The sequence below is a fragment of the Melopsittacus undulatus genome, chromosome 4 (genome assembly GCF_012275295.1).
Source record: "Melopsittacus undulatus isolate bMelUnd1 chromosome 4, bMelUnd1.mat.Z, whole genome shotgun sequence".
Taxonomy (NCBI): Eukaryota; Metazoa; Chordata; class Aves; order Psittaciformes; family Psittaculidae; genus Melopsittacus; species Melopsittacus undulatus.
Window position 1 is genome coordinate 112,298,490 of NC_047530.1, and position 273,710 is coordinate 112,572,199.

The 273,710-nt window shown below is 45.5% G+C and overlaps 3 protein-coding genes across 3 annotated transcripts; 2 read left to right on the plus strand and 1 right to left on the minus strand.

Annotated features, from left to right (window-relative positions):
* Positions 1 to 11,678: 11,678 nt before the first annotated feature.
* Positions 11,679 to 212,589, plus strand: INPP5A (inositol polyphosphate-5-phosphatase A). Its single transcript, XM_034062409.1, has 16 exons — positions 11,679 to 11,775; positions 60,337 to 60,378; positions 69,695 to 69,795; positions 70,445 to 70,532; positions 111,074 to 111,137; positions 117,887 to 117,990; positions 125,641 to 125,693; positions 129,843 to 129,962; positions 144,767 to 144,851; positions 174,402 to 174,497; positions 174,795 to 174,869; positions 186,090 to 186,163; positions 205,259 to 205,370; positions 209,541 to 209,609; positions 210,828 to 210,915; positions 211,010 to 212,589. Exons 1-15 carry the CDS (start codon positions 11,701 to 11,703, stop codon positions 210,906 to 210,908), a joined length of 1,239 nt encoding a protein of 412 aa, XP_033918300.1. The 5' UTR covers positions 11,679 to 11,700; the 3' UTR covers positions 210,909 to 210,915; positions 211,010 to 212,589.
* Positions 212,590 to 214,752: 2,163 nt separating this feature from the next.
* Positions 214,753 to 217,160, minus strand: NKX6-2 (NK6 homeobox 2). Its single transcript, XM_005144152.2, has 3 exons — positions 216,746 to 217,160; positions 216,368 to 216,540; positions 214,753 to 215,519 (listed from the first exon to the last, which is right to left on the minus strand). Exons 1-3 carry the CDS (start codon positions 217,158 to 217,160, stop codon positions 215,271 to 215,273), a joined length of 837 nt encoding a protein of 278 aa, XP_005144209.1. The 3' UTR covers positions 214,753 to 215,270.
* A 30,709-nt stretch (positions 217,161 to 247,869) lies between these two features.
* Positions 247,870 to 255,038, plus strand: LOC101871498 (opsin-VA-like). The gene is made up of 5 exons (XM_005144165.3): positions 247,870 to 248,230; positions 249,784 to 249,994; positions 250,557 to 250,674; positions 253,723 to 253,962; positions 254,726 to 255,038. Exons 1-5 carry the CDS (start codon positions 247,870 to 247,872, stop codon positions 254,906 to 254,908), a joined length of 1,113 nt encoding a protein of 370 aa, XP_005144222.2. The 3' UTR covers positions 254,909 to 255,038.
* The last annotated feature ends 18,672 nt before the right edge of the window (positions 255,039 to 273,710 follow it).

Consider the following 273,710-nt stretch of genomic DNA (forward strand, 5'->3'; position numbering starts at 1 on the left):
TGGTTTTGCAGTAATGGGATGTAAATGCATCAGAAGTGAAATCAAACTGATTTCTCACCCTGGCGCATTAATATGTAAACCCTCAGCAAAACTTCAAGCCCACGTTGCTGGAGGAGAATGTCTATGGCAAAACTCACTTGGGTTGTGCTTGATAGGTGAAGGTGCTGAGAGCTCTTTAGGAGAAGCTGTGGTGCCCCAGGGCACCAGTGAGGCTGTGGTGCTGCTGATAGTGGTAGTGCAGCAGAGCCCTGCAGCTGTACCTGCCAGGAGGGGCTGGGCTCTGCTCCCAAGGAACAAGGGATGGGACAAGAGGAACCGGCCTCAAGCTGCACCAGGGCAGGTTTAGATGGAGCTGAGGAACAATTCCTGCCCCACAGGGTGCTCAGGCATTGGAACAGGCTGCCCAGGGCAGGGCTGCAGGCACCGTGCTGGGGGATGGTTGGACTCGATCTTAAAGGTCTTTTCCAACTGGTTGATTCTATGATTCTATGAAAACAGGTGGCATACACAGGACATCTGTCTGTGCACAGCTGTTGACCTTTGCACACAGGGACGGCATGAATAAAACCCTTGCGTGTAAGACTCCTGGTGCGAATGTTTGCAAACAGGGAACAGTAAGGAAAAGCCGACGCTGAGTAATGAACCAGTCATTCAGAATCAGAGCACGCAGTTGTGAATGCCGGTTGAAGCCGTCTGTTGTCCCCACTGTGGCTTGGATCAATGGCTGATCACACTGGTAAGCTACAGTACTTTGAACCGGCACAGCCGAACCTGGGCAGTTCATGGACATCCGCCGCCAGGATCACAGCACTTGTCCCATGCAGAGGGCCGGGGAAGGCTCCACTGTCCCCGGGGGACGGGGATGTGCGAGCCCCGAGGCGTGAGGAGCACCGGAGCCCGTGCTCCCCTCGCACAGTGCTCTGCAGGGCGGCTGCGGCAGGCACCGTGTCCTACTGCAGTTTCGGAGCTATTGCTTCCATGCGTTGCTTGAGAGCAAGGATGCGGCCTTGCAGGGCAGCTCTGTGCTCCTTCAGAAGCATTCTGCGTGGGTACAGCCCTTAAAAACACAACGTGAACTTACTACTGCTGAAATTATATGTTGGTAATCCCAATGCTTGCTTTGAGGTGCAGCCCGAAAACATTCCCCGTACAAATGCATCTCAACTGAATCGTAGTTCATACAATGTATTTAACTGGGCTACTGTTTGCAGCAGTAGTTTTAGAAACAGTGGAATCAAAGCATCTTTCTAAGACTTGTCACTATACAGCCACTAATGTTTCGGGACTGATTCCCTGTTGGTGCTGGTGTGCAGTTAGTGAGGGATTAACTACTGTCATTTCATTTGTTTTCTGGTGGTAAAAGTACATGTTATAAAGCATTTTCTTCTTGTGTGTGGCACTTTAACATCCGTATGGATAGGGGATATAATAATGCCCAAGTGGGCAAGACTCTGCTTTGTAAATGCACTTCCTGCAGAAAGACAGTGAGGTTTGTGATGAGCCTCAGCTCCTGCAGGACTTTTAGAAGAGTTTCAAGCCAGTCCTCACAGTTGTGCCTTCTGCTGTTAAAGCTTTACACATATTACCATCAACTCTTCCAGAGGAGCACAGCTACTGATCATGATCTTCATGACATCCCATCCTTTATCTGCTGGTTGTATAGGATATAAGCAAGGGGGCCTTGCAAGAAGAACAGAGGTCCTGAGCTTGGCCTGACAGCAGCTTCCCCAAGAGTGCACAGCATCCTGTGTGGCTGAGCCCAGGTGAGACACACCATAGGGTTCATCTCAGCTGAACTCTGCAGGCTGATGCCCCGTGCTCGGGTACATTGTGCTGCTGCAGCTCAGGTGAGCAGCAGCCATGCATACAATGGTGATATCTCTGTCTGTGGGAGAAGAACTGAGCCCTTGGAGGTGGATAGGGCACTGCTGACTTGCTGCAGGCTGGGCAGGAGGTGCTGGGGTGGCCTGCGCCCAAACCCCTCGGAGAAAGACCCTTAGGGGATGCAGCAGGAAAGCAGCTTCTCACAGTGACTTTGATGGCTCCAGACTGAGGGATTACCCCAGTGCTTGTGATTCAGCCCCAGTACAACAGATGCAATAGATATTGATGTTCAGTTTGCCTTTTGGAGCACAACCTTGGCTGAGAATCTGAAGCCTCCCCAGGTTATGGTTTAGTCCTGGCTGTCTGTTCATGCTATGCTCATCTTCAGTGGTGAACTCATTTATGAATTATGACCCTTCCTCTCCCATCTTCCCACCTGGTACATCAGCCAGGCCAATGTCTGCATGAGTTCTGAACCTCCTTCCCATCTCATCTGAAGTGGAAAATACACTGCAAAATAAAACTGATTGGGCAAAGGCAGCAGAGAAATATGGTCCATTTAACAATAACATTTCTATATAGAATTCCACAGTGTATTGAAACTGTTTAATGAGATTTCTAGATTAAGCTGAAGTCTAGGGAATTTTTATTATAATGCCACATCCCATAAAAATATCTATGGTCCTGTGAGAGCAGACACCATGTTAATCTGTTTCTTTAATGGTAGCTGATTAGGTAATAGGCTTTTTTGCAATGATATTGACACTATTATCACTTGTGTAATTCAGTTAAAAAGAAGTTCTGTTCCCCAATACCTTCCCTGTCCCAGCCCCAAGATGTGGAGCAAACAGGGTGTGAGTGTAAGTGGTTCTGTAATCTGTGGGTATGTACTAAATACAGTCCCCATGTCAAATGGGACAGAGGACATTTACCTTTTTCTACCCACTCATAGGCAGACCGTGAAGGGATGGAGAGACCAGCCATAGAAGGAGCAGCTTCCACTTTGCCAGACCACTGCTGGGATGGGCCCAGGATTGGTGGCTCTCTCCAGCATTTGTTTCTGCAGGAGCCATGGGAAGCACATCCTGCGACCTGGCTGCTTTTGGGCCAGATTTGCCATTGCTGGAGACGCCCAAGGTCAGGCTGGATGTGGTGCTATGCAACCGGGTCTAGTTGAAGATATCCCTGCTCATTGAACGGGGGTGGTCTGAATGACCTCCAAATGTCCCTTCCAACCCGGACTATGCTATGATTCAAATCCCCAGGAGGATGCAGATCCTGCTGCTGCATCCTTACTGCACTGTCCCATCACTGTGCTTCACCACCCGGGCTGGAGTGAGGCATAGCAGAGATGAGGAAAACCAGGTTTCTGGAAAACCCTGGGAGCAGAGGAAGGAGAGGGTTTGTTGTGCTGGGAACCTGATGGTTTGTCTCAGGCAATGAAGGGTTGGGAGCCCTGTGGAGGCAGCAGAACTGACCCAGCACATGGACACACACCCAAATTACATCACAGTCCTTGCTTAAAAGAAACCCAATTCTGAGAAACGTTAAGTGGTTTAAATTATAAATGAATCACTTCCCTATGTGGGATCCGATGAACTCCTTGCTTATGACGCCAGGAGAGCTGCAGCTACTCTGCACACGGCTGCTGAGAAATACCCTGAGGAGGGGCTGATAAGTTCCTTTATCACAGAATCCCAAAGTGGTCTGGGTTGGAAAGGACCTTAAAGCTCCTCCAGTTCCATCCCTCTGCCCCCTGTATTTATCATATTGCAAATTTGTGCCTGTAGAACAAATGTTCCCCTAAAAGCACAGGGAGGCTGAGCTGTGTTACCTGTTTGTCCATGTGCTGAGCTGAGCTCTGAGGCAGAAACTGTTCCCTGTGAGGGTGCTGAGGCGCTGGCACAGGGTGCCCAGAGAAGCTGTGGCTGCCCCATCCCTGGCAGTGCTCAAGGCCAGGTTGGACACAGGGGCTTGGAGCAGCTGCTCCAGTGGAAGGGGTCCCTGCCCTGGCAGGGGTTGGAGCTGGAGGAGATTTGAGGTCCCTTCCAACACAAACCAGTCCAGGATCATAAGACTAAAACCCATCTTTCATTCTGCAGGAAGGTTAAAAGCAGCAGTTGCAAACACAACCGGGGGCAGTGGTTGTTCTGCTCCTATGTTAATATTTAGTTTGCCTTAAGTTTAAAAGGGACAAAATTCTCTGTTAATCTTCATTGGGTGAGTGACAAACACTGAAGGAACAAACTCAAAATGTGTAGGTTCAGTCACACCTCGATTATTATGGGATGTCAGTTAAGTTCCATTTGGAAATGTGTGTGATATAACAGCACAGTCAGAGATTAAGGACTCACCAGAGATCGATGATGGCACTGATCCTGCTGTAAAGACACTTGTGGAATGCCAGATAGGGAAAAGCAGCAGTCTAATGGCAGGCTAGCTTTAATGAAAGACATTATCAGTCAGCAGTGGGAAAGGCCTTCCATTAGGCTCCAGGAAATACAGTAATAGACCTATCACTGCCTGTGCCTCGCTGCTTAGATCCAGATCCCACTGTGGGATACCCATACAGCTGGAAAGCAAGGCACCAGTCATCCTTACAGTACTAATACAGTGACTGCTTGGTGGGAAATGCCTCCTGAAAGACGGAGATTAAAACCTCACTCTCTTGCCCTTTCTCATCAGCCAGTAGTGAAGCCTACAGAGCATCCCTGTGCACATGGCAGCTGCAGTGCTGCAGGAACAGCAGTGGAAGTGGTTCAGGGGACTTCCCCAGGCAGGGAGCTGCAGTTTGAGGTGGGAAAGAGCCTCCAACTGTACATTCCATCTGTCACCATGAATTCACAGACCCGTGGGGTGGTTTGTGTTGAAGGGACCTTAAAGCTCCTCCAGCTCCAACCCCTGCCACGGGCAGGGACCCCTTCCACTGGAGCAGCTGCTCCAAGCCCCTGTGTCCAACCTGGTCTTGAGCACTGCCAGGGATGGGGCAGCCACAGCTTCTCTGGGCACCCTGTGCCAGTGTCTCCCCAAGCTTCTTTCCTTTTGGAGTGGACATAAAGCACAGGGAAGATATAAAAGCAAGTGATTACAGAGGTCTGTGGAAGGAAACAGACTTTGAAGGACTTGGGCTGAAGAGTTGCCCTTCTGGGCTCTTTGAGGTTTCTGCTGTTGCTCGGCTGTCCTGTTGGCAGTGACTGTGGAACTCCAAATTTCACAGTGTAATTTTGAAGTACCCAGGACAGACATTCACCCTAAATACCAACTGTGCTGGCTGTTGAAGGGCAAACTCTAATGATAGTCAGCTATGTCAAAGGAAATGCTTCTGTGTAAGTTCTGTGGTCCCTGAGCAGCTGAAAGAAACAGAATCTCACTGAAGATGTTAGTCTGTGCTGTCCCTTCTGTTCTTACTCCTACCACGGCATGCTTAGCATAAAACAAATCAGAACAACTTACAATTGGTTCTGATCCAAAAGTGGGCAGAAATAGCTGTCTTGAGGCCAGGTTGTAGGGCTGTAATAATCAGGATATGAGTGTCCTGTTCCCTGATCTCCAGACATAACCTGACCATAATTCCCTTGGCTGACTCCATCACCCTCAGTTATTTGGTAGCTGAAGGCATGCAGCGATGCTCATGCTGTTGAAGAGCTCCATCGTCCCACCAGAGAGATGATCAATGATGCTGCAGGTGAACATCACCCACTGCCAACTGTGGGAATACATGGAGAAGTTCCTGCTGTAACATCTGCCAGTGTGAGGGCCCCAGCCACAGCAGGGGAAGGTGTCACTGCACACTGGCCTCTCCTGGATCCAACAGCTCCTTGAAACCCCTTCTGAGGATGGAGGGTAACGGAGCACCGGGCATCCCGGGAAAGCCTCTGTGGGGGGAAAGTCTTCCCAGGGAGGGTGGAGGGGGAGAGGGAGGAGGATGAAGACAAGGACATGGAGGAGAAGGAGAAGGAGAATGAGGAGGGTGCTGGTAGGGACCTGCCACCCCTCTATGTTACACCAGGACCTGCTTGCCTGACTCACCTACTCTGCAAAAAGCATGATGCTGAGAGACACAGCTTGGTTTGGGGCTGAAAGCCTTGAATCCAGGCTGCAAACGTTTGGTGAGATCCCCATGTCTTTGTGCTGCAGAGCAGAGTCCCGTGTCACAGCCATCCACTGCTTCCCAGTTCCAGAGGCTTGTCAAGCTGGTGCTCGGCAAGGGCCACCTCTGGTGTCTGGAGGAAGAGCTGGCCTGCATGCATGTGCTTCCTGCCCATTGCAGGAGCAGCATCCTGGCAGTGCCTGACCTTGCTGGGGAATGGCTCTTACTGGGGTGGGTAACCTTCTCCTTGCCAAGACAGACAACTGCAGTAGAGCTGAGTGGTGGGTATGGACAGGGACCGAAAAGTGCCAGCACAGCCATCATGCACAGGCAGCCTCCACTCCACTCATCTGACAGCTGGCATGTGGGACTTGTCAGCCTTAAGGAAACCAGTCTGCTTGTGATTTTGACCTGTAACATCTGCCTGTAATTGCAGGTAGACTTGGAAGAGCAGGACCACTGTCTGCACAGGAACCTGCAAGGCAGCAGGTGATGCACACCACAGGCAATGGTTCAGGGAGGCTGTGGTGCACAGAAGTGCCCATGTTCTTCACTCACAGCTAAGAGGAAACATCACTTCTCTGTGCCATGGAGAGACAGAACATGTAGCACACCTGGGCTGAGCTCTCAGCAGCCCCAGTGTTTGTCAGCTCAAGTTTCAGGGCTGCAGCTGCACAGAATCACAGCAGAATGCCCCAAGCACCAATGGTGCTGCAGGGTGGGGAGTTCCACACTCACAAAAGCCATGCAGCTCCCAGGGATGGGTCTTTGGAATGCTGGGAGGTCTTTAGCAAAGAGCTCTGAGCAAAAGCTGCAGACCCTGTAAGGAGTGACTGCATGAGGCAATGAAGGAGTTGGTTTGAGGCACAGCCAGTCTGAGGCTGACGCTATCTGACAGCACCCTGACGGCACTGACCAGCCTCACAACCCTGCCCCTGCTGCAGACCCAGGTATGTATTTAACACCCCAGATAATCCCTAGAACAGTTGTGGATGATTTCAGAATTCTGAAGTTTGGGGCTTGAATCTTGGGGATTCCTTTCCTGAGAATCCAAGGTTCAGGGTCTAAAATAGCACAGAATGGAGCACTAGGAGTGAAGGTAAGATGCCCCATCCCTGGCAGTGCTCAAGGCCAGGCTGGACAGGGCTTGGAGCAGCTGCTCTAGTGGAAGGTGCTCCTGCCCATGGCAGGGGGCTGGAACTGGATGAGCTTTAAGGTCCCTCCAACCCAAACCATCCCATAACTCTGTGGTCTGAGAGGAGCAGCCTGTAGGCTGATCAGACACACCAGAGTTGGGCTTTTCCACATCTGGGTCCAGTGGTTGCAGGAACAAAACGAATTTAGGGAGCAGCCACTTGTGTGACCCTTCCTCCCTTCAAAGTGTGGACTGGAAAACCCTGAGACCATTTCCTGTGAGCTGTGCTGTGCAGTCTGGGAAGTACAGAGTGGTCCATTTAATCAGGCAGCAAAATGCTGCATTGCATTTAAGGGTTTTAATCTGGTAGCATTTGGGGTTTTGTTGTTTCACCTGCCAGTATAAAAACCTCTTCATAAAGACCCTTCTAATGAAAGCATAAGCCAGCTAATGAAGCTGTAAGGGCAGTGATGAAAGCAAGCCAGATGTGATTAGAGAGGACTTGCACAATGGGTATGTGAGTGCTTCCTGCCCACAGCCAGGGAACCCCTTTCTCCCTCTTCTGGCCCCTCACTGCTGCACCCAAAGGAAGCTCCTTGTGTCCTGGGAGTATGTGCAGGGAACAAGATCTCCCACCATATGGACACAGCGACATGGTACCAGTAACTGGCAACATCTGTTTTAAAAACATGAATTCCCTGCACCACTTATGTGTTACCTTGTTCAGGATGGAGACTCAGCAGATTTCCTAACCACAGCCTCCTCTCCAAGCATGGTGTAATTGATACCTCACAAATCCTGTCAAAGGGAGACTACAAAGATTCTGGAGAGGGACTCTTTATTAGGGACTGCAGTGATAGCACAAGAGGTGATGGGTTCAGACTGGAACAGGGGAAGTTCAGGCTGGAGATAAAGAAGAAGCTGTTCCCTGTGAGGGTGCTGAGGCGCTGGCACAGGGTGCCCAGAGAAGCTGTGGCTGCCCCATCCCTGGCAGTGCTCAAGGCCAGGTTGGACACAGGGGCTTGGAGCAGCTGCTCCAGTGGAAGGGGTCCCTGCCCATGGCAGGGGTTGGAGCTGGAGGAGCTTTGAGGTCCCTTCAACACAAACCATCCTGTGATTCTGAGGAAATCATAGTTGTGAACAATTCAGGTAAGCACTGCTTTACTGTTCAGGTTGAATGTGCCCATGTCCCACTGCCAGTGCTCGAAGTACCCAGCCAAAACCGAGTCTGACCCAGACCAATGAACACTGCCCAGTAAGACCATGTCCCTGCCTGACAATGGGCTGGGCTGCAGCGACGGACACAGCGTGGGCTGTCCTGTGGTAGCAAGAGCCACAGCTGAGCCTACGGGATGAGGCAGAGGATGACCTCATGAGGCCGAGCCCTGGGAAGCGCAGGGCAGAAAAGGGAGCATTCATGGTGCTGACAGCGCGGTGGCCTCACATGCCCATGCTGGGGGCTGCAGGACAGGACCAGAGCAGAAAAACACCAAATGTGGTGCTTGTTGTCTGAAAACAGACTGGAAATGTGTTTCCTGTTAATGCTCAGCTCTGCTGCCCGGGGAGCTGCCGGGGCAGGGTTCATGCTGCTTTTCAGCTGAAAGAGATGAATTTGCTTCCAAACAGACTTCCACGGGTAGCAAACTCCACAACAGGAACATCCATCTCCAACCCCTACCGAACTGAAGCTCTCCAGCCCCACCTTATCCGCAGGCCCAGCCAGTGGCTCTGGGAAGCTATGAGGGGAGGATCACTGGGACTCCTGGTGCGTGCCCAGCCCTGCTCCCCGTTTGCTGCCTTCCCACCAGCAGCCTTGCCAAGAGCCTGTGGTGTCCCCCCTGACTGCACATGGTGCCTGTGTTGGTCTGCACCTTTCTGGGATATCACACATCCCTCCTCTGGGCCAATTTCAACCACATTTCTATGAACCTGCCAGTCAATAATGTCACACAACTCTGTTATCTCACTTCTGCTTTATTTCAGTGAGAAAAGATCTGAAAATATTGGTCAAAAAAGCAATAGCCCAAACCCAAAAGGCCACTTTTCTGTGGCATCTATTCAAGTAGTGATGTTGTTATCCACACTGTGTAATGGAAATTCATGGGTCTGGTGATGCTGGGCACTTCCCTGACCCTCAGGTTTATTGCTAATATTCAGCCTCAAGACCTTCTTTTCCCTCATTGTGGCAAAGCTACTTAGTGCAAACCAACCTGATTCTTGAGCCCTTTTGCTCAAACTTAACACTCAAGACAGGCGCCAAGACTGAAAATACTCAGACTACACTGCTGGGCGAGTCAGCTCCCAGGAATCCCTTTGGAAACACTGTGTAGACGATGCTGTATTTCATGTTCCTGTGCTCTCATGTTTGACCCACTCCTCTCCTTGAAGAAGGCACAAGATTTGCATGCAGCAGCTCAGTTATTGGTCAGGCATCAATTTATTCAGTGCAGTTGTGACATGTTCATGCTGTAGTACTTCCTCTGCTGAAGAAACTGACCGGGCACCTCTGGGTTGCAGCATGGCGATTGTCACCCAGGTTCTTTACAAGTAACCTGTGATCTGCAGCCACTTCTTATTGTAGTTCCCTGCTCCTGCACACTGCCAAACTTTCCACCTGGATGCCACATGGCTTGAGATCCCTTTCCAGGTGTGTGTGATGTGACACAGCTTCCTCCAGCCCACACTGACTTCCATGTAATCGCTGGGGGCTGCAGTTTGTGAGACTGTGCCAAAAACAGAGCACCAACGGCTCCTCCTGCCCCTTGTTTTCCTTTTCTTGTGTGTGAACATGTGAGGATATATCAGGACGGTGTCTGTGACCAGCTCATTTCTGGTATCTCTGATGGCTGCATCCTGGTAGGATCACAGTGCCTACAGTGCAACTTGGTGCAACCACTGTGTTGGGAGTTGCATAGATCTGTAGAAGAAATTGTCCAGAGGAGTCCAGCAGCATAAAGTGTCTCTGGGCACGAGCACATCCCACACCGCACATGCCTGTGTGCCACAGCCCACCAGAGCTCAGCACATATCCCACATAGAAGGCAGAATTCCACAGTTTCAACTTGGGTTTTATTTAATTGTATATTTAATTTGTTCTTTCTAATACAGAAGGGCAGCGCTCACAACTGAGCAGAGCTTCTGTCGCTCCCCTTGTACCCCTGCACCAGCAAATGTGCCACAAAGAGACTACATGGGATGGGCTCACCAAGTTCAGCATCACTGGATGTGGCTGCCTCCTCCTGCAGGTGCTGACCTGCTCATTGACCCATGTCTATCTGCAGAGGTAATGCACTGCTACAGTGTGCTGTGCAGCACCATAGGATGGTAAGTCCGTGCTTCCCTGGGTCAGCAGCACTTGGCAGGTGGGTTTTTTTGCTGTTGAATGCTGAGAATAATTTTGGTTTTCTTTTCTCATTGAATCCCAGAATCCCAGCCTGGTTTGTGCTGGAAGGGAACTCAAAGCTCCTCCAGCTCCAACCCCTGCCACAGGCAGGGACCTCTTCCACTGGAGCAGCTGCTCCAAGCCCCTGTGTCCAACCTGGCCTTGAGCACTGCCAGGGATGGGGCAGCCACAGCTTCTCTGGGCACCCTGTGCCAGCGCCTCAGCACCCTCACAGGGAACAGCTTCTGCCTCAGAGCTCAGCTCAGTCTCCCCTGTTCTGGCAGGTTCAAGCCATTCCCCTTGGCCTGTCCCTACATCCCTTGTCCCAAGCCCCTCTCCAGTTTCCCTGCAGCCCCTTTAGGCACTGGAGCTGCTCTAAGGTCTTCCCTTCAGGAGCCTTCTCTTGTCCAGGCTGCCCCAGCCCAGCTCTCTCAGCCTGGCTCCAGAGCAGAGCTGCTCCAGCCCTCGCAGCAGCTCCATGGCCTCCTCTGGCCTCGCTCCAACAGCTCCAGGTCCCTCTTGTGCTGCTGCCCCAGAGCTGGATCAGGGCTGCAGGGGAGGTCTCCCAGAGCACAGCAGAGGGGCAGGATCCCCTCCCTGAGCTGCTGCTCACGCTCTGGGGGTGCAGCCCAGCACACGGGGGGGTTCTGGGCTCAAGCGCTCACTGAAGCCAGAACATGGGGGGCTTCTCCTCACCCAGCACCCCAAGCCCGAGTTTGCCGCTCGGGGTCAGTGTTTCTCCCAAGCCCACTTGTGGTCGCGCTGTGACACGGGGCTCCCGCCGCTGCCCGGTGCCTCCGATGCGCAGAGCCCCGGCACCGACCGCGGGCGGGCTCCGCTCGGTGTGCGCTGCCGCTCCGGGGCTGCCGGTGCGGGCCCCGGTGTCCGCGGGCAGGGCCGGGAGGGGGCCGCGTGTCCGGCTCCGCGGCCCCGCCCCGCCCGTTCCTCTCCGGCGGCTCCCGCGGGGCTCCCCGAGCGCGGCGTTGCCCTTTTAAGAGGCGCGCGGGGCCGCAGTGACGTCGCGGGCGCAGAGCCGCGGCCCGCCCGCCGGCAGCAGCCTCGGCGCGGTGCTCGGTGCCCGCCCTGCCATGCGCCGCGGCCCCGGCAGCAGCGCGGCGGGGCAGCGCTGAGCGCCCGGCGCCGGTGCCCGCGGGCTGCCCCCGCCGGGTGCGGTGCCGCTGACGGGGCGGGCCCGGCCCCGGCGCCCCGCTCTCCGCAGCGCCCCGCGCCCGCCCCCCGCAGCGCTTCCGCCCGCCCGCCGCCGGCGCCATGGCGGGGAAGGGGCCCGCGGCCGCCGCCGGGGTGCTCCTCGTCACCGCCAACGTCGGGTCTCTCTTCGACGACGTAAGTACCGCGGCCGCGCGCGGGGAACGGGACCGCGGGGGGGGCGGTGAGCGGGGGCTCTGCGGGCAGCGCCGCTCCCGGCGCCCGCTGCGCCCCGTCCCGGTCCGGCTGCCCTCAGGTGCTGCCAGGGGGGGTCACGGCAGCCGAACGGTGTGTGCCGGGGAGGGGATCGCTCCGCCGCTGCCGGAGCCCCGAGTGAGGCGCCGGGGGTGAGATCCTCCCGGAGCGCCTGTGTCGCGACAGAGCCTTCCCGTGTCACTGCTCGGGTTCGGTCGTGCCGTGGGCTGGGCCCCGAGGCGCCCGGTGCAGGAGGAGCGGGGCCGGTCCTGCTGAGGTCTCTGCTCCCGCTGCTGCCGGGCTGGGCTGTGCCCCGCGGGGCTCGGTGCGCTGTGGTGTGAAAACCCGGTGTAATTTGTGCTTAGTGCTGTAGGATGGTGGGAGAAGCGTTTGGGATGTTTGTGGTCTGTAGGCACGGCGGGTGCAACAGTTGGTGCTGGCGCAGGGAGAACGCTTGTGCGTGTGAGTTAACACAGATCCGGACGGACACCTGGAGCAGCGGTCGGGCTCCGGGAGCCCCGGGCTGGCACCGCGGAGCTCTCCGGAGCCGAGCTTGCAGGGAGGGTTTAATGGGGTTCACACGTCCAGCGGGGAGCTGCTGCCGTGTGTGTCGGGACCCGCTGGGAGCACATCTGCAGGCACCCTGCGGCAGACCGGCCGTTGTCCTGCTCAGGGTTTGCTGTGGCTGCTGCAGGCCGGTCTGAAGCACACGTTCTGACTGATGGGTGTGCGCCCGGGGGATGCAGTTTGTCGTTTCACCAAGTTTGGTAAACTCTGACAGATGATCACCGCAGTGCTTGTACACGTGAAATGTCTGTTTCTATGAAGCGAACGCTGAGCAAACGCTTGTAATAATTTCCCTGGTAATGGTGGTGGGTTTGTCCAGTGCCTCTGAGTAAAGCTGCGGGGGGTGGTGGTGGTAGGACTGGGTCAGCTCATCGCTGCTGTGTGCTCCCGTTACCGTCGCTCGAGCCTAAAGGCGGTTCCCTCTCTGAGCAGAGCCCGCTGTGTCCGTGGCTGCGGTTCAGGCTGCTCTCCTGCCTGCTCCTCCCTCGGAGAGTGCCCAAAGCAGCCACTTTGGAGCCCTGTCACTGACGAAACCGGAGCTGTCAGAGCAGACAGCTTCCTGGCTGCTGCTGGTTGGGGTTGGTGACTCGCTGGCATTCCTGGAGCGTGTTTGTTGTTGGGCGTTCAGCGTGACCAGAGAGGGGAACGCTTCTGCTCTAGCGAATGACTCCCTTGCCATTCAAAATGTATCTTTCTGTAGCAAAAAATGTATCTTTCTGTAGCATAAAATGTATCTTTCTGTAGCATAAAATGTAGCTTTCTGTAGCATAAAATGTATCTTTCTGTAGCAAAACGGGGCTTGCTTTTCGGGTGTGCTTCGCTGCCGGCTGGGGAGTGGAGGGGCTGCTCTGAGCATCCCCGATTTCCCCTTTGGTTTGGTGCTCCTGGAGTCAGGGCTGGTGGCAGCCAGGTCAGTTTCTGGAGCAGTACTGGTGCTGTTCAGGCACAGTAAAGATGGTGTTAGCTCGGTCTGTGACTTTGCTTTTGAGTTATGTGTTGGAGCTGTCAGCAGCTGTTTCTGTTGGTGGGGCCCTTCCTCTTCAGCTGAGGAATAAGTTTCCGTGCTGTGACCTGATGTGATTTCAGTTATGAACAAGAACTCCTGCTTTGATAGACTTCACCTGAGCTGCGCTGGGAAACCATTTCCAGTTCCTTTAATGTATTTTCCATTTCTGATTTCAAATTTCAGTTGGAGATACATACTTCAAGTAAACACCCCACCTTTAGTCAAGTTTCACTGGTCAAGGTAGGGTAAGGGTATGCATTTTCTCAGTGTGCCCCAAGAGGACAGGATGGTCAGGTCAGGGTGTACCACACTAAAGCAGTCCCACCTTCCCTTGCTCCAGGGATTGATCCACTGTGGCCAGCATCCCTCTGGGATTTGTCACTGTTGGCAGCTCGGGACTGGATGAGGCTGGAGGCTCTGGGGATGGGGATGCTGCTGCAGGAGCTGCCTGGTCCCTCCAGGGCTGTCCCCGACTCCCTCTCACCCCACCAGCAAACCTCACGCCTTGGCTCTGTGATGGATCTTTCTCTGACGTGTTTAAAGCAGCCTGAACATTACTGTGTGTCAGCAGCACGCTTTGCACTTCAGTGCTCTGTACGGGCTCTGTTTACTTGGCTGGCATGTGCTGTACGTGCAGATGATCTGTCTTGGAGACCAGTGTTTTAGAGAAGAATGACTTAAAACCCCTTTGGTGGGCAGTAAGCCTGGGTGGTGTAGCCTTTCCTAGATCCCTGCTGGTGCTGACCTGGCGGCACTTCTGCAAAGAGCAGAAAATAGCTTTCTTCCCCCTCTGAGTGCCAGAAGCAAGTTCTGATAACAGGCTGGTTGGCTCCTGCCAGCCATCCACAGCCACTAGTAACCTGCTGCAGTGCTGACCTGGGAGCTCATGAATAAACATGTGTACGGTGGAGAGGGGCTGTGCTGGCACTGCTCCGTTCCTTGAGTACTTTTGCTGCTTCATTAAAAATGTTAATGCGGTATCAGATCCACAAATACTCCTCAAAGTTCCACGAGCACGTGCAGCTCATGAATATGGATACTGTGATTTTGGTTTTGGGTACATTTCTGTTTACTTAAGCATTCTTGCTGCATAAACATTTCCTGTTTTTTATTGCCGCGTACTCCTGCTAACAGCAGAAGATGGGATTCGGGTTACCTGTGGGTGCGTCTCTCTTTTTTTCACCTCTGGTGCCCTGTCCATGGCAGGGTGTTGGACTGGATGCAATGTAAAGGTTCTTTCCAACCCAACGCATTCTGAACCACCAGCCTCTCCCTGTTTCTCCCCCTCCACTCGTCCCTTGCTCTCTGTGTTTCCTTTGTCTGCACTGATGGAATTTCACATTTAAAACCTCACATTTACCTTTCCAGGAGCTGACCACAGTAGCAGCCCCAAAACCAATCTGTCTGGCACTGCACTGCTGTTACTGCACAGGATTTTAATGACTTTAATATGCTGTCCTTTATTTCTGTCGCTGCATCCTCTTCTTTCTCTCCAATGAGGGAACGGTTTAGTGCTGTTTGGTTTTCCAACAGTGTCTGGTTTTTCCCCTGGGAGTGGGGTGTGAGCAGCTGACATTGGGGCCTATGGAGCTCGTCCTCCCTGGGGCTGTGTGTGGGTTGTGCTGACATGGGCAGGGAAATGCCTAAAACAGACCCATGGAAAACTCCTTGGGGGACAGCCTGGGGCTCAGGAATGATCTCGGCACTGCGTGGGGTGGAGAACGTTCCCTTCATTGCCAGTGCAGCAAGGGAGCTTTGTGTCTGCTGGCTGAAGGCAGATGGGGATCCCTGCAGTTTACTTTCTGTCGTTGTCTCAGTGCTGCTGCATGTTCAGCTGAGTGCAGTCACACATGCTGAGGAACACCTGAGTGCCACACTTGAAAACTGTCTCACTCTCTGTCAGTTCAGGTGATGTTTATAATCCATGGTATTTAAACCTTCAGGGTGTTTGAATCTGTAGGGTAAAGGTTTCCAATGTGCCCATCAGACTTGGCCATACAAGTTCTGACACTTCTGCTTGAGCTGAAGTCAGGTTCATTTGTTGCAGTTCCCTTTGAAATTGGAATAGGAGAGCTGAAGTCAGGTACATACTTCTGAGAACGTTTCCTTCTGTCTTCAACCTGCTGAATGCATGTAGCTCTTCCGTAGTGGGAGGCTGAGGCAGTTCTTGAATCCTCACGACAAGCTTAGGCCAACATAGAAGCATAATGATGACAAGAAAGGGAAAATCTAAACAGAACATGTAATTTTGTTAGTTTCAAAAAGGAAGGGAGAAAGTAGGTTAGGGAATGAGTGTGGTGGTGCTGAAGTGCTGATCCTCAAGACCTGTAAGTGACTGACAGCATTCCTGGCCTAACTGTATGTTCTCTGACTGTACAAAATGCCTGCTTGTGCCAGCACCAGGATGGGCAGCTTTCATGTGCCCAAGTGGCTTTAACCCACCCAACATCTGGTGAGAGTCTCTCGGATGTTGCACACCAAGGGCAGGGGTGAAACATCTCATTCCAAGCCCTGGTTGTAGTTGTACTATAAGTATGCTGATTGCTTTAATTCCGAGTATTCCGGAGCATCCTTCACCTCTGTTTAGAGCTGAAGCCTATCAGTTGAATTAGAAGTGGAAGTACTTCCCATAACAACTTTTAAAAGCAGCCTGCTGTTCTAATGGGTGGTGACCACAGTGTGCATGTCTTTTTATCACCCTGATCTTAATTTTCCGATCCTGAAGCAGTGGGTGTAGTTGTATATTGATACTAGATATCTGTGGATTTGGCTGGTATTGGGTGATAACAATGAGGGGCTCTTGGCTTTGGGTTTGTTGTTCTTTTGGGTCTTTTTATGTTTCTGTTCTTCCCCCCCCCCAGTTATTTGAGTTTTGTGGAATATTTCAAATGTGGAAGGGTGGAAAACAGACTAATTCAGGTTTGATTTCAAAATGAGTACTAAGACGATGTTGCAAGTGAAGGCACTCTCTCTCCTTCGAATCATAGCTGCTGGGTTGAGTGAAAGATAATGTTTGACTCATTGTGACTTAAAAAAAATACATTATTTCACTGCTAGGAAACACTTATTCCATCTTTCCTGTCCGGCCCTGTTGCTGTTATCTGGATTGGAAGAGAAAACCAAACAAATGTGCTCAGCTGAAAGCTGTGTTTCTATGATGTATTTGAGTGCACAGGGAATATCTCTGGCTGAGGCAGTGGGGCTCAGCTCGGGCTGTTCATCGCCCTGTATTGTGTGATGTGTGGAACTGTGAGCTCCTAACTTAGGAATTCCATTTTAGGAATACATCCTGGTGTGCTTTCAGCCTGGGCAAGAGAAGGCTCCTGAAGGGGAGACCTGAGAGCAGCTCCAGTGCCTAAAGGAGCTGCAGGAAAGCTGGAGAGGGGCTTGGGACAAGGGATGTAGGGACAGGCCAAGGGGAATGGCTTGAACCTGCCAGAACAGGGGAGACTGAGCTGAGCTCTGAGGCAGAAGCTGTTCCCTGTGAGGGTGCTGAGGCGCTGGCACAGGGTGCCCAGAGAAGCTGTGGCTGCCCCATCCCTGGCAGTGCTCAAGGCCAGGTTGGACACAGGGGCTTGGAGCAGCTGCTCCAGTGGAAGGGGTCCCTGCCCGTGGCAGGGGTTGGGGCTGGAGGAGCTTTGAGGTCCCTTCCAGCCCAAATCAGCCTGGGATTCTGTGATACTCGAGTGGTAACGTAGAAGGCCAAGGAAGAATCTATTTTCAGTGTTCTCTATTATGGGAACCCTAAAAATAAGTAATCTCTGTTTTCTCCCTCTCTGCTTCTGCACTCCTCACTTTCAGTTTTCTGGGTATTTTTGTTTCATCTTATTTCTCATTTTAGTTCTTTGTTGTGCCAGTGCCATGGGTAACATTGTTGCTGCCTTCTGTTTGTTTGGTTTTCTATGGCAGGCTCTCAAATCAACATTTTCCTCACAGTTCCAGCTCTACTCATGCTTAGGCTGTGTTTTAGGAGACTTTTCTTTCACTCACTCCTAAACCACCTCTGCAGGAGATGAAGTTTAGATGTAGACCAAAATCTGGTACTGCCCAAAACTTAAGTTACAAGGAAGTGAGGATGGAAGGAGGAAGGTGCTTTGTTACCCTGGGCAGTGCCTGTGCATTTGAAACAACAATATTTGTAGTAATTAAGGCATCTGTTGTGTCTTCAGAATGAAACTGATAGTGACACATTACCAGCAGGATACAGCTGTTGGGGCAGATGTGCAGCAGAGCTGAGTGGTAGCCCACCAGGATGGTGTCTGGCCCTGAGTTGCCATTGCTTCATTTGTAGTTCTGAGTCTGCTGCTATGAAAAGGGGTTTTGGTTTGAAATGCCTTCACTACCTTTTGCTCCCTTTACTTCTGTGGCTGGAGATGAGCCTGGAGACATGCATGGGCACCTCAGGTGCTACAATGGAGTTACACTGGCTGTAGTACTGTGCTGGCCTCTGTTACTAGGGTGCTTTTCCCAGGTACACAAGATAACCTGCAGCTGATACTCTGCCAAAAACCTGCAGGATAGCTGGGGAAGGACTGTACCCATTCTTTGTACTTTCTTCATTTAGCCTTTAGGTAGGTGATGGTGTCAAATATGCATGGTACAAGCAATGTGCTCGCAAGCATTTGGTTTTGATAGAGGCTGTCTTAAGTCTTTCTGCCTTGAAGAAGTTGTAATACTTGACCTGATTTATAGGTTGCTAGGTGTCAGCTTCTCGGGTAATTCAGCTCTTGGGACCCTGGGCCTGAGGTACAGACAGTACACCAGCGTGTGCTGGTGGGGCTGTTTATAACCAGCACAACCACTTGCAGCATCCATGTGCCTGGTGCTGGGATCCAGGGGTGCTTCCCCCATGGGCTTTGTACGGTGACTGCACGGGTCCTGCTCCCAGCCAGCCCTTTGCTCTCAGCCCCTAAGGTGACATCTGAGAGTGGGTGGCAGAGCCAATTCCCCTTCTCAGCATAAATGAGGATCAAGACCCAAAGCAGTCATAGAGTGATAGAATCCCAGCGTGGTCTGAGTTGGGAAGGAGCTCAAAGCTCCTCCAGCTCCAAACCCTGCCACGGGCAGGGACCCCTTCCACTGGAGCAGCTGCTCCAAGCCCCTGTGTCCACCTTGGCCTTGAGCACTGCCAGGGATGGGGCAGCCACAGCTTCTCTGGGCACCCTGTGCCAGCGCCTCAGCACCCTCACAGGGAACAGCTTCTGCCTCAGAGCTCAGCTCAGTCTCCCCTGTTCTGGCAGGTTCAAGCCATTCCCCGTGCAATAAAGCAGTGATGTGTTACTGTGCATTCACTCTCTTGTACCTTGCTGAAGCCTGGAGCAGTGATGGAGGGGGCTCTGCACAGGGTTGGATTTTTCCTCTTAGATGCAGTTGTAGGCTTAAAAAAATAATTTTCCTCTGTAATAAAAAAATACCAGTTTTTTTTTTTTTTAGCAGTAATTTTCACGTTTCTCAGAGCAAAAGAGTTTGAATTAGGAGCTCGTACAGTGCTTGGGCTCCCTTAATCAAGGAACTGGGGAGATGATGTGGGAGACCATCTTTCCTCTCCTTTTGATTGTTATCATTAACAGCAAGAGCACATGTTTACATGACGAAGTAATAGTGGCAAAGTGCAGTGTATAGTTAGTGCTTTCTGTTCATTTGGGTTTATGGCAGGAGTGAGTGTTTTGTAACTTGCTGGGTTTCCACAAATCACCAGTGTATCAGTGTGATGCTTTAGGAGGATTTAATTCCCAAAGCATTTGAATGTTATGCAATAGGAGCAGGATACCACAGAAGGAATGCTTTACGTGTGAATCTGTGGGTTTATTAGCTTGGACAAGCACTTTCACAAGGGTCAAATCTTAAAGGTTTTGTTGCTCTTTCAAAGGTCTCACAATAAATTTTCTTACCGCAGAGTTTGACTTCAAAGGGAGTTACACACAGAATAGCAGCCGAGCCCTCTGATTTCATCATGTTCCTGAAACTCTGTGATGTTCACTACTTTTCTCCTTTTTTCCCATCATTTATTTCATCAGGCTGCCTTCTGCCCCTGCAAGTGTATTTCCTGTATCTCAAATGCTTTCTTTCCTTTTCTTGTACTGTCTATACTTGCCTCCTTCTCGAAGCTCTCCCGTCATTCCCCACCTGTTGTGTAAAGTGAGGATAGCATCGAGGAAAGCAATGCTTTGGCTTGCAGTCCTCTGTGTGCTTCAAAAGCCATTGAGAAGGCAAGTTTGGTTACCCTGGATGCAGCCGTTGTTGACCCCTGAAGCAGGAGCTGTTCATCTTCAGCAGGGATGGGATGGGTGCCTTTGAGAGGGATGTGATTTATTTATGCATGAAGAATCAGGGCAACTTCAGTGCTTCCTATGAACAAGCTCCCTTGGTGTTGCAGAACTGTTCCACATGGAGCTTTATCTTGGGCTTCAGAATGTCTTTGTGCTGCCTTGGATGCAACAAGCATCTTGTGCTTTGTCAAAGAGGCAATTCCAGGAGCTTAAACTTGGAGTTTCTTCACCAGGGTAAATCAACACACCATTCCCTGGCATCCCTGTGAGAAGGAGGAACCAAGTGATTGAGCTACCATGGAGGACAGGGTGGCTTTAAGCACATGCTCTGGGAGTTGTCTCCTTTCCACCAGCTGCTTTGGTTGTAGCTTTACCTTGTACCTCTGCCCCTAAACTCTTACCTTCCTTTGGGGAAAAAAAAGGAAGAAGGCAGGTCTGACTGCAACCCGTTGTACGCTGTTAGTACGTGGAAGTTGTCAGCATATGCGTGATCTAATACTTCATTCACTATTTTCTAACCACCTTTTTCCACTCTCTTGGTAGAGAATAGGAAGTGGTCACAGAAAAGCAAGACTTCCTGCCTTTGGTGACTGCTTGGATGGCCTGTGTAGTGATTTAACCTCCTTCTTGCATCTTGTGATACTGAAGCGGCAAGGAGTCTTCCTCTGATGAAAAGTCCAGGGTAGTATGTTACTTTGTATTGTGGAAAAGGTCAGATTAAGCACAGTAATTGTCAGACTGGGCAAGAGGGAGTATTAAAAGTGAAATGTTTCTTTTACTGCCTTTTTTCCACGGCTGCACAGTAGTTACTTGACTCTCTGAGTTGGTTTTACTATTCAGATTTTTTTGTGTAAATGTGATACTTGATCACTTTTATTTTTAATACATAGTTAGAGATTCAAGATTTATTGACAGGGATCATTGCTTTTAGATGACACTTCGAAGTCAGATATAATTGATTGTTTTCATTAATGTCTTCAGGTTGTTAAGCACCACTCCTCATGAGTCAGCCAGCTTTACCCACTAATATACTTGAAAGCAGAAAATTAAAGCTAAGAGAAGTAATTCAAACCCCAGTGAAAACACCACAGGCTTTCTCTCATGGTACAGGGAGCTTACAGGCCAGCTGTTAGGTGGTGTGATTGTTACTGATACCAAGATATTTACCAAACTTCAGCTCAGCTTAATCCCGACGTGCTCGTGGTTCAAGGTGGCACTGACAACTGGCAGATGCAGCAAGAAATGCAGAGCTGCAATGGGAAAAGCTTTCATTTCACATTGTGGTTTGTGGCTGGAAGGATTTTCACATTGGGCTTTGGTTTGTCCTAACGAAAACATCTTCTGATCTCTTCTTGCACCTTTCCCCACACCAATGAAAAGCCATCCCACCTGTATTCCTTGTCAGATAGTTGTTAAATGGCCCTGCCTGTGGCAGGGGGTTGGAACTGGATGAGCTTTGAGGTCCTTGGAACACAAACCAGTGTGATTCTATGATAGCCCTAGGCAGGAGGGTGGCCACAGCCTGGTGTCAGTCAGGAGACAGTATCTGAGGGTGGCTGGGGATGCAGCAGAGAGGGAGCATCGTGTGAGTAGGGAGCACTGTGTGGCATCACCCAGGGCTTTCCTTCCCTGCAGAACCAGGCAGGGTGCTCAGCTGAGATGTGGGAGACCTCAGTGGGAACCTGTTTGTAAAGAGCCTAAAAAAAGACCTGTGAGTTACTGTTTTCAGAGCCTGTCAGCTGTGTGCTGTTCATCCCCAGCTCCATAAGTGCTGTAGCAGCACGTTTGGTCAGTCTGCAGAGAGCCAGGATTCAGACCCGTTAATTTGTCATGGTGTGCAGATGTACTCTCTGAAGCTGTGTGGTTTTCTTTTCAGGGATGTAGGAGTAAAAGGTACCAAATGGCACTGGAATGAGGTTGGTTGGGGGTTTTCTTTGCAACACAAAATACGTGGTGTTAAATGAAGCACAGATTTGGAACCGGCAGAACACAGAACTCACGGCTGCAGACCGCTGCAGACCCAGTTCAAAGAGGCACCATGTGCCTGTGTTGTAGAGAAGTGGTGCAGCAACTGCCCATCCCTCAAAACAACCTGGAGAAAGAATAACCGCTTTGAGGCAAAAAGGTGTCCGGATGTCATCGGGAGGAAGGATGGTCTAAGCTATGGAAATCAGGGCTCGGTTTGCTTCAGCTGCAGGCATCCTGCACAGCCCTGGGTGGGAGGCACCAGTTCCCCCAGGCAGTTGCAGCTCAAACTGCCACCAAACGTATTCCTGTGCTTGTGACAGGCTCTGGATGTGGTGTCCCAGTTCTCAGAGGGTTTGTGAAGGGTGCTATGGTGGTTATGGAGCTGGAGATGAGCTGGACAGCAGTGGTGGTGTGCAGGCAGCTGAGGGTAGCTCCTTATCCAGAGCTGTCTTCATGATCCTGCTCTGTGTCCATGCTGAACAGAGATCTCCTGGGGTAACCAGACAATGTGGCCATGGGTGAGACCAGGGTGATGGCTCATTCTTTCCCCTTTGATTTAAGGAAGGCAGAGAAGCGCCATGTACTGACTTCAGTGCGGCTTGTTTGGGCATGCACCGCATTTTATTACTGGAGACGTTCCTGCTGAACAAAGGCTTTGTTAGTACAATTTATGTGCACCTTCTGCCTAGTGAGAGGTGCCTTTGGCTTATGCAAGCTCAATGAATGACAAGACTATTAGGCAGACTTTGAAAGTCTATCTTTACTTAGAGGAGTAAGCAGAAGCAGGGGAAAGTGCTCTGTCTCAGTCTGCATTTTGGTCAGGCTTGCAAGGACTGGTTACAGGGCATTAAGTAAGGTCACTTCTCTCTAGAAAGTTCTGCTCTCATTTAAAGGCTGCGCTAGCACAGAGCAGAGGAGCGGCCGATCACAGGCATTAAATACCATGGGAACGTGCGGTATCCAAAACTTGTTTGTTGTCCTGTGCATGAGGTGGAGCTGCCTCTACTTGTTCTCGCCTCATTTTCCATTGCATTCTTGAAAAGAGATTTATTTTTTATTGCCTGTGAATGTATTAGCAACCCCTGCCTATGAATGGATGGGCTCTCGGGAGCGGCTGCGTACCCTGCTGTTAGCGCAGCAGATGACGGGTGAGCGGCAGGCCGGCTTTGTGAGCGAGACATGATGCTGAATTCCTGCCTTAAAGCCCTTTCAGTGGTCATGTGGGAGCTTGTTTTTAAGGCCTTTTGTGTTTATTTTTTCCTGGTGTGGCAAAGCCTCTAATTTTGGAGGCTTTACCAATCCCAGTGGGAAAAGCAAAAGTAGTTTTCCCGTAGGAACCTCTCAGAAATGTGTGCTGAACCCTCTTTGGTGGAGTTTGTTTACGTGTCAACCAAACAGTAGAAGAAATAGCTCAAAAATCACTTAGGGATGCTGTGTTCGTTAGGGACTTTGAGCCAGCATTCCCTGTGCTGCAGTTTCTTCAGGGTTCTTGTTTGTTTAGGGTCAGACTGCTGCTTTTCTTGGCCTAAAGGGGCAGTGAGGACCTGGGTGATGCTGGGCAGCAGCTGCGGTTGGAACCATCCTTGCAGCGGATGTGCACAAGGAAGATTCCTGTCGACAACAGCAGTATCTCTGTGTGCCTGACCTCATCTTCCAGAAGGCTGTGTGAAAGCAGCTGTGCAACAGGCCAGTGTTGCTCTGGAATTCCTGTGGCACTTCTTAGTGCAGGAGAAGTGGGGAACTTTGATTTATTTTTAGCTGCAGCTGTTGCCAGGCACATGAAGAGCTGGAGGAGCAGCGTGATGGGACCGGCCCACTCACTGCAGAGAACTGGACCGGACCCAGAAACCTTCTCCTAAAGTTTGTTTGCATGACCTGGCAGTGTTGTTGTTCTGGGCCGGAGGACAGACCTGATCCAGGCTTGGCTGCTGGCGAGAGCATGGAGCCAGTTCTCATTTGTCTTGTGGGACAGCAGTTTTTAGCAATAAGGAAGCAAAGCCTTTTCCCTTCAGCTATCCTCACTGAATATGAAAGGATTGTGATTTATGGCCTCTGTGCACCTTTTATTCATCTCAACAAATATCTAGAATATAATTTATGGGAAAGGAGCTGATGCCATGTGGATCTACTTGTTCTCGTAGGCCATAAGAGACAATATAATGTTACCAAAGTGGGTGTGTGAAAAATACATTGCATGGCAGGATCAGTGAAGCTGTGTAAGCCACATGAAGGGATGTATCCTCGACTCTGCAGGTGGAATTTTGGTTCAAGGCTTGCTTGTTTTGCTTAAAATAAGGCCCTTTTGCCAAACTGATTGGGGTTTCATTTGTATGTGAATGTTCAGTGTTGGTTGATGAAAGCCTGTATTGATCAGATGAAAGGTTTGCTGTGCAAGAAAGGTGCATAAGGAAGCATCTTCGTAGGAAGAGGGTGGCTGAGCACTGGCATGGGTTCCAGAGGCATGGTGGGGTCTCCACACGTGGAGGTGTTTGGGAGCTGCCTGGAGATGGTCCTGGGCAGTCACCTTGGACATTGGGGCGTCCTTGCTGGAGCTCCCTTCCCCAGCCAGGCTCTGTGGAGTCCATGCAGCCAGGCATTACACGTGTTGGGGTTTTCCCCTTGATTTTAGTTGCTGATGCCACTGCCCGTTGCTTTCCAGCACTTGCAGAAGGTGACTGCCTACTGCTCACTTCATCTTTCTGTGCAAATCCTCATTCCCTTCTTATCTGCTTTTCTGTTGTGGACATAAGCCATTTCCAGATGCTTTGCAGAGGGATTTTGGTCCAGAAGCTGGAACATGTGTGTGCTTTCCTAGAAACTTGAGGAAAAACATGCACGTTGTGTGTCAGCTTCAGAATGTCTCTAAATCTGCTGAAGGTTCCGTCCTGTGCTTCACTGCTGTGGCAAAACTGAAGTGTCCAAGTCAGCGTCCAGCTCTCATTCAGTTTTTGTTTGCTTTCCTGTTGACATTTCAGTGGCAAATAAATGTGCTGCTCCCGATTGCCTCAGAGCTGGGAATGTGGCAGAAGCACAGGAGCCAGCTTGAGGTGACTGAGGTGACAAGCAGGGATCTGCAGGGTTCACTGGCAGCTGATGAATGTGGTGTTTACCCCAAACAAAGTTACCAGTGAAGGTGCACAGGGAAGAGATGCGATAGCAGAACAGCTGCTTCACTTGCATGGCTTTCATTTAGCTGTTTATCTACTACTGTGTTCACAGTATTAGTTTGTTACTGGAAGCATCTTTAGTCCAAAGAACTGAGTTGAGAACTCACATGTTGCCATAGTAAAAAAGCAAACAAAAAAAGGAGTATTTATTGTCCATTCTACGTTCTGTTCACTCACCTGTAAGGGAAGGCAGGATGCCCACCTGCCCCCATCCGCAGTAACTCATCTGGCATAGGCGTGATGCAGAGCAAAGCTTCTGCTGGTATTTCAGACCTCCCCACACCGTTTCCCTGCCTGCTGTGCTAGCAGAGGTGGGATTCCTGAGCCTGGAGCACATGGCAGAGGTGAGCTTAGCAGGATCGGGCTCGCCGAGCGCACTGGGGCTGCCCAGCATTGCCTCCAGCAATGGGGCAGGTTCAGACCCTTCCCTCTGCCAAGGGAGAATGCCACACCTGAGCTCAAGTCTGACTGATGTGTGTCTGAGTGATATCCATGATCCACACTGTGTCCCAGTGCTGTGTGTCTGAGTGATATCCATGATCCACACTGTGTCCCAGTGCTGTGTGTCTGAGTGATATCCATGATCCACACTGTGTCCCGGTGCTGTGTGTCTCCTTTTTCCTGCTGTGGAGAGCTGCCCTGTGCTGGGTGCTCTGGGAGATAGGAAGGCTCTGCAGAAGGATCTGGATGGGCCGGATTGCTCCCTCCAAGTGCCTGCAGGAGGATGGAGCCAGGAGGGGCTGGACTCTGCTCCCAAGGAACAAGGGATGGGACAAGAGGAACCGGCCTCAAGCTGCACCAGGGCAGGTTTAGATGGAGCTGAGGAACAATTCCTGCCCCACAGGGTGCTCAGGCATTGGAACAGGCTGCCCAGGGCAGGGCTGCAGGCACCGGCCCTGCAAGGGTTCACACACTGGAGATGAGGCTTCAGTGCCATGGGGCAGGGGTGGCCTGAGCAGTGCTGGGGTAAGGGTTGGACTGGGTGAGCTTGAAGGGCTCCTCCAGCCTGGTTTGTTCTATGATTCCCCTGCAGGTTTTGCAGCCTCTGGCAGCCACAGGACAGAAAGCAAAGCACCTCCTCAGCCCTCGAGAGTGGGCTTTCTGCTGCTCTCACAGCACGAGAGGGGCTCTCGCAGAGCTGTGTGGGATGCAGTGATGCTGGGAGGAGAGGCACAAAGGGGGCTGATGCTCCTGTGCTTCGGGGGGTCCCACAGTGCTCTATGGGGCTCTGCTTCACCTCTGCTTGGTTCTGGTTTCTCTCTGTGATGGGCTGCTCTGGAACAGGGGCATGGGCTCTGCTGCATGGGGTGAGCTGAGGCTGGAGCAGCCAGTGCTTCCCTGCGCAGCCCAACTGGAGCACGGTGTTCCCAGGGCAGGCTGTGTGGGAGCAGGAGGTGGTCTGGACGTTCAGAAGCAGTTCCGAGGCTTGTTGGCCTTTCACAGGAGGGGATGTTCCCAAAACCCTCTTAAGGAACTCATCCTGCTTTCTTTAGTGATCAGCAGCCTGCAGACACAACGCATTTTGCAGCTGGGGAAGTCTTGGTTGCAGGTGTGTTACCTGCTGCTCAGGGTTGACAGGCATGGCTTTATCCTGGAAGCCTGTGCAGGGCCATATCCTGAAGACACAGCAGTGGGGTCCCCACTGTGCTATGCCCCGTAAATGCACGGAGGGCTGCTCTGTCCTGAATGGTTTGTGATGTTTAGGTTCAGCTCCTGCAGTGGGATCCAGAAGCAGGGACAGGGGCTGGAGCAGAGGGGCATGGATGGTGTTATGGTGTTTCTGTTTAAAATCACAGCCCTTTCACTGGGGTGTCACACAAAGACAGGAATCTTAATGAGCATCCTGGATAAGGGACCTGTGAAATAAAGAAGCAGCAACCCCCCAAGCAAACAACCCCTCCAACCAGTGAATGTTGCATAGCCTCACACTTGGAAGGAGTGTTGTTATAGGGTTTTCTTCCAAATATGAGAATAAACCTGTGATGAATTCCCTCTGGCGCTGGTGCAGAGCTAGCTCTGCTGAAGAGCTGTAAATGCTTGGATCACTGCACTGTGTTCCTTCAAGCTCTCCTGGCTAACTGGAGAACATGTTAGCTGGCACTTCAGCTATGTGTGCTCCAATGCAGAGCTGCTGATGCTGCTTGCACGTGGGCATCTGAGGGGGAAGCTCCGTGGCTGCTCTGGATCTTCAGAAGGTTCTGGGGTGCTTTAATTAGCTGGGAGCTGTGAAGACGTTATCCCGAGATCCGGCAGAGCTCAGCTCTTACTTTGTCTTCACAGCTCTTCTTCCAAACCCTCTTAATTAAGTCTGTGAACTTGCAAGCGTCAGGCAGATGGGAATAGCAATAACTGGTGGTGCTCATCAAAGGGGTGTGTAAAGAATGGGGAAACTTCTGAAGTTTTTTTTAATGTGGGAATTTCCAATGCTGTTCCTCAATGTGACATTCTTACAGCAGCTTGAGACCAGTCCATGTGTTCTGCCTCTCTCCATGCTTTCCCTTGCTTAAAATGGGTATCTTTCCCTTCATTGTATTGTTTCAGCTGCAGAACAGGAAGTTTAGTGTTAACAGATAAGATGTGTTCGTGGGCTTCTTGTAATATTCACCTGGTGTTTCAAAACAGTGTGTTCCTTTCACTTGTGTGCCCAGCCTGAGACAGATACAACCTTAAGTATAATCTTATATTCTGTAAGATAACTCTGGGATTGTGTGAGGTTTTTTCTCTAGAGCAATAAGCAAATCACAGTGTGAAAATACAGTGAGCAGCTTCACCCAAAGCAAGGTTGAGACTGGGGGACTTACTTGAGCTGGCTTTTCCATCTCTCTGAACACCAGCTGTGACTTAGCACAGCAGGCAGACATGTGCTGTTTCCCAGGAATGTTAGTGTGAATTCAGATGGCATTCTTGAATGCATTTGGAAACAGATGCTCTCAGGTCCCTGAGAGAAGAGGTGGCAGAACCTGCATTCCTCCCAGAGCCCTCAGTGCTGTATCTGAGGGGAAAACACTGTTCTGAGAGCTGTATTTGGGGTACTGAGACCTTGGAATAAAAGGTGTCCTCCCAGGCAAATGTGCTATGGAGCAGTTTGCCTTTTCAGAGCCCTGTGGCCTTCGCATGTTCCTGGAAGGTTTATGCACTGCTTTACTTCCTTCAGAGCTGGAAGGCAGCTGCGGGAGTGCTGGGGGGAAGTACATCTGCTTTTCTACTGCGGTGTTGTCTTTGAGCTGTGAGTCTGTACCAGCTTCCCTGGGATCACAGAGCCAAGGGATCTACAGGCAAATCTGCCTTTTAAAAAGTGATAAACCAAGTAGGCTATGGGAAGTCATGAACAAATAGGAGCTGCTGCTCTGCTTACATCCTGAGGTGACTGCTTCAGTGAAACATTACAGACCTTTCCATTCAGAAAGCTCTGAATTCCAGCTCTTTTGGTTGCTGTTCGTGTTGGTGTGAGTGATGTTGGGACTGGCAGTGGACATGAGCTGTTGTGGTGTGGAATAAATGTGCAGAAACAACCCTAAACCCAGCGCTGCTCCCTTCATTTGTGCCCTATTTGTGTCCTGCATCACTGTCTGCTAAGGCTTTGCCCTGGCAGCCTGGCACGTGTGCTCTGGCTGTGCCAACAGACAGAAGTGCCTGTTCCTTGTGATGTGCTGACCATGCACATCAGTGACCATGGTGATGGGGATTTATCTCCAGAGTTTAGACATGTGTCTTGCTTGGTTGTGGGAGGGTTTTGTTTTTGTGGTGGTGATTTTGATTTTGGTTTTGAATACTGTGAAAGGGATTTGGCTTCAGACAGTGAACTTCAGGAGTGTGAAGAGCTGGTGCTAAATGCTGCTACAGTGAACTTTATTTCGTGTGTTATGGTAAAGCTCTTCAGTTCTTTTTACCCTCAGCTGTGTTTGAAAGGGTAACCTAGGCTTCCTGGCAGCCTGCTTCCTTGGAGCAGTGCTCTCCTGTCTCTGTTTTGCCCCTTTTCTCCTCCTTTTATTGTTGCGTATATGTCAAAGATGGATAAAATTGAAATTCTCTTGGCTGAAGCTTGCATAAACATTTGAGGTATGTGGTAAGATCTACTACCTATTTAGAAATGGAAAACGAGAGTAGCAGGTGAACAGAGCTAAGTATAGTATCTGTGATTATTTAAGCTCCTGGCACCTGAAGAGCCTAATGACAAGTAGAATTTGCAGTACAAATGCACTGTAAATGATGGGGTCTGCTGAGAAGACAAGGTCTTGGTGTAGCGAAACAGAGTGTTTATAAAACCTTCTAAAACACAGTGCCTGATCCAGAGCCTGGAGTGCAGCAAGCATTTACCTTGTGGAAAATGCAAAGCAAATGCCAACAGATGTGGCATTAATAAAGCCCATTTAAATCTGCTGTGCACCTGACAAGTGAGTAATTGCTGTGTGCTTGTTTAGCGAGCTGTAGGTGCCGAGTGCTTGGAAATGGGTTTGTATTTATAGAGCTTGTTCCACAGTTGTGCTCTTCTGCTAAAGTGCTGGGTTCTGTTCAAACAGTGTGGGAATACAAGTGGGATGAGTGCAGTGGATACCTGCACCATTGCTGGAGTCCATGTTTGCACCAGTGCCAAACCCAGGTAGTTTGCGCTGTCTGATGCATTCTTACAAAATAACCCCAGTGCTGATAACAGGGATGCTGCTTAGTGATGAGCTGGTCTGAAGAGGAAATCCAGCCTATGGTGGTTTTGCATGTGAAAGCAAGGCTGGCAAGAGCCAGTTGTTTAAAAAGCCTATGTTCCTCGAACAGCTCTGAAAACTGGTGTTTCTGCTGAGTGGCCCTGAGTATTGTACTATTGGTGGTGTAGTTCAACAGCTCAGTAGGGGTACTGATCAAAACACACTGTTGTCTGAAGTGGCCTCTATCCAGACTGCCTTATTTCAGAGAGATTCACTGATAAATTTCAGAGAATGAAACCAAAGCAGGGGGTAAAAAACTGCGTTTAATAGTGCTTCAGAACCTTGCTGGAATTGATTGATGCAGCTTGTTTACTACTTTGAGTGTTCTTCCCGAGCACTGACAGCATCATGCTTACCCTTGGGGACAGAAGCTATGCTGGCTCTGGTCTAGTTCTGTTCAGTGAATGTTTGTTGAAATCTCTCTGCCCTCTTCCTTTGGCAAGGGTGCTGAGCTCTTTCCTTGAGCAGGGTGAGGCGCTGGCACAGGGTGCCCAGAGAAGCTGTGGCTGCCCCATCCCTGGCAGTGCTCAAGGCCAGGTTGGACACAGGGGCTTGGAGCAGCTGCTCCAGTGGAAGGGGTCCCTGCCCGTGGCAGGGGTTGGAGCTGGCGGAGCTTTAAGGTCCCTTCCAGCACAAGCCACCCCATGATTCTGAGGCTCCCCAACCCTCCAAGTGTGAGAAGCGCCACTGCCATTTGTGAACTTGCTTTTCTGTCCTTTTTTCCCCCTTTCTTTCTGAAGTTGCTGTTCTTTTTTTAACCTCAGCACAGGCGTTCCCAGCTGCTCTGGAGAAGGGACTCCATTCCTGACAGCAGCCCTGTGATGAGCTGCATGCTGCTGTGAGCAGCTGGCTTCCCATGGGCAGGAGCACTGCAGATAATATGGTAATGAAAACACATAAGTTTCTGGATTTGCACCAAGTAACTGCTAATTTGGTAGCACAGCAGCGGTTAGGCCCAGCAGGTCTGGAAACACCTTTCAGAATTTGTTAAACAGAATGGGTTGGGTTTAAGACATTATTTTATACAAGTTTAATGCTCTGCTAGTTTTTAAACCTGGCAGACAGCTGAAGAGGACAAATCCCCAGTGCAGTCACTGTTGGTTATCTGCTTCAGAATGGGTTTCACTGGTCGGTATGTTGTGGCAGTGCATATCTCGTTCACACTGACGTCAGCTCTTCCTATCAGTGAGGAAGATGAACTCTGTCACATCCTTTTATTTAGTAAGCAAACAGCTTAAAGTGCACTTCACTTCTCAACGTGTGTGCTTTCGTCATGTTTTGAACGTGATCTTCAGTGTTTTGAAACTACGAAACATCTCAATTGCCTGTGATAAAACCATGTGTACAGGAGGTGTACATTTTCCTGTGTTGTCCATTGGTTTCCTAGTTAGGCAGAAGGGGCATGGGACTGATGTTGGATGCTGTGGCTGCCCCATCCCTGGCAGTGCTCAAGGCCACGTTGGACACAGGGGCTTGGAGCAGCTGCTCCAGTGGAAGGGGTCCCTGCCCATGCAGGGGTTGGAGCTGGAGGAGCTTTAAGGTCCCTTCCAACACAAACCAGGCTGGGATTCTGCTGGGCAAACTGGTGTGTGCCCAGTGCCAGGCACCACCACTTCTGTGCCGGGGCTTGTTTTCAGAGCAGGTCTAGGTGTAGCTGGGTGGTGTTCAGGTGCTTACACGACAGATTCCTGGCAGCACGATGGCTTTGGGGGTATTTTAAGTGTTAGACATGAACTTGTACTGATAATCTTTCATGAAAATTACTTGAAATTATTAACCAAAACTTTGGCCTTAGCATCGTTGCTTCCATCTCTCACTTAACTGCGTGGGGTTTCATTGCATAGTGCAGGAATGTGGTGGCTGTACAGGGAAAGGCTGGAGTAGGAAGCTGGCTGAGCAGTTTTTCGTTTGTTCTTTGGAAGTTGACGGATCAGCCGTTATGTCCAACACTGGCTCCTTAAACAGTTCTTCTTGTTTGGATGAGAGGTTCATAAGCTACAGCCTTCAGCTATGGAAGTAACTTAGTGAACCCTTAAGCCTTTCAGGGTGAGTGAAGCAAACAAGACTTTCCACATACATGAACAGTGAGCCAAACCCAGCTGTTTTTAAAGAGAAACAGCTCGGAATTGGGTTGTAGAGTGGGAAGGTGTATGGTATGCACGAAGGAAATAGGCAGTTTTTGGGTGAAGTGTGTGAATTCTCTTACTGCTTTGTATAAGGGTAGCTCACAAAGGTGATGTTTTCCTATATCTGCAAATATTTATTACATTAGATGGATTGATGCTTTAAACACAGTAAAGCTCTTGATACAATTTAGTGTAAGTTTCCATATGGAAACTATGTCAAATATAATCAAAGCAGGCATGCACAGTGTTAACAGTTATGCTCAGCAAATCCTTGAAGGCTTTGGGAAGGTCCTGATGTGTTAGGGATGAAGACACTGTTTTCAGATACTCGCTGAAATAAGACATTTCCTTCTCCAAGCATAGCAGTCACTGGAAGAGTGGCCTGTGAAAATAGCCACAACATGTCACTGGTGTGCGGTTTTAAAACTCTGCCATTCCCTTTCCATTCTCCTCGTGAGCCTCCCATGATATATGGGATTCAGATACACTTCATGGTGTTATTACAGGTAAGGTGGATTTCCAGTTGATCTTCAGCAAGGCTGTTCTGATCACAGTTAACAGCCAACTGCAATGTTAGTGGGTTTGTGAGTTTATTTCCTGGCCCATCTCCGTGGCCAGTTGTGAACAAGCTGGTACACCCCATTGTACACTGGTAGTGCAGTCTTTCTACTGTATTTTGCTTCTCTTCGACGAACACTGTCCATGGATGCATGTAGATTGAATGCAATGTATTTCCAGGCTTTGCTTCTTTCTTTTCTGGTTTTCCTCCCCACTTTTCCCCTCTCTGGATAGCTTTACAAATATAGATTAAGGCTTGGCTTTGTAAGTTGAGTCTTCCCTTTTTTCTTGAAACTGCATCCTATCAAAGCAGGGCAATCAAGGTGGCACATCCAGAACAGGTCCAGCAGGATATCTAGGGCTTCTCTCCAGCTCTTCATCCCAAGCTGCAGATTTCCATGGTAGTAAATACTGGTCATTGCAGAGGTGATAGGATCAGAGCCATTCCCAAGACTCTGGAGAGGGAAATGGGTGAGTAGTGTGATTGCTCTTTACAAACACACAGGTATGGAGTGGAGCCTGCTGAGAAGCCTCACTTCTTGCTGACAAGGCAAGAGTGGGTTTGACTTGTCCTACCAGACATTCCTGGTGGCAGTGCTACACCATTTCTCAGCTGCCCAGCCAGCCTGTTTTGTTCCTCTGTTATGGGTTAGGCTGGTTTCAGATGTGCAGAGGGGCCTTGCGGAGCTCCCAGTGTTTCCCCACTCTACCCGCAGCAAAGCGTGTGGATTGCTTTATATGATCATCTTCATTCTTATCTCACCCAATTAATTCCCAGCCCTTGGAAGAGCCCTCGGCAGTGATGGTGCTTCCAGCTCTCCTGCATCTGTTTTCTCTCAGCAGTCTAGTCTGCTGGGAATAGAACTATTGCATGTATTAATTCTGCAGCCTGCATATGGGAATGTGGGGAAATGGATCTTAGGCTAGCTGTGATCTCCTGGCTCCGTCTGGACTTTGTGAGAGCTGTCACAGGAGATGTGTATGTACCAAGAGGAATGAGAAATGCCCTTTTAAAGAAGAGAGGCTGCCTGCTGGTATTACTGAAGAGTCCAGCAGAGCTGCTGGATTTTGAGTCTAGAGCAATCCAACAGCCTGTTAAACTTCACACGGCATCAGATTCAGAGGTCTCATACATGGTACCCCACGAGATCCATCTGGAAATTTCCATGAAATGTGGATCCCAATGAGTGGTTCTGGATGCTCAGAACTTCGGGGGTAAGTGACACTGTTGCTGTGGGTACCACGTGAGCCATTTGGAAACAAGCTAAAGAAACAGTACTTAATCATGAGTCCTGTGGAGGTATGATAACTGCTGGTCCATGCAAAGTGCATGTATTTCAGTGAGCACACAGGCAGGTGGGACCAGGCTCTACAACATCACTGACCTCCTTACAATGGGTTTTTAAGTGCAAGGGGAAAACTCTTACTCTTTTTTTCTATCCACAGACCCTCCGGTCACCTTTAGACCTATAGGTCTAAAATGTCATCCCATCATGTTTGATTGTATATTCCTCCTGTGCCTTGTTCCTCAGGATAATACTGAACTTTTTATGCTAGAAGAATTAAAATCATTGTTGCTTTTGTTATTTATTACCTCCTTAACTCAACTGATTAACTCAGCTGATTGAAAGTCTCTTGAAATCAATGAGTCTTTTAAGACCAGATCCAGTAAATGGAGGTAATGCTCTTCCTTCTCTGAATCCAGAGCTCCCATGGAGGATGTGTGTCTGTCACCTGGGCGTGCGAGGAAGTGCAGAGGGATCTGGCTAGTGCAGTGCTGGCTGCTGAGCTTGGGCAGAGGGGTTGGCTTTGTATTCATTTGCTTTTACACTGATGATGTACTTTGGGAAAAGGGTTTATTATTCCAGACCCATTCTGCTGCCTACTGCAGTGTTTGGTAGCTCACACTGACAGAGCTGGTAGCAGCCTCTCGATTGATCTTTGCTGATTCTATTTTTGCAAGTCTTCTGTGCAGTGATCGTCCCCCCTTTTTCTCAGTTTCTCTGGGGATCTTATTGTAGATGTCCTCATTTTTACACCATTCTCCCCTTTCTCTTAGCATTTTCCCCACTGTTCAATGAGCACTAGAGCAGTGGGACTGCCGTTTTCAATCCCTCCTACTCTACCAGAAAAAAATCCTTCAGAAACACACCAGTGACATTTCTTCTTGAACTCTGAAAGACCCAAAATGGGTCAGCTCTATGGTGAGGACCAAGGCAGCTGGGATGGTTGTGAGGCTGCACTGCAGGAGGGCTGTGTACCTGCGGTGCTCCTGGCTTTTATGGGTTACCAGGTTTAACAGTAAGACAGGAAGTGAAATGCATTCTGAACAGTTGTTTTGCAATCAGGATTGTTTATAAGCAAGATTGTTTATTAATACATTTTAATATATTTTTAATAACACAAATAACAGCACTGTAATGAGTGCTGGTTTATTACTTTTTAATAACACTTTCATAACAGTTTATGGAATACTTCCTAATATAAAGAATGTTTCCTGTATAAAGCAGTGGTTTCTGTGGGTGTTTGCTGTAGAACGGGGGATATCCATATGTGCTCATTAAAAATAATAATTTTTAGAATCCCATCCTGGTTTGTGCTGGAAGGGACCTTAAGGCTCCTCCAGCCCCAACCCCTGCCAGGGCAGGGACCCCTTCCACTGGAGCAGCTGCTCCAAGCCCCTGTGTCCAACCTGGCCTTGAACACTGCCAGGGATGGGGCAGCCACAGCTTCTCTGGGCACCCTGTGCCAGCGCCTCAGCACCCTCACAGGGAACAGCTTCTGCCTCAGAGCTCAGCTCAGTCTCCCCTGTTCTGGCAGGTTCAAGCCATTCCCCTTGGCCTGTCCCTACATCCCTTGTCCCAAGCCCCTCTCCAGGTTCCCTGCAGCCCCTTTAGGCACTGGAGCTGCTCTCAGGTCTCCCCTTCTCTTGTCCAGGCTGCCCCAGCCCAGCTCTCTCAGCCTGGCTCCAGAGCAGAGCTGCTCCAGCCCTCGCAGCAGCTCCATGGCCTCCTCTGGCCTCGCTCCAACAGCTCCAGGTCCCTCTTGTGCTGCTGCCCCAGAGCTGGAGCAGGGCTGCAGGGGGGTGTAGTTTGCTGACAGTTCAAGGTGTGTGTCCATGTGTGCTGCTGAGTGCCTCCCGGGCAGGGGGTTTCGGGGCACCTCCATGCAGTGATGGTTACATCAGCCAACTTCCCTCTCTGGTGAGCGCATGGTGACATCTCTGTGGTAACGCAGCTCTGCCTTACACGGAACAGCAGTTTTTAGCAAGCACGGTATTTTTAGCTCCCTGGGTTGCAGCAGCTCTCAAGGGTGGAGGGGGCCAAGCAGCATCGCCAGGATCTTCCCTGGAGCTGCCTGCACGGTTTGGGAATGCTGGTTTCCAAACCTGCCACCACCTTCCCATGCATCAGCAGAAGCACTTCTGTCCATGCCCTGGCACAGTGGGACACAGCAGCGGTGGCTCTGCCAGTGGCAGCTCGTGCCTCCCGCTGGCTGTGGCAGCATCCTTGCCATGGAGCTGTGTCCTATGGGAACACCTCTGCCAGGGGCTGAAGGGACCTTCTCCTGGCATAGATGGTGACAGGGATGGGCCCATCTCTGCTGGTAGATGTTCTGGAGAGGGGCCATGCACAGCAGGACCGAGGGACCCCTCCCAGGTCCCTCTGGGATGTGCTGTGTTTGCACATGGCCCCGAGGAGCCCGGCCACCAAGTGCACGTCTGCCCCTCCTGTCTGTGCTGGGGGTGCCACAGGTGCCTTCAGGGGAGGGGAGGGCTCTCTGTGGGTTACAGACCCCATCACCTGCCTTGGGGAAAGCCTCGGATGAGGGTGAAGGTACTGCAGGGATCGGGAGCCAGCGCAGGAGCTGTGGGAGCAGCACAGGACTGTGGGAACGTGTATCTGTGTTCCCTGGGTAAAACAGGTCCTAAACTGCAGGTGAATCTTGGTCCTGCCCTCTTCATCCTCTTGTCAGAAGGGGGTAAGCACCTGCAGGAGCAGGATGTGGCCAGGACCCTGAGCAGCACAGGGACCTCCAGCACTGTGATGCTGTGCTGGCACCTGAGACTGACAGCAGCAGTGCAGGATGGGAAACTCCTGCTTGAAGTAATTCCTCTCCTGCGTGTGTGCTGCTGGCTTATCAACACTTGCTGTTTATTGTGGGATGGTGTCAGGAAGGTCAAGGGCCCTCTCAAACACAGGGGTTACTCTCATTACTCTGATGGATTGCCTTTAGAATTCATAATAGCACCTGAAAAGTCTATGTCCAACACAGCAAGAAGCTAAAGCTGTGTACCAGCACACACCATCAGGCAGGTTACTTCTGATACTCTCAGGGTTTAATTTGATACCATTGTCATAAAGCAGTTGTGTTCAAGAGCTAGCAATCTGGACATGACATAAATATATAAATCTGGCACTATGTGAAGATGGGAAATGAAAAGACTGAAACTTCATGTTGGGAATGGAGTGGCTGGAGTTCCTTTGGGCAGTTCTCTTCAAGTGATGTTGGATTTCTTGCTGGTTCTGGCTGTTGCAGAACCGAGGTTTATGTATGGCAGTATCGAAAACCATTTGGGCATACACTGCATGCTGGGTGTTCACATCGCAGGGCTGGTTCTCTGCTGTTAATACAGCTGATGGAAAGGAGATTTCAGACCTTCAAACATTCTAAGCTCAGGCTCTAACTGTAGTTATAAATCTCAGATCTGTCACCTGTTAAGTTTGTCTTCTACTGAAGCTGGATACCACTGCGTGTACTGGGAAGGAAATCACAGACTCACAGGATGGGTTGTGTTTAGGGGACCTCAAAGCTCCTCCAGCTCCAACCCCTGCCACGGGCAGGGACCCCTTCCACTGGAGCAGCTGCTCCAAGCCCCTGTGTCCAACCTGGCCTTGAGCACTGCCAGGGATGGGGCAGCCACAGCTTCTCTGGGCACCCTGTGCCAGCGCCTCAGCACCCTCACAGGGAACAGCTTCTGCCTCAGAGCTCAGCTCAGTCTCCCCTGTTCTGGCAGGTTCAAGCCATTCCCCTTGTATTCTGATTACAGGTCCTTGTAAAAAGTCTCTTCATTCCATTGTGTGTTATGTGAGAGAAGCAGTGTTGTTTTCACACATTTTTCATTGTGTGTTCTGGGAACCAGTATCACACCAGAAACATTTGATATCACTTATAAAATATTTTATTGAGAACTTGAAAGGCTCTCCACAGTTCCCAAAGACCAAGCAGATGTAGTTTGCTGTTTGCTGGCAGGATTCCTTTAGATACATTCATTGATCAATGTGCTGCTGAGGACCACTTTTCTTTCTAATTTGTTTTGAGCACCATAGCAGAAATGGGACAAGCTCTAGAGGCAGACACTGGGCAAACTAAGGGGGAGTCTGGGGCAGGTCTCCCCAGCTCATGGCCCCAGCCTGTGTGTTGTCCCCATTGCCCAGCTGAAAAGCTGTACTGCTGTACTGGTGGCATATGGCATATGCCATGAGCCTGGGCTGCCTCTGCAAGCCAGGAAGAGGTGGAACACAAATGGATGTGAGCTTGTGGAAGGGTGCAGCAGTGCCTCGGCTGCTGCTCCCAAGCCCCCAGGTGCAGTGTGGGGCCAGCTGGGAGTCCTGATCCCACATCACACCTGATCTGAGTTAGCAGTTAATAATGGAGCAGCCAGTGCTGGTCTGTGTAACCAGTGTGTAGAGCAGGGAGTTCTCAGAGGCTGTGGCTGCCCCATCCCTGGCAGTGCTCAAGGCCAGGTTGGACACAGGGGCTTGGAGCAGCTGCTCCAGTGGAAGGGGTCCCTGCCCGTGGCAGGGGTTGGAGCTGGAGGAGCTTTGAGGTCCCTTCAACACAAACCAGCCTGGGAGTCCCTAAGCCCAGAGGAGCTGCCTCAGGTAAGGGTGAGATCTGCCTCGTGTCAGCTCAATGAGGGTGGTTTGGGACTTTTAGAAAACTTATGTATTTTATGAGATCTAAAATAAGTGGGAAAAGTGTTTGGGGATTTATACTCCTTAAGGAAAAGCAGAAGTCAAATCTGAGGATCTCTCATAGCGTGTGTTTCTCTGTTCTCCTGCTTGAAGCGTGCTGGAATGTCCCTGTTCCTGCTTCGCTCATTTGCAGCCTGACAAAGTTGTTTGCTTGGGCATGGCAAGTGCCCAAGAAGCAGTTGGAAGTCTGGTCCATGAGTTCAGTGCCTGTTCTAGCTTGGCTCTGGATGCTGTGAACTTCTACATTAAGCGCTTTGTGTCTTTGTGGAACATAACCTGTGTTGGATGATGCAGGGCAAAATGCAAGCTAAATCTGGTAATGTTGGTAGGGTTAAATACTTTGAAAGCACCAGGATAGACCTGGAGCCTAAGTCCTCAACCTTTTATTATTGTTGTTATTATTATTATTATTATTATTATTAGCCTTTTTATTGTTATATTTGCTTTATTTCCTATGGTGGCAATGTGCATTTAATGCATTAAATCACACCAGATGCTAAGAAGTTTTCTGTTAAAACTGCTGTGTCTTTGGACTTTGTACCCTCTTAGCAAGCAGAAATGGTTTTGGAAAGAGCCAGTTGTTTTGAGCACCAGTGTTCAGAGTAGTTGTAAGTTGATCTTGTGGGCTAAATAACTTTCCTTAAGGCTGGAGTGGACCTTGCCTTTTAGTTTCATTCAGAGAAAATCCACTGGGTGCACTCCTATCAACAACAAGTGGAAATAGGCAGGATTTTGTTGGTTTATCACAAAAGCTTGACAGGAAAGAATGGGTTTTTTGTATGCAAGAGCCTTCTGACAGTGAGGCAAAACTGTAATAATGTGTTTCCATTGCTCCAGAAGGCACAAGGACTGTGACTTCTTAGTGCTTGTGCTGTTAAGTACTTGCTAACATGTTCACAGTATATGTAAGATCTGGTCAATGTGGGAACAATGATGCTTTTCTCCTTCACTACTCCTCCTGTTAATAGTTGTTCTACTTAGCTCCACTGAAGAGCTGTGAGCAGCGGTCTCTTGTGTTGAACAATATCCCTCTGTTCTGTGTATGACTGTTTCCAGGATCACCTCTGCTGGAATTGGAGGGTATTTTGTGAGGAACCTTGACTTTGGGTTTCAAGGCTTCCAAGGGGTTTTGTCCCTGATGATGTTGGATCTGTGACTGAAGCATTAAAACACCCACAGGCAGTTAATGCCCAGTTATCCACGTTTACTGGGTACCAATGTGGTGTCTCCATGGTGGGTCCCCACTGCACAACCAACTCCTGACACAGTAACAAGTGTCATTCAAAACCCTGCTGGGGCTGAAATCACACCTTAAGAACTTGAACTCTCCAGAGGAGATAGAGCTATATACACATAGACAACATATGGGCACATCCTTTCTTTTGGGTGAGTGAATTGACATGCTGTAGTTGGAATTCAGGTTGGTTGGATAAAACTGCTCCCTTGAGAACCGTTTCTACCAGTCTTTAGGTAAGAATTCATGGTTAAGTTTGTGTATGTGCTATGCATCTGCCTGGGCTTTGATCATCTGCTTATAGTCACTCCTTTTATTGGCCTGTATAAGTAATATATTGCTTAAAACTCCTGACGGAAGTGTAGAGCAAAGCAGAGCTTGTGTGATCTTGGCTGCTTTAACTGCTTTTGGTCAGTGTCACCTGATGTGTGCCAGCCTGAAGGGTCAGGGAGCCTGCACTGGGATTATGCTTAGAACCTTATTTTCATCCCGAGTTATTTTCTGGCTGTAAAGCTGCATGTGAAGGATACATCTGAAGGGACCTGTCAGAGCTGTGCTGCTCTGGTGCAGCACAAACCTCATGGGGTTCAATGAGGCCAAGCGCAAGGTCCTGCCCCTGGGTCAGGGCAATCCCAGCACAAACACAGGCTGGGGGAGACTGAATGGGGCAGCCTGAGGAGAAGGACTTGGGGTGCTGGGTGAGGAGAAGCTCTCCATGACCTGGCTTCAGTGAGTGCTTGAGCCCAGAACCCCCCCATGTCCCTCGTGGAAGGTGTCCCTGCCTATGGCAGGGGCTGGAACTGGAGGAGCTTTAAGGTCCCTTCCAGCCCAAACCAGGCTGGGATTTTATGCACATGGTTGGCAGGAGCAGGGCTCTGTTCGCATGTGCATGGGGAAGGGGCTGCGCTGGTCTCACTGCGGCCATCTGGGTGCTGAGCCAACCCCCAAGAACAAAACAAGGCTGCTGGGTGGGGAGAGGGAAGGTGCATCCTGAGAGGCTGCTTTAATGAGGAGGCCAGAAATAACCAAGTGCCTTCTCCGAGGGGAAATCAATGGCTCTGTGACGAGAGCCTTGTTTTCCCTTGCCTGGTGGGGTGCCCTGATTTCTAGTTCGGGGCTGGCTGCTGCTGCTGCCTCTGAAGTAGCACACTGCAGCTTCATGCATCAGCTGTAGGAGAAGATCCAACATCAAGCAGGCCTCTGTATTCCAGAACCTTCCAAAGCCCTGAGGAGTGGTCACAACTTCATCATTTACTATCTGTTGACTTTAGCCAGTGTATGCTGGGAAATGGTCATTATAGCCAATACTGTTCTATTAGTTCAAGGCTGGAAACTGGAGGATGAGAGGAAGGTTCTGGAGTTTGGTTTAGAAATGTGGGATGTCTTTTGAGGATCTCTGGCAGGCAAGTTATGGTTGAAAATAAGGATAGATCTATTTTGGATGTGTAGTCCAGTGATGTGCCCTGGCTTGTGCCCATGCTCCCATCACCTGAATCCAGCTGTTGGTACTGTGCAGGATCTGTCTCACTGCTGTGGGTTCTGCCTGCTTCATGGCAGACCCAAGGTCTACATGGAGAAGCTGGGGACTGAGATGCAGCCTGATGGTCCCAATGTCAGGAAAGATACAGCATTGCTTGTGGTACAGGAAGGCAGCTCTGTCCTGCTGGGGATGGCTCGATGCAGGCTCAGTGTTCTCCTTACGCTGTGCAGGTTGGGTAGAACCTTTCTTCCCTGAAAATGCTTTCCTGGCACTCGTTGGTGCTGGTGTCGTGGCTGCCCTCCTGCTGGGTCCTGGCTTTGGCTTTTACCTGCCTCCTGAGGGTGGGATCACCCCAAAGGAGGGAGGGGAGTTCTCTTGGTTGACTTTTGCAATGAGCAAGGGTGAGTTTGCTTCACAAAGGAAAGGTGTCCCCTTGCAGTATCCCAGAGCTGTGGGTGTGCAAGGGGAGACCTTCCATCAGCCTCAGGCCCATCTGAGGGGGAGACTTTGGGAGATGTTTTTCAAGACTTCATGGTGTTCTTCTTACAGTAGCCACTGTGTTGATGTCAATGCTGTGCTCCAGTTGAGGTAACTTGTCATGATACTGAGAGCTGGAATCACAAGGGATTTGATGCTTTTGGGGGGAGTTTGTGGTGTGGGGGTGGGGCGGGTTTGGGTTTTGGTGAATGAAGTCAGTTCAGTCCTGCTTTATTCTAGTGGGGTTGCTGTAAAAGTTGTCTTGGAGTCTACAGCTGTTGTGAGGGAGTCAGCAGAATAAGCTGTAAACACCTGATGCTGTAGCGCGATGATGTTTTCTGTTTTACATGTCTGCCTTCCGACTGCTGTTCCATAATGCTGTGCAGGTTGGAACAGTTCATGCAAACTTGCAGGAATGTTTTCCCTCTATTAAAACAACATTTAAAGACCATTGACAAGCATGTGTTTAAGCATGTCCCCACACATGCAGTGTGTGCCTGAAGCGCATCCTCAAGCTGTGATACCCAGGGAGTCAGTCTTGGTTTAGTCTCCCTTGAGTGATCACAGGCAACCTGAAGTGGTGTTTCCCAGTGTGACCTGTTGGGCATTTGGAATGCTTCAAAATATGAGAACAATTTCAGGGGGCAGAAGTCAGGAAAACTTTGTCCTTACTTTCTGTTGGAGTCTGACTTGAGCCTGAAGCCCATTTTCCTAAACAGGAAAAGAGCACTTCCAGCGCTGGTCAGAAATGTTGATCCTCGCTGAAGTGCACTTCCTTGTGACAGAGAAAAATAGAGGTGTTACCTCACTGCAAACAGGATATCTCTTAATAGTGAGGTTTAAATATACAACATTTTCCACAGTGGCTTTGAATTTCTGGAGCCACGGACACAGAATAGCTTTTGGCTATAATAGTGTTATTGCTGGCAGGCTGTCAGGAGCCTTCCACCGATACCTCGTGATACTGCTCGTTTAGGGTTTAGTGTTGAACCAAGCTGCTGCTTCGGTAAATGCTGGTTGGGATTGGTATCTGTTGGGTTGCTTTGTGCCTTGGCAATAGCAGCTCCAGACTGCCCTGGGGAGCACAACCTCCTGGGGTCCTGCTCACCTCCCGGGGTCCATGCCTGCAGTGGATGCACCCTTGCTTGTGATTAGAGGAGGGTTTTTGAGGTGGAAAGCCAGTTTCCAAACGGAAGATGTCTTCCTCCACTCCACTAAAAAGTCTGTTTTTGCAGTGACAGGATTCAGTTGATGGTGAATATTGCATTACAAAACAGTGATTTTTCTTTAAAACAAAGGATAAGCAGGTTCCAGAGTGTTCTTGCAGTACTTGACTTGCATTTTAGTTGTCAAGCATGTGTTTGCTCTAGTCTAATGTGTCATACTGTGTATGCACAGTAGGTCAGGAAGAGTTCAGTAATTCTGGGAAAATATATGTTGTGTTGCTGCAGTCGTGTCTCTTATTTGGGTGAGAAATGCATTACAGTAAGGAAAAACATTGCAGAGATGTAATTTCTGAATAGAAATTCTCTGTTCTTGGTTGTGGAATTACTATAGAATCCCAGCCTGGTTTGTGTTGAAGGGACCTCAAAGCTCCTCCAGCTCCAACCCCTGCCACAGGCAGGGACCCCTTCCACTGGAGCAGCTGCTCCAAGCCCCTGTGTCCAACCTGGCCTTGAGCACTGCCAGGGATGGGGCAGCCACAGCTTCTCTGGGCACCCTGTGCCAGCGCCTCAGCACCCTCACAGGGAACAGCTTCTGCCTCAGAGCTCAGCTCAGTCTCCCCTGTTCTGGCAGGTTCAAGCCATTCCCCTTGGCCTGTCCCTACATCCCTTGTCCCAAGCCCCTCTCCAGGTTCCCTGCAGCCCCTTTAGGCACTGGAGCTGCTCTCAGGTCTCCCCTTCAGGAGCCTTCTCTTGTCCAGGCTGCCCCAGCCAAGCTCTCTCAGCCTGGCTCCATAGGAGAAGTATTCTTGTAAATAATTCTGAAGATGAGTGTAAAAGGAAAGTGCTACCTCATGAGCTGAGGGGGCAAATTTGACCTCTCTTCCCTCTCTTAAAAATGAACTTCTGTTTAGCTCAATTGTTTCATTTTATGAACAAAAGGTTAAGGCCAGGTTGGACACAGGGGCTTGGAACAAGCTGCTCTAGGGGAAGGTGTTCCTGCCTGTGGCAGGGGTTGGAAGCGATGAGCTTTAAGGTTCTGTCCAGCCCATCTGTCTGTGAGTCTGTGAAACAACCCCAACCCTACTGCTTATCTCTCTGTGTGATGCTCGGTTGAACACACATGATTGCTTTGGGATCCCTGTTGAGTCACTTCCACAGTCTTCAGGTTTCAGTTTTGCAGGGGGGAGGAAGCCCATAGGAGTACTAATATGGATCAGGGAGCCTGGGAGGGCTGGGGCTGGTGGGGCTCAGGGGTCTCTGCCCAGGGATGGGGCCCCAGGGGCTCCCTGCAGCTGGCTCCCATGTTCCATCACACTGCCATGTAAGCATGGTGTGTGGGGAGCTGGGGCTGGTGCAGCTCACACACTGTTTATTTGGGTATTTGGGTCTGTCAGGAGTGGTCTTGGGAGGCTACAACTCCTTACAGAAACAGGCAAGAAACTCTGGAATGAGAGCAGGCTTCCTAACAGCACTGAATCCATGTGCCATAGGCCCCTTCTTGTGTGGGTGCTTGTGGGAATATCTGAGCAGAGGTTCTGCTTGTTGTGATTTGGAAACATTTCAAGCTCTTGTGCATGTAACTTTTTGCTCTTGTACCTGTGGGTTTGTATATAGCTCAGCCTAGATACAAACCTTGTTATTGTATCTGTGAAGCTTTCTACCAACAGCATCTTCCCCAGGAGCTGCTGAATCTCCTGGAGTTGCACACAGGCAGTTCCCTCTGCACTAATGCAGACAGTGCTGTTCTGGCTCCTGCAGTTCGGGCTCAGCCAGCTTTGCCAAAACTTTGCATGCAGTGTAGGCTGATGGTCCCTCCTGCTGCCTGACTCTTGTTCAGATGGTTGCTTTGCATCCTGATGACTGTAAAACGCTTTTCCCTACCTGTGATGAATGCGATCTTGCCTCACATAGCATCTTTTCAGACTGCACTCACACAGATAATCTTCCCAGTGTGTCACAGACAATTTCACACCTTCTCTTGCCTCTTCTTCTATTTTCCATTGTATTATTTTGAGAATAAGCTGCCTGGATTAATGTAAAATTCCCTTGCTTTCTGCAGCTTTCCTAAGGCAATTTTTTGCAAGCAATAGCAGGAGGTTGGCTCCTGGTTGGATTTCACTGTTTGTTTTGGCCACAGTTTCCTGTCTCGATTGCTCGCTCACTGGATGTGCCAGGAGATAGGTTTTTGTTCTGTCCCAGGATGCCTCTTATGGGAAACCTTGTAAAAACCTGCAAAAGGTTCTGAAGAGCTTTCCAGGAGGCACTGCAGAGAGCAGCGTTCTGTGCTGCCCTGCACCCTGCTCATCTCCTTGGGATCTCACTTTTGTCATTCATATATCATTAACCACGTGTTTGCGTATATATTCATATATCAAAATTCGTTGGGCATAGGCTGTCTTTATAGTGGGGTATGGTCTAGAGCTGGCACTCAGGACTGCAGTTCAGGATTCCCCATGGAATGGGTGCACTGAAGTGATGTGCTGCTGGGTGGAACCACTGGTGGAGGTGAAGCTGCTGAGAGTTTACCTGGGAGAGGTGACATGAGAAGCTGAGCCCAAGCAGAGGCAGGTGGAGGATGTGATCAGGTCAGAGGGAACCACATCACACACACGTTGGGAACACTGTCCAGGACAGTACATGGGGTGGCAGAACTTGCTCACCACCTGCTTCAGTAGTACCCGAGCTTCTCATTGCCCCAGCATGGAAATGTAACATCTGCACCTTACTCCTTACCAAGTTTACTGTCCTATTCTACCCTCTATGATTTCATATACGTGAAATCAGTGCATATAATATCACATACATGTCAAAGGGATGTTAACTGTAACAGATTAACAACAACAAAAAAAAGAGATTGAGGAAAAAATCCTCCGGTTTTTCTGGTCCATTGGTCTGAAAGAAGTGTCTGTCACCCCTGTGAATACACTGCAGCACCTCTGCATGCAGTTGGTAGCATCCGGATTCCACAGCTAGGAGGGTTATGGGAGCAACACGGGGTATGGAATAAGGACTTTGTCCATTCCATGCCTTGCTGCTTCAGTGTCCCAGAAGTTGGCTCTACTCACAGAAAGGTTTTTCCCTCCTAGAAGCAGCCTTCTCCATGCCTGCCCTGTGCCATGTGGTGGTCAGACAAACACAAACCATTCCATGACAGGATTCCATGGTTTGCTTTCTGTTACAGAGCCCTTGTAACTTGGTCAGTTAATGCCAGCAGGTATGTTGTGAACATGGGGTTTAGTTTCTGTTTGTTGGCTGATGTCCTCCTTCCTGTCATCTGTGAGCTCAGGGAAAGGTGACTTGGACCCTGCTTCTGCAGAGCGTGTGTGAAGTCAGCTGGAGAAACAGGAATGCTCTAGCTCCATTTCCAGGGTTTGCTTTGCAGAGCTAGATTGGAAATGGCACAAATAGCACATCATTACCTGGTGTTATCACCTGTCACTGCCTTGGGTCAGTTGCAGTCAAAAAGCTTCTTGCCTGAAGAATGGAAAACTCTGGGGAATGGAGTCAGAAAGCTGTGGAAGTGCAGTAGGTGTGATCCAGCACCAGCAGTTCTTCTGGAGCGCTGGTTTGGGTTTCAGTAGCCCTTTTGCAGCCAGGAGGGTTTTGCAAGCTCTGCAGGTGTTAAATACCCTTCAGACCATTATCTGCTGTCACACTTGTCTGAAAATAACTGAATTTGTTGATGAATGTGTCCACACTGCGAATGCACTCTCAGCTTGATCATGGCTCTTTGAAAAGCTGGCTGATAATGAATTAAATGAAACCTTTATTCAGGTGGTGCTGAGGCTGTGTGTGCTCCTGAGAGTGATGGAAGCTTTGGTACTTCCCTCTGGTGGTGGCCGTAGCAAAGGTATAACATCTGCTGTATCTGTAATGATTCTGAGGGGAGAAAATGGATGTTTATGAGATGTACTTTGTCTTGCTAAACTCCAGTTTAATGGTTCTTGAAGAGTTTAATGGGAGATAAATGGAAATTGGATAAATATGTGTCAATATTTAATATTTTAAAAAAGGAAAATGCAATGACTGCCTGGAAGGCAGGAGGAGAGCATGGCATCAGAGCCAGCAGGGTCAGGCTGGGAGCAGTTGTGAGACTGCTGCTGTCCAGGAGGAGGTCTATGGTGGGAACATTGCCTCCTGCGCTGCCCTGTCAGTTTGCAGCCGACTGAAAGTGTCTGATTTTAACTGTGTATGGGAGGACCAGGGAACAGATTGAGCTTCACTTTGCTCTGATTGTATGAAGATAGCTTTTATTTGACTTCTTTGGGTGAAAGTGACGATCTTCAATTGGAGTCTAAGCAGACGTGTTCTACATGAGCAGTGCACTTTTCTCTTTGTTTTTGTTGGGGGATCTTGGAGCAGATGACTGGGAGTGTAAGTGGTGTCTGTGCAGGGATGGGCCTGAAGCTCATGAGAGGAGATGTCTCTGCTGCTAGAAGGGAGGAGGGTGTTCTGAGGAAGGCAGCGGTGATGTGCGAAGTGGGAGCCAGAGCATCGCTTGGACCATGGTACCCACTGGGAAGCCGCAGCGCCAGCACAGGAGCTGTACATTGATAAGCTCCATGGTGCACTCTGGGGCAAGCGCCTTTCCCAGCCAGGCATTTGATGGGGAATAACTACACAGATGCAGAAGCTTCCAGTTTAGCTTGTGCTCATCTGCCCTGTGTGGGGCAGTGTGATAGTTTGATGACAGAACTGAAGTTCAGTGGCACCGTCAATGCTGTGGGGTCACCCATGGAGCTGGTCACATAAACTGCTTGGGGTGAGCACGGTTTGCTATGGACAAGGGTTCACTTTCACAAGTGACATGTGCATGCACTGGTGATGGAGGTGTGCAGAGACAGGGACACCAGTTACTGATGCCGGTGTTCTGTGCAATGTGGGGCACTTCTCAAGCTAACGGGTGCAGACTTACAGAGCTGCACTGCCCGTGATCTTAAAGTGTCAGCAGTTGTCAGTGCCCTAAACACAAGGAGGAGCAGGCAGGTGGTCACGCAGGGCGTGTTTCTGAGCTCTGCTTTGGGCTGTTTCAGGGCTTATTTCAAGTGACGGCTGCTTTCCTCCAGCCCAGGAGCATTCTGTGCTGCTCATGACTCCGCAGTGTGTGCTCACCCAGTGTGTGCTCTGTGCTGGGCTCCCCTGCAGAGACTTGCACATCGGACATGGAGCACACTGACGCTCCTCGCTTTTGTTGTCTGCCTGATGTTTCCTTCCTTGAGAATCTATATTTAGTGCAATGGAGCATTCACTGTGGCACAGGACTCGAGGCAGTTGCCTTTCAAGCGAAAGGAAACGGTTCTCTGTAGGGATAAGAGTGAACGAAGGGCAGGATTTCCTGTGGAAACTCACCCACATGAGCTGAGTTTACTTTGAACTCATGGTGAAAAAGGCGAAATGAAAACCCTGGACAGTCTGCACCAGCACACAGGAGTATCTCCCCTGTAACCACCTCCTCTGTACTTGTGGACACATTGCTGTGGCTCACATCGGCTCTTCTCTCAGAACGGGGAACGGAACCGTTTCAAACACGTTTTGGGGCACACTTGCCCAAAACTAAAGTAACTTCACTGTGTGGGTTTAGTCCCTGGTGCAGGTGCTGAGGGTAGCACCCTCCTAGCACTGCTCTGTGCCACGTAGAGCAGGGAGAACGCTGTGCAGTCCCTCTGCTGAGGAGCAGAGCTCGGCTGTGTCAGTACCGAGCGCACTGGCAGGAAAGAAGAGCTCCGAGAGCAGCAGATGTGTTCCCTGGTGGATCCGATCTGTTTTCCTCTCCCGTATTAGAGGCTCTAAAAATAGCCTGTCTGTCAGGATGGAGTCCTGAGGGCCGAGCCTGCCCTGGCGTGGGCGAACATGGATGATGTTTAAGGTCCTTCCAGCCCTGCGCTCTGTGAGTCTGCCCTGTGGCTGTGCCGAGGGCAAGGAGCCCTGCGGCACCCCAGGCTCTCACAGCCACAGGGAAGCTCTTGGTCTGTAGCAGGATCAAAGCCACCCCCTCCCTCCAGCAGGGCAGGAGGGGAGGCAGCTGCCGGCCCCGCTGGTGTCCAGGTACCATTCCTCCCCTCTCGGGGTGCAGGAAGCAGGGCTGGGGGAAAGGCAGAGCCACAAGCAGAGCCCATGGCTGGCGTGTGGAGGTGGTCACACCCCATAATGCACGAGGGGAAACCTGCCTCTGCTGTTCCCTCAAAGAGCATCTCCCCTCTCTGAGTCTTCCATGAGCACGAACCTCCTGGTGATGGCTGCCAGTCACTGAGTCGGAGGCACGTGAGAATGGTACATTCCATGGAATCTGGCTCGTTTCGGTTGGAAGGGACCTCAAAGCTCCTCCAGCTCCAACCCCTGCCAGGGCAGGGACCCCTTCCACTGGAGCAGCTGCTCCAAGCCCCTGTGTCCAACCTGGCCTTGAGCACTGCCAGGGATGGGGCAGCCACAGCTTCTCTGGGCACCCTGTGCCAGCGCCTCAGCACCCTCCCAGGGAACAGCTTCTGCCTCAGAGCTCAGCTCAGTCTCCCCTGTTCTGGCAGGTTCAAGCCATTCCCCTTGGCCTGTCCCTACAGGCCCTTGTCCCAAGCCCCTCTCCAGGTTCCCTGCAGCCCCTTTAGGCACTGGAGCTGCTCTCAGGTCTCCTTACACTCGTGCTGTCCCTTGTGCTGTGATTATGGGGCAGCTGCTGCACTGACCACGTCTGAGTTTTAGTTGGGGTTTTCTGAGCTCTGATTGCTCCTTTAGAGGTTCTGAAGACAAAACCCGAATGTGAGCTCCTCAGTGCAGGGCTGTTGCTCCATTCAGTAGTGCACAATGGCAGTGCCAACTGCCAGTTCACCAGTGAGCAGGAGCGTGCTCACGTGTGTGACTGAGGTCCCGGGTGTGCCAGGGCTGTGCTGTGCACTGGTGCCGAGGGGCAGGCTCCGTCCTGTGCTCACTGCTTGGAGTGGGGCCGCAGCATTCCCAGCTGCCGCCTCTTGCGTCACGGCCTGAGCTGGGGAGCGTGATTAAAACATGGAATATCCCAGTAATGTGTTCTGTACACAGTGTTCCTGCTCCCCTGATTCATGTGCTGGCCCATCTCGGTAAGCTGAAATCCTTAAAACCAGGCTGAGGCGCAGTACTGTGCTGTTTAACCTGAACTCTCCACAGTTGTATTCAGAGCGTTTGTTCTGCTCCACTTCTGACAAGTTCTTGAGGCAAACATTGCTGGAGAAGCAGCCCCTCGTCTGTGTCTGCAGGGCACTCTGTAGGTGATCCTTGGGGCTGGGCTTGTGCTTAAGAACGTGGAATTCCTCTTGGAGCTTGGCTGCAGGGGCTCTGTGAGTCCCTGACCTGCCCCGCTCCACAGCACCTCCTGAATGGCATCAGAGACCACGTATTGTGATGTTGTGTATAACACAGTCAGCTTCATGATTAATGTCTGCGCTTAGGTTATTTTTTCAGGACTCTGAACTCCTTACGAAGGTAGAATTCCTGATGATGCTCATATTATGGTTGTGTAGAGACTGATGGATGTGTTTCTTTACAGCTGGCTGGCTGAGAGCAGTGTGGGTTGTCCTTTACTTCTCTCCTTCAAAGCTAATGAAAGCTTTCCTTTCTGCAGGGAAGCTGTTTGGGGTTTTCTGGCCGGGATTCCATAATCCCTGCTCAGGCAGCTCAGCATGAGCCAGGCACCGCTCATGGTGCAGAATCACATCCAGTGCAGCTCACACTGACCACGCTGCCTGGGAGCAGCTGGTGCTATGAGGGGCCAGGGGAAGCTCCTCTGCTGGGCTCTCTTCCGGCATCACCAAGACAAGGTTGGCTTTCCCATGTGGTGGCTCTGCAGAAAGGTGCACATCACCTCTGTGCATTGTTGGGCTGTGGATCAAAGATGTACTTGTTAGGGAAACGTGCGTGGAGAGGAGAAAAGAGTGAAACACCACTCTAGAGCAAGTTGAAATGAACTTCTAGTATATCCCTCAGTGCTTTACTGCTTGAATAGGATGTAAACAGCTTTTGCATGGTCTCCTCTGCTATCAGATACTTACATTAGATCACTACAGGTTTCTTTTAGTGTTGTGAAGTGCATCTTGGCATCCCCATGCCTCAGTTGGCAGCCAGTTGACAGCCACTATGGTGGCTATGTATTTTGGCTATGGTATTTTGGCTTGGAAGATGCCACTGCTGATCTCATAGGGTGTGTTGGAGCCAGTGCTCTGACAGCCTCTATCTCGTGGGTGTGTTAGTCCTGGAACTGGTTCTAGGAAAACCTTGGACTTTCATCCCTGGCAGGGCAGTGCCCGGTCAAAAGGTTTAGCTCATAAATGTGGGTTTCTTCTTGAGGAAAGAGCATGTACTGCTCAGAGCAGCTGATAGACACTGCTGCACACCAGTGCTTGGAGCTCATGCCCTTTAGCTCCAGAGCTTTAGTTCACAAAAGTGCCTGTTTACAAAGTGAACACCCACTGTCCACCCCCCGCCTCTCCTCAGAACACATTCTGCCTTATTCATTTAAGACAATGTTTTATCCCGGCCTCCTACTCTGCAGTTACTCCTGGAGTATCTGTGAAGAGGGCTGCCCCTGCCACAGCCAACAGGATTAACTGAACATGTCGGGTATTTTCACACCTCCATGAAGCCCAGCCTGCAGAAAGAGCTGTTCTGATTGTGGCTGCTTTCACTGCTGTGTCTGAGGCCTCAATTGTTCTGCAACTGGAAACTGCCTGAGTTTTTCACTATGTCTGTGTCAACTTGGATATAGGAAAACTCAAATGATGTGCTAGCAGCAACAGCTACAGGGCAGATACACAACTCTCAACACGTCTCACTCTCACTTGGCTCGGAAAGCCACATTCTTTATCATGCTCTCGGTGGCTGACAGGGATGTTCTCTCTTCCATCAATTCATGTGCAAGTTCTCTTGCTTACCTTGCTGAGCAGATCTCTGCTTTGCTCCTTGAGGTCAGTAGAGGCTTCTTGCAGTGGGCAGATCCAGGGTCCACTCTGTGATGACCAATTGCTCACAACTTGATTGTGTGCTGAGTGTGCCCATCTCCTGCCATGGGAGACGTGACTCAGAACAGCATCGCTCCTGTCTGGAGCAGGGCTTTGCAGGAAACACCCTCAGAAGGCTGGGATGAACAAACACGGTTTGGTTTCACACACAGTGGGTGTGGGGGGATTCTTGGTCAGGTGATTTGTTAAAGCTCATCAGCTCCCAGGTTTTCCTTGTGGCGTCTGTGGTGTGGATTTCAGTTCTGGAACTGCAGCCAAAAAATGAGTGTTTTCAGACCATGTACATTTGTATGTGTACCGACCATGTAGATTGTGGTTACAACAAGGAATTATCCCCATAGTCAACCCAGGAGAAGGGTTTGAAGATGAATTTAAAGCAAACAAACAAAGGAACCTCACAAGATAGATGTGGTGGTGCTGACTGTTGCCAGAGCTCTATTCTGTGTATCCATGTGCAGGAACAGGTTAATTTTATTCTCTCTTTCAGCATAATGCCTGTTTTCCTCCTGCCTTTCCAAGCTCGGGACACAAATCACTGGAAACTTAAGTGTATTAATGTGGTTAATCCCTGCTGTTTGCTAACGATTATAGATTTTGCGGTGCTGTTAATACCGGGTGTTGGATTAACTCTTGCTGTTAATACTCTTAATGTGCTGGTTATTCAAATACCCGGAGCCTTTAATCTTCAAATAAGATGATAGAGGTTACATTTGGAGCAGGTTGGGAGCTCACTGGGGTCAGGATAGTTGGGATTCGTGGCTCTCTTTATTCAGGGTTACACGTAACCCTGGTCTTGTTGCTGTCAGATTTACTGTATTATGTCCTCCACAAACAGTTCTGGAAGTTTGCAAGTCTCGTTGCTTTGTCTCAGTGTAATGTAGTCCTTAAGAACCTGTTAGTTTACTAAAAATAGCTATGAAAGAATGTGTATCTTCAATTCATTGTAGCGTGGGAATCTTGTAATTGAGAGCTGAGCTTCATTAGTGTTGAGAGAAGTCTTTTTCTTCTGTTCTATGGCACTGGATTAGCTAAACCAGCAATAGACTTGGGACAGACAGAACACCCCCATCCCTGGCAGTGCTCAAGGCCAGGTTGGACACAGGGGCTTGGAGCAGCTGCTCCAGTGGAAGGGGTCCCTGCCCTGGCAGGGGTTGGAGCTGGAGGAGCTTTAGGATCCGTTCCAACACAAACCAGGCTGGGATTCTGTGATTCTAAGATATTAACACTCAATGTGTTTGAAAGGAGTTGTTGAGCTGGAATCATGCTAAGTAATAACATATCCGGGTCATGGGCTTCTCCTAATTTGTGTGACTTTTAGGAGCGTGGATGGCACTGATGGTGAGCCACAAGTTGAGTGAGGGGCAGGCTGGCAAGAAGGGCTATTCTGGGTTGTGCTGACCTTGTGCTGTGCCTGCTCTGAAGCTGCATGGCTGCAATACAGTGAGTGCAGTTTTCAGCTTTGTGCTTGAGAGTTACAATTACTGTGTTACAAAACTGTGTGTTGTACATGATTCATGAGCCTTTTCCTGAGATTTAGCTGTTGTTGTGAATGACAGCTTGCCTGCAGTCACTGCCCTCTCTGCTTGTGGATGTATTGACCCATGCTCTGCACAAGAGTCTCCACAACCTTCCCTGGCATCCCAGGGCTCGCATTGCTGACTTTGCTGTTCAGAAGTCAGAGTTTGTCAACGTGTGTGCGGTTTGGTTTGATTTGTTTGCTTTAGGGTCTTCTCATAGCAGGCTGGGTTCAGTCATTGGGGTCTTCAGGGCTTTGGAGGCTCTTGTCCCGGCAGGAGCCCTGCCAGCACACGCTGCTGGTACTTTGTAGGAGTTAAAGGCAGGTGGTTCTTTCCACTTCCCCATCTTGTGTTCTTAGAGGCGAGACTGATTCTGGTCTTGGTGTTAACTGTTTGTAGTACGCATGGTTTTACATCCAGCTCCTTTGAAGAGGCAGGCACCTGCGCATTGCTTCATCCCTTTCCGTTCTATTACATCACTCCTGCTGTTTCCCTGTGATGCAGCCAGGATGGTTAATTTGCTCTGTAACAGGTTACCCTTTGCTGTGAGTTGTTTCAGGCTGCGTTTCCTGTGTTGAGGAGTGCACTCCTGGGTTTTGGCTACTCCATCCCTGCCTGGGAAGGGCTGTTTCTTGGTGCCTCTCATAGTCCTGGTGCAGGCTGTCGCTGTTGCTCCTGGAGGTGCTGGGCTCTCAGATGCACAAGGTGGTTTGCAGGCACCTTCAGCTCTCTGGAAACACAGACCTCTGGCACAGGTGGTGGGTGCTTCATGTGTTTCTGTCAACTTGTGATGGTGTTTGGCAGAAGCTGAGGCTCTGGCCTCTCCTGCTGCTGTTTCTGCTGGAGCTGGGGAATAAGTATAAAACCAAGTGTAGCAGAGGCAGGGAAACAGTTCTGTTTCATGGCCCTCCTGGGTGTAGATTGAAGGGAGCAGATTAACAGGGCTCTGGGTATTGCCTGGGGGTGCAGTGGCTTCAGCAGGGCCCGCGTGTTGCTCTGCAGCACCAAGAACCCCCGGAGCTCGGGGACCCCTTGGGGCTCTTGCTCTGTTTGAGTCAGGCATACAGAAACGCTGCTGCTTGTACCCTCAGCCCAAGCGGGTATGCAGAGCCCAGCCCCTTGGTGTCCCCTGTGGAGCCCAGTGAGTGTTCCCGAAGCAAGTCAAGAATCCTTTAGCTTAGAAAATGAGCCTATTCTTTGCTAAAAATAAAGCTCAGCAAATAGAACGGGCTCTCTATAATTCATCCGCTTTGCTCCATTTCCCTCTGAACAAAACTGAAGAGAAATTTCCTAGACTGTTAATTTAGTTTCATTTTGTTCTATTCTTTGTTCCTTCGACTCTTACCCTAAATATGGGTTTTTCCTTTTTTGCAAAGGTTTCTTCCCTCTCTGAACATATTTTTGCACCAGGCTTAAAGCTTTCTCTTGCCTGTTTGGTGTAATTTGGTAAGGAATGGAAACACTGGGGAGAAGAGAGGCTGTTTGTGTGTTCAGTTTGAAAAGATGCTTGTTTGGGGGATATTACTGACTCATGTGGCAGCCATGTGTTCACAGGACAACTGTGTTTCCTTATAAGCCTGACCAGTACAGTAACCAGTGTGACATAAATAGACTTCATATGGAAACTCGGCACTAAAAGAGACTGTTTTAGTGGGATTTGGAATTCCAGGAAAATTGTTTTTAATTGAACGGAGCAGCGGGATGGGTGTGCTGTTATTTTAACATGGACCCCACGTGGCTCCGCAGTCTGGAAACAAGGCGTGCTTGTTTCGGGAGGAGGGTGTCTATTTGTGGCTCTGTTGAGTCAAGATGTGTGCTGTTGGATGGGATGGTAGAGTGAAACCAGACCTGTGCTCCTCAAGGCCCTGGGGTAGCTCCTAAGAGCTCAGCTCAGTCTCCCCTGTTCTGGCAGGTTCAGAGCAAGCTGCTCCTGTAGAAGGGGTCCCTTCCTGTGGCAGGGGTTGGAAGGGACCTTAAAGCTCATCCAGTTCCAGCACAAACCATCCTGCGAGTCTGTGGTTCTGACCTGTGCTGAGCACAGCCCAGAGAGCATCCCAAGGTTCTGTGTATGAGGTGCCCGGTGCCCATCTGCTCAGCTCATGTCTCATTTACAGCAGAGCTCTAACAAAACTGCATGGAACAGGCTCAGTGCCCCCCCCCCCAGCACAGGGATGTGCACAGGGGACCTGGGTGTTGGGGCAGGGTGATGAAGGAAGAACCCCTTGATGCTCAGGAGAAAGCGAATAGGCAGAAATGGGTTCATTGGTGAATGGTCATAAAAGGATTTAGCATTGACGAGGACAAGGAAAAGATTAATTCCAGTTACATTACAAAAAGAATGAGATAATTTATTGAAGGACAGAGCGTGGAGAGAAAGGATGGGAAGAAGGCCAAAGAGTCTGGAAGACATGAAATATAATGTGTCTATTCTTAGATGGAAAAATAAGAGGAAGATGAATTATTGTTCCTCTTGGTTGTTATCTGCAGTCCTTCATAACTTAAAGTGACCTCGTTTATTGGGAGGTCGCTGGGGAGGAGTTTGAGGCAGGGGGCTGGGTTACAGGGTTTGACCAGAGTGGTAAAAACAGAAGGATGTGGTCGTGCTGTGGAGGCAGCATGGGATGAGGAGGAGGAGGAGGAGGAGGAGGAGGACACGGCAGCTGGGAGCGTGGCAGGGGTGGGTCCTACAGAGCCAGCAAGGTGATGGTCACCCTGAGTGTGGGTGATGGGGGTCACAGTGACTGCAGGGGCTTAGCAGAACCCCAGCCCTGTGCAGAGGAGTCTGTTGGCAGCCCCAGCGACCTCATTAGCGCCTTGTCTCCCCAAATTACCTGCCAAGAGACTTGACTGGCATCTCCCAGTGCTGCTCCTGCTGCTCTGAGCTCTGCTCCTGTCCCCATTTCTTCAGACTTTCCCGTGGTCTGTGGGATCCCAGAAGGAATTAACCTGCAGGCAGGGAAGCTTCATTCTGCACCACTCAGCTTTCCCTGGGCTCCTGCCTCCTGCTGTCACCGCTGCAGAAACCTGGGTTGTGAGCTGCAGTGATCCATCGACCCCTCGCCTCTCAGCCTGAGATAGAACAACCTTGACAGAAGCAACTTTGAAGCTGGCCCCTCGGAGGTGGGCGCTGAGCTGCCGGCCCATGGCCGGTGCCCTGTTCCCTGCTGCCATGCCTGGGGCAGGACAATGGACAGCGCTCCTTGGTGCCATGCAGACATCCCTCACCCAGCAGGTGCTCCTGACTGCAGTGCCCTGGTGTCTGTTGTGCTGCTCAGATGAGACAGGAAGGAGGAAAGGTCCTACAGCTCTGGGTGACTCAGTTCACCTCGTTGTGCCTGGCTTAGCTCTGGAGTTACTTCTATAACTGCCTCCCCCTGAGACCTTGTTCTCTGTGGCTGATCAATGTAAAGGGCTGTGCAGGCAGCAGCCAGGCTGTGAAATGGAGTGAACCTCTGCTCACTGACCTCAATTCACTTCTCTTTGTTTGAACACTGGCCTGTGCCAGCACAGTTAAAACACAGTGGCTGTCGGGAGGGGTTATGTGGGCAGGGTATGGAGCTGTGCTGAGCTTTGCCCACAAGGAATCAGCTGTGGGTTGTCCAGGCCGCTGATGGGATGGATGGTGGCCTCTCATCCTGAGCTGGTGTTCTTGATGTACCTGGTGACGTTGTGAAGCAGCTCCATAGAAAACATCTGCTGTGGTTGCCAGGTAGTGACTGCTGGGATCCAAAGCAGGAGGAAAAGAAAGCCCCTTTAAAAACAAAACCAACCCTAAAGCACTGTTCCTCCACAAGAATCTATTTGCAGGCTGCTCCTGCTTTTCACAAATATGTGGGTTAGTAGATACCTTAATAGCTTAATGTCGCAACAGGAGTGCTGTTAGCAACTTTTAGTTTAATCATTGCTTGTGGTTGAGAATGTGTTTCTGGTCTGCTGTCAATGTAGGTGCTGTAGATTTGTTTCATGTAGGTTTGAGGTGCTGAATTTTCTAGGGAGCTCTCAGTCTTCTGTGAGTGTCCATATCTCCTCTAGTGGGAGGTATGGATCTGTACAGTGATGATCTCTGCACATACCTGGTATCCGAGTGTCTCGAAGCTGTCATGGGGACATGTCAGTAGTGTTGCCCATCTCGTCCCAGGCTGGGTAGTGGAGGCAGAGCAAGTGTGTTGTTGGCTTTCTCCTGACTCATGTTGCAGTGCCACAGGACAGAGAACTGTCCAGGGATCACTACATCTCCAAGCATAAGAGCTAGGACCGTCTGAGTTTGCACTCCTGGTCACCAATTCCTGCTGCTTCAGTCTGAATCCACATTAGTTGGTGTTCTGATGGTTTCGTATTGCTGTGAAGCCCAGCTGTGTGCCCTTGGCACTTGGCAGAGGCAGTGTCCCACGGCGTCAGGACTGGGAGCCTGGGAAGCAGAATCCAGTAACCACTGATCCCCTCTCGGGACTGAAATCACTGCTCCTCCTGGTAACCAGGCTTGGCTTTGGGCGCTGCGCTGGGGAGCGGGCTGGGACTCATAAGAGAGCTGGGTCATGGTCTCATGTCCCTGTGCTGTGAGGAGCCCCCCCCCCCCCCCCCCCCCCCGCTGCTGGTCCAGGGCTGCTGCTGCTCGGTTGGGCTCCAGTTCTTCAGTGTTTGATCTGATTGCTCAAACCCAGCCTGAAGGAGCTGGGGGCCTGGAGCCCTCTTGCCAGCTTCCCTCTGATGTATGGGTGGTTTTCCTGTTCAACCTCACAATGTTTCCATTTAGTCATGTAGCAAATGGGGGAACTTCTACCACTTGCAGTAGTGTTTAAAAACAAAAGCGAGGATGTGCTTTATTTTCTCCTGTGGGATCCCTCAAGTATAAATAACTTCACATATTCTGATTGGTAGCAGCTCTTTCTCCCTTTAAAAAGCTGCAGCCAGTGTACATTATCACCAGTAGCTGGTGCCACCCTTATTCCCAGCTTTGCACTGTGCTTGAGCTGAAAAGCTCAAAACCTGCTCAATACAAATGTTATGCTTATGTTTAACATGCATTCTGTGTGAAACTGGTTGAGGCTCTCAGTGCAGAGCCCTGTGCTCGGGTGTATTCCCCCAAGTCCAGGTTTGGAATCTTTGGGATCTTGTGTCCCTTGTCATTTAGCTCCTGTCTGTAAATAGAGGCTGAAGTGGGCTTTGTTTGTCTTCAGGGGCTTTCCAGAGCTGACTTCTGCCATCCTTAAAACATAAATGGACCCCAGGGCATCTTCCAACCAGTAGAAATAAAACAGAGAAGGGAGGGGTGCGTGGGGTGGGGTTTATAACATAAGATTGCTGTTACTTACTAAGGCCACACAAGTACACAGAGCTGCTCACGTCTGCTTGTGCCCAACACAGGACTTGCTTATTGTGTTTCTGTGCCTACCAGAAAATGTTAATTTTGCCATCTGCAAGATCTTGTGTTATTCACAGTTTGTATCTGGCCTTTCAAAATCATGTTCCCATTTCAGATTTGTTTTGTAGAGTGATAGAAAAACCCCAAAGGAGTCAATCCTGTGCTGTCTTCGTAACTCCACGTTAGAAGTCTCCTGTAAATCCTGGTTTGCTTGTTCTGTTGTTGCTGCTTTGTAAAAGCAACAGTCCTTACTGATACTCAGTGGGTTTTGTTGGTATGTTTAGAATGAGTAGGAAGAGTTAAGTTGCTAACTAAGCAGTTGATGGGATGTCATTTCAGGAGGGTCTGTTTATCACTTCCTGGCTGCCTTCAGTTTTGATCCGTGTTGCATCTTCTCTGTTGTGGCTGGAGCTGGGCTGGGCAGGGAAGGGGTGGGAGCCCTGGGTGGTTTGTGCCAAATTGAAGCCAAACCTTGGGCTAAGATCCATCCCTGCTGGCTTCAGGCATGGAGCAAGGAGGCACTGCTCAGGCTCACCCAGCCCTGCACTGGCAGCAGTGTCCATAGGACATACTGAAAGAGCTCATCACTGGGACAGGGATTGTTCTGAGGAGTGAAAACATTACCTTTGTGACCGGTCATGTCTGAATTCTGGAATCGTCAAGGAGTGATCTACAGATGGGAGGTGGCAGAAAGCAAGGGACAAACGTGGTGCTTCTTCCCCCTCACCTCCCAGAAAGCTTTTGTAGGCTTTGTAGGCTCAGGAGCTGCAGGATTTCCATTGGTTTGTAGACAAAAATATTGTTTTTATTCTGCAAATCTGTGCAGCCACCTATGGGCAAATCCCCATGCAACAAGAGTCAATAGAAATGATTAAGTTTAAAGTTGTATCCAGCTACTTGAAATTAACACACTTGATGGGAAATAGAGCAAAGCAGGAATTCCATGTCTGTATATTTGCCACAGGCAGCCAGTGTCACGACTGTTACTAAAGGGAGGATATTGAGGCATCGCTCTGGTTTTCAGTTCAATACCTTCTGCTGCCTCCTGCAGATCCTCTATTTCCTGCTGCTGCTGAGAGAAAAGCCTGATTTGGATTTTATACCCCACTATGATGCAAAAATTGTCCAGAAGCAGTGTTGTTGAAGATAGAACTCAACTGATGTTTCTCTTGTAGCTGTACCTTTAATGTGTGCAGATCAGTTATCTCCTCCAGATCCGTATTTGAGGTGGGCTGTGTTCCTGAAGGGGCTGAACTTTGTACTTCATGTATTTTTGCTGCTTCAGTTTTCATAACTTCTGGGGCAATCTGGAGATGCTTCTCCCACTTCATCCTTGACTCTGATGTGCTTGAGCATCTCACAGAAGCAGGGTTGTTGCTCAGGGCCAAGTCATTAGAAGTAAATCCATGTAACTGGAAGCTCAGATTGCAAGATGTTATATCAGGAGGTCATGTACAGCAATGAACATGTACATTTAAAGTACATAATTCAATACATATTGAGCCCTTTAATTACTTGACAATCGTGTATGTGTGTGAACCTTGTGAAGCCAGGTTCAAAATGTACCTTCTTGGAGAAAATCTGAGGAGAGGGGACCTGGAAACTAAAAGCAGAGGTTTGTCATTGGTGCTCATGGAGGAACATCCCAATGTCTGTGCTCTATGTTCTTGGTGAAAAAAACTCCCCCTTTGAATGAACTAAGGAAATCCAGTATCCCAGCTTAGTTTGTGTTGGAAGGGAGCTTAAAGCTCATCCAGTTCCAGTCCTTGCCAGGGGCAGGGACCCCTTCCACTGGAGCAGCTGCTCCAAGCCCCTGTGTCCAACCTGGCCTTGAGCACTACCAGGGATGGGATATTATTACAAAACACTGTTTCCAGTATCGGGATGTTATTATTCTTAAAATACATTTCTCCTATTGTTAATGTTCTGTTTTTGCTTTGTTTTTCAGCCGGAAAATCTCCAGAAGAATTGGCTTCGGGAATTTTACCAGGTAAGATGAAGCTTTGTTTCCCATGGAGCTCTGTGCACATTTGCTTACTGGCATAATGAACAATGTTGAGATGTTTTGCTTTGGGAAGCTGAAGTCACGAACTAGTTTATAGTCAAACCCAGGAGCCTGGTGCAGCCTCTGACCCCTATTGCAATGATACAGAATACAGCAAGTTGAAGGATTTGCAGAAGCCTGAGGTGCAGGAACCAGTCTCACATTCTTTACTGTCTGTCAGCTTCACACGATTCATGTTTGTTTTTCTTCATGCATCTTGATTGATTACTGCTGTAAGCACGTGATGTTCAGGCGCTGCTTGCTCAGACAGTCCTAGTTTAAACCTTTTCTGTATCTTCAGGGCAGACTCTTCCTGTGAATACAAACAGAGGTGTTTTCTTGGTTGTTTTGATTTCATTTGATTTAAGTCACTGCCTATTTCTATCCATCATGTTACTTATTTCTGCATCTTTATCAGGGAGACTTGGGACGTATTCAGTTGTTTACAAAGTAGGGTGAGCACTGCGGAAACGCTTCCAAATAGTTTGTGGAAAACAGGAAGAGGAGGGGAAACAAATGAGCAGCAGCAATAGTATCCTAGAGCAGGCACCAGAGTGTGTAACTGGACATGGGCTGTCTTTGGTGCAGTTAATAGTGTGTATATGAATGTCCAAATAGGAAGCAAATGATTCAGTGACACTCCCATGTAGCCATCAAGTGTGTGGTCTGGACCAGTGATAGTGGAGCTGCAGTAGACCTGAGCCCATCCCTCAGCTGCGGTGGTTTTGCCCTATCCACTGTCCCTGTAAGCAAAGGGTGGTGAGTCTGCTGGGGGTGATGGGCAGCACTGGGCGTGCTGGGAGGAACTGGGCTGTCCAGCAGCCTTGAACCCTTTTCCTCCCCATAGCCAGCAGCAGGACGGCTGGCTCCATGTGCTCACAAGGCAGTAGGAAGTGGAATAAAGCTTGATAAGAGCTCCTGAAAAGAGCTGCTCCTGCTGCTCCAGCAGCGCCAGCCCCGTCTGCAGCACCCAGCACACAACAGCTCCACAGGCTGTAGTTCAGGGTTTGAGTCCTGGCTTTGTGTGAGGCCTCTGCAAAGCACAGCTCCTGAGGAGGGATGGAAAATGACTCTTCATGAACTGAAACCCAGGGAAACCGCAGACCACGAGTGTTTCCATCCTCCTGAGGAGCCCAGTTTGTGCACGTCACTGTCAGTGCAGCTCGTGAGGGCCGGGTCTTGTGCTGCGCTCAGAACCACCTCCACAGAGAGCAAACACAGTAGGATGTTTCTAGAGATGAACCGCAGCATAGCAGGGTGTCTGAGTGAACGGCAAGGAGCAGATCGATGAAGGAGCATTTTGGTGGCTTGTTTTGAAGGTGCAGTAAATTAAAGTAAGGGATTTTAATGGCTGTGATGTGGGAATTCAAGTCACTTTTCTGAATTATCATTGCTGTAGGTGCTGTATGCGTCTCTGAGAATGTGGTAGCATATGGAGGACTAAAATAACATCCAAATGTCACATACTAAAATTTAAAACCATTGATCTGCAGATATCCTACATTATTAACAGGAAAAACATGGAAAATCTGATGCTGTTAAATGTAAAAGTTTGTCCAAGGAATACAAACAGGGAAAAATGTTTAAAACAACCTTCCTTTCAGGGCTGTTTGTAATGACAGCTTACAGTGTGGCAGCCCATAAAGCTTTTGCTGACAGCACAGTTGATGCAGCTGAGACACATTGGTTTGTCTGATCTGGTTTCCTTGGATTCATTGGTCTCTGGTCCTGTCCACGTGGCACCTGCGTTGTGGGTGACAGCTGACTTGGTGGTTTACAATGGACTGAACTGTCCAGTACTGGGTGGCTTTGGACCAGTTCGCTCTTACTGCTGCTCTTCCCCCATGGAAAAGTAAAACAAAATGAAGGAGGAGTTCAGCTCTGTTTCAGGTATTTGTAGGTCCTGGCTTTTGGTGTGCTCCCCAGAGCTGGGGCTGCCGGGGCCTTTCCCAGGCATGTCATGTAGCACTGGAACAGCGGCGGCCTTGAGGCAGTGCTGACAACAGGCTCCTAAGAGGAAAGAGCTGCCTGGATCTCGGACACTTGCTTGTTTCCCATTACTAAATTTACAGTGCAGCTTTTCCTGCTCCTTGCTCTGCTTTTTCCAATTGATCTGATGGGTGAATGCATGGCATTTGTTTGGGGGCTTCATAACACTTTGCTGTGTGATATCGGCCTTAGGTGCTGTGTTCTTATTACATGTAGATAAACAAGAAGGCTTGAAGCCAGTGAGCTTTTACAAGCAGAGGTAGTAGGAAGTCAGCATCTCTCGTAGTACTCTAGTAGTGAGGTACCTTAGGAATGAGAAATGCCTCTGAAAAATCCATCCCTCTGTCCCTGCATGCTCAACAAACTGATCAAGTACATCACCTGATTAAAACATGGGATTACCAAACACATCCACCATGTGACTGAGGAGCAACATGTTCCTTCCCCTGTGAATACAACATCAAGTTCAAAGTCAGTGTGTTTTATATCACCTGTGATGCTCCTCCTTTCCTCCCTGTTCTCCGTCCCTCTCCTAGAGGTAGTGCATGAAGAACAGGTTTGCTCATGTGATGGCCACCTCAAACATGAGACCTTCCCAAGCTGCTGCCTCTGCCTTGGTGCAGGCTAAAGTGGTGATTGCTTGAAGGCATAGAGTCTTCTGAGCATCTGTTGTCATTTAGATTTTAGATTTGCATCTTCTGGTGTCCCCACTTAGCATCACTGCACTAATTCTGTAGTCAGTGAATGTGAGCAAGGCAGCGGGAGTATCTCTGCATCTTCTCTTTCATCAAGGCATTTGCTCATTGAGAATCGTGGTAACCTCTGTGGTAGCACTGTCAGTTACCTTTAATGTTGTGGATTTGCAGGCTCTTCTGGTTCGGTTTAGACTCTGGCATGACAGTCATGTATTGCAGGTATGTTGTGCAGGAAGCTGGCAGCATTTACTCAGTTGAATGCTTGTAGCAGGCCTGGTAACTGGCTGGGCAGAACAGGCTCTAGGCCACCAAAATCTTGGGAGGTGTGGGAATTATGTCTCAGTGGTTTTACAGAAGACTCAGTTATTTTTCCATGGTTAAAAATAAGGTAGAACGGAAGCTGTGGTTGGAAGCTAAATGTGCCTGCAGACAGGGAATACTGCCTGAGGATGAGGTGGTGCTGCAAGTGTTCACACACTGTGTAGCCAAGGCCCTCAGTGCCATGGGTTAGTGGTGGCCTTGGTAGTGCTGGGGAACGGCTGGACTTGGTGATATTAAAGGTGTTTTCCAACCTACTTAATTCTATGATTCTCTGATAACACATCAATGAGAAGAGTTATCCAACCTGCTGGGCATCATATTTAGGGAAGGAGGAGAGCAAACAAGCCATTGTTTTGCTAAAAGTCACCTAAACATCACACAGGCGTGGTTAAGAGGGGACAATTCTCTGTCAGGAGTGCCTTGCTGGGGAGGTTCTTCTCTCTCGCCCATGCAGTGAGTGATGGCCCCGTCAGAGCTCTTGGCTGCTGACTTCTGGCTCTGGGGTGACCTGCACTTGCACTGGTCCTGTGGGCATGGAGTGAAAGGCACGAGGCGGTCGGTGTGTTCCAGAACAGCTCTGGACACTTGGGTCTGAGCTGGAGAAATGTGTGTTTTGCAGAGGGCAGCAGGATAGTTACTGGGGTTGGGCTGATGTCCTGCGGCTCAGGGCGGGCAGGGTTTGCTCCAGTGTCTGGTGTTCAAAGCAGAAAACAGGATTTGTGCAAAGCTGCTGTTTGTAGAAACAAACAAAAATCTGCTGGACTCCAGATAAGCCTTGCAAGCCAGTGTGACATGTCATGGGGAAGGGAAGGCTCCCAAAGACGAGACCTGAGAGCAGCTCCAGTGCCCAAAGGGGATACAGAAAACCTGGAGAGGAGCTTGGGACAAGGGATGTAGGGACAGGCCAAGGGGAATGGCTTGAACCTGCCAGAACAGGGGAGACTGAGCTGAGCTCTGAGGCAGAAGCTGTTTCCTGTGAGGGTGCTGAGGCGCTGGCACAGGGTGCCCAGAGAAGCTGTGGCTGCCCCATCCCTGGCAGTGCTCAAGGCCAGGTTGGACACAGGGGCTTGGAGCAGCTGCTCCAGTGGAAGGGGTCCCTGCCCGTGGCAGGGGTTGGAGCTGGAGGAGCTTTGAGGTCCCTTCCAGCACAAACCAGGCTGGGATTCTGTGAAATCACAGTGAATGAAGGAACGCTGCCTTACAGGGACACAGGATTCAGTGAAGTCCTAGTTGTGGGGACTGCACCTCATCTTTTGTACTGAGTAGTTACTGGTAACTTGGGTCTTCACTATCTTAGTTTAGACTGTCATCCTCTTCAGTAGAAGCTCTCTTAATCAAAAACACACTTTGGAAACAAAGAAGGAAAGTGGCTGTTCCGAGGAGAGAAAAAACAGATTGTGAGAATGGTGGTTTGGAGCATTCTGTGTGTGATGGGAGCAGTTTGGTGCTCAACAGGAAACTGGAGGACTTTATGAACTGGATTTATGCAAACAGTGTTCACAGAACATGCAAATGGGTGTCATGCTCACCCCAGGTGTGTGGAGTGCCTCTATCCATGCTCACAGCCTTAATGTCAGCTTGCGAGACAAAAATACAGGAAACCAAGAAGTTTCAAGAGCAACCAAAGAGCTGTTTGCAAGGGCCATAGGGCCCATGGGAAGGACTTTTACTGACTTATTTACTTACGAGGTTTCTCCCTCTCAGCCCTTCCTTCCCCATCCCTTGCACTCTCCTCAGCTGCATTGTGCCTGGGGTTTAGGGTGGGAGGAGTTCAGCAGCTGGAGCTATTCAGACTCTTGGCTAACTTTAGCAACAACCGTTTGTGGCATTCCTGGCAGACGGTCACTTCAGATGAAAATGTGGAGGCAGGGAGTGATTTCATCACTCCCCCCAGTGCAGTTTTCCATGCTTCTTAATGTGTTTGAGAGTGTTTAGAGCCTCTATTTGTAGTCATACAGAAGTTAAAAGTTTACCTAGAAGCTGAAGGTCATCTTGGTGCTGCTGCATGGAAACAGTGTGTGTTATTAGCCTCCTTAAAGAAAGGAGAAAGAAAAACAAACCAAACCCCAGCCACTCAAAGGCGGTTGTTATTTTAGTGGGCTTAAACCTGTCTAACTAGAAGGGGTGATAAACACCCTGTGCACACCCAGCAAGCCTTGGGACGTGAGATCTTGGGCCTGTCTCAGGTGGAGCTTCATCTCAGGTGGGGTTGTTGGGGTTTGTGTGTGTCTGATGTACACTGCACCTGCACCCAGCAGTGAGGGCCATGTGGGAGAGCCCTTCATGCTGGGCTCAGGCACCCCTCAGCATGGGCATTATCATCCATCCTGTCCCATGTCCAAAGAGACAAGGACCTGAAGAATGGGCAGAGGCCAGCTTCAGGGATTCACCAGTTTTGTATTTGTGCTTGCTGTGTTGGAGCATCTTGCTCAGTTACCTGTATCCCAAACCCAGCTCCAGTCAGGGCTTCCTCTGCATTGTTTCTTTGTCCAGAAATAGAGAATAATGCCCAATTTTGTAAACACATTGTGCTGCTGTAGATGCATATTCAGTGTTTGTGTGATCTTTAACCTCTGGCGACTGTGAGCTTTCTACCCTGAAATATTCATTACTCATTATTATGTACTATTTGTTCTTTCATAACTGTAGAAAACTTGTAAAAGGTAATGAAGCAGAGCCAGTTGGTCTTAGTTGGAGGGTATTTATTATATGAGAGGATGTAACTCATATTCAGGTATTTTGTGTGGTTTAACCTGCAAGGAAAGCCACAAAGGCCTCTCACTGCTGCTAAGCCAGTGCTGCTTCCTCATTAAAAAATGGCATGTAACTTTATTCTTCTTTAATACCTGCTGTGATCAAGCTCTGAAGGATTTGAATGCAAACAACCCGTGTCCTGCATCTCAGTGCAGCACCTGGGGTGTTTTCTCTAAGTTGCTGTCAGTGTTTCCTCCAGCAGGACTCCCAGTTCAGGGCTCCCTGTTACTCATCAGAGATGTGGGAGAGCTTCTGCCTAGATCTTATTTCAAACCATGTGTTTTATTTTGTCCTATCAGTTATTAGTTCTATGAGCTGTGTAAGGAGAGAGCTTACTGAAGCAAACTGCAAACTGTAGCAGTTTGAGTGAGCAACACAACGTGCCAGCATGGTTTTGCTGTGTTTGCAATAAGCAGTTCCTGGATGTTGTTGCTTTGAAGCAGTGAGAGTTGGGTATGTTTGCTCTGCAAGATTAAATAGTTGCAAGTGTTTCCTAATGATGGCAGTTTCGTAGAGCTGTCCAAGTAGATAAGATCAGAACTTGGAAGCCAAAACTGATTTGGAGCAATAAAGCACACATAGAGTTGGACTGTATGTTATTAGGGACCACAAACGAACTCTGTTACAAGTTCAACTTCGCAGGCTGTGTTTGGTTAATATTTATCTCCAAGATAGTGAGGAAAATGATCCAACAGGTTAAACTTCATAAAGATGCTTGATTATTAGTTGATCACCAATGGACGCTTGGGTGCCCATTCTGCTGCTGCTCGTCAGAGTTTTTAACACCTTTGAACATAGAGGAGCTGGTCATGGACTTTGGTTTCCACAGCTTAGTGCAGCTCTTGGCTTTCTGTTCAGCAGTTCTTGCTGGAAAATAAAGTAGACTTTTAGACCTTCCTGGAAATTCCCCTGAATATTGGTAGTTGTAGCCAAAACCTGCTTGTTGTGTTTTCAGAACCACTCCAGATGTGTGTCCTGTTCAGGGCCTGTCTGGTGTTGGACAAGATACACAGGAAAAACTCCTGCAGCAAAGCTTTATCCTAAGTGTAAATCTATAAAATCAGCTGGTATTAGTGTAAGCTTTCAGAGTTACATCAAGTATCAAAGGCAGAGGATGCTCATGTCCCAGCCGGGTGGAATTTATTACATTCTGTTTTATGTTTTGTAGCCATCTGTTCTGTAGTCCATGTCCGTCCGTCCCCCAACCCCCAGTTGGACTTGCCATTGGGTCCTGCTCCAGCTCATTCCTAGTTCTTGCTGGTGACAGCCTGGTTTTAAAAGCTGTATATCACAGTTAGACACCAGCACTATTGAGCTGACTCAAGTGCACAAAGATCCACGAAGGCGGATGTGGGAGAACTATTTACTTTTTCCTTTCTATAGTAAGGGTTGTTGGTGGCTGAGCTCAGAATGCTTCACTGAGCAGGTCGGTGTCAGGATTTGTTTCGATGATGGGGAAGCTGAAGTGCAGAAGGGGAAGTGACTTGTCTGAAGTCCCTTGGGAACAGCAGCCGTTTTCTCCTCTTTGTGAGTCTAACCTGCCTTAGGTCACACATGCTGATGTGCTGCCTTCACTGTGGGATCTGTGTGCTCCTGCTGGCTCTGGTGTTCATGAACAGCTGTCCCTTGTGTACCGGTGCGCTGACTCTGGTCTCTGTTGAAGGCACTTGTCCAGAGGAGTCCCCAGGGCAGGGTGAGAGGGTGAACCACCAACCAGTGGCAGGACCAGGGTGATGAGTGCCCCTTTTGTGCTGGCTGGGCACATGGGACACGTGCTCCAGGAGGAACCCAGCTGGGACAGGCACTGTCACCCACTGCTTGTGGTCCCTCTTGCCCCCTGAGCCTGGCGGCTGTGCTGCTGTCAGGAGGTGCCCGTGCAGAGCAGGGTGGATCACGCTCTGCCTTGTGCTCCATGGCAAACTGCTGCATTTCAGGCTTTGCTAATCTTGAATTCATTGCCTTTGAGCTTGATTTTCTAATGAGAGAATCAGTGTGGTCAGGGTGAGGAATTGTGCACTCTGTCCTCAGGTCTAATGACAATTTCTCTCTACCTGGGCTTAAAAGAAGCATTTTAAGAGACCTTTTTACGGTAATCTTGGTCACTATTGATTTGCACAATAAAAAGCACGACTGCAAAGTTTTCCTGCATCTGTCCCTTGTCAGAGCTGCAGGGTACCAGCAGCAAAGAAACGAGCACAGAAGCTGTGCTATCCCTGTTATTTTTACAGTTACTCTGCATCACATGTGCTGAGGTTAGTGCTCTCTCGGTAACCATGCCCATCTCCTGCACATCTGTCTGCTGCCATCCCCAGCACAAGAGGGGGGAACAGGATGTTGTGTCCCCCCATAGCGAGCCCTATCCCTGCAGTGCCAAAGCCTGCAGAGAGAGGAGTTCATTCATTACTCTGCCTGAAGCAGCTCATGGAAACCAGGCTGTTTCTTCTGGGAGTGGCCGCAGGGTCAGCGTGGCCCTTGTGGTGGTGGAGAGAGCCAAGTGCCTCCCAGTCACAACTAACACCAGCTTGTGCAGCAGCTTTTTAATGTGTTCCCACCCCATGTGGTACCCGGTTATTCTGGACTTTAATTTACACTTTTAAGTTACCATTTTAAAAAATGCAAATAGTTCTGAGGCTTGTGTCCATTCATTCACCAGATGATGGTAAGACATGAAATACAAGTTGTAGGACTCAGTATCAACAGGGAGACCTTTTTAGATGTGGTGTTTGTAATGCTCAGTGTAGGTAACACAGAGAAAAGTTATTAGGACAGAATGCCATTGAATGTGTGTTTCAAGCAGCAGCAAACATAGATACTATTTGATTTGATGTCTAACTAAGAAAGCATATGTTGCAGGGGTTTTAGTATGGTAATAGCATCCTGATGCTGACTGTGTAGTATTTAAGATACTTGCATTATGCAGGACTAACACTCGAAAGAGCGTAATGGATTTATGTGCCTCCTGTGTTAGATACATGTGTATATATACACTGTAGTGTGTGTGTGTGATTTACCTAGATGTTTCTGTAAATAAGGTACTCCATAAATGCACCCATCTGATGTGCCAGCTGATGAGCATTCTGCAATGCACTAATGCCACATACTTTCTAAAAGTAAAAAAAATCCAATGCTTAATGAATGAATTCAGGTGTTTTGAACTCGGTTGGAGCTCAGTTCCAGCTCCCAGACAGGGAAATGTTTTGATCATCTCCATGGTGATGGGTCCTCTCTGAGGTGAGCTGGAAGAGTTTGTTTTAAATGCCGGGGAACTAATTCATAGCTTAAAAAAGAAAATAGAAGCTAAAAATAAGAGATATAATTACTGTGTATTAGGAGTCTTTCATGTGCATAACAAATGATGCTTCTCTAATTGCTGATGACTGTTCTGCTGTTACTGCTCAGGTAACAGCTGATAGTCGTCAGAAATAGCATGTCTGGATTTGTCACTTGTGTGATAATAGCTGTGGGTACAACTCGGTTGATACTCGTTCATCTGTGTGTTCCAGGTTGTACATGCACACAAGCCCCACTTCATGGCTCTGCACTGTCAAGAATTTGGAGGAAAAAACTACGAAGCTTCCATGTCTCATGTGGACAAGTTTGTGAAGTAAGTGTGGAGGGTGGACCCTGGACCGTGCCCCAAAGCTGCTCTGTCACTGCCCAGAGCCTGCCGGGGGCACTGCTGGCGGCTGGTGCAGCAGGGCTCGGGTGGGGGCAGGCGGTGCGGTGGGGGTGACACCGCTGTCTGGCAGGGTGCGGAGCTCAGAGCTGCTCAGGCTGAAGCGCATCGCAGATCGATGAGGATGTTTCTGTCCGTGGGGCAGCCTGGGGGCTTGGATGTGCGGAATCGTCAGTTCCCAGCGGGGCCCGTCCTGCTCGAAAGGCTCCCGGTAACTGAAGTAACCTCCGTAGAGCGGCACCGGGTGCGGAGCACGGCCGGGGCAGACCCAGACCGGCCCCGGGGCAGACCCAGACCGGCCCCAGGGCAGCGCTCGGCCCGGCCCGGTCGGTGCTCGACGGGTGCCGGCGCTGGAGGGAGCGGCGGTGCGGCAGCGCCCCCTGCTGGCGGCGTCGCGCCCTGCCGAGGACGAGCCGTGTCCCGGGGAGCTGCGGTCCCTCAAGTCCCTACCACACCGAAGTGAGGGCCCGTGGTTCCTGGGGGGCACTGGGCACCGTGCAGGAGGGAGGATGCGCTAAAGCAGTGTAGAGCCTCTGCATCTCCCTTTATGCTATTTAAACTCTTCTTTCTCTTCTAGAGAGCTGTTATCGAGTGATGCGATGAAGGACTACAACAGAGCTCGAGTTTACCTGGATGAGAACTACAAGTCGCAGGAACATTTTACGGTAAATTTAATTTCACAGCTTTAGTTCACAATTGGTGAATTTCTTCTGTTAAACTGTTTGGGGTTGTGCATTGTCGGGGTGGAGCTGTTCCCATCACAGTTGGGATTGTGTCTTTGCTGAGGCTGTTTGCTTTGCAGGATGTATAAAGTGCTGATTTCACAGCTGTGCATCCATTTAAGAGCACTCATCACAGCACACAGAAAGTGTTTTCTTTTGTTTAAAACTATTGTTTAGGGTTTGTTCCTCTTCCAACAACTAACTTCTTGGTGGGTCAGAACCACCTTTATTCAAGACAGCACATTGTTGACCAATGGTGTGACAGGTGGGAGCATGGAGAGCGGGAGACAGGGCTTGGAGCATGCTCAAGATTTGTGTTACCAACCTCTAGAGCTGTTCCACGGCCTTTGTGATGCAAAGAGCCAGAGCTCAGGGTTCCACTGCATTTGAGTGACATTGAGAGCTGTTCCACGGCCTTTGTGATGCAAAGAGCCAGAGCTCAGGGTGAAAGCACACGTGTGGAGCTGCCTGCATGCAGCAGAGCAGAAGTGGCTGTGCCATCGCTGCAGGGACTGTGCAGTGTGCAAACAGGTCTGCAGGTTGTTCAGGTGATGTCTGCTAGACTGTGCAGGGAAGAGCACTCTTTAGAGGTGAGTCAGTGACACGTTGCATGTCCCAGGACAGCAGCCGCCTTCTCCCCAGAGTGCTGCTCACAGGATCCCTCTGGCCCAGGCTCCCTGGTGCCTCTGGGCTCAGCTCCCCAGCGTGAGCTGTGCTGCATGAGAGGAGCTGTCAGGGCTCTGCATGACCCCATTTGCTTTCAGCAGAGGCTCAGGCTGGGTAACCTCCACAGGCCCCCTCTGCCTAGGCTTGTCTGTGATGATGGGACAAAGAGGTAATCATCCATGATCTTCAGTGTAGAAGACTAATGCAACCTGTAACTAAATATCTGTAACTTTAAAGCATTGGCCACAGTACTTTACTGTATGAAGTTATTTAATATGAGGTGCATTTGGTTTTGATGCCACTGTGGTGGATAAAAAGATTCTTTCAAGATGTTGACACCAATCGTAGACATAGAGCACATTTGTCTCCACTTTGCAAAGTTCCTGGTTCAAGCAGTAGTGTGGTTTCTTGTTTCACATACTGGCATTATTTTCTAGGCACCGTGTTTTCTTGCAGTATTCCCCAACCACCTTTGTACTTCTCCCTTTCCTGTCATAACCGTTACTTTGCATATCTTCTTCTACTCATCCTGTATTTACTAAGGCAAGGCTTTCCTGGTTTGTGAAGGTGTCTGTCATAGCCCCACACGAAGGACTGTTTATAAATAGCACTTCCTGTTCCAGTGAAGCTGCTGGTAGAATCAACAAACAACAAAGTTACTGGGAAATAAGGATGAACGTGGTACCAGTGTGCCTGTAAGATGTGTGCAGCAGAGAGGGGGCTGCCTGTCTGGGAAGGAACAGACAGAAGGATTTAGTGGTGGTGGGCAGGCTAGAAATGAGCTGCCATTGCAGTGCTGTGGCTCTAGAAGGAAAGTGATCCTTGAAAGCATAACTGGTGGGGAAGGAGTGTAAGGGAGATGGTGATTTTGTCCCCATGTACAGCCACAGTGAAGGCAGCATGGGTGTTCTGGTGTCCAGTTCTTGCCTCAGAGCATGCAAGAGCATAATGAAAAGATGGGGGCGACCTGCAGAATGATGTTTCTGGGTTGTTTCTGTTTAGAGGTGAATCTGTTCAGTGTGGAAAAGGAAAACAAAACAGAAGATGAGCGATGATTTAAATGCTGTGTGCTAGAGGAATATTTTTTACCTTCCTGTGTTAAACTTGTAGTAGTAATTGCCTGGAACTAAGGCAGGAAAACCTAGAAAGGAGAGGATGCCTATTCATGTTGAGCTGCTTAACCTTTTAACTTCTTACAGTCCACTTGTTGGCACTTAGTGCTGGCTGTCTTCAGACACAGTTCTGAGACTTCTGTTGTCCATCAAACATTCATAGCAAGGGTTTTTTACATGTGATTTGTACCGGCAGCTCTTCAGCTCCTCTGTCCAGGCTCTGTGTGTATGAGGCTGTGGTGGATGACTGCTCCTGTGGCCATGTAGGGTAAAGTTTCAGCCTTATCTCCAGCGAGGTTTGGCTCGCAGGATGTTATGCATCTCTCTGTTTCCTCATTAGTTCTGTTTGATTGCAAAGTTCTTTAACTTCTGTGGGCTTCTTTCCATCCCTTCTAAGGCATGGAATTGGCAGCAGATGGTAGCCTGGGATAATTACCTTTGTGATAATTATCTTTGAAGTATAAACATGTATCACATATATTGCCACATAATGTTATTTTCCTCAGAAACGGAGAAGCCCACGTACTTGCAGTTTGGCCAGCGTTCACCCCTGCTGCTCTTATACCCTCTTCTGGCAGTTTTGGCAGCACTTCCCTGGTAAATCTTTCCTTGGATGGCTCCTGCAAAGCTCCATCAGGCTTCACTGCCCGTAGTTCCTCAGCTTGGCTGCGTTAGGAATGACAGTAGCCTGTCCCTTCAGCATGCAGCATTTCTGTTCCCATTCAAGGCAGCCAGGGCCTCAGGGGGTTCTATTTCTCACAAGTGATGAGATGTAAAAAACCGATGTGTTAATGAGATATCTCTCATGAAGTGATTTGGTTTTAAAAACCCTAGTAATTTACTGTATATTAAGGATCAAACCAGTTCATTTTGCATCGTCCAAAACACAAATAAAGGTTAATACCAGCCATTTGTCATTTATGGCTGTGTGTACCAAATCTGGTGTAGAACAGACTAGTTTGGAATTGTGTGGAGAGAGAGGGAGGTGTCATGACCAGGGAGCAAACTGTGGATCAGTTGGGTCAGTCTCATTTTGCTGTACGTGAGAGGATGGAGCCATGTAGGATCCATTGCACTCAAAACTTCTCAAACAATGCACCCAAACTAAACCGCAGCCCATGGGATGAGGGGGACGTGTGGGATGTGCTGGCCCTCGGGAAGCTCACAGCAGGTCTCTCTGGTCCTGGTGGGGTGCTCAGCTTGTTGCCTCCAAGGGAAGGGCTGTGAGGCAGAGGCAGGTCCCAAGGCTTTCCTCCAGGCCAGGCATTTGGAGCAGCAGAGCTGTTCGGGGCAGCACACAGGAGCACAGGGATGTGGCTCACCTCACACTTCAGAGCTGCACAGCTCTGTAGAATGTAAAACCCAGCTGAAGATTAATCTCTTGGCAGAAAGCTGCTACATTAGAGTTAATGCTCATCTGCTCGGGAAGATGACAGCACCGAAGTTAAGAGCTCCCAACAGTTATGAATGAGGCTTGTGGGTGACAACCTTTGCAGGCGTAATGATGGCTTCCCAGAAGCTTCAGATTAACTAAACGGGCAGCTCTGATCTGTTCCAGTTATGACTGGAAATACTGATGGCAAACTGGTGTGGACAAACGGGCTTGTGTGCGAGCCAGAAGTGTCCAGATACTCAAATGGCTTGGCAGTGCTTTTTAAAGTTCTGCCTCTTGCAGAGCTCTTTAAAACCATGATACAAAATGTAACCTAGAAGAGCTTAGTAAATTATACATACATTACTTTATGAAATGTAATGTAGTAGATCTTAGTTTCTGTTGGAGAATGTATTATTAGTGGAAATGACTGAAATAGGTAAAAGTTTGAGAAGCTGAGAAATTCAGTACAGTTGTTCTATTCATTTGCGAGTACACCCAATGGACTTCATTCTTAATCAGACAGGTCTCTGCAGTGGCATTGACTTTTCCCAACATGCTAGCATTTACATTCTCTGTTAATTTTGCTGTACTTGGTATATTTAATGTAAAGGATAAATTATAAATCTTGATTTTTTCTATGTGAAGAGTTACTCAGAAGTTCATCAAACCCAACTATTTTTACCTGTTGATACTTCTCAGGTAGCCTGAGTTAATTGTGAGTGAGGTGCTTTTATTCTGGAACAAGAGCGTTCATACTGAAGCTGACTAGCAGCCAGAAATAAATTGATATTTTCATCAAATCAAGAATAATTTTTATATGAAAACATGTCAGTATAATCAGTGATGTTGTTTCTTGTACTTGGATCAAAGCTCATTTTGTTTGGTGCTCTGTAGTTATTGATTTTCTGGAACATTCAATTTATAGACTCATGGACTGGTTTGTGTTGGAAGGGAGCTTAAAGCTCCTCCAGCTCCAACCCCTGCCATGGGCAGGGACCCCTTCCACTGGAGCAGCTGCTCCAAGCCCCTGTGTCCAACCTGGCCTTGAGCACTGCCAGGGATGGGGCAGCCACAGCTCCTCTGGGCACCCTGTGCCAGCGCTGCACAGGCATTAAGGTTTTATATTGCCGTTTTCTGTCCCTTCTCTTTGTTAAAAGAAGTCAGAATCAGCCCCTGCACAGCTTAAATGTACCTGTTGTGGTTTCAGAGGGTTGAGAGACTCTTCCTTGCAGTCAGTCAGATCCCATGGGCTCCTGGCAAACCAGTGTTCATGCCACAAGATTTTAGGGAGCGTGTTCAGAGCTGTGAGGTGGCTGCAGCACATGGCTGGGAAGCAGAGGATCTGCAGAGCAGGTGTTGCTTTGCTGCTCAGAACAGATCTATTCTTTAATGATCAAGAGATTCCTCAGTTCTCTGTCACTTGCTCAGCCCCACAGTAACCTTGCAATGAAAAAAAGTTGTGCTCTACCTGTGATGCACTGAAGTTCCCAGTTGCTCCTCCTAGTAAGAACGTATTGCACTGGAGTTAGTTCACTGCAGAGCAGGTTCAAGCAAGATACTTTCAAAGCTAGCATTTCTGACATCAGGAAGATGTGTTTAAGTAACAGCAGCACCATAAACTGCAGATATTACTTTGCACTGCTAATAGAAGGAAAGGGAAGAGGATGCTGCACTCACATGGCTGCTGCCTTCTGAAGTTCAAGCTTTGTGAGATAATGATTGAAATGAAACTTCCCTTAAACAACCACCCAGGGAATGGGCAAAGATAAGTTATTAATGGAGGATGCAGCGGGTAACAGCCCACTTTCTGACAGGCTTTCTCTTCCCCTCCCCTGCCACATCGGTTGGTTGGGTAACGGAGGCTGAGGTGTTTTCCTTGGTTGTTTTTGCTTGACTCCATGCACACTGAACCAACAGTTTTTGGATAAAAAATGGCTCTTGAGTTAAGGAAGGTAAAGCGCTGGGTGGCCTTTGCTCAAGTCACTCTCCTTAATGTCAGTGACCTAAGGAAGCGTGGCTGGGAGGGCTCCACTGCTGAGCACTGGCCCCCAGAATACGAACGGACAACACTTATTCAAGTGTGTTATTTTACCTTAAAATTATATCTGCTCATTACTGGGAGAATAGTAAAGTTAATTTTTGTTAGATTAATGATACTTGAGTAATATTTTTGGTTGAGCTGAGTTCGAATAATTGGCCATTAATTGAAAAAGGAAATTGAAATGAATTTATCTTGTACATAAATCCTGTCATTGTTATTAATGGCTCTTAGAAAATATCAGCCTGTTCCCAGAAATGAATGGTGTGCCCTGATTCTCCTGAGCTTATTAGCTGCGATTGGGAGGTTTGTTAAATAAAGGAGATGATTTAGGAAGCGCGACATAATTGAATGGAACATTGGAGGCATTCACCTGCCTGATGGGCTCTGGCCCGTGTCTCCTCAGCGGTCGTGCGGAGCCGGAGGCTCTGCAGCGTTTCCCCAGGAGGTGGAGCTGAAGCACCGGTCTGTTCCCTGCTCCGCCGGCCCGTGCGGGCGCTCGGTGGGATGCGCCGGTGCCGGTGAGCGCACGGTGGAACCGCCGCCCGCGGGGGGTGAGGGAGCTCACACCGAGCACACGGGTGAGGCGAGTGCAGCCTCCGGGCTCTGGGAAGGCAAAGGGAAGGAGCGCTGGGGCACTGGGGTGCTGGTGACGGTCTTTGGAGCTGCATATCCGTGTGGCCCTCTGCCCAGCGGGAGGTTACGGAGGTTTTCTTGCCAGGCTTCGCCTTTACTATAGTCTTAGCTTGATTTTAATTCTGGTGATTTCAGGAGACTGTTTGTACCTTCTCTGTTCTTCCCTCCTTTCCTTTCCATGGAATTTTTGTGTATCATTCAGTCCCAGCCTGGTTTGTGTTGAAGGGACCTTACATCTCCTCCAGCTCCAACCCCTGCCACGGGCAGGGACCCCTTCCACTGGAGCAGCTGCTCCAAGCCCCTGTGTCCAACCTGGCCTTGAGCACTGCCAGGGATGGGGCAGCCACAGCTTCTCTGGGCACCCTGTGCCAGTGAACTGAGTCTGTAACATTGTCCTTGAAAACTCTGCCCAGGCAGAAGCAGGACTTCCCTTCTGCTCTGAGAGGGTGGCACCAGATGTGCTGTGCCCGAGGGCTGTGTGGGGACAGGCTGTTTGCAGGAGGAGCCAGGGGGCTGTCACCTGCTCTCCTGAAATCAACTCCTGAGGTCCTTCCAGGGAATGATCTTCTAGAACAGACAAGTCCACAGCCTCCCTTCAAAGGAGCGCACACAAAAACTTCTCTTTCCAGAAATGAGTCAGTTTGAATGTTTTCAATGTGCAACAACCTTTTAAACACATGTTGTTGTGTGAGCTCTTTGGGATTTGTCTCTTGGCACTTGAGCCACAGGAATGTGTGTCGCTCCATGGGCTGCTAGAAGATGCCTGGGAGGCTCTCCTGTGAGATGCATGGTGAGCCTCTGGAAACTCCATTTCATGAGGGCTCTTGCTACTGAGGTGCTTGCTTACCTTTGACTTCCTGCTAATTCCACTTCCCAGGTGAGAAGGAGTAAAACCAGTTGGGAAACACGTCGGTTGTCTCAAAGTTTGATCTCTTCATTGGCTGCCACCTTTATTTAGCTGAAAAGAATGAGTCCATGAAGTGAGCTGGGGGATGCAGAAGTTCATCCCACTGCTTCTGACAAAGTCATGGGAAAAATGGTTACACAAGCACTGTCATTTTATGACATGGACATGTATTTACAACCACCTGAAATCATGAGATCTATCAGTCAGTTTCCTAGGGAACTTGGTCAGCTGCTGGATACTTTCTCTTCTGGATAGGAAATGGGATCAGGAGTGTGTTGCTGCAGCAATGCTTTCCTCTAGCATTGACTTGTCTTTTATCCTGTGCGTTTCTGAAGCAAGGCCAGAAGCTGACTGTGGAGCTGTCCTTGCTGTGAGGAATGTTGTGCCTTACCTTCCCCCTGTTCACTGCTGTGTAACTGCGAGGGCAGGAGTAGGCACAAAACAAATCTCATGGAGGAGCATCTCAGTAACAGTCCCAGCTCAATCCCTGTTGTTCACAAATGTACTAGTGCTGAGGAAATTGGTGACACCACAGCTTCGTTATACCTGCAGTCATTGTCCTGTTTGTACTAGCTATAGATGTACAATTTATATGGGCTTGCATTTTCTGTGGCTGTTACCTGCAGAATTTCCTAGTGCAGTCATGCACAACTGCATGGGTATAAGAACAGTCAGATTGTTTGTGCAGAATGGGTCTGACCTGGTTTTGTAGGAACCCAGTGATGTAAAAATCACCTGAAACATTTGAAAGTGAATTGCAGACTGAAGTTAACTGAGCACGAGGGAAGCTGATGGTTTCTGGGCTTGTGAACCTTCAACCCAGGCTTTTGGAATTGCTGCTGGGAAAATGAGGCTAAGACAAATCTTTTTCTTTCTTTACTTACCTGTGTCTGTCCTTCAAGGCCGGATGTGCTGTGGTGGTTGGTACCTGCAGGTGCCTCTGAGTGCGTGACCGCCTGTGCTTGTACAGCACTGAGCCTTGGCAGTCGCTGGTACTGGTGTTTCAGCTCAGGATCTGACAGGCTGAGAGAGCTGGGCTGGGGCAGCCTGGACGAGAGAAGGGGAGACCTGAGAGCAGCTCCAGTGCCTAAAGGGGCTGCAGGGAACCTGGAGAGGAGCTTGGGACAAGGGATGTAGGGACAGGCCAAGGGGAATGGCTTGAACCTGCCAGAACAGGGGAGACTGAGCTGAGCTCTGAGGCAGAAGCTGTTCCCTGTGAGGGTGCTGAGGCGCTGGCACAGGGTGCCCAGAGAAGCTGTGGCTGCCCCATCCCTGGCAGTGCTCAAGGCCAGGTTGGACACAGGGGCTTGGAGCAGCTGCTCCAGTAGGAGGTAGCTCTGTGTCCCCATCCTGCCGAGGAAGGGCAGGTTTGGAGGGCAGTGCAGGGGATGTTAAACCCAAACCACCTCAGTGGGACCATTCTGGGTCCCCTTGTGCTCCCTCACTTTGAGGAGTGTTTGTGGCAGGATTAGGGGTTTGTTCCCTTCCTGCGATGCTGTGGGGGTTCCCAGGGCTCCCACCGTGGCTTAGGAGGTGCTGAGCAGCCTGTACAGGTCTCAACATCACCTCGGCACTGGTGCCAGTGGCACTTGGGCTTTGTGAGCTGGTGAGGAGCAGGATGGGTGCTGGAGAACTGCTCTGGTTTCATTGCAGGAGTGTGTTATGGGTTTGTTTGCTTCTGCCCTGATGCATATTTAATTATTGCGTGTTCTTAAAGTAATTTGTCTGAAGATTTATGGAAGGAATTATGGGCTGGCCCAGCGCATACCTCAAACAGCAAATTCTTTTCAGTCATATTCCATTAATTTGACAGCTCTGCTTGTGACAGTTCAGTGATACTGTGGAGGTTCCTGAGGCTTTCTCTCAGAGTCCTTTACAGCTTAGTGTTTCTGCCGGTGTTTTGCATGATGCTTCTCAAGTGTTATTAACCTTTCCCTTTCTTTATAGCTCACAGTTCACTTCCCAGCCTGGGGTGGGGGCCAGGGAGCTTTCCAAAGGGCAGGAAGGAGAGTAGAGTGCTTGGTGTCCATGGTTAGCAGCTCATCCACAAGTGACTTGTGACCAGAGACTACTGACCTGCTCCAGTGCCTCACCGCTCTCATGCTAAAGAACTCATTATGTTATTAAGGCATGGGGCAATGGGGTATCTTGTTTGCATTTGTACCCGGCAGGGCGAAGGGCAGGCCCAGGTGTACATTGCTCTCGCAGAGCCACCACGTTATTAACAGCTCTTTTCAAGTAGAGCCCGTGAGGAATTTTGTTTGTGCGAACAAAGTGTTTGGTTTGGATCAGTTTTGGCTTTCCCGAGGAGACGGCAGATTGGAAAATGGGAAAATAATTGCTTAAGGAATTATGAAACGCTGTTTAAGGAACTCGCTAATGTGTTTGTCTGAGGCATTGAATCAATTCTTAAATGAGACCAGTGTGACTCTGAAGAAAAATAATATGTATGCTATTTACTGATAGAAACTAATGGGTTTATTAGTGTTTGAAATAACGTTATAATGCAGTATTCATAGCCAGAAAGAAAGCTATTCAGGAGTCTGCTCACTCCCTTTCTATGGATATCATGTGGCAGTCGGGATTCGCTGCAGAGCTCACCAGCTGTAAGCTTCGGAAAGGCTTGGAAATGCACCGTGTTTTTCACAATTAAAACCAAATGGACAGGAGAAAAAGACTGTGTTGTGTCAACACTACCCAGTCCTAACCCCAGGATACTGGTGTCGATGTGAGAAGGCACTAAGCAGCCCCGTTGTCAAGGGGAAAAAAGATGACTAAAAGCTAGGCCGGTTGTCAGTGAAGTGGGGCTGGGCTGGAACCTGTCGCTCTGTGGGCAGGGTTTGATGGATTTGGGCAGTGGAGCAATTCCCACTGAGAATTCCCGTTGGAAAGGGGCTGTGGTGCAGCAGTGCCTCCTGCCACCAGACCCCGCCGTGATGGTCGGTGCGAGTCTTACTCGGTACCTTAAGGAGAAATCAATGTGCAGAGATTTTGTTGCTAGTATAAAAATGGCACAGATGCACACTTCCCACTCTGTTAAATTTAACCATGTTTGCAGCGTACAAACCCAAACTAGAACCCTTTGACACTGAGGAAGTGTTTCCACTTAGTTTTAGAGGGCTTTCCAAGTGTCTATTGATCAGCCTTCTCTAGCAGCACAGAAATAATGTGTCTAATTTAACTGGCCACATGGAAGAGTATAGAAAAAACATTAGTTATCCCTTGAAAGGCTTGGAACATCGATAGGAGGACATAACATTAATGACTTTCCTATACACGAGCTTCAAAAATGGCTAAATGAGGAAGAAATTACAAATTTATTTTCCTATAATTTCAGCAGTTGTCTTGTTTTACTGCACCAGTAAAGCATTAAGCAATGAAATGTCACACGAGGAGTATTTTCCTGATAATTTGTCTGACATGCAAAGCATATAAAACAAAAGAGAAAAAGATGGAAATGGGTTAGTCATTTTGACAAATTTAGTGATTATTTTGCTCATGGAGTCTGGCCGAGAGTCTGCTGCTTCTGTCCAAACAATTCCAAATCTTGCTGGTTTTAAGTGGCTCACTGTATCGGGAGCATCCTCGTTGTGTCAGTTCTGTCCTTTATCCTCAGTACAGGTAATTTATTAACATAAATATATAGCAAAAATTACTTGGATCTACACTTTTGGTTTTTGACTAAATGGGATAAGTAGCAGTACTTCTGCCAGAGGTGGGTAGTAAAAGCCCAGGTTGGGAAGGGTTATCTTGTCAGTTCTCTTCCTTTGGTGTGTGGCATGGAAGTGTAAGGGAGTTTTGGGTTGGTTTCATCCCATCCTGCCTTTTCTACATAAACAGATATCATTTGGGGGGGAAAGTATTGAATCTTATTTCTGAATGAACTGAAATAACCCTGAAAATTCATTCCAGACTCAGTGGCTTTACTCCCGGCTCCCCACAAATCCTTCACCCACTGACATGTCCTGTAGTCCCTCATGGGATTCCCATACTGTTGGGTGGGAGCTGAAGCTGGTCCCAGTGTTGCGGACTTCTGGAGCAGTGGGGGTTGTATGTGGTGTCTAGAAGTGCATGTGCACCTAACACACTGCTTTGTTCTTCTTGGACTAATCAGGTTGTGCATTTTGCACCTTTTGGGGTTAATGTGGAAGTATTTGACATTTATTGGGATGGTTTGGAAGAGGCTCCACAGCTGCTCCTCAGCGTGCTTTGTTTTTGTTCTTCTTTCAAAAAGCCATTATTGCCCATGAGGAGACTGAGCTGAGCTCTGAGGCAGAAGCTGTTCCCTGTGAGGGTGCTGAGGCGCTGGCACAGGGTGCCCAGAGAAGCTGTGGCTGCCCCATCCCTGGCAGTGCTCAAGGCCAGGTTGGACACAGGGGCTTGGAGCAGCTGCTCCAGTGGAAGGGGTCCCTGCCCGTGGCAGGGGTTGGAGCTGGAGGAGCTTTAAGGTCCCTTCCAACACAAACCAGGCTGGGATTCTGTGATTACTGTACCAGGTTGTACAGTATGGACGTACATATGGATGTACATATGGATGGATACATACAGTATGGATGTACATATGGATGAGATACCCATTGTTTTTACTGCCTTAAACTAGAAGGTACATTTTTTCTATCTGCTTTGTAATGAGCATAGAAAGAAATGTGCTGTAAATGGTAGTCAGTTTGCTGGGAAGTGCACAAGGATGCAATTAAAAAAGCCCAGACCACAACACCCACTTGCAGCAGCTGTGTATTGACACACAGTGGGCTAGGGCCACAGGTGACCCAGGTACCCGTTCTGGGGACAAGGAAAGTAGTGGAGATGAGATCTGAGAAGCGTGGTGTAGCTCTGCCTTCACGCATGTCCCAGAGCCAAGGACCTGTGTCGTGGTACTCGGGCTGGGACAGTTCCCGTCCCATGCAGAAGCAGACGTGGCAGAGAGCAGCTGCCTTGGGTGCAGGGCTGCCCTGTGCCTCTGACTGTTCAGTGTCCCCTGAGGGGTTCTGTGACCAGGATTCTCAGGCTGTGGGTCTGGAGTGCAGTGTGGAGGCAATAAAACCCGGGCTTAGGAAGGGGTATGAGACCAGCAATGGCATTGCTGATCCAGCAGCTCCATTAGTTGTAGCTCTGTTGCACTTACTTTAACCTGAGGAATACGCTTTCCAGGAAGCAGGAGCAGTTTCTGGCAGAACCTTTGTCTTTGTGACAAATCCAGTGATCCATGTTTTCCAAGGGGGCTTTGGATCTGTCCTTGGTCTTTCACCTTTCTCCCTATTGAGGTACCAACTCAGGAGCTGGTTCCCTGCGCCCCTTCTGCCAGCTTCAGAATAACCCAAGAGAGTGCCGGGTTCCCATGGCTCATCACTGCCAGTTTTTGAAGTACTGCTTTTCTGATCCAACACCAATGGAAGAGTTAAAATCTCCTTCTTTGACCTGGATCCAAAGCTGTTGTTTCTTGTACTTGGTGCTTTGGTTTCTGGTGGACAGGGATCAACAAACCAGGAATGTTCTAAGGAGTTGTTGGGATTCGATCAGTTAACTGGGAGGTGGGGATCCTGGCAGTGAACTCCAAGGACTGTTTCTCTGAGCAGTGTCACAAAAGCACAGGCGATTGTTCATATATTCGGATCATTTGTTAATCAGCCACAATTCTCCACTGTTATCCTCATTATCCTTCAGGATGTGCATTTAAAAGCAGGCATCTCTGTCCTGATGCAGAGGAGGTGTACCAGGAGGGCTGTGCGTGAGGCCCAGGAGTCTCCTTTCCCTCCCTTCGCAGAGCTGCTGGCAGTAGGAACCTGCTGGGCTTTCAGTTAATGTCATTAGATAATGCTGCTCCTGGTATGACCTTTAGCTGCAATACATGATTTGGAGAAATAGTCTTGCATTTACTATTCAGTTAGTATTCTGAAGCATACCCCGGCAGGGTGACTATCATTTATTACTCTTCCAAGCACAGAACTTCATGAAGGCAATCTTTTAAAGAGCATGAGCTGCTAATTATGCTAAGAATGCGTAACTTTGAGCAGCCCATCCACAGTGTCACATTTCCTCTTTGTCCCTGCTGCTTGTTTTCTAGGACACGTTAAGAACAAAGTGAGATTTCCCATAAATGCTGCTTAGGTGTAGGTACTTCTACCTAGTTACACATGAGCTTTCTTCTTAAGGAATGGGGCTTGTAGCAACCTGCTCTAGTGGAAGGTGTCCCTGCCCATGGCAGGGGCTTGGAACTGGAGGAGTTTGAAGGTCCCTTCCAACACAAACCCGTCTGTGATTCCATGATTCTATGAATTGATTACAGCACTAAATGGCAAATCACAGCTGTTTTATGTTATGACAGATGACTTCCTGGGGATAGATACAACCATTTTGTTAAGAAACGCTGGGAGGTGTGCAACTGCACACAGTCCTTGGTTTGAGTTGTGTCCAGTAAAACTCAGAACTCTTCCAGGTATTTAGAAACAGCCCTCCTTTTTCTGTGATGCTGCGTGAGTGTTTGTGTAGCACCTCGGTCATCTTGCCCAAGGATGGATGCCACTGAGGAAGGGAGTGCTGAAGCCCTAGGACCCTGTGTGAAAGGTGCTGTTACAGTCAGCACATACAGGTGGACCAGAGGTGGCAGAGTGCCTCCGGAGTGCCAGTGGCTGTGGCAGTGCAGGATGCAGTGTGTGCTCTATCTCTCGGGGAGCAGCAGGTCCCTCAAGGGCAGCAGTGGCAGAGCTGGAGGCAGTGCCCATGGCTCTCCTGCCTGCCTCCCCCTGTGATCAATGGAGGCCGTTGCCGCAGGGATCCTCCTCGGCTCTCCCCAGCCCTTGGCCCCTTGCAGCCTCCAGAATAACAGCCTGGAATTTATGGAAAATTAATTATCGATTACAGATGTGCCCTGGTTCGGGGGAGGTAAAAACGAATGGATGCATTTACAACGAGGGACGTAATCCGCTTTATGGAACTGATTGTCTTTTACTCTGCTCCTTCCCTCCCTCTTTTCCTCTTCTCTCCCTGCCCACCCCCTCCCCCTTCCCGTACGCCGGGTAAAAGACAGGCCTGATAAAGTGAGAGGAGCAAGATTGGTTTTCTAAGGGCACCAGGCCCTTCATGATCAGGTAAATCATGGGCTGTCTGGCTGTGGGGCTGGGTGATGACCTGCTCCCCGCGCTGTGGCACTGCACCCCCCTGCAGGGTGCTGTGATGTGCACCCGGGCTGCTGCGGGGGCTGCAGTGAAGGTGAAGCTGTCATATCGATCTTTTTAGCACTAAAATATGAGCCACTTTACTCCGCTCCCCAATGCTGTGATGTGAAAAATAATAACTCGGATCCAAATTAAAAATATTGATCTCTGGAAGGTGTTGAAAGTAAATAAACACCTTCCGAAGTTTTCGGGTCAGCCGAGAAATGGTATTCAGCAATAAATGTGTCGGCGTGTCAGAATCCAGGGTTCTTGATCTGTTTTTCCTTTTGAATTGATTTTTCATTACTTACTTCCTGAAAGTGTTGGAATTTGGTCCTCCACCGTTAAATCCCAGTGTTTGGGCAGATTATTTCTTTGGGGCTTATGAGGTGCTCCTAATCCACTCGCTCATTGATTGATTGATTTTTGACTCAATAAACTTGCATTACCCTTGCTTTATTTAAGGCTTCCATCATAATTTTTTGTACATTTAGGCTTGACTTTTTTATTTCCTTCTAACAGATGAGCTGACATTGGTCTATCAAACATGTGGGAAAACAATTGCCACAAGGTTAATTTTATTGCTCGCTCCATGCATTTTAAGTAGGTGCCAGGTATTTTCCACTACAGGCTGATAAATTGCAGTTGAACCACTAAAGCATAAGAATGAACAAGAGCACTGTAACAACAGAAACCCCATATATAAATGCAGCACGTAGCATGAGCGTTAAATGGATTATTTTTGCTTCATTGGTTTAAGTTCATTTTACGTGTGACCAGAAATAGGCACCTGTGATACGATGAGCCCTTTACCTGTTCTCTGCTCGTGCGCTGATGCTGCAGTGGTGTGCATGGTGGCCATGGAGGGCTTCCTGGTTTGATGGCTTGGCTTCACGAGCGAAGATGTGGGAAGGGCTTTTACCCACGTTTACTACAAGCATAATGACCAAGGGCATCTGGGATAGGCAAATCTGGTTGGAAAAGAGGCTGCTTAGGCAATCAGGGAGTTTCCAACCAGGACTGTCAACTCCTGGGGCAATCTTGAGTGACCCATGCACTGAGGTTGGATCTGCAGCTTCCAATGCACGTTATCACCTGCTGTTATGACCCTCGCCTGTCCATACAGACAGGTGGTGTGCATGGTGGCTGTGGAAGGCTTCCTGGTTAGTGGAATGGTAACAGGCAGTAATGCGTTTCAGAAGAGCTGTTCTCTTACAAACCAGCTTTAGGTAGTAAAGTATTTGTTGGGAGCAAATATACTGGTGTTACTGTTCTCTGGCAACTTAGGAACCTAGTATTTAATGTGGCTGTAAGTGCCTGCTCTGCTCTGGAATGGGGTGGGAAAAGCAGAGTTGTAATGAAATGAGAGGGGCTCCTTCCATTAACACAGAGGGGGTTTGGTCAGTGTTAAAAACCTGGGTTAAAATGCCTTGTAAGCAATTGGGTCTTTACCAGTCTCAAACCCATCCCAGTGTTCCTGCAGTTGCTGCTCAGACCTTGCAAGTTTCTGTGCATGTGAGTTGGCCTCCTAGCACTCCTCCTTAGATGTATTAGCCCCTGCCCCATGGTTCAAGTACAGGTAAGCTCCAGTGATTACTGTGTTTAATGCAGGGAGACATGGTCAGTTAAAAAGAGTAGAACTAGAGCTGCATGAGTTACTGTTGGAGCTGATGGCAGTGCAGTCATTGTTCACTTCCTTGCCTAGCTGCATTTCATCCGCTGGTTTTTGCTCTTGTTCATGTGCATCTTGTTAATGTCTGGGGCTCCGTGGAAGCAGCCAAGGGTATTTTCGGTTGGATTCTCTCAGATATATCCATGTGAAGGAGTTTGATTAGAAGAGGGGTTCATGCTGGTTTATTGTTGTCAAGTGTGTGTCTGCCTGGTGCTGATGGAGTTTGACACTGAAGTGCATGTTCCTGGCTGGCAGCTTGCGGCTCCTGCAGAGGGCTTGTTCTGGGCAGTGATAATGATGGGGTGAGGAGGCCATCAGTTACAGTGGACAAGATTTCAAGTAGGGCTTCAGAGATGGGGAGTAAGCCTGTGCTGTGACAGGGTGTCCCATGAGGAGCCTGGGCACAGTGATGGGCACTGCATGGACCTGCTGGGGATGCTGTACTGGGAGGGAGCTGCTCCATGCCCACAATGAGGCTTGGGGTCTGCTGCAGGGAAAGGACACAGGAAACGTGACGGGAAGGTTCGTCAAGGGTACTGTGGTTTAATCAACAGTTCCCTGGAGGAACACCAACCTTAAATGGTTTGTTGATGTGTCAGGAGTTCACAGCACTTGGGATCCCACCCCCAGCATTTGTCATCTTTTGTGAGGTGCTTCAGTGCCATGGATCGTTTTGGGTGAACACAAGGAGGGACCACATTAACAGTGCACCCAAACATTCACTGGCTGTGGCTCAAAAGGAGTGGGGAAACAACTGCAGTGGGTGATCTCCTTTCTGACTCTCCTGTTCCATTTCTGGCACAGAGCTTTGGAGTCTCCTCTGTTGAGCATTGTAAGCTGAATTCAAGTTACAGGATTGAATGTTTTTAAAGACTTTCTAGGCATGATGTAAGTCACTGTCATGCCCCAGAGCTTTTGGGCACAAGCTGTGGCCTTCTTCCTAAAAAGAGAAGGGAAAGGAGGTGGGGAGCATTTAGCACTGGTTTTGCTGGGCTGCAGTTCCTCTTGCTATTTATAAGCCTTTAGCATTGGCAGGATGCACATTTAGATGTGCGTATGTTGGCTTTTCTAATGGCAGCAGTTGGGCTGCTGTGAATCCATAGTGGCACTTATTGTGGTGTTCTGTGTCTGGTGATGTGGGACTGGAAGCAGCAAACGGAGCCACAGAGCCTGACCGTGCTGTGTTTGAGCTCTGGGGTGCAGGCTGCTTGCTGGCCATCACCAGCCACTGACAGCTCTCTGTGTCCTGGAGGAGCCGCTCCTTACCTACAGGATGTGTCAGATGCTTTCAGGGCTTGTGATGAGGGAAGTGAAAACCAAAAGGGGCTTTTACTACTGTCAGCCTTGTAAATGCAGTTTGTAACCCGTCATTCTCCTATGGCATGTGCTAAATAGCAAAGACCCTGGGTTTATTTTCAGGAACACCTTTGGACTGTGGGTCAACTGATGTTCTTAAGAGTTTGTTCATAATAGGTCCACTTCATCAGCCATGAAAATGGAAAAGGAATAGTTCTGTAAGAATATAGGATGAGAAAGCAGCAAAATTGTAAACCCCCAGGTTCAAATGCTCTCTTGGCAGCATAGTGATGGAGAACAAGAAAGAAATAACAGTCTTAAAAGCATCTTCCTCTGTCATAACTTTGCAGTCATTATCCTGTGGGTATATTTGATGGCTGTGTTTAGCACAGCAGTCACTTAGATGTTTTTCCTTGCCTATTCAGAGGTATTTCCAAGTGGTAAAAAGCAATATTAGGTATTTTCTGACTCCTCAGAGCTCATTATGCCCCGTGCTTCCCTGGGTTGTCTGAAAAAGTCATAAACCAGATTTGATGGTGCTGAGGCACTGGCACAGGGTGCCCAGAGAAGCTGTGGCTGCCCCATCCCTGGCAGTGCTCAAGGCCAGGTTGGACACAGGGGCTTGGAGCAGCTGCTCCAGTGGAAGGGGTCCCTGCCCGTGGCAGGGGTTGGAGCTGGAGGAGCTTTGAGGTCCCTTCAACACAAACCATTTGATGGTTCTATGATTACTTAAATATAAATAAATAAATAAAGGGCCCCTTGAACCTCCTGTGGAAGCTTCCCGAGCAGGTCATACAGGAACCATCGGGAATGACTTCAGGTTGGTCCTGCTGTGGTACCAGGGGAGACCTTCCCAAGCCAAATCCCAATGTCTGTGACTCTGTTTTATCCAGGGAGTCAGAGGGTGCTGCTGTGTATTTGGGTGCTTCTGTTTTCAAAAATCTTTTTATTCCATTGGCAAAAAGGAGAACTTTGAATTTAATCATCCTGATTATACTAATGCATTGGTTTATAGTCATTGCAATACAAGGACAGCAGCAGCTGCTGTGACGCTGTATCGTTACCTTCATCAGCTCATGTTATCCAAAGGAAATTTCTCCTGCTTATGATAGTAAAAAAGCTGTTTAACCATTACCAGTTGGTTCAGCTTGTCCCTTTTAGAATCAGTGTTTTGGCCAGAATGCTTTTTAGTTCAATCACTTGTCACTGGGTTTCCTGAAAGTAAGACAAATCCGTAAGTGACGTGTTGGTGAAGGTCTGACCAAGCTGTGCTGTGGTTGAACCATATATCAAGGGAAGGGACAGGTATGATTGAATGCTGTGTCACAGCACCACACATGGGAAACAAATATTCTGCAAGGAATCTATTGCTGAGCAAACTGAAAGATTGTTAAGCTGTTAAAGGCTTGTTAGCATGTTCTGACAGCAAAGCCCGCGAGCAGTGGGCATTAAATAGAAAGAGCAAAAAGTCATAATGGCCAATGTGGGGTTTAGATTTGTGGTTCTGGGCACTCTGCTTTCTCTGTAAGGACACTTGCTCCTCTTGCTGGATTTGGTGAGGAAACGTCTGACATCCGTGAGCCTTCACTGCCTCCTTTGAGAGCCACCCTGACTGCAGAAACGTGCTCAGGGTGTTTATCAAGCTACCTTTGGTCGAACTGCAGGAAAGTCATAGTAAGACAGGACTTGGGTTTTATCAAATACCACTTTCCTTTTGGTGTCTGACTGGGCTTTGCTGAAGGAGCTGAGCTCACAGTGTTCGGGTCTGACATGATCATCTGCTGCTGCACCAGGGAGGGTTTATCTGCCCAGGGCTAGGACCTGAGGTGGACACCTCGTGCAGCTTAAGACAAAGGCTTGCTGTCATCTCCATGGAGCTTTCTTACTTCATGTTCTAAATGGAACAAACACACAGAGTAGGTGTGAAGATCAGATGAGGCTAATAATCTGTTAATGCTCTTTGGCTTTGCTTATCTTCTGCCAGGTCAATAAAAGCCTGATAGAAAAAAAGTAAACCGATACCAGACATATTGTTAAAAAGAGAAGTTACTTTCAAACAGAGCAATTGTGAGCAAAAACAAGCAGCAATTTACTCCCAGTAATGTTGGGTTGTTCCTACGACCAGCATTGTTTCTTTAAAAGCTTAGCAAATGAAAGTTTAAAAAGTAAAATTAAGCTGAACACTTTCCTGCCTTCAGCAGCAAAGACATGTTTAATAGCTCTGAATGAATCTGTCAGTTATGGTGAATTTTACCGATGCTCTATTTCTAAAGCACCAAGATCCCTGATAATTAATAAGCTTTGTAAAGCAAACACAGGTCAACATAGGCATGATAAATTGAGCTATTATTGTACATAGGGAAACAATTAATTTGTTGCTCCTTATGGTCTGATGTCCATTAACATGCCCTACTAATAATGCACAACAGACAAGCTGTACTGCAGCATGTGCAGGGTCTAGGTGATGTGCAGAGCATTCTACTCATCTGTTCAAACACTGACTGAAGGCAGTGCTTGTCTGTGTCTCCAGCTAGCGAGTGATGAGTTCTCCCTCTGACCGGCCGGCATAGGGAGCTGTCGGCAGCGTTCCTTGCAAGGAGCTGCATGCTCTTACTGCCAGCACTGGAAACAGTGCAGGGAAACAGCTTGGACTTACTCAATCCTCCTGCCACATTACTGCTTTTGAATTCATGTTCTGTTAATTCAGTTGGCTGCAGAATACATGCAGAATCATGGAGCTAGCACTAGAGTCTGAATTTGGTTTTGGTGCCGCTTAACAGGGGCAATGCTTTCAGATGTCAGTGCGTATACTGCATACAATTGTCAGCAGTCTGGGGGTGAGAACAAGGTTACTTCATCCTTCCCAACCTCATCCTAAAATACCTCCATAGAATGTCTGATTTTTCTCTGTAAAGACTCTTGGAGAGCAGTAACCTCTGACTACCACATGCTTATCGCAGCCGATGGCAGCAGCCAAGGCTCTGTGTTTGTCACTGACAAGAGGAAAGAAGAATAAAGCTGTGCTTGGAAATACTGGGGGAATCCCAAGCTGCAGCAGTGGCTGCCTCTGCTGATTTGCTTCTGGTCTTGTTCAGAAGTCACAGTTGGGTTCCAGTTCCATGCAGCAGCTTCAGAATTTAAAGTTTTCCCAATTAACAGAGCGAAATGTAATGAACTCACAGTAATGGTCAGTGTGTTCCCAGGTTCAAACCCACCCAAACCAACAAAACCAACCCAACCTGCTGGGTGTCATCCCCCTTCTGAACACAATCATCTTAGTTTTGAATCTTTCAGGAGAAAGCTAATTTTAATTAAAGCAAATGGAAGTGAGGACTTTAATTTGACCTCTGCCATGCAGCAGTTCCTATCCTTGCGGAGGCAGTGAAGTGCCAAGCCTTCGGTGCGTGCTCCATCAGCGTCCTTCACTGACATTGCAAAATTCTCTTTGTGCTACAGGTAACACATTTAATTTAACAACTTAAACATCTGTTTAAAGTTGAGTTGTTTCTTTTTTCTTCTTTGTTGTGAAGAGCTGTGAACAGTCTTTGGTTACCTCTCAAGGTTCTCTTGTGGTGGTTCATGTAAGGAAGTCTGTGATGTGATAGATTTTCTGATTTAATACTTGAGACACAGTAGATGTTTTAATTGTCTTCAGATACATTTTTCTTGTGAGTCTGTGGCAATCTGCACTCTGCTTTTTAGAAACATTGATTGATGAATTCTGCTGTAATTTAAACTAAAAGTTAATAAGACAGGCGTACACGGATCTGATGCAGGTTATTAGACCTGTAAAGCACTTTAATACATGCCATTTATTATTCAAAGAAGCACAAGCCAAAAATATTTCATGCACGCTAATAAAAATTCAATATAATTATTTCAGAGAACTTCAGGAAATGTGGACGGTCAGATCAACTGAATTCATTAAAACCACGTCCAGTGACAGGAATGCTGAGTGACCCTCCTGGGGTTCCACTTGGTACCTCCTGTATCAGGATGCTGTTACTGCCTGAACCTCCCTGCAGCAGCAGCTTCCCACTGTTCCTCCTTGTTGAATTAAGCTCATGGCATGGGGTGTTTCACTCTTGTTATCTGCTTCAAAATATCAAATATTTATGGCTCTGCCCAGTGTTTTGCCTCAGTTGCTGTGGTTTTCTGTGTCCTGGAGATGAGCTCGAATAGTGGTAGCTTGGCTACTTTTTCAGCTAGTGGGGCTTGAAATACAAACTGAATCCTCTGGCTCTCTCATAAAGTTTCAGGGTTTCTATTATTAAAATCTTCCTCTGAAATAATAAATGACTACAGGCTGTCACGGCAGGGGCTAGAAAGGCCAGTGAGCAGAATGGGCTGAGATTTCATCTGAGCATAGTTGAGTTTTATAGATCTATTTATGAGATCCAATACTGTAATGATGTAATTTTACTTGTCTAATAAATGTAGCTGTACAAGCAAAGGATAGCAAACATTTCCATTGTGACCAAAATCCTTTAAACTGCAGCCACTTTGATCTTAGAGCTCATGCTATTTAATAAATGCTGGCTATTCTTCTAACAATCACAATTATTTAAAGGGTTTTCAAAAGGGATAGAGCAAATCAAATAAAACAATTACTGTTGTATCTCATTCTGAAGTTAAGTGTATTTTTTATGTGGGTCTTGTTTAGTGTCTCCTCCCAGTTTTCATCCATTATCACAATAATTGAGTTTGTAGCTGGAATTAAATTTATCAAATTGTGTTATCCTCTTTTGAAATTGGATAGGTATCCTGGCAGTGGGAGCTAGAAGTTAATCTGCTTTGCTAAAGCCTCCAGTGGCACAGCGGCAACAGGATTGAGAAGGCTCAAACATTTTCCTGTCACCCTGGACACGATGTAATTTCTCCTCAATCCCTTGTGCAAATAATGACATTTGAATCGAGCATTAACAGGCTTAATTACTTTAAAATTGTCATTTTAATTTACACTGATATAGTATTGATCATACAAGCAGAGATTAAGCTGTTCACTGGAGCAGATGATGGGGAATTAAACATTAAAGGGTCCTCGTGGGGCTGAGAGGCCGCCCAGAGAGTGCCAGAAGAGGAATGATATTTCTCTGTAATGAACTGGCGGCATGCAGGGACATGAATCTTTGGCCTACTGGAAAAAGGGAAATAATGGGGTTTGGGAAGCATTTGCAGGTTATTCATTCGCTGCCATGCACCAATTCTCCAGTGATTCATCCACCTCACCAACATTTATTTATCTAGCAAATTCAGGAGCTCTGACCTTTCTGCTAAGTACATTTAACATAAGACGGAGTGAAAGATTTCAGGTGTAACTTTTCACAAATATTAGTTATTGTTTCTCATTTCTGACTAATACTAAACAGTTATTTAATCTGCCATACATACTGCGCCCATTTGTACGACTCACAATGATCAAATGGACTTCATAAAAGGATCCAAGTATTGTGGGATTAAATGAGGTCTCCCAAAGTCCTTGACCTCATTTAGTTACAGTTGGATTCTCTTCTTTGGTAAACCTGAATTAAAGTTAATTTGAAGCGGCTGACACAAGTTTACCTGGAATTTTGTGCAGCTATAATAGTACAAATGACAAGTAATCCTTGTAAGCTCTAACCTGAGCGTGTCACTGCTCTCATACAGAGTGTGTTTGAGAGCTCCAACAAGATATATGGAAGAGCTTAAGGATAAAATCTTCATTTCCGTGCTCTGGATTTGTCTAATAATTCCTCTGAGCTGTGCTCAGCAACAGGTATTGCCTGGTGGTGATTTACTGCTTAAAAATCCAAACTCTAACCTGAATGCTAAATTATACCAAATCAACGTTGTATTTTCATATATAGCAATGAAATGGGTTTTTTTTTCTGTAAGCTTGTTTTCCTTTCTGCCTCACGGTTTAGTTTTGTCAGGGCTATCTATAAAGAACAACGTAACAAAGCTGGGTACCAGATAAGCTAGAGTGCTCAGCCATGGTGATGTGAAATAGATTGTCTCCTCTGGAAACTGGCATTTTCCCATTTAGGAGAAGGTAGGGCCGGATCCCAGCCCACTGACTCCAGGCCTTAAATTCCAGCCTATTGGTAAATGTTCCTGCAGAAATCCATCTAAGTCAATGGCATCTGTGGGTTTATTAGTATAACTTCCTTCGGATATCATTTCTCCTGCATGTAACAAAGAGGCTGCTCCTTAAAAGTAGGGAGGATCGTGTAACATGGGAAGATGGATTTTCTTATTACTTACTTTTTTCACTTAAAACAGGAAAATGTGTTGAACTAAAATAGAATGTATTGCTAGGTACAAAAAGGCACAGCTTTAGGTTCTGAAATACAGAGCAATGACTTCTGTTTGCTTTTTAAGAAAGCTTTCTGTGAAAGATAAGGAAAAATGATGCTTCTTTTTATCAGAAAGGATGCTCTGGTTAGGTTTGTGTGGGAGATTCTGGGGTTTGGAGGCTTTTAATTAAACTTAGGCACATAGTTGTTTGTTCTCTTGCCCCTGTTATTTACCTGCTGAATTGTGTCTGGTAGGTTTTGGTTAAAAATCTTTCCATTTGTGACGATTTTTGATCATTGCATATTTCCTGGGCTCTTCCATGGAGTGGGATGTGTTTTCATTTTGCAGTCCTGCTCCTGGGCTGCTCTTTACTTCCAGGTGCCAAAGCAAACGTTGAACTGTGCCAGAGAACACAGGTAAAACAAGTGGCAAGTGCTGAGATGGAGGGAGGCTCCGCAGAGGGGAGGCACAGTGTGGCTGGAGCGGTTCCTCTGTGCGAGGGAAATGGGAAGGAAATGGCAGTGTGCGGCTGAAGAGGAGGCTGTGAGCAGCAGGGAGAGCAGCCAGGACACATGCTGAAGCTTGGCAAGGTCGGTGGTTATCTAGACAGAGATGTACATAGAGGGATGCGGTTGACTGATACTCTCCAGCCTCTACAGAAAAGCTGCGGCACGTTTTGGTTGCTTTCAGGATATTTTGTATTTCCAGTACTTTACCTGTGTGGAGTAACAGGAATGTGACTCCCTTGCAGGAAAGTGAAATGCACTGAATCATGTTCTCAGCTGTATATATTTGATCACAAGTACTTCTGTCAGGTACAGCATGCACATGGGGTGACACACCAGTTTTATGGGCTTTGTATTATCTTACACGACCTTAGAACTCTTAGGAACTGAGACCAAGTTACAGTATGGGCAGTATCTGCTGCATTTCAGACACATCTGGGGGATGGGTACTGAGCACTCTCTGTTTTCCCAGGCAATAGTTAATGTCCTTGTTTCCCTGGGGCTGTGAGAGCAGTGCTGTTCCCCCTCGCCTTTTCCCAACTGCAGTCTGCATGGTTGGTTCTGTGTGCCTGGTGTCTTTGGCTCGGTTACACGGTGTATCTGCTCGGTCAGAAAGACAGGAGCGTTAATGCTGGTTTTTACATGTTAGTGCTGTAATCAGCTCTTCCTGAATGAGTATGGGTTTGGGTTTGTATTGAATTCTTGCAGGACAGTATTTCTGTTGGGACAGATGCTGCGTGTGCATGAGGGTGCGTGTTCTGGGCAGAGATAGCCCAGACACATGTTAGTGTCTGCAGGACACTGTCCTGTGCTCATCATCTCCTCAGTGAAGCTCCCACTGTCACGTCCCTGCACCAACCACCCCCGGCTGTGCTGACCCCCTGCACTTCCAGGGCTGGGGAATTCCATCCCTCTCCTCATGCACCTTCACAAGGAGCCTGCTGGGAGCATGGCATATCCCTGGGGCTGCCTTCATGTCCTTCACATTGGCTCTACCTCTCTATAGGTTGGCTTTGTCTCTCTGTAGGTTGGCTCCACCTCTCTCACGTTGGCTCTGTGTCTGTATAGGTTGGCTCTGCATCTCTGGGGCTGGCGCCATGTCTCTGGAGTTGGCTCCACTTCTCTATAGGTTGGCTGTATGTGTCTGTAGGTTGGCTCCGTGTCTCTTGGCTGGCTTTGTGTTCACTGCTCCACCAGCTGTGCACGTTGTTCAGCCCTGGTTGTGCTGTAGGTAGGTTGTGTGCTTTGGTTATGAGAAGGTAACAGTCTATCTCCAGTTCTTCAGTAGGCTAATGGATCATTGCAGACACTGATATAGACATCTGAAATATAATTAAATGGCCAGAATGCTCTATTTGTCTAAGCAAGACAAAGCATGGAAGGGGTTCATTTGACTTGAAACACGTAATTAGCATAACCCTTCTGGATGCTTGTTTTATCATTTGCAATATAGTAAAAGATTGATTATCGTACTGTACCTTCTGAATTTCATTAATAGAATTGTTTTGTCTGCTTGATTAATATGTTGCCTCAACCTCAGAATAATCAGATTAAACTGGGTTGCCTTGTTCCTTTTGCCTTGGAACATTCTTATTTCCATACACTAACTTTTCACTAGGCCCCATGTAAATTGGCCTCCAGTGCATTTTGTCACCTCCGCTGCGTTTCGGCACATGTCCGCTCTTGAACCTCTGCTGGAGGTGTGGAGGTGTTGCTGTTGGTGTGTATTTTCTGAGGTAATTAACTGCTGTCTTCTAAGTTTAAGCAGTGGGGGATGAAGTAGGGTGTTTGCACTACAGGTCCAGTGACAGCTCCAGTGTCTGGTGTCCATCTATGTCAAAGCCTTCCAGATATTTTGGGTATTACTTCACATTAAGGATCCCCAGTTTTGCACATGTGAACCATAAGTCATTACAGGTTTGGTTTAATTGCTGTCTTATCTTTGAAAAAAACCTCAAATTACATAAAAAGATGAAGCCTTGCTCTTGTAGGAGTTAGTGTTAAAGGTTTTCAGTTGGGCAGTAATGTTTAATATTCACATGTTTGTGGTCCATCAGTTGTCAGCTGCACTCATCACTGACATCCCAACTGCTAAAGAGGTTTTGTTGCGCTGACACCAAGGGAGCCTGTTTAAGGAATGCCTCTTTTCATTGAACACATGTAGCAGTAAAAGCCATTCAGCAAATCATCAAGTCCATCAGAACTGAACTAGGACTGGGACAGTCCCCATGCAGAGCAAAGGCTGGGTCCTGGATAAGCAGCGTGCCTGGCCCACTGCTGTGCATGGGAGCTGTGTTTCCTGAGCTGGCCAGGAGGACACAGGCTGTTCCTTTGGGGAAAGGCTTGCAAGAGTCCATTTGTGAAAACTGGTTTTAGTTCTGAAGCTCATAGGTGCAGATTTCACTTGAAGCTGTCATCACCTGTGTAACGTGGTAAAAGCTCTCAGGTGTGAGGGCAAGTTGTGTTTTGTTGCCTTACCTTCTGTTTTCTCAAGGAAGGAGCATTTGCTGCTTGATTGGGCAAATTTAGACTTAAAAAATAACTGAGGCCGTAGAAACCAGTAAGAGTGTCACATGTGGCCTGTTCCCATGGCTGAGGAGCCAGCAGTAAATGGTGGGGGGAACAGTCACCTGCAGGGTCCTGCCTTCCTGAAGTCCCTGAAGATGTGAGAGGCTGAGCTGCAGAGCCTGGACACACTGCAGGGTCTGAAGGCTGGAAATCCATAGATGTACAAGCTCTGGAACCTTCTGGTAATCCTGCCCATGGATGTGACAAAGAAAGGTTTGAGAATTATGACAGAATCCAGCCTGGTTTGTGTTGAAGGGACCTCAAAGCTCCTCCAGCTCCAACCCCTGCCATGGGCAGGGACCCCTTCCACTGGAGCAGCTGCTCCAAGCCCCTGTGTCCAACCTGGCCTTGAGCACTGCCAGGGATGGAGCAGCCACAGCTCCTCTGGGCACCCTGTGCCAGCGCCTCAGCACCCTCCCAGGGAACAGCTTCTGCCTCAGAGCTCAGCTCAGTCTCCCCTGTTCTGGCAGGTTCAAGCCATTCCCCTTGGCCTGTCCCTACAGGCCCTTGTAAAATGCCTGATATACTATGTATACAGTTAATTGTCTACACACAGGTATACATGAGCAGATGTAGAAAACACATGAGCATTCAAAATTTCTTAACTACAAAGCATGAATGAAGCATAATCTTATGTTCCAAGATGAAGATTTAAGTTTCTGTCTACCTGGGTCAGTGTTGGAGGTTACTTAGTGTCTGAGTCATTGAACTTCAAGACTGCATTCATCACAGCTTCCTAGGCTAATAGAAATTCCTTCATTAAGTCAATAAGCATGGTTACATCAGATAGCAGTTCTGTCTAGAAACGAAGATTAATCTCCATCATAAAAGTGGCATGAAGAGACAACTTGTTTGATTTATACAGACTATTTTTGTCTTCTCAGTTTTAAAATACAATTCAGGTTATTACTTCTGTCAATAGAGAGCTTTTCTTTCTCACTTCCACTGTTACTAAAAGATTCCACTTAATGGCAGGTTCTTTTTGATTCATTATGAGCGTGGAGGATGGCAGTCCCCATGTGCCAGGGACTGACACTACAGTTGATGGTGTCTTTCACTTCTTTGAAGGAGCTTTGGTCGGTTGGTCTATTTTTCGGTTGTTGGTTGGGTTTTGGGGTATCTGATTCATCTGTCGCTGTTTGGACGTTGGTGTCTGATTTGTTGTCGAATTCAGATGTAAACCAGCAGCTCAGTGCAGCTCCTGAGCCTGGCTGACCCCGGCTCAGCCCAGTGGATGCCTCCATTGTCTGAGCTGCTGGCAAAGCCACCTCCTGGTGCCAGTGCAGAGCAGCTCTGGCTGCCACGTCCTGTAGAAGCATTGGTGGCACTGAGCAGGACTGTGTCTCCAATGAATCCTGCTGGAAGCTGTGGTGAAGTTAGGCCTCAGCTGCAGGCTTGTAGGCTTCTGGTTCTCATCTGCCATGCTATGTTCTACCAGATTTCATGTGATTGACAGTGCGTCAGAGCCAAAGCTTTGTTTCTACCTTGGTTTTTTGTTATTAATGGATCACCTTCACAAAGGGTCTTACCACGTTATGCTGTTCTTGAAATGCCTAAATGTGTTCTATTTACCATTTACTAACTCAAAGCTAGAAAATAATGGCCATATGATTATGATAACATGGCCAAAAATAGGTTTTGAGCAAGGCAGTGGTGATGAGTAGTAAAGGAACTGATCTTAAACTCGCTTGCCATGTTCTCTCTGGGGACATTTGGGTTTGGTTTTCCTTTTTAGTTCCTGGGATTTTTTTAAGTCAGGCATGGGTATTGAACTGCTGCCTTTGTGGGGGAAAATCCCAGCAGGAATTAGGATGGGAAGCCTTTGAGCACAATTGTGTTGTTTGTAGCACAGCACAAATCCCTTTGGGGCAGTTCAGTAGCTGAAGGTTCATCTGAGACTTTGAAAGGTAAAGCATTAACAGAAGTGATGAATTACACTTCTAGGCAAGATCTGGCAAACATCTTTGTAACATTTTCTTCCTAAGCTGTTTGTGGTGTTTTCTTTGTGAAAGGAGCTTTTGCAGCAGGGCAGTGGCGTCCTTCCAAGGGCTTCCTACCTTGAAGCTGGATCCTTGGCATGCCCAGGGAGCTGGCAGGTTGAGGGACATTCATCCTGCTGCCTTGTTTGTCTTGGTGCTCTCTCCAGTGTAAGTAAATCAGAAGGTGTGAGCCAGCATTTATTTATCTGATGTCTGCCTGGTGCAGGGGGAGCCTCACAGAATGAGTTACCTGCTTAGGGGCAGAACAACAGCGAGGGTCTTCCCTACACCAGTAGAATTGCGAGAATCTCTTTTATTAGCATGAAGGAACGTCTTTGGGATTCCCATGTTGAGAAGGTACATTGCTGGAGACCAGGCCTTTGCTTGGTCTTTGATTGTCATCATTGGGTCTCTGAGGCCAGTCGTGTCTCCCATTTTTAAAGCAAGGTGGAAGAGTAGAAACAGGCCACAGTGAACTTCTTTTTAGTCAGACTTCTTAGGACATTGAGACAAAAGAGCTTTAAGGAGTTCTGCTCTTTGCTGCCTGCGTGACCACTGGATCAGAGGGAGACAGTTTCTGGGTTGTTTGGGGAATTGAGTTTGCTCCATGGCTTGCCTGAATGGAGAGAGAGAATGGTTCTTGTCAGTCACTGCAGCAGTGGAACCTGCAGGCCTGGTGCAAACTGCATGCAAGTGTGTGAAATACTTGTTAATTGTAGTTAGGCACAAACATGTTTCTTGAAAAATATGATTTAATTGCCTTAAAGCATTGCACCAGGTAGAACAGGCACTTGTGTGGCTGAGACGTGGATGTGGCTATTTAGGGGTGTGTGAGCGCTTGGTTGAGCTTCAAACCTGGGCTCTGCGCTGTGCCAGGAGTTTGCATCAGTGGCCCCAACAGAGACTTGAGTTCTGCAGATCGGGTACAAGAGAGCGAGCTCAATACTGACATTGGAAAGATCAATCAAAGCCTTTCTCTGATTGTCCCCAGACATGGCAAGCTCCAGTTGAGTGGCAGTAGGTAATTTGTAAACTGGTTAGGTTCATTGTTGGCCATCTCTTAGAATTGATTGTGCTTTAATTCACTTATATCTATCATGAGTGTAATGTGATTCCCAATAAAAATTACAGAATTTTAATTGAAATTGAAAAGTTCTGAAAGGTAGAAATATAAATAAATATCTATTGTGTATGTGCATGCTCCCACTTGCATGGACATTCTGAAGAGATTTTAATAGCAAGGCAGGTTTTCCACATGATTGAATTATCAAGTGACTTGACTGAGTATTTAGATTAGGAGAGTATAATTTGGTTTATTTCATAAAGAAAAGCTTTACATCTTTATGTCCTTATTGATTTGCCAATACTATTTAATGAGTTTCGTTTCACAAAAGTTAGATTACATCTTTTAGATTGGTAAATGCAGCCTTGTCTTGGAAATTAGACCACTTGAGGAAAAAGCTGAGCATAGTTTGAAATGAATTATCACAAAGTGATGCTCCTAAATGCACTTGAAGAAATGCAACATGGCAGCAGGCATTCTGTTATTTTATATCTAATTACTGGATATAATTCCAGGAAAATTATTTTCTTTTTAGTATTCCTGATGGTTTCTTGTGTTCGCTGAACCAAAGCTGCTGGACGTGTGTTCAGTTATGCTCTTACTGTAGGTTATATACACTGAAACACTGAACTTTTTTTTAGGATTCTTCCTACTTTGATTTTCAATATTTTAAATTAACTTTATTACTTAAGAGTAAGCTTAAATCATGATATTATTACTGCTTTGGTTTAGGTCATTATAGGGTTGAACTGGGTCATCTTTAAGGTCCCTTCTAACCCAAACCATTCTGTGTTTCTGTGATTATACCTTTATGGAATCAGTGCGGGAACTGGTGCAAAGGATGCAAGGGCTTATAATATCATATAAATCATCTTGCCCTTCAGTGAGGTGAACCTGTTGGGAAATACAGAGTTAGGGCCCTTGTAACCAATAACAATTAAAAACCTTATAATACGCATCTTTGTCTCTTGCTGAAATGGCAGCGTACGGAGTAAAGACAGTGAAGGTTCATTGCCCTGAATCTGTTTTAGCTGCTCAGTGCTGGTGAAGTAACACTTCTGATACTTAACCAGAACTCTGCGGAACGAGGATCCGATGATTTCAGTGTCCTCGAGGTGGATGCCCTTGCAAGAAGCTGTTCTGTCCCTCAAACCGTGCCCCTGTTTTGAGGCTGTCTTGTTACACTGCAGTTCATCTTTGTTATGGTAATTTAAAAATTTAACAGGTTTATTAATCCTGCAGGATTTATTATAGTCAAACATGAGATATTATTAAGTTGCTATTGTACAAAGCATTTACCCTCGCTGTTGGAATGACTTGTCCTCTGCATTGGCAGACACAGAAACATTCATTTTGTTTCCTAATTAGGAGGGCTGCAATCAGGAACCATGACAGGGTTCAGCTCCTCGGTGTACAGCATGCCAGGTTCCATAGTGCAGGCTTTATAAAATTCTCTTTAATTCAGGAACAGAATATCATTAACTTTGTAAGTGGATGAATACAATGGACAAGCAATTTAATTAACTTCTAACATTGGATGTTGGACAGGAGACAAAATGAAATTATGCACATATTTCTTATGCAGGCAGTCAACCTTGAAAGGGGCTTGATTGTGATGGGTCAGACAGGGGGACAGCTTTGTCCAATTATTTGATGTTTAGTCCTAGAATATGAAATTTGAAATTTGGTACTTTGTAAATCAATCATCTCTTATTTTGAGGCAGCTACAAAGGTTCTCTGAGATACAAAACAACTGCCACTGACATGCTAAATACAACCTTTTACCACATGGCACTTTCCTATTTGGAGATGACCTGTGTAATACTAAATGAAATGGGCATTAATGCCTCCTCATCAAATTGAATTTGCCAGCTTGAGTGCCTTATGTAAGAATGTATCAATGAAATCCTAAATTGATCCAAAGGTTTTAAAATTAAAATTATTTAGAGCAAGTGACCATGGCCAAGCTCTCAGCCTTCCGGTCTCCGCACCACCGAGCACTTCTACCTGTTGGTTTATAATGGAAGAAAATAGGGTAAAACACTAACCCGCAGCAGTCTCTCCCATCTCATCAGGAGCCATCCAAGTTGCATCCCAGTTGGAGTAGCACTGCCAGAGGCAGATCCTACCTCATCTAACAAGTCACAGAATCCCAGTCTGGTTTGTGCTGGAAGGGACCTCAAAGCTCCTCCAGCTCCAACCCCTGCCACGGGCAGGGACCCCTTCCACTGGAGCAGCTGCTCCAAGCCCCTGTGTCCAACCTGGCCTTGAGCACTGCCAGGGATGGGGCAGCCACAGCTTCTCTGGGCACCCTGTGCCAGCGCCTCAGCACCCTCCCAGGGAACAGCTTCTGCCTCAGAGCTCAGCTCAGTCTCCCCTGTTCTGGCAGGTTCAAGCCATTCCCCTTGGCCTGTCCCTACAGGCCCTTGTCCCAAGCCCCTCTCCAGGTTCCCTGCAGCCCCTTTAGGCACTGGAGCTGCTCTCAGGTCTCCCCTTCAGGAGCCTTCTCTTGTCCAGGCTGCCCCAGCCCAGCTCTCTCAGCCTGGCTCCAGAGCAGAGCTGCTCCAGCCCTTGCAGCAGCTCCGTGGCCTCCTCTGGAGGGCCATCACCTACTGACCAGAGCAGTGTGCCAGGGTTTGGCTGGTGGTGAAGGAGCTGCTGATCCATAGGAGCAAAAAGACTGAAAGAAATTGCCCCAGGTTACTTGCTGGACTCATGGATGTTGAATCTTTACCCCTCCCCTCTGCCCTTGCAGATTGGAGGAATGTTCCCAGAAGGATATTCCATGTATCTTGTCTCTTCATGGTTATCAGATACCTGTAAATAGATTGAATTCTCTTCAGGTTGGATCTACTTTGTCCTGTGTCAGTGCTGCTCCTCAGCTTAAATAATTCTTTTCACTCCCCAGTGCTACTCCTCATCTCTGGTTTATTTGGACCTCTCCTTTGTTTTGCTGGGATAGAATCGGCCTCCGTTAGTCACTCCTTGTGTGACAGGATCTTATTCTCTAATCCTGGTGGCCTTTCTTCAGTGTGGCCCAACCTCCCATGTGGGTGATGGATGTGGTTCCAGATGATGCACCACCATTGTGCCCTGCCGCTGAGTTAGCGCTGTCCTGTCTGTGGCTGGATCTGGTGCCATGAGATCACTTCTGCCTTTTCCACAGCTGCCTCCCTTTGGTGGTGTGTGTGGTGCTCTCACTCCCGCAGTTCTGGGGGGATAGAAGTATATGGGAACAGAGAATACATTTCTGGAAGAGGTGAGGTGCTGATGTGCTCTCTGTTGCTATGGGCTACACTCCTAAAATGATTACAGAAATAAATGTGAAATAGAATGTAGAATATCTCTTGCTTCCTGAAAAATAGCATCCTCCACTTTGGTATTATCTTCTGCGGTCTAGGACTGCAGCACAGCTTCTCAGTCTGTGAGCTGTTACCAGTATCCCCTGGATAAATCTCGATCTTTGTACAATATCTTGAGCTGTGTTTATCAAGGACTTGAAGCTTCCAGGGGAATATTTTTTGCTTTCCATGAGGTTTAACACTGAAATAACTGTCGAGTATTTGAGCATTTAACTGCGTATCTCTTCCTAGGTACATTTGCACTTACTCTTGTCTGCTGTGCTTACAGAAAGAACTCAGATTTTCTTTGTCTCTCTCCCCATAGGAAGAGCAGTGACTGTAGAGGGCAGGGTCGTGTACTTGTTGAAGCTGTTGGTGGAGTCAGCAGCCAGGTTTTGGCTGTTTGATCGCACTCACTTCTTGCAGTCAGGCCCATTAGGAAGTTGCTGGGGCAGAATTCCGAGCGTGGCCCTGAATTCCAGTTCTGAATCCTGTATTCAGGCAGTCTCGCTCTGTACTGGTGTGGAGCCAAGCTGTGTGCCTCTTATCCTGATTGGGGCCTCTGGAGTGCTTGTGTAATAGAAATATTAAATAACAGCGTGATTAATGACTTTGTGAAGGTTCTACTTGGAGTCCGGGAATATTGATAAGTGGCCTTTTTCTAACTGTTCAGCATACATACACTTAACTCCTGCTGGCTCCTTGGTGTGTCAGTAATCTTGGGTTTGAGAAAAAGAACCTCCGTATGATATTTTTATTAATTGAATTGATTTGCAATTAAAGTGTTAAATCTCTCTGTGAAACGTTTTGGCTTCAAAAGTGGCACTAAATATCCTGTGTCAGTGCAGTGGGTTACATTCCGATTTCTCATTTCCTCCCCAGACAGGTTTATCCACAGCTTGGGTTTTCTATTTGTTATTTTCTTCTTTTTTAATTCAATGAACCATTGCCAAAGAACCCTTTAAAACGGCACAGGACTTTTCGTTGCCGTGCTGCAGTACAGGAATGATAACTGGAGGGTGGAGCGTGTCAGCTGTGCACGCAGTTTGCTGCCCTTCACAGCTGCAAAATGAAAGCTCCTGGGATTTTGGGGTTTTCCTGAGGCTGCTCAAGGTGATGGCTGTTGCAACAGAGACCTCTCTGAGGCATCCTTAAAGAGCCGGCCTGCAAACGGGTTATTTGTGGTGATGGTCTCTTGATGAAGCCTCTAAATGACCTGGGATTTAGATACCTTGGAATTTTTGAGGCAGTTCCTCCAGTCTGTCATGTGGACAGGTCACAACCTTGTAGAAACCTAAACAGATAAGCCCATTTGAAAATGTATAAATCTTGGTATGAGTCTAGAAATGAATAGTACAAACTATAATACCATACATGGGTACTGGAGGGTCAGTTGACCTAGATTATGTTGAATTACATTGAATTCTGGTATTATAAAACAAAAGACCACCATTTACTTTAGAATTACTTGTATTTTTTAGTGGTAGGTTTGGTGGCTGTTCACCTTGCTAGGTCAGGTGTTGTTGGTCTCACACTTAAAAGAATTGTTCTGAAGAAATAAGAAGGAAAAGAGTGAGTGAGCAGTGCTGAACGTTAAAGGTGTGTGTGCTCAACATCGCTGCTCAGCTGCAACTGCACAGCAGAGATTGTGGCATTGAAATCAGTTGAGGATGGTTGGAGCGCACACAGTGTATTCTGACAGCTCCTTCCGGCTGGAAGCATAGAAGCGTGAGGTTATTAATGTGGCACAGGGTGGTCAGAAGTGTAGCTTCGCTGCCCAGCTGTAACAGCTCAGCTGGGAGCCAGGCTGAAGAATCCATAGAGCAAACAGGGTACAAGCAATTTAGAAACTTTCAAGTCAAAACCAGCCCGTGGAAATGAACCTAGAAATGCAGAAGCATCTTTGCAGGGATGGGTCTGATTGACTACAGTACAAAATGACCAGGGTTTAGGTAGATGCTAGGTGCCCTTTCTGTCCCCAGCAGCTGTACCCGCAGGCTTCTGCTCTCACCCATCTGCAGTGGTTCAGCAGCGCTGACTTGGCCACTGGAGACACTGCTCAGACAGTAGCATCTGTGCAAGGAGGTGCTGCAGCTGCCTCTACAACATGGGGCTGTTCGTATTGCTTCACTTAACTTTGGTGTAGGTTTTATGGAGTGAGAGTCTTCAGCACCAGTCCTGCTGGTGGTCTTGCTCCTTCTTCCCAAGTGAATAGTTCCATTTGCTTTTATGAGTCTTACGTGTAACCAAGCAGATACTTTTAATGCAGACAGAGTTACAGTGTGCCAAGTTTGTCCCTGTTTGCAGCCCATTCACTTTTACACTTTATTAACGGTGTAATTATTCAAATGCTGTTAAAATGAAGCTGATGGCTGTGTTTGAGGTACGAAGCTGCAGGAGCTGTGCGTGCTTGTTTGAACGGCTGGGCTCGGGCTCCGGCTGTCTGCACACCAGGTAGACAAGGCCTGTTTGGGGGAAGCTCAACAGCAGTTTAATCGTATGTACTTTAGCTGATAAGTCTAATTCAGGAAATGATAAATTGCTGGACACCTAATTTGTTTGCAGATAAAAAGTGAGTGACTATTTTATAATGAGTTGATCTGTGTACCCAGCCTGGTTTTTTAACCTTGGGTGAATAATAGACATTTAGCATTAATTTAGCTCTACTGGATCAAGTAGCCTGTGAGCATATACCTTAGCATGGCTCGTTATTTGTAGTTACGGTGTCGATTGCTATTTAGGTGTGTTAGAGCCAGTGTGCCCTCGGGTTTCAGAGAGTGATGGTTGTGCCGGAATTCATGTTTTCGAGGCAAACTGAGGGCAGGTGTTTCAGGGCGTGTTTCTGAAGGGCCACTGCTGTCCCAGGTAGCCTGTGGCTCGTGATGCTGTTCTGCCATTGCTGTGTGCTGGGGCAGGGAGTACCTGCACACAGCATGGCAGTGCCGAGGGGCAGCGGCACTCCCACTGCTTTGGCTGAGCTGTGGTCCCCAGGCAGGACCCCGCAGTCCCAGAGCCATCCCTTCGGTGGGCTGTGGCCGGGACACCCTCCTCTCTCGGCACAGCCGCTCTCCTGGCCTGGCTGGGGTGCGAGGTCCCCCGGGCCCCACTGTTTCCCATCTCAGCTTGTTTGGTTGGAGCCTGAAACTTCCCTGTGATGAAAACGGATCCACGCGAGGTATCCCCGCGCAGCACCAACAGCAGCGCTCATGGGGAACCCGCACCTTCCTGCCTGGAGCTGCTGCGCCGTTGCTGCTTTCCCCCCAGTGAAGCGTGGCAGCTGACAGAGTCCATTTTACTGATGGCAAACCAGTGCGTGCTCCTGATGGCCAGGTTTATAAATATGTGGAATATGTTTTAATTGTTGTTAGCAAAACAGGCAGGTAGTCAATAATCCTGGGCGTGACAAACCCGCTGTTGACACACGGCACAGCCAAAAAGCCTGGCAGGAGATAAGGGCTTCCTGTCAGCGGTGCCCCGCGCCAATTAATATTCAGACATTGTCATGTTCGATGATAAATGAATTCCTTGAACTATATTGATATAGTAGGTTAAACATTGAAAAAGTTGGGTTGAACTTTGACTTTAAATATTCATTAAAGCTAATTATGGATTTTATGACTACATGAATTACAGTTTCTGTGTCATCATTGGCAATTTATTTTAGATATATTTAAAGCAATCTTTATATATTAACTATCACATTTAGTGAGGTAATGCAATAAATGTTTACTCTGCACAGTAATTAAACTTCTATTCAGGTATTTCCTTTATGCATTAAATCTCCACAGTTGAAATGACGTACTTTAAAAAGAAATCATGTCAGCTAGCTCTTGAAAAACAATACAGCTGTTTAAATCCTGACACTTCTGTGGCAGGATCCCCGTATGATCAAAGGAACGGTGCTTTTGTCAGTGCCAGATGCACAATCCATCAGGACCACTTTGTCTATCTTACCATCGGTACCAGTTTTTCCAGATCAGTCTTTTGGCATGGAATAACAAAAGAAATTACCAGTATTGTACCAAGGATCATTCTGGAACCTAATTAAAGACAGTGAGCATTCAGCTTCAGTCTGCTGACAGGGAGAAGACACCTGGGTTTTGTCTCCATGGTATGTTTGGGGGAGATGCAAAGCTCTTCTCATGTGCGAGCTGTAGGTCAAGTGTTGCTCCCATTCTCTACAGGGTGTTTCTGTGTGCGGATGTGGGGAGAGCAGTTGGGTACTTCAGTCAGTCCTGGAAAAGGCATTCTGATGGCAGCAGCATTGCCATGAGACAATTCCCTGGCCTTTGCACGGGGCTCCCGAATGTTTCTCTCACTGAAGTTTTCACAAGCTGGGATGTGTTTGATATTGACAGTGACACTGACAGTGGCTGTGAAATGGAAAGAGTTTGTAGGAGTTCATAAAGGAAATATTCCCTGGTCAACCTGTAGGCTTTTGTGTGTAGGTCTGCATGTGTGAAGCTATTGGACTTTATGAGTCTTAAAGCAAAGCTGTTTAGTTACAATGTACAGTGAAGACAGAAGAATAATCTCAGTCAGTTTTGGCATTCTTGTCTATTTCTAAGGTATTTGGCCAAGCCAACAGTATCTGTTGTTCATGTCTGTCCTATCTGGCTTTTCACTGTGATGCTTTCTATTTTTGTTAGGTTGTACAGATACACATATAGATATATATTCATGCCTATTTACAATGCTTAAACTCCTCTCTGAAGCAAAATTTGGATACATTTAAATAGAAGCATCAGCAGTGACTGTGTGGTATTTCCTTATGGCCAGGGCTATGACTCTGAATCATGTATGTGCTTATGGGAGCAGCCCAGCAGCTCGAGCTCTAATGAAGCCCTTTCTGTTTGGTCAGCTCCCGGCTTTCCTAGGAGGGTTGAAAGCCACGTGGCTGGTCCATCCAGAGATATGCACATGTGGTCCCTGTGCAGGCTGTGCTGACCTCCCTTCACTTTTAGAAGCTCCTGGTAGAAGTCACAAAAGTAAAGTATGATGCATAATGTGACCTCTGAGGTTTCGTTTTAGTGAAAGTACATGCTTACAGATGGCATAGAATTGTGTGAACAGCAGAATTAACCAATCTCAGCAAACCTTAAAGTGGAACAAATAATACTTTTCTTTCTTTACATCTGAAATTTTTGAAAGTTGAACTGTTTGGGGTGGTTTCTAATTTGCAGAGGGTTTCTGTCTTGTGTTACTTGCACACTGCTCTATGTGCCGCTGTCTGTTTCCAAAGAATCTTAAAATAACATCTTGTAAATAAGAAAATAAAGCAAAGTTCTAGACTTTAAATCACTGTCATTTAACTTTATTGTTAAACTGCCATTTTATGAGAAATAAGTCAAATTAACATAGCTCTGCAACAAAAGGGTCAAAGCATTAGGCTCTGAAAGAAAGCTTCTTGTTTCTTACAGTTCTCTGTCATAGGCAGTGAGTTGTAACTGCACTCACCGCTGGTACAACTTAGCATTTATGTACATAGACCTGATTAAGTCTGTAACAATGCGGAAGATCGTGATAACCATAATTTCCGTTCCATTATAGTTCTGCTGCTTTTCAATGGGGTGTTTAGAAATACCCAGTCAAAGCCTATCTTAATGTTAGTATCAGTTCCTGAAACCCTGCAGTGTTATTTAACCGCTATCAGAGATTCTTTGTGCACAGTTAGTTGACAGTGCTACAAATGCAGCCTATCAACAGGCTTTTTGCTCCATAATTCTTCAAAATCAGTTCTTAAAAATAGCATTTAAAGTGTAAGAAGTCGAACAGTGAGCAAATCAGGATGCTCAGAAATAAACCTGTAGCTTGAGCACAAGTGGCAGTGCTGTTTTTAATGGAATCATGGCGTCCAAATGGAAGTTTTAGAGCATCTTGTTTCTTCTGGTTTTGAATCACAGAATCCCAGTGTAGTTTGTGCTGGAAGAGACCTTAAAGCTCCTCCAGCTCCACCCCCTGCCACGGGCAGGGACCCCTTCCACTGGAGCAGCTGCTCCAAGCCCCTGTGTCCAACCTGGCCTTGAGCACTGCCAGGGATGGGGCAGCCACAGCTTCTCTGGGCACCCTGTGCCAGCGCCTCAGCACCCTCACAGGGAACAGCTTCTGCCTCAGAGCTCAGCTCAGTCTCCCCTCTCTTGGGCAGGTTCAAGCCATTCCCCTTGGCCTGTCCCTGCAGGCCCTTGTCCAAAGCCTTTTTTCAGCTTTCTTGTTGGTTCCTTTAGGTACTGGGAGCTGTAATATTTGCTGAACTGGCCCCGTGTTGCTGACATAGCCCAGGATTTCCCATTCCACATCCCTTTTTCATTTGCTTTTACATTTCTCAAACTTGAGGCACTGGGGATGGTATTTTCCAGGTGCTTGCCAAGACTCATTTTTTCTTCTATTGAAGTTCATGGAAGGAGCTGAAATAAAGCTGTATTCTTATGCTGAGCTCTTAGAGTAATACATTATTGCTGTTGTTATTATTATTATTGTTATTATTATTATTGTTATTATTATTAGTGGTGGTGTTATTATCCTTGTCATTATTGTAATACTAAGCCAGGTTGGATGGGGCTTGGAGCTTTAAGGTCCCCTCCAACCCAGACCATTCTAGGATTCTATGAATACTGTATAACAGTGTTACCTTTATAGATGTCAGATTTGGCCCTGTACACTGAAGAAAGAGAGGGACTGACTTAGAAGAATTAAGAAAGCATAGGAGAGGGGAGAATGGTTCAGCTCTAGAGCACATAACTTTAATGCTCTCTTTTAAATTTTGTGAGACCTCACCTGAAGCACTGTGTGCAGTTCTGGTGTCCTCAACATAAAAAGGACATGGAACTGTTGGAACAAGTCCAGAGGAGGCCACGAGGATGATCAGGGGCTGGAGCACCTCCTGTATGGAGACAGGCTGAGAAAGTTGGGGCTGTTCAGCCTGGAGAAGAGAAGCTGCATGGAGACCTCATAGCAGCCTTCCAGTGTCTGAAGGGGCCTACAGGGATGCTGGGGAGGGACTGTTCATTAGGGACTGTAGTGATAGGAACGCACAGTAATTTGTTTTCAGTAGTAACTCAGATGTTTCATGTATTGTTGTGGGTGCTGAACTCTGCTCATGCTGATGCTTTAGAGACACACCAGTTCTGACAGTGTCAAGAAACTTACCATGTATTCAAACATCTCAGCCCCTCTGCTGCTTGTATACCAAACATACAAGGCACCTGTATATTCTTTCTCTTTGGGTCAGTGAACCCTGAGAAAACACCCACCTCTGTGGCTTCACACTGATACCGAGAGCAGATGCTGCTCTGTACTGTTCAGCATCGTCATTACATCCAACAGTTACCAGCACGGAAAGCTGTACAAGCGGCACAGATATTCCCGACACTCCTGTTAGGTTTGAAGTGTTCCTGCCCTGCAGCTGGCAAAGGCACTGGCACTGCACAGCGTGGTAGGATGGAACATCTGTGCCTGGCTCTCAAACGTTCTTAAATCTCTCACCCATCCCTTGTTTCTGTCCCGCAGTCTCCAAAACCATTTGTTTTGCGTGAAAGTGAACTGGGAATTGTCAGGCTTCTTTCATACAGGAATTGTGGGAATGCGTTGGCTGTTTGGGAGGGGATTGTCTGTATTATGGATTGCATCCACCCACTAGCACTTCTACCAGTCCACCTGGGAATCCTGCCTTTACTGTGTTCAGTCAGCTGCCAGGGATCCTCTGTACAGTGGCTTATGAAGCTTCAAAGAAGCAGCAAAGGAAATGAATATTTGTATAGATCTTACAAAATGTGGACTATTTATTAGTCTTTAATTTCTGTGTGGTTGGGTGGTTGGGTTTCAGTTGGAAAGCAAGGTTCTTTTGGGGTTTAGTTGGGCAAAGTCAATATTTTATGATTTCTGGTTGTTTTTTGCAGGCTCTAGGAAGTTTTTACTTTCTTCATGAATCTTTGAAAAACATCTACCAGTTTGATTTTAAAGGTAAGCAAAGGAACTGCATGTTGGTCATTGCTGTTTATACATCGAGGCAACCTTTCTGATGGTAGTTCCTAGCAGTGGTTTCCAGGACGTGCAGGCTCCTGTCTGATGCATGCGAGTCCCCTGACAACAGACAGGACTTTTCTTACCTTTTATAGCACTCACAAGAGAAGTCAATGAACCAGCCACAGGTTGACCACTGGTGCATTAATCATTCCCAGGCAGATGGACCTTTGGGTCCGGAGAGATCCCTGATGATTTCAGAAGAACTCTTAATGGCCACAAGGTGCTTCCCTGTAGATCAGATATAGGACCAAGACCTTAAATGTCCAGCTGCGATGGTCATTTTGCAAAGCAGCTGAGGTAGATTTATGGCTTAAATTACTTTGGAGCAGTGCAGGTCAGTAGGAGGGTGTCATTGTTTCTAACCCACATTGATCAGGCAGGTTGGAGGTCTTGCTAAATCTCCAAAGTTTAAAAGGAATGCTAGGCTATGGGCATTAAATATTGGAAATCTCATAGAAAATTATTGAATGCTTCCTGGGGTGTATGTAGAAAAGATTATATAAAATTTATGTTATTTCAGTGGAGAACAGTCTGTATATTAAATACAAAACCCCTCTGAGCTTCATTTAGCTTATTGAGCTGAATCACATTAATACTACATCCAGCATCCCATTAATTTGAGACACTGCTGAAAAAGTGGTAACTATGGAGTGAACTGATTGTCTTAATTACAGAGATTCATTAGTTTTGTTCTCAGTAGAGACAGAGTCTCTCTGCCCGTGTAATTGAGGGTACAGGGTCTTCCTTCCCCTCGATGTTTGAACAGTAGTTCTATGTATATAGCAATTCAGGATTCAGCCAGCGTAACTCCTCTTGTCACCACTGGTTTCAGTGCAGAAGGAAAATTCTGGCTGTATTTTAGACAGTTTGGAGTAGATTTTAGTTCTGAGAGATCATAATGGAAAATTCAGTGGTGATGCAGGGACTTCTAATATGAGGTGTGGGAGAAAGCCAGTCTTTTGGCTGTGCTTTCTCCCACACCAGTGCAGGTTTGCAGGCACTAAGGGATGACTGTTATCAGCTGAACTGGGTGCAGGGTAGAAATACTGGAAGCAACTGGCATTGCAGGTGAAGCTGTGGGTCCGAGGTGCTGTCTGTGGACTGACCAGCCTGCTGCTCCACTGTTAGTTTATTCATTGTGCCACACGAAGGCTTTGAGTATCAGTGACATGAGAACTGCATCTGCGCACCCAGTTCCTGAGCCCACAGCTGCATCCCACCTGTTCTGCTCAGAATTCCACCTAAAGTTCCCTCTGACCAGTCACAGGGGAGGGCTGCCCTACTGACATCTGACAGAGGGAAGTGACAAATCATTTAGGAAAAGAGGAGCTTTCTGGGTTTGTTAACTGTTGATGCACACCTTATTCACTGTGTTCGACACTGGCCCATACAACATCCTTGTCTCTAGATTGGAGAGACATCAAATTGGTAGATGGAGTACTCGGTGGATAAAGAACTGGCTGGATGGCCTAACGCAAAGAGTTGTGGTCAATGGTTCAATGTCCGGCTGGAGACCAGTAACGAGTGGTGTCCCTCAGGGATCAGTGTTGGGACCGATCGTGTTTAACATCCTTGTCAGTGACATGGACAATGGGATTGAGTGTGCTCTCAGCAAGTTTGCCGATGACACCAAGCTGTGTGGTTCTGTTGATCCGCTGGAGGGAAGGAATGCCATCCAGAGGGACCTTGACACACTTGTGAGGTGGGCTGATGCCAACCTCATGAAGTTTAACCATGACAAGTGCAAGGTCCTACACCTGGGTTGGAGCAATCCCAGGCACAGCTACAGGTTGGGCAAAAAGGAAATTCAGTGCAGCCATGTGGAGAAGGACTTGGGGGTGTTGGTCAATGAGAAAATGAACATGAGCCGGCTGCAGTGTGCACTCACAGCCCAGAAAGCAGCCGTATCCTGGGCTGCATCAAAAGGAGCGTGACCAGCAGGTCAAAGGAGGTGATCCTGCCCCTCTGCTCTGCTCTCGTCAGACCTCACTTGGAGCATTGTGTGCAGTTCTGGTGTCCTCAACATAAAAAGGACATGGAACTGTTGGAACAAGTCCAGAGGAGGCCACGAGGATGATCAGGGACTGGAGCACCTCCTGTATGAAGACAGGCTGAGAAAGTTGGGGCTGTTCAGCCTGGAGAAGAGAAGGCTGCGTGGAGACCTCATAGCAGCCTTCCAGTATCTGAAGGGGCCTACAGGGATGCTGGGGAGGGACTGTTCATTAGGGACTGTAGTGACAGGACAAGGGGTAATGGGTTGAAACTTAATCAGCAGAGGTTTAGATTGGATCTAAGGAAGAAATTCTTTACTGTGAGGGTGCTGAGGCACTGGAATGGGTTGCCCAGGGAGGCTGTGAATGCTCCATCCCTGGCAGTGTTCAAGGCCAGGTTGAACAGAGCCTTGGGTGCCATGGTTTAGTGTGAGGTGTCCCTGCCCATGGCAGGGGGGTTGGAACTGGATGATCTTAGGGTCCTTTCCAACCCTAACTATTCTGTGATTCTATGATTCTACTCTATAGCTTTTAAAAGAATACATAAGGGAAAAGTGCGAAAGTGAAAGGAAAAAGTGTAGGGGAAAATATTTGATATTATAATATTGTCAATATTGGAATCAGTATAAAGAAATTAGCAGATCCTTGCTCCAGAAAATAAATGCTTTAGATTTTCAGTGATTTGTTTTGCTTGGCAAGGCCAGACAGGGTGTGAGCTGCACATCAAGAGGTGTTTGGCCAAGTCATGGCTTGAAAAGAGCGAACTCTTGATAAAAACGCAAGGAAGCAGCGAATCGTGTTGTAAGTCACCCCTCTTAGCGCAGAGCAGAATCAGTCTCCCTGGGAAGTGTTTGTAAAATACGAGCTTGAGGGCTCCCATCGTTCAGGGGAAGTGTAAACCTTGCCTCTTCTCTCATGACTGTTGACATTTTCACAGTGTAGTAAGCTCTTAAATCAGAGGGAAAATCCACACAGTTACAAATGTTCTCTGCACAAAAACCATTATGAAATCCTGGTTCTACTTGGAAGCATGCAAAGAATGGATGTTTTTCCACAATTCGATATTCCCGGAACATCACTGTGTCTTTTCACTGTGGAGCTGGATGTGACTAATACATCCTTTGGGGGGAAAAAGGATTGTTTTTCAGTTCTCAGAAAAATTATTTGAGTTTTAAAATGAGAACAATTTTCTCCTACAGCCCCACATATTATTTGCTACAGTGAAGGTGGTATTGGACTCTTTTTACAGTGGTCAGAGGCCCAGATGTTTGCTTACAAGTTAATGTCTTGACAAGCCACATGTTCTAAAGGGCCATCATCCAGCAGCAGGGTTTGCTGACCTGGGTATTAGCCCAGGTTTCATCCACTGCTTTGATTGACAGAAAGAATCTCTTTTTCCCTGGTTTTGAATCAGAAATAGTGCACAGGTATGTTTGTTTGGTGTGTAAATGAATCGCTGGGTTGTAGTTAGCAGTGATGTTAACACAGGGTGATGGTGAAGGCCCTCCTCTGCCAAGTGCTGCCTTTTCCTTAGGTTCTCACAGCAGGCACGCTCGGTCCTTCCAGTTCTGCCAGGTGTGTTCTGTATCCTGCATGACATTAGGATTGTTTGGATGGCACTGTTAAACTTCCTGAAAGAGGCACATCCATCCGTGATCTACTGAGAAGGATGCCACATGAGTTTGTCAGGGTATTTGTTTAACCTTCCTATGGGAGCTAGACCTCAAAGTGATCACCACATAAAAAATGATCCTTTCCCTCCTCCCCCCAGAGATATCCAGCTGCATTACAGTAAACACTTCCTCAGGTTATATAAAATACTTCAGCTAGGTGACCCCAAGTGGCAAGGTTTTCTATTGCTTGCTTTCCACCAGATACCCAGTAGGACCGGACAGTTCAGGACGCTTGGTGATAATAGTTGTTCTGGAGTTTTTCTCTTACACATTCCTAGTCAAACTCAATCTGGTTGGATTGTTCCAGCTCAATGGTAGCTGTAAGATAGCTGCCAAATTCCTGTGTCAGAAGAGTTAGGTAAATGTAGTCAGGTTCTTGCCTGTAGACATGCCCATACATTGCCCTGAGCAGGAGAGACCGAATACGAAGTGGATTGAGAAGCAGAACCTCTTGTGCATGAGCCATATAGATCCATAGATCGATAGAGCTGTAGAGTCCATGCTCCTACTGTCTGTGATGTGCCCCTTAAGGCCTTTGGAAAGTGGTGGGCTTTACCACTAAGGCTCTTTGACAAACAGCGCCTGTTCCAGCTTTGATGCACACGTTGGCCTGTGCTGACAGCCAGGAATGGATAGTCTGGAGGAGGTGGGTGGCTACGGGGTCACCGAGCAGCCAGTATGGGATTTGGATCAACTTGAGTCCAGCTCATGTCCTCCATATCCCCAGAGCAAGATACTTTTACCTTCTTGGTTTGAAATAATCTGATCAGAACTGGTGCAGAGGCCTAGTATCAGTGAAGGCCATTTAAAAATAAGACCCAATTTACTGTAAGTGATTACAGAAATCATTGAGACTTGGCTGAGCTGCGTGTGTAAGCACAGAACGTTCCAGAAGGAAATCAGGAGAAGAAAGATGCCTCTTGTCTGATCTTTATGTTTATCTGATGTTGGTTTTTAATCACCCAGCTGAAACCTGGAGGTTTCTGGTGCTTGCCGTGCTTGACCAGGCTGGCGTGTCACAGGAGGGCTGTGCTGCATCCCACCATGCTCTGTCTGGTGCAGCGCTGCATCCCACCATGCTCTGTCTGGTGCAGTGCTGCATCACACCATGCTCTGTCTGGTGCAGTGCTGCATCACACCATGCTCTGCCTGGTGCAGTGCTGCATCCCACCATGCTCTGCCTGGTGCAGTGCTGCATCCCACCATGCTCTGTCTGGTGCAGTGCTGTATCACACCATGCTCTGTCTGGTGCAGTGCTGTATCACACCATGCTCTGTCAGGTGCAGTGCTGCATCCCACCATGCTCTGTCTGGTGCAGTGCCTGCTCCTGAACCAGCAGAGATGCAGGTGACATCCTCTGGTGGGAGCCAGCAGGCAGTGGCACTCAGGATTTTGGAGCTTACCAAACGTCTCCTCAGAGGCTCTGCTCATGTCTGAGTTTAGCTGCAGGTGTAGGTGTTTGCATCATTATGAATAGCCAGGCTTTTTCAGGATCTTGCTCTGGGAGAGGATCCTGGGCAGGAAGTTTCCAAGCCAAATAATGTGTTAAGTAGAAAATTAACATCCTCTTTAATCTGGTTTCCCCTGGCTGTCTCTGAATACTGTTGGTGTCTCCATTTCTGGTTTGGATGTAACGGTGAGAAATTTCTGGTTTTCCTGTTTTAGACCACTCAGTAAAGCACTTGGGTTTGCTCCAGCGTATTTTCTGCTACTCTTTTGTCCCTGAGGGAAAGCATTCAGTCTGTTCATATAACCACAGAATCCCAGACTGGTTTGGGCTGGAAGGGACCTCAAAGCTCCTCCAGCTCCAACCCCTGCCACGGGCAGGGACCCCTTCCACTGGAGCAGCTGCTCCAAGCCCCTGTGTCCAACCTGGCCTTGAGCACTGCCAGGGATGGGGCAGCCACAGCTTCTCTGGGCACCCTGTGCCAGCGCCTCAGCACCCTCACAGGGAACAGCTTCTGCCTCAGAGCTCAGCTCAGTCTCCCCTGTTCTGGCAGGTTCAAGCCATTCCCCTTGGCCTGTCCCTACAGGCCCTTGTCCCAAGCCCCTCTCCAGGTTTCCTGGATCCCCTTTAGGCACTGGAGCAGTTCTAAGCTTTCCCTGGAACTCTGTACAAGAACATTTTCATGTTTCTTGTTTTGTCTCAGGACACTGCAGTATTTAATGATTCAGTTGGTGACTGGAGGATGTCACCTCTCTTTTCAGAGACAATTGTTAATAAAAACCAGTCTACCTCAGATCAGTTCCACCAGAGGAATGGGCTGCTCAGCTTGTGGTCAACTCATCCTTCATTAGGAGCTTCACTAGCATTACAGAAGCCAGTTCTGGAGTGAGAACCACACTAGAGGCCACAACCTGCCCAGCTGACAACTCAAGTGTGGCCAAACACAAAGTGAACAATGGTTGTCAATATTGATGATTTAAAGGAAAAGGCAGAAAGTGAGATAAGCTAAATCAGTAAGTATGTGTTGGATGGGTAAAAGATGTGATTAATGATGTGTTACATATGTGCATCAGTTGATGTTCAGGCAGGTGGACTTAAAACCTGAAAACAGGAGTTGCTGGATGAAACACACAGATCATCACCTCTCAGAAGTAACATTCTGTGCCTGAATGTGTTTTGCATTAATTAATTTCCCCGTCAGTCACCCATCATGGATTGCTGGATGCTAGCTGAGGATGCAAACAGGCATCTCCTGGAAGAGCCATGACAAAAAGTTTGAGTGCAAGGGTGTGCAGAGACCCGGCTTGTAATCAGAGCTGCAGCACTGTACAGTGCTCTGGGAAGTAAAACATCAGTACCCATGATTGTCTCACCTGGAGAGGTCCGAAGCAGAGGCACCAGTTTGTATGTGCTTAGTGGGCTCTCTTTCTAACTCCACAACAGCTCGGTGCTCGTGTATTTTGGCAGAGGCCCTGCCACCTCTTTCGCAGATGCCACTGCTTTGACAAGGAGCGCTGTAAGTTGTGCATGATGCTAAAGATAAGTCTGTTAATTGTGGTTTTTGTCTCTTCCTAGCTAAGAAGTATAAAAAGGTTACTGGGAAAGAAATCTACTCTGACACGTTAGAAAGCACGCCCATGCTGGAGAAAGAGAAGTTTCCACAGGATTATTTCCCTGAGGTATGTGCAATCCACGGAGTGTGCCCGAATACTGGGTTTGTTCCTGCCTGGGTCTGGTGACTTGAGCAGCTACTCGCAGTACCGTAAATAAGGTCAGAATCTAGTCTTGGGGTTTTATTTGTTTGTCAGTTTCTTGTCACCTGTAATGTGTGTTTTAAGTCATTGCATGGGTTTACCCAAGTCAAATGGAGTTCTTTGTGTAGTAGGAAACCCTTGTGAGGGATGGAGACAGTAATGAAAAGGCTTGTTTGTGCGTTTAAAACCAAAGGAATGGCCCACAGTGCCAACTGCAAGTCCATTTCAGGGAGAATTACTCCTTGGCAGGGGGAGACATGACTCTGAATGGATTCCATTTGTATCCGGCTGCTCCGGGATCATGACTGGAGCAGTGCTGGTGCCTGTTTGGTACAGTGAGGAATCACTGCAGTCCTGCCAGCCTGCAGGAAAAGGAGCTCCTTACTGGTGCGAGAGTTCACCTGACTTAAAACATATTGGTGTGTTCCTCTGACACTGCCCTGGTACCCCCTTTTTTTGTTGTTCTCATAAGAACTGAGGAGTGCTGCAGGTGTGATGGTGAAGATGAAGGTCTTGTCAAACCCAGCAGCACTGAGGGCTTCCTTCCACTGCCTCTCTAAGTGCAGTTGCACATGCAAGCACAGTCTTTGCCAGAAGTTATCTTCTTTGATGCTTTCTTTTATTTGCTCATTTTTAATTTCTTAAGAACATCTAACAGTGGTTACAAGCCAAGTCAGTAGATCTGTGGGGTTTGCTTTATGTTTGTGCATCAAACAGGCATGTTACTGCTTTAATACAAGGGAGAGCTAAACAAGCTCTAAAAATAACTCTAGAGTTTGTAAGTATACACAGAGGCATTTACACAGTGCATGTCTACTTGGGAGAGTGTTGATGGGTAATTACGGGCACGTGGCATGTAGGTTATTCTTTTCTTTGATACTGAATTATTTCTGTATCTCTATGCAGAAAGGGAAGCTCCTTTGCCATAATTTTACTATCTTTTACCTCCTGTGAATAAACAGCTTTAATACTCCTATGAATTGGTCCATCATTTTGAAGGCCCTTCAGGCAGTTACTCAGCTATTTGTTTTTCTCCTCCATCAGCAGTAAGCTCTAAGCTGCAGCATTGTGGGTGATTGACAGCGGGGTAGGAAACAAACAGTGCCACTATATGATTTGATTGTAATACTGAGAGCATGAACAGCAATGGGCCAAATTATGGATTGCTCACTGGTACCAGGGAGAATGATTCCTGTTGTTATTTCCCTGCTGTTGGTTCATCATCAGACTGGCAAATGTGTAACTTGCTCGGCATAATTCGTTATGCCTCTTACATGAACAGCTCTTCACAGTTTCTTGGAGATGTGGCTGAGTCCAGGGGCTGTCTCACACTGCTGTGGAGCAGGGATCGTGTTCGCTTCCTGCTCAGGGATCAGGTGTTCCCACATTGGTGTCTGGAGCAGTAGCTCTTGTATTCAGCGCACTCTGCAGTGCTGCTGTAGGTACAGGGCTGTGAGGTTCAGAGCCCAAGAAACATCTAAAACAAGAACTTAGAGCACTGGCACAGGGTGCCCAGAGAAGCTGTGGCTGCCCCATCCCTGGCAGTGCTCAAGGCCAGGTTGGACACAGGGGCTTGGAGCAGCTGCTCCAGTGGAAGGGGTTGGAGCTGGAGGAGCTTTAAGGTCCCTTCCAACACAAACCAGTCTGGGATTCTATGATTCCATGATATACACATTTCTATTTTTAAAGCTAAAATTAATCAGGCTATTTTCTTCCTCAACAAGTGTTGGTAATAATGATGCTAATTCAAAGATTGCAAAACAGTGTCTAGGTTGAAAACTTGAGTTGTCACAGCAGAAAGCATGAGCAGCTTATCTCCAAACATCACATTTACATGCTCCTGTGTGTTTTAGCCACTTCTCATACCACATGTAGAATGTTTTGTGTGAGAAACGGTTTAAGACTGATTTCTTTTCTTTTTATTACTGCTGCTTAAGGATGATCTAAAAGTAATTACAATGATTGAGGCATAATGCAATTCAAAATAATTACAGACCACTGCATATAAAACTAACAAAACTTTCTGTCTTGATTTATGGCTGCTCTTGGCTAGGCATGAGGCTCAAATGATGCCTCTGGGAGCAACACTCCAGATAATGTTAGGCCATTTAAAAAAAAGCAGATTTGTGTAGTCTATCAGGCCTGAGTAATTTTTTTTCCCCATAGTGAGAAATTGGTTGTTATCATAGATCACAGATACTGCTCAAAGCTCTTGTGAAAGATGAATTAATTTCACTAATGCTTTAATGCAAACCTTTCATGGAGAAGGCTGTATGGTGATAACCTTACTGCGGTCTCTCCTTTCTCAATGATGATTTATGTTGTCTTTTAGTAGATGAAACTGGCTGTATTCACAATCCATCTGCTGGCTAAAGGAATCCTATTAACAGAGGATCTGAGGAGAGACTTAATACTGTAAGGTGAAAGATGTGGTACCCCCATTCTGGGACATGCAGTAGGAATTTTTTCTCCTATTTTAAAATGTAGATACCTCTCTGAGAGTGTACAGATGATCTATATCAGCTCTGTCTGGTTTTATGCTGCCTTACAGATGGTGTAGCAGCTAGTGACTATTTGTTAAACTGAAAATAAAGATTGTGGCTTTGGAATGTGCAAGCAAACAGAATTTTCTCTTTCTCCTTCCCAAGCTATCATTCTTTCAACTCTGTGTCCAAAAAGCTCTTCTTTCCAAATACTGTATTTGGAAATATTAAAGCTCATCAGTGATCCAAAAGACATACTGCATATGTTGTTCAGCTGCACTATGTATCTAAGGTGAAGGATGACGGTTTTGTATTTAACATGTTAAACAGTGGTTTCACTACTGGGCTGTATTGAATCCAGAGCCTACAGACCTTTGTATTCTTAATGTTAAGTAGACAAATTGGTTTGGAACTAGGTGATCTTAAAGTCTTTTCCAACCCTAACTGTTCTGTGATTCTATGAAATTGTTAATAAATGAATTATTTATTGAAGTTAAAGGAATTAAGTAAGAGTGTTCAAGTTATGAGTAAAGGTAATATACAGGTTGGTGTGAGGAAACACACAAGCTGCACAACAAAACCAGTGTCATTCTGTGTTACAGAGGCATAGGTGTCCTTGCTTGATTCAGCCTAGGCAGGGTGATATTCTCCAGCAAAAGCTGAAGTACCTCCTAAGTTATCTGTGCTGGTTTTTGCTTGGCCAAGTGAAAGGCCTAAACCACCATGTTTCCATCCACCACTGCTACTCTTGTAACCACTTTAAGTCATATACTCCACCAGTAATGTAATGTGGCTGTACAGAGAAGAGCTAAAGAAATCTTAATTGGAAGAAACACTGGTGACATGCTCAGTTAGGTTTATCCTGTCCATAGCAGCACATTCATTGTGACATCCCAGTCTGTCATTTTAGGACAAGCCATGGAACCTCCTGTTGGCAGTTCTGTGTCATGTTATCACCTTGCTACTATTGCATTCATATTGTAAACCTTATTGCTGTAAGTATCTCCCTATAAAGGTTGTTTTATAAAACAGGGTTTGTAATGAGACTGCCTTCTCAGAAGGAGTGAAATGAGCTCCAGAGTCGCTGTCATATGTGGGGTTGGGCAGCTAAAATTTAGGTCCATTGTCTGTACTCCTGTCCACCCTAGATTGTGCTGTTCCAAGGAAGGAGTTCTTGGATACTGGAATGTTATTCAGAGGGTTTATTAAAATACAGGAGGAAGAAAGAAGGGGCCTGGTGAAACAGAAGAAAGCTCTGGCAGTGGATGTGGGAACAGGCAGATGTCTGTGGTGCACTTGCACACAAATCATTATTCCAGCAGTTTCTGGCAATGATGTAGATCATCGCACCTCAGGGGCAGAGCTGGACCCTCAGGCCTCACACTCTGCTCTGCATCCCCTTCATCCCCTTGCTCCTTCGTGGTTGTCCGGCAGGTGAAGAAGGGACCCTGAACCTCTGCCCCACCACGTGGGCACTGGTACCAGTTGCTTCCACAGGCCTTCTGATGCTTCACATGGTAACTCGCAAGTTTCTTAACTTGACCTTTCTTTCAAATGTTGTATGATTGGTGTATTTCTGCCTTCCAAAATAACTTACAGAGAAGGAATTGGGTATTGCTGCTGGTTGGCTGCTCCACTGGTGACATGTACAGGAAGAAGCTGTCAGCAATAATGGTTTGCATGTCCCATGGTTTGGTATGTAAAAATAAGTGGAGCAAATATAGGTTTATCAGATCTCTCTTATGTTTGCGTATGTCATGCACAGATACTTAAATGTCTTCTTCCAGTAGATAGATTCTTACTAAATTCTTCATACTGTATTTTCTCATAAATAAAGGGTAATGAAAGCATTATGTGAAAAAGCAAATTATCACTTAAATAATGACACTACATAATAGATTTTGCCATTAGATTGTCTTCATGTCCTTCAGCTCTCACGATACATTTTTTGATGAGCACCATAGATACTTTCATTTGCAGACTCTTAAGTTTATGTAATGACTTCTAAAAATCTTTAGCAGTAAAAACATGACTGATAGTGCTGTTACAGTGCTTGATGGTGTTCAGAGGCTGAATTGGGCTTGAGTTCTCTATGTTCTGCATGTTACTCTGAAATACAGGGAAATCAGAAGGGGACTTTGGGCAGTTTGTATACAAACTCCTAAAAATGCAAGAGAATAAACTCTCCAGTTCTGTGCAGTGATCTAAGGAAAGGAAGTGATTTTGGGGCAGGAACTATATTCTGTGTGGTTTTGTAGATAGCTGTGGTAACACACGCTCCTTTCTTTGGCTACTTAAACACTGAGGATCATGTAAGTCCATGGAACACAGGTTCCTCTGTGTGTGGCTTGGAGGAGGGGTTGTTCCCACCACAGTGACACCAGCCTCTTAATGCTGAATGTTCTTGTGCCTCAGTTGTTCTGGCTGCTCATGTGCAAGATTTCAGGTCTTCCTTTAAGGAGCTGCAATTACACTTCAGTCATTGCCACTTGAATATGTCTTTCCTTCGTGCCCCTGGTTTGTATGGCTGAATAAACCCTTGCTGGGTCACTGTTTAATTTGATATGGTCTCTCAGGAAAATGATGGAGAAAAGATGAATTAAGGCTCTGTGCTAGTCATTATCAATCATGGTTTGTGTGCATTACTTATTGCTCACAGTCCTTTTTGACATTAGCCCTCTATAACCTCTCTCTTCATGTTAATGTTGTCTGGAGGTCCTTTTACCCGATGTAGCAGAGGTTATTTATGTAGGTGGTGTTTCTAGGGGGTTTTAAAAGGTCAGCACCATCTCCTGAAAGACTCTATTCACAAAGGAAATGCTGGGAATGTAACTGCAAGTTTTCACATTGTATTTTTTTAAAAAACATTCTGTTTTTAAGGCTGATAATAGAGATGTCAGAATCTTGGTTACACTGTTAAAGTGTTGACAAAATAGCCTCTAACACATCCTGCCTCCCTTGAAGCCATAGGTGCAGTGGAGGTGTGAGGAAACACCAAGCTTCAGTAAGAAATTCTGTATTTGCCATGTCATGAAACACAGACTGTGTTGCAACCTTTTGGTCAGCTTGTATCTGTGTGGGCTTGTGTGAAACAGAGCAAGGCAGCAGTGCGGATATCAGGTGTATTTACACAGGTCTTGTTTGTGTTCCTATGTGATGTACTCCAGGTTTCCCTGCTGTTGCAGGGGGGTTGGACTAGATGATCTTTCGAGGTCCCTTCCAACCCGTGGGATTCTGTGATTCTGTGTTGGTGGGGTCATCAGTGCCAGAACCAGAGTGCTGTGGGATGGCTGCTGGAGAAGGGGATGGTGATTGGCAATGGCACTCCCAGTCTCGTACACGTTGGTTGCACAGAACATGAAGCTAACTGTGTGTGAGCCGTGGCAGCAGGCAGGGCACAGCAGAGAAGGGGAGCTGGCTGGCAGCAGAAAGGAGAGTTCCTGATGGCTGGGAACACACAAATATCCCAAGCCATTTTCATGAAGGGGCTCAGGTGGCCTCTCCTCAGGCATGGGTAGGTGATGGAGCAAATCTTCCTGGATGACCAATTGCATGGACAAAGCAGAGCGCTGTGGATGTGCACAGACTGGTTTCAGTTGGAACGGACCCTATTGCTCAACTAGTTCCAAATCACTGCCACCCTCCACTGGAGCAGCTGCTCCAAGCCTCTGTGTCCAACCTGGCCTTGAGCACTGCCACAGATGGGGCAGCCACAGCTTCTCTGGGCACCCTGTTCTAGCAAGGCCTTTGATGCAGTCTCTCACAGCCTCCTTGTAACCCAGTTGGTGAAATGTACTGGGTAGGTGATGGAAAGTTGGCAACCACCAGGCTCACAGGTGGCTGAGAGAAACTCTCCAGGTTTCTCGTCAGCCCCCTTTAGACACTGGAACACTGTTATAAGGTCTCTCCTGAGACCTTATCAGACCTTATCTTTACTGAGATATCAGTAAACAATTTTTGCATTCAAGCTTTCAATAAGCTATTATTTATTCAGTAAATAAACCCTTCAGAATCTTCATAAGCCATGTTTTGAGTGCAAGCACCCCAGTGGGAAAGGGACCCTGGTAAGGAAGAGGTGTTATGTCTGGTTGGTCTTGATGGTGGTTACCATGCTGATGCCTGAAAAGAGAGGTGGTGGGGAACCAGTATATGAGGAATGCTGAGAACACAGCCCCTGTAAGTGCTGTGAAGCAGTTCACTACCCAGCAGTGGCTGGGCGGGCACAGTGTGCATGGGGAGGTGGAGAAGCCCCTCAGGAGGGCCGTGCCTCAGGAGAGCGATACCCCTGAGCAGGGGGTGCTCCACTCCAGCTGGCGCTTTATACAGCATGCATCTGTGGCTGCAGAACCACTGGCATCGTCCCTTAGGCCTGTCTGGTGCAGTGTGCATTACCAGAGAACATGAGCGTAGCCCCACATCCATTGTTAACCGTGAATAAATAGGATGCAGAATCATGTCTTTTTGTGGGAGGTTGTAATTCATGGCAGTGGCTCAGGAGTGGTGCTGGAAAAATCCTTTTGCTGTATCATAAGTGCCATATGTTGGCACGAGCTGATTTGTGGCTTGCTCGCGGCTGTTGCAGTGTTGATAAATGTAATGTTTTACCATTATTTAAATTCCCCTTAACTTTTATAGAAATATTGGGTGGGTTGGCTCAGCAGGAGAAACGGCTCTAGCGCATCTCATTCATTTTAACCTGATGGAAATCTCTGCTGACACTTTACAGTCCAGGTAAAATTACAAAAAAGCCAAGCCATTTGTGCATAGGCAGGAAGAATGTGCTGGTTTAGGCTGAGCACAACTACTGTTGTAAAGCTTTCCTAATTGGCTGTCTTTCATCTATGAACAACTATCAGGGCTTATATTAATTTTACATGTAAGTCTATAAGTGCTGCAGGGCCAAGAATATAAAATCATTCCGGGATTTAGAAGAGACACAGTGTGTGTTTCATTGTACCTCGGTCTGTGTGTCGTGCACATTAATTACAGGGTATGGATAACTTTGGTTTATTTTGTTCTCTGTATAAGTACATTCCACTTTTCCAGTAATCCTTTGCTTAAGGTGACTGATTCTTATTTGCTTATTTTTCAGTGCAAGTGGTCCAGAAAAGGTTTCATTCGAACAAGGTGGTGTATTACTGATTGGTAAGTTACATCTTTAAGTTATTTCTGCTTAGGTGTATGTTATGTATGTTTTTGTTAACAGCCATTTCAAAGAGGTATTCATATGTATAGATTGGTCTGTTCATAGAACAGATTGCTTCCAAAATAGTTGCCTTGGTTTATTATTTATTGATCCCATCATGCTCAGTAAGTTGTGATGGTGTGCAGCAAAAAGTGGTGTTACTCTTCACATGTATGTGCAGTGACTGGGGGATAACCCAGGTCATAAGCAACCTCTCAGTCAAGCATGGTCAGAAACCCTGGTGTCTGTGGCCAGGGCCACAGGAGCCAGCATGGAACTGAAGCTCACACCTGTCACAGCTGAGGCTCAGGTGTACACAGCCCTCACCTCTTGAGGAAGGAGATTGTTCTCCGTGCCCTCCTAAAGCCAGCACTTTAAGGCCTGTTCAGTTTCCACTGAAGTCAGTGGAGGAACACTACCTTTGGTGTGCAGCCTTTACAACCGGTTCCTACTATGGTACTTTTAGTGGAACAGAACTTTTAATTTGTTGTATTCAGGCTGGGATTCACATTTTGAAGCCAAGGCATGATCCTGCTCAATGTGAGGTTCCTTAGTGTCATCCTAAGGTAGAACGAAGCATCTGACAGCCCAGTACAGGGTGGGATGGAGAGAGAGCAGGAAACAGCACACCCCGTGTATGTATGTTATTGTCACCTAAATATACGTGAACGTTCAACATCCCTCCCTTCCTCCTGTGGTTTTTCCACTTCTTAGAATCCTAAGTTTTGATTTGGAGGCCTGGTGGGTGTTCACACGGGCTGAGTGCTGAGCAGTGCTCTTGCTGCTTCGCATTGGCATCTGTATTAGATTAAGCAACCAGCTTGTGAGAAATGAGCAAGCAGCAGGTTTCCTCCCTTTGCAGACGCATGACCCACAGGCAGGCAGCTCTGGGATAACATAGGTTCCTGGTAATGTTTCCAGATCCCTGTGACATGGCATGTGATTCCAGCAGTAGAGATCTGCAGAAGCGAGCACTTGGCACCAGTTGCTAATCTGGTCTTTGCTCCTATACCAGTGACTTTTCCAGGCCCTGTCTCTTCTGTCCTCTTGGGTTCCCTCTTTGCAGAAAAATAAAGTCATGAATTTATTTGTAGGCCTTTCCAAGAAAAAGCAGCTTTTAGAGATAGATGTAAAGGAAATTGTCTCTTGCAAGTTTATATTACAAATGAGAGTTCTTAGGAGAGTGTAGTTGGCTGTTCCGATCAGATACTGTACTATGCTTATGGTTCCTAAGGGCACATTGGGAGGTAGGAGCGAGGAGGCTCCCAGCTCTTTCTGTGAGCTGTGTGCGGTAGTTCTGCATCTGAAGTAGTCTCTGGTTATGATCCACATGGTCCAATGATATCTCAGATGTTCCAAAGGAGAAGTGAAAGGGGCAAGTTACTATGAACCATTTCTGGAGCAGGAAAGTGAAATATTATGGCAAATGCAGAGGGCTGGAAAATACACTTGCTCCAGGTGTAAGTGCACAGTGTGTCTGTCTGTGGTATGATGAGGGCTCAAACCCCGGCTGTGCATGTGCACATCAGCAAAGTTCTGGCCATTTTCATACTCCTGACTTGTAATTGATACATTTCTACATGCTGATAGTTAATAAAAATACAGGCAGGAGAGAATGCTCCTATGTGAACCCTTGAGGGGCAGTGAATTTCCCTGCACATCCTCACAGAGTGTGCCTCGTGCCAAACCCAGAGCTTCCAACAGCCCCAGAAAGTGACCTTAAAAGATTTCAGAGAACAGTCTCCTGTCCTCCTCTGTGATTCAGTGACCTGAGTCCCTCTGTGCATCCAGATTTGTCACCTCATTATTCTTCATTAGCCTATCTTTAGTGTGGATGAAGAACTATAGAATCTTGGGGCAGAGATTTCATTTTCAGAAAAGTGAGAGTGCTACATAACCATGTGCACTTCATTTTGCCCTTTTTTCCAGTGTCTTGAATATAAGGGGGTGGAATTTATTTCTATTCCAGTAGTTCTTAGTGTTACGTGTTAATAGGTGCATGGTAGTACCCTGAATGCATTACAATCTTCAATATTAGTTACATATATAGTTTATATTTGATAGCGGGTGGACTAGAGAATACATTTATAAATGTAGGTATGGCATCACCCTGGGAATGTCAGCAAGTACATCAGAAGCCAGAATCAGCTGTCAGAATTTGTTTGATATTTTAAAGGAAGCAAGACTGCAGGCTTACAGTCAGGGAAGTGCCAAGCATTGCACTTTGAGAGGAGAATTCAAATGCACAAACACACTATTGGGAGTAACTGACTCATAGTGTATAACCTATAGTGTAGAACAGGATCAAGGGAGGAGCTGTGGAATATGGCTCATGATGACGTTAGTGAGCTGAGAATGGTGGGAGTGTTTCAGTAAGAGCTGGAAAGAGCCTCCTCTGCAGGCTGGCTGCTGCTGTCTCCCCTGCAGAAAGGGCAGGAGGAAATCAGTCTCACTGAGGCTGTTCAGCCTGGAGAAGAGAAGGCTGCGTGGAGACCTCAGAGCAGCCTTCCAGTATCTGAAGGGGCCTACAGGGATGCTGGGGAGGGACTGTTCATTAGGGACTGTAGTGACAGGACAAGGGGTAATGGGTTGAAACTTAAACAGCAGAGGTTTAGATTGGATATAAGGAAGAAATTCTTTACTGTGAGGGTGCTGAGGCACTGGAATGGGTTGCCCAGAGAGGTTGTGAATGCTCCATCCCTGGCAGTGTTCAAGACCAGGTTGGATGAAGCCTTGAGTGCCATGGTTTAGTGTGAGGTGTCCCTGCCCATGGCAGGGGGGTTGAAACCAGGTGATCTTAAGGTCCTTTCCAACCCTAACTGTTCTATGATTCTATGATTACTTGTCAAGACAAGTGGTGTCATGAAAGTTTGAATGTAAGGACAGGGAAGTTGTAGGTGGAAGGTAACACGGTGCCTGGAAGAGCAGCTCTCAGCTGACAAGTGCTGTGGCCATCAGCCTTGCTTCCAGAAGTGTCAGAAAGGAAAACCACTGGTTGGTTTGAGGGGTTTTGTTAGGTGGGTTTGGTGTCTCTAGGTGAAAAGAACATTCTATGTTCCTAGTTCCATTGTGACTCGCCATGTCCCATCACCACACCACCAGAAGATGCAGAGCAGGTCTGTAGGACACAAGAAGCCAGGTATAAAGCAGAATACCATTTTGGCTGTAACAACTGCACGGATTTCTGTTTGCCACTTGGATGTGCCCTGTCTTCCAGCAGTGGGAAACAAGAGCTCAGAGGAGAGTTTGCCTTCCAGGTAACTCCCAGCCAGCGAGAAGGGACACCTTCATTGTGATTGGCACAGGTGACAAAGGGAAACTCCTCTGTCTGGGCATGTTTATAGCAGAAAATTCCATCTACATGAAGGTTTTCTGCCAGAGAAAAGCAGGACTGGGATGTAAAACAGGGAGTGATTTAAGGTGCAAGAATACCTTTGCATACAGGTTCATTGTAAAGCCAGCAGCACTAATAGTGTTAAAAATACTGCTACTAGCCAAAACCAGCCAAGTGCTGTGCAAGCCCTGCAAATGCCAGTCCTTGTGCCATAGGACTTACGCACTGATAGGGAATGTATGTTAGGATGTAGTTACAGATACCTATCACAGTGGGAAAACGGTGGACACATGGTGATCATAAGACCTGCTCAAGGGGGTCCAGAGGACAGATGAGGAGTTGCAGTGATAGGATTTAGCCTTTAATGTCAGTAAAATACTCCTGTCAATAGCTTTTCATTGTGTTTCTTGCAAAGCCACAGTTCTACTGTATAAACTTGAAGCTGTTTGTTTGCACATTCGGTTTTGGTTTGCACATACTTTAGTGAGGGCACTGCTTGATTTCTGCCACCTGTAACTGACAGCTTTTCCTGTTCACGTGATGCATGTTTCAGTAAAAGCCTCAGTGCACTTGTCCCTGTCAGTGAGCTGCTGTAAGTTTGATGATAGTGTGTGATGATTTCCTGATGAAGAGAGCTTGATTTTATACCATCCATGTGAGGAAATACATGAGAGCGAATACCGTGTGTGTTGTTATATTGAATGCTTTGCTGATGCAACAAATGGGTTATTTCTTTTATCCTGAATAATTTTATTTGTTTTCTTTTTTGTCATAGTGCCTTTGACTTGGTAAACATTCATCTTTTCCATGATGCTTCCAATTTAATTGCTTGGGAAACAAGCCCATCGGTTTACTCAGGAATACGGCATAAGGCTCTTGGCTATGTACTTGATAGGTATGTATTAGCCTTTACTAGCCTCTTTCAAACTTGTCTGTTCATAAACAGCATATAAAAGATGATTTAAAAAGCACACACAGAAATGTAGAGGGTTTTATGCTCTGAACTGGAAATAGTCACTTCTGATGGGAGTTTTCTAGATGGTGCTGAGTACAGATCTGTTTATGCCTCTAACTCTGTTAAGCTAAATTACTGAGCTTGGTGAATCGATCTGAAGTCACCAGAACTTGTAGAGGAGAAAGCAGGTTTGGGTTTTAAATGTGTTGGTTAGATGAGCTGCTCTATAGTCTGCGTGGAGTCTCAAAGTATGTTTTCAGTTACAGAATAAGAGACTACAGCTGTTGGAAGGGACCTCTGGGAGTGTCTTGTTGATCCTCCTGCTCAGAGCGGGGCTGGCTTCAGCATTGGATCAGGTTGTTCCAGGCTTACCCGGCCGAGCTTGGAAGAGCTACACGGACAGTGACCTGTAGTGTCTCTGGACCACTCACTCCTGTATTTGACGGTCCTCATCATGGAGCTTTTTCTCCCTGATATGCAGACAGGATTTCCCATTGCCCTCAACTTCTGGCATGTGTCACTGGGAAGAGTCTGGCTCTGTCTTTTCTGTAACTACCAAATAGATGAAGCCAGCAAGAGAATGCTGCTGGAGCCTTCTCTTCTGTAAGCTGAACAAATCCAGCTCTTCCATGTTCTCTTCATAAGCCATGAGCTCCCCCCAACACTGAACCCCGTGCTGTTCATATCTCAGGCCTAGCTGAGTGCAGTAGGCAGGTAATCTTTTCCAAGCAGCAGCACAGGGTTTATGTGCAGACATCACTGTTATAATAGCATCTGTTACAGAGTGGTGGGTGGTACCATACAGGGGATAGTTCCCAAAACACCCAACAATTTACAGCTGCCCTCATTAGCAGTTATAAAGCTTTTTCTTGAGCAAAAAAGTGTGATTTCTGCATGGGCGCACGTGCTTTGGCACAGAGAACAGGCATGTATTTCTCTTGAGGTACTGCTTGACTGCATGAAAAATAGAGCTGGGAAGTATCTCCTCAAAGTAGCCATGGCAAACACTGTAGATTTGAACTGGAAGAGGTTCTGAAATGTGGAATGGGCTATAAATACTTTTCAGTTACTTTCTGTCCAAAGTTCTATTTCTTTCTCTAAGTTTTATCTTTAAGGCAGATACTTTAGGAGCGGAGCTGCTTTCCCCACTGTCTGAGGAAGTGCTTTTCCCGTGCACCCCAGCAGAGGGCTGAGTAAGGATTTCTCAAAAATAGGCTTTTATTTTCACTTGGGGGGGTGATACAAGGATGAAGAGGGAAAATCCAGTGTGTCTGCTCTTATATGGCTTGTAAAACCTGTTCAAAGCATCAGAACCCACTGGGAGCACTTAGGAGGTTTGCAGGCTGGTAGGATGCAGTGGTTTATGAAAGATACCTCTAACAGCCTTTATAAAAAGGGGACAGACACAGTAAGATCAAGATCTGCTCTCGGTGCAGTTTGAGAGCCAGGTTTTCGGGTCCTGTCACATACAGCATGGGAGAGACCTGGTTTTATCTCATTTTAACTTGGCTCCATCGGTCTCCTTTTCCTCTGCTTTGCATGAGGAGCTGTAGCAAACCTGTGTAAAGCTCCTGCGTTATTTACTGCACACTTGTTTACAGCTTGCACTATGCTTCAGGACTGGTGTTGGCTCTGGACCTCCCACGATGCCCAGGCAAGGGTAAGGTAGCAGGACGGTGGTATTAGTGTCAGCTCTGGGTCAGAGATGTCAGGATGGTCTATCATTAAAATGTGACACTGCCAAAACCTGCCCCAGCTCCCCTGTCCTCGGGGCTCCGGGTGCACAACGCTCCTGTGAGCTGGCATTCAGTGCAATTGTGCACTGGGAGGGAGCAGCCAGGCGCAGATCCGGACCTCCGCAGCGCGGTGATGGGCTGCCTGCCACAAAAGGGGAGTTCTGTAAGAGCAGTGAATAATGGGAACCCCCTTTCATCGGCAGCGCTAACCTTTTGGCAGCCACCAGCAAACTCTATTCTGATCCCCTGATTGGGGAGGACAATACACTGGAGCTTGCTCTGAATGAATGCTGCCACCAACAGTGTCCCCATTCAGAGGGTTTTGGGAACCATCTTTGACCATTGTCTGCCATCACCCCTTCAGACAGTAGGAAAAGGGAAAGTGAGAGCGTCTATAGGGGGAAAGTACTTCTTTTCTTGGCTTTAATCTCTCTTTAAAGCTTCATAGATCTACATTTCCAGCTGAGCTACTGGAACTATGCAGTGTCAGATAAATACAGAAGAGAGAGGTTTCAAGCTGAGCTTTTAAATCCCCTTATCTGCATGAACTAATAATGCAGATTTAGTGCTGTTAAAAACAGAGACTGATAAGTCTTTTCCTTTAAAGCCTTTAAACTTCTAAAGAGCATTTAACAGCAATGCAGTTCAAACCCAGTGAACAATACTGAGAAGGAAAACAGTTTAATGAGCTAAACCTTCACTGAATGAAGCAGAAACACCTTCTCACAGTTGGTTTGGGTCACTGTGAGAGCAAGAGAAAGCACAATCCTGCTCCCATTGCATCTTCATAAACATGAGTTTAGAGCAGCCTTTTAATGGATGGTAAAAGCCACACAAGAGTTTGGAAGACAGAAAAGAGTTTACAAACAAAGCTCAAATGAATTAGTTTCACTGTTAAAGTAACCAGGGAAGTTGGATTCCCCAAAGTTATTGTAACTCTGAGGTTTTAACACAGGAGCTGTGTAGCATCCCTAAATTACTGTGAGGCAGAGGGCTGGGGGCTCAAGAAAAAAGTGGCAAGTGAATGATTTCAGTTTGCCACTAAAAGTTTTCTCCTGAGGGAGTCTGTTCATAATCGTGGGAGTAGAAAGGCTTACTCAGACAGTGGTGTTCTGAAGTGGTTTCACTTTAATAATGTTAAAAATGAGTTCTGGAGTGAGAAGATTCCATGCAGCTGGCTGGTGTGCGCTGCACCAGACTGGTTTCAGCATTTGCATTGAACAAGTGTGAAGAAAATGTTGTGTTGGATAGATGTTTTAAAAACTAAGAGAGCTGGAATTACACTGGGGTGAAGCAAATGCTTGTGTATTTACAAACACATACGCAGTGTATATGTACAGAACTGGTGTGCATGAGGAGTCTTGCTCAATGCTAATATAAACCAAAAGTTAATTACCAGAAGTCAGTTATGTTGTTCCAGATAGGCATAGATTCAGCCACAGCCGAACTTGCTTTACAAATGGGAATAAGAACACCTGCTTTATGTTTTGTGGGGCAAAAAAACATCTTCCAGGCCCAATTTGCGTAATTCCCACCTACAGTTATCCCTGTTTCCATAATACTTGGGGGCTTATATTTTCTAAAGTCAGAGGGTTTAAGCTATACACAAGGAAATGTCATTTACATTTTACTTCAGTCTTTCCTGACCTGCTGTAATTGATGCTTGTGCATGTGTCATATCAATTAATCATATTGGCCTATTGGTCATGTCCTTTAGACCCTTGCTGGGGAAAAGTGTCCCCTGAATTAGTGGCCTGGCCAGGGACTGAGCTGAAGCTGTAGCCCGGGGTCCTTTAAAAGGATGAGGAGCGCGTTTGCAAAGGGCAGGACGTGAGATGGGAGCCTGATACAGCAGGTCCTGCTGTGCAGCCATTTAAACTTCCTGAAATTATCTGGAGCATTCGGATCCATAAAATGAATGTGTTTTTTTTCCAAGAAAGTGACAGTGCTCTTCTGTTCCCTATTGAAACGTTCCCTGGCCTAGTTCAACAGAAACATTTTTACATTACAACTGTGAAATCTTGGCATAAAGCTCCCCTTTGTGCCCTTCATTATTTTCTCACAAATATAGTCCATTGTCACATAGCTGAAGTTAATTTGATCAACATTGGGACATTTAACTTTTATGTCCGGTCAAAGGAGCTGTTTCATGCTCGTTTTGGGTATTCAAAAGAGATGATTGCCAGAAAAATAATGTTACTATTAACAATTCAGAGCAATTAGTTTCCCAGGGAGAGGCGATGTGATGCACCGGCTCCACACAACTATTCTTTGTCATTTTATGGATGCTCATCAGTCAACTGTCACATCTTCTCAAAGACCCCTCCAATCTAAATGTTTCTCTTTGGGCTTTTCCCAGAACTAGCAGCTGAATGAGCGAAAGAAAAGCCACTTAGTTTCTAGGCAAAAGAAAACTTCACTCCAAAGATCTGGGTCATTTGAGAAGATCCTCGGAGCAACTCCTTTGGGGGCATTTTATTTGTGGTACTTTATTTTTGCAGCAGTGGTTTTGACTCCAGTCATGCGCCTGGAACCGTTAGAGGAATTTCTGGGTATTCAGATAGAATGCGCAAATAAACCTTCCACCCAGATGTCTGCTAACAAAGGTTTAAAACCCGAGACCACATTCAAAAAGACAGCTTTTCATTAAACACCCTGAGGCTCATCTCATTCATATTCACTAACAACACCCCCCCAAACTAAGGTTAAGTGCTCTCAAAATTAGCCTGTTTGTATAATATGCTCTTTAAAGAGTAAATCCAGCAAAATTGTCTTGTTACTCTCAACCTGTCAAATACAGTCACAGACACTTTTTCTTTGCTTCGTGTTCTTCTCCTGGCTTGAGCTTCTGCATGTCTGGTGCAGTTGTCCCAGGCTCCATTCCTGTGGCCTTGGGTCACAAACACATTCTGAATTTGAGTTAGGTGTATTTTTAGCAGACAAATAATTTTGTACTCATTTGCACTGTAGCAGAAAAGACATGGTTATAATGGTAAGGACACAAGGAGTGATGATTTCTGACAAGTGCAGTCAGTAATTTTGCCTGTATTCTGTTGTTTTCAGCATTTGAGCCTTTTTTATTATTTCTTTTTCTTTTTGGCACACATTGATAACTAAACACTTGATTACTACATCTGCAGCATTTCATATTCAAATTTTAAATTAAAGACCTGGGTTTTTTTCTCTCATGATTACAAGAAATCTGTGCAAGAGGCAGCAGGTTTGGAAGCAATGGCTGAAAAGCCAGCAGCCCAAAATCCAGAACCTTTAAGAACTTGCAGGTGTCACACAGAAAGGTGTCACTTAAAAAGTAGTGTGGCTACACAAAGTCACTCTTCACATTGCCAATGGGAACAGAACTGTGGCTCTTCCAGCAGAAACGGTGACATAAAAGCTCTGCGGGCTCCTGAGGGGTTTCCAGCAGTTGTCACAAAGCAAGCTCATGGCCCTGCATTGTGGGTGGTGATGAAGGATCCAAGTCTGCCAGGAGCTGGGAGTGCTTTTGGCAGCACTGAACCTCCTCCTCATCCTTCATTAGGGTTTTACTTGTCCCTACCTTCTTTCCAGTAATAGCTTGTCCTGGAGCTGCTTCAGTTGGCTCCCATGTCATTCAGGTAGAATGTAACTGGTGTAACTACAGCCTGGATTGGGTGTACTGTAAAAAATACCACTCCTGGAAGAATTTGTGTAATCAGAGACAACTGAATGAGAGAATTCCTCTTGAAAAAGAAATGGCTCTAAATCACTTGTTGCCTGCTTGATTTCTCTCTGAAAGCAGCTTTATAGGGGAATGTGCAGAGTGCATCACGTTCTCATTGAGTTACACTTCTCCTTTTACTGTAATTTGTTCCTCAGAGAGTCTGGAGCTAGCTAAAGAGCGGTCATTAGTGTCTAGCTAAAGGTGACACTCACATCAGCATTCATTGTGGTTTGTGTCTTTTGAAATGTTCTCTGTATGGCCATATCATCTTCCAAGATAGCTGTGATTCAATTAAGAAGAATCTATATGGGCTGTTGATCCAATTCTTATTCATTTGCAGAGAAATGAAAATAAATTGCTATTGTGATTTTATTTACAATGCTTGCTGTAGGATGATGCTATGAGCTGATAGTTATAAAATGGAGAAATGGCTGAAAGCTCCATTCTGCTTCATTTGAGCTTATGGGGCACTATGGGGATAACCATATCCCAGCATTTGCAGTCCCATAGGAAGGTAGGAGGTTGTTGTCCCTGGGTCTTGGATTCATGTCCTGGAAAGACACATATTCTCCCCAGCAGGTAAATAACCAGATGCAAGTTGCAGCATTTTAGCCTCTTGTCCATCTGTCCAAATGCTGACATTAGTTGGAGATGGACTTGGCAGGTGTTCTTCATGGTCTGACCAGTAAATAGCTGTAACTGCCTCACCTTCTATGAAAGCTGCTTTCTCATTCCCTTGATGTAGGGTTGAAGATGCAGCTCAGATGATTCAGTTCTCACTCCTGTATCTCTATATCCACCAGAATTGTCTTTACTCAAACCTAAAGTTGACAGCTTTCATTTTTTAACCACTGTGCTCTCCTGAAAGAGAGGGGTTTTCCTTCTCTTCAGCACTTCAGATATTTCTCCCATGTCACCCCTGTTTGTTTCCTCTCTCAGCTCAGTAGTTCACTGCAGTGCTATTTTCAAAGGGATAAATGCTTGAGATAAGGAAGGCCAGGTTGGGATGGGGCTTGGAGCAGCTGCTCCAGTGGAAGGTGTCCCTGCCCGTGGCAGGGGTTGGAGCTGGAGGAGCTTTAAGGTCCCTTCCAACACAAACCAGCCTGTGATCCTCTGTGGTTCTAACAATTAAGTATGTGAAATTTGTTGCTAGCTTTTCTCAATGTCAAGCATTTTGTAATCCTTTGAGTGAAGCCTTCCTGTGTTCCCAGCACTGTGTTACCCCTTTCTCAAAGTGATTGCAGTGCTATTTGCACACTTAGTGCACTTTTTTAGTGCTGTCTGCTAAGTGAACTCAGGAGTTCTGTTTTCCTCCCCACATCCAAGCCCTGCAGAACAGTTAGCAAGAATTGCAACGTCTTGGTCTTCATGCAAGTTAACATACAGCAGTTACCTGCTGCCTGCTTGTGACCGAGTGTTACCAACACTGAGGATTTCCAGAAGTTATGTGGAAGGATTTTAATCTTCCATCATGAAGGAAGACTGAAAAAGACGTGCAATTTCTCTGGTTTCTTTTTGTTGTTTTCTCTTGCATCAGATGAAGAGCAAGAAAATGTCCCTGTAAAACACCACCAGTGCCGTAGCGTTGTGTCCTCCTGTAGCAAAATTGACAAGGACTTACATCATTATACATGGCTGCTATTTCATTAGGCGAATGTCAGTGTCAGGTAAGATCATGGGTTTGTCAATATAATGAAAATACCAGTCAAGTGAGGAAAAAGTCACAATTTTCCAGCTCTAAAAATTGATTTTTATTGCTCTTCTTGTAATCCTTTCTTTGGATTAAGTATTTATTATTGATGTGGTCTTTCTCTTAATCTTAATAGCTGCTGACATTGTAATTAATTAAAAAATACAACATTTTTGCCCAAATGGCACTATATTGAAATTAAAAGTGAACATCACATATTAGTTAAACAGCCCTGGCAAATGTCTTGAGTGCTAAGATGATTGCCTAAGCTTCTTGACAATTCCCTTCATCTTGCTGTATCCTGCGTGACCTTTTAAGATGTTTTGGTGTTATTAATAGGTTTTAGCTATTATATCAGAACGAACAGGGCACAAAAATATGATAAACTTTATCTTTTTAATGGCAGCACTACAACACCTTGGGCATGCCAATGAAGGCACTTATGTCATGGCTTTTGAGGCATACTTTGACAGTCACCAGATAACTCCCATTCAAAACTAATGGGGATTTTTCTGGATTTTGTCTCAATGATGGGAGCTGAGCACTGACTGAGCTGCAAAGGGATGGCAGGACTCTGTCCCAAAATTGTCTCTAAAACCTCTGCTGGAAGTGGATTCCCTATGGGACCAGTTCTTGAGGTGCAGGCTGCAAACTGATTCTGTGACTAAAACCTATCAAGGAAAAGCCACAAGGATAGGAACAGCAGAAATCTGAAAGGCCACACATCAATCTTGTGTTCTGTATAAGCCAAAACCTAGCATTTGCATTCTATTGGTCATGGAATCCCAGCCTGGTTTGTGTTGAAGGGACCTCAAAGCTGCTCCAGCTCCAACCCCTGCCACGGGCAGGGACCCCTTCCACTGGAGCAGCTGCTCCAAGCCCCTGTGTCCAACCTGGCCTTGAGCACTGCCAGGGATGGGGCAGCCACAGCTTCTCTGGGCACCCTGTGCCAGCGCCTCAGCACCCTCACAGGGAACAGCTTCTGCCTCAGAGCTCAGCTCAGTCTCCCCTGTTCTGGCAGGTTCAAGCCATTCCCCTTGGCCTGTCCCTACATCCCTTGTCCCAAGCCCCTCTCCAGGTTTCCTGCAGCCCCTTTAGGCACTGGAGCTGCTCTCAGGTCTCCCCTTCAGGAGCCTTCTCTTGTCCAGGCTGCCCCAGCCCAGCTCTCTCAGCCTGGCTCCAGAGCAGAGCTGCTCCAGCCCTCGCAGCAGCTCCATGGCCTCCTCTGGACTCACTCCAGCAGGTCCCAGAACTGATCTTCAGTTCCTCATCATGGCTGTGGCAGAAGACAGGTTTCACTGTTGCCGTTCCTTGGCTTTCCACCAGAAGTCACTGCAGGAGTTGTTGCTGCCTCTGGCATAGAGATAAAGAAAGTGTGTTTAACCTCTTTATCCGCAGGTCACCTGCTACCTCCATACTTGCTCTTGGCTCCCACTGACGGGATGGTCAAGTCACTTTCTGCCGCTGCACTGGTAGCCTCATGGTGATGCTCACGGTGGCTCTGCCAGGCCCAGGCTCCAGCGTCGCACGCAGCGAGTGCCAGTGGCTGGCTCTGCCCCAGTGGTCCCCGGGCACCTGACCATCAGCTGGTGTGTGAACAGGTTTGAGCATCCCAGGCAGAGACAGGGGCAGCGTGGCCTGTCCTGGATGGAGATCAAACCAGAACCTGTTGTGAACGCTCTGCTGGGGTCAGCAACAAGCCAGGTCAGCAGTTTAACCTGGGAGGGGACTGCCACACCGAGACCGAGCTGCCTCCCCTCAGCAGAGTTAGTTGTGATTTTCATACTCCCTTACTTAGGAAAGAGCATTTTATATAGGCAGTAATTGATTGTAAGAGCAGCTTTTGTACCTTTAATGCCTCTTCCTGGGTTGTGTGCCAAAATAAAGGGATGGTGGAAAGGGAGTACCTTGCCCCAGAAGTTGTGTGAGAAATAGGGCAGTGCTCGTGTTAGTGAGTATCCAGCTTAAACACATTTAGTTATCATAAAAAATTTGCTCACTGAATACAATATGGCCTGACCTCTGGATTGTTTCTTCCCAAGCAACCTGACAGCATCCCTCCTTCCGCTGCATTCAGCCTGCCGGGCCGAGCTGCAGGGCTGCCTTTGGTTTTGTTATGTTATTGTTGTGCTTAAGAAAAAAACAACAAAAACCCCCCTCGAGCCCCTCTTTTCAGTGGTGTCAAGTGAGGATGAATTGGCCAGGGAGGCATGTTTATAGACTGTGTGAAGAACTTTGTCTTTGTGTGGGAATGCTGGTGACACTGGTATGGCTTGCCTGAATGAACTGCGATGACGCGGGTAATAAGGTGTCCTGCTGAGCGCCGCAGCAGCCTTTCTCAGACCTCCCACTTAATGCCATTCAGCTCCAGCTCAGTGTAGCTAATTTTTCCCATTCCCTCAATTCTTTAGGCCTCCTTACAAACAGAAAAGTCAACTTTCACACCGAGGAGAAGATAAGTGCTTTAGGAAATAATCGTGTAAACAGAATGTTACCTTCTGACCTGATGCTGATACCTTGGTCTGGGACAAAACCCAGCTGGCTATTGCATTAGACATGGCTATTAAAGGAATAATGCTGCTGATCCTCCTTACAAAGTGCCCTGAGAAATGGTTTAGCCAAATCACAGTGCCTCTTGTCACACTGAATCATGTTCAGCTGCTCTCCTCCATGACCAAGTTGCTGATATTTAGCAGCTTCCTTGTCATCTCCTTTCTTGCACCAGTATGGGGGGGAAGTATGAAAGCAGTGGAGAGTCAGTCATGTTTCTCATTGCCCTGTTGTTTTCTGGCTGAATTTCAGTGCTTTGAAGCATATATACAGTACCCCATATAGCTTTTATAAGAGAGGGCACATTTTGTAAAGTGACTTCAATTGTAACTACTATTAGTTACAAAAGGATTACAAATTACAAAAGGATTTCAGTGATTCCAGTAGCATGGAATTGTTCATTTTAAGATTGCGCTAAGCAATTCCTATTGGTGTTCTGTGCAGAGGCTAAAATTAACAACTGGACCCAGATTTCCAGTAGTATCAAGGAGAAGAGGAACCTCTGCCTCTTGTTTTATTTAGTCTTGGTCAGAATGTGGCATCCAGATCCAAATGTCTTTGAAGAAACTTACCCTTCCCAGTGGGTTTAGCTGATGCTGCCATCCAGACTGGGAGGTCTGTCTTTATGTCAAAACAAGACCAAACCTGAGCATTTGATTATGCTGTGGTGTGTGTTTGACTTCTCTCGAGGTTGCCTTTTGTGCAGGTTGGCCCCTGCTCTGTGTTGGGAACTCTTCGCTGTGGACAGCCAGGCTAGCTTAAGGTACAGCACTACAGTGCCATGGCTCAGGGGACTTCTGAGGCTCCTTGGAATTCTCCTGGTGCCCCCAGGATTACAGACAGATTTTGTCACAGGTCTTTGGGAAGATGCTTTAGGATTACCATGCTGAGCAGCTGGGATGAGTGATGGTTGCTCTGCTGGAATTCTCACTGATACAGCAGAGCACCCCCAGTGCAGACAGAGTGACTTTTATCTGGGTTTGCAAAGCAGTGTCTGATGTCCCCTGTGAGTCACCTGCAGTTATTAGATGAAAATAACAACTAAACATATTTATTTTGCAGCAAAGAAGTTGCTGTAATTTAACATTAATTTGCACCCTTACCAGTGAAGTTTACTCCTTAAAAAAATACATGAAGCATGGATCTGACTCTTCAAAGCATTTCAGCATGTCATTAACTGTAAACCTCACTTGAAAGCTACTGCTGCTGGAGAGTTTCCTTCTTTCACTGCTCTGTCATTTCTATGCATCTATTTCTAGCTATTCTGTTTTGAGAACTGTGTGGAGTCTGCCTCTTCTCAAAATGCAACAGAACTTGAAAACAAGCAGAGAATAACCCAACCTGTCCAGAAGTCTTTCAGTGACAGCGGTTAAAGATGTAGAATTAGTTTGAAACTGGCAAAATAAGGAAGGTAATGTTCTCCAAGTATGAAGAGTCTGATAGTATTGTCAAGGATGCCTTCTGCAAGTAAAAGCTCTGTGTTTGGGGAACTAGAAGAAGAGAAATCATCTATAGCATTTATAGTTGTGGGCTTTAAAGTTTAACACCAACAAAGCCACTCTAAGTGTGCTTTTTTCCAGTGGTCCTTATTTGCCATCATGAACTTGTTACTTTGATTTCCAAAATGCTCAGAAGTAAGAGATACTTCTTTGGTATGTTCTAAGTGCAAATAAACTCTTTTCTCATAAGCGATACCTTCTGGAGCAAGAACAAAGGATCAGAAGAGTGAAGGTGTTCTTCCAGCCTTTTCCAAGGGAAGGCTTTTTCTGGGAAGAAAGGGCTGTCATCTGTTTGAAAAGTTTTCTGTTTGATTTGCATTGCATTGTATCCATCCTGCTTGCCTGTCACCTCTTGATGGCCCTGCAGAGCTCACAAGCTGCAGCGCAAGTCACGGCGCTGTTGATCTCTTGTTTGCTCTGACGTATGGGGTTGTGGAAGTGTTTTGTAGCATCTCTCCACAGTCATTAAACTTTTGTCCAAGTCACCTTTTTGTCACAGGCCTTTTAGGAAAGTTGTAGAGGAAAGAGCAGAGCCTGGGATTGTGCTGGAGCTCTTCAGGGTCATCTGGTAGTCAGCAAGTGCAGGGGAAAGGAAATGGCACTGGGTTCTGCCACTTAAACTGTGAGATTAATGCTGGTGACATAGGTGGCTGCTTGCTTTCTATGTGATTCAGATTTATCACTCCATTGACTGATTCATGGCAACATTTTTTAAAGGCTTATTTGATTCATGGTTAGAGGAAGGGTATTGTAGAAACAAATAGCAAAGTAGAGCAACACAGAGTTTGGAGCCTTCCCAGGTGATTTGCAAGCACTCATGGGAAGAAAGTGTCTTCCACTTTCTTATGTACTTGTATGTGTGATGAACTGAATGTGTTTGTGACTTAGAAGGTGGAGGCTAAAGGAATGAAAGGAACATTTGGGTTTAGCTCTTGCTCCTGTCCCAGCACCCTCACCGCATGTGCCAGTCCTGATGATGCTCTGCAGGGCTCAGTTCCAGTGCTGAGTGTTTTCCCACATGCTCCTGGGGCAGGAAATATTGCTGTACTCTTCTGTATTGCCATCCGCTGTGCTGACTTGGGGTCTGATTCTAAAAGCACAATCAATAAGATGGGTTCTTGTGCCATTGATGCAGTGCAGTTGTAGGCACCGATAAGTGTTTCAGAACAGAGCTATCAGGGCACCAATGCTGAAATAATTCTAAGGTTTGGGAACTCTTGAACTAATAGTGAGTTCCAATAGAAAGGACAGCGTGTTACATACATGTATTGAGTCATTGAAAGCATATTTTATTATAAGGTATCCCAGATCATTTAATAAGTACATAGTTTGTACATTCCTGTTTTACCATTGATAATTTCACCATGCACCTAAATTTCAGCACCTGCAAAATAGTCAGAAGCCACTTAAAGCATCTTTCTTGAGAAGCAAAGTTTGGACTATTGTACTTCAGTCTGTCATAAGACACTCTTCCTAAAATGTCCAACATGACAAACTACAAGGGGAGCAGCTGGTTAAAATTATCAGTTGGAAAGCTGGCATTGATCTGTACGCAAATCACGTTTAAATGGGGTAATGTGCAAGACTATGAAATGACTGAATTTTAATGAATTGATCAGCAGCAGACTAATGAGCTGGTTGGATCATCAGTTAGGAGACATTTTACCTGGCTATTTTTAGAATAGTCTGTTTATTTGGAAAATCCATCTTTGCATAATACAATCACAGGCATCATTCTCATAATACCAATTTGTTTTAAGAGGCCTTCTCTAGACCTTGATGTCATTCCTGCAATATTTGTCATTTCTTTGTCAGCAGTAAATGGCAATGAGCAAAGCCAGAAGTAAGAAATGAATCAGGAAAGTTGGCAAAGCAAAATCGTTTTTTTCTTCTGTGGAAGTTGCATCTCGGATTTTGCAATGATAGTGTTAGCAAATTGTGGTAATGTAAATGGTTTAACTTTTAAGTCCTCATTTTCTTTTAAAGTGCCATGAGAGCACTAATCAAACTAATGTTATGTACAGGTCAAGAGTGGCAGGTTGTTCTCGGGGCTTGCTGGGAGCTGACAGTAGGCAGTATTTATTAACAGTACCTGCAATAATTTGTCAACTGAATGGAGGATTTGGAGATCTTCACACCAGCAAAGAATAAGTCTTTGCAGAGATATTGCTTCAGATGATCACTGCCTTAGGTCCACTTAATTTTTTGATAGAATAATATTCCAAAGCAATTGATGACTGTTGACTAAGAATGGGAGAGTATTTTAAGAAGAGCAGCAGTATTTCACTGTAAGCCCAATGCTGTATCTTTCTTTACAGCTTGGAAAAGTCTAAATGGATGTAATGTGTTAAAACTTTTGAAGCTATTTGCCTCCTTTCTGGGCAGTGTTGTGCCAGAAGCCTATTTATTGTGTGTGACTTTATAATCTTTCACCTATCTATACAGGTCCCTGCCTCTGGGTCTGCTGGGGTTCCTTATGTCATAATGCTTCCGTATTTATATACTCCAGAATGTACACAGTGCATTTGTTCCTTATTTCTTCTGTATTGTACACCTAGTGTACATTGCAGTTTTGTGTGTTTTGTCTGTGTATGTTCTCTGTAGCTGTCCCATTTCAAGTCTTTCATACTTTCCTCAGCTACTGGTAAGAAACTAATGCTGTTGATTCCTGTTGTGAAATGAAGTGTGAATTGGTGGATTTCCAAAAGCCAAGATCCCTGGAAGTGTGTAAAATTGCAGATGGTTAGGAGTACCAGACAACTGTTGTTAATCATAGATAAATACTAATACAATAACAATTGTTAATTGTTATTATTGAACCCTTAATACAAGATTTGTAAGATGAACAGTAAGGCCTTAGCTCTCTGCTTGGTACTGAGCAAAGGCTTGAGGGAAAAAGTCAATCTTCACATCTGGAAAGATCACCTTTTAGGTGTAGCTACAGTCCCAGTAGGATCTGCTTTGAACAAAAAGGAGAACTGTCAGAGAACTGCAACTGAGCCAGGGAAAACCTCATAGATGAGCCTTCACCAGCTGTGACCATGGACGTACAGCCCCAACGTATCACTTGTCATGCAGTCCTTAGAGTACAAGCAAACACTGGTAAACTTTATGATCACAATCTTACTGAGAAGTAAACTCAAACGTTGAAGTGATCTGAACTCACCGCTGCTCAGGGGTTTCTAATTCTTAGCTGCACAGCCTAAAGCCGCATAACTTAAACTTCCAAAGGTGTGGAGTACATCTGTGATGCCCTCAAGATCTCTGTGATGCCCAAGTGCTGCTTCTGCATCATTTGTACTAACTGCTGCAAAGTTGCTTTCCTCCACATTGCTCTTTCAGCCAGATGGGAAATGAAATACTTCATTTTACTGGAGTTTTAGATAGGATTGACTAAGCAAAGAAAATCAGCCCAGAAACACAGTTAGTGTATTGTTCCAGTATGAACGGGTAGGTTTGATCTTTCCAGTAGTTATTTCTGCCCTGTGCTTAGAGATAACTCGTGTGTGTGTGTGCACCTCACATCTGTGTGCAGATGAATGACACAATTGTTTTGGGTTTTTTTCCAGAATTATAGATCAGCGGTTTGAGAAAGTTTCCTATTTTGTCTTTGGAGATTTCAACTTCAGACTGGACGCCAAAGCAGTCGTAGAGGTAGGACTTTCCTCATGCTTCTTTTGTGGACTCTACCAGTTTTTACTTATCAAGGATTTTTTTCCTATGGAAAAGCGACTTAACAGACTAATCCTAAATTGACATTAGACTTGGCTAAGAATACCTTGAATGGGAACATGTGACAGGCAACTAAGGATCACTGTTGGGAACCTGCTGGAGCAGTTAAGGGATCACAGCTGGCATGCTGCGTTCCTTCTCAGTGGGTGTGTAAAGGGAATTTTGGCTGTAGGTGCAGAGTCCATGTCACCTGTGCATGGTCCTGTGTGTGGAAAGGAGACTATGTGGGGACCATCTAAGGTGAGACCTGGAGGTTTTACAGTGCATGCAGGAGCCTCTTCCTTCAGATGCATTCAGATCTCCTTTGAAATCTCTTTGGGCTCCAGTGCAGGGGACCACATTTCTGTTGTATGTTTATGACTTCTGGTGTGTGTTTGTAGCTCACAGTGAATGTCACAGCCCTTTACTGCCAGCAGAGTAAGTGCTGGTTTGTATTTCTACTCTGTAGGGGGAAAAAGAGAGACGTTTCCTAACTGTTTGTGATAGAACTCCACACTGTATGTGCAAACCTTTGTGACAGTAACATTTGGTGTGGAAGGGTGACTGGAAGATTTGTATGAAGCCAGAAAGAATGAAGTAAACCTTCTTTATCATGGGTTGAGATTACCTTGACTGTACTGCTGAGGCTTAGCCCCAGGTAATGGGGTCAGAAATGATGTCCAGGTTGAAAACAAATTTAATCTCATGGTTTTCCCGCTTGAATTCTAGAGATACTGTAATGTGTTTTTGCTGTCCTTGAAGGTAGGCATGTATCTTCTGAACCAAAGCTTTTACTTTGTAAATCAAGCAGTGGAAGTAGGTGCCCTGATGTGGAAGGCTGGTTACCCTTCATATGGCTGCGGTGCAGTTCTCCTTTACAAGGCAACTAGTGCTGCTGAACAACAGGAGTTTGACATTACAGCACTGCCTCTGCAGCTAATAACTTCCTTCTTGGAATTCTTATACATTGTAGTAATTTAACCAACAAACTTAAGGCATAATTGAAATGAAATCCAAGTCACTGATTCTGAGTATGCAGCTTCACCTTACATATGTTAAGGACAAAATCCTGCTCTGCTGCACTGTGGTTGCCAGTGTTATCAGCAGTGTTTATAGGTTGTTCTTGAAATACTGTGTCTGTTTGGTTTTTATTCACCAGTGGTGCAATAGTATTACTGAGAAGGCTCCTGTCTGAGCACACCTCTCTGTCATACTGCAGCAGAATTATCTCCTGCACCCAGTACTGCTGAAGGGTGCTGTAAGTTTCTTCTAACTTACCAACTGCCTTGCAGGCTGCAGGGCTGAATGCAGAGGATGCTTTATTGCCAGTAGATTAAGATTCCTACATTTGTATCTGTGAGTTTCAAAGTGATCCACTTCTAACAAAATAGCATCACTAACCACAGGTGATGCACACAGAGTGAGCTCCACAACAGGTAGTAAGAGTTCAAGTGACTCTTAGTCCTCACATGGCACTTTTTGCCTGTGAATGCTTTAACAATGTCAGTTAATGTTGTTGTGTTGAGCATATTAGCAGTGATTTGAAGATGAATCAGATTCATTTACCCATTCTTCCTATATCAGATACGTGCATGTGTGAGCCTAAAAAGCATTGGGATAATACATCTTTCCTATTTTGAAAAGCAACAGGAAAGCAGGAAAGATGTTCCTGTTCATTAACCAGAACTGTACTCGGCTACTTTGCGACATTAATTAAACATAATTAAAGTAGATCTTGAAACTTCCACTTGTAATTTACATGTTTAAAATCATCCTGAGCTTTTTTTGTAGTCTTCTGTGCTTGGTACAGTTTATAAACTGGTACGTGAGAAGAGCCAAGAGATGTAAGAAATGGTTGTCTCATGCAGTTTACTCCACAGAAGCGATGGTACAGGCAGTGTTTGTTTGACAGCATCTTAACAATGGAACAGTCGTGCATGATTCCATAGTAAGGCTGTAGCACTCTATTTTCACAGTGAAGTCTGGTCTTCTAGGAGACAGATCCTTTTCTAAAGTGTCATTTGGAAGGGCAGTTACAGGCCACCTCTAGTGGGAATTATCCTGGATAGAACCTAATGGTTTGATGGTGTGTAAGATGTGTGAGATCCCATCCCAGATCACTTCACAAACTGGTTTAAAGATGGTGCTTCTCAGCTGTGCTGTTTTTCCAAAGCTGGTGGAGGGCTATTCAGCAGTGCAGTTAATACGAGGGATTTTAAGGGTTAATGTGTTGACCTGTCATCTTTTTATATATTACTGAATTTATTTCTGCTTTTCTTGCTGACCTTTGAATTCCCTCTTGAGACTGCAATGTGCTGAATGCTTGGACACTAAGACGCTACCAGCAATACCTGTGTTGTGGAAACGTAGACTGTGCTTGTACCAAACACAGAGAATAAAGTCTATTTCTAAAGGATTAGTCAATTAAGCCATTGAAAGAGAGAATCTGAGAGCTGTTTTAAGTGTGGAGTCCACCCACTGAAGTGCAGTGTGCTAAATCAGATGGCAGAAATGTTGTGCTTATGAATTGAGAATTAATAGACAATAAATCATTAATATATAACTTATTAAACATTATATGTGAACCTTAATCTAAAGACATATTGATTTCCTTGCTAGGAAAATCTGCTTTACTGTTGTTGGAGAATCCGGGGGGGATCAATAAAACAGGTAGAGGCTTCAGGCCATGTGTGCATTAACAAGGGCATTGTCCAGGGGATAAACTGGCAAGAAAGAAATAGGATGTCTGTAGCATAACAAGCATAGCAAATACAGTTGGTTTATAGTAGATCTGAATTATAGTTTGAGCATAATTTGTAGCTCAGCATGATGATATTCAGAGAAACCTACAGCTCATCCACTGAAAGCATTTTAAAGCTGTCCTCAGCCTGCAAAGGGCCAGTGATAAGGTTCTGTTTCAGTCCTGGGCCCATGTGTGACTCAAAGCAAGAAGAGCTGGATGCACCAGTCTGGTTACACCAAATGCCCCACACCCTGGCATGTGCCACACATTGAGGCATGGGGGGCTCTGCCAGGTCTTAGCCAATGGCACCTGTCGTGGCTTAGGTTGAAAGAGCTTGCGTGATGCCTGATCCTTCTTGGGACAGGCTAAGGGCTGCAGCCACTGAAAACAACTACAGAAATGAAGTGCTGGTGAGTGTTAATTATAAAGGTTCAGCATTGCTATAGTAATAATCACTAGGGCCTGATCCTGACACATGCTCCTGGGTCTGTGTAGCTGAGCTGCAAGGTCAGCCCCTCTCCCTAAGGGAGATAAGTGCCACTACTTGGTTACTGTAAAACACCCAGAAAATTGAATCGTAGGCTCTCAGACTGGTTTGTGTTGAAAGGGGCCTTAAAGCTCATCCAGTTCCAACCCCTGACATGGACAGGGACACCTTCCACTAGAGCAGCTTGCTTCAAGTCCCATCCAAACTGGCCTTGTATTGTCTGCTGACAGCCTTTCTCTTGGGAGGTATCACCTTTTCTTTAAGGTTCATTGTAGACCCGTTCAGGCCAGCAAATTACTGACCCTTCTGCACTCCTGCTTGTGGTGCTGGCATCGTGGTTATTCAGTGCTGCATATCCTCACTTCAGCATCCTTCGTGTAGAAGCATATAAAAAAACAAGCCTTGTAAGTGTATTTAGTAAGGCAATACAAGAAATTTACAGTTCCCCAAGTCTTGATCATTTTAAGGTATGCTCTAAAGACCCTACTTTTTTCTCTGATGGTCAGATAGGTTCAGTTACTCCTCCAGCTGCAAAGTTGGACAAGCATTTTGTGCTGTTTCAATTCAAAGATTGAATTGAAATGCTAGCCGTTCAAATGCTAGTTGTTTGGGGTGATACAGCATTCTAATGATTTGCCCAGTGCTGCCAGGTTATCTTCCAGCACATCTCTTCCCAGCATGTTCTGTAAGTGTTTACAGCACATACAAGATTACTGTAAACATCTATATTAGTTTGACTCTGGATGCTAGTGTGCATTAGCTTCTCTGCAATGACTCTAATGCAGGTATTGTCACAGCATCTCACAGAAGTGGGAGTTTCTGATGTTTCTCTGTGTATGAGGTGGTTCTCCTACAATTTTCCCAGGAGTTCTGCTCTCCCTGTGCTGTAAGGACAATTCACATGGATCATCGTTGCAGTTACCTGGAATATGTTGCAAGTTCATAGTAGTGTATATGACAAAGGTGGATTTCCTGTTTCTGGAAAATCATCTTCTCGAAGTGAAATGAGAGTTGAGGAGGTGACTTGGAGGAGAGCTGCGGCAGCACCGAGGTGTGCTGCAGGCTGAGCAGGCCAGGAACTGAGAAACTGGCATGAGTTACTTGGTTCTTCAGAAAAGGCAGGAGGGGAAATGCCTGCAGGTTCTGAAATGAAACAAGAGTAGTTGGCTGTCGACCTAACAAAACTAGGATAGTAAAATCTCTGAAGCACATTAAAGGGAAGAAGGGAACTGAAGTTTGTGGAGGGATAAATGAAGGGTTTATTACAGAGATCTGAGGAGGACAAGTTCTTTTTGTTTTGGATGAGAAGTGAAAGAATTGAAACTATTGCGAGTGAATGCATGGAGGAAGTAAGTCAATCCCCTTCTGTCAGTCCCTGAGAGCAGCAGCTCGATACCTGCTGTGGCTGTTGTTGACCACACAAGCTTCACACTGTGATGGGTCCAAGGCCATTCTCATCTCCACTTTTACCATAATATATATTTGGGGTTTTTACATTGAAACACCTTATTCGCACCTCGTATTTTCTGTAAACTCCACAAGCACTTGCCAGTGTAAATGTGGCAGCATAAATCTCCCCTTGCCTCCTCCTTCATGTGGATCTATGGAAGTGCAAGTGGGAGGGTCGTGACCCCCGTCAGTAAATTTGCAGGGCTGCTCACACGCTGGTGTCCCGCGCGGGCTGTCATTTGGTGTCTTTAACATGCAGAGGTGCCCTTTCCCCTCCGTTTGTTAGAGCAGATGTTGAAAAAAGAGCTTTTCCAGTCTCATCCGTTTGCCCAAGCTCTGTGCTGGAACTCTTTGAAGGCTGATGCTGTGCCTCAGTGGGGAGCTGCCTCCTCTCACCATTCCTCTGCACCAGCCCCGAGCATCACAGCTTCAGCTGTGGTCGTTGGTAGAACTATTTCTCCTGTTCCTTCTCCCTCAGTGAGTTAGTTTACCAGTCTTGCTCTATTTAAATCACTATTCAAGTATTAGGTGGGCCTAAAGCAAGGAAGAGTATTTTTGCTGTCAGCTGGCCACAGTAACAGTCTGTATTAATCTTTGAGGACTAGCGTATTTTCATAATTTAAAAGAGATTAGTTATCCAATAAAATTCTTACCTGTAAATCTTCCCATTTATCCCTTTTAGGAAAGTACAGTTAGGCTTAATAAACAGGGCTTATTTTAACTGGTTTGGAATAAAAACCTGTGTCTGTCTGATAGTACTGATTCCAGTCTCTCAAAGTTCCTTGTACTTCTAAGAAGAGAAGGATAATTGCATGCACCTTGGTTCCAAGGGTTGCAGCTCAGGAATATAAAGTTCAGTATGCAAACCAGAGGTCTTCAGGAGAAGGTCATATTAATCACAAAATCCATTTGCTCAAGGTAAACCATAAGCTTCACGTGTATCCAGAAAAAGTTCTTCCTCACTAAAGGTCACCCTGTTAGGGTTGACAGTAACTTGCTAAGCTGCAGAGGGATAAATTGAAGATTTATAGAGGTTGCAATAGAAATGCTGTTTCAGGTTTCTAGTAATTTTGGCCTATGAAAAGCCTTCAAGCTCTAGCTGCAGAATACGAAGCAAAATCCTCATTCTAAAGCTAGGAGTCCGTGCTTGTCTGCTACCCTGCCTGATCAATGGGTTACGTTCAAGCAAGGTATTTCCTTTCTAGAGCTCTGCCAAGCAGCCATTTGATAAGCCATAACTGGAATTGCTGATTAAATGTTTTTTAAAAGATAATAACTACTCATGAAGAGCTTGCATATGTAGCTACACCATTCGCTTGCATTGTGCCTCCCTGCCACCTCTGACCATTTGACTGTATATTACCTAGTGAAAGAGGAACTTCATTCTAGCATGACTTGTTAGCTCCTGCCATATTGATGCTACAGTGAATCACATCATTTTCATTTGATCGTGCAGCCTTGGCACAATATGGTCTTCATTTTAAAAACAGTGGTGGCATCATATCTTTTTATCAAGTGGGTTTCTGCCAGCAAAAGATGAAGGAGCATTCCCTGTTAGTGCTGTGATGTCTTCATCTACAAAACAGGACCTCCTTCTGGGAGACATCTCACTGTCTCCTGAACAAACATCCTTTGTTCAAAAAACAAAAGAGCTGATGATCAGCTTTTCTAAGGGTTTGATTTAGATCTTACCCAAATGTGAGGAAATATTTTGAGTTGAGCATGTTTCATTACAGAGTCCTGTGTTTCCTGCCGTAACCAGGATCTTTGCAAACTCCAGACAGCATACGGCCCATCCGTGATTGTCATCAAGAAGATGAACAGCTATGTAGGCAGTTAGCTTTGGAAATCTGATTCATAGTGAGGTGGTCAGGCTGTGGGGTGAACATGGAGAGGTGATTCCCTTCTCATCCTCATAGGTGTGCTTCACTCAGGAAAAGCAGGTTACCCGGCAGGGTGAGGCTCTTGCTGTCTTCTTGCAGTATTGGTATCAGCACTAACCATCTTGCCATCTTGTTATCTGTTACTTGCAGAAGATGGTTTGAACACATCAGAAGTGCATGGCAGAATTGCATGTGGCTTTTTTTAAACTTCTGACTTTCTTTACTTTTGACAAGTTGAGTGTTCAGGAGAAATCAGTAATGTTTAATTGTATTAAATATTAATTTAATTAAATACTGACATAGCATTAAAAAGTTAGTATATATAGTCATGGGCATATGTAGTTCTGCCTGCCTAACCAAAACCAAACCAGACATTGTTCTTTTCCTGGGCAGTGATATGCAGATGCCTGTCCATACACATTTAAGATCTGAGCTTGGGGTAAGCTCTTGTGTGTCCTGCCAAGCTCCTCAGCGCAGAAGTGAACCCTCTGCTCTGTGACAGGATAACAGGGCAGCTGAAGCACTGAAGTATTTTTAAATCATGCTCTGTATCTTTGGAAGGTTGTTCTGTTTAACACAGTTAAAGAGCACTTGGTCATCCTCAGAGTGCTCTTAAGACCCTGTAGCTTTCAGAGCTGGACAAAAGAGGAGGCACAGGTTTGCAAATGCTGCAGCAGACCCCTTCTTACAAAAGCAGCAAATTCATTAAAGCTTGACTAAATAGTGACAGAACCAGGGCTATGGAAACCTCATTATGCCCTGTTAAATCTGTAAGTAGTTAGGAAGGAAAGCTGGTAATATAGTCCTGCAAATCGTGCAAGAGAGACCTTTTTTTACACATATGGAGGGAATTGTTCTTTCTTTCTTGTGTTCTTCAGTTAATGTGTTCTTTTGCTCCACAGTGGCAGCTGGTTTAAAAGTGTAATAGTGTTCCCTGCTTCCTTCAGTGAAGTGGTAGTAAGCCAGCCTTATAAAACAAAAATGGCATTGCTTTATTCTGAAATAAACCTGCATATCATGAAATGAATTATTTTAATAGCTTACCAACTTCAGCTCATGTGTTCATTCCAGTTAGAAATGTGTGTAAGATCCTCATTGGTTTTATCTTTTCAAGTAGCTCATTGTAAATAGCTTTGTCTTGTAAAGGTTTTAACTTTCTTTGGAAGCTAAAATGGTTCTAGGAAATGTTGGAAACAAAATCTGCGTGAAATGAAAATGTAACAGAGATTTATTAAATGAAAATGCATACAACTTCAGCTCCAATAAGGACAGTTTTATTAATGAATGTAAATTGCAGCAACACATCTGAGGCACCTGCTAAACGTTCATTATAAATTACTCTCATAGACATTGTGATGAGTTTCATATTGTAGCCAGACTTATAAAAGCATGCAGATTGCTTCCCCAAGGGACTGGATATTTACTTAACAGTGTGGCTAATTGCAATTATTTATTTTCCAGTGATTACAAATGGCTTCTGCATTAAAGATATATGTGGCTATTAGGAATTATTCAATTACCTCTGTTTTTCTCAGTAGTCTAAGTCAAACCCGAGCTCAAGATTCCCAGAGGAAGGCAGTAGTGTATTAACTCTGTATGTTCCTTACTTTCTGCTGGGGCCAGGTCTCTAGTCCTAAGTGCTGTCAGCAGAGCTGGCTAGAGAAACACTGATTACCCAGCCCTGCAGCTGATTTTTTGACATCTCAGGCTGTACTGACGCTGCTGCCACACTTATTGGCAAGATTCATAGGAGGTTAATTAAATCCATCTTCAAAACAACGAGGGGGCAATGAGCCATATCCTCGTTGCAATGGTAAATTAAATGATGCAATTGTTTCTACTTCCATCACGGATAAGGGGAGAGATGAGTGAATGGATTGTTCTCTGGCTGCCTCCTCTGGGGCCTGGGAGGGTCTAGCAGCATGTGGTCATAAACCTGCTTTTCAGCTGTGGCTCCGGGACAAGATGACAGTGTTATCAGCAGGCGGAGGTCCCGCAGGCGGCTCCGTCTGCGAGATGACACTGTTTAAAAGCTGAGAGGAACTCCATCCGCAGCTCCTCCTGTTTCAGATGCAAATGAATACAAACACGGTTACAGAGCAGAACGGCAACGGGGATGCGTTGATCAACCTTGGCACCGCTTGGGTAGTAATTAAAATGTACACAAATTAAATACAATTATCTGGCACTTTCTAATAGTGCCGAGCGTCACTGAACCAGTTAATAACGGGGTGTGTGGGCTTGGCTCTGGTGCCGTGAGCGTTCTGAGCGCATGCCCGATGCCTCGGTGGCCGCTGGCAGCTGGGGGGCCGGGCTGGCACCGACTGCCGCGGGTGACGCGGTACCAGCGGCGCCCGTCACCGGGCACGGGCGGCACCGGGCACCAGCCCCCGCTCCACGCCGGGATACCTGGGGGCCGGCAGAGGGAGGAGGAAGCTCCTGGAGGGCGTGTGTCTTGCAGCAGGTTCCGTGCTAGCAGAAGGAGAGCAGCCAGCGGGGTCTGGAGGCAGAGCCTGCAGTGTTCCTCAGGCTGGTTCAGGGGCTGAGGCTGCCTTTCTTTACTGTTAGGGTGGTGAGGCACTGGAACGGGTTGCCCAGGGAAGCTGTGAATGCTCCATCCCTGGCAGTGTTCAAGGCCAGGTTGGATGAAGCCTTGGGTGCCATGGTTTAGTGTGAGGTGTCCCTGCCCATGGCAGGGGGGTTGGAACTGGATGATCTTAAGGTCCTTTCCAACCCTAACTATTCTATGATTCTATATCAAAATCGTCTTGAGAATGGATCTCTTGAGAATAGTGATGCCAGATACCCGCTGCAGGTATTCACTGCAACCTTCCTGGGATAACAGTGCTAATAGGGCTGCAGGCTAATTCCTGCTCGACGATGCACCCATTAAGAACCAGATGCTGAGATTGTTTACCAAACCTTTGACAGTGTCCAGGTTCTTTATACCTGTGACATGCAGAGTGTTTGAATGGGAATGCAGGCAGCACTTCACTTCATGCTGTCTCTGAGGATGAGTTTAATCAGGGTAAGAGGGCTCATGGTATTGCAGGAATGGTAGCTAGAAAAAGAAACATAAAACCAGCCATTTGTAGTATCCTGACTTGGAAATTATTTTTATGAAAGCAGGTGTAGTTTGGATCAGTCAATGCAGTGTTGTAATGCACTGTAACGTCTGTAATAGTTAACTGAACTGGCTGTAAAATGTAACTAACGGAAGTCCAGAAGGAGTCTTTTCAAAAACCCACCATGTATAAGATGGTATTTTGTTTGCTTATCAAAAAAATGAGAAGAGTTTGGTATCCATCTGACAAGGACCAGGATCCTGTCTGCCCTGTACCATACAGAGGAGTTCCTGTTGCAGTGGCAAGTTCTATTCTTGAGCTGCAGTCAGAAACACAGCAAGAGCTGCCGAGCTGAATACTCAGCATCTCTGGGTATGAGTGCAGCTGAACTAAAGCATGTTTTTAAATGATTAACAGACTTTTATCTGAAAACAGTCATTGTCAAGAGTGAGAGAACAGGAACTGAGGAACCATGGTCTGTAGTTTGGGAAGCAAGAAAAATCTTATTTCGATTTGGGCACACATCTAGTGTTGGTGGAAGAAAAACGCTGTAATTGCTATAAAGTTTACACTGTCATCTCCTTACCACTGGCTGGTGGTAAATGGAGCAGTACTTACAGAGAACGGACAGATTGCAGTGCCTCAAGTAGACAAAGCCTATTTGTTGTAGGCCTTTTATGAGAGTAAGGCAGCAAACACCTTTGTGTAGACACTAGTTCACTGTGGCATTCAATGGTGTGGCACATAATTCAGATCCTGATCATTGCAGCCACCTTATCTGAGCTGCTATGCGGTTAGAGAGTCTTCAGATTCATATGGCTTGGTGGTTGGTGTGCAAGCAGTACAAGAGCCTCCCTGAGGTAGACTCACACAGCAGTAGTGGAGAACTTGAAGATCTGTGTTGGATGCAGATCTCCACTGTATTCTGTCAGTTCATGCAGTACTAAAGAAAATGTTGATTTTCCAATCCACGTGATGTATCACAAACGTACCTTTATTGATGCTGATAATTCACAGGCAACTTTACCTTTCTCAGAATAGAATTTCCTGTAATGTATAATTTTTCCTGGTTCCAATTTGAGATGAGAATTTGACATTTCAAAGCAAAGTATGCAGAATGACAATCCAGGAACCTGAAATCAGCTGTGATGGTTGCTGTTGTTTTTAAGTTGCTGCTTCTCAGAAAGAAAATGACTAAGAGCTTCCTGGCCAGTTGTCACAACTGCAGGTGCTTTCAGTTGAGCCCTCTAAAGGTTTTCTTTTCCTCCTGTGAGTGAACCAGAAACAGAAAACAGGGGCTAGCACTTTGACACCCCACTCTAACGGGGTGTTTTGAGGTCATGTACATGCGCTCCAGCCACCCATGAAGCAGTCACACCCCACCCCACACTCCTTCAGGCACACTTGTTCTGATCCTTATGGATAATTTTAGCCTGCTATAGTACTTTGCAACCACAGGTTTCCTTAGATGGAGGATAGGATTTAGGAGTTCATCTGAAGAGTACGTAGTAGGTTATCACCAGACGCTCCCAGTTGGTGCAGCCAGATACAAGCTGTGAAAGTGAGGAGGGAAAAACACTTCCGGAAATGCCAGCCAGACCTGACATGGGGAGTGATAGATAGCGGGATTGGTGGAGGATTGGAGAGGTGTGGGCTTGTGACCTGATTGAAGAAGCTTAGGTTCACGGTCAGGGTCAGGGCATAGTTTTGGTAGCTGTGAGGGTTTTATTGGAAGGTGGAATGAATGGTAGGAGTTTGGATTGAACAGTTAATGGACAGTCGTGATGTTAGCTGATGAAGAATCAGCTATGAAGAATCAGGGTTTGGGTTGAGTTGTGGTGTCTCACTGGGGAGGAGAGGGTGGTGTCCTTTCTCTAGCTTAAAAGACTGGTGCTGGTACATAGCTCGTGATGGAGGACTGAGGCTCCAGGGCCTAACATTTATAATGCTCCTGTATCTCACGTGTGTGGGGTGGTGGGCTGACCCCTTCTGTGGTGTGGGCAGGGACAGCAACAGCCCTGGAAAGCAGTTGTCGGAAGACAGAGGAGCTGAGGTTTTCTCCTCAGGGTCAGGTCTGCTTTCGGTCTGCTCAGATGTGTGTATCACATGAAGAAGATGGGCTATCACAGGAGCTGCAGCCCTCAGCCAACTCTCAGTGTTGTCCCAGCAAATAGCCACCGTGTCTGTGTGATAAGGGGCACATTTAGATCTGGGGAGCACAGCAGGGGTTTTGCCTGTGAGTCCCACTGAAAGATGCATTTGAAGGAGGGAACCCTCACCGGTCTGTGCCAGCTTTGTAAACCTACCCGATGTCATCTTGTCACTAGATCCAGGTAACCAGTACGTAGTAAACTGCGTTATTTTAAGCTTCACGTCTCTGAGACGTAGTGGAAGAGAGGGATAATGTTATTTTAAATGTCCCCCTTACCCAGAGGCCATTTGTTTCAGCTCTCTGCTGGAAGGGTGCAGGGGATGATGTGATGATGTTGGAACCGTTCTTCTGCCTCTCGCTAATCCTGCCTAAGGACTGAGGGAGCCCTGGGAGTGCATCTTGTGCATGCTGTGTGTTTGAAATGGTGTCACCTCTGTCCTGTACTGTGTAAAACATCTCTCAAATCTACAGTCTGACCACGGAGATCAAGTTAGTTTCTTCTTACACAAAGCCCAAAAGGCTTTCTTAGTGAAGAGCAGGAAGGGGGCAGGATGCAATTCCCTGGCAGTAATTCACACCTCATCTCCAGTGAAAATATTAGCATCCAATCTCTGTGTTCTTTAAAACATAGTCCTGAATTTTTGCATTATTGCTTCCACAAGAGCTCTGTTAGGATGCTATTTACAGCTACTACGAGCTTTCAGGAGGCTCAGTAATAGGTAATAATGTAATCAGCAAAGCCATTAAAGGGTTAAAATTAATTTTATGAAAAGAAATTATAGGATCTTTATCACATGTTGTTTATCTGATCAACAGTTAACAATTTAAGACAGTATTATTCTAGTAAAAAGAAGATTTGTTTTAGATACTGACATAAACATCCCCTCATAATAGTGGCTTTTCATTTACTGCATTGCAATGTACCATAAGCTTAAGGGCACAACAGCTCCTTTGTGTGTCTCAATAATGCTTGTCCAGGGTGATGTCAGTCAATTTTGGACCTATACAGTCTGATGTTATTCTCAGCAATCACAGAATAGATTTTCTTTAATAAGTCTATGTCAATAAAATCCTTGAAAATTCTCATGTTCCTTTTTGGTGCCTTCCCCTGGAAGACTGAGGTGTGTTACCCACGTGGACATTTCTGCAAAGGCTTTAGGATCTTTCATGTGGTTTCTATTGGCTTTTGTTGCTCCCTAGTGTTATTTTTTACATACCATTGGGTAGTTAGAGGACCACTTCATGTGGTGACTTTCCAAACACTTCTGTAATGTACTGTTTCAGGGGGATAAGTAACCACTAATAGTTAAACAACATTTTGTAATAGAGGTTGAAAACCTCTATATACCTAGAAATGTATATGAAAATCTGTCTACATATAAAACCCTGTATACATGAAGTGGCATCCTGGTAGGAATGAATTCTGAATTCAGTCTCCACTGTGGCACTCAGGGGTCCTGGAGGTAGTCCTATACAGAAAGCATATGAAGGGCCAGGCCCTTTGTGCTCCTTGGGAACTATTCCTTCAATGTGGAAAAAAGGTCTGTAGAGTGCTCCAGGGTTCATTCAAGATGCACATGGATTACAGCACCATTGCTGCTCATTACATTAAGCCACTCTAGCAAGCTTTTTGTGTGGCACTCAGAACACCTTGCGTTCATAGAGACAGTAAAGAAATGCAAAGTCTTTATGGAAATCACTTTGCATTTCTGTATTGCTATTTCTAGATTACTTTTATCCATATAGCTCTAATGCTTCCCTGAAAATAATATAATTCTTTATATGCTTTCACCTGAACCCAATGTAACTGCCGTACCATCATTAAGCTTGCGGGAGCACAAACTTAGCCTGGGTAGAGTTGGACTTCCATATGGATCCTGTATTTCCCTCTATTTGGAGGTTTTTTGAGTCCCAGAGTCCCTGCAGCATAGCCCCTCAGCTCCCCTAGGAGAACAGCTTCAGACTGCGGGTGCCACTGCTTGCTTTCTCTGCCCTTCACTGTGAACCGTCGAAGGACCACAGGAGGTGGCACTGTGCAACCCAGTCAGTGGCAGAGCCGGAGGAAAGTCAAGTATGTGCTGAATGCTTGAGTGACAACAGCTGAACTCAAGCACACCAAAGGTCCAGAGTATACAAGAGATTTAAATTAGAGATTGCCAAAGTGGGATGAAAATTTGTTTTCCTTCTGTCCACCGGGTATTTTGCATTATATAAAATGAATACTAGATGATAATTGCCAATCTGGTGGCTTGTATTGATTTAATTCAGTAAGCAGCTTCACCTCCACCTTTTGCATGCACTTGGCTTAAAATATATGCATTATGAAGACAGTGATTCGAAGTCTTTAGGAAATCAATATGAAGACAGGATTCTGTTCTTCAAATATTGACAGCAGAACAACGCTAAGAAACAATGACAAACAATAAAAGCAGGGATAGACAAAATTAAGGCTGTGGCTCTATCGTAGTTAGGCTCCACACAAGTCTCAGGCAGTTGCCAGATACTGCATATTGTATGTGCTTTAGCAAATAGCTTGTGCCGACCCCTCGCTGCCAGAATTCCTGGTTGAAAACCTGTGCCATTGAAAGGAAAGGCAATTTTTGCCAATGGTTTCTCTGCAGTTGGTTTTACCAATAATTGGCACAGGGGTTTTCAGCCATGGGAAGATACAAATGGGTGTATGTGGGCTGTTACCATTAACAGTGCTCCTGCCTTCAGTAATTTCTGTAGAACTAAACGAAGCTGACTTCGCAGCCTGTAATGTTACAGTATTTAAGCAGAGCAGCTCTGTGTGCTAATTTATTGTGGTTTTGTAATGGTAATTTTAAAATCCTTTCATACTGGCAGCTGAATTTCCTGCACATTTAGTGTAGTTCCAAGAGTTTGAAGGGTGTCTTTTATGGAGTAAAACATGTTCCAGTTAGTGCAACTCATACTGGCTGCTTAGTTGCTACAGACCCGAAATCAAAATGTTATGGGCAGTGCAGTGCTGCAGCATGCAAGCAGTACTGTGTTACTGACATTCATTCAGAAAAAAATATTTATCAGTGCCATTCGAAACGCTGTCTGTTTGACTTTCCCACTCTGAAATATCTGAAGATGGTCCAGAAGTCTGAGTAATGCTTAGTGAGGGTCCAGTGCACAGACAGGAGAATTTCTTTTCAGTAGGTGTGGAAGGCCCATCAGGTAAAACTCAAGTGTTAGGTACTGGTAAACGTCACTGAATAAACCAGCACCATTCGTTTTGCATTTCTGCCTTTGCTTTTTGCAGTTTTGACAAGTGTGAATTTCACAAGGACGTGGGCATTGCAGGTGGAACGTTTGGGAGCTCTGTTAATGCAAGATTCAGAGTTAGTGTTTTCCTTGAGCGGGCTGTCAAGCTTCTTACCTTGCCCTATGTCGGTATGAATCCAGTGCTCAGTGTGTGCCGACATGAGGCTGCCAGGGGCTAGGGCAGAGAGGTACCTGGGTGAGTTGTGGACATTCTGCACCGCAGGGCAGCTTTGGTCAGTAGGGTGCTGGGTTCCTCCCAGATCATCACTCCAGCAGTTTTGTTGGTCCTTCATTATTCTGTGATTTCTTTCTCTTGCCTCTAGTCAGGAGTGTCATTTGCTGTGTTCGTTACTTCTAGACATTTAGAGCAGGATCAATATTTTACTGTATCTGACCAGGTTCCATTTAGAAAGTAGGACAAAAAATTACATCTTCTATTTCATCCACTTAATAAAACTGGAAATGCTGCTTCGGAAATTGCAGAGATCTTCTGCGCATATTGCTGCTTTACATGCAGAAACAGAAAATGCTCATCACAGGAAGATTATGAAGCCTGCAGTAGTCTGTAAGTAACTGGGGAGTTCAGCTGATAGAAGTGGCCAATTTTAATTGCCCATCTGTAGCCAACAGTGTTTAATTTTCGTTTAGAATGAATTGGGACATTGCAGAATCCTGCAGCACATTTTACACGTGGCTGCAGAGCTGGGGTATTGACATACATCAAACACCTTCATGTGCTGAAAAAGCATGATTTGGCATGAAAGGAGAGTAACATACTTTTTCCCAAGACCCTCGGCCAGGTCTGGATGCCAGAGAAATTCCTTTCACAAGTGTCAGCTTTGCAGAATTTGGCTTCTTAAGCCTCCACCAAACTGAACTGCAGCAGCCCTGGCTGGTAGTTCCAAGCAGGTTTCCCGGGAGTCTGCAATTGGAAGGCTGCTGTCTCCATGTTCTGCCATGTTTGCAGCAATGTTCCCCTTCATTTCATGTCTGAATGATATCTAGAAATTACTGAAAAATCATGCCTGAGAAATTAACCACAGGAGTGATTCACACAAGGTCCTGCTCTTGGAGTGACTGCAGAGGAACTGGTGGAGATCCCATGTCTTATCAAGAGCTGATGTCTTTCTGAGGATTTGGTTAGTGAAAGGTGCCATTTGCTTCAGTTGAGGAGGAAATTGGTGCAGTGGGGTGGTCTGTGCTATGTATGATGAGAGCTGACAAATGCATGGTCCTATCTCCTATCTCAGCTCTGCTTTTCATTCAGATTATTCCTGCAGAGTTTCATGCTGGTGAAGGATGATTCAACTTCTTTATTTCTTTATCTTATGCATCTCTTTGATGCTAATCATTAGCAAGTTAAAACTGCACCTGACCACAGACAGCTGATGAAACACTTATTTTAGTTATCCACTCTGTTCCTGGCAGAGACAATCAATAGGTAAAATCTATGCAAATGTGAGAGTTCAAGTGAGGGCTATCGTGAACAGGACTTAAGCTATGCACCCGCCTTTGTGCCAAATTTTCCAGGGTTTTTTTTCTCCTGTAATGAATACATGTATTTTGTGCATTGGAGCATGGCACAGGCCTTTTGGATGGCAGGCTCTGCAAGAAAGAGGAAGAGTTTTAATCACAAAAGCACAAACTTCAGTCAGAGAAGTGATTCTGCACTTTGTTTCATTTGTAAATGGTGCGTATTGGCTTTTGTGACACAGAACCCAGGTCCAATTCAGGACAGGGCCTCATGGATTCTTTACGTAGGACTTTGTGAGTCTGAAATAGTGCACATGAAAGAGAAGGAGACTGAACGTAATTTGTTCCAAGAGCTGGCCGGAGGTTTTTTCCAATCAAGATTCTTTCAGCATATTCCTCTTTGTTGAGCTATAAGCAGCTTTTAAAATAATAGCATTAGCCGATATTTCAGGACTTCACTGGGTGTTCCCAGCTATGGTGATTACTTACAAGAAACGAGAAATGCTGGTATTGTAACCTTTTAATGGATATGGGAGACTTGTAAACTCAGTTGAGATCTGAGCAATTTGTAGATTTCAAAATGAGCTGTAGAGTTCATTGAAAAAGAAAAATGCATCATTGAAATTCATGGGGCCACTTTGGTTTTCTTTGCTGAGATTTATCATTGAAAGCCATATTGCTTTCCCTTTGCTTTCATTTGAAGCTCTTCAATACATTGTTTTTAAGGTCCATTTCTTTTACAAGCTTTTCCTTTCAGCTTGCCCAGGGTTTCAGGTCCTATGAACATCTGTTTGTGCCTAAACTCAGCCAGGACCTGGACTGTATCCTGCCCCCCTACCCCCTTTTGTTTCCAGAGGCTATTGTTTCCGATTTCATGCTATCAGAGGGGCTGCATGTTTTCCTGTGTGAAGTTGTCAGAGAGATAAAAGCACAGGAGCAGGGTCACATTTCGAGGGATGGGCATGAAAAATTGGTAAAATGTATCTTGAGGGCCACCCACAAGACTTGCTTGAAGAAATCCACAAGCAGGGAGCAGGATGGTAGCTTTAGAACTGAGCAGATCCCAAAGTGGAATCAGTACTGGTGAAATCCGTGTTTAATGGGCAGAAGTCTCTTAGATTTACGCTCAGCTGGTTTCTTCCTCTGCAGTAGCTTGAGAGTCTCTACTTGGACTTTGCTGGGAAGGAAATGCCATCATCTTCATTATGGTGCCTGCCCAAGTCTCTTCAGCAGGAGAATGAGATTTAAAGCAAGTGTGTTACACCTCTCAGTCACCATCAATCCAGTGAGGAAAAGAGAGACGTAGGGAAGGATCTCTACCTGTCCGGAATGACCACTGTGATACCAGACGTGCAGAGGATGCTGTAAGGATGGTAATAAAAAGACAAATAGTGCAGCTTAATTGATTAACGTAACAAAATCCATTTTCCAGGAGGAAAGCACGGCACTACGCTTGTAATGGGCTATAGTTTCTAGTGCTGTAAAGCATGATTACACAAAGAGGCTTCCCATTTGGTCTCAGGTGAATGCCACAAGTGGCACCCAAGTTTTAAAGGGTGCAGAATAATTCTGTTGGGGGCAGGAGGCAGGACCTCTGCAGGTGCCTTGGACTGTGCAACAGAGCACCCTGCACATCTGCACTAATGGGGCAGTACTAAGAGCTTACATGTGTTTAAGTGCTAAAAAGCCAGGTAAAAGTTCAGTCCATCCTTAATGTACTGTCTGTACTAAGAGCAGGGTTTTGCCAGTTCATGTATCATAACAGCCTGAGCTGTTTTCATTTAGGTCTTGACTAAATGTAAAATGAGAACATGGTTTTAATAGCACTGATTTGGGTCAATGATTCACTAAATCTACTTTTATTTTATAATGCTTATAATGAGGGGTTTGTTAAAGTGTGTGACAAGGAAACAAACGAGATATTTGAGTTGTAGTTTTTCCATGGGCAAAACTTGGATTAGGGATACAAAGCCAGGTATTATCTCACTGCCATATAGTATCTGAGTTAGTAAATGATGTGTGTGATGCAAACCAATCTAATACCAGAAGTTTAAGGGAATGCATATTTTTCTATACCTTTTTCCAAAGATTAAGTCCATTATTTTTCTTAAATGCATAAATTTGCAACTTAATATAAGAAACTAAATATATCTTCTATTTTTCTTTGTGGAATTTGTCAACATTTTTTGCTTAAATTCACCCAAATTTTGGAAATTCAAGGGGGACTAATAAGCAGATTTTTTTTTTGCACTTTTTTGTAATATAGCAGAAAAAATACTAAACATAGAAACCTAGAATGCTTCAGGTTGGAAGGGACCTTAAAGCTCCTCCAGCTCCAACCCCTGCCACGGGCAGGGACCCCTTCCACTGGAGCAGCTGCTCCAAGCCCCTGTGTCCAACCTGGCCTTGAGCACTGCCAGGGATGGGGCAGCCACAGCTTCTCTGGGCACCCTGTGCCAGCGCCTCAGCACCCTCACAGGGAACAGCTTCTGCCTCAGAGCTCAGCTCAGTCTCCCCTGTTCTGGCAGGTTCAAGCCATTCCCCTTGGCCTGTCCCTACAGGCCCTTGTCCCAAGCCCCTCTCCAGACATATTTTAAAAGCACAATAATTATTGAGTTTCTATCTTTGTGGCAATATTTGTAGAGATTAATTTGTTCATGAATAGAAAAAGAAGAACGCAGCACACAGTTGTTCAATACAAGTGTTCAACAGTTCTGCAGGTGACTCTAAATAAAAACACCAAGTGGCTATTTGTAAATCAGAGCATCACTTGTGAGCACTCTTGATTTAGAGCTGGCCACAGCCTCCGATGCCCCGCTAGTTGCCTGGTCCCAGTGCCAGAGCAGCTCCAGCTCATGCCATGGTGCTGCTGGACCAGCACCAGCAATCACAGTCCCTGTGAGGTTCCTGTTGTGTACACCATGAGTTACCCCAAGGGCCATGCAGGACACCTTGGGCTGGGCAAAGGCCACGTGTGCAGAGGCACCTCTGCAACAGACACACAAGCAGGAGTTCACTTTCTGGGGGAAAACAGCTGTATGCTTATTTATCAGACTGCATGCTCACTTACCAGCATGCTGACAACCACACTTCATATCTTGCATTGCATCCAGTGTTATGGAGAGGAATTTTAACTGCTGTTGTGACTAGTGCTAGTAACATCCATTTCTGGTCTCATGGGTATAAATTCTTTCTGAAATCACAGCTTTTCTATAGTAGCAGTTCTCTTTGACATACCTGTCTGATTTTGGAGGGGTGAAAGGATTTACTTTGTTTAGCTTTGTCTCAACAGGGAAAAGAGCAAAGGCAAAAGTAAAAATTAATAGCACATCTTAAAATCCATTACAACTTCTCCCTTTTTTCTGACTAAAAGTGAGAGAGAAAGGCCTCTCTGGAGGAAATAAAGAAGTTATTACAGATTTCACTTTTTTGTAGAGTATGAAAAAGCTTTCTGTATGTTAAACAGTCTTGTGGACATCTGGCATGATTGGTTTTAATCTGCTGACTAAAAAGTCAGGATTAAATCTTGCTTTACACCTCTTTGTATTGCAGTCAGTAAAGTGACAGAGCTGCTCTGAAACAATGGCACTACTTATTCCACCCAATATGCCATGTGGTAGATCACCCCCTTTTTCAGCACCACTTCTCTGCAAAGACAATGAAGCATCTGGTGGGGTTTTCCTGCTTCCAAGATATTTTTTGTCCGTAATTTCACTCAGCCGGTCTGCTTAGCTCTCCCTTGGTGCTACTTTTTGAGACAGGGTTTGCCAAACCCAGTGGCAAGAGGTCAGGAGGCCAAAGTGATGAATTTTTATGTGCCTGTTCCTTGTGTTTCTGCTCAGTCATGATTCTTTGCGCGCTGTGCTGCCTCTGAAAGGGAGCCACAGTGAGCAATTTGTCCTCCTGGGCTGGAGAGAATAGGGAGGCAGATGAGTTAAAGTAGCATGTATGACTGCGGGCAGAGACACACACAAACGTTTTCTTATGGCAGAACAGAATACTCCTGTCACTATTCAGTGCAAGAGGGGCTTGGGAGATTTGTAGCCTGTTGGCTTTCGATCAAGTGACAAATGAATTTAACAGCACTTAAAGATACAGCAAAAAGAATAGCACTTCACCAAGTGGTCCACAGCTGTTGGCTTTAAAATGATGTTGCGTTAACACTTCTGAACTTGCATTTTTCCCCCCTCTCTGCATAAGTGGGAGCTCTCTGTGTTTCTCAGCATGCTTGAAGCCTTGTTTGCTTCAAGTTAAAAATGTTCACCTGTGTTTCAGAAACCCTGTAGAATAGGTTTTGTGTTGGTTTGCCCAGTAGGGCCCCCATGCTATCCAGAAGGATCATTGGTCCATGTGAGCAGAGGATGGCAGAAGCTGCATTCCTGGCAGAGCTTTCTGGCCTCTCTCAGCAGTGCTTAAACACCCGCTGGTGTCAGATGAGTCAGGGCTTGGCATTTGTGGGCTAAATCCCTCTGGATCCCCAGCCAGTGATGAGAAGCTGATGTTCCTCCAGGCCTCCTCTCTCTGATCAGCCATGTCACTCTACTTGCTCGAGGGCTGTGCTGCAATTTGTTGTTGGTCAGCAGCTGAGCTTTGGACCCAGGCAGTGGAAGCGGTGTCCTGGAGGGAATTCTGAAGATTAGGACAGGACAGGATGGTTTGTGTTGGACGGGACCTCAAAGCTCCTCCAGCCCCAACCCCTGCCACGGGCAGGGACCCCTTCCACTGGAGCAGCTGCTCCAAGCCCCTGTGTCCAACCTGGCCTTGAGCACTGCCAGGGATGGGGCAGCCACAGCTTCTCTGGGCACCCTGTGCCAGCGCCTCAGCACCCTCACAGGGAACAGCTTCTGCCTCAGAGCTCAGCTCAGTCTCCCCTGTTCTGGCAGGTTCAAGCCATTCCCCTTGGCCTGTCTCTACAGACCCTTGACCAAAGCCCCTCTCCAGGTTTCCTTTAGGCATTGGAAGCTGCTCTGAGGTCTCCCCAGAGCCTTCCCTTCTCCAAGCTGAACGAGCCCAGCTCTTACATCTCTTACAGCTGTAAGAAATGAAGAAACATGGGAGCAGTGACGTGAAGTGCCAAGAATGGAAACCAACACCTAACAAAATTCTTTGGTGCTTCTTGACTCACTTCCAGACCAGGGCACTGCAGGGTTCCCAGTAACTGGGGTCTGTCAGTGCTGTTCTTGGCCATCTCATGACACTGATGGGTGTGCTGCCCACTACAGCTGCTGCACACTCATCAATGCAGTAATTCTATGTTATCTCACTTGAAACAAAGAGCAAGCATCAGAAACTCCCATGCAGCATTTTGTTCCACCGACTAGTATTGCCAAAAAGAGTTAATTCCAGAGTTTGCCCTTTAAATTATCAGGAGTTTTGTACCAAATCAGTGATGTGACATGGTTCAGGATCAAGGCTTGGCTTCTGAAGAGTCAGACCCTTTGGCTTCCACAAAGTAGACTTACAACAGTGGTATCATCTATGCATTGGGTGATGCACTCCCATTACACTTAACTAGTATTTTTGCCCTTGTCTTCTGTTAAGCTTATCCTCCATATTAAAAATTAGAGCTGACTTTAAGCACCTGAAGTGTTGGGCAGTTCTGAAAACAAACCACTTACCTCCCTAGAATCTACCTAAAGCCTCTCTGCCCTTAGGCAGACACTGGCTGCTTCTACTCACAAAGTGAGAAATACCAAGAAGTACAAAACATTGGTTTAATTCCTGTGATGCACAACAGCAAAATGAATGTCCCTGAAAGAACGAGGGAGTCACAGCCGTTGAACATTAAGTGACCTGCATGAGGCAGGAGTATGTTCCAGGCCACCAGCAGCGGAGGCCTGTGCTCTTTCCAAGTCTGAGCACAACCATGAGACGGATGTGTGCCCTCCACCTCATCAGATACCCTTAGGTATGTGCACCAAAGCGGGAGAGATGTTAATACTCTTCCATCGCTTCCCATAGATGGGAAAAGAGCACCCTCCCTCTGACTTAACTTTACTTGTTAACGGAGAAAACGTAACAGGAAAATAATCTCCAGTTCACTCTGTTTGTCTGACCTGAACCAGTTGAGAGTGGGAAATTCACTGTGTTAACTGGAATGATCTGTACGGTGTTATGGTGAGACTAAAACTTGGCTGATCATGTGATGCCTTGGTAATGCAACATGTGGGTGATTTCCTTACTGTATTTTCCCCTTTCTGTGATTTTTCAGCCTCCCTGATTCAACTCCTTTTCATCCTGCCATATCTTACTCATTTGTCACCAATGTACTCCCTGTCTGGTTCCACATCATTAGCTCCTTTATTCACTTTTGAAATGGAATATGAGTCCAGCAGCCTGTGAATTTAAATAATCCTTTTCACCTAGTTATGGTCAAATGTCTCAGAGAACCACGAGGTGGGATTGCTGAACTGTGCTCCTCTCCCATCTGCTCTCACACAGCCTCCAAGCAGTTTGCTGCAGCAGCACCGTAATCTGAACATGCTGAGAAGCTGGGCTCTGACAAGTCCCCAGGCTTATGCTCATTGAACAACACACAAATCATCACTGAATTCACCTGTTCCCAGAAGAGCTTACACACACATTAAAATACATCCTTTTTGGATAAAATGAATGAAGAATATCTTTGTAAAATACTGTGCAAGGTGTGAACCTAAGGTTTACTATAACCTCCCTGGTAAGATGGTCAGATTGATTGACAGATCAGTACCTGTATGATACATACACAATGCCCAGTAAGAAGACAGGAAATGCATAAAAAGCAGCTGTGGGGTGAAACAGTTGATGTGGAGAGCAGGCAATAGGGTAGCATGTTCCACTTACTGCATCTTTTTACTACCCCTAGTATGGCAGCTTTGTATCCTCTTTGCTGTGGTTACTGATGGTGTAAAGAAGGAAGGGTGCTGAGGCACTGGCACAGGGTGCCCAAAGGACCTGTGGCTGCCCCATCCCTGGCAGTGCTCAAGGCCAGGTTGGACACAGGGCCTTGGAGCAGCTGCTCCAGTGGAAGGGGTCCCTGCCCGTGGCGGGGGTTGGAGCTGGAGGAGCTTCAGTCAGGCATTGGAACAGCTGCCCAGGGCAGGGCTGCAGTCACCGGCCCTGCAAGGGTTCACACACTGGAGATGAGGCCTCAGTGCCATGGGTTAGGGGTGGCCTTGGCAGTGCTGGGGTAAGGGCTGGACAGAGTGAGTTTGAAAGGCTTTTCCAACCTGTCTGATTCTGTGAATTCCTTTCCCACCCAAACCATTCTAGGATGTGCTCGCAGGTGGCAGAACTGAGGCTACTGTAAACTGCCTGCAAGGTTAAATCAGTCCTGAAATGAATACAGGCACCAGTGACATGATTGGCATGGATTTGCCATCAGAAAACAGACCATACAATTGCAGGAGCACACCAAAGGCTTCACACTCCATCCCACCCAGCCCCTCAGCATCCCGCTGCCCTGGGTGGGAGCTCACCACTCCGGCAATACTCAAAGAGAAAGCAGGTTTGCATCTTGATACTCAAATGGCTCCTCATTAATGCTTTGTTATATTTGTTCTTTATTCAGCTAACATTTATCTCACTGCTGAGTTAAATTCCTGCTCCTGGAAGCTTGTTAGTATTAAAAGCATAGCAACTTCTCTGAGACCTTATTGCTATTTACACACAGGTGAAGTTAACACAAGTTAATATACAGCTTAAGGGATATTTTTTTCAAGTAGAAGTGTCTCTCATCAGATAGTTTTGACTGCTTTCCGTTGGGGAATTCAGCTCTGCCGTTTCCTAATTGTTCTCATCAGCTCTGTGGCCGAATGCCTCTGCACCCAGTGTAGAACGACCTGAAGCAGGTCTGCATTTTGGTGGCAGGTAGTTTAAAAAGCACAGTGTAACCCATCCTGGAGCTAAACATACAACTTCACTGACTCAGGAAGTTACACTTGCTGTGGAGGAAATCGCATCAACCCCTCAGAGGAGAGGAGGAGCCCAAACAAGGCAGATGTTCCTGTTATTCCCAAAGTAACAAGTCTTCTACCTCGCTGTTTGCTCCAAATACAGTTTGCATCCAGATGGTAATTAAAAAAACTGTTTGGTTATCCTCATTTAGTGTCAGATTAATCTGGAGTTTTGAGCAGCATTTCAGGAGCAGCATTTCACTGTCAGGTGGTACCTGTGCCTCTGACTTCTCTGTCCTGCCAGAACCCACAGTGTATGTAACCGGAATGAAACCAGGTGTCTTCCATTTAACTGATCTGGTTGCTCAGGCCCTTATTGCAGCTGGCTCATGTCAGGTTCTTCAGCCCGTGCACTGCTGTGCTGGCACGTGTAGCAGCACACATGGCGCAACCCATGCGGCTTCTGGAAAATTGCAAGTGCCTTTTTCTTGTCTTTTTAAGAAGAATTCAAAGTCCTGGGAAGTCCCGAGGGAGGAGTTGTGGTCACTGGGAAGTGATCCTCAGGACTGGGATCAGAGGCAGTAGGAAACTGGAGCCTGTATGTGCGTGGATTGTTTTCTCTCCCAGAAGAGTGTATCCTGCAGTGCAGACAGGCAGGGGCTGAGGCACGCATCATGAGGGGACTCGGGAGCCATGGGGGTGCTCAGAAAGCAGGAGTGCAAAACCAGTGAACACGAGGTGTGGTTTGCATCAGAGGAGTGCTGCTGGCAGGGACAGCAGAGCAGGTGACAGCCCTGCAGAGGCCTTCATATAGACATGAGAGAAAAAGAAATGCATACTGTAGAACACTGTGAGTGGGTTGTGAATGTAACACAATTGTTCTAATGCCTTTATCTCTTTTTACAGTAAGTTTGCAGAAACAGTCTAAAACATTTTGATGTGGTGTATATCTATGGCAACAGCTGTATTCTGACATGAACACCTGTGATGTAAATACATTTATGCTGTAAATCAAAAGGTTTCCAATTTCTGAGGATTGCAGAGATTAGAAAACGTTCCAGGTTTGTCTCTTGCCGGTGTAAAGAGCCTTCACTCCCAGCTTTGCAGAACAGGACACTCTCATTGCGCTCTAAGGCAATTGTCAGAAAAGTTCTCATGATGATTTACAATTTGATGACATAAATTATCACAAAGGATTATTTAAAAAGTACTGTGCAGCTTCTGCCTGTGGGAAGTGTATATGAAAGTGGGAGTAAGACCCAGCAGTGTTTGCTAAGCACAGTTAGCAGAATACCCTGTTCTCCTTCAGCTCTGAATCCCGCTCTCCTGCAGACTTTTTAACCAAATCTTGTTTCCAAAGAAGAAAGATGTTTTTAAGCAGATAACATGGGTAGAGTTTTGATGCCTGATTTCCCCTCTTCTGACTTTGTACAAGGGTACCTTTGAGGGAATACCCAGAAGGAAACAGGGGGGGTTTATACCATTTTGATTTCCTTCACCAGCGACAAAAAATCTCTTCACGAGTAGTCTTGTCTCAAAGGGCACATGTTCCCCAGAGTTTTCTGCTTGGGTGACTACGACTTTGTAGAAATTGAAAGGAGGAGGAAAAAAGAAGTGCTCCAGCTTGTATAAGAAATGAACCTTTGCCCAATCACTTTTTGTCTGTGAATAAGGTAACGGTTTGTGTGTGTGAAATTTGAAAGCAGTAAGGTATGTGGGTCCTTTCTCCGTATTGGTTCTCAAGAGTCGATCGCGGGGTTTTTTCTTTGGGAGCGGGCCTGAAGTTGTGAGATAAAGCAGCTCAGAAAAAGAAATGTTCTCAAGCAGATGCCTTTAAGAGACAGAAATCATGAATTTCTTGAATTGCAACCACTCTGGGAGTGGCTACAATGACTTTTTGACAGTGACAGTAACTCTGCCTTGTCTTTTCGAGCCCTTCTTTGGCCCATTCACTCTGGAAAGCTGCTTAAGCGCCCTTAAGCGCATTAGCATTTGGATGCTCGGGGACCGTATTGACCCTCATTTGGAAAGTTTAAATGAGTGAAAGATGGAGCGATTTGTTAGGGCTTTAGAAATCAGCTTTAGAGAGCGGCGGGTTTTCCGCTTTGGTTTGTTCGGGTGCTTGTTCTAATCTGGTGCGCTGGTTAAAGGCGACCAGACTGATTTGTGACACATGAGCCCAAAGCGCTATTTTTTTGGGCTTGACCCGATTAGCTCATCTGTGCCTTGAATTTCAATGGCCTGCATCGGAGGGAGCACTTTGGGAATGGCTCGCTGGTGGATTACCTCACCGGGTCCACATTGACACAGATGGCAGAGCAGTAATTACATGTGCAACTGACAAAAGGGATCCTGCGGGATGGGGTGGATGCGAGGGATGTGCTGGAAAGAAGTGGTACCAGACTTGCAGATAAGTGGTACAAGACGTGTACTTCCTGGTGGCCATGTGCCTCTCCTCCCAGGCAGAGGCAGGTTCAGGTCCTGCCAGCCCCTGACCTCTCTCCTCCCAAGCCTTTCTTATGGATCCCACAGAAGGGGTGAAGTTCTCAAAGGCAGCCCACAGCTGTGTCCGTATGACCAGCACTCCTGTCCTCAGTGAAAACTGAGTTCACAGACACCTTTGGCCCTGTCAGTGCTGTGAGCATGTCGAGGTGTTTATGATAAACCAGAGTTAGATGTTTGTAATCTGTAGACATGGCACTGCTTTTTGGGGGGAAGAAACAAGAAATATCCATCAGGAAGGGGCATTGTTTATTCAGTGAGATGGGGAATCGATGCCCCTTCAGTTCATGGACTTAGAAAAAAACCATCAGATTCAGATTTTATTTTTCAGTGAAGTTGTCCTTTAAAGATGCAATGGCTTGGCTTGTTGCTTTCTGGTCTTACTGGTGTCCTAGGGCACCAGCACACGGGGACCTTTACCAATGATCGTTTTGTAATCATAGCATCACAGACTGCTTTGGTTTGGAAAGGACTTTAAGGCTCATGCAATTCCAACCCCTGCCATGGGCAGGGACACCTTTCACCAGACCTTCCAAGGCACATCCAACCCATCCTTGATGTCTTCCTAGAAAATGGGGGCAAAAAGTCCATTGACAGATTGTTCCTGTTGTAGCACCGGTCGTCTCAGCTGAGAGCTGAAATCATAGAATAGTAGAATTATAGAATAGTTAGGGTTGGGAAGGACCTTAAGATCATCCAGTTCCAACCCCCCTGCCATGGGCAGGGACACCTCACACTAAACCATGGCACCCAAGGCTTTGTTCAACTTGGCCTTGAACACCACCAGGGATGGAGCATTCACAACCTCCCTGGGCAACCCATTCCAGTGCCTCAGCACCCTAATACTTGCAAGCAGGTGGATTTTTGTTTAAATACATGTTTGGCATTTATGTCTTGCCTTGGAATAGATTCAGAATGGGGAGCTGAGAAGTACACTGCAGCTTCATGTCTGATAGGTACTGCACTTCTGATAATGAATCCCAATATAAACATAGATTTATATTTGTAAGAGAAGTATGTAGTAGGATGTGTAATTCTATTACCCTGTTACTACAGAATACGCTTATATGTGAATATTATGCACAGTGAAAATCTGTTGTCTGGCCATTATGAAAAGGAATGGAACAAACAGAGCAGGGAAGTCGCCTTGTAGCCTCTTCCTGACTGAGTTATTTTCTTTATTATACTTTTATTAAGAACCTCTGGCAAAATAAGTTTTTGCCCAGGACAGTCTTTGGCAATGTCCTCATTCAGGGCTGTGCGTAGATCCTGTCAGCAGCTCATGCCATGGCTGTAACAGAGGATGTAACAGAGGATGCTGAAGTGGCTCAGGGTGTGGATGCTCATCTTCACTGCTTCCTCCCTGCCTTCGAGTAACACCAAGGTTTTCCCAGGTCCCCTTTCTTGTGGTTTCCAGCACCAGGCAGAGGGGCTGGGGCAGAGTTGCCATCCACTAGCTTTGCCCAAGCACTTGGTGAAGCCTGCCTGCCCCTCAGTTTGGGTGTAGTCCGTTTCTGCATTTCAAAGCACTTAACAAACTTAAAGCTTCACTAAAATTAGAGGTTCAGTGAATCCAAGGTATGTTTTTAAGTTAAATACGTGCCCAAATGCTTTGCTGAAAGCTCCGAATTTTCAGCTATTACAGTGCAACAGAGGAAGCCCTTCAAACAACTTGTTCTATGTTATCGCTGGGTAACTTTGATGAATGCTGAAGTTGGGCCTCAACCAGGTGAATGGCAAGTGAACTGAGGCCTGGCACTTCCTTGGAAGTTCAGACGTCTGTGCCTGGTAAAGTGGTGATTGGTGATAAGTTTCAGGCACCTGGTCCTCAAAATATCCCATCGCTGGAATGTTCCCATCCCTGGCAGTGCTCAAGGCCAGGTTGGACACAGGGTCTTGGCGCAGCTGCTCCAGTGGAAGGGGTCCCTGCCCATGGCAGGGGTTGGAGCTGGAGGAGCTTTAAGGTCCCTTCCAACACAAACCAGGCTGGGGTTCTATGATTCTGTGGAACCTAGAGACGTGATGTTGCCTCTTATTTAAAAGGATGATGCATGGGGAATTTGCTTTCCAAAGTAAACTGTGAAACTTACCATGAGGTTGCATGAGCATTGCTTGGACGTCAGAATTATACTTGGAACGTTAATTGACAAGGCCAAAGTGTTTGCAGTCAGGAGCCAGCCCGCAGAGCTGTTATGCCAATGTAGTTATCAGCTTTTAAGAACATGGTGCAGAAACCAGCAGGGCTGTGGAGTCATTAGTGTAGGAAGTGGCCTTGGAGGATGTTTGCACCTAATGTGTGATACAGCATCAGACGTGTGAAAGAACCTGGGTGCATGGTAATAATTTCAATGAGTATTTGCTTTATCTGATTGATATTTTCTTAATATTGCCTATTTCTGTCCAAACAGTAATAAACAGTTTTAAATCTACCATGAGGGGAAGTGGCTTAAATGAGCAATGCTTTGTACTTTGACCAGCAGCAAAAGCTGTTCTCAGGTGTGCATTGAAGATACAGAGATTGATACAGTTCCATTAAACGTGGCCTTATGTTGTGTATAAAGCATTTCCCTCTGTCCCTCTGCTCTCCGTTAGACGCTGTGTGCGAAGGCCACGATGCAGACCGTGCGGGCAGCTGACACCAATGAAGTGGTCAAGCTCATATTTCGGGAATCTGATAATGACCGAAAGGTAAACAGCGGAATGCCCTCTGTCCCCTGGGTAAACACAAACGCTGTCAGCGCTCCTTCCTGCTCCACAAAGCAGGAATATAGTTGTTTCCAGCTGATAATTTAACGGGAGGGGAGGGATCTTGATTGTCACACCTAATGCTCAGTTAATTGGATCTCTGTAAGTGATTGGCAGTCACTCAGGCTGACAGCTTTGGACATGGGGAGCTGCCACATGGTTTTCAAGGGTTTCGGCATCTGTGCACTGGGGAGCTGAGTCCAGGAGCTTCACTGACCTTCCTTGTCCATGTTTTTTCAGGTCATGCTACAATTAGAAAAGAAGCTCTTCGACTATTTTAATCAAGATGTATTTAGAGATAACAACGGCACTGCGGTAAGTTCATTGCTAAACACTTTCGAAGGAGTAAGTTGGAAGCTCCCATAAAGATTGTGTTTCTCTGCCCAGCCCTCTCTTCTCATCAGCCCTCTTGTCTACAGAAAGAGAAAATTCATCTAACACAGTAACTGCTCCTCACTTAGCCAGTTATCCTGCGTACAGCTTCTTAACTTTGGTATCTCTTCACCTGCTTTTTCACAGAAAAAAATGTAAATTAAGTGCACGTGACAGCAGGTTTTTCTTCTCTGTCCTCTGGTCTGCATTTCTTCAAGCATCCTGTTTCATAGCTAGCTCTTCATTGTGCACCATAATAAGTTAGGATAAGTCCTTAATGCCAAGCTGTTCTGAAAATACCTGGGTCTGCTGAGCTTACAAATAATAAAAACACGTGAATAAATAGAATAGAAAGCTCAAAGCCTGCAGTCGGCTGGCACTGGTTGGGGAGTCATATAGGGCTTGCTATGAGGAGAAAGCAGATAGGAACACTGATGTTCTGAGCTGTAATGAGGACTGTGATTTTTCTGTGGAGAACGGCTTTGTATCATCTTTAAGGTGATTTTATTTCAAAATGTAATCACTGCATTCTGGAAGGTCTCTGTATCACTGCTTGCAGCTTTCTCAATTTCATCTGAGGTTTCCAGGGGTTATGTGTCTAAAGAAACAACAGTAAGCATCAAAAAAAAGCCCAAATCAAAAATGAATAGTTACAGTTAATGCACAGATGAACATCAGGAATGTGCACATTGTGTGTGGGAGCCTTATTGCAGATGTCATGGGCCAGACCCTCTGCTTGTGAAAACTGGACCAGCTTCACTGTCATCAGTGGAGCTGTGCTAGCGTGTGCTGGATCTTGTGTGTAAGCCAATGACATTGGTCTTCTGAGTATCCTGAGCTACATGAATAGCACAGGCTGCACTAAACAAAGAAAACCTGCAGAAAACTGTGTCAGAGCAATCTGTTGACATCCATCCTGCTCACTGGATACTGTACTTCTCACAGCATGTCTGTTGTGTGGGGCATGTGTGTCTGCAGGAAGCACATCTTCAAAGCACAGTTAGTGTGAGATCGCTTGGTTTGGGTTTGGTTTGTTAAATTTACAAGGTAGACGAATCCTTTGGAAATATGGAACATTTCTTTTACTGATGTTTTGCAGTTTGGGGGATATTTAATTCAAAGTAATAGGACTAATCCCAATTCCTGTTTCCATACTAATCCCATCCTGGTCTCAGATTTCCCTCTACATGTATGATTATCATATTTTTTTTAACTTTTTTTAAACCCATCAAATATGTAATTTTTCTATTTTCCCAGTACACTTCTGAAGCAGAACAAACCTATTCCTACTGCTGCCATTTCCCACATCCTGGTGGGATTTCCAATGACTGCTGTTGCCTTTCCATACCCAGACGTGGTGTGGGAAGGCATAGGGAGAATCTCACTTAAGCCCATTCCATTTCAAAATCAGCAGTCATTTCATTCATGCATCAAGAAGCAGGAAATCTTCCAGATCAAACATGGAAGGAAAAGATAAACGATATAATGAGCCATTGGAGATAATCTAATCTTCATGGTCTAGTTAAACACGCAGCACCATGATCACTAAAAACAAACTACCTATCTAAAAGGATAAATGTGTCTGTGCCAAATTCAACCCAAAAAATCCATCGCATCCTTCATCAACCGCCGGTCTTGTACCAGCCTGACAGAAATTTAATTCAAGCTGGCTCCTGAAAATAATTATTGTATTTTAAGAGTAGTAATCATTGGTCGGGACATGATTGAATGTGTCCATGCCTATTGACTTTTTCTATGATTTATAGCTTTGTTTAGTCGATATTCCCATCGAAATTGTATAATTAATTATAAGTGGAGCTGTCAGGTCTGCAGGATGGAGTGCCCTGATGAGTATTTGGGAAGATTAAATTTTCCTTAGCTGTACCAATGCAAGGCTTGGGAATTTTCACAGCACTCTGGCTGCTGGATAAAGATGTTTTCTGTGTGTTTAGCAACTGCTTTAGCTCAAAATCCATTGATTTTTCCGAGGGTATTTTTTTCTTTATCAGTGTGGTGTCTCTTCAGTAACATTGGAATGTGTACAGATGTGACAAGACCTGACAAATATTTATTATCAACAGGCTACTTTATCATTGTCCATACACAGTTATTCCTTCTTTTTTACATTGTAATCAACAAAAAAAGAATCTTAAGATATATTTATAAAAATGAGCATTTTTTTATGAAAAATGTGGTATAGATACAAATTATCTGTTCAACAGAAATTCGTTTGAGATGTACCCAGTAATCTGTCAGGTCTAATTTTTCCAAACTAATCTGTGGCTTAGCCAGATTTATCTGCAGCTTATTCCAAAGCTAGCTTAGCAATTACCTATATTTATTACGTCGAGGTGCAGTGGCCATTCTGCATCATTTTATTTCAGAAGGAAAAACCCAGATTTATCCAGCTGAGTTGAGATAGAAAAAGGACAAAACAAATGTAGCAGTAATGTGAAATTGTCTTAATATTTAATTGGCATGTTCTGACTTGTACATCAAAGTTACAGTGCATAAGGTGGATCAGGGTGTAACTCCTGTAACTACAACAGAACTCTGGTGTCTGGATGCTACCGGGAGGGGATGTTACAGAGCAGCAATGAGAAAGGTGGGACAGGAGGAGGCACAACAAGTGGAGTTTCACCTTAGTGTCAGACAGGTTCCAGTTTAAGTTAATAGAATCCCAGCCTGGTTTGTGTTGAAGGGACCTTAAAGCTCCTCCAGCTCCAACCCCTGCCACGGGCAGGGACCCCTTCCACTGGAGCAGCTGCTCCAAGCCCCTGTGTCCAACCTGGCCTTGAGCACTGCCAGGGATGGGGCAGCCACAGCTTCTCTGGGCACCCTGTGCCAGCGCCTCAGCACCCTCACAGGGAACAGCTTCTGCCTCAGAGCTCAGCTCAGTCTCCCCTGTTCTGGCAGGTTCAAACCATTCCCCTTGGCCTGTCCCTACAACCCTTGTCCTAAGCCCCTCTCCAGGTTTCCTGCAGCCCCTTTAGGCACTGGAGCTGCTCTCAGCTCTCCCCTTCAGGAGCCTTCTCTTGTCCAGGCTGCCCCAGCCCAGCTCTCTCAGCCTGGCTCCAGAGCAGAGCTGCTCCAGCCCTCACAGCAGCTCCATGGTCTCCTCTGGCCTCACTCCATCAGCTCCAGGTCCCTCTTGTGCTGCTGCCCCAGAGCTGGAGCAGGGCTGCAGGGGGGGGTCTCACAGAGCACAGCAGAGGGGCAGGATCCCCTCCCTGAGCTGCTGCTCACGCTCTGGGGGTGCAGCCCAGCACACAGGGGGTTCTGGGCTCAAGCACTCACTGAAGCCAGGTAATGGGGAGCTTCTCCTCATGCAACACCCCAAGTCCTCATCCAACATCCCCAGGGCTGCTCCATCCAGTCTCCCCCAGCCTGTAGTTGTTGCTTTTGGGTTAGATAAAACTATCTCCTCTGATTTGGTGATGGGCTGCAGGCAAGTTGTGCTGTGCACCACAGTTGTGTCCTTCTGCTCCAGAAATGTGCCTGTGAGCAGTGCACAGAGAACACAGGAGGCTTCTCTGGTCTGAACTGGTTAGTCAGTTAAATAAATATATTGAAGTGTGTAAGAACTTGTAATGACTACAGGAGAATTATTTAATTATCAGAAATAGTTTTATAATCTTTAACCGCAATCAGGAATGAGAAGTGGTGCATGTGTTCTTATCTTTCCTATCAACCTTTTTAAAGAGTCAACCCAGATAGAAATTAACATACTGCCCTTAAGATTTTGACCACAACTGTGTAATGAAAGTGATCTGTGAATTAATTGTTTTAGGAGCTGAACCTCGTGTTATTCCTGCTAAAATCTCCTTTGTCGCGAGGCTTGTGGGAACTGGTGATGGATTAAAAGCTGAGGTGACACTGGTTGTCCCTGTGTCCTGCTCCTCTGCTGCCCACAGCAGGGACTGTCCCTGGGCAGTGCCAACCTCATCAGCAGCTAGCAGCCAGGAGAGGCTGGACCAAGGGTGCCAGCCCACAACAGCTTCTGGGTGATTGATGGCTTAGTGGACACTGCTGTTATCACCAGCATTAATACCAACACAGACTTGACATGGTTACTCAGGAAAGCTCATATAGTCATGGAAGTGGTTCCATTTCTTATCTTAATTGTTATTACAATGGGGAAGAATAAGCCAAGAGTTTCATGTTGCTGCCAGCAGTCCTTCAGCAGACCTCTTGCTGTAGCGAACAAACGGTAAACTTCTACAGGAAGCATGTTCTTATTCAATTTCTGTGTTTTGAACAGTGAACTCAGTATTTGAGGATAGATTTTCTTTATTCTGTCTATTTATTTTGAGCTGATATAATATGAGGAGAAAACTATAATGTGCTCTAGAAATGGATTGTCAAGGTCTTGTTCTATGCCAAGTAATGATTTAAAGTGACCTGTTATGCTGATTAACTTAGGGGTGTTATTGCAAACAGTTCAGGCAAACATACTTTTAAATTATGAGTAATATATTTATGGGCTTATTAACATTCCCAGGAAATCCTGAAATGATATGCAAATTGAACAGAAAGGTTTAGTCCATGAGGCATCTTTATTAAGCTTTTTGTGAGAATATGTGTGCTCTTGAAGGTTAAAGATCTAGCATCACTGAAAATGTATTAATCAACAGACAAGATATAGCACAATGCACTCTTCCCAATGGCCTTGGCTCTGACCCTTTTAAAGATAATGGGAATACTGTCCACTAAGAACTAGATTATGACGATCAAGTGCATTTCATCAGGGTTTGACTTGAACCATGATCCCAGAGGTGAAAAGGCAGAGGTTTATCCACTGAGACAACCAGCCCCTGTCCAGATAAAATCTTGAATATGATGTATAAGGGCAAATTAAGATAGAGGAAGGAAATTGATTGCTTACGACCATTGTTACCTAGGACTGGGCATAAGGAAATCCTGTGCATCCTTAAACTGCCTCTTTTATTTAAGGTGGTCATCTGAGATGCCTGATTTTTATAAAGTACTGGTAGGAAGATGGCTTTGTGCTCTAGTCTGTTACTCAAAACAGCATTCCCATGTTTGGAATTGCATTTGCTTAAGTAAGTTAGTGGTTAGTTGATATGTCATTGGATAAACTGCTAATGAGTAATGACAGAGATAGGAAATATTATCACTGAATTATTCTCACTGGTAAACACAGAGCAATTAGGAAAACCAAAATCTGAGCATGTGAAACACCTTAAAGTGCTTCACTGAAAAAATGTTAGGGGGTACATAATGGGAGAAGACTGACAGCACTGCTTTGTCTAGGTCAGTGTTCAGGTATTACAGGACCAACAGGCATCATAAGGCAGTGAGTGTCTTTCAGAATGAGAACGACTGCAGTTCACTTCCTGAGAAGTGTTTGTTTTAGACCCTGGTGCTGGTCCAAGCCCTGAGCCTGGAGCACATTCCCCAGCTGAGCATGTGCCCACTCGGGAGGGTCAGCACCACGCCACTGAACCTGCTGTCTTGGCACAGGGTCCGCACACTGTGCAGCTGCAGCCCTGCTCACAGTGGGTGTGAGAAGCCTGAGAAACATGGGGAGTCAGGCAAAGAGGCAGAGAAGGGAGCTCTAATGAGACAGAGCCCGTAGCAGTCTCCAGTAATTACTGTGGTGATCAATAGACATCAAGGGAAAGTGTGGCTCCTTCCAGGCAGGAAGCTACTTCCAGGCATTCTGAGCTACTTGAATACTTCTGTAACAGAAATATTATTTTTTAAAGTATTTTGAGAGTAGTTTTGTAAACAAGTTGGACTCAGAAACACTTAGAAAGTGTTCGTGTCCTTTAAACCATGGAATGTCTCTTGAGAGAGAGGTGTATTGTCAAAACAAGGACAAAACAGGATTTTCTTGGGGAAGTTTCCACTGAAATCAAAGGGTTTCTAAACTAATACAGGCACGAGTCTTTATGTTGATAGTCTTATACCACCCATGCCTATTCTGATGCTAAGAAAAGTGTAGTTGGTACAGTTTCTCTGTGTGCCACATATCCACATTTATGGAGGAATTCATGATTTTACAACACTGCCATTCAGGATGTATGGAAAAACCCTCAGAAACACAATAATATACAGGAGCAGTGTAAGTTGTGCATTTATAGTCAGTAATTTTGTTGGGGTTTTTTCTGTGAAACATGATTTTAAAGAATGGCTTTGTTATGATTCAGAATACACAGTACTGGATCATTTTATGAAGTGTTAGCTGAAGAAAACAGTAGCTTTCAAATAAGGCCAGGGCAGAGCTGTGTGTGACATCTCCATAGGTAAGTGGAGGGATCAGCGTTTCCGCAGACCTGCATGTGAAGTCAGCAGACTGCTGAATCAGTTTCTAGATATGTTTCTTTAACTGGAGAGCTGGATGAAATCACTGTATGTCCAAAGTCTCTTGGAAAAAGAATCGTGTGCTCCCGCAGCCTGGCAGAGGAGGTTACAGTGACCAATGCCCACATACTTCAATTCATTAAGGTCATTGCTTTGTGCTTATTTCCTCTTTTTGGTCTGAAACTTCATTTCCCTTTCACAGCTGTGAATTCTCTGGTGGGCCCTGGAGATGGATTTGATAAATGCTGCTAATATCACCTTCTGATCTACCAATGCTCTGACTTTGGTCTGTAGGTCTTGATGAGTAATTGCTGTTGTTCTACTCCAATGACTGAATTAAGTTGCCCTGTTTAAAAGGGTTCATACATGTGTGATTTTAGCCGAGGTGGCCTGTTGCAGCACACCAGTGGACATTGACCTTTGAAGAGTGCCTCATTACTGAAAATGAAGCAAGCAAGATTCCCTTGATTGCTCCAGCTGGCTACGCTCTATTATAATCCTTTGATTAGATATTTTAAGCTACATTTGATTATGTTGTTTACCATCAAGCTACATAATTCTGAAACTTAGTATTGCAGATAACAATTATCTTTGCCCAAAGTGCTCACTGCTTCACCACATAGAGCCCCATGAGCTAAAGGGACCGTGACCTGCTGCCTATGCATCCAGCCCTGCTCAGCCTTTTCTTACAGACTGGGATACAGGTTCTGCAGGCAGTGCCTGTGCAGGACTACGTGCCCTGGTCTCATGCATTGCTCACTTCTTCACCCTGGCACAGGAATGCACTTGTACATCATAGTGCTGGCAAGAAAAAGGGAGGCAAGTTGAAACTCTTCAGCAGCTTTGACAGCACAGTTGCCTGGAAAAGCAACAGTCTGGCAGTTCTCTTAGGAGGTGATGGGCACTGCAGCTGATGCAGGCAACAGCCCTAAATGCTTTCAGTTCTATTCGAATTAAATAGGGAATATGCCTTACTGCAGATGCAGTCATTCTTTAATTCTTTGCAGAGAACTAATGCTGATACCAAGCCAGTTCCCCTGTAGGTCAGTAGGAGCGTGAGTACACTCAAATACTGACTGATGCATTTGGCTCATGAAGTTTGCTAAATGGAAATACAAAACTTCAGACTGCAGAATCCTGTCAGTAGATTTAACCTGGTTTTACAGTTCGTGTTCTGCCCCCTCAGTTTTTTCTCTCAGCCACAGGCCAGGGGATGCTGCTTGCCCATCCTACATGGCTGCATTTCCCAAGGTGCATTCACTTGCATCTCATGGGTATCAGCCAGCTATAGATGTACTACTCGTACATATGGGTGGTATTTTCATGTGGAAGATATTAATCAAACATTCATGTTGGGCTGGTCACAGCCATTTTAGAGCACATATCTTGACATAACATCAGCAGCTCAACACTTAACAGCAGATAAAACATTGGTCCTGCATCATTCTTGCTATCGCTTAGGTATAAATACATTGGTGTAATTGAGTTGAGGGAAAAAGCAGTCTTCTGAACTGCCTGTGACATGCAGTTCTGGAATTAACTTCCAGCCACAGCATTTTCAAATCTGTGTAATTGCTCAAATTACCCCAGCACGTCATGTAACGCCTTAAAGATTGGGTTCTTAAGGATGATCTTATAATGAGTGAATTAAATAGAAGAATATATTGATTTTTAGGCTCTGAACTTAATTTCTTTGTCATTTTTAAGGCGTTTAGAGTGACAGACACACAGACGTTTGATGTTATAGCAGTAACATTATTCACAGTGCTGTTTAGTGTACACTATGGAAATAAGTGAGCAGTTTGAGCTGAAAATGGCCATGGGTGGGCGCGTGGGGGGATGGGTGTTTAAATACAATGTTACATGCTTTAAAAGTAAGATTCTGACTGCTCCTCAGTATCATTTGTCCTATAGTCATTTTCATGCATTTTCTGCAGTGCCAAGGAGCTCCAGACACCCATGTGCCTGTCATAAAGCAAGTACAATCAGATGATGTCAGGTCCTGTTCCTTCTCTTACTAAGTTGCACTGAGGGAAAATGATATTTGTAACTGTTTGTGACAAGACCTAGTGACCACCTTGGGTTTTCACCAGGAATCTAGCATTTTGAGAATACAGGCTTAAATGAGAGCGCAAGTGCTCTTAATGCCAAAAAAGAAGTGATAGTTAAAGCACGCTCTTCTACTGAAAAATTAACCGGTTTTCTCAGAGGTTCAGGTTTCCATCTTTTCTGCCCCAGTGTCTACAGAGCCACCAGGTAAATACAGGAAAGCTGTTCAGTGGCTTCACACTGCACAGACCTTGTCACTGCCCTTCCTAAGAGCCACAGCTGTCTCTGCACAGTTTACGGGCACGTTTGAACAGGGGGTTACAGGTACTGTGACACTGTCACTTAATAGCTAGGAAAAACAAATCATTTGTTAAAACTGACTATTTAAAATAGAGCATGAAATAAATCTGTGTAAATAATCCAGTGAAAATATTTGTTTTACACGTGAGATGAATTGTTTTCAATAGGCATTCCCTAAATACTTCTTATAGACACCTAGTTGGGCTTTGACATCCAGCCGGGTCATCCTGAGGTTTTGGCTTTGTCATTTAGGGAAAAGATGTCCCTACACCTGGGGGAACTCAGAGAACTGATAGAGAGCAGGGCACACAATACAGCCTTGTTCCTGTTATCTGTCCTCTCTGCCACAGTGTCAGCAGCTCATCTGCACGGCACAGTCACAACTGAACAGGCCACTGCAGCTCATAAACACATCCGAAACTTCTTTGGTAATAGCACACGTCTGAAGGCTTTGTGCCCTAACCCCCGGCCTTCATTTAGCTTGCAAGTATCATCAGAGCAAGAGCAATCTGAACACATAAAATGTTAAAAGTGTGAATTGGTGTGAGAGGACAATGCCTCTATTTACCACTGCCAGCCCTTGGAATGCCCATGAGTAATTTATACCATTGTGTTCTGTGGAGCATTGTTCTGTTATTCAGTCCTTGTGGTTTTCACACTCCAGCAATAGCCTTCTTTCTCCTGATGCTCCTGCTCTCCTGCTCTGATCTGTTTCCTTGGCAAGAGCAGGAAAAATGTATTTGCACTGTAGTAACAGACATACACTTCAAAGAAGAGTTTTAATGGGGAGGGCAAATTTTCTCCTGTGCTAGACTCATGCTGGACAGACAGTATCTTTAAGGTGCAGACATGTGGAGCGGGTAAGGTTTGTTTTCATAGCCACTTTGTAAGTATGCATTGTGGCTACATATCTACTACACATGCTTAAATATAGGATCACAGCTTAGAAACAGTCAAGGTAAAACATTTTTTCCTGAAGTATGTTGAGACTGCTACATAAGGATAGTGGCTGTTCTACCCCAACATTTTTAGGATTGGGCATATTATTAGATACATACCATAAGTTTCCACACAGATGTTTATAAGTGTTTATCCAAAAATCTGAAATACTGGGGCTTTTGATCAGATGTCAAAACATGCACAAATTGGCTGCAATTGTTTGTAGCTTTGAATCTTTCCCTGTGCATCGTCACCGCATGTGGTGTGAGATGCACTAAAACAGGAAAGGCTGCCCATTACTTGGCATCCTGGTGTAAAAGTGCATGTAGCAACACAGCAGCTAAAAACTGGAGAAAGCTGGAGGCCTGGGAGAGGAGCTCCTGGGAAGTGCAGGTGCTCAGGTAGCTGCTTTTCACACAGATAATTAATGTGTACAAGTAGCTGCTAATTGCACATTTCAGGAATGATTTATGAGGCGGCAGAGGGGAAAGAGGGACACGATCCAATTTCTTTGGGAACCTCTGCCATTCATACAATGGTATCAGCACAGCTGTGAGATGGGACATGATTAATGAACAGTGGGCAAACACACCACCGTCCTGCGGGATGCTGCTTGCATGACGCCTGTCAAAATAGAAAGTGGCACTGAGAGTGACAACCAGCAGCAAACAGTGCAGAGTGTGAGCTTTGTGTCTTGTAACTCTCTAATTCACTCGGATGTCAGGCCTAACACCAGCCATGCCTCTGAAATAAGGTCATTTATGTCCATCAGAACAATTATTGGTGTAATGCGGACGATTATCATTGACTTGTTATGACCAGGTTTGTGTTTATGCACAAACAATTGCAGGTATTTATTTTCTCTGTAGAGGGCCAGGGGAAAACAAATTAGGCAGTGACTAGTGTTTCTACAGGACATTAAATCTAGACTTACAAACATCTCTGTTAAATGTCTGCCCCTAGTCCTCTGCCTTGGCTGCTGCCTGGGAACACGTTTTGCCCACTGTCATGTACCCCTCTTTCTGCAATCTGACATGCACCACCCAAAATGGGCGTGAGGAACCACTGCTTGTCTTTGCTTAACAAGAGTGATGTGCACATCCCTGTGTTTATTGTAGCCTTTTAACTGAACTAAAGATAATATGAAGTAATATCATACTTTGTGCTGGCATTTCTGGGGGCTGATTAGCATATCAGTTTGCTGTGCTTCTGTAATGCTGCTCTGCTTTATCTTTGAAAAGATTGCTAATAAAATTCAAAAGTTCACCTACCTTGAAATAGTAAGTGCACATATAGCTCACTGCTGTGAAGAACCCGAGTTCCATGTTCACTGGGGAGGAAAGGAACATTCTGGTCGCTTTTCTGAACAAACTGTTTAAGTATCAAAATACTACTGTTTTCACTATGGCCTTGGAACTATTATATGAGGGATACACCTCAAGCTATATAACCAAAGTCTCCATTTGTTTGCTTTTATATAATGTAATATTTTTAGATTGCTTCAGTTCAACATTAAAGAATGAATACATTTATTTCTATCTCTTACAGCTTTTAGAGTTTGACAGAGAGCTGTCAGTTTTTAAGGACAGATTGTATGAACTGGACATCTCATTTCCTCCCAGGTAAGATTCATGTATAATCCATTTCTTTAACTAGCTAAAACACGATTGTTGCTAGCGCTGTAGGTAAAGTGTGAGTGTTCCCATGTGCACTGTAGCAATGATAATGCTCTTCATTCCTTTCATAAACATTTGGCCTTCCCACACCCCCCCATCACGGTGCAGTCGCATGCTGACAGTGCGCTGCAGCTCCTCACTCAGGTGATGCTGTCCTTTAGAGCTGCTCACATATCAGGTGTGACGTGATTGTGTGCTGAGAGATGTGCAGCTGCTTTGAAGCACTGGACCCAGATAACCTGTTAGCACATTTTATTGCAACCATAAAGGCAGTCATAACCTTAAGTTGTTGAAAAGTGACTGACAGCAGTGGTGCTCTCTGGGAAAAGACCGTTGTGGGGGAATGGGGAGGAGATCCCAATGCTGTTCCTCAAGAGGGTCCAAGAAGAGTATTAGGAAAGAGAATGGGAACTTGGATGCTGCTTTTCAATTTCAGTAAGCGCGGTATTGTAACTATTAATTTGGCCTTTTAGTACACGTGCATGATTTTAATGAGCTGTATCCCTTCCATGAGTTCTAGCATGCATAGAAAAGCATTGCTGACATACAAAGCCAAGGCTTTTGTGAATGCTGGTCCTGGTTGGAAGAAATCGATGGAAAATTTGATAGTTTTTAAGCATGTGTGGCCTCCTTTCCCAGAATGAAGAAGTTAAATCTCACAGTTGCTTTCAAGGGAAGGAAATACTGCAATTGCAAAGAAGTTTAAAGTCCCAGAAATCGTGGATAAAAACATACATTTTATATACTTTTTTACTTAAATATTGCTGGTTTGTTCTTTATGGATGGATAGAAAAGTACGATATTTTGGCCTGCACTAAGAAAAAATTTGGGAAGCTTGCCTTTTCATTATCATAATCTCGTTATTTCTCAGCAGCCAGCTGCGATACTGATTATATTGATCCCTCGGGACAATGGAAGTATGCATGGAGAGGTTACCGCTGCTCAGAATTGTTCCTATTGATTGAGTTCAGTAGCAGAGGTCCAGCAGCGTGTACGGCTCCGAGTGTATTTCGTGAGCTGTGTACCTGGTCAGGGTAAAAGGAGGTGAGGGGAAACAGATAGGAGTTTTTAACCAGAAATACTCTTCTACTTGATGTCACCAACTTTAGTGCTTTCAGCCAGAATGAGGCAAAACCACGTTGCTGCATGGATGGGTTGCAGATGCTCCAGACGTTTTTGGCAATATAGTTTGGTGTCATTCTGCTCTCAGGCAAAGATCAGGCGTTTGGTGCAAGTAGTGTTTGTATCAAACCTTTATTTTTGACCTGTCTGAAATGATGTGAACATCTGGTCAAAGTATAAACACTTGAAAAAAAGATTTTCACTGACACATCCAAACCTCAGTAGAGATTTCTGTTACAATTTTATTGGCTGAGTTTGTTGCAAATTGCAGCTACACTGGATATAACACAGGATTTCCTCACAGCTACCAAGGGCTGTGCCCTGTGAGGCTGTGGGCAAATAATAAGTGAGCTTTCTTCTCCCTTACATCCCATTGGAGCAAGTAGTGATGAGAGACCTCCACAAACGAAACAGAGGTGGAACAAATGCTGGAACTTTTGTACAGGAGCCACCCAGTAGCTGCTGATGTTGCAGTAAAACCAGCAGCAAGCTTTGAGGGATGAATGGGGAGGACCATATGAATAGGAGCAAGAAGAGGTAAATTAAGTATTAGTCAACTGCATTTGTACTCTCTGCTGCCTCACTATCTGAATACTTTGGCACAGAGCATTAACATCCAGGTGATGTTTGTCAATACCATTAACATTTAAGCTACTGTATGCCATATAGCAGCACACTGTCTCCAAATCTGAGATATCCCAACCTCAGAGCAGCTGAGATAGCCGCTGATAATCCTGCCCAGGGAAGCAGCCAGCAGTCACATTACTCTTGCTGCTGTTGTCTTCCAAAAGAGATGAAAACCCAAGATGCTGACCCCTTCTTGCCATCAAAGATCCCATAATATTTTTGCAAGAGCATAAACGTCAAGACATATGTTCTGGCCAAAGTCCTAGTAGTTGGATTCCACCTCTCCAAATGCACTAATACTTTAGCTGATTTTGGTGGTATTCTTCACTTCTGGCCTCAAACCACTGCACAGCACTGTGGGATGCTGAGCTCAGCAGTTGTCTGCAGACCACAGCTCCTGAGCCCACTCAGATGCTTGCAGGAAAAGATCTGTACTGCTGAGGTAGAACCAGACACTCTTGAGCAGGGGCCCTGTCTAAATAGAATCATGGAATCACAGACTGGTTTGTGTTGGAAGGAATCATAATGCACATCCAGTTCCAAGCCCCTTCTTACAACTCAGTAACAGTAATAATAAGAAACAGTAGTGATTTTTTTGTATACCAAAACCTGACACCTCCTTCGTGGCATGGAGGGGATGCTAATGTTGAGTTTATGCAACACAGACTTCCTTTGAACTGAAGCAGAGAATATGGATAAAATATGAGAATATTGATACAAATACAAGACGTAAAACCAATGAGCTAAACTCATGCACATACAAAGAGCAAATTGCCTGTACATTAGGGTGCTTTTTTCACCCATCCCTCCTCATGTTTGGGAACATTTGGCACAGGAACCCTGCTGTCTGTTCCCTAGTCCTTGCACAGGCACCAGGCTCAGTAAGAGCCTTGCCTAAGTGAAGTGCTGCAGGACTAGATTCATGCTAATTGTAGTTACTACAGGTCACTGTCCTGGTTTTGTTCACAAAGCTGAGTACATTGATTTCACTGGAAGATACAATATGGGTTTTTTTCTGTATTACAATAATGACCACAATATGCTATTAACTGCAAAACCGGGTATTTTGAATGTGCAAAAGACTGGTTTTAATGTAGGACATTTTCTTTTTAACTTACAACCTGTTCACTCCTACAAGAAAGAAATTAAATGTGCAACCTAAATGTCTTTGTTTCACTTCCTAATAGTTTTGGTGCATTTTCCCCTTATTTTTACGGCCTTCTGGGAAAAAGAAAAAAAAAACTATGTCTTACCATGTCTTAGTTGCCTTTATGTACTGTTTGTAAATATGAGCATGATATATATTAGTCATGAACCTAGTCACACTAGGTTGTGTATTTTTAACCAGAGGAAGCCATGATCAGTCCTGCATATTTAGAAACTACTTGTTTAAGCTTTTTGGTATTCTTAGCTGGAAAGCACATGGTGCATCCATTTGTTCTGCACATGCAGCAAACAAAGCCTTTTTCACAGGGGGGGAGAGGCCGAGAAAGCTCCAGTGCTTTTTGTGTCAGGCTTGTGGGCTTAATTAGTGAGCACTTTGAGGGCAGCTGTAAGCAATTGTAATGGTAGCCTTGAAGTAGCTTTGCAGAATTTGTTTTATACATGATATTTTAATTATGGTCCATGGATTCAATCTGTGAATTGCTCTCTACTTCTTAATCCATGATGTTATGGTCTCACACCACTGGATGCTGGCCAGCAGTGGAAGACAGAGTATCTTGGCTAAAATGGTACTGAATACATGTAGTACTACGTTTCACATCTCTCAAAAATGAATGACCAGTTAGGACCGTTTTTCTTTCATTTACTTCATCATTTGTGCATACAGTGAATTGCCTGATTTGCACACAGAGCTCTACACATCAATAGCATGTTTGCATTCCTGCCTTAATTGTAAATTTTTCCCACTGAAAGCATGCTTGATATTCAGTGTGCTCTTGAGATAAATAGAAAAGGTCACAGTTCTTTAAATTGCAGCAGACGAAGTTTCTTTTAAGTTAATTTTTTATCAGCATAAATTGTTTATTCTCTGGACTTTATCACAAGATTGTACCAACACACTGCCACAGCTGTCCTGACATTGAAAACTTCACTCCTTTGAGTCAATGGTGCTTTTGTGGTTAACTTCAGTGGGGCCAGTTTTGGTTTGGTTTCATGCCACTCCTAAGGTAACATTGGACCATGATCCAGACACCTCAGGTATAAATATGCATAGATAGAAACACACTACCCATGGCTTAGCTTGCTTCCCTGCGTGATGCCCTATGCAGCATGGGATCCCTCAGTGCTGGCTAGAGACCCAACTTGTCCACTCTTGGACAACCAACTCCAGTTCTTCATAAGAGGGCCTTGGTTCAAAGGAAGACCACTGGTTTTGTAGCATAAACATGAGCAAAGTCCCAGTTGAAATAAGAAGTAAGAAACCAGTCTCTTCTCATGGCAGACATTACAGTGAATGCATGAAAGATAAAGCGTTCCTTGGAGGGGAAACCCTGGAGTTGAGCTAGCTCTGGTCAAAGTGGTCATCAAGAACTATGGACAGTGAGGCCAGTCCTCATTTCTCACACCTTAGTCCTCCTTCCTGCTTATTTCATTAGCACCATCATATGTTTGTGCACGGTACCGATCTTCTCTTCAAGACTGAGAACTTGTTCATATATGGAGGGTTACCAGAATTCTTTTTCTCTTATAGTGCTTTCTCAGTTATGACTGTGCAAGTGTTCAGGATTTCATTTTAAATCTGAGACTGTGTTCACAAAAAAATGAGGGTAAACGACTTGCTGTTTTAGAAGGTATGTGGCAGTTTTGGTATCCTCGAAGTGCTCATGTGCTTCAGAGGCCAGACTGAAGAAATAATCAAATCCGGTTCTTGTGTAGTCTGCGTTTTCACTTAAAATTATGAAAACACAAAAAAATCTGGATGGAGAGGGCATTTGTATACACAGCTGCGTTTGTTTTATATTAATATATCTGCATCTTTTACAAGGAATTTCTCTGTCCCTTCTTCATTTCAAATGAAGCCATAACAGGTAGGAATTTATTTTCATACTGGTAAGATTTTTCTAAAAGGAAATCGCTACACGTCAGTCTCTGGATGAACCTTCCATATAAGCGAGTCCTTGTCCAAAGTTATTACACTCCTTTTCAAAAGTGAAAATACCTTTCTGTGAAGCACCATAAGTTCTGCATAACAACCCATTGGGTTGGAACTAGATGATGTTTAAGGTCCCTTCCAATCCAAACCATTCTGTCATTCTATGGTTAGTAAGTAAGGAAATCAAAACAAAAGGCATTTTTAATGTGCTTTCTTATAAAGTGATAAAATACACCCTTTAGAGTACAAGAATATGCAAATTGTGTTAAAAAAACCACCAAAAAACCCCACCTTCAGAGTCTTCTGTTTATTTAGGGACCTAAAGTTGTTAAGTTCTAAGATCTTGTTTCCAGTTTTTCGTTACAGAGATAGCATTTCAAGAGAAGTAGTAATAAAAGTGTTGACTTCTTGAGTAATTTTCTAACTACAAAATGCCATAATGAAATGTTGTAATATTTCGCTGGTGTTTTGTTCTTCTGCACTGTATTCACAGCTGTGGTTTCATTATGCTCCTCCTAGTTCATGCACAGTTTGTTTTTTCTATAGTTTGTTGCCTTTCTTTTCAGTTGATTGTAAACTACAATCAGTAAGCAGGGAGAGCACTTAACTCTTATCACCGGTTAGAGAAAACATCTCAGGAATCATTATTCACAGGTCTTGGCAAAAAATTAGCTGTTTGTAAATATGATTGTATATTTCCAACTACTGTATCATGCTTTTTAATACCAGCTTTTAGAAAGTGAACTTTCTATTAACCTTTTCTTAGTTTCTTTTTAATGGTTCCTAGAAGTAAATTTTTGTTGTTGTAGTATCAAATAAAAAGTCACTTTTTAATTCTGTAGAGAGTGGAGGCCCTGTGCTGGGTCAAAAATACTTTAAAATTGTTTCTTTTAAACTACTGACTTCTTGCTTATCCCTAAGCAGTAGTTCCAATAATCCTGCAGCAAAATTGAAATACAGGGGCCTCTGTCCCAACATCACTCTATTTGACAGGTCTTAGACTGCCATAGAGAAAACAGGACCATCGCCGTCCCACTGTCTTTTCAATGTTTGGTGTTTAAAAGAGAACTGAGACTAAACTGATGCCTTCCATAACAAGTTAATGCAAATCTGTCACACTTTTTGATCCTTTTGAGTGAGCACCCACCCACCTTTGTTTAAAGCCTCTGTGAGAAGGTGTGTTGGCTATCTGCTGCAAAAAGCTGCATAAAAACACATTGTAGCTAGATGAATATAGCCTTCTCATCCTGGCTTAAATCACTAAAAGGCAGGACAGTCAATTCTGTATTTAGATAGGCTATTTTTCAAGGCTGCATAAATTTATAATGACCATTAAAATTTATTGCGCATTGAAACATAGAATCATAGAATAGTTAGGGTTGGAAGGGACCTTAAGATCATCTAGTTCCAACCCCCCTGCCATGGGCAGGGACACCTCACACTAAACCATGGCACCCAAGGCTCTGTCCAACTTGGCCTTGAACACTGCCAGGGATGGAGCATTCACAACCTCCCTGGGCAACCCATTCCAGTGCCTCAGCACCCTCACAATAAAGAATTTCTTCCTTAGATCCAATCTAAACCTCTGCTGTTTAAGTTTCAACCCATTACCCCTTGTCCTGTCACTACAGTCCCTAATGAACAGTCCCTCCCCAGCATCCCTGTAGGCCCCTTCAGATACTGGAAGGCTGCTATGAGGTCTCCACGCAGCCTTCTCTTCTCCAGGCTGAACAGCCCCAACTTTCTCAGCCTGTCTCCATACAGGAGGTGCTCCAGTCCCTGATCATCCTCGTGGCCTCCTCTGGACTTATTCCAACAGTTCCATGTCCTTTTTATGTTGAGGACACCAGAACTGCACACAATGCTCCAGGTGAGGTCTGACGAGAGCAGAGCAGAGGGGCAGGATCACCTCCTTTGACCTGCTGGTCACACTCCTTTTGATGCAGCCCAGGATACGGCTGCTTTCTGGGTTGTGAGCGCACACTGCAGCCGGCTCATGTTCATTTTCTCATTGACCAACACCCCCAAGTCCTGCTCCGCAGGACTACCATGAATTTCCTTTTTTGCCCAACCTGTAGCTGTGCCTGGGATTGCTCTCACCCAGGTGTAGGACCTTGCACTTGGCATGGTTAAACTTCATGAAGCTGGCATCAGCCCACCTCACAAGTGTGTCAAGGTCCCTCTGGATGGTACATGAGAGGTTTCAAAATAGAAAGTAAAATGCTTATTCCCGTTGGTTCACAGCAAAAATTCAGAAGAAAAGCACCCTTTCAGGCTGTTGCATGAGTATTTCCCTACCCATATAGTGTATCTGCTTTGAGGTATTAATTTTGAATACAGCAAGCACAAGTTCAAAACCACAAAGTATGAAGGGAGAAGATGCTGCCACCCCATGGCCCGCCACATACCTATGGGTGGAGCCGCAGAGATTAGTTCTGCTCCCAGGGCCACTTCTGCATTTCACAGGAAACAGTCATTGGATAACATACAAAAAGCAGTTGTAAGGGTGGAGACCTGAGGCTCAGCATGGTTGGTAAGATGGTAGGTGAATGAATATTTGTAGAATTGCCATTTTGGCCTTAGCTGGGTCTAAGTTAAATTGAAGTTCTTTGGTTTTATCTAGCCATTAATCCACAATTTACCTTTTCTTCTGCCCTTTTGAAACATCAGTTCACTTACAAGTTTTCATATTCTTAAGCAATGTACAAATGGCATTTGTTGGATTATACCCAAATACGTTAATATTTTTAATCATATGTTCATTTTGGTAGATTTAGATCATAATTATGTATATATTATAATAGTTCTATGAGACTTCATAGTTACAGTGTAATATAGTTATAAATTGAATTTGTAGCTATGAATGGAATTGTGTTAAGGCAAGTGGGTTTCTGCAGGGTCTTGATGGACTCTGTGTTATTCAAGGTTAGCTTCCAGACTCTTCCCAGTCAACTCTGTATGTGGGAAGGATTCCAAAGCCACTTCTGAACTCTTCTACCTGCCTCATCTAGGAATAGCAGGCTTACTTATGGATCTCAAAACCGGACAAAGTAAAACTATTCTTCTTCTCCAGTGCAAAACTGTAATTTAGGCTAAAACGATATGTCTGCTTGATCTTACGTGAATTCTTTATCCTGTCTCGCGTGACCATCCTGCTGTGGCATGGAGGAAGTGGTGGTCAGGCTGTCACCCCTCAGAAATGCTCAGAACGAAGCCTTTATGTCATGTAGTACTGACAGTCTTATTAGGAAGGCTGTCTCTTATCTCCTCTCTGTTCAGCAGGGCACTTGATATCTAGGCATTTTTCTAAATTCCTCTTCAGTTCTGAGTTCCTTTTTAGTTCTTTATATAGAATCATCGAATAGTTAGGGTTGGAAAGGACCTTATGCTTAAGTTGTATTGGTGTGCCATACTGTGTAACCCGTGCATCCTAAAGAGGTTTACTAGTGATGCGTGAACTTCCAAGGAAAAACCTCTCAGCCTGCTACCTCTCAACCTGTAAGTTCTGGAGCCATTCTACCCCCAGCACATTCTCATACTTTGCATTTGTGATCACCAGAAACCTGCCAAGGGAGAGCTGCAGAAGCAGCCAGTCAGTTGTTCCTCTCCCCAGTCAGGAGGTCAGCCTCTGCAAAGCCCACCCTTTCCCTTTTTGTCAGTCCTGAGGCTGAGAAAAGGAGAAGTCCCAACCATCCTGCCTTTCACAACAGCAAGTCCTTCCTCAACCCTCCTGAAGTGTGCCAAAAGCAAGGGCAGCCTGGAAGAGGAATCACATCTTGGTAAGAAGTCACAGGCTGCATTACAAGTCTGCTGTCTTCACACAGAATATAAAGACCCCTTCTAACAGAGTGTTTTTCAGACATTATTCACCCGTTCCTATGCTCCAATATTTTGCGGTCTTTTACTTTATATAGTGAATATTCATGTTTTCATCTCATTACCCTTTGTAATCTAATGTAACCCATGGCAACCTTAGCCATTGGAGACCAAATACAATTCAGAATGTTAAACTCTGTAAGCTCTGTCATTCACGGACTGGACAGCCTGGTGTGAGCAAATAGCAAGCCCAGTGTGAGGCTGAAAAAGAGCTTGCAGTAAGTCAGCAATCACTGCAAAAGGCAGTAGGTGTGAAAAAGAAGTAACAACATTGTGGTCAGTCAATATACAGGTGGGCAATTGTTGCCTTTATCACTGCTCTCCATTAATTATTATAATTATTCTTGTAGCTGTTGCACAGCAAAGATAGGAGCTGACTTTAGCAGGAGTTCACACCCACCTACAAGGTTTGCTTTCAGATAAGTCTGCATGCACAGTAATCTCATGTATTAATCATTCTCTTAAAGTGACCTATTCTTGTTTGTTGTTGCATTAGGCTGTCATGTAATATACTGGTTGGACATATGTTTGTGTCCTAGATATCCTCCGTATGATACTTTTCTCAAGCAGATCCTCTGCATTGGCAGTATCTTGCCTTTGACACCTCTCACCAGGAGACAGGTTGAATCTCGTTTACTCTTGGAACAGTGTTTTTCCTTTGGAATTCTCTCTGGCTATGGTCCCTTATTCTGCCAGGGCCCTGTTTAGTCTATAATCAATTTATTCTCCACCCTGGTACTCTGTCTCATGACCTTTTTTTATTCTAGTAGGTGGCACAATGATACATAATATATTTTTTCTGATCCAGTTTGCACTACAGAGTGAGCCAGTCTGCTCTGCACAAGGCAAAGCCATCTCAGACACACTCACTTCCAGAGAACATCCGGGGAAGAGCACCTCTGCTTTTTGTACCCTGCCCTGTGGGGGCCACGGTACATGTCTCAGTTGTCACCCTTGGGTATGAAATGAGAAGATGATGGTTTAGATTTCAGTGGGCTGCCTTTACTTAGCAGTGTCCTCACCAACTGCACTGCATGTTTTCAGAGCCCACAGTTCTGCTGCTGAGACTGGTGCAGTACTTCTGGAGCAAATGGGTTTCCTGTTTCTTGGAACATTACCTCAGTAACATTCCTGTGTCCTGTTGTTCCACAAAAAGGCAAGTTAGTCACTCAAGTAATTAAAAATTGTTAAAGCCCTAGATGCTTTTATGCTTGCTCCATTGCTTACTTTTATAACACGTGTTTTTTCTGCCAATTAAGTATTTCCCACCAAACAGAAATCATAGAATCATAGAATAGTTAGGGTTGGAAAGGACCTTAAGATCATCCAGTTCCAACCCCTCTGCCATGGGCAGGGACACCTCACACTAAACCATGGCACCCAAGGCTCTGTCCAACCTGGCCTTGAACACTGCCAGGGATGGAGCATTCACAACCTCCCTGGGCAACCCATTCCAGTGCCTCAGCACCCTCACAGTAAAGAATTTCTTCCTTAGATCCAATCTAAACCTCTGCTGTTTAAGTTTCAACCCATTACCCCTTGTCCTGTCACTACAGTCCCTAATGAAGAGTCCCTCCCCAGCATCCCTGTAGGCCCCTTCAGATACTGGAAGCTGCTATGAGGTCTCCACGCAGCCTTCTCTTCTCCAGGCTGAACAGCCCCAACTTTCTCAGCCTGTCTCCATACAGGAGGTGCTCCAGTCCCTGATCATCCTCGTGGCCTCCTCTGGACTTGTTCCAACAGTTCCATGTCCTTTTTATGTTGAGGACACCAGAACTGCACACAATGCTCCAGGTGAGGTCTGACGAGAGCAGAGCAGAGGGGCAGGATCACCTCCTTTGACCTGCTGGTCACACTCCTTTTGATGCAGCCCCAGATTTTCTTTTGTTGGCTACATACTTACAGAAGCCCTTCCTTGGGGGAAACCCTTATCATCCCTGGCCAGTCTCAGTTCTAACTGGCCCTTACCCTTCCTGACCTGAGCCCTTGCTTCCTAAACAAAGTCCATGTATTCACCCCAGCCTGCCAGTCCTTGCTCCCACCTTCTTTAAGCTTCTTTTTCCCTTCTAAGTTTTCTCAGCACTTCCTTATGTATCCATGGAGGCCTCCTGGCCTTCTTGCCCCACTTCCTTCTTGTCAGCACACAACACTTCTGACTTTGGTGATCCTTGAATATCAACCAACAGTCTGGGGCCCCCCTGCCCTCTAGGGCTTTATCCCATGGAACCTTACTGAGCAGGGTCCTGAAGAGGCCAAGTCTGCTCTCTTGAAGTCCAGGGCAGTGAGCTTGCTGTGTACCCTTATCACTGCCCTGAGGATCTTGAACTCCACCATCTCATGATTGCTGCAGCCAAGACTGCCTTGGAGCATCGCATTCCCCACCAGTCCCTTCTTGTTGGTGAGCATGAGGTCAAGCATGGCCCCTCTCCTTGTCGGCTCCTCTCACTTGAAAGAGGAAGTTGTCTTTCACACAATGGAGGAACCTCCTGGATTGCTTGTGCTGGGCCATACTGTCGCTCCATCAGATACCAGGGTGGTTGAAGTCTCCCATAAGGACAAGGGCCCGTGAGCGTGAGGCTGTTCCTATCTGTCTGTAGAGTGCTTCATCCGCAGGTTCCTCTTGATCAGAGGGTCTGTAACAGATCCCCACAGTAATGTCCCCCATCGCTGTTCTCCCTTTAACCCTGACCCAGAAACTCTCTGTTGACTGCTCACCTGTCCCCAGACAGAGTTCCATACTCTCCAGCCTATCCCTAACATAAACAGCAACTCCCCCTCCCTGTCTGCTAGGCCTGTCTTTCTTAAAGAGCCTGTAACCTCCATTCCAGCACTCCAGTCTTAGGAGCCATCCCGCCATGTTTCTGTGGTTCCAGCAATGCTGGAGCCATGTACACATCTCTAATTCCTCTTGTTTATTCACCATACTACAGGCGTTCTCCTCACATTAAGCTAGTACTACTCTCATCATCATTCTCAATTAATTTCCAAAGTAAGATAGGGTGTTTCTTTAATCTGTGAGGCGCTGGATAGAATTACCCAAGTAAGCAGTTCCATTTTAACGTATTGTGGCAAATGGAAGAAGAGGAAAATCAATGCTGGAAAGAAGTTCCAAGGCCTGAGCATTACTGTATGCAGTGCATAAGGTGAGGTTTACAGGCTGAAGCAGATAGTCAAGCAAAAAGCTTATGGCCTTTGCTGCTAACCAGGCTGTTCACTGTATTCTTGTCTGAAAGTGCTGTTGAAAAGCCCAGTAGTTGGGACCTGAACCCTATCTATCCCAGCTGCTGCTCAGCTTTGCAGGGGTGATTTTTTTCCCCACATACAAGAATTTGTAAGTTACAGCCAGAAGTAACTTACTCTAAGCCAAGCCCATTCCAGAAAGGACATTTAGCTCAGTCACAGCTATATGCAGTAACATCAGTCAGTTCTGCTGAAACAAGTCAACAGTGGGTCCTTCCCAATAGGCCTACACTATTCATAATTACATTTATCCACTTGTAATATTAGTGTATTACATACACGTAGTGGAGTACAGCATTATTGCAATTAAACCCGTAGAGCTCATCACTCACTGTCCACTCGCTGAGGCATTGCTGTTGCAGAATAACTGGTTTCTGTTAGCTGGTCTCTCCATGATGCTCGTGTTGAGCACACAGCATGGCACCCAGTTGCTGTTAGGGCCCCTCAACAGGCTGAATACCCTGCAGAGGGCACCAGCCACTGGCAGGGTGCTGTAGGCTCTGCCCGTGTTCACAGCCATGGGATGTTTGTGATGGACAAGGGGAGATTTCCTCTCTGGGGAAGGTTCTGGAGAAAGGAGAAAGAAAAGGGCTCTGCTTTTCTTGGTTTTATCTGGAAAAGGTCCGGAGTTATACTGGTGGTACAGAAATGTTAACTCTGAAGCATATCATAGACATTATTTTCCAAAGTTCAGCCAAAAAGCAATCTGCCGGACCTAAATCCATAGAAAAGATCCAGAGAACACACCACATGGTTACCTTTGGCTTGTGCTGTGCACAGAGTTACGGCCCCCAGTCCTGTTTTCTCTCCATCCCTTTTGCTGCTGTCACCTCTGGTTGTTGATGTGGTCACCATGGTGCTAGTGTAGCTTTTGCAAGGAGCAGCTGTTCAGCACATTGTACTTTAACTGTTGTGTTTGCAGGGCTGTGTTTACCCTCCTCATTTGCCTTAAGTGAGCCGCACATCGTGGCGGTTGGCTGGCAGAGCACTGTGAGGGCTTGTTAGTATGTTGGTACATTTGAAGCAGCTAATTTAATCCAAACAGCAGCATGTCTTATTGCTTAGCTTTAACTATCTGCTGCCGAAGATGAGCATATGAAGATAAATTACATGGGGTCATTTGTTAGGAAGAGAACTAGGGAACCTGAATCTGCCTTCCAGATTCAGGGAAATATAAAATGATCGTTCAGTTTGGAGGGAGAAATGAGCGATCTGGAAGCTGACAAAAATGCAATGTGACCTCAGTTGGTCAAATGACATTTTATTGAAATCATACTCGTGTACCAGCTCACACTAATGCTGAGCTGAGACCTCGTCAATTAAAAAGACCAAAATATTTTTATCTATATCTTTGGCCTTGCAACTTTTAAAGCGCCCAAACCTTGAACAGGCAGCCTGCATTGACTGTCCTTGCTTCTGGTAAAAGCATGTTAGACAGTCTGAAAGTGTGTCAGAGCTGAAGGTAAATAGGTCCAACATTTTCTTAGAAAATACAAAAATAGTAAATAATTTTCTGATAAGTGGTTGGGATGTTTCCCCTTTTGAAGTTCTCTCTGAATATTGTATGTAAATAGACGGAATTAAAAGGGAGAGAAAGTTTAGTAAATGTGAGGACTCATACCTGAGTTCAAAATCTAAACCAGACCAAATCAAACGGTGTCTCAGCTCTTCCCATGAAGAGCTCAGCTTTCATCAACGCTTTATAATCCCAAATCTCAAACATTTTGTGTTAGAAGCAGTTCAGTGATGAAAATATGGGGACATTTAATAGATGAGAACAAGCGGTCTTTGAGTAGGAGTTATTTCTGCTCCCTGAAATATGATAGTTTGCCTAAGCATCTGCACATCGATCTAGACAGAAGATGCAGTATTTCAGAAGGACCTGCATTGTACTAAAGAAGATTGCACAGCTTAATTTTTCCTGGCTGCTGGCTAGAGGATGCTGTCTGGAGCACTTCTGGGATGCCTTGGCCATAGGAAGCAGGATCCTTCAGGCAATACAAGGGGCCTGACAGCAGCAAGGCATGGTCAGTGTGCATGAATCTGAGCTGGGAGGCAGAGCCATGCAGGAGACGGCTTTGAAAGGTGCCAGCAACCCAGGATGAATTCACTGTTTTCTGTTGGAAAGTACATTTCACCATCTCAGGAGCATATTTTGTCCATTCCTGCACAAGGCAAGAGTTCATTAGGAGTGTTTTTCCTGGCTGGAGATGCCAGTTAAGGAGACGTTTATACACACGGCATTGTTGGCTTGTGTTTCACATCCAGACCCTGCTGATGGGATGGTTTTTGGTGTCAGGAGACCTTCCACCCTGCAGGAAGTATTTCTGTAAGGGTATCTGATCATCTTTGACGGTCCCTGCCAACAGCAGGAGTGCAGGGATATTACTGATGCTGTTATGTTTTATTTTCCCCAAACAGTTGCCAAGTAGCTCTCCTTTTTAATTCTAATACTAGTAGTCCATTGAACAGCCTGCTCCTCATTCAGAGTTAGCTCACAATTCCTCAAAGTGTTTGGTTAAATTTATACAACATTGGGCATTATATTAATGATGTTGCTTTCACTAGCACCTTTTGGACTGTTTATTCAGAAAACCCACCTGACAGTAATCCTGGTTAAGTAAAATGAGTGCAACTGAAACAAAAGTTTGTGAAATAAGGTGGACAAGCAGCTGGAGGAGCATCTTGAGGACAAATAAATCCTGAACAACTGGAGGTAACTCATACAAGCCTCTCGCATGGCTGCTCCAGCTCTAGAACTGCTGCCTCTCCACCATCCAGAGGCATATACAGTCAAAGTATATTTTGCATAACTGCTGGGATACACTGAGAATAACAGAATGGTTTTACTATTAGTTATTCAGCTACCATTAAAGGTTAAGGTTCTAAATTTCAACTGTGACACTGTTTTAAACAGGGCAGGGAAGTTGTTTCACATGGAATTCTTAATTTCTCCATTTGTATTTCTAAATACATGTAATATAATGTGTGTACTAAAAAAAAAAAAAGGTCAGTAACTACTGAATACTAAAGGTAGGAAGTGTGTACAGTCTTACCTATAGCACCTGTATGTGTTAGCATTGTATCTATTTATCATTTCTATTTCAGGGGTACTTATGAGCCTCTATCTGTTGTTATTATTTTTACATGAGCACTCACTATTCTTTCTCAGGATCACTGTTTTCTGTACATTGCACAAGATAAATTGTAATTGAGGCAGAACGCTGGTAAAAGGGGGTGAAAAAAAGACATCCTTCCCTGTCTAGTCCTGAGCCTGGGAGCACTGGTTCTCCCTTTCTCTCTGCCATAGTCACGGTTCTGATGGTCAAGACTAATAATGCGTGCCCAGGGAGATGGCATGATGCTTACCCTCCAGCAGATTAATACTGGAATTTTTAACTTGCAATTATTTGGTGTAGAGCCTTTAAAATGATCTGTATCAGATCTGCAGTTGTTTTTACCAAGCCTGTAATTGTTTGTAATGTTCATAGCTCAGAAGATCAGTTAACTAGAATTATTAATCAAGTTTTGAATTATGAACTCTGAGTTCCTTACTTGCTTGGAAAGAGAATATTAAAAGAGGCTGCAAATGTCAGCAAAACAAAACTGTTTTAATGCACTTGATAACAGACAGTTGTATGCTTCACAACTGTTTTGTTCTGCTTTTTGCATGCACACAAATTTGAATTTACATTATTCTTTAAGAGACTGTGCTTTATTTCAAAGAAGCAGGTGAGCAGTGGGGCTGAAAGGAAGGAAAAGAGAGAGTAAATTATGAAGCCATCCTAGAGAGAACAGAAGGTTCATAGTCAAATAGAAGTGCGTGCTAGAAGTCTTGTATCTTGGTTAACCCATTGAAGTCAGTGGAAACATTTTCCAGTTTCCTGAGTCTGTGCTGTTGGGGCAGTTGTTCTATTGCAGGAACAAAATTAATGTCATGTCTTATGTCCTGCTTTTCCCAAAATACATGCTCCCCTCTTAGATGTCCTGTTGGGTGCTCCACAGCCCTCATGGATGCAGGGCCAAGCTGCCAGCCTTGGGAGATGTCCCTGTGTTTACGGGGAGCGCAGGAGAGGAGCCAGAGGCTGCATTCTGGTGACAGGCTTTGAGCACAAGACAAACTGAGCCAGGTCATGTGTGGCAGTTCTGAGGCTTCACCTGTTTTCCTTGTGTCTTTGATTTTTGCAACATCATCTCTCTTATGGGAGCACCAGAATCATCAGCCTGGGTTCCCCAAAGCTTCTACAGCTGTCTGTCTCCTCTTTTGTTTCTGTTGACTGGTTTTAAATCCCATCATCTGGTTGGAAGGCATCCGAGTGAGGTAACATCGTGTAAGACACCAGAGTATCCATAGAGGAAGAAAACCTTACAAGTGCTCCAACCATGTAAAAGCTTCAGAGTTCGCAAGGAGATGATTCAGTTCTGGAAAGAGTCACACCATTTTCATACTGTTGTTCACTTAACTGCAGAACAGGATGATGGAGACAGCTACCGGAGTGCATCTTGTGTGAAAAATTATTCTGAAATAGCATACATTCAGCAGTACATTTCATGAAAATCTTGGGTGACAGTCCTGTTCCAGAAACCTCTAATACAGCTTTTATCTGCAAAAATCTAGTTAAGATAAATGGCATATAATAAACTAAACTCTTCTGTCCCCACAACCTGTTAGGTCACAAAGAAGCATCCCTCCCAGCAGTTCTGAGTCATGACCACTTTTTGAACCCATCTGCAAAAGAAACCTGCTTATTCCAAAGTATCTGTGATCCTTCTAGAGCATGAAGTAGGAGAGAAAAGAGCTTGGGGGGCATAACTAGTTAGGACTTTTTATTACATCTTTGTCAGCATTTCACTGAGTGAGACTTGCACGAGCCAGGGAGGCAGTGATGGGCAGGGAGAAGCCTTACTCCTCAGAGTGCAGCAAGACAGAGTGCCCCACACTTCTGGCTCTAAGGAAGGATGCTGCCTTATAAAAAGAAGAGTTTGCCCCACTTTATTGTATTAAATTATTACCTACAGATCATTTTGTCTAGATAACTTTTGCAACATTTTATTTTCATCTCTGTCACAGCCATTACAAATCTGATTTGTCAAAGGTATTTGTAAACTGCAGTAACTTCTTGACTGGGTGATCAGCACTAAAGACCTTGAAAAATTGGCAGAAGTGTTCACCCTGTGAAACGTTAAGATCAATAAGGCAAATTGATAAATACCATTTCATAGAATACGGGCTCTCAAATGAAATGCTCCAACACAGGGCAGTAACAGATCATTTCAGGTACAGAACATCATACTTTAAGAGCCATACAGTTAATGCTTTAAAAGGAAGGATTAGATGAGATGTGATTAATTCTGCTACCTTATGTCATAAAAAGTTGCTTCAGCTGTGTGGGGTTCTTGAGTACCTAAAGAAAGAGGTTACCAGAAAAAGCCAACCCTTAAATTGCAGACAAAGAGCTTCTACTACCAACAGTATTACATCATCAAAGTATTTCACAGACACTCAGAAATAAGCTGTGCTTCTGTATGTCAGTGAAGCAGCAAATTGAATTCTCATAATATGTTTTGAAAATGAGTCTTGTTAGGTTTGATGAGGTGGAAAAGGTACTGAGATCACTGGTTTGTTCCAATACGTTCAGTGCGCTTTCTTTGGATGCTTGCCATGGCTAATCTCTTTAATGGCAGTGTAGCTTGTAAACCCATTTGGTAGAAAGCTATATGTCTCAGTTTCAGAGCATCCCACCAAGTAGGGTGGTAAATAAGTTTCTCTTCAAGCATGCAAACCTTTTTGTTACAATGCCAGAAATGCTTTCTTAACACACGTCAGGAAAACCTCAGTATTTCCTTTATGAATAAAGTGATGAGCAGGACAAAATGCAAATGTCATTTTAAATACACCCAACATATATGTATAGAAAATATCCATCAGCCTTATGATGATCAAGGGTAAACTTCAGTTCATTCAGGACCAATATTCAAGAAACTGAGTCACAAACACCTTGGATTTCCCCAAAACTTCTCTTTGGCTGCTTCCCCGTGCCATTTTGGAAATGGTCTGGGAAAAAAGAAGGCCTTGCAGCATGCTGAGCCATCACCACATTCAAAGTTCTGTCATACTAAACATTTGGATAAAAGGATGAAAGCTTTGGCCTCAGGCTCACAGTGGTTGAACCGGAGGTTGCCACTTCAGGTCCTTTAGGTGATTTCAGCCTGTGGGTTCACACAGGCATGTTGAGTTAGCTTACTTCTGACTGTTCTGTAGGTTAAATTAAACAGGTTCTGTTGCCTTTTAAAGGTAAGTTATAATGCACTGGAGATCACATAGCATATTTACAGTGACCCCACAGCATAACTACCATTTAATCAGCTTCTATTCCAGATGCCTTTACAGAATAATTTGCATCTTGTTAACAGTTTCATGTAAAAGTACAGAACCTTATGTAGTTAGTATCATTGTCCTTAAACCATATTCCCAATTCCTTGGCTCTGCAGAAATCCCCTGAAGATCTTGCTTTTGTGTCATACCTTCCCTTCTGTCACGCTCAGAGAATCCATGCAGATGGGAATTGTGTACAGCTGCAGAGATCCCAGTGCTCTGAACTATTTTCTGTTAAAACATTCCTGGATAGCCATCCTTGAGAGAATCCTGCAAAGAAATCCTGTGAGATTAACTTGTTTTTTCCCTAGGTTTCCTATTTCATCTTCTCTTTATTTTCCATAGTCGTGGCCAGCAGCCTGCTCTGGGCTTGAGTTGTTGAAATGATTTTCATACTTTCACACAGGTAGTTTTCTGTCTACAAACACTCTCATGTGCAAAACTGCAAAGTAGGAGGGAAGAGTTCAGAGACTGCGTCTTAACATGTTGGCCTGAAGAAGAGTGGTAGATGTAAGAAGAGAAATGGAGAAAGAGCACATGAGAAAGAAAGGGGGATGAGAAAAGAAGGATGATAGATATGAGAAGGGTCTAAAAGAGCTGCTTTTTGCCAGTGACATCTTTTAATTAATGTGGTTGGTTGAGCCAGAGGTTTTTGGCTGCATCCATGGAGTTGCTGATGGCTGTGATTGTGATTTGTTTGCAGTTACCCCTACAGCGAGGACTCCAGCCAGGGAAAGCAGTACATGAATACAAGATGTCCAGCCTGGTGTGACAGAATCCTGATGTCCCACTCAGCCAAGGAGCTCATTCTGAAAGTAAGTACAGACCTGCAGCCATGCCACAGTTCCATGTATGTTTATCTTCAGCAAATGTAGATAGGGCTGATACACTTCTGCTTGTTCCTGGATTTTCAGTTGCCTGTAGCAAACACCAAGCTAAGACAGCTTACCATGGCAGTAATGAACTGTTATGCCTCCAGTGCCTCCCACCCAAGAATGCAGCTTTGTCCCAATTGACGTGTTGGCAGTTACCAAAGCACAAGCTGTCACAAATGCCTCTTGTGGTACATGAGCTGCCAGCGCTGGCTGTTGTGGTCTCTCCTGTGTGTGTCAGTGCTGCCCTGGGGTGCAGGCTGCTGGGAAATCTGCCTCTTTTTAAACAACAGAAAATAAAACCCCATCAGTCCCCAGCCCACTGCACAGCAGCACGAGCAGCCCTTGCTAAGGCTTCAGCTCAGACGCAGACAGAAGCAGGAGTGGCTACAGACTGAGGAGTAATGCTACTGAAATCAAAATCTGTGTGGCAGCAGCCTGAGGGACCAGAATTACAAGTGTGGTAGATTTAGGTTGCTTCTGTTGCTGATGGTGAGGACTGGATTTCCTAAGAATATGTTAGTTCCTAGATAGGCCAAATCTATCACTGTCCTCTGAATGAAGGCAGAGTCTCCAATAGGTAGGCTCCTAACCTTGGTACACTTATTAAGTGCCTCAATTTAGACATTCCACTGGAGCTTTAAAAATACCATTGTACAACATTTTTAGAGCCTATAGTTCCTCTTGGGGTTTTAATGTATAGCAGCAAGGTAAATTTGGTGATGCTCCATCCAGGGTTGATCTAGACAGAGGTCAGGAGCCTTCCAATTTTCCTTTTCCCTCATTTTCTCTCTCTCCTATTTACTGCCCTCTACTCTCTTCCTTTCCTTGGAAACTGAACCAGGTCAGCAGTTACGTGAGCCAGCTCACACTGCTTCCGGTCTTCCTGTATGCTTGCCTGTGGTAGCTGGGGAGCCATTCTGTTTATACTAGGTACCAGCTGTTGTAAAGGGGCAAGAACACATCAGGAAATCATGTATGATATCAGGAGATCTCACCCAGGCCTTTCTGCCCTGAGCTAAGCTTTCCCTCCTGTGCCAGCCATGGCCACGAGCACAGCAGGAGGGTGAATGTGCTGTGACTTGCAGTGTTGAGGTTATCCTGCTGACCAGGCTATCCGACTGTCAGGTACAGAACAGACTTGCCAAACCCAAAATTGCCATGTCTCTGTCTATGTTGCTGGTATAACTAATGCAGCTTAATGGGAGTGAATTGCAGAAAATCATCTTCACAAAGAAATCCATATTCTGCAGTTTCAGGGGTTCTGTTTTCTTCTGTTTAGATTAACAAAACCCTTGAAACTTGCTCTCCTGAAGTTTATAACTTTATGTTTCGCTCTCATCAGGGTTATTTATCTCATGATTAGACTGTTTGCTTTGCAGTATATAACTCACTGAAAGGCTGAGAACGTTTGTTCCATAGCTACTCAAATTTCCATTCAGTGTACTTCCTCACTTATTGTAACGTGTAAGAAGTATCTGCAAGAGAGCTTGAAGCTTCACCCAGAACTTTAGACAATGCCTGTACTACAGTATTTAATTAAAATACCGTGGAGCTGAGAGAAACATAGGCTTTAAATAGTAATGTCAAAATCAGTGTTATCTGATCCTGTTGGACAGAAATATCCTATGAAAAAGTGAGACTTTACCCAAAATATCAAGGCTAGTACTTGGTGCCCATGAAATTCCTAAAGAACAAAGGTTTAAAACCATGGAAAGAGTGGCCAATGAGGGAAGATTTTTTTTTCAAGCTATGAATAAGGAGATGGAAGTGTACACAAAGGCTTGAAGAGTGTAAACAGTACAGAGGGAAAGGAATTCTTTCAGATTATCTAGGGGGGTATAACTTGGATATAATGGGAGAAAATTAAACAAAGGAAAGCCAAGTTAGAGCATTACAGAAATGTGTAACTGTGAAGTCACTCAGCCCAGTCCTTCGTCTCCGTGGACCAGAAGCCCAATGGTTGGATCATTCAAAGTTACATTTAAAAATGCATAGAATTTTGTCCCTGCTTTTGCCAGTTCTGGGCCTGCAGTGTGGGACATCCCCAGAAGCGCGTACATGAGGTTGCAGCTGGGGATGAGGCCGCACTAGCACAGTGGCTTCAGGGAGTTTGTACAGAGAAAGGAGCCAGCTTACCCAGCTCAAAACCAGGCTGCAAGTCTGGCCCATAAAAATTAATGGAAATATTGGGTAGAAAAGAATGCTGAAGTGATAGAGGAAAGGGCAAAATGACCTTACAGGTTTCTGCGGTTCTGCACAGCAAGCAGTATTTGCCTTGCCTTTGAGAATTTACTCCATTGCAGAGGCTTAGGAGCTTTAAAAGGTACTGTGAAGAAAGTAAAAGCAGATTTTAATTAACTCATTACACTATGACATATCCTTCAAATACAAATATATATGAAATTGTAAAGAATTTTTGGCTGTAGTTAGGTATTGAATATTCTGAGGCAGGTAATTATTTTGCTATATTCATTTTTCTTATAGGCAAATAATTTATTTTTCTCTCTTAGCAATTCTATATTTTATTTCAAACAAAACTGTGGTAAATCTGCATTTTAATCCCGTGTAAAGAAAGGATAGGATGCACAAATTGCCACACTGTAGAGTGTGCTCAGCTCCACAGTAGGCATTACAGATTGTACAGACATGGGCTGTAAACAGCTTTCATGCAACATCATCTATCATGCCATGGTCGGTTACCTCACCATCATGTTATTTTATGCTTCCTGAGCCCTAAAACACCAAAGGTTGCCCACTGCTAGGGAGCTGCCTTGATGCCTGATAGCATGAAGTAATGAATGCTCAGCCAAGTGTATATTGTTTCTGCTTGTGCACTGCTGTAATTTGTTTATCTGTCTAAAGATTATGCAGTTGAAAATCCACAATTTTATGCTGCCTTTGTAAATTATCAAGTCACTTTTGATGAATGTATCCCCACTTCCGATGCTGGTGGCATTATGATCTTGAAATATTGGAAAGTGCTCATGCATACAATGCAGAAGGTTATGTTTTTATATTTTTGGCAGACAACCATGCTATAAAGTAAATCTGACCTTAAGCTTCCTTACTGCACTAAAGATAATTCAGTTTTAACTTTATAGTCCTAAATGCTACTGTTTATATAAAGTTAATGCCCAGTAAACTTGACTGATTACAGATGAGAAAGTCTTGACTGTTTCGTACAAAATAAATTAGTATTGCCAACTGCTCTAAAGCACACCTATGATTGTATTAGAGACTTGAGAGTGTACAGATTGCAGGTTTAATTAGCTCATAGAAATTGTTCAGCATAATAAGAAATCATCTTGTGTGGCAATGGTTTTGTATTTATTCCTGAAGTATTGTGCTTGAGAATCAAAACAGATTCTCAAAATGACATTTATTGCAAGTGACAGAAAGATTAGTACATTTTATTATTCATTAAGTTACAAATGCTAAAGAAGTCAGTGCATAAGGATAGAGTTCAACATGGAACAAAATGAAAGTAATTCATAATGGAGTCTGGAGGAATGTCACCTTTCACTTGCTGGTTTTCTTAAAGTCGATGTTTTTCAGATGAAGAAATGTGTCTCATAGAAAGGTTAAAGATTATACTCATAAACTGTAAATTCATTCCCTTCTCTGAACATTTAAAATCACCTATATGGTGAAATCAAATGCTCTTAGAAGGCAATATGGATTGCATTTAATTTGAAGAACAGCATGTATCACACCTCATTCAATAAAAACTGTGTGTTGTTCCTAAAAAAGGACTGGCCAAATGCACTGACTGCATGTCCCTGGCCAAAGGCTGGATGCATCATACCCAAGCCATTCATGTCATCCACCCAGGTGTTAAAATGTCTTGAGGTCCCAGAAGCGAGGAGTAGGTACAGTGATTTTGTGAGTGATTTTGCATGGATAAATTACACAAACAGCACTGGACATAAAAACTCATTCTACGTGGTCTTTCTCTGGAGAAGCCAAGCGAAGATGTGTTAATGTTGCTTTGCTCAGAAGCTGGTTTGAACTATTTGCATAAATCATTTCCATGTTTTCTTTCTGTGTGTGTAATGCGGAGAATGCCTGCACTGACCGGGGGTTTGTTGTGTTTCTTTTTCTTTTAACTAGTCAGAAAATGATGAGAAGATAGTAATATATGACCATATTGGGCCTAATGTCTGCATGGGGGATCACAAGGTAAATAAACCAAACATTTAGATTGTATCTTCTTTCTCATGAGGACGAAGAATGTATGCACTAGTTTCTGTTAACTCTATGTTTAAGTCAACTAATATCTCTGTCCTATTTTTAATTTAAAGACTTGAAAATGTTTTAAAGTTGAATTCAACTAAAAGCAGACAGTATATTAGAGTAGGCACTTGTATGAAATAAAGAACAGGATGATGTGCTCTAGGCTGGAAGCATGGTACAATACAAAAATGAAGAGGAGCAGCAGCTGTCTGTGCACTTACGACTCTTGCTGTAAAACAGAAGTGTTTTCATTGTAGTTGAAAACCCACTTTTTATTGGGTTATTAAAATTGCTTCCAAGGCATAGACTCCATGAAGCTAGTGCCTCGCTGCTCATTAGTAAAACTCCAAGACAGAATTTTACAATCCTCTCTGCTGCAGGTACCAGGTGGGAAGCACAGTCAGGAATTCAGCCAAACTGAGTGTTTGCTCTCTTTGAAAAAGGCTGATCAAGGAGGAGGAGGAAATCTCTGAAAGCCTAGATTAAAACAATATAAGACCTATAAAAACTCACGTAGAAACTTGTAAACTATATGATAGTGGTAATGTGTCAGACAGCACTAAGTCTCTTGAATGTTAATTCAGTGATGGATAGTGGGCAACCACGTGTATATGCATGCATCCAAATTCACAGATAATGGCTGTATTTACTTTCATGGTCAAGAGTTCTTGTGAGACAGTGGTGTCGTTCTAAGGAAGAATGTGCTTAAGATATTTGTCCCGATAACCCAAGTCAGGTTTTAAACTACAGCAGTTTACTCATTGCTACGGTGAGATGGGAAGCTCAGGGTGTCAGCAGCTGCAGGGCAGCCAGGTCACAACCAGAAATCTCTTTCCCTTGTCACTGGTGTACCTAACGCAGATCTTTTTATCATGCACTTGCAGTGGAGCTGATGCAATCAGTGATAAGGGGGAGCTGTGTCTAAAACCAGAGCCTCTTCCTGTGGAAATCAGGAGCAAATTTCCCCTTAGACTTCAAGGAGAGCAGAGATCTACAGGGAGATGATGGAGTTCTCCTGTGCATTTTGTAGCTAGATTAATCAGAAAAATGCTTGCACTATTTTGTTCCCAGTCATAGAGGAATTTTTGTTGTGTTTACTGCTGACTGTAAGAACATGTTTCCATTTCAAACATGTAACTTCTATTTTTCCCTGACTTGCTGCAGCCTGTGTTCCTGTCCTTTCGAATAGCTGCTGGGGCAGGTAAACCTATTGCAAATGTGCACAAGTGTTGTGTCGTGCAGTGATGTGGTGGTAAATATCATTTTTTTTCCTCTCCGTTTATATTCTCTACAATATTTCCCCTGTGTTTATTTTTCTTTTTAAAAACCTGCCAATTCTGCAACAGGAAAAAGATGCCAACGGAACGAGAAGATTTTCCGTGAAGTCAGCCTGTAGCAGGAGGGAAGGAGCACGCCACGAACCGCAACACTTAATCCTAACAGCTGTATTGATAAATCAAGTTCCGAGTGCCACATTTTTAGACTGCTGATCGTACACTATGCTTCAGCATCTGGACTCTGTTCGAGAAAAGCCTCACATACCTCACTGTCTTGTATGTTCATGTGACATCAAGTAGAAACGTGGAATTATTTTTTATATATATGTCACGATTCTGTTGCCAAAACTCTAAATAGACAGCAGAGATGTTCTGTATTTTAGATTTCACGACTTTCAACTTTTAGTAAGTGTTTGTCAATGTGCAAAAGCATATTATGAACTTCTAAAGGTGTCATGCCTAACATTATATATCTTTACCACTTTGGGGTTTTGTACATTGGATTGTATAGATAGAGCTATTGATGGTTTTAAATGGTATTTTCTTTGTTGACCAAGGCTTATGGTTTGTGTTTTTAGTTTTAGTATTTTGGTTTTCATTTTTATAATTTTTTTCTCATGTTATTTACTATACTGCCATGTTACATGGTTTTTGAATCACACAGCAGCTGCTTTCTATACATACATATATGTGTGTGTATATATATGTATGTATGTGTATATATACACAGATATATAAATAATTTATAAACCTGACCAAAACTTATGCTAAATATACTTTCCAATATGAATGCTTGAGAGTGCCATATCAGCAGTTAGTGTCTGAGTCCTAGCAGGTTTAGTTAAGTGTACATCAACAGCCAACATTTATATAATAAATAATATATAGCAGTGCCATCCTGGATACAGATATATATAGCATACTATATAGCACATATATTAGCAGTTTCACTTTGTTACTCCTATACTCCCTTCTTTCTATGTAATATTAAGGATTGAATGTGAAGTTCTTAGCTAGGTTTGGGTGTAACTTTACAGAATTTTGTAAACTGGTTTTGTCTGTCTTTTGTTACTGTTTATGGTGCCAAGTATTCTATATTGAAACAATAACAACACGGGAGAAGAGATTGATGGTCTGCTTCAGGTAACAGCTGTATTGGACACAGACTGTATTTATACAGTGTTAAAGGAAGAAAAAAAGACCAACTGTAAATTTTCCTGGTTAGTAGCTCAGTGCAGCTATAATATAACCATGTTATGAACATTTTTCTCCCACCACTAAATAAAACATTAAAAGGTAATTAGGGAGTCTGTTGATGAAACACAAATGTATGTTTTATTGATTTAATTTAGAACACTACAGAGTTCATGGACTGCGTGATGGCATTAGATTGATGCTTGATTTTGGTATAAATCACTACCATTGAAAATGATTTGATGTCTGCTTGCAGAGTGTGTTCTCAGCAGTACAAGCTGGGTTTCTGTTAAGTGCTGTTGCCCAGCGGGTGTTGCAGCTCTGTATCGTCGTTGTGCCATGTTGCATTATAACCACACAGTAATTCTATTTAAGCAAACTCAACTCATGATAACTTCGAAGGCCTTTAGAAACGAGTACTCTGGTTCTCAAGCAATAAAACTAATAATGGTGAATGCGGTTGTGTCTGTCCCTTTAATGTGGGCATTGGGGACTACAGGGAAATTATTTAATTGTCACATTTCTTATTAATGAGTTACCTTTCAATCTCCTGCCAGTTAACGGGGTATTTCTCAGATGGGAACCCGTGTTGCAGAATGCAGCTCGTAGAGTTAATCAAAACACAAGACAAACCGAGGAACAGACGTTTTGGAGTTTGCACTGGAGTGCTGATGCACGGGGAGGTATTTGACTTTGTGAGCTATTCGGGAGACGCCAGCACCCATCAGCTCGATGAATTTGCCATCGTAAGCTCCTTCCTGACTACCCCCGGGTGCAGAAAACCCGCCGCCTGGTCAAGCTCCTGATGGAGCCTCGTTCATAGATAACACCACAGCCGTAGACCGGGAGGCTGTAAACCCGGACCCCGCCGGGCTGCAGGCGCTGGGCGGGGGTAACCGATCACAGTAACTCGACGAGTCTCAAACTGAACCCGCAGGCACTCGTAAAACGCAACTTTGGCGTTGAGCGACGCCCGGGCGGGGCCGTTACCGGCAGCGCTCCCACCTGCAGCTGGAGGGTCCGGCCCCCGACCGCTGCCGATCTCTGCGCAGCCTCAGGGCCCCGGTCCGTGAAAGGCCGAACGATCATCCCCGAGCGCAGGTGCGGGGGCTCCGCGGGTCGCTTTAACTCCGCTCCCAGGCAGGCAGAGAGCCGCAGGTGGGAATGATCCGACTTCCACATGCGGGGGGCTTTATTTGGTCGTTTCCCCTTAGGAGCCGGAGCAGCGCCTGTCTCGGAGTGCTCAGAGCCGAAGAGCAGTTTATAAACTTGATCTGCTCCGTCCGCAACCGCGGTGCAGCTCCAGCGAGGTCCCGGCAGGACCTGCTCTCAGTGAGTAACGATTTGCAGGACCCGCAGTCCCGTCCCCTACCCGAGGAGCTGCCCGGGTCCGAGGGTAATAACCAGGACGAACGAGACCAACGGCGGGGGGGGAGCGGCGCAGACGGGCCGGGGGTCCCGGCGGGAGGAGGCGCCGATCAGAGCCTTTGCTGCCCTTCCTCTTAGCGGGATTTGTCCCGACGCAGACTAACCAGGTGCGGGTAGGGAACGTCCCCGCGGGGGGCCGCGGACGCCGTGCAGCCAAAGGGGAGCAGCGGTTGTGAGCTGCGGTGCCGCAGCTCTCAGTTCCCGTCGGGCGAGCGGTCAGAGGCCGCCCACGGTGCAGGGAGCCCGGGAGTGCAAACCCGGCCCAGTGCTGCGGAAGGCGGCCGCGGGCAGCACCGAGGCTCATAACCGGCCCGCGGTCCCGGAGCGTGTCACGGCCGTCCCCAGGGACGCTTTACTCCGCCGGTGGAGCGCGGCCGGCCCGCAGAGCAGCAGTTGCTTTTGTTCAGGCTGCGAAGCTGTAGCTCGGAGGCGGGAGGAACAGAATGAATTGAGTTAAAGTAAACGGCTAAAAGGCAGCGCGGTTCGGGGCTGGCACCCGCTGCGCTTCCGACGTGCCCGGGCAGCTGCGTGGCAGCTCGACGGCTGCGCCGTTACTTGGGTCTCGTTATGGGCAGGTCGTGACCCCGCCGGTAGGTGCAGGGCCGGCAGTGCCGGGTGCGGACCGGGACCTCTGGGGGATGCGAGGCGAGAGGTCGCTGTTTACGGACCCCGCCGCCAGGTCCGAGGCTTCACCTCCCGGCTCTTTGCTGCGGCCGCTATCCGGACAGAGCTGTGGGACGCGTCCCCTCCACGGAGCACAGCGCATCGCCTGCCAGCGGCCACCGAAACGGTTTCGGTGCTGGGAACCGGCGCTGCCACGGCTCCTGCACACGGCAGGTTCGGAGCTGCACGTTCAGTCCCGTGTATCTTCTTTCCGGGGGTGTTCGGGGGGGCCCAGGTCCGCGTTCCCGTGAGGCAGTGCCCGGCTCAGCCCACCGACCCCAGCGCATCCTCAGCTGCGGCGCGGGGGGGGTGTAGCGATGTGAAGGACCGGCCGGGTGCGGGAGCTCCCGACCACGGCCCCAGCACGGCGGAAGAGCAGGGGAACGCCGGGCGAGGGCAGCCGTGCAGGTCAGAGCCCTCCGGCGAGGGAGCGAAGGCCAGAAGCCGCGCGGCCCCTCGGTCCCGGAGCCTCCGCCGCTCGGCCCCACAACCGAACCGAGGTAATGCGGGAAGAAACACGCTAAGGGAGAAGCTTGTTAAATAATTTATTGATTTATACAAAGTCTTTCCAACCCGCGTGGAGACATTTGATCCCAATGTAAAATCAAGTGTTCATTTTTCTCTAGTGCTTTTTTGGGTTGTTTTCTCTCTTTTGATATTATTAAGCATAAAATCCGGAGGCAGGAGAAACCAAACCGCCAAAACACATAGTAGAGGGACTGAAAGAAAACAACCATTTTTTACACTAGAAATATACAGCACAAAATCTGAAATTTACTATATACAAAGTGGCTGAGCTTGGATTTGGCGACCCATAGAAAATGTAACAAAGTCTGATTGTTAGAAGAAGGAAATCTGCAAGAAGGTGAAAAGAAAGAAGAGCAAACCTCAACAGGACGCGAAACAAAACCCAAAAACGCTGGAAAAAATCCTTTGAAATTTACACCGATGAGAGAGAAAATAATTTCATAACTTATTCTGTAAAAAATATATACATCTCACATACATCTGGGGCTGTACAACACCCTGCTCTGCCATCCCGCCCTCACAAGGTATCCGAGCTGGTGCTGCAGGGGCTCACCAGGGACAGGGCCGTGGGTTTGTGCTTCTTCAGTAGCCGCGTGATTTTTTCGTCGTCGGAGTTGGGGTCCAGGGGTTTGTTGTACTCCTCATCGTCCTCATTGTCCGAGCTCTCCTTCAGCTTCTCCGTCTCCGAGTCGTGCTTCTTCTTCGCCGAGGCCATTTCTGCCGCGTGCCGCTTCCGCCACTTGGTCCGTCTGTTCTGGAACCAGACCTGGGCACCGGCCCCGGGCACGGCTCAGTTCCGCCGCCCCGGGACCCGACACCCTCCTCCGGGCCGGGCTGCCCCGTCCCGCCACGGCGGCAACACCGGAAGGTGACGCGCGGGGGACACCAACACCCCTACCCCGGTTACCACCCCGCGGACGTCCCCGGCCGGGGCCGTGCAATGGTAAATGCGGCGGATTCAGTGGAAAACGAGATACGGTGACCAGAAAAATAAGCTTTTTGGGTTCCCACCGCATCCCAACGGGTCAGGGCTCCTCCAGTCGTTGCCAAATAATAGTGTGGTTATGCAAGGGGAAGCCGTGCCAACTGCTGGATAGCATCTGCCCTGAAAACTGACCCGTGGGAAGCAGTTACCTGCCCGGCTTTTTGGGGAGGGGTTTGGGTTATTTTGGAGGTTTTGGGAGGGTTATCTATTTAGGGTTTATTTGGGGATTTTTTTTTCTTTTCGTTTGTTCGTTTTGTTGTTTTTTATGTTTGTGGGCTGGATTTTATTTTTTCTGTGTGTTTGGGTTTGTTGGGTTTTGGTGGGTTTTTTTTTGCTCTGGTTTTTATTTTTGTTGGTTTGTTTGGGGCTTTCTGATCTATATAAATATTTCCTAGATCTCTTGCAACACAAAGCATTCTAAGGACCAAATAGGTTATGTAGAACTTGGGCTAAAATCCTTATCCGATATCCAAACGTAATTTAAATTACAGTTGACTTTAAAACAAACGAGCCGTGCGGCTGCGGTTCTCCTGGTCGGTGACAACCGCTACCGAAGCCAGGAGCTGCCGCGCTGCCCCGGCGTCTGCAGAGGGATCCCGGGCCCGGCCCGGCGCGCCCGTGGGACCTACCTTCACCTGGCTCTCGGTCATCCCTAGGGAATAGGCGAGTCGGGCCCGCTCCGGTCCGGCCAAGTACTTTGTCTGTTCGAAGGTTTTCTCCAAAGCAAAAATCTGCTGCCCGGAGAAAGTCGGGCGCGAGTGTTTCTTCTTGCCGTCCTTGTCCAAAACCATCCCCGCCTGAGCTGAAAGCGGAGGAGAAACGGCTCCGTCAGAGCCCGGGTCTGCACCGGTCCCAGCCCCGGGGCCCGGTCTGCGGCGAGGCTGCCTCGGACTCAGCTGGCTCCGAGCAGGATTCGGTGCAGTGAAGTCCCGGATCGCGGCGGCCGCCCCGTCTACCGCACCCGCCCGCCCCGGGCCGCGCTCCCCGCTGGAACCGGGCTCACTTACCGGGACAGGCGAGCCGGGGGTCTCTCCAGGGAGAGCCCTGCACTACTCCCGGCCAGAAGATGGGTGGCCGCCCCGGCAGCTCCGCTAGCGGCTTCGGATAGCGGGAGACGGCGGCGGGGTTGAAGTACATCCCCGCCGAGGCCGCCAGCCCGTTGATGCGGGGCAGCCCGCCCAGCAGGTTGCTGGCGGAGCCCACGGGCCGCCCCAGGATGTCGCTTATTCCGTGCGGTGTCCCCAAGGGGAGCTGCGTGTTGAGCCCGCCCAGGGCCGGCGCCTTGAAGCCAGAGGGGTTCTGCAGGGCGTAGGGGAAGAGAGAGGTTTTCATCTCGGCCATGTTGTGCAGCGCGGCCAGCGGCGTACTGCTGAGAACGAACGCGCTCTGGCGATTAGCATCCATCTGCCCCACCGCTAACATTGGTGGTCATCAGAGAGCGCTGGCCCGTCTCCAATCGCGCCGGCAGCTGCAGCCCCGAGGCCCCGCGCTGGCGGGACAGTCCCTCTTCTGCTGGCAGTATCAAAGCAGCAGCAAGTACCAAAGTTTGCCGGCAGCAGGTGAACAGGGCGCAGCTCCACCCGCCCCCGCCGCTCGGCGACGCGCACCACGAGCGTCCAGGCTGGAGAGTGCAGAAAGTCAAGTGGGGGCAGCGCAGCGCCCAGGCAGAGATCGGAGTCCGGGGGAAAGGAGCGTCCCTGCGGGCGGCGGCTGCTGCCCTGGGCCCGGGATCGAGGGGTAGAACGGGAGGGACGGGACCGGTGCCGCTGCGTTCCGCGCCTCGCCTCGGCCGCGTGTCCCGGCGGCGGGGACCCTGCGCGCCGCGCCCCGGGGCGCAGATAACCGCGCGGGCACCGGCGAGCTCCGCGCCCATTGGGCGGCCACCTCCCCGCGCCGCCGCCGCGGCCCAATCGGCGGGCGCCGAGCGCCCCCACCCCGACACGTCACCGCCGGGCCGGGCGGACCCCTGGCGCCGTGGGAGCGCGCGGGGCCGCACGTGGCCAAGCCGCAGGCACCGGGACCTGCAGCACGGCCCCGGGTCCGCCCCGATCCCGTCCGGCCGCGGCCGCCGCTTCCCGTGGGGCGGGGACATCTCTGGGGGGCGGGACCTGCCGCTGAGGCTGGGAGACCTACGGGCTGCGGCGGGACGGGGAGGCAGAGGAGGCGTCCGTCGAGCGCCGCTCAGGGCGTGGGACGGACGGACGGACGGACGGACGGAGGCTCTGCCGCGCCAGGCAGGTCTCCCTCCGAGCGCAGGGACAGAGCCTTGCTTCCCGACCCGCTCGCCTAGGTGTCGGTCATCGGTTCCCAGGCGCGGCAGCCGTCCTCTTGCGTTAGAGTGGGATGTCTGTAGCGGGGCGCTGAAAGTGGTGCTGCGTGCTGGGACCAGCTGCTGCACTCAGTGGGCTTTGCCCAACCCCACCAGCACCGGGGAGGCCTGGCGGGGACGTACAGCCCTCGGGAAGCGGAGGGGGAGAGGCCGACACCTCATCGCCGAAAGAAGCTCTTTCGCATAAATAAAACTACCGTAGGTATTCTTCTTAACCGACCGTGTGCTCACTTTCCAAGAGAAAAACAATTCGGGGGTGAGGTCTCAATAGAAAATAATCCCAGGAACGGGGTTTGCAGTGCATTCCTTGTCGTCTCACAGCCGCTAGCTCCTGCCTTCCTGATGCACAGTTACCCAAAGAAAAGACAAGTGGGGAGCTAAAACTTTTCCAAGTGTTCGGAGTGAACATGTACCGGCTTTGCCACATCAGAGCACTTACTAAAACGCGATGTCCCTTGTTTGTTGAGATGTCTGTCATCAGAACCGTTTGCAGGTAAATGGGTTTCGTTTAGCTTGAACCAGTAGCTCCTAATGTCGGTGTAAGTTTGGGAAGTGTTTACTCGGGCTCGATCAATGGTCTATATTTTCGGTCGCTGAAGTTGGATATGCTGTAACACCGTGTGTGTCTTGTTATGTGCATCCTCGTAAACTGCTTAACGTGGAAAAGTGAGATTAAAAATGACGCTGCCCTAAGTAAACGACTTAATTGCTTTTTCCTCTCCCTGTTGCAAACAGCAGCAACAAGGCGTAGTAAAGGGTTTATCACGCTCCTCACGAAGCCCCTTGTCCCCTTGTCTGTTTCTGCTGGCCTTTTGCCCCGGCTCTGCCGACGGGTCGGTGCTGACGGCAGCCCGGCGGCCGGGCGCGACCGTCCCCCGAAAGTCGCGGATCCCCCCCGGCTCTCCCGGGGCGCGGGGTTGGCCCGTCTCGGGGGGGCAGGAGCCATCGCACCGCCCCGCCGGGGGCTGTCTCCCTGTGCCGGTGCCTCCCCCGACCGCACACTGTCGGGATGCCGGCGCAGAGGTCCTTGGTCCTCCCGCATTCCGCCGCTTTCCCACTCGCGGTGGAGGTGCCCGGGGCGACGGAGCACGTCCTTCTCCTGGCCAGAGGGATTCCGCCTCCGAAGCAGCGGCCGTTTCGGCTCCGCCATTGAGAGGGAGACCGGGCGCTGACCCATTCACCATGCACAGGCAACCGTTCCCGAGGATCCGGCCCCGCCGGTAATCTTCTGCCTTGCACGGGACCGACGGAACAGGGTAAGCGCGCGTCTCTGCCTCTCGGCGCTGGTGGGGCATGGCTTGGCACCATTGCACAGCTGCCCCTACGGGCTGCAGGACGGGTGAGCCGGGGAATTCCTCGTTTCCCCGGTGACTGTGACCGTGTCCGTTTCGCTCCCTCTTCCCGATGCGCGTTTCCCGGGTGCCTCAGGCACCCGCGGCCGTTTCGTGGCTCCCGGGGACTGCAGCCCCGAGCCCCGGCCAGCCCGGCCATGGGAGTCCTGAGGGGCAGAGCCGATGCCTCCCGCTCTCATCTTCGGGTGAAAGCTAAATCAGTGCTCTGGGGCCGGCCGATAATCCGTATCTGTCATCAACGACGCTCGTAGCACATTAGCGATACGTTCGTCCTGCTCATTGACTTTCCTGCAATCTAATCACTTCGTGTTTTTCCAGGTGGAAACATGCAGGTTTAGTTCTGCAGACCCCACGAACGATGAAAACGATTTTTTGTCTTTTCTGCAGGCCTTCCGATGAAGGGGGGCACCGACGAAGGACTCCCCACCCCGCCGCCCTCCGCGGGAACCCCGGACCGGCATCGCCCGTCCGGCCCCGGCTCTGGGCTCCCCCTGGTCGGGTGCTGCGTGTCCCTCCCCCCCGCTAGGCCCCTTCCTCTCTGCCGGGCTGCACCCTCCCGTGGCTGCTACCAGGCTGCTCCAAGGCCAGGGCGCTTCATCGGCTCCTGTCTCAGCCGGCTGGTGTCCGTCCCCCGCACCCGACAGCCGCTCCTCTCGCCCCGGGTGACCTCGGTAAAACAACCAGGGGTTCCGCCGCCCGAGGGCTGGGGGGCCGTCCGGGGGAGCACACTGCCCGGAGCGGCGCCGGAGCTCAGTGCCGCCGGTGCTAGTGGGCATCCCTCCCCGCCGAGCCCGCTGCCTGCTGCCGACACCGTTTTGGCAGAGGACTTACTGACGTGAGCAATACACGGCCCGGAGCCGTTTCTGATGACAGGTGCACTGCGCTGATGGCAGGCGGCTCTGGGAGCTCTAACCCGCTCGGACGCGGGCACGCCACGTTCGCTGTACAAAATGCCGTTTCTTCGAGGTTAATTTCGGCGGAGCAGAACGGGCACAGGGCGGCGGCAGCGCCGGGCCCCTCTGCCGATGACGGGCTGCTCCCGGGGCCCGTTCCCCGCCGGCAGCGGGGTGCACAGAGCGGGGGGGGGGTGTCCGTCCTGCGGGACCAGCCTTGCCCCACGCCGCTCCCCGGGCCCTGCCGCCTCCTGCCGTGGGCCGCTGGCGCCCCCTGGCGGCCCCGTCTGCACGCACCCCGGCGCTGCCCCGCTCCCTCCTCTCTGCTCCGCCACGAGGTTGTGGTCGCTCCGCCTCTCCCGGCCCTGTCTCCGTTGCCCGGCGGGAGGTGAGGGCCTGGCAGTGAGGGGGGCCCGGGCCCCCGGGCGAAGGGACTTGGACGGGGGCGCTGCCCGGGCAGCACAGCGTGTGCACCCGCGGCTGTCCCTGCGGGAGGGGGGCACCGGGCCCTCCGGCTGTGCGCCCAGGCAGGAGTTCATAGGGCTGGGGTTGATAGCAAAGGTTCACGAACGCTTTTTGGTGCAGTTCCAGCCTGGGCAGAGGATCCGTTTACACCGCTTAGAATTGAAGAGCGTTTTGGTTTGTCCCTGACATGGGTAAAGTTTCTTACGAAGAGCACGGAGGCAAAGCTGAGATCAGTAACATGGAACTCGTCTGAGACTTAATGCACTATGGCACACCCGGAGTCTTACAGTACATTGTCCAGTATTAAATACAACAGGACAAATAACTTCGGACAAGTTCCGTTTGACCTTCCGGTTCTCCCTTTTGTCATGCAGACAAGCAAAGTACCGTTTCTTGTAGCTTTTGTGCAGCTGAAAGCGTCTGAGAGGCTTCGTGCTGAGAGAAAACGAGCTAGGAATAAGGCTAGTCCGTGTTTCACAGTTATAGGCTGTAACGCGTCCCCTTTCCGTCTCACTTTTATGGACAGAAGAGCAGGCAGATGCGTGGCACATGGGCGAATCCACTGCTGTGTTGCCCATTACTCCAAAGTGCGTCCTCTCCTGAATTGTTCCGCTGCTGGTGGAGGTAGGATGAAGCTGGGGAAAGTGTTGTTGCATGGAGTTAGTGGCAAGGGAAGAGGAAAATCCACATTGAGGCCCCGTAAACATGCTGTCTACCTGTGTTGCTGACATTATGGATGCTGCTGCTGCTTCACAGTGTACCTGAAAGAAACCCTTGTGTTTAAAAACGAAAGGTGTTTTCGGCTAATAATATAGTCACTAGAAAACAAAGTAATTTTAGACTAGATCTTCACAGGATGATATATGTTCTGAGAAAGGCCATATTTAATATTTTTCATTACTATCTTTGGCACAAAAATGGAAATATGCTAATCGTGCAGAAATGAGGGTCCTCATTGGTATGGAGTGGCACACCAGAGAAACTGCGTGACCTTGAGAGCAGTGTAACAGAAATGTGGAAAATGTAAAAGTGCAGAAATGAATTTATTGCCTCAAAGTAAGGTGTTATTACAGTATCGTACTCAGGGCACAATGAAACCAACCTTTCATACAGCTGAGGCAGGATTTAGACTCTCCCATGTAGGAAAGGGATTTGCAGATTTTTTTTTCCTATGGGTTTGAAATTGCAAAGGGTAAGAGTTCTAGGATGGTGCATGCCTGGCCACTTCGACAAAGCCTTTTAGCTGCTTGTCCTCTGTTCGCTTGAGACGGCAGACCAGGGTGAAGTTCCAGACAGAAGAAGACAATCAGCTATGTAACAGGGCATCGGATTTACCAATCTGTTACTCTGCCCACTCACAGGCACTGTTGCTTCATCCTTCCTCTGGAGAGACACATGAAGCCCAGGAGATCAAAGGGCAGCTGTGGAGGAAACTAGATCCTAACAAGGTGCATCTGCAGGTGGAAATGCTCAATCTGCTCCGGTGCCCGAGGGCTGCCAGCGTATCCACCGGTAAGTCACATGTACGGGGCAGTTTTGATTCTTTGAACATACTCCTGGGGGAACAGTTGGACTTGATGATCTTAAAGGTCTTTTCCAAACTAGTTGGTTCTGTGGTTTCATTTCAGGGCAAAGCCTCATGCTAGGTCTGCATGTAGGCATAAGGCAGACTGCACACACACCCACACCCCCCCCATCATGTATTGCCAGCATCAGCTTTCTAACATGCTCTGAACAAGGGGGAAGAGCACACAGTACAGAAAGATTCCCAGGCAGGGCCTGGAGGAGTCTGTGCCCTCCACAGCTTCCCCTACCCTGCTCATACATCGAGCATTTATCTGCTCACAAGGACATTTCCTTAAAACTGAATCCATTGGCAGAATAACCCTGATGGAGAACAGAAGGCACAGTGCAGAAAAGCAGCTGGTTGGGGGTCCTTGCGAGCCATAGCTGGAAGGAAGAGAGAGAAATTCTGACTGATGCATAAAATCTATGGATACTGTACTTCAAGGGCAACATATTTGCAAGGAAATACAGTTTTTCCTTTTATCTTTTTGTGTGTGAAGGCTAGCTGAGTAATTCTGTTTGCACAAAGATGTCCAATAAATAAGGAAACTTTCCATGATTGTGTGAAAATCAGTTCCCCAAAGATATGGAAAGAAAACGGGCAACAACGTGCCCTCATGCAAGAGTTTGTGCTTAAGCTGCCTGGGGTTTTTGTTTGCAGTCACTCGTTACAAAAGGGACTAAGTATCTTTTTAACAACTGCTGCTAGTCTGTATTTTTTGAGCTTTCTTATACAATGCTCCTTATTATATCCGTAAATTGGAGTATTGCCTTACAAGGTCATATAAATAAAGCCAACTGAGGACTCATTTATACCTAGACTTCAATTTGCTGTAATGCTACATTTATTTTTGTGAGGCTGAAAGGAGTATTTTCCTAAATCTCATATCATTCTTCTGCTTAACAAGAAGTCATTACAGAGTCTCTGTGCTAGTTATCCCCAGTGGTATTTAAGTCTGGAATTCTTAGTTGGAAAGTCTGTAGCCTTGTGTCCTTTGTCTGTGATTTTGAGAATTAATTATAGTGCATTAAGAAACATTTGAAACTGTCCTGCCACTGAGGGCTGCAGTTCCCCCTCCCCAGAACCCAGCCTCTGTTCCTGTGCTGTAAAACTGAAAAAACCATCTGTAATAAAGGGTTTGTACTTTGTTACCACCCTTCTGAGCTGATGCAGAGTTAGATGATACCTGCTCAGTGCAGGGGGTTGGACTAGATGACCTTCGAAGGGCCCTTCCAACTGAAAATACTCCGTGATTACGGCCAGAATATTTCTGCTGTTTGGCCTTTTCTTTGCCAGGCCCTGAGTGCCCCAGACTGGCTCTAAACCAGCCCCACCTGAGCCATCCCTTCCACAACCTTAACCCCTTCCCTAGGAGCCTTATTTAGGCTCAGCTTGGGGCTTTGCTCCTGTGTGCCTGCTTTGGGTGCTGAGGGGCTGTGCCGTCAGTGGGAATGTTGCTCCCATTGTAGCCACTGCTGATTCCCAGCATGTGTCTCTGCTTTGTCTCTGAGCATACTGTCCTTTGCTGGGTTTGTCCTGAAGACAGCAAAGGTCCAAACTGTGCCGAGGAGCTTGTGACTGGCTTGGTCTTGAGCAGAGGTTTGGTTGCAAAGCTAAATGAGAGCTGTTTAGCTCTTAGCAAAGGGTGAAATGGCTGAGAAGTGAAGTCACTGATAAAAGAAACCTGGAAGCAGATGTGGAGCTTTCCTGTGGGTCGTTCTGTCTGCAGTGCATCTGAAGTAGGCAGCATGTTTATTTATTTTACCATCTAGGCAGTTGAGTTTTATGATGTTTTCAGAAAGCCAAGAAGTTCACGTATCCTCTGTCTTTTGGAGTATCATCCCCATTCCAAGACACGTGCATGTGCTGCAGCTGGGGCAGAGGCAGCAGCTGGCTGGGCTTGGTGAGAGCCTGCCCACAGCAACACTGCAATGAGAGCCGGTGTAGTTTGCAGCAAGCCAAGCTGGACTAAATGCTATGCTATTTTCTCTGGGCTGTCACCATAGAGAAGCAAAGTAAGCAAGGTTACTCCAGCACTACTGTGACTGCAGCACAAGTAACCCATTCATCAAATTGCCTCTGTCAGAAATCTTAGGTTTTTCCAGGGCTGCCTGGTAAATACAATGGACAGATTGCTGGTGCAAAGCAGGATCCAGTATGATTATAGTCTGGAGCTTGTCTGTGCCTAAAACTGGGAGAGGGAGCATGATGCCATGGAGAAGGACCACTTTTCTGTTCCTTCTGTGGTTTGCCCTTCCCAAATAAGAGATTAATTCTGGAAATCACAAGCAATTACTTTGTGCGATACTTCTTCCCTTTTCCTGACAAGTTTCAGAGCCTTTTTTATGGTTTGTCTATTGCAAATGAATGGTTGTGGCTGTGTGAAGAGATTATTCAGCTTTCAGAGTTTCCCTGGCTTAGCAAAAGAACTCAATAGAAAGCTGAAGCTGTCAAACATTTTTGTCTCTCCTTTTTATTTATTTATTTTCCCCCCTTCTACTATAGGAGCAGTTTGACCTAAAAGTTGAATCTTTGTTTTCTATTCCTAATCCATGCCTTAAGGAGAAGCCTGTCAAACACTTAGATGACTTTCTGCCTTTAAGAATGAACAAAAGCAAAAGGCTCAGAATGTATTGCAACCTTGTGCCTTTGTTATGTTTACTCTCTTTTTAAGGCTTTAATCTCATTTTTGTGAATTATTGGGGTAGAGGGAGTTGTATACATGAGTCCTTTCAAAACAAATTGTTTCTGCTGAAGACTAGAGTGTGATTTTGAAGGTATTGTCAGGAAGTTTTCAACACCTCTGTGAATTCATTGGTCTGCTTTGGTTTTAAGCAACAAGTTTTTGAAGCTCTGGAAACATGTATTAGGTTTAAAGAAAGCATTATTTAGCATGTTAAAATTGCCAGCCACTGCTGTAAATGTGGTCATTGGCTGAAAATAGCATGGACATAATCATATATAATTTATTTAGGACAAGCAGTTGAACAGCATATTTGCGGGTGAAACTTCTTAGAACAGAACCAATATTGGCAACTGCTTAGATTGAATCTCTCTGGTGTGCCTCATGGGACGCACAATGACAGGGTGGGCAGCCTTTTTCAGTGACAGGGTGGGCAGCTTTTTTGTGTGTCTGTAATGTCCTTTTCAACCTGGAGGGATTTCCTCCCCCAGTGGAGCCAGGAGTCAGTTTAGGGTTGACTGAACTGCCAGTGCAGCTTCCAGTAGATCACAGGTGTTGTTCAAGTTCCCTGGTCTTTGACTGTCTATGTTGCTGTTGTCATTGTTGTCCTTCCCCCTCTGTCTGGGAACCCTGTTTTACATGTTGCTTTTCTTCTGCCAATGACTTAGATTACTGTTAGGAGCATTGCCTTCTTGGGTCACATCAGACCTCAGTGTCCACCAACCCCCTCTCTCCCATCCCTTGTTCCACAAATGAGCTTTTTTCCTACTTGTCTCCACTCTAATAGTTTATCCTTTCAATGAGAGAAGGCTACAAGTTATTCTTTCTAAGTGAGATAAGCCTTTGTGAGCTCTATTTTATCTAACCAGGACTGGAAAATCGTTTGCCCTTATTTGCATTAAACAGATGTATATACTTTACCGCAAGTCATTAGTACTATAAAGAGATTGCTTTCCTATTGATAGCCTAGATGGGGGAATTCAGGAGTAAATTGCCAATAAATAAAGAGTGTGCTTGTAAGTACTATTGATTCTCTCTGAGCCACAGAGAAGTGTTTTGTTGGTAAAACCCTTTCTGAATGTACAAGTGAGGTTAAAAAAATAAGCAATTAGTGATTACTGAAAGTAGGGAGGGGAGCGTAGGGATGGATTTGGGTGAGAAGCTCACACTGGTTTTCTCTAATGGGTACAGTTTGTAAAGATAGCTGCTAAAAATGTAACAGCAGATCTCCTGGCCACCCTCAGGAGCCTTGGAGGTGACCACTAGAAAACTGAAGGGCCAGCATTTCCTGTGGCACAACTTCAGAGTGGTAGGAGGGTTTCCCAAATCACAGTGGAAGGAATATAAAGTATCATTTGCATAGGAAGTGAAAGACCAGTGGGATTCAGATCCCTTTTGTCCTGTTTAGGTTTTGGAAGAGTCTGGAAGTTATTCCTCTGAGCTGTCTGGGGAATGCTTTAAGGTGCACTGGTGGAGCCAACTCAGGAGTAGGACCTGAGTGTGGTTACAAGCTGAAGGACAGAGCCCTTCCGACATGAGCTGAAGAACAGCAGATAAGTCAGATCCATGGCTGCTATAACCATGGTGCTTGCTCTGTCTAGGCTGTTTTTCTAGAAAGACAATAGCACAAAACTGGACAGACAAGCCAATGAAGCTATGCTGCAGTGGTGTTCTTTGCTGAAACCATATTTAGTGATATGATTCCCATCACCTTCAGTGCACGTATTCCATGAGGTAATTGGTATCTGTTCTATGATAGGCCATCTCTTAGAGAATATTCCAGTAGAATAGAAGATTAAAATCTTACAGAATCTCTGGAAAACCATTTAATTGTGGTTGATCAGAGGATTTTGTCACATTTCTTTAAAGAAGATGTAAAACAGCGATAAATTCTGGGCATGCAGCAAACCTTTAGTTATGTGATAGACAATACTGGAATTACCCTGAATGTGGAGATGTAAAACAGCTAAATAAAATTAATGTTACATAGCTACTCTTGATAAAAAAAACAAAACTTACCGGACTGATGCACGTTAAAGATGCCCTATGTCTGCAGGGAACTGATTTCTTCAGACTTAATTTCTTCTCTAAGGGTGGAAATGCAATTAATCACCTAAGATGGAACATCAGGAATATATTTTTGGCAATGACAGCCTTTGGAAGGCTCACCAGAAATGACAGAAAGTTTCAGTTAAGTGACAAATTGATCACATACTGGTTTTCTATGCATTTTTCCTCACAATGAAGCAATATTACATGTGAACATATTTCTGTTTGGGGTTGGTTTGGTTTTTAACACATATCTTGGGCTTTCTTCTTAAATGCTCTTAGAGAGTTCATTACCTCTTCTCCCTTCTGGTTTTATCTTTTCTAGATCTCTTTCCTTCTATCTGTCTTTGTTCCTATAATCAGTAATGATGTTATTTAAGTTTTCATTGAGAGATTTGTTAGATTTCTTCCACAGGCATTTACAAATGAACAAAGAACACATTTTTTTAAATTGTGAGCTGTCAAAACACTCAAGAGCAGAGGCTTCCTTGGAAGCAAAACTGCTTATGCTGTGCTTTGCCCTCCTGTGTAGCTTCCTTCCACATTCTGAAGATTAGCGTTATTTTCAAAGCTGTCTCTCTAGAAAAGACAATAGGACAGATTGAATTTACACCACCTGAGGGCACTGTGATACTATTTCACTTCTTTTTAAAGAAAAACAAAGCCTAGTGCTTGAAATGGTGCCATTTTTCTTCCTCTTACGATCACTGTCAATGATGTGAATAAGTGCACCACTGAAATTAATGGAAATCATTAAAAAATAGATTTGTTGTGGTAGGCAGGTATCTTGGAAGCAAGGTCATCCTTCTCTCAGTCACTAATATTGTTTCCTTATGTTTACTGTAGGATGACAGTAATTTTAAATACAATGCTATTATTAAATGATGTGTTACTAGTGTGGCAGTGATTGCAGAGTGCCTGTTTTGGCTGCAGTTTTAATTGCTTCCATTTGCTGCCTCTTGTCTGTACCCAGAAAAGTGCAGGGCTGATGTAAAAGTACCAAATAATGATGCTGTATTTATGTGCTTATACCACTTAATTAGAACACAGCAAAGTGAGAAACAAGAGAAGTAAAAAGCTTCTTACACAGACACTCCTGATTTGGCTTACTTTCTCAGTCTTGCTAGGCTTACCTTCTGTCTCTCCTCTCTTCTTACACTGCCATCTCTCTCTTTTCCTTCTCCTTTACAGTTTTTCTTTCTCTGCTCTCTAGTCATTGATTTTACCATCCTGTTATTTTCCCACTCTACAGTGCATGGAGAAAGTCACCATGCACAGTTCAGATAAGAAGGGCCCTGTGCAGGACAGGAGTTCCCCTGCCAGGAGAAAACTGCCATGGGCTCTCAGACCATGCAGCCTCAGCGCTGGCCAGTTCACTCCTTTCCAACAGGAAAGTGGCTGAACTCTTCTGGATGAATGTCCACTCGAAAGCACACCCTAGAGTCTTTTTGCTCTGTTTGTGCAGCCTGAAACAGTGAAACCTTCATGTCAGAAACTATGTAGTATTTTTAATTTTTTTAGAATAATAACCAAGTGTGGTCCCACCAGAATAAAACTCAGCACAGTTTTCTGAACTTACACATGAAGATTCCATAGGTCTCCAATGAGGAAAAAGGCCGTGTGTTCTCATTTACATTGGCTTTCTAAAACATGAGTCCAAATCTGTGGTGGAAAATACGACTGTGATTTTGTGCATTTAGACTTCAGTTTAGAGTGTAGCAGCTCTCAGTGTTCATTTGAGAGCAAGTCATCAGTCAAAGTAGCCATGTTCAAGGAATTAAAGTTGCATTCTCCTAGGGACTGCCCATGCAGTTAACACAGTCCCATGATGTTACCAATACTGAGGTTTTTAGTTTGGTTGTTTTAGTGATGCAGGAGTGCATTCAGGAATAATTTGATAGATAATATATTCTTCAAGAAGCCAACTAGACTGACCCAAATAACACTTTTAATTTGTGCATGCTAATTGGATTGAAAGAGGAATGCTACTGGTTCTTTTGCGCTGAGGCCAGAAGGGAATGAGCTTGACTGGTTTTTCCATAAGAGGATTTCTTGGTGGTACTAGTGGAAAATAAAAAGTTGTCAGATAAAGTTCTACAACTACACTGGAATGACTCATGCTAAGGAATTATCCTGTATTAAAGAAAAAGGAAAGTAATTAAAGGAGTTTAAAAGTTGCGAGTTTAAACAGAACTCGGCCTTTAAAAGTCATGGTATGCACGCTGTATTAGGGGCAAGAATAGAAATTGTAGTTATTTAACAGATATAATCTCTTCCAACAAAGCAATTCCAATAAACCAGAAACATAACTTGTGTAAGTCATTCTGTTGATTCATATGCTTAAAGTTATCTTTATAGATACTTGAGTATCTTGAAGCAGTGAGATATTAACTTCTTGCAGAAGTTTTCCCTTCCTTGAAATCTGATCTGTCCAATACATTATTTTCTTACATTAAGGTAATCAATAAGAATTTGTTATAATAATGTCTTTAAAATAATGTCTTTAACATTCCTGAAATCTGAGTAGGAAGCCAGTTTTTGCACTAGTGAGAGGGTGAATTGGACCTTTGGCATGAGGCAAAACCTGAACAATAAGAGTGGAAGGAAGGCTGTACATCTTTTTAAAGTCCTGGTGAAGCAGAGATACAAAGAAAGTACTCCAGTGGCTGAGGGTATCACAACTGGAGTGCACTTGCCTGTCCAGCCTCAGTTCCTCTTCTGAAATGCTGGTCTGCAGAGAACTCTAAATGAGGGAAGGCTGAGAAAAAGATAAATAAGAGTTTTTTGAGGATCTCTGTCATCTAAAAAGTTGTGTGTTCTGTTCCCTCAGGGGCCTGAGATGGTACTTAGAGGTGAGAACTCCCTTGACATAAGATTTGCTAGTAGTTCGGTGGCTTTAGTTTTTGGCTTCAGATTTTTAGGTTTTAGGTTTGAAGTGCTTTAGTTTTCAGTTTTGTCTCAGTGTGGTTGGAAATCATACAATAGTATAATTTATGGGGTTAGATAGAGAAAGAAACCAAGACTATAAGCCAAAGATATACTTACTCATAAAAATCACATGGAAAATGCAAAGACAATACAGTCACGAAAGCAAGACAGGGAACCAAGATTTAAGTCCCTGTAACAGGAAGGCAGTAGTCAGAGACATGCTTCCATGTTTGCTAAAAATAAAACCTCAGCTTTTCATAAGCAGATGTTAGTTGATACAGTGTCAGGTATTGATGCAAATGAGAGGTCCAGACCCTTTTTCAAAACTCTACAGGATAGTAATTGGGAGTAGGAAATGTGAAGGTGCAGACATAGTGATATAAGGGTCCCGTATCCTTTAATCTTTTTTTCTCAGCTCTAAAAAGCTTTTAGGAGGAAACACTCCATCTTCTACAGCAAGTATGGATTGAATGAAATAGATGTTACTGTATTTTTACTCCTAGCAGATTTTTCCACACCTGATGTTAGTAAACACTTGTCTTGTGATATTTCACCAGCATGGACCATAACTTTTTTCCACATGTACACTCCATGTAAAATCACAAGCCTTAGTGCAAATCAAATGGTGTCAAAGTGAAGTTTTCTCATGCAAAATGCCCAATACCTCTTTTTTTTTTCTTTCTGGCATTATATTTTTCTTACTTGATATCCAATTTGCCAGATGAATGATGACATTAATCCTTTTTTCTGCACTGTTGCTTCACCTTATCCACACTACGTATTCAGGTTTTCTGGGGTCATTCCCCTCCCTGACACCCTTTGTTTTGTGTTCTGTAAAGATGAAAGATTGGATTTATTTATATCGATTAAAATAATTCTGAATAATTTTCCATCAATTTAAGTTCAGATAAACCAAATTGCAAATATTAAATGTATTTTGTAGCCACTTATCTTTAATTGTTAATGGTAGAGAGAACTCTATATGCACTCAAGTTTGGAGGGAACAAAACGACAAATAAAATCTGTCACTAGAAGGGGGGTTAAAAGACAAAACAGCAGTAGTTCTAAGAAGATACGGAAAAGATGGTTCAAAAGAACCTTCTCAAAGGAAGATTGTGGATTTTGTTACCTTTTTCCCCAAACACAAACGTTTATAAAATGGCTACTTGAGCAGGAAAGGTAATGAAATGCCAATGAAATGGCAAATGAGCCACCTGTAATGTGAGGGAGGCAAAAACATCGTGTATTTTGAAAAAAAAAAAAATCTTTCAGTAAAGGCACTGGTTCTCTTGAATACATGATATCCTAATTTATCCACAGAATAGTATCAAGTAGAAGATGACTGTTAACTCTCCTGCTTAGTGCATGCCTGTTAGTGCAGTTAATATAGAAGATGAAACATTTTTCTATGTATATGCACACCCAGCATAATGTAGGAGACAACTTATGCTATCTACAAGCCTGTCAGTTTACATAAGGTAGTTCCAAGCTAGAAGTCACAGAGCCGTGTTAATGCTAAATCAGATTAGTGAGACCTGCTTACCAGTCATTTATGGAGTTACATAATGTGGTGAGTTTTTTCCATGAGTTAAGGAGCTTACTTTGTGCTGGATCTCAGTCTTATCCTGTTCTGAGTAGACATTTATCTGTGTTCATGGCAGACTGTGCTTTTTGCATCTCCCCATGATCATACAGGAAGATGATGTACTGGGGTATAATAATTGTGATGGAAAAGTCAGCCAGATAAGGACAGTTCTCTTTTTACACTTCCTTTCACTATGGCAAATTTGCTGGTAGGCATCTTCGCGTAAAAAAGCCTGATCTCTCTCAACATGCATTTCCAAAGCATACATTAACTGTTGGTAGGATGTCATGCAGTTTGTCTGCAAGTGTTCTGTGTACATTCTGAAGCTGTCCTTGAAATGATTGTTGTTTTGAACCTGAAGGAATGTTTAGCAGAATTCCATTTACTGTTCCATAGTACATGATTCCTCTAGGTTGGTTATCAGCTTTGAGAGCTGCTGGCAGTCATAGAATCATAGAATAGTTAGGGTTGGAAAGCACCTTAAGATCATCCAGTTCCAACCCCCCTGCCATGGGCAGGGACACCTCACACTAAACCGTACCACCCAAGGCTTCATCCAGCCTGGCCTTGAACACTGCCAGGGATGGAGCATTCACAACCTCCCTGGGCAACCCATTCCAGTGCCTCAGCACCCTCACAGTAAAGAATTTCTTCCTTAGATCCAATCTAAACCTCTGCTGTTTAAGTTTCAACCTGTTACCCCTTGTCCTGTCACTAAAGTCTCTAATGAATAGTCCCTCCCCAGCATCCCCGTAGGCCCCCTTCAGAACTTCACTCACATTTTGAACTTCACTCACAGTGGTGGTTTCATGTCAGATGTCTTTTACCTTTTGTTTTCAACCAATTTTTTCAGCTAAAATGATCTGATTCTGACTTGCAGGTAAACATATCTTACTATTGAGAAGCTGTAGTCCATTGCTTATAGCTTCTGAAAACTAATATGAAATTTCTCAGGGAGTCATCACCTGAATGTAGGTGATTTTATAGGGGTAAAGAATGACCCTTGTTCATTTCTTTTCAATAATTGTGGTAGACATCCATCCTCAAAAGAAGAATCTTTAGGCCTAGTGGAGGCTGGAGGTATTTTCCCACAGCTTTGTGGTATCACTGCCAGTATGCTGGCTGTTCTGGAAGTCATTCTAACATGTTGGCCATGCCCTTTTCACTGAGTAGGATGCACACGTGTCTAACTCACAGTCTTCCAAGCATTTGCTGCTCCAGGAAATGGGTGTATAAATTTTAGCCTCTGACACTGTTTATTGAATGCAGCATAATGTCTTTTGGCTTGTGGAGGGGCTTGATACCAGTCTCTAACATTCTGACTGGATACTCAAGTTACTGTCCAGTGATACTGGAGATGAACACTTGATATTTGGATAATAACTTCTGATGTGCTCTGGAAGTATCTCCATGTGCATGAAAGCATCCACTAGTGTATTCAGTTTGCAGAAGTGGAACATATGAGCCCCAGCTGGGGAAACCTGGCAAGCACAGTGAAGCTTTCAGCTGTATACAGCTATCTGAAAGCAACAGCAGTTGAATACTAACTTGTAGTGCAGGAGAAATAGAAAAGCCACTTTGATCTTTCACATTTCAGCCTGATTTTTTTCAAAGTGCTCAGGAAGGAATAAAAACATTTTATGTAGACTCCTGAATACTCTTAATAAAATATCCAGGTTTACTATTCAGAGCAGAAGCACACATTAAGTCATGTAGGATCAAGTCAGGGTCAGCTCTTTGAAGCTCATATTTGCAATTAACTTTCAGTAATGCTTCGGTTCTTATTCAGTTAAATTTCATCAAATTAATCAGAGCTTGGATGAGGTGGTTAAGGGAAAAAAAGTGTTGTTTTTTATATTTAAACAATCAGCAGTGAAGGTTAGAAGCAGCTTCTGCTCTGTACCTTTCCTTTTCAAATCTAATGAGCCTGAGGTTCTGCTAGGCTTTTGAACTTGCTTTCTCCTTGGTCATAGCCTCTACAGCAGTGGACCATGATAAGGAATAGCTCTGACCATCTATGAAAGTACCATTGCAAAGGATAATTTAAGGTAAAATGTATTTGCTAGGGTTAGACCTTGGCAATGCAAAGAGCTCAAATGCATGCAGAATCAGAAAGACAATGGATTGAGACAGGCAAATGAGTGGTCTGCATTCACAAGGAGATCTTGTTCACTTTTTTCAGTCCTTGTCATTCCTTCAAAACCCCACATTGTTGTTTGATATCCTTTCACAAAAATGCCTGGATCCTCTGTCACTTTACATAAGACACAGAATAGCTGTTTAGTACTGATAATTGGAAAACAATTTTCCAAAGCAGTCAGTTCCCTTCTGGGCTACTTCCATGTTATTTTTATTTACTAGGCACATTGCAATAACACCAATGTGTTCCAGTTATGAATCTCAGTACTGGTTTCTAGTACTGGAATAGGTAGCTGCACCATGTGTGGTGAATCCGTGATGTCTTAATACAGATATGAATACTGATAGCAGTGGTAATCCCTATTTCCTGGGTTTTGATTAATACTAATATGCTATAAGCCATGGAGAGAGAGATCTGTATGTCTGAATATGCACTGCACAACTCCTTACAGTGTGTAAAGAATATATTATGTTTTTTTCTATGTTTTTTTTCTTAAGCTAGATGGGCTGGATTGTTCCTGCTTCCAAAAGTGCTAGACTGCTTCTACAACTGATAACAGTGTTAGCTCTGTGTGTCAAGTTAGATAGGGAAAATTAACAACAAATGACAAAATAAAAGCTCTTTCACTAGCAGACAAATTCTTACATATAGGTGACTGCCGCAACTAATATACTCAAAGCAGACATCAAGTGTCTTCTTAGCCCCTGAAGTGGTAAATACATAAACATTTCTGAAGATAGTGCTGAAAATTAATCAGAGGACAAATCACAGGCAAGAGGAAGTCAGTGAATTTGGACAAGGTCAGCTTTGTGACACAGAGCTCAAACTGTCTGACAAACACTAAAACCCTTTAATTTTCATTGCATTTTAGCGAGCAATGCCATTATTCAAGGGACCTAGTTCCTACAGTATAATCAGTGGCTTGCGTTACTACTGAGTTTTCACATCAAGACAATTTTCTTCTTTAGTCTGAATTTGATATTTTATAGAATCATAGAATTTGGGTTTGGGTTGGAAGGGAACTCCAAAGCTGATCGAGTCCTAACCCCCCTAGCGATGTCTTCAACTAGATCAGGTTGCCCAGAACTACATCCAGCCTGGCCTTGAATGCCTCTAGGGATGGGGCATCCACTACCTCTCTGGGCAACTTGTGCCAGTGTTTTACCACTCTTGTTGTAAAAGATTTCTTCATTACTTACAGCCTGAATTTCCCTCCTTTTAGTTTAAAGCCATCAGCCCTCCTCCTATCATGAGTCTCTCATCAACTGCAGATGCTTCTCCTAATACCTCTTTTGCTTTACATGAAAAGTTCTTATTTACAGTTTGTGTAGCAAAGAACAGAAAAGAGACACATTAATGACTCAGTGCAACAATTTTATATAAAATACTTGCATTTATATGACTGTAATTAGAGAAAATCTGAGTTATAAAATACTTTGGTAAAATAATTTATGTTGAACAAAATAATGTTAGATTAGCCATGAGTTGGTGACTCAGACACAAAACTTGCTTCTCTGTTGAACCAAAAAATGTATTGAATAGATGATTATGTTTTGCCTGCCTGATTTTGTTCAGGATATTGTGATTGAGGCCTGACTCACCTTGCTCAAGTCGCAGAACAGCTGTTTAGTGGTATCAATACTTTTTCCAATGCACTGAGTTCTCACTTGGGCTCCTTCCTACTGCAGTATCTGCAGGGGCTTAACTGGCTTCTTGGCTAAGCCTTGTACTTGCCAAGGAAGTGACCTAACTCTTTGTCCAGTGTAAGCCCTGCAGCTTCTCTTATTGCTCAGAAGCTCACTTTCTTTTGTCAGCATTGCCAATAGGAAAATGTCTGGGGCTTGGTTGTGTAGAGGCTTTGTGCCTCTTGGCCAGCTCTAGCCAGCTGCGAGCAGTGATGCACAAACCAGGCAAGACTGCTCCTGCCTGTGGCTTTGGAGCAGCTTTAAAGGCAGAAGAGTCAAATGGCCTGGTGGTCAGTTAGGTGTGTGATTCAGATTCTATTTTCTATTTATTCATGACCACTGATTTGTAGCAATATTTAGCTGTTGCTCAGCACTTTCTGTAAGTGTATCTAAAGCACTTTACAGGGGACGCCAGCCTTGTTATACCAATTTACAGAAGGATAAACTGAAGCAAGAGGTTCTCTTAGAGCAAAACAAAGGTATCCTAGAAGTAGATCCCTAAGACTGGGCTCCTGTGGGCTTTGCAGTCAGCTGCAGAGTGACAAAAGTTTCTGACAGTATGCTTGCACAAAGAAATGTTGCATTCTTCAAGCAGCAGGAGCCGGCTGGCTCTGTCACTGTCCACCTGAGAAAGCCTACCACTGCAGCCTGCTTCACTCTGCTGTTGGCAGTGATGGGATGGGTGTTATTCCTGAAACCCTTCCCCTCACACAAAGTCCATTTCAGAATGACAGGACTCTCCCTGGGTCTGAGGGAGGAGGATGATCCTTTGGAAGAGAGCTATGAGGGTTAGTGTGAGCTATAGGGGCAAAAGGAAAAAAAGACTCGTTCTGGGGGAAAAGGACTTTTTTCATTATCCTGCTTTAAAAATATGTGGTCACAAATTTCTCTGTGGTAAACTCATTTCCACTTCTACTGTGAGAAAGCAGTCTGTAGTCCTTACTGTACTTTGTGTACACATACCTGAATTAGCTTTAAACTGGGTGTTTGAAGCACCGTCAGAGAGAGTGCAGGATTTCAGTCATCATGGAAATACCCAGGGCCCAGCTACCTGTAAGCCATTGAAAACTGTGCTGCAGTTAATAGTAACTGAGCTAACAGGCATATCTGTATGTGCAAAACCAGGCTTCTCTGTTAGGCTTAAAATCAGTATGTTTTGTACAAATCACTGCAGCCATACGTAGATTTGGAAGTTACCTGTACAGCAGTCATTATAAATGCTTCTGAACAGGCAAAATGTTTAAAATATTTATTTTGATTTCTGGATTGCCTGAGATAGTCACACTCACTTAAAAGCAAAGAACATAACTCCTTTGCAAAGAAAATGAGTATCAGGAAGATATTGGCTTGCATCCATTGTTTTGAATTATAAAAGGCTTAAACAGACATTTGTAGCTTACTTGTGTGTAGTTGTATATGAACACCAGAATCTACCTGATGTACTTCTGCAGGACAGTTTACAGAAAATGAGCAGGCATGAGAAATACTCTGCCATCAGTCTGAGGCCTCTAGAGCTGTGCATGCAGCTGCTGTCACACAGGAGCATTACAACTTGCACTGGGTAAGGTTAATTAAATGCTTAATAATGGAACTCTCCTCCTCACCTCTCAGCTGTATTCTTGCTATTTTTCTCTGAATTCAAATCACTGTGATAGCTGTCTCTTCCAGAGGATGCTCAGTGATGGGAACATAACAAAATGTGAGGTAACAAAAAAGGATTTCCTACTAAAACTCTCCCCACTTCCTATACCGAGGAAGCTCAACAAAGACTCTAAAAGCTCTAGATAGAGCCTTAAAGAACTGGCACTGACTTCAGCGAGACCTTAGTGGCTTTGAAAATTTTCCTTGCAATGTGCAGGTTGTGGCTACATAAACGGCACAAAAATAGACAAAGCCGTAGATTTACAAAAGGTGAATAACAAGTAAAAAAAGGCCTGGGGATGTGTCTTGAAAGAGTTGTCAGCAGTTAAATTGAAGTGTCTTGATATAAAAAGGTTTGCTGCTTCAGTGTTCTACCAGAGAACACAAGTGAAGACAGAGGAAGGTGGCTGAAAGCAAACCAAACTGCTTGCTCTTAACCAGGGAGAATATGAAGAGAGGGATTGCCCTTTGAGGGTTCAGTGATCACTTGCAATTGCTATCACTAAAGAAGTGAATTAATTGGAGCAAAAAGTATGAGGCATGTTTATGTGGGAGTAAGGTCAGTAGGAATATACAGTACATAAAACGAGAAGCAGTAAGTTGTAAGGAAGAGCTTAATCAACACATCAGGCTCGTGTGATGAAAACCTGCCAAATGCTGTAGCACCTGGGTACAAACCAGCAGTAGGGCCAGCATTGCACCTAGCTACCTTTGACTTTTCAGCTCAAAAGGCAAGGTACAGTTTCACAGCCACAGTGACAGGGAGCAGGCTACAGTGGCACTCAGCATGGTGCTTACGTGCTCTCCTCTGGTGGATGTTATCAGAAGTTCTTGTGACTGCTGAGACTCTTGGTGTCTGATCTGTCTTTTGGTTTCATTTTCTGAGATCTTTTTTGTCCAGATTCTTCCCTAATAATCCCCCAGTTGAGAAAACAAGGGGGAGAAGCCTGCTAATTGTACTGCACTGATTGACAGCTGTCAAATGGTTTTGCTGCCTTCTGGTTCCTTCCTTCTTCCGAGAACACCTGCTCCTCTTTCTCCACTTCGTGGCATCTCTCACTTAACACTGAACAAAGCTTTCATGCAGGAAGTACATTTTAGAAACTATTGTGGTGCTGTACAGCAGTAGAATAGATGCCAAACCCAATCCCCAATGTTACATGAGCGTGATGTTCGGTTTCCTGCAGCAATGGGTCCAAACCTTCAGGACTGACTTCAGTGGTATTTAGTTGACAAATAGGCCTTGGAGAGGACAAAGGCACAGATTTTCTGCTCTCGTGAGAGCAGGTTTGAATCGAGCCTGTTGCTGAGAAGCCCAGAGTCACGCTGACCAGGTACAAGCGAATACGGGATGGAAGTGTGATTGTCTTCCATGGGAGCTGGATGAGCACACCACATCCTGGATGAGTCTTGGTGCTTTGCAGTGCCATGTATTTTGTAGTGTTTTTTTTTTGTGGTCTTGTTTTGGGTTTTTTGTTGTTTTTGTAGTGGGATTTGTGTGTGTGTGTGTTTGGTTTGGTTTGGGTTTATACATATATATGAGCTCCATTTGGCAGTTTCTGAGAGAAATTTTGACGCTATCAAATAAATGGCTTGCTCAGCCATACTTCATGAGAGTACAGAGGGTTCTCAGCCGATGCATGCATAACTCATTCTTGAAAGCTCTCATGATCATTATTCATTGTAGCTTGTAAGAAAACATTGCTGTGAACCCAAAAGTGAAGACTTTGTTTAAAATTATTTATGACACTAGTCTATCCACAGCATTATGATATGGTTTGCTTAGAGCATTTCTCAGTAATTTTGTCTGCGTTAGGAGTAAGCATAAAATGAAGGACAACTCTTTCATGTTTGAAAATTAACTAGTGCTGAGCACTGTTAATGAAGACTTTGTGCTATTTAAGGGCCTGAAATGCGGGGGGGGGGGGGGGGGGTATTTTTCCTAATTATACATTAAATCAGAAGAAAAAATAATTCCTACAGGTTCCTTATGATCAGGGTTTACATCACAAGACCAGGAATTCCATGGATGGCTCAGCTCTAAGCTCAGCCTCTGCACAATTGTGTATTCATGATGCAAGGTTTTCGGTGACTCTTCCCTCCTCTTGCTTCCCCACCTCTCCTGCCTGTGCACTGCCTGCAGCTGAGCACCATACCACCTTCTCCATCTTCTTGGTCTCCCCTGCATGGCTGCAGCTTGGTCCTCTCGTTTTGGCTCCTGTGCTGTCAGGCCCCTCTCAGGGGCACCTTGACATGATACCCTGATAGAAACTACTGGCTACATTTCTCATTTGTTTTTATTAGTATTGTATGTATGGCTCTAGTGAACTGTAGCTAAAATGGTGCATTTGGGGATGAAGTAAACTTACAGAAATGGACTTTCTTCTGTGTTTGTCAGCCCTTATGACTAAAGCAAGTCAGACAAGCTTATGAAGGAAAGAGAACAGAGGGTCATGTTTGTTACTGCTGCTCAGTAATGGCATAAAACTCAAGTGGAGATATGCCATGCTGAGGCTTTTATAAATGTTCAACAGTCTTGGGAGGCTTGTGACTTTGAATGAAAGCTTCTTTGCTTGCTATGTTAACTATTGATCTCTTTGTAACTCCTACAGACAAGCACATTGTCAGTTTCTTTGTCTTTGCTTCTGTTTTCTTTTCACGTATATTGCTGAATTATTATGGCTAGTTGCAAAATGTAACTTGGTTTTGTTTTCATAATATTCTTCAAGTGGGAATGTTTAAATAAGTGATGCTTCATTTATTGCATGCATTGAGTGTTTTCTTGCACATTCTCCATAGAATGAGGCATGTGTTATCTTCAAAAAGGTAAAGTAATCAGCAGTTACTTTTAGGCTGTGGGATCTGTGTCTCATGATGGTTCAGGGTTAGGTTGTGCAGTTTTGCATTATTTGAATAAAAAACTCTAGTATGTGATGGTGACAGAATGGGTTCGCAATGCACAAAACCACACAGCAGATAGGTTAGGACTTACCTTCCTTGCACCTTGCTCCAAAACACAGTCCCTGACAGTCTCTGGGGACTGTTCCCCAGAGGTGCTGTCACCGTCCTAGCTCACTAGACCCTGGCAGTTAAACCTCAGGTGTAAAAGTGGGGCGAGTTCTGCGCGAGCTACTCCTCACCTAAAAAATGCTCTGTGCAGGCTGGAAGGGCTTGCTCTGACTTGTTGGTACGGATGGGTGAGGTTGAATCGGGAGGTGATGAGGTGCATGGGAAGCTACAGATCCAACCTTGCATGCGGGTGGACCAGCACATGGGTCGCTTGAGATTGCTCAGGAGATGACAGTGCTGGTTGGACATTCCCTGATTGCCTGAGCACCCTTTTTTTTCCAGCCAGATTTGCCTATCCCACATGCCCTTGGTCATCATGCTTGTAGTAAGCGTGGGTAAAGCCCTTCCCAAATCTTTGCTGGTGAAGCCAAGCCATCAATCAATCAATCCACTGTGGACCAAGTACCAGTGCTGCTGCAGAGTGCAGCCTGGGAACACTGGACCACCAAAGCACAGTGAGGACAAAGGATGCACCTGCCGATCAGTTTGATTGAGACTCCTGACAGAAAATCCCCTAGTCAGTGGTCATCAACAGAAGGCTTCTGTTGATCTACATGGAACTTGGCACGAGTCTTAACTATTCCAGTGTTATGGTGTGGGGACTTCTCCAGTCTTGTCTTCTGCTTTCCTATTTTCCCCTCTGAGATTCCTTCCTAACAAGGGATTACTTTCATAAGACCTTTTATCTGGCCTCTTACACGATGTTTCATTAACATTTTGCCCAAGAAAAATCAAATTTAAGAACAATTTTAGTGAGAGAAATTTCAAATTATGTTTACATTGAAAAAGAAACCCACGGAAATGTGAGGAACTTCTTGATCCTGAGGATAAAACCTGTAAGACACCCACAACCAAAGATGCTCCACAATAGATACCTAGATGTGATGGTTTGACACATGGCTGATGGCGATTTAGTGTTTTTCCTCAGGAATCTCTGGGGTGGGTGCTAACACTTAAAACACCATCAGTCTTTTCTGATGAGACTTAGCTATGAGACCATAACAGACTTGGCCCCAAACAAGTATAAATAAAATTGAGTAGAAAGCAAGGTCATGCTGCGTTTGATTTATATCACACTAATGAGATGCCATTGGCTGGATAGTGGCTCTTACTGATTTTGTTTCAGCAGAGAATTGCTTTGGAAAACTATCTGAGGAACTGGAGACAGTCCTGAGGCTGAGACCTGAACCCAGAGTCTACTAATGCACATGAATGTTCAAATTCAGGGTTTAAATAGACAACTAGACACTTCTGAGCTTGTTTGTGAGGTCTTTGTGTATTTAGAATTGATGGCAGTGCTTGCATGAATCTTCATGAAACCAATATTAAAACCTTTTATTGTTATTAAAATCTGTAATTGTTTTCCTTGAACAAGTAATAACAAAAGGAAAAGAATGTGTCATCTTTTACCAGGAGTGCACAGCTGCGGAGTGAGAAAATGTCTCTTCTCAGCTGGAAAGAGAGAGGAGTAACCTTGTGACCTGCTGCTGTTTGAGGTCTAAACTAGACAAACATTGGACTTTGCTACAGAAATTAAGTTTAAAGTTGAATGTTGTAGAAAGAGTTTGTGATGATTACAGGAGAAATAGAGAGAGGTTGTTTGGGTTTGTTCTGCCTTTTCTGTGTGAAAAACTCTCTTGCTGCTGTTAGGTCAGCTGTTCACTGCAGAGCCAGCACAAGCCTTCCCAAGGGCATGGAAGAGACTGGTGGCTGCTGTGCCAAGGATGGCGACAGACTAATTTTTGGAAGAGGTTCTCATTTTGGTACCACTTCTGTCTTCCACAGTCTCCTAATTCCCAGCCAAGACTGGCTCCAGTGCCTTTGCCCTCTGTGAGCCTCGGTGCCTCTGCTCCATCCAGAGACTGGTCATCCCCAGTGACTGCACCACATGGGACTGCTCTGTGCACCCTGGTGCTGTTTGGGGCTGGCTGCCCTGGGGTCACTTACAACCCTTCGTGCCCCACCAGTGCATGGGAGGGTGACCTGGTGCATGGCTGGCCCTGGCGGCTTGAGAGGCATCTATGGCATGCCTCCACCTGTGTGCCAGACAGCAATCCTGTCACCTGTACCTGATGCCCCCACTGCTCCTCAGTGGGCTAAATCAGCTCATACCACATATGCTGATGTAACTGCTGGGTTAGACTCTTCACTGCATCCCAGTCTCTTTTAGGACTGCGATGTAGAAATATTTTTGAGTTGTTAAATGTCTGACAGCCAGTGTTACAGAAATTAAAATCTTGAAAAACTGCTCCATATCATCACTCTAAGCCCACTTACTTTTAAGATGATCTGGATGATCACTTGCAGACGTCTTACAAGGGCAGGTAGTGATACTTTTTACAAGGCCTGTAGGGACAGGCCAAGGGGAATGGCTTGAACCTGCCAGAACAGGGGAGACTGAGCTGAGCTCTTAGGCAGAAGCTGTTCCCTGGGAGGGTGCTGAGGCGCTGGCACAGGGTGCCCAGAGAAGCTGTGGCTGCCCCATCCCTGGCAGTGCTCAAGGCCAGGTTGGACACAGGGGCTTGGAGCAGCTGCTCCAGTGGAAGGGGTCCCTGCCCGTGGCAGGGGTTGGAGCTGGAGAAGCTTTGAGGTCCCTTCCAGCACAAACCATTCTGTGATCCTATGATTCTATGATGATGGTGAAAGTCTATCTTAACACTGACTTTTAGGCTGGGATGAAAATAGTCATGCACAGTATCATAGAATCAAGATGTTGATTTCTTTATTGTATTTCCAGTGAATGTAAATATGACAACAAATGCAAAGCTGCAGATTGTATTCTAACTTCTAATTTCTATTCTATTCTAATTTCTTCAAAGATTTGGTCTCAATCTAGTACTAAGAAGTTTATGGGAAATACCATTTACTGTCTTTAGGGACTGCAAAATAAACAACATGTATTTGATGTAGCTAATAACAAACTTTTTAAAATGATGGTTATTAAGGCTAAAGATTCTCATGTACATGGTCCTCCTCAAGATTTCTTGCATGATTAAGTCCTCTTTCCTCTGAATGAGGATTTCATAATAGAAAAATATTCTTAAACAAGAAATCTCATGTGAGCAATTTTTTTACTTGGAACTGCCAGGTGAAAAACTGGAAAACAATTCACACTGCTCATCTGCAGGAATGCAATTTCTGAGGAAAACCAAACCATTAAGCTGTTGTTTTGCTTATTGTGACAGTGTCAGCTCATTGAGTGACTTTATTGCTTATTGTTAAAAGAATGCTTTCTTTCCCCAGGGTATTAATAGATTAGTATCGTGTGAAAGCAAGTGGGTGAAAACTCAAAAATCTGTGGAAAAACTTTTATAGTCACGGCAAAATAATTTAAGTCAGAATTAGTGAAAGCATGAAATTATTGCCATCTACTTGACTGCTGTTACGTAGTGCCCAGTGAGCCACATTTAGCTGAGCTTTGCAAAGTATCTCGCATTAAACAAAGTATTGCCTGCTCAGATGAGGCCTCAAACTGCAAGATACTGTTGGCGTGTTGTAACTACAGCCTGCTAACAAACTGTTTCCTTTTCTGGTGCTCAGTATCTGAATTAGTTTCTTATTCGTAGGGTATGCTTTGTTTAGCTACCAGCTTTGTTACGTATTGCTGGTTACTGGAAGTCCTGTAACTATGCTGGTATATTTCCCAGTTTAAAACGCCACTTTTGTACACAGCTTTTATCTCCGTGCTCCTTCTTTTAATGAGCAAGAGCAAATTAATTCCTCCAAGTCACTCAAAAGGGCAAAGACAGAGTTTTTCCACTATGAATGTTCAGTGTTACCTGTGAACAGACTTCAAACGTGGTAACTGCTCTCTTTCAATAACTGCAAGAAAGTAACACTGCAGCTGAAAACCCAGAAATGGCCGGAGGAAATCAATTCCAAATGCCAACATGTGGAGTACTCTTTGTACAGGGAAACTGACCACCTGGAATCAGATGCTTCAGCTTGATCCACTAGAAAAGCCCACTTTACTCATGGTTTGGGGTTTTTTTACATTGGCTCTTGGGCTGGATTTAGGCAAAGTATCCACCCACAGAAGCTTCTGAATGGGTTATATGAAGGTACTTTATAATACGGTACTGCAAAGGACTAACAGCTCGCTCCTCTGCTCTCACTTCTGATGTAATGTTCTGAGTGGTTTTCATTTAGTTAGGCAGCTGGAGGACAATATTTGTCTAAATTTCCAGAAATTTAATAGAAACCCCATTTCCTATACTCAGGTTTCGAAAGGTTCTAAAAGGATGTGGGCCTGTTTTGAGGATAGGTAAACGAGATCAATCACTGCAGTCCTTTAATAGGGTTCTCAAGCAAAGTCTGCCATTAGGTTTTACAGGTGTTTTCCTTGAACCTTTCCAGGCATGACGAGGTTCAGTAGTTAGATTGAGACCAAATCTTTGAAGAAATTAAGGTCAGAATACAATTGGATTTGATTTTACCCTTTTTTTCCAAAATAGAAGTTAATTTCGGTCAGTCACCAAGATGGGCACTCATGTATGGCACAGAAGCCAGTTTGGTTCTACGGAAAGTCACTTCACTTCAGATCCCCACAAAACACCTGAAGAGCAGAACATGATGCTTGCTTTAATTAAATGTGATTAAACCAAATCCTTCTTGGGCACAAAGCAAATCTTTCACAGTCACTTTGGGAGTGAAGGCCACTGCTGGCAGCATCTTGGGACTGACTATCACATGCTCAGAAGCTGAAAGAACAAATTCCAGTGCACCACTGGAAATATTACACTGACATTATAGTTCATTTCCCTGTTTGTGTCTTGTGGGACTGGTAAATGCAGGGCTAATTCCTTAAGTGCTACATACAGTTTCAGGCACCAGATTTTTTTCTCAGTTAACACTGTTCTTGTCATCCTGATTTTGTCTTACAGGTGGAATTACCATAGACATATTACGCAAGTGCTGTTAGTTACACGTTCTCTTCACCTCACTGACTATATGTTCACTGCTTCACCAGCAGCAGTTTAACCATAGCCCAAGGCTGTTTTGTTGTTTACCAACTTATCTCTTCATATGAAATGTTCAGCATATGGAAGTCTAGGAAAAGGAATGTGGCACTAATGGAAAACAAGACCTTAATAAAAGCAGCTAAAGATCTTGTGATGTAAGGCTGAAGAACAGCTGCCTCTTTAAATGGAGGCTCCAGACCCAAGATACTCCTGTTCTGCCTCATAAGGCAATGCTTTGTCTCTCTACATTAGATGCTGATTTGAGAAAAAAAAGTCACAAAATTGAAAACAAAACAAAAAAAACCCAAACCCAGGGAGTGATGGTAGTGAGGAAGCTGCAGTGCAAGAGGGGCAGCAACTGCGGAGTGAAGGAGCAAATGCAGACCCTTGGTGCTAGAAGAAGTGCAGCTGCTGTAGTAAGAGGGCATGTCACAGAGAATCACTTTCAGTGACAAAGTTGACTGCTGAAGAAGAAAATCAAGCAAAACAGCCAAGCAAGACAACATAGGGGTATTTTCAAAGGATTCTAAACAAAGAGGAAGCACAAGAAAAAGAGAAGGCATTTAAACTGTAACCAAGGTCATAACTCATACAAACATCTTGAACAGTATGACAGCACAAAAACCCAACAATAGAGACAATATTTATCCATTGTTTAAAAGAGGTGTCAATGTACAGTCAATAGATTCGTACCTTAGAGAAGTCCAGATACTCCCTTCTCTGTTACTTGCTAAATCCAGAGTTCTAGTTTCATTCTGACATCTGCAGGAATTTAAAGCCATGTAGAACTTCAAGCAATATAATATTCAAACTTCATTTTAAATTTGTGGTCAGATCTTCTGCTGTAGGATGTAGCCAGCAGAACTGTGCTGAGTCGTGCCATACAAAGACTGGTTGGAGGCATTTTAATGTTGCTGTGTGTTGATCCTTGTTTTATTTAGGGCAGTTGGAATTTTTTAATTTCTCTTTTTAATAGGCATCATTTTGTGAGTATCAGATTTGATTAAGCACTGTCTCTTTCCTTTTCAGCTGAGGGTATACTAACCATTTAAAACACCTTTGTTATTTTGGTTATGGTAGGTAGGAGTTTAGGGGTTTTTTTAGTTAAAAATATTCTGATTTTATTCTGCCAGTGTCCATAAACCCTTTTCATTTCATTCATAGAATCATAGAATAGTCAGGGTTGGAAAGCACCTTAAGATCATCCAGTTCCAACCCCCCTGCCATGGGCAGGGACACCTCACACTAAACCATGGCACCCAAGGCTTCATCCAGCCTGGCCTCGGACACTGCCAGGGATGGAACATTCACAACCTCCCTGGGCAACCCATTCCAGTGCCTCAGCACCCTCACAGTAAAGAATTTCTTCCTTATCCTGTATGTCAAAACTTTCTAACCTGTGTTAACAGAATGTTTCATGCACAAACCAAAGCAAATATGAACTCAAGGGAATGTTGGGCAGGTAGTATTATTAATTTTCACTCACACTCCAGCTCCTGTTTGCTTATGCATGTATTGTATACGGTGTGCATCCAGAGTGTGAACTCCAAGATGGGAACTGGATTGTTTTTGTGTTTCTGGCTCTGGTTAATACATTGATGGTCACATTAACAATTACAGTCTCCAGGAATTACCTCAAAACACGGCTGAATGATCTCCGTGTTCTCGGGATGTCAAGCTTAATTTGTAGGATTATTACTGGCAGTCATTTAGAATGGGAGTACTGGAATATCTGTCCCAGTATTGTGCCTACTTAGGGTGCAAAAGTGACTGAGCTACTCGCCTTTGGAAACAACCATAAGTAACCCTGGCTGCTAATGTGTATCAAAAAGTTATTAAATGGCATCCAGTCATTTTTGTCAGAAATATATGACCAGCTACGAGATTTCCTGCTGCCTGTTTTCATAATGTACTGATTTTATTTCTTTTCATATATTTAAAAACTCCATTTTTAAAATACATATTTGAATTTAAAGTACATATTTGAATTTTTAGCACTAAAGATGCAATTATAATCATTATGCCTTCAACAGGAATTATATTGGTTCTGTCCCTGGTAGAGGCTGAAATTCCACTGACTAACACAGAAAACTTATTTAATTTGGAGCTTCATTTTGGAGGCCATAAGCTCCCCTGAGCTGTGGGCAGGGGTGTGAGTGCAGTCTCACTGCCTGCTTTACAGCTGCTGTGGTCGCCCAGCATTAATCTTTTCAGGGCTGCCTTCCTTCAAGGAAACAAGCCAAGGGGGAGCCTCCCCCTTGCTGTGCTCCAGCAGCACAGGGCAGGAGGACGTCACTTCACCATCCTAGTAACAAAAGGAAAGCTTCTTTTTATGGTGCTAAAGGTCAGGGAGGCTTCCAAGCCAATGCTTCATTCCCCCCCCCCCCTCCAGAGTAGGGGTGATCTGAGGGGTATTTGAGTACTGCTGTTGGCTGTTGCAGAAGGAGGAAACCTGCATCTTCTGTAGCTGGGTTTTATTACAGACAAAGACACAGCTGCAGCAGGAGAGAGGTAGGAGACTGCTGGCAGAAAGGGGAAGGAGTTGTTCTAAGAGATTTTCCTGCTCATCACTGTTCCTGCATTCACTGCACAGCACTAAACTTTCCTCTGACCAAAAGTTTGTCTTCTGGACTATTCTGTACTATTACTGGGAAGTGGAGGCATGGAGAGTTTGTTCACACTTCTGTTGGAGACAGTATATTTCTCCTTTTAAATTTCAATGTTATATACAGATTAGAAACTCCAATATTACCCAGTATTATTTTTGCTAATGAGAGAGAGAAAATGGATGCATTCAGAGCACCTGAAAATGAGTCACTTTTGCCTAGTTCCTCTGGTCCTGCCAGATGGGATCCCTTCCGTCGTCCCTTGGACTCCATCCAGCCCTGGCACTTCAGGCTTCTGGCAGCAGTAATGTTGGTGGTGACCTCCCTGTCGCTTGTTGAGAACCTGGCTGTGATCCTGGTAACTTTTAAGTTCAAGCAATTGAGACAACCTGTCAATTATGTTATAGTCAATTTGTCTGTGGCTGATTTCCTGGTCTCACTAACTGGTGGCATCATCAGCTTTTTAACAAACCTAAAAGGTTATTTTTATATGGGATACTGGGCTTGTGTCCTGGAAGGATTTGCTGTCACATTTTTTGGTAAGTTTGATTTTGTTTGTGGTTGTATGTTCTTTTCCTTCACCTTCCTTCAATGTATTCCAATAGCTATCCTGCAGCTTCCCAAGTGACTGATTTTACACGATTTTCACTTGCTAGTTCTTTCCCCAGTTAAATATATTCTGTATTGGATCTCATGCATGAGTTAATGATATCTATTAATATCTCTGTCATATACCAGTGGCTTGTTGCATGTACACCGGTCACTGAATATGTTTAACATAATCATGAAAAGGGTGCTAATAGACTAACAGCTTTGTGGGGAGGAGGAGGTTGAGTAAAATAATGTCCGGGAAAAATTCTCTATGTGTAACTATTTTCAAGGTTTGTATCTAGGTGTGTGTATGTGTAAGTAAATAACAGAGAGAGAAGAAGAGTGAGTACCTGCTTTTAAACTGTGGGAAATACTATGAAAACATCTTATACTAGCTACCTGCTAGTGTAAGGGTTATACAGCTAAAGGATTATACAGCTAAAACAGTCACTCCACATACCCACTTTTTTGTGATTCCTTTTCTTTACTTCGTTTTACTAACTACACAAAGTATTAGAAGTACTCTAACAGGGAATATCCTCACCACATAGATCCCTGTGTAAATACATCTCTGCAGAAGAAATGGAAAATTAGTTTTAAATGGGTTCTCTACTTAAGAGAGACATTCCTGCTTCCCTGTTCCTATTTTTAAAGCTGCTTAGTAAAGACAGCCTTCTGACTCTTGGAACTGCTCTGAATCAAACACATTCCTGATCTGTAGCCTGAAAAAGAGCCCCACGTTGCTCTCAGCCTGATTAAGATACACAGAGAGGGAATGCTGGCAAGGGACAGTGCTGCTAAATCAGCCTGTGGCATGTAAGCTGTGTCTCATGAATAAAGATCAGGCTATTTCAAGGTTTTGGTGGCCAACCAGGTGATATGTGCCTGATAAATTGGTAGTTGTTGTGGGCAGCTGTCTGTAGGTCAGAGCTTCATGACAGCCTGACATACCATATTCCTTGCAATGACAGTGTTTTGAGGATATATCTTAATTTGTTTATTTGGAAGGTACACATCATTTGCAGCTTTACAGAGTAGAACTGGATGAAAAAAGAAGTCATTGTCAGTTAAGTGGCCCAATTAACTGCTTGCTGTTGCAAGTCATTGTACTGTAGACTGACAAACTAGACTAATATGAAAATCTTGTCCTCTTAATAAATATTAATGCACATAAATAGCACAATCTTTCATAAACTTGTGTTAATGAAAGAGGTGATGAAGAGGTGTCTGATGTGGTACGTGGTCAAACACTGGGACAGGTTGACCCAGGGTGGTTGTGGAGTCTCCATCCATGGAGATATTCAAAACCCAATTGGAGTTGGTCCTGGACAGCCTGCAGTATGAACTGTGCTTGAAGGGGGTGTGTGTGTGTGGTGGGGGGTGTGTTGAACTAAGTGACCTCCAGAGGTGCCTTTCATCCTAACCAGTTCTGGGATGTGGGATCGTGCTTGATTTTCAGTGAATCTTCTCAAGTTTTGACACTGTCTGTGTTTTCCTACAGGCATTGTTGCTCTCTGGTCTCTTGCTCTGTTGGCTTTTGAGCGGTACATTGTGATCTGCCGCCCATTGGGAAATATGCACTTGAGTGGGAAGCATGCAGCCCTGGGTATTGCCTTTGTGTGGACCTTTTCCTTCATTTGGACCATTCCACCAACAATAGGTTGGAGCAGTTACACCACCAGTAAGATTGGAACTACTTGTGAGCCTAACTGGTAAGGCCACTCTTACAGGGTATGGTAAAGAAATGGAACTTGCAGCTCAGGACATCTCAGGGACAGGAATTTAAAGGAAAGGTTTAAGGATGGTGCACATCTCTGCACAAAATGGCTGTAAAGGAAGTTGTAGAAAAGTGAGCAAAATTCGCCAAGAACAGAATTAAAAAAAAATATCTCAAGGAAATCTAGAGGAGCTTCCACCTCTGCTGATAGAACTGTCCTGCACCTTGTGCTGTTGTCAGCATTCATAGAGGACAAAGAGATAGGTTTTTCAGAAGACTGGGCAAGGCCTTGAGCAACCTGGTCTGACCCCATAGCTGACTCTGCTTTGTGCAGGGGGTTGGGATACATGTCCCATCCTCCTGAGCTGTCCCACAGTTCTAGGATACTGTGGTCATAGGATCCTGTCCTAGCCCATGGCCAGGGAGGTGGCCCAGGGCTCCATCTGGTGATTAGAGCTGTAATGAGCGAAGCAGTTGACAAAAATACTAGTGACAGCCTTGAAGAGCAGAATTAGACAGAGGTTAGTAACACATGATGTATTTTGTGTTTTATACAGGTACTCAGGAGCTTATACTGACCGCACATACATTATTGCATTCTTCACCACCTGTTTTATAGTGCCTTTATCTGTGATTTTGGTATCCTATGGAAAACTGATGCAGAAGCTAAGAAAGGTAAGAAGTAAAATTTCACATGTGCATGCAAACATTTTGAATGCATGTGTTCAGTTTTCTATGTAGATCAGACAAAAGCAGATCAAATTTTCAGGCAGCAAATGCACTCGGTTATCATCCCTTGTAATTTAATTATCCTTAAGCACAGAAACTCATGTTATGGTTAGGCTTTTCAAAGTGTGCAGTTTGCAGTCACTTATCAATGCATCTCATTAGCCAAATCTCATACCAATGAAAGAATGTCTGCCTCATAACAAAAGAAACTGAATGACCCAGTGTTGGTCTGATTGCAATTGTTCTTCAGTTCAGTGATGTTTCTTAAGACTCAAACCAGGTAAATCAAAATTTAGCTTAAAATGACTGTAAATGTCAAGGGTGGGGGCTAATACTCTATAACACTTGCATGCAGAGTAAGTTGTAGCATATATAATCTAATGCTGTGTAGTAAATAAAAGATTGTCCAGGTACATTTAAAAGACTTGGGAAATGCTCTTGAATTTTATTTAATGATTATGTTGACTTGATCTAAAAGAGTATCTGCAACAAGTGAAAAAGAAGACAATAAAATAGGAAAATTCATATTTGGGACAGGAGTTTGGGACAATATTTTTATTTCTATTTACTGCTATTACCTGTCTTGTCTTATTCCTTTAGTAATAAATTCAGTAAATTTCTTCAATTTACTGATGTTTTGAAAGTATTTGTGATAACCAAATGCTTGTGTTTATTCTTAGTGTCATTTTCTGTAAGTAAAACAAAACAGAAGGCAAATGCATAAAATACCTTATTATCTCATTAGAAAATACATGCATTAGGAAAATGCATACTGCAGGTGACAACAGCATTCCTCTAAATGGATTTTTTCATGACTTCCCCAGGATGCTTTTGGGGAAGAGAAGGTTAAGTGGCTGAGGGGAGGTTGATTTCAGTGTCAAACACAAGAAATGTCCCAGATTGAATGTGAACTATAGCACAGGCGTGTTGCTGCTCACAGTGCTCTTGGTGAGGCAGCAAAGGGTCTGGTGATGTGAGGGTGTGGCACAAGAATTACAAGACATTGATATACTTGAAGAAAATCACTGTTGATGACTCAGACTTTCCTGAGATAACTTGTAAAACTACAATCTTGTTATTCTGAACATCCAGAACATTTATCAGTATTTTATTTTTCCCTGTCCAAACCTACCCACAGTGGAAATGGAATGGAAAGAGCACAGGCAAAAGTGGCCCTGGTGATCAGACATGAAAGGGAGGGATGTTAACCCAACAGAGAGAGTGTGCAGCCAAGCACTCAGCACTATGATGGGTCTGCCAGAGCAGTGGCTGATGTGCTACTAGGATGCTTCAGGAGGTATGCAGAGAGGGGTCATTTCCTTCCTCCAGGGTAACTACTTAAGCATCCGGAAGTTAAACCAAAAGCAGGTGAGATGAGATAAAAAGGAGGTAGAGAAGGAAAATGTCACCGTCAGTCACAGCAGAAGCCAGTGAATGGTCCATCTGGCCATTTGGGTCAGGTCAGGATACCTTCTGGAAGACTGATCTGTGCCATGTAGTGGGTCCCAGCATTGGCCTGGAGCGACCGTTGTGTGATCTCTCTAGGCTTACGTTCTCACTTCTTCTTCTGTTATCCAGAAAGAATAGTGGTAATGTTAAAGAAAATAATAAATCACACTTCTTGGGAGGTTGTGTGTTTCCCATTGCCTTTTGCAGCTTACAGACCTGGCAGACCACACAGCTGGGAGATGCTGGAACAGCCTCAGGGCACCATATCACAGATGATTTAGCCATAGCCTGTGCCAGCCCTTGCCTTTGGCTTTTGCTGGCTTTTGCAGAGTGATGTAACTGTCTGAGTCAGCCTCTGTTACTTAAAATAGTGGTGTAGAAAAGCCAACTGTCTGGAATATAGTCTTTAAATTTATACTAAATTGTCATAAGCTTATATCTCACAACTAAGCTAATTTTTACAAATCTGACTGCAGTGAACAGAGAGACCCTTGCACCAGAACTGGTGTCTTGATGTTTCCAGCCAACCCACTTCCCTGATTTTGATGGCCATTTCCCATGGCTGCCACAGTGCAATGGTGTGACACTGGTTTGTCTTACAGAAGTCTCCTACTCCCTCAGCCCCTGTGAACCCAGCTTTACAATGCCAACAGTAGCTTTCACTACAACTGAAAAACTAATGAAATAAAGAAACCTTAGGAAAAGGTATAATTAGCAGTTTAAAATAGAGATAAATTATTATGGCACTATTCCTTTGTTTGAAAGATGGTTCCTTTTCAGTTTCATGTTCTTAGATTTAGAAAGGAAGGAATCTACTGCCATCCACAAAAAGCCATAGTTGAGAAAAAGACCAGACTGATGTGACACAAGGGTGAAACAGCCAGGAGATTGTGTAGCCAGTGTAGCTCTGTTGAAGCTAGTGATGTACGGCAAGTTTTATCTCCCAAAAATGTAGCCCTAATTGTTTTGTATTTTTAGAGGTAAGACATTGTTATCAGATGATACCAGTTACTCGTTCTGTCAGGGTCAGTTTCTGAACAGAGGCCAAATCTTGTTTCTGATCTTACTTAAAAATCATTAGGATTACTTTTCTCACAGATGGAATTTAAAGGTGTTTCTGTACTGCCTTGGGGTGGGCTGATGCAGCACCCATAAAGTTATCTGAGCTAGATTAACTTTTGTGGGGCTGGACAGCAAACCTGTGCCACCACTTCACTGCTTGTGATTTGGCTTAAGTCTTGGGAGTGTCTCGCAGGCTGCAATTAGATTGTTACACAGAGATTGCCCTGGTAACTGCTTTTTGCTCTCACTTTTACAATAAAAATATAAAAACACCTAAGCAAAGGCAATAACAATGTACAGTAATTCATGTCCCTCAGCAATAACACTTGATGCCCTGTGGTCCAGTAACAGCATCCTTATGTGCTGCCATACTCAAGGAGAGTAGGTCTTTCCTTCTAGCATGGCAGATTGTTAACCTGTTCACTACATTCACTGGTTGGAGGCCTTGTTGTTTTCTAGAATCTTCTATTCTTTTCTTTAAAGGTGTCAGATACACAAAGCAGGCTGGGAACTACCAGGAAACCTGAAAGACAAGTGACTAGAATGGTTGTTGTTATGATCGTTGCCTTTCTAATCTGCTGGATGCCATACGCCGCCTTTTCTATCCTAGTCACTGCATACCCCTCCATTGAGCTGGATCCTTGTCTGGCAGCAGTTCCAGCTTTTTTTTCCAAAACGGCTACTGTTTATAATCCAGTTATTTATGTCTTTATGAACAAACAGGTACTGTATGCTCTCAAAATGTCTTTAACACTCGTATTTTGTTATTTTGTCTTGCTTTATAATGAATTATTTCTACCTACCTACTAGGTAACTGTGTTAGCTTTTATGATATGCTAGCATTGCAATATCCAGCATTTAGAACCAAAAAAAAATCACTGGAAGAGGCATGATAATAAATTGTAATAGATTTATGCTATGAAGCTACTAAGAGTGGTGGCACCAAGCAGAATATAAGCATGTAAGTGAAAAGAAGAAAAATAGTAAAGTGACTGTTGAATAAGAAGTGATGAATACAATTATTTTTCTCAGTGCTGCAGAGAAAGCTATTGCTTGTCTTGCATGCTATAGACAGTACCCTGATCTCCCAGTGTGTGGCAGATGTCTGATGGTTTTCCATTGTTCATGGATATGAACAGCATGGAAAGAAACTGTCTTTGAGTAGGTGGGTATTAGCATATGAAAGCAACTCATGAGCCTGGAGGAATGACCAGTTTTGTCCATTAGATGTGGTTAGTAACAAGCAGAAGAGACTTCATTTTTGGAATAAGATTTTCCAGTAGTGTGGGTCTTTTTAGAGCATCATTATTTCTCAGTTATAGAGCTCTTCATGGTAATGCCAGCAGATGTATTTTATGGGGCTACTTCCTTATGCTCCCAACTGACTCCGAAGAGAATTTCCGGGAGTTTTAGCAAAGACACAGACTGCTTTATAGAGATATTGTAAAGTTCCACATTTTGATTGATCTTTTATTCAACTTTCTAGTTCAGGAAGTGTCTGATTCAAATGTTCAGCCGCAGTGCCATAGAAACTACAGAGTCCAACATGAACCCAACTTCAGAGAGAGCAATGCTAACCCAAGACAAAAGAGGCAGTGAGATGTCCACCATGGCAGTACGTAGCACCGTTTCTAAGAGGAAAACTGGAGATGAACACAGCAATTGCTGATCTTCTGCTTAGTTGGCAGCTTCATAAAACAAAATCTGTCCCATGCAGGGTGGGAGATAAGATCATTAATGCAGTGCCAGAGAACATTTCCTTGTTACCATCACTTAATACAAAAAACTTTGTCAGTAGGAACACTAAGCTCCTGTGAATACCACCTTTGAGGCTCCTGAATGACACAAGATTTTCTTGGCTCTGCAGTTGCAGCCAAACACCCAGCCATAAGGTGAGTCTCTTCCTCCACTGTGCTGCTCTTCCCAATCCACAGCCTGCTTGCTCCTGAAAATAACATCAGGGAGCCCAGTGTTGCTGGGCTGGCATGTAGCACAGTAAGGATAGGAGAGTTTTACGCTGCTGCAGGCTCCTTGGTCAGCTGGACAAAGACATGAACTGACACAGGGCTTCAGACATACCTAGCACTCAGGTGACTCAATTTCAGGCAATGGAGGTTCCGAGAGGAATGGGTCTAAGTGCTTTTTTGGGTGTTTTGGGAACTTCTACTAAAACAAACAACAAACCAGAAAAAGCCTGAAGCTCTGCACTTGTGTCTGTTCTTGGTGAAAATCTCAATGGGCAACTGAGATCTCCATCCGCTTGGAGAAGCCATCCAGACTCCCAAGCACTATTTTAATAATACGAGGCCTATCAAGAGCTGTTCATATCCTCTCTCTGCATTCCCTCTTTGTCAAGAAAATATCTTGTGCTTATGGCAACTTTTGAAGTAAAATAATTTGGGCTAGATGATTGTTCAGGTGCCTTCCAACTGAACTATTCTATTAACTGAACTTTGGAGCAGGAGTTAGCAGTGTATAGGAAAGTGTAACTTTGCAGGAACGGTGGAGGAATGGCCAGTAGCACAGCTTAGAGTTGTGAAGCTGAGCTTTGTGGGACAGACGTTTTCCCCGTATGTGCCTGCATTGTGCAGAGTTGAGATCTGTTGTGTTCTTGAGACCATGTAGCTCCAGGTGACAGCTATCGTTTCTGTTTCTTAGCACGTAGAATTTTCAGAAATCAGTGGTTAGAGAATACAAATGCTGTGTACACATTACACTGGAGCATGCTGATGTATGTATTTCCATTTGTACATTTTGACTTTTCTCTCTTCTGATCTAGGACATGCCTCTCCAGAAAGCACAAGCAACATCATAGCCTAGTAGGCAAGCTGCAGCAGCCGGTAGCACCACGCTGCTGTGCTCCTTTGAGGAGCAGCTGTGTTTCTGTCTCTGCAGTCCTTACTTTCCTGTTTCTGCCCAACTCACATCCTCCTTACTTTTAACTGAGCTACTGATCCTGGCATAAATCATTAACTTTTTATTATACCTTTGATATAAGAAGCAAGGAGTGCAGCAACACATTTTCTGTAAATAGTGAAAAAGAACAGAACTTGCCAGCTTTCCATGACTGTACTCCATCTTGGATATTTAATTCACACAATGACATGCAGCAATACACTTAGCTTTAGCCGAGTATTATGCACATGCAAAACCAAACTAGTCCATGAGTGTAATAAAGACAGACTTCTGTTTTAAATAGCCTTTGGTGAACAGCATGCGGAATGTTTCTAAGACCTGGCATATCGGATTTTGAGTCCTATATAAGATCTATGCCTTATTTAATGCATTTTAGAAGAAACTGCAATAGCAGGCTATATTTAAATGCCAGTATGGAAATCCATTATTTCTAGATAAGGCATTAATACAGTGTGACATTGAAACAGATGTTGCTCCACAGTGTCATAGAGAAGCTACACTAGCTGCACATAGTACAGGCCTTAGCAACAGAAATGTGATATGGAATGAATCATCCAGTGTTCAGCTTTACTTCAGAAAATTACTATTTCTTTACACAGAATAAAGACATTATGTTTCTACCAGATTTTTCCCTCTCTTTTTATTTTGCCAAGTTACAACTTGAAAAACTGTAGTACCCTGGAAAGGAATGACAGACTACCTGAGAGATCTGTGATCACACCTGGTGCCAGAGTAGTTCCTGGCTGAGCTGGAACTATTCCTGCAGCAAATGAGGATGTTGGTGGATGAGGGAAAGGTAACACAGACAGAAAAGCATATCCTGAAATGCTGGCATCTTGCAAAGGCAGAGTTCTTTGTGGTTCTTGTGCTCAAGAGGAGACAAAAGGTGCAGCTTCCACACAGGGGTGGAGGGACAGGCATGGGCAGTGGGAACTGCTTGGCCACACATCCTCCTGTGTCCCCTTGCAGCATTCACATCAGTGGACCTACAGAATGATTCAGCCCCATATGTCTGCACAGCCCTGGCTTTCCAGTACATTTTGCTTTAGGAATCTAACCTCTGAGGCAGCAATGACAGCAATACATGGGAGAAAGCATGAGTTCTTCACTCCTCCCTGTCATCAATCTTCTTGTGGGGATGTGTTTGGCTTGGGGATCCAACATCTGCCACCCCCACTTCCGAAGGCAATGTGGAGCTTGCTAGCAGGAGGGAGGGTAGCCTGCTTCAGGGAGTAGTGCACCTGACATTCAAGACAAACAGGTTATAACAGGTAAGTCTGGATACCTGCTTTAGGCAACTGCTGAATATTTTTTTATCAAATATTCAATTTCATCAATTATTCAATAAGAACTTTCTTTTAACAGATCCTTTAGAAATACATACATAAAATGTGCTTTCTGTAAAGCTTTCTCTTAACACTCTAAGTGGTCAATTTCTTTGGTCCTGCTTTTCTTCCCCTTCACCCAACTACCCATTGTTCTCTTAACATTGTTCTCATTTAGGACAAGAGGAAATGGCCTCAAGGTGGCCAGGGGAGATTTAGACTGGAGATGAGGAACAATTCCTTTCCACAGATGGTGCTCAGGCATTGGAACAGGCTGCCCAGGGCAGTGCTGGAGTCACCATCCCTGGAAGTGTTCCCAAACTGTATAGAAGAGGCCCTCAGTTCCATGGGTTAGTGATGGCCTTGGCAGTGCTGAGGATGGTTGGACTGAATGAGCTTTTAAATATTTTTTATTAATGTATATAAATAAATTGATCCTCTTTTAAATATGTCATAGATATTGTGAGACAGGAAGGGTAAGGTATTAAATTATTTGTATGCGTATTTTTGTGTTTATTAGTGTGTTAAAACAGTGAGGTAAAATTTGAAAGCAAAAATTCCTACATTTAAGACTTAGATTTTCTCTTTCAAGGAAATGCTGACCTAGGTTAATCACATGTTAATGGTATTGGATATATTAAATCATGAAGAATTGGCAGAAGTGTTAGTATTTAATTAAAAGCAACAGAATTATTTTATCTCCTGAGAAGGTGAGGATACGTACAGATTTGTAGTGCAAAATAAAGCATCAAAACTTAAGTAATGGCAAAGAGAAATAAATGCAAAAACCTTAGAAAATAGCAAGTTAAAATGACAATTGCTATCTGATACCTGACTCTCTCATCCGCAATGCAAGTCACCCTTGGTGAAGTGCCCTTTTAGAATATTTCACTTACTTAGGAAAACTTGGTTTGCACCTATAAATTGAGGACATCAGTTTGTAAAGATAGCCAAAGACAGTGTCTCCAACTAACAAGAATGGAAGCACACCCAGTTAATACATTAAGAGCCAGCGTGAGGTTAGCTGTGGGTCGCATTGCCATTGTGCATGGCAGGGTGGATTGTCTGACATCAGGCTTTGAATTACTGCACTCAAAACATTATAAGGAAAGGTATTCATAGAGGACCTTAAGGGCAGTGCTCACATCTCAGCCACAGAGCAGACAAATAACCTTGGCTTAGAACTACAGCACAACAGAACGACACAGGAATCCTTAGACTGAAAGAACGTATAGGAATACACTGAAAAATCAGGACACTAAGCCCTGCTTCCTTTTACCTAGTCATAAGCAATTGCTAGAAAGACAAGGCAAGATTTTCTCCTAAAGCCTGGAACCAGAGTCCACACTGCCCATCCATCTGCAGCACTCCTGACACAGCTGCCTGAACACCTTCATAGTCAGAAGTTCTGACAGACTTCTTTTTGTCTTGTTCTCAGGGGAAACAATTTTGAGATACCTTCCAGGGACTTATACTTAGAAAAAGATTTCTTTGACCTTGCTTAGAAACTGCAGCATTTTCTGTACTTTTCTGGTTATTAAAGTTGGAAGACAGTAAGAAAACATGGAAAAAAGAAACCCCATATTTTCCTATCCAGTCGTCAAATTATTGCTGTTCCCTGGATGGCAGTAAAGCACTGGCAGTATTCTTTTCACAGAAAAGTGTTAATCTAGTTGTTAGTTTTCAAAATTAAAGGTAATTTTAACCACTTTCTTACTGTTTGCACTCAACTGTTCTGCTCAGTTCACCTGACCAGGATATGAGTGACACAAGCTTCGTCAGCTAAACCTGTGTTCCTAGTGTGAAGCTGTACCTTATGCAGAAACAGTTCACGTCTAATTCCGCATGTAGCTCATGGCCTAATTACAACTGTGAAGATTTGAATTGTACTCCTTTCACATGAGCCGGTTTATCACACTTTAATAGATTGTATTTATGGTTGTCTTATATCATTTTGCCACTCTCTTAGACAAACACTCGGACATGCAGCATGCACAGATACAAAAATGTAGGCTGTAACAGGGTGATATGAAAATGAATGGGTTTTGGACAAATAGAAAATTAGTATTAGAACCTAATTAGTCTTTATTTCATTTGGAGAAGGAATTAGTCTTAATAGGACCATAGAGGCATCACAAATATTTTCTTTCCATCAAGTAAAAAAGTGAACAAACATTAATCAATCATCCCCATAAAACACAGGGTGTCTGCAATGTTTCTCACTGTCCATAGCACCGTTCTTTTTCCAGCCTTCACAGGGGCCTGGAAGTATTTTCTGGAAGAGGACAGATTTTGTTTGGTTTCTTAATGGGTACTCCCATAACTGTGGGTAAAGCCATTTTCCTCTTACCTGCTGGACATACACAACAAATGTTTATTTGAAAACGTTTACCAGTTCTCCAGCATCAACATTCCCTGTCTCTAGTGAGATGCTGTCTCTCTGTCTTTGATACAAATAAGGAATAATAAATCTGTGTGATTTCTCATGTTAAAATACCTTCAGTAGTGCTTTTCAGGAGGAGAATACCTTTTTTCCTGCCTGTCAGTCACAGAATAGTGTTTTAAACGTGTGAACACCTGATGCATTGGTGTGGTCCAACCAAACAATATTAGCCCTAACACGAAGTATTACAGAGGTCCCAGAAGTTGATTGTTAAGTCTTTCAGTGTCATGCAACAACAAGAGACATAGAATGAAAAACAAAAGGGGTCAGATTCTGCTTTGGGTTTTTGGGTTTTTTTTGAGTTGCACACAGTGACTGAAAAGAGACCTCTGGCATTACGTGATAGGAGCACAGCATGAACATCTTACCCTACACAAAAATCAAGTGTTATGCAATGGATGGTGTTAAAGGCCTTAAGATTTCATGACTCAAAGGTGTGAATGCTGCCAAAGTCAGTCTGCTCACACTTGGTTGTGAACTAATAAACAGCCTCTTGTGTCCTTGAATGATTGTTTTGCCACAAAATGATGCCTAGAAATCACACCCCTTCTCTCTGTTTTATAGCATTATTCACAGTTTCCAAAATTGCCAGTGTAACACTACTCCATTCTTCTGCTTGTGATCATTTATTACATTTTAATGATGTAACCTAGCTAAAATAACTGACCTTCCTATAAATTGTCCATGACACTGGGGGATAATTACTTTTTTGCTTAAAAGCATCAGAAATAATCCATCCATTTACTTGTTTACAATGAAAATAGCTTTTTTTAAAAAAATATAAATTGTGGTTGCCATAAGAGCTACTGTTGTGTTAGGAGGTGATGCTGGTTCCTTTGGGATAACAGTAAGAAAGGCACTGACACTCTAGGCAAGCTAAATGGTTTATTGAGTAGAAATGGAAATAGCGGAAAATTTAATTGCAACTTGAGGACCCTGCTGAGCTGGGAACCCCAGGGAGAGCTCCTGCAAACAGCACATTCAGGTAGTGTTGCTAAGGGTGGTGCATACAAAATGTCACAGAATGTGCTTAGCTTATATAGCAGGTCACTCATGATAACATGGGTCTCTACAGCCAAAGCCTGTGGTTAAACTCTGTCTAGATTCTGGCTGAAATTACTGTCTCCTAGCTACAATGTTTTCTGCAGTGGTCCACCACAGGTGATCTGCATTTCTAGTTGTACTAGCATTTTTTTTGGGGGGAAAAATTAAATCAAATCTCAGGGCTGTATATACCTGAGGTCATGGCTGAGCTTGGGCATGGGGAACGGAAAAAAACTTTCAAAATCAGTTATTTCAGTAAGAGATAAAATGCTGAGGTTTAAGAACAGATCATCCAGGCTATTTTCCATAGCCTCAAACCCAGAGGAAGAGTACATTTTAAAATCATAGAATCATAGAATAGTTAGGGTTGGAAAGGACCTTAAGATCATCCAGTTCCAACCCCCTTGCCATGGTCAACTCACTTCACTCACCTGCTGGCAAGGAAGAAGGTGGGGGCTTAGTCACTGAATGATGTCTTGGTGCACTTCAAAACCTTTTCATTCTTACTCCAGAAACAGACAATGCCATTTCTCCACGGATTCACTAGTGCTTTTTGAAGATACAAATACCTTAATAAGCAGATTTTGTTCCTTCTGTGTTTCTGTTGCCAAGGGCTCTGAAAGCAAAAAGGCAGCTTAGCAATCAAATCAAGTTTGATAAACACATTTCTCTGTGTTTCTGGCTTTAGCTGCAATATTAATTCCTGCTTACCTTTGTTCCCTGCTTTCTCTTCCAGTCACCACTTCTTTAGGCTCAGACCAAATCCCAAAACAAAAAAATTCTCATGTTCTCCTTCAGCTTGCTCTTACCTGTAGATCTGTGACCCCACTCAGAGGACACCTTTTCTCACAACCAATCCACTTACAAAGGAGAGAGGATTTTAATGGGATCCTACAGTGAGATGAAGCGACTTGTCTAAGCTTAAGCAGACCCAGCATTCACATATGCTTTGAGTCTCCATGATATTCTCTACCACTATTTCAAACCCTTGCATTGAGGATGAGAATGCCATACCACAGATGTATGCAGGGCAGACAAATTTATTCATAGTCTAGATAGAGGAAAAAATACATATTCATTGGCTAAAACCTTTTCTGTTTAAGTTTAACCTCAGTGAAAATGATTATCCAAGAAAACAGAGTCATGAACATTAGCAATATTTCTCATCTCAATTATTGAGAAATATAATTTGTAAATGATTAGTGAAGATTCTTAGAAAATTTATTATAATGTTCTTTATTATAATACTTTGTATTATAAATTGTACTATTCTTTCTCGTTATTACATTTATATTGAAGCCTTTTTTCTTTGTCACAAAGAGTTAAAATCTCTAAGAGAATTTAAGAGCCTTTCAGTAATTTGGCACATCAGGTTTAGCTCAGCTATTATCTAACTGCATCAAGATATTAATGTAGTCATCTCTCTTTAGTCTCAATGAATTGCTATAAAAATGTCAAACTATTAGATTATATTGGCCAACATAGCCCTGTTTGATTGAGTATGGGTGTAGGCCACATCCCTTGAATCATACTGACGAAGAAGCAGAAAGGCTTGTAGAACTCCAGTGCAAATTTATTTCAATATACTTACCATTTAGGTTTCTAACGTCAGTACTTGCAGTACGAATAACCAAAAAATGCTAAATAGGTATTTTAAGATGGAATAAAAGTCAATGTCATTCAGGACAAATACTAATGAAATCTGTTGGAGAAGAAAAAGAATAGCTATAAATAGCACAGAAGTTGGTATGCTGGTATGAACATAGCCACTGCTCCATTGTACAGTTGTGACAATACCAGAACAACAAAATTAACATCTCTCTGACTCAGATGCTGCTCAAATTCTGTCTCTGACTGGACTAGAAAACAGAACACATACTTTTGTGTCAGAAAAACAACCAGTGTATAAATACTTGACAGAGATATATGGTTACAAATGCCTCAGTGTTGGCTTCCATGTCATTTTAGAAGTTGGTGACAGTGGACTCCCCTTTTTCTGCATGTACAATGCGTGCACCCAGTTGCATGTGAGCCCTGTCATGGAATGCACAGGAAGGTACAAGTCCCTAGAGATGAAATACCTCTCAACCATCTGGTGTCCACACAGACCACATGTAATTAAAAGATGTAATAGCTATGCTGTTAAAACTTAAAAGCTGAAAACATTTTCTGTTCCATACATGATAAAAATTCAGTACCTGGTTAAGTTGTTCACCTTTTGTTACAACAGACACATAACAGGCAAAGCGTACTGGCAATCTACCTGCATGGCATGGTCTTCCTCAGCTGAAGAAGTCTATTCTCACACCACTCCAGCAAATCTTTATCCATGTGCACCTGTGCTAGTCTTTGGTGTTGAGCAGCACTGCAGGAGAAAGCATTCACCTGTGATGTTAGGTTCTAAGGTTACAGCCTGATCATCCTAAACAGAAAGGCCCAGTGAGGATCAGATGAACAGTGACAAAGAAGGAACTCTAGTAACCTGAACAGTATAAGGAGTCAAGCAAGTGGCTACTTCTGGGGATACCAAAGGACAATCAGTCTGTCGTTGCCCTGGGATGAAACTTAACTGAGATGGGTCAAGAAGAAAAACTCCCTGATCATGTGCACTGCAGACTGAAGGGGATCATTGCCTACATAAGAATATAGGATGTAAGGAAAAACAGTTCTGGAGTTTTGAAATCTAGTATGAGATGGTTTAAGGAGTTTATGGGAATTGATGAGACATAAGGGATGTTTAGTGGAAAGACTAATGCTGGGGAATGGGTGGGCTCAAGATGCATCAGGTGCAGGGAGATAGAGGGGAAACGGCCTAAAGGAGGATAATTGCATATAAACAGGCTGCTATGTTGTATGTTGTCTGACTTGAGACCTGCACCTAATAACCACAATCTATTCTACCCTCTCATTAATCATAGAATCATAGAATCATAGAATAGTTAGGGTTGGAAAGGACCTTAAGATCATCCAGTTCCAACCCCCTGCCACGGGCAGGGACACCTCACACTAAACTGTATCACCCAAGGCTTCATCCAGCCTGGCCTTTAACACTGCCAGGGATGGAGCATTCACAACCTCCCTGGGCAACCCATTCCAGTGCCTCAGCACCCTCACAGTAAATAATTTCTTCCTTAGATCCAATCTAAACCTCTGCTATTTAAGTTTCAACCCGTTACCCCTTGTCCTGTCACTACAGTCCCTAATGAATAGTCCCTCCCCAGCATCCCTGTAGGCCCCTTCAGATACTGGAAGGCTGCTATGAGGTCTCCACGCAGCCTCCTCTTCTCCAGGTTGAACAGCCCCAACTTTCTCAGCCTGTCTTCATATGGGAGGTGCTCCAGTCCCTGATCATCCTCGTGGCCTCCTCTGGACTTGTTCCAACAGTTCCATGTCCTTTTTATGTTGAGGACACCAGAACTGCACACAATGCTCCAGGTGAGGTCTCATGAGAGCAGAGTAGAGGGGCAGGATCACCTCCTTTGACCTGCTGGTCACACTCCTTTTGATGCAGCCCAGGATACGGCTGCTTTCTGGGTTGTGAGCGCACACTGCAGCCAGCTCATGTTCATTTTCTCATTGACCAACACCTCCAAGTCCTTCTCCGCAGGACTACCATGAATTTCCTTTTTGCCCAACCCGTAGTTGAGCCTGGGATTGCTCCCACCCAGGTGTAGGACCTTGCACTTATCGTGGTTAAACTTCATGAGGTTTGCATCAGCCCACCTCACAAGCATGTCAAGGTCCCTCTAAATGGCATTCCTTCCCTCTAGTGTATCAACAGAACCACACAGCTTGGTGTCATCGGCAAACTTGCTGAGGGCACACTCAATCCCACTGTCCATGTCAGCCACAAAGGTGTTAAACAAGACCGGTCCCAACACCGATGAATCTCACTTTTATCTATATTCTCTGTGTGTATGCTCTCTATTCGGAGAGGGCATGTGTGAACATGGATAAGCTTCCACTTGCTAAGATAAGCTAGTGAGAAGCTAGTGAGTAACCAGTGAGTAGGATAAAAAATCAGTATTTGCAACTGGAGTAGGGACATGGATATTCAAGGCTTGTATGTTTGTGTGCTGGCAACTGGGGAGATTACATACTGCATAGACTGAGAAACAGCAGCTAAACTTTGATCTGACTGACATGTCTGGGTTCCAGGGAACAGCTCACCAGCAGGAATAGCTTGGAGACAGAGATCAGGCAAGAACGTGTAATGGAATACAATAGCAAGGCTCAAAATGCAACTAAAGTGTCGGGGGAAAATATTTCCATTTATCCTCACAAGACACAAAAGTAGTGGCTGGATGTGTATGTATGCATATGACAATAAGGGCACCAGTTTGTTTCTTAGACATTGTGGATGATGCTTTATCAGGGCACTAATGCAGGCATGAAAAACTGAATTTGCTTCCTTCTTGAAGAATCATTCCATGGCACTGTAGCTAAGGTAGTGAAGGCTGTCCGGGGTTGGGAATTTGGGAAGTGTTACTGTGCTGAATATGGATAACTGCATGGAAAGAATGGTGCTATTCTCTCAAAACCCATTCTGAACTGTCATTGCATTATTTCTATGTGGATATCACAGACTGGGTAGGCAAGAGCTCCTACAAGAGTCAGATATTTTGTTGTACGTTTTTACTAATTATTAGTCAATGATGAAGACAACAGTGTGACTTCTAAGTAACATTGGGTCCTGATTCAGTGACCATGTCTGAAATAGTTTTTCCTTTATTAAATAGTATGACAATATCACGCTTATGGCTACCTGTAATTTAGCTGCTACCTCACTGTCAGGGTTAACAAAATGAGTATAGATAGCTGTCTATGTACCTCAGGGGCAGCACACTTCATACTTATATTCTGTAAGCTACTTCAAGATTTACAGGTCCAGATAAATTCTGAGGACGTCGCAGAACTACACATACTTTTGGAAATCCATTCTTTTCTTCCAACAGAAACTCATAGTTAATTCTCTGACAGGGCAGTGACAGGGAATTAATAAGTACCTGTCATATTGGTAGAACAGACTGTTCTGGCTGCTCCAAGAACACAGAGAACTTCAGCAGACAACCTCATCAATACTAGAACTAGGGCAGGATATCTGCTCTGAGCAGACTAAATGCATCACAAACTTTTTTCCCCCTGCATTCCTCTTCTCTTCCAGCTCTATTTGCAATTGCATTGTCACTGTCGGCTCATCAAGTTCACTTTGTACTCGTGAGATTGTTCTCCATGCCATCCAATCACAGTTTTCCAAATTACCACTTCCAGCTTACAACAGGAAACCCTTTTCCTCTACTGACTATGTTCATGCCTTCATTGTGCTATTCAAAATAAAGTGTGAGCAGTGATCTCTCGCTTAAAATCTTGGCACTAAACAGAAAAAGACAACAGAGAATAGCAGTGTGGACACTGTCACTGTGATAGGATTAGTAAGTATGATCTAGTACCCAGTACTCAGCCAGGTAGTAAAACACACATAATATATAATGTTTTCATAAGGAAGTCAGTACAGATTATGATTGTCCAGGGAAATTACCAGCTGCATGTTTGAAAAACCCAGGTTTGGGGTTTTTTTACTGTAACTCTCCATGCAGTGCAGCTACTCTGGAATTTTTTCACAATTAATGTCCTTGTGCAAAATTCAGAGGAAAAAAAAGGATTTTAGATAATAATGGCCCTAATTCAGTTTACTTCAGTGTTCTTACTGAATATCAATGTACCTGTAGCAAGGAAAAGTTATGTCAACACTGAATTATTGTGTACAGTAAGCCCATAAAAATGGTCTGAACCATTCATTCTGGTAAGAAACATATCTTGTGACAGTAACTTTACTTCCCTTAAAAAAATGTCACTGAGGGAAATACAGAACATTATAAAAACATTTTCAGATGTATGTTCAGAAAATAAGCACTATTTCCTCATTAGTGCAGCTCCATCGGAGATTGCTGGAAAAGCTGTTCCTCTTTATGGATAACTAGTTTCTCCTAATGATTTCAAATGGTAAATGTGTAGTATGAGACCATTAAGAAAAGCAATAGGTCACAAACATTCAGTTACAGGTAAGGAGGGAGTACTGGAACTCTGTAAGGATCTCACTTTCAGTTTCACCCTGCCAGTTTTCACCCTCTTCTGCCATCGTGTGTTAAGCCGAAGCATTATGTGAAATAAAGGAAAAAAAAAATTACAGTAGTAATTTGGTGATAAATACCTCCCTAATATTTCCCACACTAATGGATGCTACAACCGAACTGAAAGGCTAAGTGAAAAGAGGGGGATGTTGTGTTTGAAAATTTTAAGAAAGGTAGTCAAACGTACCTACTTTCTATTAATAATGTCTTCAGTTGCTGATCGTGACAGAAAACATTAAGGCTTAAGATTATTATTATTGAAGATTATTTCCCTTTTTATTTATTGTATCTTCTTAGCTGAAGACATTGGTCTTTATTTCTGAAAGGTGTCTTTATGTTGTTGGCTTCAACTGAATTGAACTTTGACTTACTAGACATACACTCTCCTAGCAGTGGAAGAATACATTCCACAGTAGATGTACTACTCTGATTACAATGTTTACTTTCATTACCTTTAAAAATATACACACAGATAATAACAGGTAACAAGGTTCAGATTTCAGGGAATATTTTAAGTGGTATTTTACATACCGCCACACTGTTAGCATATCATATGGCATTTTTGTGAAAATGGGATCAAAAATTATTCCTCATACCATAAGACTTCAGCAACCCTGTGATTTGTTGTTTCCTCTCTTTTCATACTTCAAGGAAGACTTTTGTGACTACTGCGTTTGAAAATGGTACCTACTAGGTTTGCAAGAGACCACCCACATTCTGCTCTCTCTGGAATGGAAATACTTTATCTACTCATTACCTGAGTAATGACTCTGGACTTTCAGTCTGGTAAATATTTCCAGGCACATAAACATGCCTTCAGTTTTAACTTGACCACGTTCTTAAAATCCATGTTAGTAACTGTTATTATATCTACATAAAGACACTTCAGTTTTAGACATGAATTAATACCTGGGAGGTGCTTTAAAATGCTCTTTCTTGTGTCTTTACAGCCATTGAGCTGGTCTTTCATTTTCAACATATAGGGATTTGTATCCATATTAGAGGTTGGCTCCCCTCTGACATCCTATTCCTGGATAGCTTTCAGGTCAGACAGGGTGCCAAAGCAGAGGTCAGAAGGCTTTAGCAGGTTGTAACATCATTAAATTAGTGTTCAAACTCAGATGAATGACCTTAAATAGTCACGGGAATGTATCTTTACAACAGTCTCAAACCTGCTCTAATTTCCCTGCCTACAAATACCCACAGCCATCAGCTGCTAAGTGCTGGCATCTGCTTTACCACATCCCTTTGTAAAGTGGGCTGAAAGACTTACTGAGAGGACAGCTACCCTAACTGTGGAGAGAGGAGCAGGTGCAAGATAAATCCTGCAATTATGGTTTATGGCAGTTGAGTTTTAAAGCAGTTACACCCAGGACTAATGACAGAGCTTCTGTTTGTTTTCTTTTTTCTTTGATCATTTTGTAGCAAACTTGCTGCAGTTCTTCCACTTCCCTTGGACAGCTGCCTCCTAGTCAAATTATGTTCTTGTCCTAGAACATTATCAATAAATTCACCATGATTTTTTTTTTCTTCTCACATTTTTTAAATTACATACATTTTAGCTGACCAATTCTTTTCATGCTCAAATATATTACAAAATGTCATTTCTGTTATAAAAGCTAATTGATAATGTGATTTGTTATGTTGCTGAGACATAATTCAGAAAGTTATTTTAAAGCCGTTGATACATGGAATAGCACTAACTCTTCAATATTTCTTGTATGAATGGATACAGCACAAGGGAATGATGTGGTGCCATGTAGATGAAATATTTTCAGAAGCTTTTATTCTTGTTGTTTGGGCTCGTGCCAATGTCTTTCTAGGAGAGAGCTAATATGTCCTAAGCTACATCTACTGAAATTTATTCCTTGGTCATTAGTTAGTAGGATTTTTTTCCTCCAAGTTGCTGAGCAATATATAATACTTTGAAAATTAGGAGCTCACAGTCAAATAAATGGAGATCATTCTCTAAATTACTCCTCCAAAATGTAGAAAATTATTTTTTATTTAGTAATCTTTTTATCTTGCTTAACATAATAAAAAGAATTTCTCACTCTCGTGAGACCTGGCTGGAGTACTGCATCCAGTTCAGAGGCCCTAGTACAAGAAACACATGGACCTGCTAGAACAGGTCCAACTCAAACCATTCTGTGATTCTGGTTGCACAATATTAATAGTAGGATGTGCCTTTTTGAATTTGCTATTTGTATCTACTTAATGAAGGGTTTAAAATATTCATGTCAGTATTTCATCACTATTATAATAATAATAGTATAATAATAACGTAAGCTCACCGCCCTGGACTTCAAGAGAGCAGACTTTGGCCTCTTCAGGAACCTGCTTAGCAAGGTTCCATGGGATATAGCCCTAGAGGGCAAGGGGGCCCAAGACTCTTGGTTAATATTCAAGGATCACCTGCTCCAAGCTCAGGAGTGTTGCATCCCGACCAGAAGGAAGTGCAGCAGGAGGGCCAGGAGACCTCCTTGGATGGATAAGGAGCTGCTGAGAAAAATTCACAGGAAAAAAGAGGCTTATAAAAGGTGGAAGCAAGGACAGGTGGCGTGGGATGAATACAGGGATGTTGTCTGGGTAGTTAGGGACCAAGTTAGGAAAGCTAAGGCCCAATTGGAGCTAAACTTGGCAAGGGATGTTAAATATAATAGGAAGGGGTTTTATAGGTATGTAGCAGCTAAAAAACAGACTAAGGACAATGTAGGCCCCCTCCGGAAGCTTTCAGGAGAACTGGCTACACAAGACTTGGAGAAGGCTGAGGTTCTGAATGGCTTCTTTGCCTCGGTCTTCACTGGCAAAGGCTCTGACCACAGCACCCGAGTCTTGGAAGGCGGATGCAGGGACTGTGAAAACCTAGACCTTGGGCCCACTGTATGAGAGGATCTAGTTCAGGACCATCTTAAGAACCTGAATGTACACAAGTCCATGGGACCTGCTGAAATCCATCTGCGGGTCCTAAAGGAGCAGGTGAATGAAGTTGCAAAGCCACTGGCCACCATATTTGAAAAATCATGTCAGTCAGGTGAAGTTCCTGATGACTGGAAAAAGGGAAATATAACCTCCATTTTCAAGAAGGGGAAAATGGATAACCCAGGGAATTACAGAGCAGTCAGTCTCACCTCTGTGCCTGGCAAAATCTGGGAGCAGATTCTCCTGGAAAGCATGCTAGGGCACATGAAAAAGAGCAAGGTGCTTGGTGACAGCCAGCAGGGCTTTACTAGGGGGAAATCCTGCCTGACCAGTTTGGTGGCCTTCTATGATGGGGCTACAAACGTGATGGACAGGGGTGGAGCAGTTGATGTCATCTACCTGGACTTGTGCAAAGCGTTCAACACTGTCCCACATGACATCCTTGTCTCTAAATTGGAGTGTCATCAATTTGATAGGTGGAGCACTCGGTGGATAAAGAACTGGCTGGATGGCTGCACTCAAAGAGTTGTGGTCAACGGTTCAATGTCTGGCTGGAGACCAGTAACGAGTGGTGTCCCTCAGGGGTCGGTGTTGGGACCGGTCTTTAGTATCTTTGTCGCTGACATGAACAATGGAATTGAGTGTGCCCTCAGCAAGTTTGCCAATGACACCAAGCTGTGTGGTTCTGTTGATCTGCTGGAGGGAAAAAATGCCATTCAGAGGGACCTTGACACACTTGTGAGGTGGGCTGATGCCAACCTCATGAAGTTTAACCATGACAAGTGCAAGGTCCTTCACCTGGGTCAGAGCAATCCCAGGCACAGCTACAGGTTGGGCAAAAAGGAAATTCAGTGCAGCCGTGTGGAGAAAGACTTGGGGATTTTGGTCAATGAGAAAATGAACATGAGCCGGCTGCAGTGTGCACTCACAGCCCAGAAAGCAGCCGTATCCTGGGCTGCATCAAAAGGAGCGTGACCAGCAGGTCAAAGGAGGTGATCCTGCCCCTCTGCTCTGCTCTCGTGAGACCTCACTTGGAGTATCGTGTGCAGTTCTGGTGTCCTCAACATAAAAAGGACATGGAACTGTTGGAACAAGTGCAGAGGAGGCCACGAGGATGATCAGGGACTGGAGCACCTCCTGTATGGAGACAGGCTGAGAAAGTTGGGGTTGTTCAGCCTGGAGAAGAGAAGGCTGCGTGGAGACCTCATAGCAGCCTTCCAGTATCTGAAGGGGCCTACAGGGATGCTGGGGAGGGACTCTTCATTAGGGGCTATAGTGACAGGACAAGGGGTAACGGGTTCAAACTTAAACATTAGAGGTTTAGACTGGATATAAGGAAGAAAATCTTTACTGTGAGGGTGCTGAGGCACTGGAATGGGTTGCCCAGGGAGGTTGTGAATGCTCCATCCCTGGCAGTGTTCAAGACCAGGTTGAATGAAGCCTTGGGTGATATGGTTTAGTGTGAGGTGTCCCTGCCCATGGCAGGGGGGTTGGAACTGGATGATCTTGAGGTCCTTTCCAATCCTACCTATTCCATGATTCTATGATTATTCCTATTGCAGTTATTAGGGAGTTTTCTTTCTCTACAAAATCTTATATGAATCAAAAGTCTTAATTCCATTTTTGTATCTGTAGCTAGAAATTTTGGTCCACTCAATTCATATTCAGTGTTTAAGGAAGATCTTCAGCATGGCACCTTGTATATGACTGCACTGCCACTTACCTTTACCTTAAGCCAAGGATCCTCTTGGGTAGTCTCATACATTAGGCCACTACGGGATAAATATACCCCTCTTTGCTCCTTCTGTGCTGCACACAGATTTATTTTGCTTTTATTGTCACCATCTATTGCTTCACTCTCTGAGGAGAAAGCTTGCTATTGTTAGTCCAGATAATTTGCTATAAGAGCACCTCACATCTTTGGGGGTTTGGGTATTTTTTGGGGGGACGTGGGGGAAGAATGTTTTTTAATTTGATTTTGTTTTGATTTCAAGCCTTGATGTGAAGACACAATGTTTAAGCAGATCTCTGCACAGTCTGTTTGAGAGCTGGCATGTTTTTCGTTCCATGAGCACAGAAGACATTTGAAAAACATTCTATTTTTCTCTCTCTCCTAATTCTAGACCGCACATGAGTAGGTGCTGCCTTATAATTCTCAGCTGATGGCCAAATGACTCAACAATAAATGGAAACATTTCAATTTGGTCTATGAATATGCTCTGAACTATCTATCTATTTGTCATGTCCCATTTATAAAATCATAGAATCATAGAATAGTTAGGGTTGGAAAGGACCTTAAGATCACCCAGTTCCAACCCCCTGCCATGGGCAGGGACACCTCACACTAAACCATATCACCCAAGGCTTCATCCAACCTGGTCTTGAACACTGCCAGGGATGGATTTCTTGGAACAGAGTTCTTAGACCTTAAAATTCTTAAGTGAGAACTATTACATTTCCACAAAAACTTCTAAATTGTGGGAAATGCTTGTGTGTGTCACAAAGATGCTTTTTAAATACAGACTCATTAGGCATATTATAGTGCATTTATCATTAACTAAGTGGGGTCTTTTTATGTTTCCTAATTAAAACTCATGTTTTGCTCACAGAGGAGTCCTACCGCCTAATCTTTCAACCACAATCTGAGGAATATCAGGGGAAAAAAAAACTTTTAGTTCTTTATTCAAATCAGGTTCTGAAAGCATTTCTGCAGCATTCCTTCTCAATCTTCCTTTGTTCAGTTCCTTCATAATTACTGTCTTTAACAGATAAACATACTGAACTCTAAAACTACATCACCTGAGCTGCTGCCTCCTTTCTCTGTCTAAGCAGCAGGTTCTCCTTTATTAAATTGTCATGCTAAATTTAATACAAAATATATTAATTTTTCCATGCTCCTATTTTTTTGAAGTAATTCCAAATTCTACTATATATCTTTTCCTGAAGTGACTCTTTACGTTTGTATGATCATGCCACTGCTCATTGCTACAAACATGTAATGGAAAAGAAGATACTATTTCTGGTACTAATTCCTGAAGGAATGAACTAGATGTCTTCTTATGTCACAGAATGCATACCTACTGTCACCTAAAGTATAGTTTATCATCTACTCATGTAGTCCTACTGCTGTTAATGATTTTACTGAGTGGTATTTAGCACAGTAATATAGAGAATACTCTCCTAATACCCCAGGAAATATGGTTATGACCACACTTCATGGCCCCAAGTCTATTATTTTTTTTATTGCCTCAGAAATGTCAATCAGACATATGTAATTATGCATGCCATCCACTTTTATTATACCTACCCAGTATACATTGCTTATTTGCAGGTATTCTACCAGTTTCTCTGATTAGTATTTCCAGTATCTTAGTTGCAACAAGTAAAGCTTGCAGGCCTGAAGTTTCTTGGGTAAGGCCATTACTCTTTATCAATGCTTTCTCATCAGTAGTGCTGTCAGACTGTAAAGAAATTTTTAGCCATACTCATTCATCTTTCTGACAAAGGTTGTTGCAATGTAGTTAGGGCTAAAGTATCTAATACAAATGGGAATATTTTTGGAAAAAAACACTTTGGTAGATTAAGTAAGTTATTTCCATCAGTTTCAGAAATAAAATCACAGTAGTAAACTATTGAATAAGCCCATTGTACCTGAGTATCAATGGTTTTCCTAACCTTTACAATCTTGGT

Coding starts and splice junctions, on each gene's coding strand:
- INPP5A (XM_034062409.1), top strand. CDS start 11,701: ATGGCGGGGAAGGGGCCCGCGGCCGCCGCCGGGGTGCTCCTCGTCACC. Junction 11,776..60,336: donor TCGGGTCTCTCTTCGACGAC/GTAAGTACCGCG, acceptor TTTGTTTTTCAG/CCGGAAAATCTCCAGAAGAA. Junction 209,610..210,827: donor TCTGCATGGGGGATCACAAG/GTAAATAAACCA, acceptor GACTTGCTGCAG/CCTGTGTTCCTGTCCTTTCG.
- NKX6-2 (XM_005144152.2), bottom strand. CDS start 217,160: ATGTTAGCGGTGGGGCAGATGGATGCTAATCGCCAGAGCGCGTTCGTT. Junction 216,541..216,745: donor CCCCCGGCTCGCCTGTCCCG/GTAAGTGAGCCC, acceptor CTCCGCTTTCAG/CTCAGGCGGGGATGGTTTTG. Junction 215,520..216,367: donor TGACCGAGAGCCAGGTGAAG/GTAGGTCCCACG, acceptor GCCGGTGCCCAG/GTCTGGTTCCAGAACAGACG.
- LOC101871498 (XM_005144165.3), top strand. CDS start 247,870: ATGGATGCATTCAGAGCACCTGAAAATGAGTCACTTTTGCCTAGTTCC. Junction 248,231..249,783: donor ATTTGCTGTCACATTTTTTG/GTAAGTTTGATT, acceptor GTTTTCCTACAG/GCATTGTTGCTCTCTGGTCT. Junction 253,963..254,725: donor ATGTCTTTATGAACAAACAG/GTACTGTATGCT, acceptor TCAACTTTCTAG/TTCAGGAAGTGTCTGATTCA.